At 41.9% G+C, this 288,358-nt stretch overlaps 4 protein-coding genes across 10 annotated transcripts; 1 reads left to right on the top strand and 3 right to left on the bottom strand.

The window, feature by feature from the left end:
* Positions 1–7,206: 7,206 nt before the first annotated feature.
* LOC110293676 (arylacetamide deacetylase-like 4) lies at positions 7,207–30,751 on the bottom strand. Its single transcript, XM_021161548.1, has 4 exons — positions 30,584–30,751; positions 11,720–11,936; positions 10,956–11,019; positions 7,207–7,981 (listed from the first exon to the last, which is right to left on the bottom strand). The coding sequence occupies exons 1-4, from the start codon at positions 30,749–30,751 to the stop codon at positions 7,207–7,209; spliced, it is 1,224 nt and encodes a 407-aa protein (XP_021017207.1).
* A 28,337-nt stretch (positions 30,752–59,088) lies between these two features.
* Positions 59,089–76,525, bottom strand: LOC110293674 (arylacetamide deacetylase-like 4). The gene is made up of 4 exons (XM_021161546.1): positions 76,358–76,525; positions 70,382–70,601; positions 61,080–61,143; positions 59,089–59,863 (listed from the first exon to the last, which is right to left on the bottom strand). Exons 1-4 carry the CDS (start codon positions 76,523–76,525, stop codon positions 59,089–59,091), a joined length of 1,227 nt encoding a protein of 408 aa, XP_021017205.1.
* Positions 76,526–117,949: 41,424 nt separating this feature from the next.
* Positions 117,950–242,453, bottom strand: LOC110293451 (arylacetamide deacetylase-like 4). Of its 5 annotated transcripts, none has more exons than XM_029475838.2 (6): positions 242,111–242,433; positions 237,632–237,728; positions 219,231–219,395; positions 124,434–124,650; positions 123,742–123,805; positions 117,950–122,202 (listed from the first exon to the last, which is right to left on the bottom strand). In XM_029475838.2, exons 3-6 carry the CDS (start codon positions 219,237–219,239, stop codon positions 121,425–121,427), a joined length of 1,068 nt encoding a protein of 355 aa, XP_029331698.1. In that variant the 5' UTR covers positions 219,240–219,395; positions 237,632–237,728; positions 242,111–242,433; the 3' UTR covers positions 117,950–121,424. The 5 variants fall into 5 exon arrangements, 3 of the variants coding, with proteins under 3 accessions (XP_029331698.1, XP_029331699.1, XP_085694822.1); XM_029475839.2 differs by having other exon boundaries at positions 237,632–237,725; XM_085838696.1 differs by lacking the exons at positions 219,231–219,395; positions 237,632–237,728; positions 242,111–242,433 and adding an exon at positions 136,331–136,951.
* Positions 242,454–242,609: 156 nt separating this feature from the next.
* On the top strand, positions 242,610–278,122 carry Dhrs3 (dehydrogenase/reductase 3). Of its 3 annotated transcripts, none has more exons than XM_021159311.3 (6): positions 242,610–243,396; positions 269,223–269,366; positions 269,964–270,083; positions 270,420–270,658; positions 274,467–274,592; positions 277,611–278,122. In XM_021159311.3, exons 2-6 carry the CDS (start codon positions 269,283–269,285, stop codon positions 277,693–277,695), a joined length of 654 nt encoding a protein of 217 aa, XP_021014970.1. In that variant the 5' UTR covers positions 242,610–243,396; positions 269,223–269,282; the 3' UTR covers positions 277,696–278,122. The 3 variants fall into 3 exon arrangements, with proteins under 3 accessions (XP_021014970.1, XP_021014968.1, XP_029331701.1); XM_021159309.3 differs by having other exon boundaries at positions 242,610–243,730; XM_029475841.2 differs by lacking the exon at positions 242,610–243,396 and having other exon boundaries at positions 269,809–270,083.
* The last annotated feature ends 10,236 nt before the right edge of the window (positions 278,123–288,358 follow it).

The following is a 288,358-nucleotide window of genomic DNA, read 5'->3' as shown; positions in this document are numbered from 1 at the left end:
TTTTATAGCGAACACAGGGACTGCGGGAGGGGTGGATATGTTATAGTAGAAGCTCTTCTTCTACCACTGTGTGAGAGTTTTAAGCTTTTCCCTTGATAGAAGCTACTATGGGACCCAGATGGCTTCATTGCAGAGCCAATCAGGGCAGGGATTATTAAATCTAACAATGGTCCCTAGAATTGGGGGTGATTTGGAGAAGGATTTTTAGTATCTCCTTGGGTATAACATTCTTTATAGGTAATGTCCTCTATCTTGATGTGGTCTCTTTCGGATTGGGTGGTTAATATTACCTCTAGGGCTTGTAAGATACCTATTCCCAGAAAACTGGTGGCTACTTGAGCTATCAGGGGTCATATGAGGCTGGTAGCTCCATCAGGGCCCTCCCACCTTTAGGCCTGCTTGGTGATAAATGAATGACAGGTACCCCTTATGCCCAGGAGCTGGGGCACAGGGATCAGTTGCCAGTTACATGTGGTCTCTCTTCTTAAAATTGTCTTGTCTTCTCCAATATCAATAAGGCACTTTAATGGCTTGTTATCTATTTTAATGGTTGCTTTTGGGTGGGAGCCTTATGAGATGCTGGACACCCATAAGGCTTCTATGGGAGCATCTATCCCTCTTACTTTCAGGGACTTACTCTCAGATGACTGCCCCCTCTTAAATTTAAAGACTCCAGTGGCTTATTGACTTTATCATATAGGAAGGTACTATATCTTTTCCAGTGGAAATCTTTGCTATATCAGGGGCAAATCATCTTTTAGGACATTAGGATCTGTTATGGGAAGGGAGTTCTGTAGGAAATCAGTTCTCCAATTTCCTGTCTCTCCACATTTGAAGCAGATTCCTTCTGTTTTTACTTCTGCCACAAATGCCTGAGCCATGAATGTAATCTGGTATGATATGGTTCCTGCATCTTGGAATGCCACAATCCACATATGGTTGTGCTCCTCTCAGAGACCCTGGCAGGCTAGTCTGCTTTCAGAAGTCATACCTTCCCATACAGTGGTTTTAAGGAGAAGATCTCTGACTGTTGGGTTGGGGATTTTTCCTTCAAGTCTCATTCTAGTTCTGAGAATAAAATCAGATAAGAGTTCTCATGGCATTTGATAGAAAGAGTTCAGAGAAAGAGGTGGGGTCTTCTGAAGCCAAGGGCAAGGTGAGCCTGCCCCCTGCCCCAAGCTTGGGTTGCACAGATGTGGACCTGTTCATAATACCCTGCTGGCTGAGTTGCTTGCTGGGGCCCAGTGGAAAAATCTTCCTGTCCAAAGAGCTCATCAAAACCCCATGGGGTGTTGCCTTGGTTCCAATTTTGCTTGACTTCTTGTCGACATTCGTCTCAAAATAGGGCCTCCCATTCCAAAAACATCAGGCCAGACAGGGAGGAGTGGCAAATATCTGCCCAATTTTGGGGTGTGTTTGGTCGTCAATATGGCTCTGTAGAAGAGATTTGCTCCAGGGTACATGGGTACCCTTTCTTCGCTGCCTATCTGAGTTATTTTAAGTTTGAGGCTTGGAATGGGTACTAGTTGAGTGGTTTAGTTTGATTGGGCTTAATATTAATGGGCAATGCTTCAATGTTTTGGGATTCTAGTTCCAAATAGGAGTCCTGAGCAGCATGGGAGGCAGGGTTTGTTTATGCAAGGGAGTTATAAAAATTACAGAGTTGTTACCTGGCAGAGTATTGGGGGTAGGAGACTGTAGACTTTGGTCGAGTTTAGTCTAAGCATTGTGTAGGTTTTTTGACTTTTGTGGCTTGAGGAAGGGGGGTGAGATATCTTTCTCTCATTGCATGAGGGAAGGTGGAGTAAGGGGAGAGACCAGTGGAAGCTCATTTGTTTTTCTATTGGAGCCCACTTTGGGGGAAGTTAGGAGTAGGAGGAGAAGATGGCTTCTTTAGTGTTTCCTTTGAGGGCTAAGGAGGCAGGGGTGGGTCAATGGGCTTTATTTCCTCTATTAACTCTGAGATCTTAAATATGGTGGTCTTTAGGACCTTGATCTTTGGTCTTATCTGACTGAGGTGCTCAGGGGCTATGTTGTTATCAACCTGTGCTATTTTAGATGGCCCTATGCCTTGCCAAATTACAGCTAAGATAGGCAAAATGTCATGGCCGGGAGGGTTCTTTCTTGGGTATCTCTGCTTCTGATGAGAAAAGCTACTCGGGTCTATGAGTCAGGAATATTATTATCTGGCCATGCATAGTGTTATTTGAAGAACTTTCTTCTAAAACAAGAATGCTTGAGTTTTGAATATTTTTATTCAGTGGGATTTTAGTAGGGCACACATCTCCCTGATCTGCGGGGATTTTTCATGCAATGACAAATTGCCCATGACAGAAAAGAGGAGAAAGGTCTTGACCAATGGAAATGTTCACTTGGTCTATTGGCTTTGGGGGATTCCACAGAGATCCAAAATGCTAAGCCTTCCCTCCTCCCAAATTGGGATCCAGCTCAAGGGGAGGACCCAAGTCTGACACTATTACTGATACAATGTTGTGCTTATAAATAGAATGACTCCCCTCCAAAACATCCCACAAGCAGCTGAAAGAGTCAGATGTAGATATTTACACCCAACTAATGAACAGAAGCTGGTGACCCCTGTGGTTGCATTAGAGAATAGCTGGAAGAAGCTGAGGAGGGGCTGGTGAGATGGCTCAGTGGGTAAGAGCACCCGACTGCTCTTCCAAAGGTCCAGAGTTCAAATCCCAGCAACCACATGGTGGCTCACAACCATCCGTAACGAGATCTGGCGCCCTCTTCTGGAGTGTCTGAAGACAGCTACAGTGTACTTACATATAATAAATAAATCTTAAAAAAAATTAAAAAAAAAAAGAAGCTGAGGAGGAGGAGGGTGACCCTATAGAAAGATCCTTAGTCTCAACTAACCTGGCCCCCCAAGATTTCTCTAACACTGAGCCATCAACCAGGCAGCATATACCAGCTCATATGAGGACCCCCAACACATATACAGCAGAAGACTGCCAAGTTTTGACTCAAGGAGAGAAGATGTATCTAACTTGAGGCTCCAGAGAGTGGGGAGGTCTGGGGTACGTGAGGGTACCCTCTTGGAGACAGGATTGGGGGTTGGGGGAGTAGATATGGGATGTGGAACAGTCAGAGGGCAGTCTAGGAAGTGACTAAAGACTGAACTGTAAAAAAAAGACTAAAGAATTTTTTAAAATGCAAGATAAAAAATACTTGACAATAATAATAATAATAACTGGCAGCCGCCTTGTGGCTTTTAAGTGGTTTCTGCTTCATTAATTTTATTGTTGTTGTTGTTTCGTTTAAAGGAGAAGTTAGATAGAAAGTCTTTGCCAATATTCATTGTGGGATGTGGGGATTTAGACAGGGGCAAGAAGGATCTTCAGCCAATACTAGACAGTAGCTCTGGCCAGAAAGCATCAGTTGCCCCTTCAGCCTGTCACAAAATCAACGTGATGGTGATGACTGACATCACAGAAGAAAAAAACAAATTGCTTGTTTTCAGAGTTGGGGAGGAGGGGAGGCTCACTTTCCTGTGGTATTGGTTGCAGTCCTTGCCCACATTGTTACCAGTTGCTGGTCTGTGTACTGGATGCTATCCTCAAAGGTCTCTGGCCCAGTGGGAGCACTCAAGCCAAGGGAAGAGGGCCTGAGCAGCTAGGTCACTGCTTAAGTGCCACTGCTGCCCCTCCAGTTCCTGCTGTTTCTCTAAGATGCTGCACTGTGCACAAGTCCTGGCCAGGTCTCAGCAAGCAAGCAGGGTGCAGAGGAGCTTTCCACAGTGAAAGCTTCACAAGAGCCTCTCTTCCTCAGCAAGTGTTACAGTTCTTATACCACAGATCTCTCGAGCAATGGAATAATTCTCACACCTTTTTTCCTTCTGGTTAGGATCTTATATACATTTTTGGGGTGGGTTGGGGTCTGACAGCAGGTGCTTTCTCTTGTCTTGGTCTGAAAAGTTAGGGATGCCTCATCTGCATGTGTAGGGGTTTTAGTGTGCTGCCCCTATGTGACTGATGGTCATGATCTTCTCCATGGGGTGCTGAGGTCATGTGGCAGGGTCCTGATTGGAAACAGGTGAGCTCATATCAGCCATTTTGGGTTCTGGGGTTTCCAAGCCAGCTCAACCTTACCAGTGATCTTAGCATGGTCCACTGCCCCACAGACCTGTACCACTCCCTGAGACTATTACTGATGCCATGCCATGCTTGCAGACAGGAGCCTAGTATAGCTGTTGTCTGAGAGTCTCTACCAGTGGCCAACTGAGACACATGCAGATACTCATAGCCAGATATTGGACAGAGGTCAGGAACTCCTATGGAAAACTTAGCGGAAGGATTGAAGGAACTGAAGGGGTTGACAACCCCATGAAAGACCAACAGTGTCAACTAACCTGGAACCCTGGGAGTTCCCAGAGACTGAACAACCAACCAAAGACCATATATCTGCTCGCCCAAGGCCCCCCAACACATATGGCACAGACAGCTGCCTTGTCTGGCATCAGTGGGAGAGGATGCCCCTGATTCTGTAGAGACTTGATGCCCCAGAGTGGATAGATATGGAGGGTGCACCCTCTCAGAGATGAATGGGAGAGAGGATTGGGAAAGAACTCTGTGAGGAGGGACCAGAAAAGGGGGGGGTGTCATAGGGAATGGAAATAAGTAAAATAATTAATCGAAAAATATGCAGCTGGAATAGAAGAAAAAAAAAAACAGTGGAATACTTCAGAACTCTACCCTAATCAATAGACAGTTCATCCAGGCAAACAAATAAACAGAGTCCTTTCTACATGTTGGACATTGATCCTCTATCAGATGTACATCCAGCAAAGATTCTTTCCACTCCATGGGCTTCCTCTTCACTCACTTGATATTCTCCACTGTTGTATGGAAGCTTTTTAGTTTTCTGGGGTCCAATTTGTTAATTGTTGTTCTTAATTTGTGAGCAAACAGTCCTATTCAGAAGTTTGTTTCTTGCACCTACACTTTGTATGGCACTATGCATACTGTCCTGCCTACTTTTTCTTCTAGACACTAGAGCTTTTGGGGATTTACACAGAGAGCAGTGATTTGTTTGGAATTAATATTTTGCAGGGTGGCAATGTGGATCTAATTTCACTCATCTACGTGTGAACATCTAGTTTTCAATCACCATTTGCTGAAGATGCTTTTTTGTCATTTGTTGTATATTTTTGGCATATTTGACAAAAACATGTGGCTGTAGTTATATGTGTTAATGCTTGGGTTGTTCATTTTGTTCTATTATCTGTTTTATTTAATAAAAAAATTGTGTGTCACTGGCATAAAAAGAGACAGTAGATTAAGGAAACAGAAAACTCAGACACAAAGCCATGTGCTTGCAGTCCCTTAATTTTTTGACAAAACTATTAACCAGAGAAAAGGCAAGCCTCTTCAACAGTCGATACCAAATGCTAGATATCCATGTTGGGAAGAATATAATGAAGCCCCTATCTCTCTGGTTGCACAAAAACCAGCTCCCAGAACATCAAAGATCTTAATATAGGACAGAGTGAGAGAAAATCTGCCAGTTGTAAACTTGATAAAGGATAAATGTCAAAGAAATAAAATGAACTAAAATAATCTAAACAAGAGAATAAAAATAATTGAAAAGGGGCTGTTGAGCTGAAAACAGAATTCTTCAAAGGGGAAATGCAACAGGATAATTAAACCATGCTGAGTTTTTACCTTACTTTTGCAGAAATGACTATCATCCAAAATACTTTTTAAAATAACAAATACCCAAGAGGGTGTGAAGGAGGAACAATCCTCACTGAGGATAGAAATAGAAACTGATGCGGCCACAAAGGAAATCAGTGTGAAGGGTTCTCTGTAAGCTTAAAAGAGATATTCACAATGACCCAGAAATACCACTCCTAGACATCTACTCTAAAGATTCTGTATATGACTACTGAGATATCTACACATCCAACTGCTCTATTCATAATAGCACAGAAATGGAATCATGCAATATGCCCATCAATAGATGAATGGACAATGAAAGTGTGGTACACATATACAGTGGATTTGGTTTTCTTCCCTTCTTTTATTATTTTATTTATTTACAGTCTGTCTGAGGGAGAAACACCTGTCATAGCATACATATGGAGGCCAGAAGACATTTGGAGGAATTGAATTTTTGCTCCCATTATTTGGGTCCAAGGAATCAAACTCAGGTTATTATGCTGGGTGACAAGTGGCTTTTTTCTCTAAGCCATGTCACCAGCCTTACATGATGGAATTTCACTCAGACATCAAGAAAAATAGAATGATAAAAATTTTAAATGGATAGAAGTAGAAATATATTAAGTGAGTTAAACCAGGCTTCAAAAGAACCGTGTGTTCTCTTTTCTATGTGGTTCTTAGAATGTATAGATTCTAAGTGAGGGAGGGTAGTATCATAGGGAGTGGTACTGTTAGGAGATGTGTCCTTGCTGCAATAGGTGTGGCTTTGTTGAAGTGTGTTATTAAGATATAGGATTTGAGGTCGGTCTTAAAAGGTCAAGCCAGTTCATTTTCTGTTGCCTGCTGATCCTGATGTAAAACTCTCAGCTTCTCCACCAGCACTAAGAAGTCAGACATCTCTATCTGACTGCATGCTGTCATGATTACTGCCATGATCATAGTGGACTAAACCTCTGGAATTGTAAGCCAGTGCTAATTAAACGTTTCCTTTATATAAGCTGCCATAGTTGTGGTTCACATCAATAAAACTCTAAGATATCAATTATGAGAAATCTGAACTTTTTCATTATGCTATGTTAGAATTCCTGTTTAAATTTACATCCAGGTTATCTTCTGATGTTATTGAAAATGTGGTATTTTGTTTCTACACAATTTTCACATATAACCATGTAGACTGAATTTAATGTTTATTTTGATCTTAGCATCTTTCATTTTTGATTAGTGGCCTTTGTATAAATTTAAATATCATAATAAAAGAACTACACAAAATTCTCAGACATATTCCCTCACCTTTATGTTTCTGCAACCTAAATGGCAGTAGCAGATGATATTGTAAGATATAACATTAGAAGTGCATATGCTGAGTTTCTTTTACTTAAAGGCATTAGTACTTTGCTTCCACTTCATCCTGCTCTCTTAGACTATGCACAATGTAAAGATCTTTCCCCACAGCAAAATAAAGCCCAGGCAACTCCACTGCAAGGGGCATTTTTATTTCATTACGCAAAGACCAAAGTGACAATCATATGCTCTTTATGTAACTGACAACAGTGTTTACTACTTTTATGGAGCAGGGGAAAGATAGAAACTTTCTATCAAACAGAAGTAAGCATCCATGAAAGCCGTCCATCACATGGTGCCAGGTCACAGGAACTCCCTGGTCTTCCAAGCGCTTCTTGTAAAGCAAGGTATCATCACGAACTGTGTCATACTCACAGCTCACTAGGAATGCCTCAGGAAGCTGAGCAATGGGCTTATCATCTGCGATGATAGGTGAAATTTCTGGATTAAAAATGTGTTTTGTTTCTAGATAGGCAGCCTCATTAAAATGTGCAAGAAACTCAGGTTGTGTGTCTTGGCTCCAGAGCCTTCTCGGAATATTGTCAGAGCTGAGCCATTTTCTGTATTTCTTCCACTTGTCCAGAGGTATAACAGCACCTGTAAGCATGGAATCTCTCCAAGAGAGATCAATGGCCAAGTAGTTACACACGAATTTAATCAACAAGTCTTTGGAAAGAAGTGGGATATTTTTATTCTGTTGTAGAGATGGTAAAAGGAAATTAATGACTTGCAAAATTGGATAAATCAAGACTTGAGCCCGGATCTGGGGGAGACTAGGGGTACTGACCAAGGTCTGGGAGATGGAGGCTACAGCCCAACCTCCAAAACTATCTCCACAGAGCACCACCCGAGATGGGTCCACTCCATAAGTTTCCAGGGCCTTCAGAAACAGGACGGTGGCACTCAGGCAATCATTAAGAGCTGAAGGGTGATGATGCTTAGGAAGCTTGCGGTACCTAAGAAAGAAAGAGCAAACACAGCATGCCTGTTTACAAAATGAAAACTGGGGGTTATTTCAATCATCATCCTATCCTCTCAAAGATAACTGATTCTGATTCAGTCCTCAGAGTGATGTTAACAAGTAAAACAAGGCAGCCCCCACTTTTGCCCCATGGACTTGAACATACCAAGAGTCAGGGAAGCCTGGATTCTACATTGAAACTCACACTGTTTCTTATTGATGAGCTTAGCACACATGGGATAAGGCAAGTTCAAAGTCCTTGTCTTTAGAAACCAATCAGCCATTAAAACCAAGTTATTTGGAACTACAGCTGCTTCTACTAACACAAAATTGACAGATACTTCTTCCAATGTATTGGGCACACGTTGATCACTGTTAAACCACAGCTAAACCCCTCAATTTGATATTGATGTTAACATTAAAATCTTTTCATAAGTATTCCTTCTAGTGTTTATTTTCCTGTAATTAAGTTAAAAAATGGGGTAATCGGGGAAATTGTCCTTCCTAACAGACATATGGGGGGACTTTTTTGGACTGGTACAAAAGGGACAATATAGCCATTCTCATGAATATAAATGTTTATTTGCATGAAGGTCTACTAAGACTTGCACATACTTTTATTAAAACTAAATATGACAATTGAAATGAGAAATATGATGTGTGCTTATGTATTTAAGCACTTTTTCTTAGTTAAAGATGCTTTTTGGGAAGGTTGTGGGACTTTGAAGAGATAGAGCCTTGCTAGAGGAGGTATGTCAATGGGGGCAGGCTTTAAGAATCTATAACCTTACCCTGATTCTTGTTTCTGATCTCTCAGATTTTCATGTGTAGTTGAGTTGATGTGTTCTCCCAGCTTCTGGCTGGCTACCATGCCTCCTCCCCTTCCACTATGGACTCTGACCCTAAGGAATTATAAACCAAAATAAACCCTATCTTTATGAGGAGTTGTTGCTGTGAAAATCACATCTACATGTTTTTGTTTTGTTTTGTTTTTTGTTGTTGTTGTTGTTTTGTTTTTGATGGGGAATAAAAGTTTGGATTTTAAAAGTCATTGTATGAATGAATGACTGGCCTAATTTGGGGCCTAAGCCTTAAGAGAGATCCCATGCCTGACACTACTTGGAGGGCCTGGAACTAGAGGCTGGATATTGCAGAGAAGTAGGATAAAACCACATATGAACAACACTCCCAAATGTCAATGAAATGATTCCTAAAAATATTCTGCGATACTCATAAATCACTGCCCAGGCCAATCATCTTCAGTGAGGCTTCGTCCAGCACTCAATGGGAACACATACAGAGATCTACAGAGAAACATTAGATGTAGCTTAGGGAACACTGTTGAAGAAGGGGGTGATGATTGTGGGAGGCAGAGGGGTTAAGAACACCTGGAAAAGAGAACACAGCTCACAGAATCAGCTAGGCAGGGCCCATAGGGTCTCACAGAGAGTGAAATGGCAATCATGCGGGCTGCATGGGTCTTTACTGGGCCCTCTGTATATATGCTGTGGTTGTTAAGCTTGGTATTCTGTGGGGAATGGATGTCTCTGACTCTTGTTGTTGTTGTTGTTGTTGTTGTTGTTGTTGTTGTTGTTTGAGACAAGGTTTCTCTATGTAGACTTGGCTGTCCTGGAACCTACTCTGTCGGCCAAGCTGGCCTCTAACTCAGAAATTTGCCTGCCTCTGCCTCCCAAGTGCTGGGATTCAAGGGCTGTGCCACCACGCCCAGCTGTCTCTGACTTTTTGCCTACTCACAAGACCCTTTTCCTCCTACTGAGTTGCCTGGATAAGAGGGTTTATCTTTAGTCTTACTGCATCTTGTTATGCCATATCACTAGGAGTCTTGCTCATTTCTGAAGGGAATGAGAAGAGTGGATCTTGTGGAGAAGGGAAGTGGGAAGGGGAAATTGGAAAATGGGAGGGAGGTGAGGTGACAGTCAGAATTTATTGTATGAAAGAAGAATGAAGAAATAAGAAAAAAATCATTGTGTATTATAAACAGAGATGACAGACTGGTTCAGTAGAAGGTGGAAAGGCAGTAGTGCTGAAGGTAACACAAAGTACAGAGAGCAGACTTTAGAGAATTCAGAGGAGAATAAAGATTGTAACCTGGATATAGGCTATTCATGTAATAGTTTAACAAAGAATCTAGCTATTTTCTACTCATGTTCTGAGAATTTACATGAGCTTAAATTTTAAAGTAAGAAATTAATTTCATAGAAGGAGAAAATTTTAATACAATATAACATTGACTCTGTAGCATGACTATTATTACTGGTTACTCTCATGATTTTCATTGAAAACAAGCAAGTGGGACATGAAAAAATACAAAATGTACAGCTTGGAAAGAAAGGAAGAACTGAAAAAGTTAATGTGCTACAAATGGTGCTGTAATTGTTTATTAACATGGTACCATTAAGGAGTAGTCTCTTCCTCTATTCTCAAAGAATGAGAAAGGTACTAGCAGGAGATGGCCGTACACAGCTAAGCTTCCAACTTGCTAAAGAGAGCCTGAGGGATTCTCTCCTCTACAAAGCAACGGCATATTTAAAAAAAAAAAAAAAACACTTCTAGTGTGATTTTTAAGAGGATGAATGTCAGCCAGGTCCAGTGAACAGTCTTTTGGTTTTAATTAATTTAACTTCACAAACAAATATAAACCTATATTAAGTTTTTTTACCAAGGTTTTACACTAGCTTCCTCAAATCATCTCATTTTCTTAAGGCTCATTTATTGTATCACAAAGTGATTCTCTAGATTCGCACAGTACATTCTGATCTCAAAACCATACTGCCCCAGCTCACAAATGTACCCAAAGCAATGGGCATTTTGCCAGGCTTCTTTTGGTTTGAACTTAGTGTGTTCACATATATGGGACTATATACAAGAGAATCACCATCTCTGGGTTCCTTTTGGTGATCTCTAGTCAAAAAAATAATCAACTGGCCCAGGGCTCTCAGGCCACTCACCCCACTGAAAGCAACACTGACTCTGTCTCCCGGACCAGGAAACTGCACAGGTTATGGTAAATGTCTGTAAGAGTAGGCCAATTGTTAAATAGATGTACCGAGAACACAGAACTCCCCACCACAGTCCTGTGGACAGCATCTACTATAGTGAACATGGGTAATATCCCCTCTCTAAAGTTCAGAGTTCAAGTGCTTCAGTATATCAAGGTCAGGGAAAGGTAACAGTTTTCAAATGGGCAAGAGCATTAAGGTGCACAGGAGAGGCTAAAATGTAGTTGTGATGGGTTTCAAAGTGTGTTTTTAAGGATCCTTCTCTTGAGAGGATGAGACTAAATGCAAATATTAAAAAATAGAACCAATCTACCAGTTTGGGGAACAAAGGTGGAGTGGGGGGGGGAGAATGAATGGGTTTCCACTACAGCGATCCAGCTGAACTAAGGGAAGCATGTGAGTATGTGGCCATTGTGAAAAGACAGGAATAACCAGTGTGTGAGTGGGAAAAAAAGGGAGTCATACTCGGTGCCAGGATAGGCCCACTCAGACATTGGTGTCACAGCCTGGAGATAGGAATGTAGGAAATATTTCCATGGAGGCTACAACCACTCTGGCTGAAGTGAGCCCTAATATTTCCATCTATTTTCTTTAACAAAAGCACCTACTTCTACTTGTTTGATTTCACCACAAGGGGTCCTCATGTAAATGTATGCAACATTCCATCTGTCAGGGGAACTTTCCTCTCATCATCCCATGTGGAAGCTACTCACCCAGGCTACCAAAAGCTGCAGCCCCTCCATAGTAGAAGATGATACCCCTCCGGAGTTTGGAGGACACTGCCTTGGGCTGGAACAGTCTCACAGGGATTGTCCCCAAATGCATGTTTGTCACCACTAAGGTAGGGTCCTTCCTTATGGGCAATAAATCATGCATAAATACAATGAAGCTGGGCAGAGAGCAGATTCTCAGTTTCTGCAATATATTACCCTGTTGGATGGAAAGGAAAGAAAATAAGAGTGTGCAGGTAGGGATTATAAGACAAGATGGTAGATGCTGCAGTCACTTAGCATTGCTCAGGTGCATTTACCATTGCACACATGCCTCCTGCATGTGCACTGATCTCATGGGCATACAACTAGCTTTGCACTATTTTATATAAGGAAGGCAGTTCATACTTTTCTTCTCAAAAGGCCCCCAATGAATGAATGTTGCTGTGACTTGAGTGTTTCTTTCCCTTTAAACTTGTGTTGAAATGTCATTGCCATTGTGAGTGTTAAGAGATGGATCATTTGAGTGATGGTGACATCCTATTCTCATGTATGGTTTAAATTTACAATGGAGAGAGTGAAATCATTAATTCTAGCATAGGCTCCCAGGGAGTCAGTTCACCTGGAATGTTTTGCCCTTTGAACATAGGTATACTTGTCTTTTCACTGAGGCATGACTCAAAGAAGGCTCATTGCTGATACATTGTTCTTGAGGTTTCCAAATGAATCCAATGAGACAAAATAACTTCTATTGTCTGCAAATCACCTTCTCTGTGGTACTCTTAGAGCAGCAGAAAAGAAAAAAAAACTAACTGAAGGACATGCCAGCTTAAGGTTGAGTAGCAAGAAGTCATTAAGTGAGATGAAGCTGAGTGTCCCAGGCAATAGCCATAACCTTGGTGTCCCAGTGAGCTGTCAACTGACACATTCTCGAGTTGCCTGAAAACAGAGCTTCAGTTGATAGCTTACCAAGATCATATTGTCCTGAAGAGATAACTGGGGGGATGGGAGGGTTGTATCATGATTGTTAATTGATGTAAGATGGTTCAAACTAGTATAGGCACCACCATTCCCTGGTAGGTGGTCCGAGATTATATTGGGAAGCTTGATAAGCATGAGACTTTGATTGAGCCAGCAAGAAGTGTTCCTCCATGATTCCTGCTTCAATTACCTGCTTCAATTCTTCCCCTGAATTCAGTGATCAACTGTGACCTGGAGCTGTAGCCTAAAGTGAATCCTTTCCTCTCCTACATTGTTTTTAACCAGAGTGTCTCATTACAGCAACAGAAAGTAAACCAGAACATTGTGTTTTGCTCTCTGAAAGACAGTAGGTAGCCTGAGATGGCAAAGACAGTTTTCCATCACTGTCAACACTCATCATAACTCACAGTTTTTGGTTATGGAGGATGCTTACCCTGTGTAAGCATCTTTGATCAGGGATATGTTATGGGATCCAAAAAAGGGACAAGAGGCTTGTACACATTTCACAAATAAGGTTTTTTTTTCTGTTTTTACTTATTTATTTGGGGGTGCAATGCAAATGTGATTATGTCCCAGCACATGTAAGGCTATCAGAGGATAGTTTAGGTTTGGGGATTTTCTTCTACTACATGGGTCCCAGGGATTGAAATTCATTCATTGGGTGTTTTTTAGTTTTGTTTGTTTGTTTGTTTGTTGTTTGTTTTTTTTTTTTTACAAAAACCTTTTACTCAATGAGCCAATTCACTCACACCCGAATGTGATTTTTTTTCACAATCTAACTAAAAATATTTTATTTATTTATTTTTATTAGGTAATTTCCTCAATTACATTTCCAATGCTATCCAAAAAGACCCCAATACACTCCCCGCCCCCAGTACCCCACCCACCCACCCCCACTCCTTGGCCCTGGCATTCCCCTGTACTGGGACATATAAAGTTGGCAAGTCCAATGGGCCTCTCTTTCCAGTGATGGCCTACTAGGCCATGAGCTCTGGGGTACTGGTTAGTTCATAATAATGATCCACCTATGGGGTTGCAGTTCCCTTTAGCTCCTTGGGTATTTTCTCTAGCTCCTCCATTGGGGGCCCTGTGATCCATCCAATAGCTGACTGTGAGCATCCACTTCTGTGTTTGCTAGGCCCCGGCATTGTCTCACAAGAGACAGCTATATCTGGGTCCTTTCATCAAAATCTTGCTAGTGTATGCAATGGTGTCAGCGTTTGGAAGCTGATTATGGGATGGATCCCTGGATATGGCAGTCTTTAGATGGTCCATCCTTTCTTCACAGCTCCAAACTTTATCTCTGTAACTCTTTCCGTGGATGTTTTGTTCCCAATTCCAAGAAGGGGCACAGTGTCCACACTTTGGTCTTCGTTCTTCTTGAGTTTCATGCGTTTAACAAATTGTATCTTATATCTTGGGTATCCTAAGTTTTTGGGCTAATATCCACTTATCAGTGAGTACATATTGTGTGAGTTCCTTTGTGAATATGTTACCTCACTCAGAATGATGCCCTCCAGATCCATCCATTTGCCTCGGAATTTCATAAATTCATTCCTTTTAATAGCTGAGTAGTACTCCATTGTGTAAATGTACCACATTTTCTGTATCCATTCCTCTGTTGAGGGGCATCTGGGTTCTTTCCAGCTTCTGGCTATTATAAATAAGGCTGGTATGAATATAGTGGAGCATGTGTCCTTCGTACTGGTTGGAGCATCTTCTGGATATATGCCCAGGAGAGGTATTGCTGGATCCTCTGGTAGTATTATGTCCAATTTTCTGAGGAACCGCCAAACTGATTTCCAGAGTGGTTGTACCAGCTTGCAATCCCACCAACAATGAAGGAGTGTTCCTCTTTCTCCACATCCTCGCCAGCATCTGCTGTCACCTGAATTTTTGATCTTAGCTATTCTGACTGGTGTGAGGTGGAATCTCAGGGTTGTTTTGATTTGCATTTCCCTGATGATTAAGGATGTTGAACTTTTTTTCAGGTGCTTCTCTGCCATTCGGTATTCCTCAGGTGAGAACTCTTTGTTCATTTCTGAGCCCCATTTTTAATGGGGTTATTTGATTTTCTGGAGTCCACCTTCTTGAGTTCCTTATAAATATTGGATATTAGTCCCCTGTCTGATTTAGGATAGGTAAAGATCCTTTCTCAATGTGTTGGTGGTCTTTTTGTCTTATTGACGGTGTCTTTCGCCTTGCAGAAGCTTTGCAACTTTATGAGGTCCCATTTATTGATTCTCGATCTTACAGCACAAGCCTTTGCTGTTCTATTCAGGAATTTTTCCCCGTACCCGTATCTTCGAGGCTTTTCCCTACTTTCTCCTCTATAAGTTTCAGTGTCTCTGGTTTTATGTGGAGTTCCTTAATCCACTTAGATTTGACCTTGGTACAAGGAGATAGGAATGGATCAATTCAAATTCTTCTACATGATAACCACCAGTTGTGCCTGCACCATTTGTTGAAAATGCTGTCTTTTTTTCCACTGGATGGTTTTTGCTCCCTTGTCAAAGATCAAGTGACCATAGGTATGTGGGTTGATCTCAGGGTCTTCAATTCTGTTCCATTGGTCTACTTGTCTGTCGTTATACCAGTCCCATGCAGTTTTTATCACAATTGCTCTGTAGTACAGCTTTAGGTCAGGCATGGTGATTCCTCCAGAGGTTCTTTTATCCTTGAGAAGAGTTTTTGCTATCCTAGGTTTTTTGTTGTTCCAGATGAATTTGCAGATTGCCCTTTCCAATTCGTTGAAGAATTGAGTTGGAATTTTCATGGGGATTGCATTGAATCTGTAGGTTGCTTTTGGCAAGATAGCCATTTTTACAATGTTGATCCTGCCAATCCATGAGCATGGGAGGTTTTTCCATCTTCTGAGATCTTCTTTAATTTCTTTCTTCAGGGACTTGAAGTTCTTGTCATACAGATCTTTCACTTCCTTAGTTAGAGTCACGCCAAGGTATTTTATATTGTTTGTGACTATTGAGAAGGGTGTTGTTTCCCTAATTTCCTTCTCTGCTTGTTTATCCTCTGTGTACAGAAAGGCCATTGACTTGCTTGAGTTAATTTTATATCCAGCTACTTCACTGAAGCTGTTTATCAGGCTTAGGAGTTCTCTGGTGGAATTTTTAGGGTCACTTATGTATACTATCATATCATCTGCAAAAAGCGATATTTTGACTTCTTCTTTTCCGATTTGTATCCCCTTGATCTCCTTTTGTTGTCTAATTGCTCTGGCTAGGACTTCAAGTACAATGTTGAATAGGTAGGGAGAGAGTGGGCAGCCTTATCTAGTCCCTGATTTTAGTGGGATTGCTTCCAGCTTCTCACCATTTACATTGATGTTGGCTACTGGTTTGCTGTATATTGCTTTTATCATGGTTAGGTATGGGCCTTGGATTCCTGATCTTTCCAAGACTTTTATCATGAATGGGTGTTGGATTTTGTCAAATGCTTTTTCAGCATCTAACGAGATGATCATGTGGTTTTTGTCTCTGAGTTTGTTTATATACTGGATTACATTGATGGATTTCCGTATATTGAACCATCCTTGCATCCCTGGGATGAATCCTACTTGGTCAGGATGGATGATTGTTTTGATGTGTTCTTGAATTCTGTTAGCGAGAAATTTATTGAGGATTTTTGCATCAATATTAATAAGGGAAATTAGTCTGAAGTTCTCTATTTTTGTTGGGTCTTTATGTGGTTTAGGTATCAGAGTAATTGTGGCTTCATAGAATGAGTTGGGTAGAGTACCTTCTGATTCTATTTTGTGGAATAGTTTGTGAAGAACTGGGATTAGTTCCTCTTTGAAGGTTTGATAGAACTCTGCACTAAACCCATCTGGTCCTGGGCTTTTCTTGGTTGGGAGACTATTAATGACTGCTTCTATTTCTTTAGGGGATATGGGACTGTTCAGATCATTAACCTGATCTTGATTTAATTTTGGTACCTGGTATCTGTCTAGAAACTTGTCTATTTCATCCAGGTTTCCAGTTTTGTTGAGTATAGCCTTTTGTAGAATGATCTGATGGTGTTTTGGATTTCTTCAGGGTCTGTTGTTATGTCTCCCTTTTCATTTCTGATTTTGTTAATTAGAGTACTTTCCCTATGCCCTCTAGTGAGTCTGGCTAAGGGTTTATCTATCTTGTTGATTTTCTCAAAGAACCAGCTCCTCAATTGGTTGATTCTTTGAATTGTTCTTCTTGTTTCCACTTGGTTGATTTCACCCCTGAGTTTGATTATTTCTTGCCGTCTACTCCTCTTGGGTGAATTTGCTTCCTTTCGTTCTAGAGCTTTTAGGTGTGTTGTCAAGCTGCTAATGTATGCTCTCTCTAGTTTCTTTTTGGAGGCACTCAGAGCTATGAGTTTTCCTCTTAGAAATGCTTTCATTGCGTCCCATAAGTTTGGGAATGTTGTGGCTTCATTTTCATTGAACTCTTAAAAAGTCCTTAATTTCTTTCTTTATTCCTTCCTTGACCAAGGTATCATTGAGAAGAGTGTTGTTTAGTTTCCACGTGTGTGTTGGCTTTCTATTATTTATTTTGTTATTGAAGATCAGTCTTAGTCCATGGTGATCTGATAGGGTGCATGGGACAATTTCAATATTTTTGTATATATTGAGGCTTGTTTTGTGACCAATTATGTGGTCAATTTTGGAGAAGGTACTGTGAGGTGCTGAGAAGAAGGTATATCCTTTCGTTTTAGGATAAAATGTTCTGTAGATATCTGTCAGATCCATTTGTTTCATAACCTCTGTTAGTTTCACTGTGTCCCTGTTTAGTTTTTGTTTCCATGATCTGTCCATTGGTGAAAGTGGTGTGTTGAAGTCTCCCACTATTATTGTGTGAGGTGCAATGTGTGCTTTGAGCTTTACTAAAGTATCTTTAATGAATGAGGCTGCCCTTGTATTTGGAGCATAGATATTCAGAATTGATAGTTCCTCTTGGAGGATTTTACCTTTGATGAGAATGAAGTGCCCTTCCTTGTCTTTTTTGATGACTTTGGGTTGGAAGTCAATCTTATCAGATATTATAATGGCTACTCCAGCTTGTTTCTTCCTACCATTTGCTTGGAAAATTGTTTTCCAGCCTTTCATTCTGAGGTAGTGTCTACCTTTTTCTCTGAGATGAGTTTCCTGTAAGCAGCAAAATGTTGGGTCCTGTTTCTGTAGCCAGCCTGTTAGTCTACGTCTTTTTATTGGGGAGTTGAGTCCATTGATATTAAGAGATATTAGGGAGAAGTAATTGTTGCTTCCTTTTATTTTTGTTGTTAGAGTTGGTGTTCTGTTTTTGTGGCTGTCTTCTTTTAGGTTTGTTAAGGGATTACCTTCTTGCTTTTTCTAGGACGTGGTTTCTGTCCTTGTATTGGTTTTTTTCTGTTATTATCCTTTGAAGTGCTGGATTCGTGGAAAGATAATGTGTGAATTTGGTTTTATCGTGGAATACTTTGGTTTCTCCATCTATGGTAATTGAGAGTTTGGCTGGGTATAGTAGCCTGGGCTGGAAATTGTGTTCTCTTAGTTTCTGTATAACATCTATCCAGGCCCTTCTGGCTTTCATAGTCTCTGGTGAAAAATCCGGTGTAATTCTGATAGGCTTGCCTTTATATGTTACTTTACCTTTTTCCCTTACTGCTTTTAGTATTCTATCTTTATTTAGTGCATTTGTTGTTCTGATTGTTATGTGTCGGAAGGAATTTCTTTTCTGGTCCAGTCTATTTGGAGTTCTGTAAGCTTCTTGTATGTTCATGGGCATCTCTTTCTTTAGGTTTGGGAAGTTTTCTTCTATATATTTGTTGAATATATTTGCTGGTCCTTCTCATCTACTCCTATTATCCGTAGGTTTGGTCTTCTCATTTTGTCCTGGATTTCCTGAATATTTTGAGTTAGGATCTTTTTGGATTTTGTATTTTCTTTGATTGTCGTGCCGATGTTCTCTATGGAGTCTTCTGCACCTGAGATTCTCTCTTCCATCTCTTGTATTCTGTTGCTGATGCTCGTATCTATGGTTCCAGATTTCTTTCCTAGTGTTTCTGTCTCCAGTGTTGCCTCGATTTGGGTTTTCTTCATTGTTTCTAATTCCCTTTTTACGTCTTGGATGGTTTTATTCAATTCCATCACCTGTTTGGTCTGGTTTTCCTGCCATTCTTTAGTGGATTTTTGTGCTTCCTCTTTAATGTCTTCTACCTCTTTAGCAGTGTTCTCCTGCAATTCTTTAAGGGATTTTTGTGCTTCCTCTTTAATGTCTTCTACCTGTTTAGCAGTGTTCTCCTGCAATTCTTTAAGAGATTTTTGTGCTTCCTCTTTAATGTCTTCTACCTGTTTACCAGTGTTCTTTTGTATTTCTTTAAGTGTGTTATTAAAGTCCTTCTTGATGTCCTCTACCATCATCGTGAGATATGCTTTTAGAACCGGGTCTAGCTTTTCCGGTGTGTTGGGGTGCCCTGGACTGGGCGAAGTGGGAGTGCTGGGTTCTGATGATGGTGAGTGGTCTTGGTTTCTGTTAGTAAGATTCTTACGTTTACCTTTCGCCATCTGGTAATCTCTGGGATTAGTTGTTATTGTTGTCACTGTTTAAAGATTGGAGCAGACTCTGTGTTCCACTCACCAGAAGTCTCAAAATCCTGTGGTGGGTGTCGTGGGTAGCTGGTGGGTGTCAGCAGACCCTGCGCTCTAGCTACCTCGGTGCTGTTCAGACCAGAAGAGGCTTGTGGCCCTACTCAGGCCGGATTTCTGCCTCCCCAACCAAAGCAGTCTCAGGTCCCGTGTGATTGGACTGGAGCAGAAGCTGTGTTCCACTCACCAGAAGTCTCAAGATCCTGTGGCGGGTGTTGTGGGTAGCTGATGGTTGTCAGCCAACCTTGCGCTCCAGCTACCCAGGTGCTGGTCTGACCAGAAGAGGCTTGTGGCCCTACTCAGGCCGGATTTCTGCCTCCCCAACCAAAGCAGTCTCAGGTCCCGTGTGATTGGACTGGAGCAGAAGCTGTGAACCACTCACCAGAAGTCTCAAAATCCTGTGGCGGGTGTCGTGGGTAGCTGGCGGGTGTCAGCCGACCCTGCGCTCCAGCTACCCAGGTGCTGGTCAGACCCGAAGAGGCTTGTGGCCCTACTCAGGCTGGTTTTCTGCTTCCCTAACTAATGCAGTCTCAGGTCCCGCGCGCAATTGGATTGGAGCAGAAGCTGTGTTCCACTCACCAGAATTCTTAAGATCCTGTGGCGGGTGTTGTGGGTTGCTGGCGAGTGTCAGCTGACCCTGCGCCCTAGCTACCCCGGTGCTAGTCTGACCGGAAGAGGCTTGTGGCCCTACTCAGGCCAGATCCCGAATGTGATTTTAAGATAATATGTTCACTGTGGTTAATTTTTGCTAATATACACTGTATCCATATTTCAGGAAGCATTATAGGATATCATATTGTATGTGCTCAATATATCACAGTCACTGGACTGTGTCCTCCATGGACTTCCCACTTTCATTATTTCGTTGTCATGAGAAAAACAGCATGGTAGGCTAACAGCAACAAAAGTTATAGCAGCTGGTACTTACCAGGTATCTACAATGTGCCAGTAGTTCAACTATTAACTTGCTTGACCCTTCTAAGTCAAACACAAGCATTTTCTCTGTGGGAGACTAGGAAACTGAGGCATAACAATGTCAAAGTGTCTTGTTCAGAGTTGTTCAATAAGATGTAACTGATGAACTGGAAATTGTCTGGGGTTGAAATCACACAGGCATGATTTCAAGGCTCAGACTCAATATAAGGTAACTGGAAAACACTGAGCAATATCACCAAGTTCCAACCCCTCTTGTTTGCAAATGAGAAGCTGATGTTCATGAAAATGAGAGAAGGAGCAGTTCTGATCAGTGCCAGCACACGGGTCATCTTGGGTGCAGAGTCAGCGGACAACCCCAAAGTCCATAGAGGACTCGCCACAAAAAAAAAAAAAAAAAAAAAAGAAAGAAAGAAAGGAAAAGAAAAAAATAAAGGACTCGCCACACAATCTTAGGACCTCTGGTGAGTGGAACACAACTTCTGTTCCATTCCAAACACGCAGGACCTGAGACAGCAGTAGGGAAGCAGAAAACCCAGCCTGACCAGGGTCACAAGTCCCTTCTGGTCAGTGCCACAACCTGGTCAACTTAGGCACAGAGTCTGTGGACACCCCCAAGGGCCCTAGAGCACAGGTTCTGAGGCAGACCTGTTTCAGGCTCCAGACATCCGGGCACCTTCGCTGCCAGAGTAAAGGTGTCTGCCCCACTCAGGAGGGCTTTGCCAAGCATCTGGGGGAGGCATTTGGTTCTTGGACCCCTCTGAGCTTAGTCTGCACAGGTGAGAGTGTGGACTACAGAAGATAACAGTTTCTGGGACAGGCCAAAGCGACACAGCTTCTGAGACAGGCCCTGTTTCGGGCCTTCATCTTCTGCAAGGAGGCAGGTCCAAATGCCAGATATCTGTGCACCTTCCCTGTAAGAGGAGAGCTTGCCCACAGACAGTGCTTTGACCACTGAGTCTCAGGAGAGAGCTAGTCTCCCAGGTCTGCTGATAGAGGCTAACAGAATCTCAAGAGGAACAAGCTCTAACCAGAGACAACAATAACAACTAACTCCAGAGATTACCAGATGGCGAAAGGCAACCATAAGAATCTTACTAACAGAAACGAAGACCACTCACCATCATCAGAACGCAGCTCTCCCACCTCACCCAGTCCTGAGCACCCCAACACACCTGAAAAGCTAGACCTGGATTTAAAAGCATATCTCATGATGATGGCAGAGGACATCAAGAAGGACTTTAATAACTCACTTAAAGAAATAGAGGAGAACACTGCTAAAGAGTTACAAGTCCCTGTAGAAAAACACAAAAACACAACAAAACAGGTAGAAATCCTTAAAGAAAAACAGGAAAGCACATCCAAACAGGTGAAGGAAATGAACAAAATCATACTAGACCTAAAAATGGAAGTAGACACAATAAAGAAAACCCAAAGTGAGGCAACACTGGAGATATGAACCCTAGGAAAGAAATCTGGAACCATAGGTGCGAGCATCAGCAACAGAATACAAGAGATGGAAGAGAGAATCTCAGGTGCAGAAGACTCCATAGAGAACATCGGCACAACAATCAAAGAAAATGAAAAATGCAAAAAGATCCTAACTCAAAACATCCAGAAAATCCAGGCCACAATTAGAAGACCAAACCTACGGATAATAGGAGTAGATGAGAATGAAGATTTTCAACTTAAACAGCCAGCAAATATCTTCAACAAAATTATAGAAGATAACTTCCCAAACATACAGAAAGAGATGCCCCATGAACATACAAGAAGCCTACAGAACTCCAAATAGACTGGACCAGAACAGAAATTCCTCCCGACACATAATAATCAGAACAACAAAGGAACTAAATAAAGATAGAATGTTTAAAGCAGTAAGGGGAAAAAGTCAAGTAACATATAAAGGCAGGTCTATCAGAATTACACCAGACTTTTCAACAGAGATTATGAAAGCCAGAAGATCCTGGACAGATATTATACAGACACTGAGAGAACACAAATGCCAACCCAGGCTACTATACCCAGCCAAAATTAGAATTATCATAGATGGAGAAACCAAAGTATTCCATGACAAAACCAAATTCACACAATATCTTTCCACGAATCCAGCCCTTCAAAGGATAATAACAGAAAAACACCAATACAATGATAGAAACCACTCCCTAGAAAAAGCAAGAAAGTAATCCTTCAACAAACCTAAAAGAAGACAGCCACAAGAATAGAATCCCAACTCTAACAACAAAAATAATAGAAAGCAACAATTTCTTTTCCTTAATATCTCTTAATATTAATAGACTCAATTCCCCAAGAAAAAGATATAGACTAACAAACTGGCTACACAAACAGGACCTATGACTTCCAAAAGCTCATGTTGAAGCCCCAATTGCTGGGTCAATAATTCTAGCAGCCATTCTTCTAAAACTAGGCAGCTATGGAATGATCCGTAATATTTTGCTGCTTACAGGAAACACATCTAGGGAAAAAGACAGACATTACCTAAGAATGCAAGGCTGGAAAACAATTTTCCAATCAAATGGTCTGAAGAAACAAGCTGTAGTAGCCATTCTAATATTGAATAAAATGACTACCAACCCAAAGTTATAAAATAAAAATAGTTATCAAAAAAGACACTTCATACTCATCAAAGGTAAAATCTTCCAAGAGGAGCTCTCAATTCTGAATATCTATGCTCAAAATACAAGGGCAGACACATCCATTAAAGAAACTTTATTAAAGCTGAAAGCACAGATTCCACCTCACACAATAATAGTGGGAGACTTCAACACACCACTTTCATCAATGGACAGATCGTGGAAACAGAAACTAAACAGGGACACAATGAAACTAACAGAAGTTATGAAACAAATGGATTTAACAGATATCTACAGAACATGTTATCCTAAAAGAAAAGGATATACCTTCTTCTCAGCACCTCATGGAACCTTCGCCAAAACTGACCATATCACAAAACAGGCCTCAACAGATATAAAAATATTGAAATTATCCCATGCATCCTATCAGATTAGCATGGACTAAGGCTGATCTTCAACAACAAAATAAATAATACAAAGCCAACATTCACGTGGAAACTGAACAACACTATTCTCAATGATACCATTGTCAAGGAAGGATTGAAGAAAAAAAATTAAAGACTTTTTAGAGTTTAATGTAAATGAAGCCACAACATACCCAAACTTATGGGACACAATGAAAGCATTTCTAAGGTGAAATCTCATACCTCTGAGTGCCTCCAATAAGAAACTAGAGAAAGCACACAGTAGTAGCTTGAAAACACAACTAAAAGCTCTAGAACAAAAGGAAGCAAGTTCACCCAAGAGGAGTAGACAGCAGGAAATAATCAAACTCAGGGTCGAAATCAACTAAGTGGAAGCAAGAAGAAATATTCAAAGAATCAACCAAATGAGGAGCTGGTTCTTTGAGAAAATCAACAAGATAGATAAACCCTTACCCAGACTCACTAAAGGGCACAGGGAAAGCATCCTAATTAACAAAATCAGAAATGAAAAGGGAGATATAACAACAGGTCCTGAAGAAATCCAAAACACCATCAGATCCTTCTACAAAAGAATATACTCAACAAAACTGGAAAACCTGGATGAAATGGACAAATTTCTAGACAGATACCAGGTACCAAAGTTAAAACAGGATCAGGTTAATGATCTAAACAGTCCTATATCCCCTAAAGAAATAGAAGTAGTCAGTAATATTCTCCCAACCAAAAAAAGCCCAGGACCAGATGGGTTTAGTGCAGAGTTCTATCAGACCTTCTAAGAAGATCTATTTCCAGTTTTTCACAAACTATGCCACAAAATAGAAGCAGTAGGTACTCTACCCAATTCATTCTATGAAGCCCCAATTACTCTGATACCTAAACCACAGAAAAACCCAACCAAGATAGAGAACTTCAGACAAATTTACCTTATGAATATCGATGTAAAAATACTCATAAAATTCTCACTACCGGAATCCAAGAACACATTAAAACAATCATCCATCCTGACCAAGTAGGTTTCATTCCAGGGATGCAGGGATGGTTTAATATATGGAAATCCATCAACTTAATCCACTATATAAACAAACTCAAGACAAAAACCACATGATCATCTCATTAGATGCTGAGAAAGCATTTGAAAAAAATCCACATCCGTTCATGATAAAAGTCTTTGAAAGATCAGGAATTTGAGACCCATACCTAAACATGATAAAAGCAATCTACAGCAAACCAGTAGCCAACATCAAAGTAAATGGTGAGAAGCTGGAAGCAATCCCTCTAAAATCAGGGACTAGACGAGGCTGCCCACTTTCTCCCTACCTATTCAACGTAGTACTTGAAATCCTAGCCAGAGCAATTCGACCACAAAAGGAGATCAAGAAGTTACAAATTGGAAAGGAAGAAGTCAAAATTTCACTTTTTGCATATAATATGATAGTATATATATAAGTGATCCTAAAAATTCCACCAGAGAACTCCTAAACCTGATAAACAGCTTCAGTGAAGTAGCTGAATATAAAATTAACTCAAACAAATCAATGGCCTTTCTCTACACAAAGGATTAACAGACTGAGAAAGAAATTAGGGAAACAACACTCTTCACAATAGTCACAAATAATATAAAATACATTGGCATGACTCTAACTAATGTAGTGAAACATCTGTATGATAAAAACTTCAAGTATCTGAAAAAAGAAATTAAAGAAGATCTCAGAAGATGGAAAGATCTCCCATGCTCATATATTGGCAGGATCTATATAGTGAAAATGGCTATCTTGCCAAAAGCAATCTACAGATTCAATGCAATCCCCATCAAAATTCCAACTCAATTCTTCAACAAATTAAAAAGGGCAATCAGCAAATTCATCTGGAATAACAAAAAGCTACGATAGCAAAAACTCTTCTCAATGATAAAAGAACCTCTGAGGGAATCACCATGCCTGTCCTAAAATTGTAATACAAAGCAATTGTGATAAAAACTGCACGGTATTCGTATAGGGACGGACAATTAGAGTAATGGAATAGAATCGAAGATCCAGAAATGAACCCACACACCTATGGTCACTTGATCCTTGACAAGGGAGCTAAAACGATCCAGTGGAAAAAAGACAGCATTTTCAACAAATGGTGCAGGCACAACTGGTGGTTATCATGTAGAAGAATTTGAATTGATCCATTCCTATCTCCTTGTATTAAGGTCAAATCTAAGTGTATCAAGGAACTCCACATAAAACCAGAGACAGTGAAACTTATAGAGGAGAAAGTGCAGAAAATCCTAGAAGATATGGGCACAGGGGAAAAATTCCTGAATAGAACAGCAAAGGCCTGTGCTGTAAGATCGAGAATCAACAAATGGGACCTCATAAAATTGCAAAGCTTCTGTGAGGCAAAAATTACTGTCAATAAGACAAAAAGTCCACCAACAGATTGGGAAAGGATCTTTACCTATCCTAAATCAGATAGGGGACTAATATCCAATATATATAAAGAACTCAAGAAGGTGGGCTCCAGAAAATCAAAAAACCCCATTAAAAATGGGGCTCAGAGCTAAACAAAGAATTCTCACCTGAGGCATACTGAATGGCTGAGAAGCACCTGAAAAAAATATTCAGCATCCTTATTCATCAGGGAATTGCAAATCAAAGCAACCATGAAATTCCACCTCACACCAGTCAGAATGGCTAAGATCAAAAATTCAGGTGACAGCAATTGCTGGTGAGGATGTGGAAAAAGGAACACTCCTCCATTTTTTGTGGGATTGCAAGCTTGTACAACCACTCTGGAAATCAGTATGGTGTTTCCTCAGATAATTTGATGTAGTACTACCAGAGGATCCTGCAACACCTCTCCTGCGCATATATCCAGAAGATGTTCCAACTGGTAAGAAGGACATATGCTCCACCATGTTCATAGCAGCCTTATTTATAATAGCCAGAAGCTGGATAAAACCCAGATGTCCCACAACAGAAGAATGGATACAGAAAATGTGGTACATTTACACAATGGAGTACTACTCAGCTTTTACAAATATTGAATTTATGGAATTCCTAGGCAAATGGATGGACCTGGAGGGCATGATTCTGAGTGAGGTAACCCAATCACAAAAGAACTCACATGACATGTACTCACTGATAAGTGGATATTAGCCCAGAAACTTAGAATACCCAAGATACAAGATACAATCTGCAAAACACATGAATCTCAAGAAGAATGAAGACCAAAATGTGGACACTTTGCCCCTTCTTAGAATTGGGAACAAAACACCAAGGGAAGGAGTTACAGAGACAAATTTTAGAGCTGAGATGAAAGGATGGACCATCTAGAGACTGCCATACCCGGGGATCCATCCCATAATCACCCTCCAAACGCTGACACCATTGCATACACCAGCAAGATTTGGCTTAGAATAGCTGTCTCTTGTGAGACTATGCCAGGGCCTAGCAAACACAAAAGTGGATGCTCACAGTCAGCTATGGGATGGATCACAGGGTCCCCAATGGAGGAGCTAGAGAAAATACCCAAAGAGCTAAAGGGATCTGCAACCCTATTGGTGGAACAACAATATGAACTAACCAGTACCCCTTAGAGCTTGTGTCTCTAGCTGCATATGTATCAGAAGATGGCCTAGTCGGCCATCATTGGAAAGAGAGGTCCATTGGTCTTGCAAACTTTATATGCCTCAGTACAGGGGAATGCCAGGTCCAAGAAGTGGGAGAGAGTGGGTAGTGGAGTTGCGGGAATGGTTTGGGGGACTTTTGGGATAGCATTGAAATTGTAAATGAAGAAAATACCTAATTAAAAATTATAATAAAATAAATAATTTGGAAAATAAAAATAAAGAAAATGACAAAATGAGGAGTTGGGCAATTCAGAAGACCTTGCAGAAATCGTACTGATAAGTCTGAGAGGACCAGCATTAGATCTTCTTCGATTGAGCTTGTTTGAGTTCAGAGTCCAATGGGATACCCCAACATATTTCACTCATGGACAGACTTCCCAAAAAAACTCGATTTTTTTTCCTACTGAAATTGGAAAGCAATGAGTCATCCTACAAGGCAGAGATTACCTAGTGCCCATCCAGAACCCTATGATGTGTGATTTCATCAGAACCATCAGCAGCTCACCTCTGAATGCCTTGATATCAATGTGCTTCTTCTTGGTCCAGGCAGATTCAAAATCAGCATATTTTCCCATACCCTCTGGCTTAGCTTACCGTCTGTCTTTTCCTGAGAGACTGTTTTATGCAACCCAAGCAGATAGCTTCAACTGTCAGAAATACCCAACTTTGGGAATGATATTCTTGAAAAAGCAACCATGCTTCTCTTCCTTGTATGGATACCTGCATCCTCCTCTAATGTCTCCACTATACTACCAGACTTTCATAACCTAAAACTACATTACAAGTATATGAGCATCTGCACGTATTCCTTCCAGAAAAGCAAAACACTCTTGTGAGAATGATCATATCCCAGTGCACACTTAGTCTCCACTCCAGAATAATAAACCCTTTTTTAAGGAATTTTAAATAATAGAGCACCACATTTCAACTCCCTATGCCTTGCATCCTGCAGAGCTATGGCATATGTTGTAAATGTATATTGCTTTGTATGTACATCTTCTATGGCTTGGTACTAGGGCATAAATGAAGTTCAGGTCCAATAATAACTACAATAGATATTATTTCCATTCCATTATTACATTATAAATATATATCTCAGGATTGCTTGTGGTTTAAAACTCAGATACTGAAACACTATTAGAAAATGGTCTTTTAAAAAATTGTATGGTCTTTAAAATTAATTGTGATTCTTTAATCTCCTCTCTCTCTCTGTCTCTCTGTCTCTCTGTCTCTCTGTCTCTGTCTCTGTCTCTCTCTCTCTCTCTCTCTCTCTCTCTCTCCCTCTCCTTTTCCCTCTCCCTCTCCCTCCCCCCTCTATCTCTGCATGTGTTTGTGTGTGTGTAGTTATTCATGTGTATTGTGTATATATTAGTGATTGGTTGAAGTCTACTGTGTCACAGATGCTAGGCTAGGTCTCCAACTCTTAGCTGCATCTTCCATTCCTTTACATCTTGTATAAGTAATGAAGTCATTTGTAGCAAACTTAAAATCAGTGTCCACTTCAGCTGCTGTTTTCTCTAGGGACTTGGTAAGATACTAGTAGTGGCATTATAATAGGGCCCCAGACCGTAGCACAACTGACTCCATGGTGGAAGTGCCATTCAGGATTTAAAACTCAGTAAGTAGACAGCACCACCAGCCCAAGTAAAGCAAAGACTTAACCCAGCAAAGTCCACACAGTTCTTGGAAAGTCACAAAATGGACTAACTGACAGAAACCATCTAGGAAAGGGTATAGCAAGCAAGTTTCCTAGAGATGGACTGCCATTCTAGATGGATGTGATGGGTGCACTCTGTGATGCAAAGTACTCAGAAACTTCATCCCAGGATCGCTTCTCACTGCTGATATGCTTTTTCTGCCATTACTGCATAGCCTAATGATTTCTGAGCATCAACCTATCCTACTGGACAAATTTCCTGCAGATCAACATGAAGATGAACTTTCACAAATTAATGTTGTAGAGATGAATTAATTACCTTATAGTAGTTCTGATTTGATTCAAATAATTTTAGGAAGAAAGTTTAAAGAGATGGTTGTTTTGCCACAAAGATGTAATAATGTTAAACTCAAGAAAAGAATGTATCCCCTCCTCATAGGATAGTAAGTAAATGCTGCATAATAAGAAATACAATGAGCATACATGAATTGAACTAAAAAGAGGAATAGGCTTGGGACAAATTTGTGATCAATGAAAAAAATTCATTTTAGGTTAGGTCCAATGATGAAGCCACAGGTCTGCACTATGACAAAGAAAGGCTACGTGGAACTGTTGCTTTGAACTTATAATAATCCTATAGAATGAAACACTGCTTTGAACTTATTATCAACATCCTTTTGCAACTTCTCTGTCATGTAACATTTTATCTATGAAGTAATTTTATGAAGAACATGTGTCAAAAAAAGCAGAAGGTGGCATATCAAGCAAAGAGAGAAACTCTGGAAAAGAGTCAGGTGCAGGAACTTGGGCCACCTGGACTTGGAGAGAAGTTGGATTATGAAACTGATGAATGGTAACCAGCCATATGGCAGACATAGAGTAGAATAAGTGGGATAATTGAGTTATAAGCTAGTTGGGGAAAAATCTAGCTTAATGCTTAAGCATTTATTATTTAAATAATAACCCTCTGAGTTGCTATACAGGAACTGGAGTATGGTAGAAAAACCTATCGTCAGAAGAGGCTCTCACAGCCAGTTATAACAGAGCAGAAATCCTCATTTCAGTGAAGAAAGCTTCACTGAGTGCTTCTCAGCTAATTTCTTCCCACCTTCTGCCTCTCAACAATCTCCTAAGGTACTGTCAACTTTTTGGCCACTAACAAGTATACTCTGAGTATTGGGACATCAGGACTTTTTCAAATTGCCTGCCTCTATAGTCTTTTTATACTTGCTGTACCTGTTGGCACATGCTGATCAATGCCCCCAGTCTTGATCTCCAAATGTGGTGCATAATTCAGCTGTCTAAGGCAGTCAGGCTAGCTTGGTGACTCCATAACATGCATGATTTGCTCTGCAAACAATGCCTGCTCTGTGCTTAGGAGATAGTAGAGAAAGTTAATCTCTGATTTCAGGATCTCTCACACTAAGAAAGCTAGTGTGAGAAAGCACTTGGAAGCAGGGAAATGGGAAGAAGGGAGAAAGAAGTTGTGACTGAAGGTGTTGGCAAAGCTCTTGGATGATGTACTTTTGTGGGCAGCTACTCCATCTGAAGTTTATTTGCAATTTTCAGGGAAAAAAAAGTGTGGCAATGCAGTGGAGAGTAAAAGCAGATGGCTCAAGGCAGGACTGCACTGTATCATGAGACCTTATTTCAAAGAGAAAACAAAAGAAAAAATGAGGAGGAAAGGAAAGGGGGATGAATGCGAAGAAGAAATGGAGAAAGGAGAAAGAAAGAAAGAAAGAAAGAAAGAAAGAAAGAAAGAAAGAAAGAAAGGAAGGAAGGAAGGAAGGAAGGAAGGAAGGAAGGAAGGAAGGAAGGAAGGAAGGAAGGAAGGAAGAAAGAAAGAAAGAAAGAAAGAAAGAAAGAAAGAAAGAAAGAAAGAAAGAAAGAAAGAAAGAAAGAAAGAAGAAACATAGTAGATTCCTCAGACTTCATTTGTGGGAATCTAGAGAAAGAGGAGAAGGAAATGAAAAGAGAAGAAAAGTAAGATACTAACAACACCCCAATTCATGGTGCTCCCCTGCACCCAGCAAGAGCAAACTCACCAGGGCCATTATGAAGAGAATCAGACAATGCATACACCTGAACTTGACTGGATGCTGTAAAGAGAAAGGAATTTCTGCTGTGATAAAATGCTTTACCACAGCCCATATAAAGACTCCCAGTAAGAATGTAGGCAGCCCAACTAGCAGTAGCAGACACAAAACTGCCATGGTCCTGAGGTCCCTAGGAGTTGCTGTCCTGAAGAACTAATTTTAAAATGTTTGAGTAGATTATCTAACCCAGTTTTATACACTACTTCTTCTGGTTCTTTGCCTCACACGTGCTTCTCGTCTGAACTGTACCCTAGATACTTGCATAAGCCAGTCAAGAAGAACCAAATGTACCTGTTTCTTGAGAAACAAAAAGGTAAGAAATTGTGTCTGAACCATTAAGGTGGACTTGAGACCACTGTAAGACTCATACATGCTAGCAACTGAGAATTCAAGAGAGGGGTTTGACATGGATTACACCGGCCATTGTCCATTGTCCTGGCTCAACTTGTCAACTGTACCACATAAGAAGAATGCTCTTCTACACCAGAGTCTTTCTAAGGTGAGTAAAGGATATCACACCCACAACAGCTTGGTTCAATATTTTCACACTATTCAATGCCCCAATCCAGGATGCAGAGGTTTTCGGAGAGTTTTCTGGCTAAAAATAATCAACTAAGGACTGATGAGATGGTTTGACAGTGAAAGGCACTTGAGGTGAAGTCAGATGGCATGAGTTCAATTCTCAAGATTCAGATAGAGAAAAGAGAGACTCAGGTCCTGAAACTTGTCCACTGACTTTTTTATACATGCACCGTGGCCTGCAAGCACATGCACATGTAAATAAAAGTACTTTAAATAAAAGATGGTACTATACCTCAACAGATAAAGTGATTGCTATACAAGCCTGTAAACCTGAGACCAATCTCTGGATAACCCATAGAAACATCTAAATACAGTGGCATATATGTGTAATACCAGCACTTCTCTCATCATAAAATTAGATACAGAGACAGGGTCATCCAGAAGCTCATAGGCAATCTCTCCTGGAGTATTCAGCATGGCAGAAATGAGAGAGACCTTCTCTCAACAAGATGTCAAGACCCAATTCCTGAAAGATGTCTTCTGTTGTCCACAAACACAGTGGAAGATACATTTGCCCACACTCACAGATACATCATAAACCCACAACACAATAATTGATTTAAAAAATAGAACCAGTCTATTTGATCCCTCAAAAAACAAAAACAAAAACAAAAAGAACCAACCATGGAAAAGAGACAAATATCTTAGGGTGAAATGATGAAAAACTTATCCCAAACCAATGGAACAAGAAAACAAGAAGGCTTTGCTAATACTAATCTACTATGGTAAAATAGACTAGAACCAAAGTCATAATAAGCAATAAAGATCACTTATTGCTTGCTAAGAGAACAACTCACAAATAGGATACTATAATTCTAAACATGTAAACACTACAAGTACCCCAACTTCATTCATAAAACAAATATTACTAGATATAAAGTTACATATTACCCACAATACATTGACAGTAGGTAATTACAATTTTCCAAGAGAAATGTCATCTCTCCTCTCAAAAACATTGGGCTTGTAGTTTTACTGCTTGTGTGTGGTTTTTAAGTTGCTTTTTTTTATTAGATATTTTCTTCACTTACATTTCAAATGCTATCCCAAAAGTCCCCTATACCCTCCCCCCCGCCCTGCTGCCCTATCTACCCACTCCCACTTCTTGGCCCTGGTGTTCCCCTGTACTGGGGCATATAAAGTTTGCTAGACCAAGGGGCCTCTCTTCCCAGTGATGGCCAACTAGGCCATCTTCTGCTACATATGCAGCTAGAGACATGAGTTCTTGGGGTACTGATTAGTTCATATTGTTGTTCCACCTATAGGGTTGCAGACCCCCTTCAGCTCCTTGGGTACTTTCTCTAGCTCCTCCATTGAGGGCCCAGTGTTCCATTCTATAGATGACTGTGAGCATCCACTTCTGTATTTGCCAGGCACTGGCAAAGCCTCAGAGGGTTTTAAGTTTTGTTATCAGAATAATGCTAACATCATAAAAGAGTTTAGTATTGGTAGTGTTTAGAATGAGAATTTCCCTTGCACCCATCTATAGGCTTGGGTATGTTCCCAGGTGGTGGAACTGATTGAAGAGGTGTGGATAGTATAGCCTGTTGAAGGAAGTATGTCACTGGAGGGAGGCTTTGAGAATTTAAAGATTTATGCTATTTCCACTTTGCTCTCTCTCCTTCCTGATTACAGGTAAAGAAATGAGCTCTCAACATCCTGTTCTTGCTACTATGCTGCCTGTGGCCTGTGGCCTGTGGCCACTCCTTCCCACAATGCTTCCTTATACCTCTCTTAAACTCTAAGTCCAAATTGAGTCTTTATTTATTAAGTTCCCTTGGTCATAGTGTTTTATCACAGCAATAAAAAAGTCACTCACACAGTTGTATGTCCTCTTTTCTTAGTTTATAAACTAATTTGGAAAGCATTGATGTTAGTTCTTCTTTGAAGGTCTTGTACACTTGAACAGTGACTTTGTCTGGGTCAGAACTGGTTCTATTTTTTATTTCTGAATCAATCTCAGCACTTATCATAGATTTGTTTATTTATCTTTTGGTTTAATTTGATAAATAATGTGCATATAAATTCATCTGCTTATTTCAACCTTTCCAATTTAGTTGGACATAATTTTTAAGGCCTACACTGATTTCCTGAATATTTTATATAATGGCTCTCTTTGGTCATAAGCATTATTGATTTGGATCTTCTCTTTCCCTTGATTAGTTTGGCTGAGGATTGCCCATTCTTGTTTGTCTTTACAAATATTCTATATTTTGTTTTATTGGTTCTTTGCATTTTATTGCTTCTATTTCACTAACTTCTGCCTTGATCTTAATATTTTTCTTTCTATCTATTGAATTTGGGTTTGGTCTACTGTGATTTTTCTAAAGCCCTAAGGTAGAACAAAAAGTTACCTATTTTGAATTACTCTGATTTTTTTTAATGAAAAACAAATTTATTTCTGAAACACCATTAATCTAGACATGATTACCTTCTCATTTTTATTGTGTTTTCCTTTTAGTCTCTCTTATTTCCTCATTACATGAATCTTCATTTCCAATTCTTATTTATTTAACTTATAATTTTTTAAAAAATTATGGCTTCTTACTTCAGCATTATAATTTCAGTCTCTTCTAATTTATGAATAGCTGTATTCATTTTTAAATTTCTATTACATAATTTAATTATTTGTGTGTCACATTTTTATTTAGTTATTTCTGCATCACTTTACTTTGAAATATACTTTGACTGTATTTCAAATTACTCATTTCTTTTTTTATTCTATTTGTAGTTTTTGTTTTTATTTTTTATTAAACTAATACAATTTCTTTTAAAATATACTACTCAGTATTGACTTTTTTTTAAGTCATCAAAATAATTTATAATAGTTAAAGGCATCTGAAGTGTATGTGATATGTTCTGAAGCTAAAAGTAATATGCTCTCAAGCAGTTTTTAAAATCTATTTGGAACATTAAACAAAATAGACATAGTAAAGAAATCTCTTATGAGGTCATCTATGAAAGGAAATTGTGACAAGTTGCTGATTAGATAGAAACCATTATATCTGCAAGGGAGATACTCAGTGTAAATGTGGCTTCATACAATTAATTGGGTAGTGATCCTTCTGTTTCTATTTTGTAGAATAGTTTGAAGAGTATTGGTATTAGGTCTTCTTTGAAAGTCTGATAGAATTCTGCACTAAATTCATCTGGTTCTGGGCTTTTTATGAATGGGAGACTTTTAATGACTGCTTCTATTTCTTTAGGGGTTATAAGATTGTTTAGATGTTTTATCTGATCCTCATTTAACTTTGGTATTTGGTATCTGTCTACAAAATCATCCATTTTATCTAGATCATTCAGTTTTGTTGAATATAGGCTTTTGTAGTAGGATCTGGTGATTTTTTTGAATTTTCACAGGTTCTGTTTTTATATCTCCCTTTTCATTTCTGATTTTGTTAATTTAGATACCATCTCTGTGCCCTCCGGTTAGTCTGGCTAAATGTTCACCTATCTTGTTGATTTTTCTCAAAGAACCAGCTCCTGCTTTCGTTGGCTCTTTGTATAGTTCTTTTTGATTCTACTTAGTTTATTTCAACCCTGAGTTTTATTATTTCCTGAAGCCTACCCCTCTTAAGTGTGTTTGATTCTTTTTGTTCCAGAGCTTTCAGGTGTCTGTTCTTTACACTTTCTTTTTGGAGGCACTCAGAGCTAAGTTTTCCTCTTACCCCTGCTTTCATTATGTCCCATAAGTTTGTGTATATTGTACCTTCATTTTCATTAAATTCTAAAAAGTCTTTAATTTCTTTAATTCTTGCTTAACCAAGTTATCATTGGGTAGGGCATTGTTAAGCTTTCATGTATATGTGGGTTTTCCTTTGTTTTTGTTGCTCTTGAAGTCAAGACTTAGTCAAGTGATCTGATAGGATGTATGGAATTATTTCAATCTTCTTGTATGTGGAAGTCTGTTTTGTGACCTACTAGGTGGTCAGTTTTCAAGAAAATACCACAAGGAGCTGAGAAGACAGTATATTCTTTTGTTTTAGGATGAAATGTTCATTTGGTTCCTAACTTCTGTTAGTTTCACTGTGTCTCTGTTTAGTTTCTGTTTCCATGATTAGTCCATTGATGAGAGAGGGGTGTTGAAGTCTCCCACTATTATTGTGTGAGGGGCAATGTGTGTTATGATTATGGGTGTCCTTGCATTGGGAGCATTTATGTTCCGAATTGAGAGTTCATCTTGATAGATTATTTTACTTTGACATGTATGAAGTATTCCTACTTATCTTTTTTTAATAACTTTTGGTTGAAAGTCAATTTTATTCGATGCTAGAATGGCTGCTCAAGCTTGTTTCTTAGAACCATTTTCTTGGAAAATTGTTTTGTAGCCTTTTACTCTGAGGTATTATCTGTCTTCATCACTGAGGTGCATTTCCTGTATGGAGCAAAATGCTGGGTTCTGTTTACTTATCCAGTCTGTTATTCTATGTCTTTTTATTGGGTAATTGAGTCCATTGATGTTAAGAGATATTAAGGAAAAGTGATTGCTGCTTCCTGTTATTTTTGTTGTTAGAGGTGGAATTATTTTTGTGTGGGGCTATATTCCTTTGGGTTTGTTTAAAGAAGATTACTTTCTTGCCTATTTTAGGGTTTACTTTCCCTCCTTCTGTTGGAGTTTTCCCATGTATTATCATTTCTAGGGCTAGATTTCTGGAGAGATATTGTGTGAATTTGGTTTTGTCATGAAATATCTTGGTTTCTCCATCTATGGTAATTGAGAGTTTTCCTGGGTATAGTCATCTGGGCGGGCATTTGTGTTCTCTTAGGGTCTGTATGACATCTGTCCAGGATCTTCTGGCTTTCATAGTCTATGGTGAAATTCTGGTGTAATTCTGATAGGTCTGCTTTTATAGGTTACTTGACCTTTTTCCCTTACTGCTTTTAATATTCTCTTTGTTTTGTGCACTTAGTGTTTTTTCTGTTATGGGACAAAAGAAATTTCTTTCCTGGTCCAATCTATTTGGAGTACAGTAGGCGCCTTATATGTTCATGGGCATTTCTTTTTTTAGGTAAGGAAAGTTCTCTTCTATACTTTTGTTGAAGATATTTACTGCCCCTTTAAGTTGGTAATCTTCATTCACTTCTATACCTATTTTCCTTAGGTTTGGTCTTCCCTTTGTGTCCTGTATTTCCTGGACGTTTTGGGTTGGGAGCTTTTTGCATTTTGCATTTTTTTGACTCTTCTGTCATTGTTTTCTTTTTTTTTTCTTTTTTTTTTTTAATGATTTTTCGGAGATTCTTTATACTTCTATATGTATTTGGAATTGAATAAAGTTGCATTTTGAGTTACTTTATATGTTTCAGTATTGCCATGATTAACATTCATGATTTTACCAAGGTTGACAGAACTATTTACATTTTGAATCTAATTTCTTTTTTTTTTAATTTTTAATATTTTTATTACATATTTTCCTCAATTACATTTCCAATGTTATCCCAAAAGTCCCCCATAGCGCCCCCCACTTCCCTACCCATTCCCATTCTTTTGGCCCTGGAATTCCCCTATATTGGGGCATATAAAGTTTGCAAGTCCAATGGGCCTCTCTTTCCATTGATGGCCGACTAGACCATCTTTCGATACATATGCAGCTAGAGACAAGAGCTCCGGGGTTCTGGTTAGTACATCATGTTGTTCCAACAATAGGGTTGCAGATCCCTTTAGCTCCTTGGGTACTTTCTCTAGCTTCTCCATTGGGAGCCCTGTGATACATCCAATAGCTGACTGTGAACATCCACTCCTGTGTTTGCTAGGCCCTGGCATCGTCTCACAAGAGACAGCTATATTTGGATCCTTTCAGCAAAATCTTGCTAGTGTATGCAATTGTGTCAGCGTTTAGAAGCTGCTTATGGGATGGATCCCTGGATACGGCAGTCTCTAAATGGTCCATCCTTTCATCACAGCTACAAACTTTGTCTCTGTAACTCCTTCCCTGGGTGTTTTGTTCCCAATTCTAAGAAAGGGCACAGTGGCCACACTTTGGTCTTCATTCTTCTTGAGTTTCATGCGTTTAGCAAATTGTATCTCATATATTGGGTATCCTAAGTTTTGGGCTAATATCCACTTATCAGTGAATACATATTGTGTGAGTTCTTTTGTGATTGTGTTACTTCACTCAAGATGATGCCCTCCAGGTCCATCCATTGGCTAGGAATTTCATAAATTCATTCTTTTTAATAGCTGAGTAGTACTCCATTGTGTAAATGTACCATAATTTCTGTATCCATTCCTCTGTTGAGGGACATCTGGGTTCTTTCCAGCTTCTGGCTATTATAAATAGGGCTGCTATGAACATAGTGGAGCATGTGTCCTTTTTACCGGTTGGGACATCTTCTGGATATATGCCCAGGAGAGGTATTGCTGGATCCTCCGGTAGTACTATGTCCAATTTTCTGAGGAACCGCCAGACTGATTTCCAGAGTGGTTGTACAAGCTTGCAATCCCACCAACAATGGAGAAGTGTTCCTCTTTCTCCACATCCTCGCCAGCATCTGCTGTCACCTGAAATCTTGATCTTAGCCATTCTGACTGGTGTGAGGTGGAATCTCAGGGTTGTTTTGATTTGCATTTCCCTGATGATTAAGGATGTTGAACATTTTTTCAGGTGCTTCTCTGCCATTCGGTATTCCTCAGGTGAGAATTCTTTGTTCAGTTCTGAGCCCCATTTTTTAATGGGGTTATTTGACTTTCTGGAGTCAACCTTCTTGAGTTCTTTATATATATTGGATATTAGTCCCTTATCTGATTTAGGATAGGTGAAGATCCTTTCCCAATCTCTTGGTGGTTTTTTTGTCTTATTGATGGTGTCTTTAGCCTTGCAGAAGCTTTGCAGTTTCATGAGGTCCCACTTGTCAATTCTCGATCTTACAGCACAAGCCATTACTGTTCTATTCAGGAATTTTTCCCCTGTGCCCATATCTTCAAGGCTTTTCTCCACTTTCTCCTCTATAAGTTTCAGTGTCTCTGATTTTATGTGTAATTCCTTGATCCACTTAGACTTGACCTTAGTACAAGGAGATAGGAATGGATCGATTCACATTCTTCTACATGTTAACAACCAGTTGTGCCAGCACCATTTGTTGAAAATGCTGTCTTTCTTCCACTGGATATTTTTAGCTCCCTTGTCGAAGATCAAGTGACCATAGGTGTGTGGGTTCATTTCTGGGTCTTCAATTCTATTCCATTGGTCTATTTGTCTGTCACTATACCAGTACCATGCAGTTTTTATCACAATTGCTCTGTAGTAAAGCTTTAGGTCCGGCATGGTGATTCCACCAGAGGTTCTTTTATCCTTGAGAAGAGTTTTGGCTATCCTAGGTTTTTTGTTATTCCAGATGAATTTGCAGATTGCACTTTCTAATTCGTTGAAGAATTGATTTGGAATTTTGATGGGGATTGCATTGAATCTGTAGATTGCTTTTGGCAAGATAGCCATTTTTACAATGTTGATCCTGCCAATCCATGAGCATGGGAGATCTTTCCATCTTCTGAGATCTTCTATAATTTCTTTCTTCAGAGACTTGAAGTTTTTATTATACAGATCTTTCACTTCCTTAGTTAGAGACACGCCAAGATATTTTATATTATTTGTGACTATTGAGAAGGGTGTTGTTTCCCTAATTTCTTTCTCCGCCTGTTTATTCTTTGTGTAGAGAAAGGCCATTGATTTGTTTGAGTTAATTTTATATCCAGCTACTTCACCGAAGCTGTTTATCAGGCTTAGGAGTTCTCTGGTAGAATTTTTAGGGTCACTTATATATACTATCATATCATCTGCAAAAAGTGATATTTTGAGTTCATCTTTTCCAATTTGTATCCCTTTGATCTCCTTTTGTTGTCGAATTCCTCTGGCTAGGACTTCAAGTACAATGTTGAATAGGTATGGAGAAAGTGGACAGCCTTGTCTAGTCCCTGATTTTAGAGGGATTGCTTCAAGCTTCTCACCATTTACTTTGATGTTGGCTACTGGTTTGCTGTAGATTGCTTTTATATTGTTTAGGTATGGGCCTTGAATTTCTGATCTTTCCAAGACTTTTATCATGAATGGGTGTTGGATCTTGTCAAATGCTTTTTCCGCATCTAACGAGATGACCATGTGGTTTTTGTCTTTGAGTTTGTTTGTATACTGGATTACGTTGATGGATTTCCGTATATTGAACCATCCCTGCATCCCTGGGATGAAACCTACTTGGTCAGGATGGATGATTGTTTTGATGTGTTCTTGGATTCGGTTAGCAAGAACTTTATTGAGGATTTTTGCATCAATATTCATAAGGGATATTGGTCTGAAGTTTTCAATCTTTGTTGGGTCTTTCTGTGGTTTAGGTATCAGAGTAATTGTGGCTTCATAGAATGAGTTGGGTAGAGTAACTTCTGTTTCTATTTTGTGGAATAGTTTGTGAAGAACTGGGATTAGATCTTCTTTGAAGGTCTGATAGAACTCTGCACTAAACCCATCTGGTCCTGGGCTTTTTTTAGTTGGGAGACTATTAATGACTGCTTCTATTTCTTTGGGGGATATAGGGCTGTTTAGATCATTAACCTGATCTTGATTCAACTTTGGTACCTGGTATCTGTCTAGGAACTTCTCCATTTCATCCAGGTTCTCCAGTTTTGTTGAGTATAGCCTTTGGTAGAAGGATCTGATGGTGTTTTGGATGTCTTCAGGATCTGTTGTTATGTCTCCTTTTTCATTTCTGATTTTGTTAATTAGGATGCTTTCCCTGTGCCCTCTAGTGAGTCTGGCTAAGGGTTTATCTATCTTGTTTATTTTCTCAAAGAACCAGCTCCTTGATTGGTTGATTCTTTGAATAGTTCTTCTTGTTTCCACTTGGTTGATTTCGCCCCTGAGTTTGATTATTTACTGCCGTCTACTCCTCTTGGGTGAATTTGCGTCCTTTTGTTCTAGTGCTTTTAGGTATTTTGTCAAGCTGCTAATGTGTGCTCTCTCTAGTTTCCTTTTGGAGGCACTCAGAGCTATGAGTTTTCCTCTTAGAAATGCTTTCATTGCGTCCCATAAGTTTGGGTATGTTGTGGCTTCATTTTCATTGAACTCTAAAAAGTCCTTAATTTCTTTCTTTATTACTTCCTTGACCAAGGTATCATTGAGAAGAGTGTTGTTCAGTTTCCACGTGAAGGTTGGCTTTCTATTATTTATTTTGTTATTGAAGATCAGCCTTAGTCCATGGTGATCTGATAGGATGCATGGGAAAATTTCAATATTTTTGTATCTGTTGAGGCCTGTTTTGTGACCAATTATGTGGTCAATTTTGGAGAAAGTACCATGAGATGCTGAGAAGAAGGTATATCCTTTTGTTTCAGGTTAGAATGTTCTGTAGATATCTGCCAGATCCATTTGATTCATAACTTCTGTTAGTTTCACTGTGTCCCTGTTTAGTTTCTGTTTCCACGATCTGTCCATTGGTGAAAGTGGTGTGTTGAAGTCTCCCACTATTATTGTACGAGGTACAATGTGTGCTTTGAGATTTATTAAAGTTTCTTTAATGAATGTGGCTGCCTTTGTATTTGGAGCATAGATATTCAGGATTGATAGTTCCTCTTGGAGGATTTTATCTTTGATGAGTATGAAGTGTCCCTCCCTGTCTTTTTTAATGACTTTGGTTTGGAAGTCAATCTTATCAGATATTAGAATGGCTACTCCAGCTTGTTTCTTCATACCATTTGCTTGGAAAATTGTTTTCCAGCCTTTCATTCTGAGGTAGTGTCTATCTTTTTCTCTGAGATGAGTTTCCTGTAAGCAGCAAAATGTTGGGTCTTGTTTGTGTAGCCAGTTTGTTAGTCTATGTCTTTTTATCGGGGAGTTGAGTCCATTGATATTAAGAGATATTAAGGAAAAGTAATTGTTGTTTCCTGTTATTTTTGTTGTTAAAGTTGGCATTCTGTTCTTGTGGCTGTCTTCTTTTAGGTTTGTTGAGGGATTACCTTCTTGTTGTTTCTAGGGCGTGGTTCCTGTCCTTGTATTGGTTTTTTTCTGTTATTATCCTTTGAAGGGCTGGATTCGTAGAGAGATAATGTGTGAATTTGGTTTTGTCGTGGAATACTTTGGTTTCTCCATCTATGTTAATTGAGAGTTTGGCTGGGTATAGTAGCCTGGGCTGGAATTTGTGTTCTTTTAGTGTCTGTATAACATCCGTCCAGGATCTTCTGGCTTTCATAGTCTCTGGTGAAAAATCTGGTGTAATTCTGATAGGCTTGCCTTTATATGTTACTTGGCCTTTTTCTCTTACTGCTTTTAGTATTCTATCTTTATTTAGAGCATTTGTTGTTCTGATTATTATGTGTCGGGAGGTATTTCTTTTCTGGTCCAGTCTATTTGGAGTTCTGTAGGCTTCTTGTATGTTCATGGGCATCTCTTTCTTTAGATTTGGGAAGTTTTCTTCTATAATTTTGTTGAAGATGTTTGCTGGTCCTTTGAGTTGAAAATCTTCATTCTCATCCACTCCTATTATCCGTAGGTTTGGTCTTCTCATTGTGTCCTGTATTTCTTGGATGTTTTGAGTTAGGATCTTTTTGCATTTTACATTTTCCTTGATTGTTGTGCCGATGTTCTCTATGGAATCTTCTGCACCTGAGATTCTCTCTTCCATCTCTTGTATTCTGTTGCTGATGCTGGTATCTATGGTTCCAGATTTCTTTCCTAGGGTTTCTATCTCCAGTGTTGCCTCATTTTGGGTTTTCTTTATTGTATCTACTTCCCTTTTTAGGTCTAGTATGGTTTTGTTCATTTCCCTCATCTGTTTGGATGTGTTTTCCTGTTTTTCATTAAGGACTTCTACCTGTTTGATTATGTTATCCTGTTTTTCTTTAAGGATTTGTAGCTCTTTAGCAGTGTTCTCCTGCAATTCTTTAAGGGATTTTTGTGCTTCCTCTTTAAAGTCTTCTACCTGTTTAGCAGTGTTCTCCTGTATTACTTTAAGTGTGTTATTAAAGTCCTTCTTGAAGTCCTCTACCATCATCAGGAGATATGCTTTTAGATCCGTGTCTAGCTTTTCCGGTGTGTTGGGGTGCCCTGGACTGGGCGAAGTGGGAGTGCTGGGTTCTGATGATGGTGAGTGGTCTTGGTTTCTGTTAGTAAGATTCTTACGTTTACCTTTCGCCATCTGGTAATCTCTGGGGTTAGTTGTTGTCGTTGTCACTGTTTAAAGATTGGAGCAGAAGCTTTGTTCCACTCACCAGCAGCATCAAAATCCTGTGTCGGGGGTCGTGGGTAGCTGGCGGGTGTCAGCCGACCCTGCGCTCTAGCTACCCCGGTGCTGTTCCGGCTGGATGAGGCCTGTGGCCCTACTCAGGCCGGTTTCTGCTTCCCTAACTAATGCAGTCTCAGGTCCCGTGTGCAAATGGATTGGAGCAGAAGCTGTGTTCCACTCACCAGAAGTCTTAAGATCCTGTGGTGGGTGTTGTGGGTAGCTGGCGCGTCTGTCATTGTTTTCTATGGTATCTCCTGCACCTGAGATTCTCTCTCCTTTCTCTTATATTCCGTTGGTAATGATTGCATCTACAAGTCCTGATCTCTTTCCTAGGTTTTCTTTCGCCAGGGTTGTCTCCCTTTGTGATTTTTTTTTTTTTTTTTTTTTTTTTTTTTGGTTTTTCGAGACAGGGTTTTTCTCTGTATAGCCCTAGCTGTCCTGGAACTCACTCTGTAGACCAGGCTGGCCTCGAACTCAGAAATCCGCCTGCCTCTGCCTCCCGAGTGCTGGGATTAAAGGCATGCGCCACCACGCCCGGCCTTTGTGATTTCTTTAGTTTCTATTTCCATATTTAAATCCATATTTAGGTTTTGTTAAATTCTTTTACCTGTTTGGTTGTGTTTTCCTGTAATTCTTTAAGGGAATTTTGTGTTTCCTCTTTTAGGGCTTCTGGATGTTTACCTGTATTCTCCTGCATTTCTTTAAGGAAGTTATTTATGCCCTTCTTGCAGTCCTCTATAATCATCATGAGATGTGACTTTAAATCAGTCTTGTTTTTCTGGTGTTTTGGGGGTTTCCAGACTTGCTGTCACGGGAGAACTGGGTTCTGATGATTCCAAGTAGCTTTGGTTTCTGTTGCTTATGTTTTTGCTCTTGCCTCACCCCATTTAGTACCTGTGGTGACCCAACAAAGAAAGAGAACTTCAGTCCAATTTCCCTATGAATATGGTTGCAAAAGTACTCAATAAAATTCTTACAAATCAAATTCAAGAACACATGAAAACACTCATTCACCATGATCAAATAGGCTTTATCCCAGGGATGCAGGGATGATTGAATAGACAGAAATGCATCAACATAATCCACTACACAAACAAATTCAAAGACAAAAGCCACATGATCATTTCATTAGATGCTGAAAAAGCATTCAACAAAATTTATCATCCTTTCATGTTAAAAGTCTTGGAAAGATCAGGAATTCAAGGCCCAGCCCTAAACATAGTAATAGCAATACACAGCAAACCAGTAGCCAACATCAAACTAAATGGAGAGAAACTTGAAACAATTCCACTAAAATCAGGAGCTAGACACGGCTGCCCACTCTCTCCCTATCTATTCAATATTGTACTTGAAATTCTAGCTAGAGCAATTGGACAACAAAAGGAGGTCAAAGAAATACAGATTGGAAAGGAAGAAGTCAAACTATCACTATTTGCAGAAGATATGATAGTATATTTTAGGGACCCCTAAAATTCCATCAGAGAACTCCTAAAGCTGATAAAACCTTGAGCAAAATGGCTATATATAAAACTAACTCAAAAAAATCTGTAGTCTTCCTTTATACAAATGATAAACAGGCTGACAAAAAAATTAGGGAAATGACACCCTTCACATTAGTCACAAATAATATACAATTCCTTGGTGTGACTCTAACCAAATCTTAATAACTTTTCCAAATGAAAGATCTGTATAACAAGAACAGAAAATGGAAAGAATTTCCATGCTCACAGATTGGCAGGGTTAATATAGTAAAAACAGCCATCTTGCTGAAAGCAATCTACAGATTCAATGCAATCCCCATCAATAGTCCAACTCAATTCTTCATAGAGTTAGAAAGAGCAATTCTCAAATTCATTTGGAATAACAACAACAACAACAAAACCCAGAATAATAAAAACTATTCCCAACACTAAAAGAACATCTGTAGGAGTCACCATTCCCTTACCTCAAGCTGTATTACAAAGCAATGGTGATAAAAAAAACTGCATGGTATTGGTACAGTGACAGGCAGGTTGATCAATGGAAAAGAATTGAAGACCATATCCAGATGTTAGGCATGTTGCCCCACCCCTCAGTTGCGGGATGGAACCACCCAACCATCTCCAAAATGTTAACCCAGAATTGCTCCTGTCTAAAGGAATACAGGGACAAAGAGTGGAACAGAGACTGAAGGAAAGGCCATTCAGAGACTGCCCTATCTGGGGATCCATTCCACATGCAGACACCAAACCCAGATACTATTGCTGATGCCAAGAAGTGCTTGCTGACAGGAGCCTGATAAAGCTGTCTCCTGAGAGACTTTGCCAGATCCTGACCAATACAGATGTGGTTGCTTGCAGTCATCTATTGGACTGAGCAAAGGGACCCCAATTGAGGAGTTAGGGGAAGAACTGAAGGAGCTGAAGTGGCCTTATCTGGCATCAAGGGGAGGGGAGGCCCTTTGTTCTGTGAGGCCATCCCTTTGTTGATGCCTCAGTGTAGAGGAATTCTAGGGCCATGAGGCAGGGGTGGGTGGGTAGGGGAGTACCCGCATAGAAGCAGGGTAAGGGGGGATGGTATAGGGGATTCACAGATGGGAAACTGAGCAAGAGAACAACATTTGAAATGTAAACAAATAAAATATCCAATGAAAAATAGCCATAAGAGGCACATGGAGGGAGGGATCTGAGTGGAAAGGGGCTTGGACAGGGTTAAATGGAAATTTAGTTTCTTTGGAAAGTTGGTTATGTAGATGATGTTTTGCTGGGGCACACAGGTGAAAGAATGTTTTGCTAAAGCAGACATATGAAAGAATATTTCTCCTGAACCTGACCCAGGTAAAAGGATGTTTTGCTGGAGCAGACACAGGAAAGCATGTTTGTCTGAAGCAGACACAGTTGAAAGGATGTTTTGATATAGTAAACATGAAAGGACTTGTGAAGGAGTATAAATATGAACCCACAGATAGTGGAAGATGAGCACTGAGCATTGGTCTTCATTAACAACACACATGTATTGGTTTGTCTTATATAGCTTTGTTGAACTAACTTATGGTAACAGCACTATTGAAATAAACTTGCCCAAGAACTGCTTGTTAGGTTTCTGTGGCATTTTGCTGCTTCTGTGGCGTTAACTCTGGTTTGCAAGCCTGTCAGTTTCTTCAAGATTTTACTACAGCTGTAGGTTCATGGGTGGTCTGCAGCTGTTGAGTTATACTTGGTGTTTGTTATGTGAGGGAACTGCTGAGGAAGAATATTGAGCTCTACCCCCAAAGAACTATTTCTGAACAAGTCCACTTCCCCCATAGCTTAATAACTTTTCCAATACCTCTGCTGGGTGATCAGCTAGAGGAGAGATTGAACCCTTATTAAGAATAGGTTACAATGGGACTTGCAGGTCACCCCCAGGTCTCAATGGGAGTGACATTAGCCTAAATGCCCAACAGTGAGGAGGTGGAACCTAAAGAGACCACCTCCAGTGCCTCCAGAGGAGAGATGGAGTCACCAACTCACCTTAAAATTTTTGACCCACAATTACTCTTGTCTAAAAGAAACACAGGGACAAAAATGGAGCAGAAACTAGAGGAAACTCTGTCCAGTGACTGGCCTAACTTGTGATTCATCATATCAGTGGGCACCAAACCCTAACACTATTACTGATGCTGTGTTGTGCTTGCCAAGAGGAGACTAGCTTCTGCTGTCTTTAAGGTGGTATACCCATGTCTATGGTTATAAGGACAAGGAACTCGCTAAGGTCAAGGATTCCTTCTGTAACAATCCAATCCCTGCCCCAAAATTGATCACTTCCATGATAATTCACCAAATGTCTTAGTCCACTCACCCCAGTTGACAATGATACCCAATTTGACTCCTAGGCCAGGACATTAAACAGGCTAATAGAATGATCCAAAAGAGAAAAAAAAAAGCCACATCCATTATAAAAATGAGAAGAGCACAGACACGGGTTGATATCAGCTATCTGAGGTACAGAGAAATGCAGAGGTTGATGAGTAGTGAATGCTTGAGGAAACACAGGTGAACCATTGAGCACTCATAACTCAATGGTTATTCTTTATTTTTATTATGTATTTTCCTCAATTACATTTTCAATGCTATCCCAAAAGTCCCCCATAACCCCCCCCCACTTCCCTACCCACCCATTCCCATTCCCCTGGCCCTGGCATTCCCCTGTACTGGGGCATATAAAGTTTGCAAGTCCAATGGGCCTCTCTTTCCAGTGATGGCCGACTAGACCATCTTTCAATACATATGCAGCTAGAGACAAGAGCTCCAGGTACTGGTTAGTTCATCATGTTGTTCCCCCTATAGGGTTGCAGATCCCTTTAACTCCTTGGGTACTATCTCTAGCTTCTCCATTGGGAGCCCTGTGATCCATCCAATAGCTGACTGTGAGCATCCACTTCTGTGTTTGCTAGGCCCCGGCATAGTCTCACAAGAGTCAGCTATATCTGGGTCCTTTCAGCAAAATCTTGCTAGTGTATGCAATGGTGTCAGCGTTTGGAAGCTGATTATGGGATGGATCCCTGGATATGGCAGAGAAATACCTCCCAACACATAATAATCAATGGTTATTCTAAAGCAATAAGATAAAGGAAGAAAATAATAGGGATACAAGTGGGAAAGGAAGAAGCCATCCTTCTTCTTTGTAGGTGATAAGATTCTCTGTTTAAGAAACTCAAAACACTCCTCCAGGAAAACTTTTGAAACTTGTGAACACTCTAGCTAAGCACATAGAATACAACACTACAGACAAAATTCTGTTGTCTTCCTCTTTCCTTTTTCATTTCTTTTCTTTTAAAATGTTTTGAGATTATACTTTAATTACATTTCTTCTTTTCCTCCCCCTAAACTCTCCTATATATCCCCATTCTTCTTTAAATTCATGGACTCTTTTTTACTAATTGTTATTGCATGAATACACACACATATGCACATTCTATAGAGATTACATATAAAATATAGAGTTGACAACAGATTTCTTCATGTCAAGATGTGTCCTTTAGGCTCAAATTAGGTGTGGCTAAGCAATTTTCCATAAAAATGCAGTGTCAATAACCTTATATTCTCTTTGTCATGACTCATCTGTGCATTCTACAACAATGGGCAACTTGCCATGCTTCCCAATATAATCTGTTCAGTCTTTATAATGCCTCCTTGATGTCTCTCTTCTGGACTGACAGTTTGGAACCAAACAACCAATTGGTGTGTGCTCTTTCCTAGGCAATGTCACCTTTCCCGGTCCTTGCTTTCCTCAATTGCCTGTAGTTATTTATATAGAGTTGAGGGTTCATGAACCTTTCTCTGTCCAATTTGGCATGTCCATTAGTGTCATTCCTATTGGCTCATGTTTGGGCAATCATATTCACGACACTATGGAAGTATCTTCTGATATTAGTTGGATTCACAATCTAACATTAGATTTCCTGATCCTCTGGTTCTTATACTCATTCCACTTTCTCTTCTACAATGGTTCCTGAGACTTAGGTGCAGGAGTGTTTGTTTTGTTTTGTTCTATTTTTGTTTTTTGTTTTACTTATAACTGCTCTGTTTGCATATACACCTCTTTGCCAGAAGAGAGCATTTGATACCTTTATAAATGGCTGTGAGTCTTCATATGGTTACTGGGAATTGAACTTCAGACCTCTGGAAGAGGAGCCAGTGCTCTTCACCACTGAGCCACCTCACCAGCTTTCAGGAGTGTTTTGTAGATGAATTTGAACTGGGGCTTTCCTATTTTCAATAACAAACATGCTTCAGAAGATATAAGGGAAGCAATCTCATTTAAGAACTCCTCATAGGCTTCTTCATTAAGGGATGGTAGCTTCATGTATCTGTGAGTATAAGGATACGCATAAGAATGTAATAATCATTTTAGTCTAGCAAAGTGGCAGTAGTATAATCTTTTCTAAGGTCTGTGACCTCATTAGCCCCCAAAACCTGGCTAGATTTCCAGTACCTAGCCAGTACATGTTTTCCCTCCTTTGAATGTGCCTTAAATTCAATTAGACAGCTGTTGTTTGTCACTGACCTGAGAGTGCCACCTACTGCACCTTATGATATATTGCCACACTGGTAATTGCTATGGGTTCACAAGTGTTGCAACCTGGTAGGACTGCTTAATTACATCTCTGCTATGGGAGCTTGCATATTATTTTCTGGTCATTTCAAGCTCAAGTCTTCTGAATCCTGTATTCTAAGTATGTGGTGTCCTCAGGAATATTAACGCACCTTCGATCCTGAGAAGCAATCAAGGTCTACATTGATAATCCATATTGTTCTAAGTCACTTGGACTACCCGATCCAACCATTTGAAAGAACATTTCTGCCTCAGGGGCCAAAAGAATGAATGAAAATATGCAATCTCGGGAGGTGGGAGGTGAGGTGACCTTTTCAAATGTACCAGAGACCTGGGAGGAGATAATTTCAGAATCCAAAGGGAGGAACAAATATCTAACAGTGAGGAGAGGGAATTTGTAGAGTCCACCTCCAATATAAACACAGGACATCAATTGGAGGAATGGGGATGCTTCCCCACAGTCAATACTCCAATTCTGAACTGTTCCTGTCTAACAGAACTGCAGGGACAAAAATGAAGAAGAGAACGAGGGAAAGACAGTATAGTGACTGGCCCAAACTGGGATCCATTTCAAGGGGAGGCTCCAAGGCCTGACACTATTACTGATGCTATGGTGTGCTTACAGACAGGAGCCTTGAGTGTCTGCCTTCTGAGAGGCCCAACAAGCAGCCAAGGCAGATGTGAATACTTAACACCCAACCACTGGACTGAAGCAAGTGCCTTCAGTGCTTGAGTTAGGGAAAGGTTGGAAAAAGTTGTGGAGGGTGATCCTATAGGAAGACCAGCAGTCTCAACTAGCCTAGACTCCTGAGATCTCTCAGACACTGAGCCAACAACCAGGAAGCACGCACTAGCTAGTACGGGGCCCCTGACACATATACAGCAGAGGACTACCTCTTGGAGACAGGAGAGGAAGAATGGGATGAGGAATTGTCATAGGGAAAACATGGAGAGGGATAACTTCTGGATTGTAAAAAAAAAAAAACTATTAAAGATAATACTAAAAAGAACAAAGAAAGACAGAAAGACAAAAAGAAAGACAGAAAAAATCAAGGACATTTCTTAAAAGAAGCTCTTTATTTTTTACATGTTCAAACTGTGTTTAGTATCCCTGCAAAGGATGTACATAGTTTGAAGCTGTGAACACAGTTCTTTATTTGTTGTACATTAACTCAGGTACTCCAAATAACACATTATGTGCATGCCCATGAGTAACTCTGTCCTAATGTTTAAAATTGTGTTATGTTTATGCTTTTTGTTTGAAGTTAGATATTTGTTTCCTCCTTTGACAACATGTGGGGAATTTTTTTCATAAGAAATCAAGGATATTGAAAATAAAGAACATTTCTTGTGACTGGTACTGACATCTATGTAAATGTATGGCCTGTAAGTGGCTTAAGTTTCATAGATAGATAGAAAGGATAGATAGATAGATAGATAGATAGATAGATAGATAGATAGATAGATAGATAGATAGATAGATTTGAACATAGGTGTGTGTGTGTGTGTGTGTGTGTGTGTGTGTGTGTGTGTGTGACTAAGGGGGAGTAGAAACTCAGAAATTTAACAGGAGATCAGGAGATAAAATATTTTCCAGAGAAGATAACCATATAATTCAATTCAATTTAAAAAATTTAATTTCAATAACAGGCATCTATACTACAGATATAGGTATCATAGGTAGATATAGATGATATAGATATAAATATTAATATAGTTACAAAGTGTATGTCATCATATACAGTTTGTACCATATATACTATATAGTGTATGATTTTAGGTGAATGTAAAATAATATGATTTTCCTTGAGGTTTTATCAAACAACATTGGTGTCATTTGTCCCTCTTCCTTCCTTCCTTCTTTTGAATTGGTCTCCCTCCATCCTCCCTAGGTGGCGTCCCTTCCCTATTATTCTTTTTCAACTTCATATCACCAGAATCCTGCTATTTCCTTCCCACCCCAACCACCATGGTCCCTTTATTCTTTCTTGGTTTCTGTGGTTATTCCCTGTTGTTTACTCACATTTAACAATTTGGAGCTAGGAACTGGGTATGAAAAAAAATCATGGATTTTGTCTTTCTGGATCTGAGGCATCTCAGTCAATGTAATCTATTCTAGGCCTATCCATTTACCTGAAAATTACATGCACAAATCAACAGATCATAGGAAACACAGCATCAATGAATAATCTGCATCACAGCTTCTGCATCCATGGCTCAGAAAATTTATCTGGATAACTGTGGTGGTTTAAATATGTAGGGTTCCAATAGATTCATGAGTTTGAATGTTTGACCATAGAGAATGGCATTATTATGATGTGTAGCCTTATTGGAGCAGGTGTGATCTTGTTAGAGGAAGTGTATCACTGTGAGGTCAGGGCTTTGTGGTTATATATGCTGAAAGTATGCCAGAGTGACACAGTCCCCATCTGCTACATGTGGATCAAGATGCAGAACTCTTATCTTCTTCAGGAGCATGTTTGCCTTGGTGTTGCTATGCTTCCCTTCATAACGATAAAGGATTAAACCTCTGAATCTGTAAGCCAGCCCCAATTATGTATTTAACTTTATAAGAGTTTCTTTGGTCATTGTGTCTCTTCACAGTAATAGAACCCTAAGACAATGACTTTGGAACGTAGACTTGAGAAAACCATTGAGTGCTCAGAGCTTAATCCCAAGAGTATGTGAAGAAGAGGAATCTATTCACTAATATGAAGAGTATAAACTGGTGCAGGTTTTATGGAAATCAAAGAAAAAGTTTAGTAATAAGCTGAAAACAGAACTTCCAAATTATCCAGCTTTATCATTGCTGGGCATCTACCCAAAAGTCTCCACATTCCTCTACAGAGATACCTGCACTTTCAAGGTAATAGCTACTCTATTCATAGTAGCACAGAAATGGTGTCAGGGTGGATATACTTCAGTAGATGCATGGATAGTAAAAGTGTGGTACACATACATAATACAATTTTATTGTCATAAAGATAAATGAAATAACATAACTTTCAGGAAAATAAATAGTCCTGGGCAGTGATATATTGAGAGTGGTAACTCATATTCCAATATAAAACTAAAATACTACATGTTCTCTCTCATATGTGATTCCCATCTTCTGATGAAAGTGTAAGGCCAGAAATTAAATAGGAGCTAAGGAGAGAGAAAAATATTTTCAGCAGAAGATAATTGTATAATTAATCTCAATAACTGGCATCTATTCTGTATCTAAAATCCAAAAAATCAGGAAATCTTAAATTCCTCAATAAGAATTTAATTCTATTAAACCCTATTAGGGTTCTTGTCTACACTTATAACAATATGAATTTATTCTTTTGATGTTACTAAAAATGCGGTACTCTGTTTCTCCACAATTTTATGCATTCCACTATTTCTATTGAGTTTTGTTTCTATTTTGAACTTGCTGTCTTTCTTCCTTAATTAAATCTCGTTGTGTAAATTTAAACACTCTAATAGAAAAAGTATATCAGAATTACAGGTGTTTTTCTCATTTTGATGTTTATTTTACTTAATAGTAGTATATAATACTGTTAGATGTACTATGGAACATTTGCCATTGGAGGGCAACAATATAATTTATAGCCTTCAATGTAGAACCAGTGGTTATGTTCTTCTTCCTCGTTCTCCCTTCTCAGACCACATACTGTTTAAGTATCTCCTTCTACAATGAAAAGAAATTCATCATAACCCTTCTGGTCCACTCCAGCACCAGGGTTCCTTACCCACAGAGTCTCCAGAGACCCGCAAGGACTCACACAGGATCCCCCCAACGGGATCTTTTTTTTCTTTTTTTATTACATCTTTTCCTCAATTACATTTCCAATGCTTTCCAAAAAGTCCCCCATACCCTCCCCCCTACTTCCCTATCCACCCATGCCCATTTTTTTTTGACCTGGCGTTCCCCTGTACTGGGGCATATAAAGTTTGCATGTCCAATGGGCCTATCTTTCCAGTGATGGCCGATTAGGCCATCTTTTGATACATATGCAGCTAGAGTCAAGAGCTCCGGGGTACTGGTTAGTTCATAATGTTGTTCCACCCATAGGGTTGCAGATCCCTTCAGCTCCTTGGGTACTTTCTTCAGCTCCTCCATTGGGGGCCCTGTGATCCATTCACTAGCTGATTGTGAGCATCCACTTCTGTGTTTGCCAGGCCCCGGCATAGTCTCACATGAGACAGCTATATCTGGGTCCTTTCAGCAAAATCTTGCTAGAGAATGCAATGGTGTCAGCGTTTGGATGCTGATCATGGGAAGGATCTCTGGATATGGCAGTCTCTAGATGGTTCATCCTTTCGTCACCTCTGGTGAGTGGAACACAGCATCTGCTCCAATCCAATCCCACAGGACCTGAGACTGCATTAACTACGGAAGCAGATAACCCGGCCTGATCAGGGGCACAAGTCCCTTCCGGTCCCCTCCAGCACCGGGGTTCCTTGCCTTCGGAGTCTCCGGACACCCGCAAGGACCTTCACAAGTTCCCCACAGGATCTTAAGACTTCTGGTGAGTGGAACACAACTTCTGCCAGGAGGCAGGTTCAAAAACCAGATATCTGGGCAACTTCCCTGCAAGAGGAGAGCTTGCCTGCAGAGAGTACTCTGACCACTGAAACTAAGGAGAGAGCTAGTCTCCCAGGTCTGCTTATAGAGGCGAACATAATCACCTAAGGAACAAGCTCTAACCAGAGACAACTATAAAAACAAGCTCCAGAGATTACCAGATGGTGAACAGCAAACGTAAGAATCCTACTAACAGAAATCAAGACCACTCACCATCATCGGAATGCAGCACTCCCAGCCCACCTAGTCCTGGACACCCCAACACACCCAAAAAGCTAGACCAGCACTCGGGAGGCAGAGGCAGGCGGATTTCTGAGTTCGAGGCCAGCCTGGTCCACAGAGTGAGTTCCAGGACAGCCAAGGCTACACAGAGAAACCCTGCCTCGAAAAAACCAAAAAAAATAAAAAAATAAAAAAATAAAAGCATATCTCATGATGATTGTAGAGGACATCAAGAAGGAGTTTAATAACTCACTTAAAGAAATCAGGAGAACACAGATAAACAGGTAGAAGACCTTAAAGAGGAAACACAAAAATCCCTTAAAGAATTGCAGGAAAACATGACGAAACATGTGATGGAATTGAATAAAACCATCCAAGACATAAAAAGGGAAGTAGACACAATAAAGAAAACCCAAAGTGAGGCAACGCTGGAGATAGAAACCATAGGAAAGAAATCTGGAACCTTAGATGCAAGCATCAGCAACAGAATACAAGAGATGGAAGAGAGAATATCAGGTGCAGAAGATTCCATAGAGAACATCGGCACAACAATCAAAGAAAATACAAAATTCAAAAAGATCCTAACTCAAAACATCCAGGAAATTCAGGACAAAATGAGAAGACAAAACCTATGGATAATAGGAGTTGATGAGAATGAAGATTTTCAATGTAAAGGGCCAGCAAATATCTTCAACAAAATTATATAAGAAAACTTCCCAAACCTAAAGAATGACATGCCCATGAAAGTACAACAAGTCTACAGAACTCCAAATAGACTGGACCAGAAAAGATATTCCTCCCAACACATAATAATCAGAACAACAAATGCACTAAATAAAGACAGAATATTAAAAGCAGTAAGGGAGAAAGGTCAAGTAACATATAAAGGAAGGTCTATCAGAATTACACCAGACTTTTCACCAGAGACTATGAAAGCCAGAAGAGACTGAACAGATGTTATACGGACACTAAGAGAAAACATATGCCAGCCCAGGCTACTATACCCGGTCAAACTCTCAATTACCATAGATGGAGAAACCAAAATATTCCATGAAAAAACCAAACTCACACATTATCTTTCCACGAATCCAGCCCTTCAAAGGATAATAACAGAAAAAAACCAATACAATGACAGAAATCACGCCCTAGAAAAAGCAAGAAAGTAATCCCTCAACAAACTAGAAAGAAGACAGCCAGAAGTACAGAATGACAACTCTAACAACAAAAATAAAAGGAAGCAACAATTACTTTTTCTTAATATCTCTAAATATCAATGGACTCAATTCCCCAATAAAAAGACATAGACTAACAGACTGGCTACACAAACAGGACCCAACATTCTACTGCTTACAGGAAACCCATCTCAGGGAAAAAAGATAGACACTACCTCAGAGTGAAAGGCTGTAAAACAATTTTCCAAGCAAATGGTCTGAAGAAACAAGCTGGAGTAGCCATTATAATATCTAATAAAATCGACTTCCAACCCAAAGTTATCAAAAAAGACAAGGAGGGACACTTCATACTCATCAAAGGTAACATCCTCCAAGAGGAATTCTCAATTTTGAATATCTATGCTCCAAATGCAAGGGCAGTCACATTCATTAAAGAAATTTTAGTAAAACTCAAAGCACACATTGTACCTCACACAATAATAGTGGGAGACTTCAACATACCACTTTCATCAATGGATAGATCATCGAAACAGAAACTAAACAGGGACACAGTGAAACTAACAGAAATTATGAAACAAATGGACTTAACAGATATCTACAGAACATTTTAACATAAAACAAAAGGATATACCTTCTTCTCAGAACCTCACGGGACCTTCTCCAAAATTGACCATATACTTGGTCACAAAACAGGCCTCAATAGATACAAAAATATTGAAATTGTCTCATGCATCCTATCAGACCACCATGGACTATGGCTGATCTTCAATAACAACATAAATAATGGAAAGCCAACATTCACCTGGAAACTGAACAACACTCTTCTCAATGATACCTTGGTCAAGGAAGGAATAAAGAAAGAAATTAAAGACTTTTTAGAGTTTAATGAAAATGAAGACACAACATACCCAAACCTATGGGGCACAATGAAAGCATTTCTAAGAGGGAAACTCATGGCTCTGAGTGCCTCCAAAAAGAAACTAGAGAGAGCACACACTAGCAGCTTGACAATACATCTAAAAGCTCTAGAAAAAAAGGAAGAAAATTCACCCAATAAGAGTAGACATCAGGAAATATTCAAACTCAGGGGCGAAATCAACCAAGTGGAAACAAGAAGAACTATTCAAAGAATTAACAAAACTAGGAGTTGGTGCCTGTAGAAAATCAACAAGATAGATAAACCCTTAGCTAGACTCACTAGAGGGCAGAGGGACAGCATCCTAATTAACAAAATCAGAAATGAAAAGGGAGACATAACAACAGGTCCTGAAAAAATCCAAAACTCCATCAGATCCTTCTACAAAAGGCTATACTCAACAAAACTGGAAAACCTGGATAAAATGGACAAATTTCTAGACATATACCAGGTACCAAAGTTAAATCAGGATCAAGTTAACGATCTAAACAGTCCCATATCCACTAAAGAAATAGAAGCAGTCATTAATAGTCTCCCAGCCAAAAAAAGCCCAGGACCAGATGGGTTTAGTGCAGAGTTCTATCAGACCTTCAAAGAAGATCTAATTCCAGTTCTTCACAAACTATTCCACAAAATAGAAGTAGAAGGTACTCTACCCAATTCATTCTATGAAGCCACAATTACTCTGATACCTAAACCATAAAAAGATCCAACAAAGATAGAGAACTTCAGACCAGTTTCACTTATAAATATCGATGCAAAAATCCTCAATAAAATTCTTACTAACCGAATCCAAGAACACATTAAAGCAATCATCCATCCTGACCAAGTAGGTTTTATTCCAGAGATACAGGAATGGTTTAATATATGGAAATCCATCAACAAAATCCATTATATAAACAAATTCAAAGACAAAAACCACATGATCATCTCGTAAGATGCTGAAAAAGCATTCGACAAGATCCAACACCCACCCATTCATGATAAAAATCTTGGAAAGATCAGGAATTCAAGGCCCATACCTAAACATGATAAAATCAATCTACAGCAAACCAGTAGCCAACATCAAAGTAAATGGTGACAAGCTGGAAGCAATCCCACTACAATCAGGGACTAGACAAGGCTGCCCACTTTCTCCCTCCCTATTCAACATTGTACTTGAAGTCCTAGCCAGAGCAATTCAACAACAAAAGGAGATCAAGGGGATACAAATTGGAAAAGATGAAGTCAAAATATCACTTTTTGCAGATGATATGATAGTATATATAAGTGACCCTAAAAATTCCACCAGAGAACTCCTAAACCTGATAAACAGCTTCAGTGAAGTAGCTGGATATAAAATTAACTCAAACAAGTCAATGGCATTTCTCTACACAAAGAATAAACAGGCTGAGAAAGAAATTAGGGAAACAACACCCTTCTCAATAGTCACAAATAATATAAAATATCTTGGGAAATATCTTCAAAGACTTCATGTCTTTGAAGAAAGAAATTAAAGAAGATCTCAGAAAATGGAAAGATCTCTCATGCTCATGGATTGGCAGGACCATCATTGTAAAAATGGCTATCTTGCCAAAAGCAATCTACAGTTTCAATGCAATCCCCATCAAAATTCCAACTCAATTCTTCAACGAATTAGAAAGAGCAATCTGAAAATTCATCTGGAATAACAAAAACCTAGGATAGCAAAAACTCTTCTCAAGGATAAAAGAACCTCTGGGGGAATCACCATGCCTGACCTAAAGCTTTACTACAGAGCAATTGTGATAAAAAAAAAAAAAACTGAATGGTACTGGTATAGTGACAGACAAGGAGACCAATGGAATAGAATTGAAGACCCAGAAATGAACCCACACACCTATGGTCACTTGATCTTCGACAAGGGAGCTAAAATCATCCAGTGGAAAAAAGACAGCATTTTCAAAAAATGGTGCTGGCACAACTGGTGGTTATCATGTAGAAGAATGCAAATTGATCCATTCCTATCTCCTTGTACTAAGGTCAAATCTAAGTGGATCAAGGAACTCCACATAAAACCAGAGACACTGAAACTTATAGAGGAGAAAGTGGGGAAAAGCCTCGAAGATATGGGCACAGGGGAAAATATCCTGAATAGAACAGCAATGGCTTGTGCTTTAAGATCGAGAATTGAGAAATGGGACCTCATGAAACTACAAAGCTTCTGCAAGGCAAAAGACACTGTCAATAAGACATAAAGTCCACCAACATATTGGGAAAGGATCTTTCCCTATCCTAAATCAGATAGGGGACTAATATCCAATAAATATAAAGAACTCAAGAGAGTGGACTCCAGAAAATCAAATAACCCCATTAAAAAATGGGGCTCAGAGCTAAACAAAGAATTCTGATCTGAGGAATACCGCATGGCTGAGAAACACATGAAAAAATGTTCAGCATCATTAATCATCTGAGAAATGCAAATCAAAACAACCCTGAGATTCCAACTCACACCAGTCAGAATGGCTAAGATGAAAAATTCAGGTGACAGCAGATGCTGGCATGGATGTGGAGAAAGATGAACACTCCTCCATTGTTGGTGGGATTGCAAGCTTGTACAACCACTCTGGAAATCAATCTGGCAGTTCCTCAGAAAATTGGACATAGTACTACCAGAGGATCCTGCATTACCCCTCCTGGGTATATGTCCAGAAGATGTTCCAACTATTAAGAAGGACACATGCTCCACGATGTTCATAGCAGCCTTATTTATAATAGCCAGAAGCTGGGAAGAACCCATATACCCCTCAACAGAGGAATGGATACCTAAAATAAGGTACATTTACACAATGGAGTACTACTCAGCTATTAAAAAGAATGAATTTATAGAATTCCTAGGCAAATGGTTGGACCTGGAGGGCATCATCCTGTGTGAGGTAACCCAATCACAAAAGAACTCAAATGATATGTACTCGCTGATAAGTGGATATTAGCCCAGAAACTTAGTATACCAGAGATATAAGATACAATTTGCAAAACACATGAAACTGAAGAAGAACAAATGCCAAAGTGTGGACACTTTGCCCCTTCTTAGAACTGGAAACAATAACCCATGGAAGGAGTTACAGAGACAAAGTTTGGAGTTGAGACAAAAGGATAGGCCATCTAGAGACTGCCATATCCAGGGATCCATCCCATAATTAGCCTCCAAATGATGACACCATTGCATACACTAGGAAGATTTTGCTGAAAGGACCCTGATATAGCTGTCTCTTGTGAGACTAGACTGGGGCCTAGCAAACACATAAGTGGATGCTCACAGTCAGCTCATGGATGGATCACAGGGCCCCCAATGGATGAGCTAGAGAAAGTATTCAAGGAGCTAAAGAGATCTGCAACCCTGTAGGTGCAACAACATTATGAACTAACCGGTACCCAGGAACTCTTGACTCTAGCGGCATATGTATCAAAAGATGGCCTAGTCTGCCATCACTGGAAAGAGAGGCCCATTGGACATGCAAACTTTATAACCCCCAGTACAGGGCAATGCCAGGGCCAAAAAGTGGGAATGGGTGGGTAGGGGGCTGTGGGGAGGACATGGGGGACTTTTGGGATAGCATTGGAAATGTAATTGAGGAAAATACGTAATAAAAAAATACTAAAAAAAAAAAAAAAAAAAAAAGAAATTCATCATAAAAGAGCCAAATACAAGCCATTCTTTCTTTATTTCATTCAAGCATCACAGTCACCATCATACACCCTTAATGTAACTGATGACAGCATTTAAAACATCCATGGAGCAGGGGAAAGAGAAAGGCTGCTTATCAAACAAACTGATGCATCCATGAAAGCCATCCTCCGCATGGTACCAGGACACAGGAACCCCCTGGTCTTCCAAGCGCTTCTTGTAGAGCAAGGCATCATCCCGGAGAACATCATGCTCACAGCTCACCAGAAATGTGTCTGGAAGTTGAGCAATGACCTTGTCATCTGCTAGGAGAGGTGAGATGTTTACATCGAAAACATGCTTCGTTTCTAGATAGGCAGTCTCACTGAAAGGTTCCAGAAACTCTGGATGGAAGTTTTTGCTCTTAAGCCTTTTGGGAATATTATCAGAGCTGAGCCACTTGCTGTACTTTTTCCAGGTGTCCAGGGGCACACAAGATCCTGTCACTATGGCATTTTTCCAAGACAGGTCAATGCTTAGGTATCTACACATAAATGTAATCGTTAAGTCTCTGGTGAGCAATGGGACATTTTGTTTCTGCTGGTATGATGGTAACTGGAAATTAATGCCCTGCAAACCTGGGGTAATCAGCACTTGAGCTCTAATCTGGGGAAGCATGGCTTGACTAACCAAAGCCTGAGTGACAGTGGCCACAGTCCAACCTCCAATACTTTCTCCAGAGATCACCACCCGGGAGGGATCTACCCCATAGGTTTGAAGGTTCTTCAGGAAGTGGATGGAAGCATTCAGGCAATCCAGGTAAACAGCAGGATGATGATGGTCAGGAAGCTTGCGGTACCTAGGGAGAAAAGAGGGAATAGGGCATAATTATATACAGACAGGTCACTGGAGTCCATTGCAAACAGCATTATCTATTATCACATAAGAGAAAAAATGTTGTGCCAAATGACCCTAATAAAAAATGTCTATCCTCGTTTCTCTTACATGGACTTGAGGTAACCTATCTAGACTAAAGATGGTTAGAGATTTCTATTCCATTCTACACCATGATTCATGGAACAGGGAAATTCAAAGCTGTTGCCTTAGGAAGCACACAATCCAGTAAAGATCCAGTCAAGGCTATTGGAACCTTGCTGGCCACATCTCTCTCCAGACTAAGTTCTCCCTGATGTATTGAGCATGTGTGGAGCACTGATAAAAAAATCACTGCTAACCACTCTTTGTGTATTTTCTTGTCTACTTTCATGAGGAAGCTCTTTTAGATGAGCTGTATGCAGCAAGGTAGAAAATACTGGCAATGGTGACATCAAACCAGTGGCAACAGAACAATAGCAGAGGAATAAGAAGATTCTTGCAAGCAGTGGAGTTAGAGCCATGAGAACCAAAGATGGCCGATGGGCAAAGGAGCAGCCAGAAGCTTTATAACAATAGTGGCAGACTTGCAGAAACTGCCAGAAGCACTGTCAGACAGTAGTGGAGATGAGAACAGGACAGCAGAGAAAAACTGAATGCCTTCCAGAGCAACACCACAGAAACCTCCATCTTCAACTTGACCTTCGGCCAGCTTTGCCCACCCCACAACATTACACAGCCTTAATACCACTCCTCCACTCAGAGCAAGGCCAGGCTATGGTGTGTATCTATCATCTCTGTTCTTCCTTAAGTGTTTCATAGGTTTATCTGTATTTCTAGAATGTAGTCATTCCATTTTAATTAACTTCACAAATAAATTTCACCCTTTGTATAAAGTTTTGGCTAAGGCTTACACATGACTTTATACTATCTAGCTTCCTTCATGATATTGTGTGTTCTTCAGGTTTATTTACTCTATGGCTAAGTAACTCTACATAGGCACACAGTGCTCTCTAAATTCATATTCTCTCTACTACACTATTTCATGTACTACACAGCAATGAAGATATATGCAGGCTTTTGCTGTTTTGCAGGGTGTGAGTAAAAGAGAAACTTTATCTGCTCTCTAGTCAAAAAAAAAAATGTCCCCCGGCAAACATTCATTTCTGTTAATAAGTCACCAACTACATCAAGCTACTCACCCCACCAACAGGACCACTGAGTTTGTCTCATGGGCAAGGACATTGCCCAGACCATGGTAAAAGTCTGTAAGGGAAGGCACACTGTTAATAATTGTGACAAGAACCAAGCACATTCCACCACAAAGACATGGACAGAAGCCACCTTGCTGCACCTTATCTTTGACCTTTAGAGAAGTTCAGTGCCTACAAGATATTAAGGACAGGAAGAAACACAGGGAACAATATTAGGAATGACATTCAGAGGTGTAGGAAAGGCTAGTGACAAGCTCTTAAGTGTGTTTGTAAGGCTCTTTCTGGTGGGAAGATGACACTAAAACAGAAACTGAGACATGAAGTCACTGTATTTTGGGTTTAACAAAAAAGGAGATAAAGTGAGTGTGTTTTCCCCACCATGAGCCACACAAGCTGAGGAAAGTCCATGAATCTGAGAGTGTTATCAAAAGACAGAGATGTCTGCTACTATAACTAGTGAGGGAAGGAAGGAATCACACCTAGTGCCAAGACAGCCCTAAGGACATACAGGCAAATACAAATGAACAGGTGAGGGTAATAAATAAAACCATGCAAGACCTGAAAGAGGAAATAGAAGCAGTAAAGAAAGCATAAACTGAGGATAATCTGGATATGGAAAACCTAGGGATGAAAAGAGATATGTAGTAACTGACAATGAGAAAATTCAAAGAATCATTAGTTATTACTTCAAAAACCTGAACTCCACAAAATTGGAAAATGTTAATTTTCTAGACAGAAAACACTTATTTTAGTGAAGAATTCTGCCAGCCTTTCAAAGAAGAGCTAACTACAAGACTGCTCAAACTATTCTACAAAATAGAAACACAAGGTATTCTGTCAAACTCATTCTATGAGGCTACAGTAACCCTAATACCTAAACTAAAAGCTTAATAAAGAAAGAGAACTTTAGACTAATTTCTTTTATGAATACTGATTCAAAAATACTCAATGAAATGCTCACAAACTGAATCCAGGAACACATCAAAGACATCATCCATCAAGATCAAGTAGGCTTTATCTGAGGGATGGTTCAATATATGAAAATCCATCAATGTAATACAAACAAACTCAAAGAGAGAGTCACATGATTAACTCATGAGAAGCAGAGAATGCCTTTGATAAAACCCAACACCACTTCATGATAACAGTATTAGAGAAACCAGGGACACAGGGAATATACCCAAACATAACCACAGCAATATACAGCAAGCAAATAGCCAACATCAACCTAAATGGAGAAAAATTTAAAGCATTTCCACTAAAATCAGGGCTACCCACTCTCTCCCTATCTATTCAATATAGTACTTGAAGTTCTAGCTAGAGAAATAAGACAACTAAAAGAGATCAAGGGGATAGAAATTGGAAAGGAAGATGTCAAAGTGTCACTACTTGTGGATGATATGATAGTATACATAAGCAGCCCCAAATATTCTACAAGAAAACTCCTATAGCTGATAAATACTTCAGCAAAGTGGCTGGATACAAAATTAACTCAAAATATTAGTAGCCATCCTTTATACAAATGATAAACAGGCAAATAAATTAGGGAAACAATGCCCTTGACAATAGCCATGAATAGAATTAAATATCTTGATGTAACTCTAACCACACAAGTAAAAAACCTGTATGACAAGAACTTCAAGTCCCTGAAGAAAGATATTGAGGAAGACATCAGAAGATGGAAAAATCTCCCATGCACATGGATCAGTAGGATTAACTTAATGAAAATGGCCATCTAGCCAAAAGCAATCTAAGGATTGTAATCGCCATCAAAATTCCAATGTAGTTTTTATAGACCTTGAAAGAACAATTCTCAACTTTATATGGAAAACCAACAAACCCAGAATAACCAAACCAATCCTAAAAAATACAAGAACTTAAGGAGGAATCATCCCTGACCTCAAGCTATACTACAGAGCAATAGTGAGGAAAACTACATCATAGTTAACAAGTTGATCAATGGAATTGAATCAAAGACCCAGAGATAAATCCACATACCTATGGATACTTGATTTTGATAAAGAAGCCAAAACCATACAATAGAAAAGGAAATACTGCTGAATAGTAGCATCTTCAACAATTAGTGCTGGTCTAACTGGATATCCACATGTAGAAAAATGAAAATAGATTGATACTTATTATCCTGCACAAAATTTGTCCAATGGACTAAAGACCTCAACTAAAACTGGGCACACTAAATCTCATAGATTAGAAAGTAGGAAATATCCTTGAATGCATTGGTACTAGAGACACTTTCCTGGACAGAACACCAATGGTTAGGGTTCTAAGATCAACAATTGATAAATTGGACCTCAAGAAACTGCAAAACTTTTGTAAGGCAAAGGACACTCTCAATAGGAGAAAATTGGCAGCCCACAGATTGGGAAAGTATTTTCACTTTCACTAACCCTACATCAGACAGAGGGCTAATATTCAAATTTTACAAAGAAATCAAGAAGTTAGTCACCAACAACCCAAATGATCCAATTAAAAATGGGGTATATAACTAAACAGAGAATTCTCAACAGAGGAATCTCAAATGGCAGAGACACACTTCAAGAAATGTTCAAAGTCCTTAGTGATCAGGGAAATGCAAATCAAAACAACTGTGAGGTTCTTTTACCCAGCAGTATGGCTAATATCAAAAACTCAAAAGATACCACCTACTGGTAAATATATGGAGCAAAGGAAACACTTCTTTTTCAATTAGATATTTTCTTTATTTATATTTTAAATGTTATCCCCTTTCCTCATCTCCACTCCAAAAACTCCCTATCCCACCCCACCCCTCTCCTTGCTCACCAACCAACCCACTGTCTTGTCATTCCCATATACTGGAACATAGAACCTTCATAGGATATCTGACAAAGCCATCCTCTGCAAGATGTGTGGCTGGAGCCACGGGTCCCTCTATGTGTACTCTTTTGTTGGTAGTTTAGTCCCTGGGATCTCTGGGAGTACTGGTTGGTTCATATTGTTGTTCCTCCTATGGAGCTGCAAACTCCTTCAGCTCCTTGGGTCCTTACTCTAGCTCCTCCACTGGGTACCCTATGCTCAGTCCAATGGTTGGCTGACAGCACCCACCTCTGTATTTGTCAGGCACTGGCAGAGGTGAGGGGAGTGCATACTTGTACATCCACTTTGGAAAACAACTTGGTGTTTTCTCAGAAAATTGGGAATAGTTTTACCTCAAGACCTAGCTGTACCACCCCTGGGCATATACTCAAATGATGCCACAACATCTCACAAAGATACTTGCTTGTCTATGTTCATAGCAACTGTATTTGTAATAGCCAGAGACTGGAAATATCCTATATGTCCCTCAACTGAATGATAGATAAAGAAAATATGGTACATCTGCACAATGGAATACTATTCAGTTATTAAAAACCAAGACATGAATTTTGAAGACAAATGGATGGAACTTGAGAATATCATGCTGAGTGAAACAACACAATTCCAAAGGATGTGTATGGTATGTACTCACTTATATTAGCCATAAAATACAGGTACAATGTTATATTCCACAGACTCCAAAACTCTGAACAATAAGGAGGAAGTTTAAATCTCACTTAGAAGGTGGAATAAAATAGTCATAAGAGGCAGAGGGAGAGAATGAGCTGGAAGAGAGGGGGATGGATAGGGGAATGAAGATTCAGGATTAGATGTGAGGAAAGACAGGAGAGAAGGCTAGATGGCATGAAAATGAAAGGAAATCAGCAACTGATGGGGATGAGGAAGTATGGGGCATCTCCAGGATGAGACAGTGACCTGGGATAATGGATGTGCCTAAGAATCATTGGGATTGACTTTAGCCATAACTCACTACACTGGGGATATGAAACCTGAAGAGGCCTTCTTCTGTAGACAGAGAGGAACACTGGTGGAGTGATAGAGACACCAACCCACCCACAAAACTTTCAACCAAAAATGTATCCTGTCTACAAGTAACATAGGCACAAGGGGAAGAACAGACTGAGAACCACTCACTGGCCCAACTTAAGACCCATTCCATGGGCAAGAACCAGTCACTAACACTACTAATGATACTCTGTTATGCTTGTAGAGGGGAGCATGTTGTCCTCTGAGAGGCTCCATCCAGAAGCTGACTCAGACAGATACACACACCCACAGCCAAACAGTGGATGTCTTTTCCCCACTTTCTCTTCTATTAGATTCAGTGTATCTGATTTTATGTGGAGGCCCTTGATCCACTTGGACTTGAGCTTTGTACAAGGAGATAAGAATGGATCAATTTGCATATGTGTACATGCTGACCTCCAGTTGACCAGCACAATTTGTTGAAAATACTGTCTTTTTTCCACTGGATGGTTTTAGCTTCATTGTCAAAGATCAAGTGATCATAGGTGTGTAGGTTCATTTCTGGGTCTTCAATTCTATTCCATTGATCTACCTACCTGTCACTGTACCAATACCAGTTTTTAATAACTATTGCTCTGTAGTACAGCTTGAGGTCAGGGATGATGATTCCACCAGAAGTTCTTTTTATTGTTGAGAATAGCTTTCAATATCCTGGGTTTTTTCTTATTACAAATGAGTTTGAGAATGGCTCTTTCTAACTCTTTGAAGAATAGAGTTTGGATTTTGATAAGGATTGTATTGAATCTGTAGAGTACTTTCGGCAATATGACCACTTTTACTATATTAAACCTGTCAATCAATGAGCATGGGAGATCTTTCCATCTTCTGAGATCTTCTTCAATTTCTTTCTTCAGAGACTTGAAGTTCTTGTTGTACAGATGTTTCACTTGTTTGGTTAGAGTCACACCAACACATTTTATATTGTTTGTAACTATTGTGAAGGGTATCATTTCCTAATTTCTTTCTCAGCATTATTATCCTTTGAGTATTAGAAGGCTACTGATTTGTTTAAGATAATTTTATATCCAGCCACTTTGCGGAAGTTGATTATCAGTTGTAGGAGTTCTCTGGTGGAATTTTGAGGGATCTCTTAAATATGCTATCTGCACATAGTGATAGTTTTGGCTTCTTCCTTTCCAATTTCTGTCCCTTTGGCCTCCTTTTGTTGTCCAATTGCTCTAGCTAGAACTTCAAGTACTATATTGAATAGATAGGGAGAGAGTAGGCAGCTGTGTCTAGTCCCTAATTATAGTGGAATTGTTCAAGTTTCTCTCCATTTAGTTTGATGTTGGTTGCTAGTTTGCTCTATATTGCTTTTACTATATTTAGGTATGGGCCTTGAATTTCTGATCTTCCAAGACTTTAAACATGAAGGAATGATGAATTGTGTCAAAAGCTTTTTCAGCATCTAATGAAATGATCACGTGGTTTTTTTCTTTGAGTTTGTTTATGTAGTGGATTACGTTGATGGATTTCCATATATATTGAATCATCTTTACATCCCTGGGATGAAGCATACTTGATCATGATGCATGACTATTTTGATGTGTTCTTGGATATGATTGGCAAGAATTTTATTGAGTATTTTTGCATTGTTATTCATAAGGGAAAGTGGTCTGAAGTTCTCTTTCTTAGTTGGGTCTTTGTGTGGTTTTGGTATCAGTGTAACTGTGGCATAATAGAAAAAATTGGATAGTGTGCCTTCTGTTTCTATTTTGTGGAATAGTTTGTAGCATATTGGTATTAGGTCTTCTTTGAAGGTCTGATAGAATTCTGCACTAAACTGGTCCTGGGTGGGATTTTTTGGAGTGGGGTTGGGAAACTTTGAATGATTGCTTCTATTTCTTTGGGGGTTGTGGGACCTTTTAGATGCTTTATCTGATCATGACTTAACTTTGGTATATGGTATCCATCTAGAAAATTCTCCATTTCATCCAGATTTTTCAATTTTGATGAATATAGGCTTTTGTAGGAAAAAACTTTTTGAATTTCCTCAGTTTCTGTTGTGATATCTCCCTTTTCATTTCTGAATTTTTTATTTTAGATACTGTCTCCATGCCCTCTGGCTAGTCTGGCTGAGGGCTTATCTATCTTGTTGATTTTCTCAAAGATCCAGCTCCTGGTTTTGTTGATTCTTTGTATAGTTCTTTTTGTTTCTACTTGGTTGATTTCAGCCCTGAGTTTGATTATTTCCTACCATCTCCTCCTCTTAAGTGTATTTGCTTCTAGAGCTTTTAGCTTTACAGCTTTGCTGTTAAGCTGGTAGTGTATGCTCTCTCCAGTTTGTTTTTGGAAGCCCTCAAAGCTATGTGCTTTCCTCTTAGCCCTGCCTTCATTGTGTCCCATAAGTTTTGGTATGTTGTGCCTTCATTTTCATTAAATTCTAAAAAGTCTTTAATTTTTCGTTATTTCTTCTTTGACCAAGTTATCACAGAGTAGGGCATTGCTCAGCTTCCATGCGTATGTTGGCTTTCTGTTGTTCTTGTTGTTATTGAAGACCAGCCTTAGTCCATGATGATCTGATAGAATGCCTGGAATAATTTCAATATTTTTGTATCTGTTGAGGCCTGTTTTGTGACTAATTAGATGGTCAACATTGGAGAAGGTACCATGAGGTGCTGAGAAGAAGGTATATTCTTTTGTTTTAGAATAAAATGTTTCTACACATCTGTTAAATCCTTTTGGTTCATTACTTCTGTTAATTTCAATGTGTCTCTGTTTCATTTCGCTTTCTGTTATCTGTCCATTGTTGACAGTGGAGTGTTGAAGTCTCCCACTATTATTGTGTGAAGTACAATGTGTGCTTTGGGCTTTAGTAAAGTTTCTTTTATGAATGTGGGAGCCCTTGTATTTGGAGTATAGATGTTCAGAATTAAGAGTTCTTCTTGGTAGATTTTTCCTTTGATGAGTATGATGTGCCCTTTCCTATCTTTTTTTCACAACTTTTGGTTGAAAGTCAATTTTATCCATATTAGAATGCCTACTCCACCTTATGTCCTGGAACCATTTGCTTGGAAAATTGTTTTACAGCCCTTTACTCTGAGCTAGTATCTGTCTTTGTCACTGAGGTACATTTCCTATATGCAGCAAAATGCTGGGTCCTGTTTATGTATCCAGTCTATTAGTCTATGTCTTTTTATTGGGGAATTGAGTTCATTGATGTTAAGAGATATTAAGGAATAATAATTGTTGCTTCCTGTTATTTTTGTTTTTAAAGTTTGAATTATATCTCTGTGGCTATCTTCTTTTGGGTTTTCTTAAAGAAAATTACTTTCTTGCTTTTTCTAGGGAGTAGTTTCCCTCCTTGTGTTGTAGTTTTTTCATCTATTATCATTTGTAGGGCTGGATTTGTGGAGAGATATTGGGTAAATTTGGTTTTGTCATGGAATATCTTGGTTTCCCCATCTATGGTAATTGAGAGGTCTGCTGGGTATAGTTATCTGGGCTGGCATTTGTGTTCTCTTGGGGTCTGTACGACATCTGCCCAGGATCTTCTAGCTGTCATAGTCTCTTGTGAGAAGTCTGGTGTAATTCTGATAGGTCTGCCTTTATATGTTACTTGATCTTTTTCCCTTACTGCTTTTAATATTCTCTTTGTTTTGTGTATTTGGTGTTTTGTCTGTTATGTGACAGGAGTAATTTCTTTTCTGGTCCAATCTATTTGGGATTCTGTAGGCTTCTTGTGTGTTCATGGGCATCTATTTCTTTAGGTTGGGAAAGTTTTCTTCTATAATTTTGTTGAAGATATTTGCTGGCCCTTTAAATTGAGAATCTTCACTCTATCCTATACCTATTACACTTTGGTTAGGTCTTCTCTTTGTGTCCTGTATTTCCTGGAGGTTTGGGGTTGGGAGCTTTTTGCATTTTACATTTTCTTTTACTATTGTGTCAATGTTTGCTACAGTATCATCTGTACCTGAGATTCTCTCTTCTATCTCTTGTATTCTGTTGGTGATGCTTGCATCTATGACTTCTGATCTCTTTCCCAGGTTTTCTATCTCCAGGATTGTCTCTGTGGTATCTTTATAGTCCCTATTTTCATTTTTAGATTCTGAATGGTTTTGCTCAATTTCTTCACCTGTTTGCTTGTGTTTTCCTGTAATTCTTTAAGGGATTTTTATGTTTCCTCTTTAAGGGCTTGTAGCTGTTTACCTGTGTTCTCCTGTATTTCTTTAAGGGAATTATTTATGTCCTTCTTACAGTCCTCAATCATCATCATGAGATGTGATTTTAAATCAGAGTCTTGTTTTTCTGGTGTTTTGGGTTTTCCAGGATTTGCTGTTGTGGGAGAACTTGGTTCTGATGATGCCAAGTAGCCTTGGTTTCTGTTGCTTATGTTCTTGCCCTTGTGTCTCACAATCTGGTTATCTCTGGTGTTAGCTGGTTTTGCTGTCTCTGACTGTGACTTGTTCCTCCTGCAAGCCTGTGTGTCAGTACTCCTGGAAGACCTGTTCTCTCTGGGAGAAATTTCGGTATGGAGAGCTATGGCACAATGTCATCTCTGGGGCACAGATGCAAACCAGAAGGATCCTATCTCTGGCTTCTCCTCAGTTCCTGTGTCCCTTGGAGCAGAGTTTTTGGTCTTATTTTTGCTTACAGGTGTTTCCACACCCCTGTGATACCAGCACTCTCCTGTCAGTATTTGGGTATCCATATTCTATTTTTTATTCTAACTTTATTATATCTTTCTAGCAACTGAGACCATCTCTAAAAACATTCTTCCTAAAATTATTTGAATCAAATAATGAATTCTGTAGAATTCTTCTCTATTTGTCTCTATAACACTACAAGATAGTACATCTTCGCTATTCTATAGAAATCTGCTCAAACATGTGGGCTAATACCTAGTGACTATTTTAGATAGATAGATAGATAGATAGATAGATAGATAGATAGATAGATAGATAGATAGATAGATTAGTAGATAGATAGATAGATAGATAGATAGATAGATAGATAGATAGGCCTAGATATATGATTAGATATATAGGTATCTAGATATAGAGATAGAGATATTACAGGAAAAGCATATTAATAGCAGAAAAATTTCCTAAAATGGATTTCTCCTGAGCTTTGCCTATGAAAGCATATCCATCATAGATTTTAATCTAAGGCAGACCCATCTCATTAAGATTACCTGCTAGTTTTTAGCTTCTATTTGTTGGCTTCTGACACTGTGAGGAGAAAGTGAAGAGGGGAGGTGTGTGGGAGGGGTGACTGGGAAGAGGGCAGTGAGAGGGATGTAAAGTGAAAAAGTAAAAAATAAATTTAAAAAAAAAAAGGAAAAAGAAAAAGAATGTCCAACTACTACTGAATTAACTCCATCCTGACAAGTCCTCATGAGAATATGTGCAAGTTCTTACCTTTGCTGAGGACCATCCTCCCCACCACACATGGAAGCTCCTTACCCAGACTTCCACATACTGCACCTCCTCCATGGTAGAATATGATGCCTCGCCGGGGTTTGGAAGACACCTCTTTGGGCCTGAACAGCCTCACAGGGACTGTCCCAAAACGTGTGTCAGTCACTATCACATTTGGAACTTTCTTTTTTATTATTATTAGGTCTTGAAAAAACTGTAAAATTGCAGGCATGGAACAAATTCTCAGTTTCTCTAGTATGGTCCCCTGTAGAAAGTGGGAAAAAAAAGACATGAATTTGAGGGCTATGAGAGTGTGAGGTGGTTGTGTTGATGCTGAAGACACTTAGCATCACTCAGGTGTGTTCACCATTTCTTACCTGCTTCATACATGTGCAAAAGAGTCATAAGGACATCAATGATTGTGGATTCTTTTCAGATAGGAGAGAGTGTTCAATTTTTTTTCTCTAAAAGTCCCAATTGAATAATACATTGCTGTGATTGAAGTGCTGGCCTCCATCAAATCTCATATTCAAATTCTATTGCTAGTGCCAGTGTTAAGAGGTGGGCAATATTAGTGGAAATGGTGTATCTTCATGTGTTAAGTTCTTATGGGGTGACCCTGATAAATATCTTCATAATAGGCTCCTGAGGAGTGAACTTAGCTGGATTTTCTGACTTATGAACATAGGCCTGCTTGCTTTTTGTACTAATATAGAATATATATATATATATATATATATATATTATATATATATATAGCACATATAACATTGCTGGTATCATTGATCAAGGCCTTCCCAAACTCCAATAATGGGTACAACCATTGCTCCTTGGCTCAAGCTAAATCAACCAGTTTGAGGTGGCCCCATCAAGTCCACAGAGGTGAGAAAATGGACAGAGACAACATGGAGGTGACTCAAAATGAGAGAACCAGATAACTAAGACAAGTGATGAAACATTTTCATACTATTATACCTTATCCTGCAATTTTTTTAGCTTTTCAATGTTTTCTTAGCTCCTGTATCTCAAGGTCAATTTCCAATTATCTGGGACCATTAACAGTACACCCTGAGAATCATACCCTAAAGAAACCTTCATAGTCATACTATTTGTCATGGGATGGTGACCAAGGACCAGCTTTTATTGTCCTACTCATCCTCCTGAAAAAACAAAACAAAAAACAAAAAAAAGCAAACAAAAAGCAAAACTGAAAACAAAAAACACTACTTCATGACATAGATGCCAGATTGATAATCTCTTAGTGTTCTACAAATTTAGAAAAGCATCTAAATGGCATGTAGGTGTACTTAAAGACATGAGGATGGAGAGTGACAGCAGACACTATAGTAAAATTCTTGGAATTTGCTATGGTCCAGTAAGAGATGTATGTCTGACAAAGGAATTGAGAAAATTCTACAACACCCAGTGTCTACAAATGTAAAAGAGAGGCAGCTATTCTTGGACTCCTGGGATACTGGCAGGTTTTCACACCCCACCTTGCCATGTTTACCACCTACTGTACAACTAACTTGATAAAGAGAGGAACAATATGGAACTGGGACAGACAGGCACAAAATACTTTAAATAATGCTGAGATCATTTTTTTTTAAATCTTAGATAATCATAGGACAGGCTAAACAGCTGGGTACACCTTTATCCCAGGGTGGAGAATAGATGTGGATGAGCAACTACATGTACACTTCAGAGAGCCTATGGATTTCAAGGAGTAATAAAAATATTCCCAGGTAGACACTACCAAAGGATTCTTGCAAGCACTTCCACCTAAGCCTATATGTATCAAAGCCTCCTTGAAGCATCTCCCACAATTCATTTTTAAGTGTGGGCACCCACAGAGCATCGACAGTGACAAGAGTGGTCACTTTACAAACTACTGTGCCAAACTGGGGAGAACACAAGCAGGTTCATTGACACAACCCCTACCAAACAGTCTGACTGGGCCTGTATGAATTCTTTTTCACTATTTATTTTTATGTATATGAGTACTCTATGTGCATGTACACATGTATGCCAAAAGCAGGCATCAGATCCCATTACAGATGGTTGTGAATCACCATGTGGTTGCTGGAAATTGAATTCAGGGCCTCTGGAAGAGCAGCCAATGTTCTTAACTGCTGAGTCATCTCTCCAGCCCATGAATTTTTAATAGATTATTAAAACAACAGTTCAAGAGCTTAAGTACAAGAGGCAACCTGCAGAGGTGAAAAGGGCATTGCCAGAACTTACAAGTTAGCTAAATTAAAATCCCCAGTTTCTAGGGTTGGGTTGTCCTACAAATTGTTGGCCAGGGAGATACATGAGGCCTATAAAACATAAAAGCTCTGACCACTGCTGTTGGATACATGCCAGGCCTAGATAGTAAGACTCATGCTAAAAAGACCACATGGTCTGATTGTAGTATATAGAGAAATAAAGCTGGGCTGGAGGTGGAAGTTCTCTCCTTACTGGCTATCTTTCATAGTGCCAGAAGGTGTTATGTGTGTTGCTGGGGGAGAAATGCATTCAAAAGCCCGGTTCATATGTAGAGTACCAAATATTTCCCCACCGTGTGGTGTGGGAATAGTAAGACCTTCCTGCTGCCATGCCACACCTAGAGGGCTGCTAGCTGTCACACTGTGTAGCATGAGCAGAGTAAGTCACCCAGAGACCCACCAACCACCACATGGCCCACATGAAGCTGTAGTCACCGCAATGTGTAAGTATGTGGTGAACAAATGAGAGAGAAATAGAAGCAGAACAATGTGAGCATTATGAAGAGAAACAGAACTGGATATATGAGAGTAGAGAGGAATAACCTGTTGTGAATAGCTATCCCTGCCACCAAAAGCCACTGTGAAGTTCCAGCCCATGCTGCTGCTGATGGCTATCTCTGAGACCATGACCATGCAGTGTCAGAGGTCAGTGTGGATGTCCATGGCTCCACCCCTATATTACCTCTGTAGACTATGGGAACATCCATAGTTTGGGAAGCCACCTGGGACCACATAGAAATCCAAGGGCTGTGCAGAACTGGCCATACCCCTCACTGGCTGCAGCACTCTGGAGAATGGCCCCATGGAAGACTAGTCCCTGCACCTCACCCAGGCAATACAGTAGAGCTGGCCTTGGTGGCTGGATCACAGGTGAGCTAGCTCTAGGACATGAGTGTGGAAGAGCTGACCCTGCCACTAGTCTGCCATGAGGTGGTACTGATGCAAAGATGATAACTCCCCTCCTCCCCACCATTCACTACCTGTGGCAGTCAGCAGAGCTGGACCCAGGCTCATGAGAGCAGGAGAGTGTGACCTATGCCTCACCTGTGCAACATAGGAGAGCTGGCCCTGGTGGCGGGGGCACAGGTGAGCTGACTCAGAGGGATAGTGCCAGTAAGAGCTGGCCCCATCACTCATCTCCCATGAGGGGGAGTGGACTTGGGGGTGATGTTCTCCCCTGACTCACCCCTCACACCCTCTCATAGTCAGGAGAGCTCCCCTAAGTTCATCAAAGTGGAAGAGCTATCACTACCCCTTCACTGGTACTCAGGAAAGGAGGCCCTGTACATCACCTGGACAACATAGTGGAGCTGGCCCTGGTGGTGAAGGCAGAGCTTTGGGCCAGATGGACCTCCATGACACAGAGCAACAGCAGGATAACCGGGAGGTAACCCAGTGAGAATCCAGTATTTATGTGATAGAAGACAAAGATGCCAAACCAGACCAACAACTCATTACGATGAACATTGGCAAGTGAAGCTATGTGGACAGATGTGTATAGTGTGGGGCAAACTGTGACACACTACATTTCTGTGATGAAAAACAAAAGGGAGGAGGGGATCAAGGAAATTATTCTTAATGATACTATGATACACTCATAGATCAGAGCCTAGCATAATTGTCACCAGAAAGGCCTCATCCAGCAACTGATGTGAACAGACAAGAGACCCATAGCCAAAGAGTAGGCAGAGTTCAGGGAATCCTGAGGAATAGAGAAAGGAAGAATTATAGGAGCCAGAAGAATCAAGGAAACCACAAAAAACCCACAGAATTAACTAATCAGGCCTCGTAGAGCTATTAGAGAGTGATTTAACAACAAGGGAGCTTGTATAAGTCTGTATATTTGTTTCAGGTGTGTACTTTGGTGGTTTTGTGGAAGTCCTAAAAAATGCTAACTAGGACTGTCTCTGATTCTTTTGTCTGCTTTTGGGACCCTTTTCCTCCTACTCGATTGTCTTGTCCAGCCTTACTATGAAGGGATGTGCCTACACTTACTGCAATGTAATATGTGCAATTTCTATGATATCTCTTGGAGGCCTGCCTTTATCTACAGGGTACATCTCCTGGGAACACATGTAGCAAAACAGCATCAGCAGGTGCTTAGGGACTATTTCTATATTGAAGCAGTAAGGTTGGAAAGTTCCACATATTTCTGTACGTTGAGAGACCCAAGATCCTCATTTGTATTGCCAGAAGTTCAAATTAGCCTGTAATCCTTACTTGTTCCTCTAACGTGACCCATTGTTCATGGTTTAAAAAAAAATCCTCACAGGAGAGGAATATAAGTTTTTACCACTTATCAAAACCTATGGAGTCTTATCAAGTGTCATCTTAGGCTTTCACCAACCTGGTGATTCAGATGCCATTGCTTCATATCTGATGAGAACTTTGAGGCAAAAAGAAGTTAACCAATGGCTATTGTGTCAGTGAGAACACAGCAGCATGCTACCCAGAAAACCTGGCTAAACACTTGTCACAATTTCCCCTGCAGTTAGCTGTCTTCTGAGGTAATCACTGTGAACTTTCTAGCTACTACTAGAATTCCACTTAGAATTGGAACATCAGAACTCAATCCTATAGCCCACTTCTCATATAAGCCAAACTTGTTTCTTGTCCTAAACCCAGATGGGGATGACCCCAATTCAGATGGCTATCCCAGAGCACAATTGTCCAGTGCAACTACACTAGAGGGCTAGATAAATCTATTACATGGATATCATCAAAGACAGCTTGATCTGCATTTGAAACAAAGCTGAGTAAATTCATCTCTATCCTCACAGTCTCATGTGGATGAAAGGAAGTCATCTGGAGACAAAGACATGGAAAAATGGAGAAAGAGGAGGCTGTGGCTGAAGGTGCTTTTATATCTATCAGGCCTTAATGTGCAGTAACTGGGTCTGAAATTATTTTCTTAGTCTGCAGAAAAGAGCTTCATAGACAATAGTAGTGATGCTTCTTATAGTTTCTGTCCTCAGGAGATGGAGTAGGGATGGCAAGTATAGGGCTAAGGCTAGGCTAGACTACATTGTGAGCTGCCACCTCAAGGAAAAAGAAAAATAGCAGAGTTGGGCATGGTGGCACACACCTTTAATCCCAGCACTTTGTAGGCAGAGGCAGGCAGATTTCTGAGTTCTAGGCCAGCCTGGTCTACAGAGTGAGTTCCAGGATAGCCAGGGCTATACAGAGAAGTCCTGTCTCAAAAACAAAACAAAACAAAACAAAAACAATTAGCAAAATAGCAAGTTGAAGGGAGGAGAAAGAAAAAAGAAGGAAGTAAAGAAGAAGGTGAAATGTGTAGTAAATAAAAGGGGGAAGAGTCTTGGAATTCCCTTTCCCCACTGAGCCACACACAAGCTGCTCTGAGGCTCCCGGACACATATATAGCAAAGGACTTTCTTGTCTAACTTCAGTGGAGCAAGATGCCCTTAATCCTCAAAAGACTTGAGGTCCCAGGGAGATGGGAAGCCAGGTGGTGGAGAGCATCCATTTGGAGACAAGGGAGAGGAGAAATGGGATGAGGAACTGTGAGACGGGGTACTGGAAAGGGGCAGCAGCTAGATTTTAAATATAAATAAATAAATAAAGGAGGAGGAGGAATAAGGACGGGGAAGATGATGAGGGGTAGGATATGAAAGACTTCCCCAACCCAGTTTTAGGAGAATCTTGAGAATGAAGAGAGAGACATGAGAGGGAAAAAGTAAGGTACAAAGAACACCCACCAATTCATGGTACGGCCCAAGGGAAGACTCACCAAAGTTATGAAATACTGGAAAATCAAATGCAAAATCCATAACTTGACTGGATGCTTCAGGGTAGGTGGAATTTCAATAGTGAGAAGGTGCTGGATGAAAACCCATACAAAGACTCCCAGGAAGAATGTGAGCAGCCCTCCTATCAGCACTAGCCAAAAATCAGCCATGATCCAGATGCTCCAGAGGCCCTAGGAACTGCTGTCATGAAGACCTTATCTCAGAACTTGTGGAAAGAGCACGGGATCTAGTTTTACCAACAGCTGCCGTCACACACTCAGAATACATCTGACACAGTCACCTGACCAGTTTCTCAGCAATCCACCTAAGTCAGCCAATGAAGAGGCAGAAAGTTTTGCTCCAGAGAGACAAAAAGACTGAAAAATTTTCTCCTAACTTTCCAAGGAAAATCTGAGAATAGGACTTCCGCAGAACACTAGGATCACAGATTCGCAGCATCCCGAAAACTGTGGCTCCAGGATGAGGTCTGATGTGGCTTATGCAATCCTAATATCCTGACCCTTCAATTGTATGTATCTCGTTAAAAAAAAAAAGAGTCTGGCTAGAGTAAGCAAAGAATTTCCCAACCCAACTCCTTGGTTCACTGTGTTCCTACTGTTTAGGGTTTCAAAGCAGGACGCAGATATTTTCAGAGAATCTTCTGATTAAAAGCATCAAGTAGTAACCAGGAAGATGTTCAGCAGGTGAAATAAAGTACTTGCCACCAAATCTCACAACTTGAGTTGATGTGGAAGACACACATGCTGGAAACAGAGAACTGAATTCCATGTTTTTCTCTGACCAGCACACATGTGTACTGGTAAACAAATAATCACTCCTGTGCTCTTTCCCCAGCCTTGAGTTGGCTAAACAAGTCTCTGACCGCTGGAGCCAGACTCCTGGCCTCGCCTGGCCTCGCCTGGCCTCGCCTGGCCTCGCCTGGCCTCGCCTGGCCTCGCTGCCTTGGCATCTTCCTGCCTGAGCCTTGAAGAGATGACTGCCTACTGAGCTTATTTTGCAACTCAATCCAGCTGATACAAACAACAGGACCCAGCCAACACAAAGGGATGAGGCTTTGGGTTTTGCCTATATAAACACAGATCTGGAAATTAAAATTTGACCCATGATCAGAAATCTTTGTTTTGGCTTGTTATTTCTCTCACGTGCCCACCCTATTCCATCCCCAGTTCTCCTTCCAGGTGTACCCAGTTCTCCACAGCCACTGGACGGCTACAGGTGGTGCCCGAATGAGGGGCTTGGACACCAGAAGACCAACTGAGGGACGCTGTCTTCAGTGGGTTCCACAGAAAACAGAAGTTATGTATCCTGCACTGTGGTAAGCAACATACAGTGTTAATATTAACACTATAAATTTCATCTTTAGAAGGCTGTTGATTGCAAGGGTGCAAAAAGGATACAGGCTAGACTGACTCAGCGTCGACCCAACATTGATATCAGCTAGGCGTGACAGAGCATTGGAATGGGGAATTTTATATAGGCAATTGTCTGCAGTCTCCAAGAGCTACTTCAGGTGAGAGGAGTAGGATATAAAATAAAATAAAATAAAATAGTAAAAAAAAAAAAGAAAATAACAACAACCAACCAAGAGAGAGAGAGAGAGAGATGTTAGATTTATAAATGACATGAGAGAGAGAAAAAGAGAAGGAAAATGGATTTTAGAGCTCCTAGGGACGGAAGAAAATGGGGAGATGTCCTACTTCCTCTCTGGGCCCTACAGGAAACATCCTCAGCTCTGATTACATTAAGTTCTCTACCCTCTCTGTATTGTCTGTGTTTAGTGCACCAATCTGTTTGTGTGTTAATTCATGTCTGTTTTTGTTTCGTTGTCTGGATGCCTGGTGTTATATGTTTCATGTTGAAAAGAAAAAAAATGGTTAAAACTTTATCTGCTGGCTATCTATCTCTTGATTCAGTCTCAGTTTGCACAGTGGAGGCTATTTTAAGTAGCCATTCTAATATCTAATAAAATCGATTTCCAACCCAAAGTTATCAAAAAAGACAAGGAGGGACACTTCATACTCATCAAAGGTAAAATCCTCCAAGAGGAACTCTCAATTTTGAATATCTATGATCCAAATGCAAGGGGAGCCACATTCATTAAAGAAACTTTAGTAAATCTCAAAGCACACATTACACCTCACACAATAATAGTGGGAGATTTCAACACACCACTTTCATCAATGGACAGATCGTGGAAAGAGAAACTAAACAGGGACACAGTGAAACTAACAGAAGTTATGAAACAAATGGATTTAACACATACCTACAGAACATTTGATCCTAAAACAAAAGGATATACCTTCTTCTCAGCACTTCATGGTACCTTCTCCAAAATTGACCATATAATTGGTCACAAAACAGGCCTCAACAGATACAAAAATATTGAAATTGTCCCATGCATCTTATCAGATCACCATAGACTAAGGCTGATCTTCAATAACAACATAAATAATAGAAAGCCAACATTCACGTGGAAACTGAACAACACTCTTCTCAATGATACCCTGGTCAAGGAAGGAATAAAGAAAGAAATTAAAGACTTTTTAGAGTTTAATGAAAATGAAGCCACAACATGCCCAAACTTATGGGACACAATGAAAGCATTTCTAAGGGGAAAACTCATAGCTCTGAGTGCCTCCCAAAAGAAACTAGAGAGAGCACACATAAGCAGCTTGATAACACACCTAAAAGCTCTAGAACAAAAGAAAGCAAATTCACCCAAAAGGAGTAGACAGCTGGAAATAATCAAACTGAGGGGCGAAATCAACCAAGTGGAAACAAGAAGAACGATGATTCAAAGAATCAACCAAAGGAAGAACAGGTTCTTTGAGAAAATCAACATGATAGATAAACCCTTAGCCAGACTCACTAGAGGGCACAGGGACAGCATCCTAATTAACAAAATCAGAAATGAAAAGGGATACATAACAACAGATCCTGAAGAAATCCAAAACACCATTAGATCCTTCTACAAAAGGCTATACTCAACAAAACTGGAAAACCTGGATGAAATGGACAAATTTCTAGACAGATACCAGGTACCAAAGTTAAATCAAGATCAGGTTAATGATCTAAACAGTCCTATATCCCCTAAAGAAATAGAAGCAGTCATTAATAGTCTCCCAACCAAAAAAAAAGCTCAGGACCAGATGGGTTTAGTGCAGAGTTCTATCAGACCTTCTAAGAAGATCTAAATCCAGTTCTTCACAAACAATTCCACAAAATAGAAGCAGAAGGTACTCTACCCAATTCATTCTGTGAAGCCACAATTACTCTGATACCTAAACCACAGAAAGACCCAACAAAGATAGAGAACTTCAGACCAATTTCCCTTATTAATATCGATGCAAAAATACTCAATGAAATTCTCACAAACCAAATCCAAGAACATATCAAAACAATCATCCATCCTGACCAAGTAGGTTTCATTGCAGGGATGCAGGGATGGTTTCATAGACACAAATCCAACAACTTAATCTAGTATATAAACAAACTCAAAGACAAAAACCACATGATCATCTCATTAGATGAACAGAAAGCATTTCACAAAATCCAACACCCATTCATGATAAAAGTCTTGGAAAGATCAGGAATTCAAGGCCCATACTTAAACATGATAAAAGCAATCTACAGCAAACCAGTAGCCAACATCAAAGTAAATGGTGAGAAGCTAGAAGCATTCCCACTAAAATCAGGGACTAGAAAAGGCTGCCCACTCACTCCCTACCTATTCAGCATTGTACTTGAAGTCATAGCCAGAGCAATTCGACAACAAAAGGAGATCAAGGGAATCCAAATTGGAAAGGAAGAAGTCAAAATGTCACTTTTTGCAGATGATATGATAGTATATATAAGTGACCCTAAAAATTCCACCAGAGAACTCCTAAACCTGATAAACACCTTCAGTGAAGTAGCTGGATATAAAATTAACTCAAACAAGTCAATGAACTTTCTCTACACAAAGGATAAATAGGCCCAGAAAGAAATTAGGGAAACAACACCCTTCTCAATAGTCACAAATAATATAAAATACCTTGGCATGACTCTAACTAAGAAAGTGAAAGATCTGTATAATAAAAACTTCAAGTCTCTGAAGAAAGAAATTAAAGAAGATCTCAAAAGATGGAAATATCTTGCCAAAAGCAATCTACAGATTCAATGCAATCCCCATCAAAATTCCAACTCAATTCTTCAACGAATTGGAAAGGGTAATCTCCAAATTCATCTGGAATAACAAAAAACCTAGGATAGCAAAAACTCTTCTCAAGGATAAAAGAACCTCTGGTGGAATCACCATGCCGGACCTAAAGCTCTACTACAGAGCAATTGTGATTAAAAACTGCATGGTACTGGTATATCGACAGACAAGTAGACCAATGGAATAGGATCGAAGACCCAGAAATGAACCCACACACCTATGGTCACTTGATCTTTGACAAGGGAGCTAAAAGCATCCAGTGGAAAAAAGACAGCATTTCAACAAATGGTGCTGGCACAACTGGTGGTTATCATGTAGAAGAATGCAAATTGATCCATTCCTATCTCCTTGTACTAAGGTCAAATCTAAGTGGATTAAGGAACTCCACATAAAGCCAGAGACACTGAAACTTATAGAGGAGAAAGTGGGGAAAAGCCTCGAAGATATGGGAACAGGGGAAAAATTCCTGAATAGAACAGCAATGGCCTGTGCTTAAGATCAAGACTCAACAAATGTACCTCATAATATTGTAAAGCTTCTGTAAGGCAAATACACTGTCGATAAGACAAAAAGGCCACCAACAGATTGGGAAAGGATCTTTACCTATCCTAAATCAGATAGGGGACTAATATCCAATATATATAAAGAACTCTAGAAGGTGGACTCCAGAAAATCAAATAACCCCATTAAAAATGGGGCTCAAAACTAAACAAAGAATTCTCACCTGCAAAACTAAACAAAGAATTCTCACCTGAGGAATACTGAATGGCTGAGAAGCACCCGAAAAAATGTTCAGCATCCTTAATCATCAGGATAATGCAAATCAAAACAACCCTGAGATTCTACCTCACACCAATCAGAATGGCTAAGATAAAAATTCAGGTGACAGCAGATGCTTGCAAGGATGTGGAAAAAGAGGAACACTCCTCCATTGTTGATGGGATTGCAAGCTTGTATAACCACTCTGGAAATCAGTCTGGTGGTTCCTCAGAAAATTGGACATAGTACTACCAGAGGATCCTGCAATACCTCTCCTGGGCATATATCCAGAAGATGTTCCAACTGGTAAGAAGGACACATGCTCCACTATGTTCATAGCAGCCTTATTTATAATAGCCAGAAGCTGGAAAGAACCCAGATGCCCCTCAACAGAAGAATGGATCATAAAATGTGGTACATTTACACAATGGAGTACTACTCAGCTATTAAAAAGAATGAATTTATGAAATTCCTAGCCAAATGGATGGACCTGGAGGCCATCATCCTGAGTGAGGTAACCCAATCACAAAAGAACTCACATGATATGTACTCACTGATATGTGGATATTAGCCCAGAAACTTAGAATACCCAAGATATAAGAAACAATTTGTGAAACTCAAGAAGAACGAAGACCAATGTGTGGACACTTTGCCCCTTCTTGGAATTGGGAGCAAAACACCCATGGAAGGAGTTACAGAGACAAAGTTTGGAGCTGAGACGAAATGATGAACCATCTAGAGACTGCCATATCCAGGGATCCATCCCATAATCAGCTTCCAAATGCTGACACCATTGCATACACTAGCAAGATTTTGCTGAAAGGGCCCAGATAGAGCTGTCTCTTGTGAGACTATGCCAGGGCCTAGCAAACACAGAAGTGGATGCTCACAGTCAGCTATTGGATGGAACACAGGGCCCCCAATGGAGGAGCTAGAGAAAGTACCCAAGGAGCTAAAGGGAACTGCAACCCTATAGGTGGAAGAACAATATGAACTAACCAGTACCCCCCGGAGCTCGTGTCTCTAGCTGCATATCAATCGGAAAATGGCCTAGTCAGCCATCAGTGGAAAGAGAGGCCCATTGGACATGCAAACTTTATATGCCTCAGTATAGGGGAACACCAAGGCCAAGAAGTGTGAGTGGGTGGGTAGGGGAGTGGAGTGGGAGGGTATTGGGGACTTTTGGGATAGCACTGGAAATGTAAATGAAGAAAATACCTAATAAAAAATAGGATTATTTAAAAAAATAAAAGAAAAAGAAAAAAGAAAAAGAAAAGCTGCTTTTAATGGGAGCCAACAGCTTCTCAAGTTCTAAGGCAAATAGGCTAATAGTTGTTTTTTCCTAGAAAAATAGCTGCAATTGTGCTTATTGGGTTCAGCAAATGACAAAGTGCTTTTTCTCTTGAATTTATAGCTAGGAAAAAAAAACTGATTGGTCTAAATTTATAAGATATGTGTAGTCGTTTCATTTGTTTCTGACAGGTCTTAAACGTATAAATATGTTCTACATGTCTTAGTCATAGAGTACTGGCTTATAAATTATTGGGTATGATTTAAAAAGTGTAACATTGGTAACAGAAAGTTAGCTTAAAACTGGTATCTAAGTGTTGGAGTCATTTTAAACAAAAAACATGTGACACGAACAAGCCCTGGAAATAAGGCCTCAAAAGATACTTCTAAATTGGGATAATGTTTTATGCAATTCTTATCCTGAAAACTAGACTTATAAGGGATAAGATTTAAAACAATGTCTCTTTAATGAGGTATTAAACATTGCACTGTCATGCATTCATATATATGAATTGGCAGCCAAACTTCATAACATGAAAGTAATGGTTTTGGTATTGATTTTAAAGAGAATGGATTGTTTAAAATTGGGTTTTGCTTTCCAACCTTAAGGATATGCTCTAATATTGCAAAAGAAATTTTAAAATTATGGTAAAATTGCCAGTGTTCCAATGGCTGCAGTTAGCAGTTTGATCACAAGTTCAGAATTCTTTTTTTTTTCCTAGATATTTTTTTCATTTAAATTTCAAATGCTAGACCTAAAGTCCTTGATACCCTCCTCCACCCACCCCCCTGACCTGCTGCCCAATCCACCTGCTCTTGCTTCCTGGCCCTGGCATTCCCCTGTACTGGGGTATATGATCTTCTCAAGTCCAAGGGCCTCTCCTCCCATTGATGGCTGACTAGGCCATCCTCCTCTACATATGCAATGAGAGACACAACTCTGGGTGGGGGGTGGGTACTGGTTAGTTCATATTGTTGTTCTACCTATAGGGATGCAGACCCCTTCAGCTCCTTGGGTACTTTCTCTAGTTCCTTCTTTAGGGGCCCTGTGTTCCATCCAATAGATGATTGTGAGCATCCATTTCTGTATTTTCCAGGCACTGGTATAACCTCACAAGAGATAGCTACATCAGGGTCCTGTCAGCAAAATCTCACTGGCATATGCAATAGTGGCTGGGTTTGGTGGTTGTATATGGGATGGATCCCCAGGTGAGGCAGTCTCTGGATGTTCCTGCCTTCTGTCTCACCTCCAAACTTTGTCTCTGTAACTCCTTCCATGGGTATTTTGTTCCCCATTCTAAGAAGGAGCAAAGTATCCACACTTTGGTATTCCTTCTTCTTGAGTTTCATGTGTTTTGCAAATTGTATCTTGGGTATTATAAGTTTCTGGGCTAATATCCACTTATCAGTGAGTGCATATCAAGTGAGTTCTTTTGTGATTGGGTTACCTCACTCAGGATGATATCCTACAGATACATCCATTTGCCTAAGAATTTAATAAATGCATTGTTTTTAATTGCTTAGTAGTACTCCATTGTATAAATTTACAACATTTTCAGTATCAAATCCTCTGTTGAGGGACATCTGGGTTCTTTCCAGCTCCTGGCTATTATAAATAAGGGAGATATGAACTTAGTGGAGTATGTGCCCTTATTACCAGTTGGAACATCTTCTGGGTATATGCCCAGGAGTGGTATTGCTGGATCTTCCAGTAGTACTATGTCCAATTTTCTGAGGAACCACCAGACTGAATCCCAGAGTATTTCTATGAGCTTGCAATCCCACCAGCAAAGCAAGAGTGTTCCTTTTTCTACACATCCTTGCCAGCATCTACTGTCACCTGAATTTTTTGATCTTAGCCATTCTGACTGGTGTGAGGTGGAATCTCAGGGTTGTTTTGATTTGCATTTCCCTGATGATTAAGGATGTTGAACATTTTTTTCAGGTGCTTCTCAGCCATTCAGTATTCCTCAGGTGAGAATTCTTTGTTTAGTTTTGCAGGTGAGAATTCTTTGTTTAGTTTTGAGCCCCATTTTTAATGGGGTTATTTGATTTTCTGGAGTCCACCTTCTAGAGTTCTTAATATATATTGGATATTAGTCCCCTATCTGATTTAGGATAGGTAAAGATCCTACCATTGCATACACTAGCAAGATTTTGCTGAAAGGGCCCAGATAGAGCTGTCTCTTGTGAGACTATGCCAGGGCCTAGCAAACACAGAAGTGGATGCTCACAGTCAGCTATTGGATGGAACACAGGGCCCCCAATGGAGGAGCTAGAGAAAGTACCCAAGGAGCTAAAGGGATCTTCAACCCTATAGGTGGAAGAACAATATAAACTAACCAGTACCCTCCTGGAGCTCGTGTCTCTAGCTGCATATGAATCAGAAGATGGCCTAGTTGGCCATCAGTGGAAAGAGAGGCCCATTGGTCATACAAACTTTATATGCCTCAGTACAGGGGAATGACAGGACCAAGAAGTGGGAGTGGGTGGGTGGGGGAGTAGGTGGGGGAGCGTGTGGGAGACTTTTGCGATAGCACTGGAAATGTAAATGAAATAAATACCCAATTAAAAAAAAAAAAAGAGCACCGACTGCTCTTCCAAACGTCCTGAATTCAAATCCCAGCAACCACATAGTGGCTCACAACCATCGGTAACAAAAATCTGATGCCCTCTTCTGGAGTGTCTGAAGACAGCTACAGTGTAAAGACGTATAATAAATAAATAAATCTTTTGAAAAAAGATATATTAAAGGTCAATAAGGCTATGGAACTTGTAGAGGCATTACAATCTTGCCTGCCTATTCCATATAGAATTATTATGGATTTGGAGGGTTGGTTTTTTCCTTTGCATCCTGATAATTATAAAGGGTTTGCTTCTAGTGAGTCTGTAATAATTGGAAAATTTTGACTCTAGGAATGACTTGTAGCCTTACATTACATTAAAAAAATATTGTCTCTGCTTCAATACAAGAAGTTTGAATCCATCAGTGAATATTATTCATTATATGGATATTTTATTAGCTAATCCTTCTGAACGGGAATTTTACTACAAACCTTTACTCTTATACAATGAGCTTTAAATTTTGGGGGAGTAGCGGTTGCTCCAGAAAAGATTCAGAGGCAATATCTTTTTCAATATTTGGGGCCTCTATTATATTCTAGAAAAATTGTGGCATAGAAAATTCAAGAAAGAAAAGTTGGTTTTCTTACTTCAAACTATTTTCAAAAGCTTCCAGGAGGTGTTAATTTGCTAAGACCTCACCTTAAGTTCACTGCAGTAGGACTTTAACCTTTGATCATCTCTAGGGGGATGCAAATTAACTGGTGAGGAATGAATAGTTTTGCAGAGAGTAGAGGAAGCTACTGTAATCAATTGCTGGCTGTTTATGTTATGTGCCCACAGCAATTCTTTGGCAAAGGGAGCATTATTGTAGATTCATTTTTCTTTGTCTCCAAGTAAAGTTTTAACATCCTATTATGAAGCTGTTGTGCTTTTAATAAAGAATTGTAGGATAGCATCATGAAAGTATTTTGGAAAGAATATCTTAAGAACATGATGAAACATTTATTCCTCATTTCAAACAGCAATTGAATTGGTTATTACAGAGTACTTATATTTGACCTATTGCATGGCAAACTTTTTAGGCAAAATTGATAATCATTATACAAAAGACAATTTGTTAAAATTTGCTTCTATCATGCTTTTGTAGTTCCTGTAAATTTATTGGATCACATTTTTATTCTCTTGAGTTTCTCTCTACTTCATCACAAATAATTGAACTACATGCTGTAGCCACTGTTTTTAAAATGTTGAAAATCAAGCTTTAATTTGTATACTGATAGCTTATATATATATGGCTTACAATTGCTTGAAATTGTTCCTTTTTAGATACTGCTAATTCTCTAATTTTGCAATTATTTATGCAAATACAACTCAAACTAAGAAAAGGTATTGTTCCTTTAAAGGACTGTCTCTGGACATTTAACAGCTCATCCTGGATTGCCTAGACAGACCCCTTAAGGCAACACTACAGTAGATTTGTATCCCAGACATATTATAGGCCTTACACAGGAACAATTGGCCATACAATATCATTCTTTACATCATCAAAATAGTAATAGCTTGAGACAATAATTTGGTATTTTTAGAGAGTGTGCACATCAAATTGTAAAAACTTGTTCTCAATGTCCTCAATTTCTACCTGTACCACATAATGGTGTTAATTCTCAAGGACTTATACTTAATCATCTGTTGCAAATGAATATTCATATTTCTGATTTTAGAAAAGTAAAATATGCACATGTGACTACTGATACCTTTTCAGGCTTTCTAGTTGCAACTCCTTTAACAGAAGAGGCAACTAAAAATGTAGTCGTTGCCTGCATTATTTTTCTGTGCTTGGTGTTCCAAATCAGATTAAAACAGATAATGTAACTGGCTATAACAGTTAAGCATTTGAGATGTTTTGTCAAAAATTTAATGTTACCCATATTGTTGGGATTCCTTATAATTCTCAAGGACAAGATATTGTGGAACTTTAAAATAATACCTTCTTAAAAAACAAAAAGAGAGGAATTATATCCCCATTCACATTATTTAAATTATGCTTTTTATTTTTAAAAATTTAAAATTTGGATGCCAAGGAACTCTTTGCTGAGTGTCTATAGTATCTTACAACTAGGCATACTCATACCTAGCTGAAATGGAAGAATCCACTTATTGTCATATGGCATGATCCTGATCAGATATTTAATATGGGGGTGAGGTTCTGTCTATGTTTTTTCACAAAAAGAAGATGGAGCCCAATGGCTGCCTGAAAAACTGGTCTGTCAAGTGAACACAGTTCCTGAGATTTCTAGTATGTATAATTCCAACTATGAAGATGGCTCACAATCTATATCAGCCAGCTGAGTTAACTTGGAACATAGTCTCCACTCTTACCAGAGAAGTAACAGTTTCCTGTTAATTCTGAAAACCACTTCCCATACACCTGGTGGCTAGATTTTGTGTCTGATCATTGCTAATTTGCAGCTGATTTGAATACTTGGGACATCCCCACAGACAATCTTAATCCTGTTGTTTTTAACTTTTGACTTTGTGTATTAAGCAGATTGGTTGCCTTTACTCAGGATTGCCTTCAGCAAAGCTCAGTTATTCACCATATCAGTTATTCATTGTTATGAAGAAATGCATTGAGTGCATATTCAAATGCCCTTTGAGGCTTTAGGCTGAATGTTAAGAAAGTGTGTTAATGAATGCCAGTGGTCAGAGATGGGCAACTGAGGTTCTTGAGCTCCTATCAACCTAAGACAGAGGCAACACCAAAAAGGCATGTTCGTTCATTACAAACACTAAAAGTCCATAGTTGTTCAGATAAACACAAACAAGCTGTGCATGTCCTCAAAGACATGTAGAAAGGAGTATAAACCCAGACCTAAGACAGGCAAGGTCGACAGCCACCATATTTCCAAGACAGGATCATGGAGCATAAGTAAATTTTGTGCTTCCCATCCAGTTTATCTTTTAAAAATAAAAAGTCCCCAAGTCTTGAGTTGGCTAAACAATTCTCCAACAGCTGGAGTCAGGTGCCTGACCTCACCTTACCTCACTGAAATGGCATCTTTCTTCCTGAGCCTTGAGGAGCTAACCACGAACTGAGCTTACTTTGCAACTCAATCCAGCTGAAAGAAGCAACATAACCCAGCTAACACAAAGGGATAGGTCTTTGGGTTTTGCCTATATAAACACAGAGCTGAAAATTAAAATTTGAGCCATGATCAGAAAGCTTTGTCTTGGGTTGTTATTTCTCTCGTCTGACCATCCTATTCCATCTCTAGCTCTCCTTCCATGTGTACCCAGTTCTCCATGGCTGCTGGATGGCTACATACTCCCTCACCCACATCTCTGCCCAAAATTCCTATATAGGCATACACATAAATAAGTGTACTTTTAAGTAAAACAATGGCAAACAGCAGCTGGCAGGAAGGTTCATCAGGCAAAAGCCCTTCGCCACACTAACCTGATGGTGGAGTCCTCAGGGTCCACATTAGAAAGCCAGATGTAGCTATATGCATATCTAATTTCAATTTTCCTACCATGAAATTGGGATAGGTATATGAGAATTACCCAGAGGATCATGAGCTGCTAACTGTAAGTGCTCAGAAGTGGAAAAAAAAAACAAACAAGAGATTGCCTGCCTCAAGACAGAAGGCAATAAGCAATGGTGGTAATTTGCCTTCTGATTGTTACAAGCATATTGTGCTACATGCATGTACACACTCATATACATGCATGGTAAACATATATGATAATTAATATTTAAAAGAAAAAACAGGCTCTCTAATTGCTGCCTTTGACAAATATACTTCACAATCAAAAATAGACAAATAACTTCAATGAGAGATGTGAAAAAGTAATTCAGAGTAAACAGAACTAGAAAAGAAAAATGCAGTGCCATTCCTGACAAAGTAGACTTTAAAAAAGCTATTTATAAGAGAAAAAGAGGATCTCTTCTTCATGATTAAGCAAGCAATCATTAATAATGCATTATAATTCTAATGTATGCACTCACCCTGAGTGCCCCTAATTTCATAAAACCTATACCAGTATATATCAAGCCTCATGTACCACAATACATTAATAATAGGTTATTACAATATTCCACACTGAGAAATAGATAAGTCATCTATAGCAAAAATAAATGCAGAAATATCAGAGTTAAGTGACAGCTAATAACTACGGAATATTGCACTCAAGCACTGCAGATGCATCATCTTTTCTGCAGCCCACATAGCTTTCTCTTAAGTACATTCAGAATACACTATTATTGGACAGAAAGCAAGTCTCAAGAATGAGAGGAAAATTAAGTAACTTCTTATAGTCTATCTAACCACAACTTAAAAAAAAAATCTAGAAATCAACAGCAAGGCCAACCACAGAAAGCATACAAATTCATAGAGACTAAACAATACACCACAGAATGGTGAAGAGATTGTTGATGAAATTGAGAAAAAAATTTTTTTTAATTTCCTAGAATTTAATGAAAATGAAAGTACAACATACTATTAGGATCCATGTCACTCTGGAGTTAAGGCTAAAAATGGGAAGTGAAACTTCATAAAATTAAAACAATTCTTTTTTATTAAAAAATATTTTATTTATTTACATTTCCCCTTTCCCGATCCCCCCCCCCAAGAAACCTCCTATCCATCTCCCCTCCTCCTGCTTCTATGAGGATGTATCCCCACCCACCAACCCATTTCTGCCTCCCTGCCCTCACATTCCCCTACACTGGGGCATCGAGCCTTCATGGGACCAAGGGTCTCTTCTCCCATTGATGCCTGATAAGGCCATTCTCTGCGACATATATGGCTGGAGCCATGGGTCCATCCATGTGTACTCCTTGGTTGGTGGTTTAGACCCTGGGATCTCTGGTAGGTTGAAAGTTACCAAATGCAGACACTATTGTGGATGCCGAGAAGTGCATGCTCACAGGAGCCTGATATAGCTGTCTCCTGAGAGTCTCTGCCAGAGCCAGATATATACAGAGGTGGATGCTTGAGGCCAACGATTGAACTGATCAAGAGTCCCCAGTGGAGGAGTTAAAGAAAGGACTGAAGGAGCTGAAGGGGTTTGCAACTCCATAGGAAGAACAACAATATCAAATTAAAACAATTTATGCAGCAAAGGAAATTTTTACTTGATTGAAGAAACAACTTACAGAATAGGAAAGAATCTTAATCAGCTATCCATTTGACTAATAATTCACATCCATCATACAAAGAACCAAAAACAAACAAACAAACAAAACTTGAAACCAATTTTTTAAATCTGGTAAGAAGAATGGAGAATTCTCAAATGAAAAGCACAAATAGACAGGGTAGTTTTTTAATACTAAAAATCTTTATCCACCATAAAATGCCATTTCATTTTTAAATGTATTTATGTTTATGAGTCTGCATGTATGTTTGTGCAGCAAACACATGCCTGATTGTGAAAAGGGCACTGTATCCTCTAGAAATGGAGTTAGTAACAATTGTGAGCCTTCATGCAGGTTCTATGACTGTGGGTCCTCTGAAAGAGCGTCCAATGCTTGTAATCACTGAGCCAATTCTCCAGTCACATGAAATGCAATTCTATATCATCTCAGTTAAAATGGATGTCATCAAGAAAACAACAAATGCTGGTGAAGAAGTAGAAACATGGGATTCTTAGCTTCTGTTGGTGTGAGAGTGTGCTGGCTGTTCTTGAGTCTACTTGACCCACAAATGTGTTATCTGAGGAGAGGAAACCTCAGTAAAGATGATGCCACCATAATATCCAGCTGTAAATTCTCTTCTTAATTAGTGATTGATGAGGGAGGGCCCAGTTCTTTGTAGGTGGACTATCCCTGGAGTGGTTCTGGGTTCTGTAAGAAAGTAGGCTGAAAAGGCCAGGGAAACAATCTAGAAAGTAGCATCCCTCCATGACCTCTGCATGAGATCCTGCTTCCAGGCTCCTGCCACATTTGAATTACTATCCAGGCTTCTCTCAATAATAGACTACAATGTGGAAGTATAAGTCTAATAAACTCTCCTTCCCAACTTGCTTTTTTATCATGGTGTTTCATCACAGCAATAGAAACCCTAAGACAGGGAGTAAAGTGGTGCAGATTTCTCCAAAAACTGAAAAAAAAGAACTATTTCATTCAACCAAAGGATTTTACATTCTACCACAGAGGTATGTGAACTCCCACATTCATTGCTGCTCCATTCTCAATTTCTAAGGAATGGTATCAGCTTAGATGGTCATCAATTGATGAATGTATGATGGTGACAAAATACATACATAAGCACAACACAATTTTGTTCAGACCAGCAACGTGACCAATACCAAGGGCAGGGTAGCATACAGAAGCCACCTCTTGAAGCTCTTGCAAGACCTTCTGCTAGACATCCTGCCCAACTCCTTGAGCATCCTGACTCTGAGATACAACAAGACATCTGAGATGAAGAATAGTTCATTTTCTTGATCAAACTACCTTAAAAGACTTCTATGTTCTTTACTGATGACAGAGGCCATGTTGGTGTCAGTGGTCCATGCAGCTACTGAAGACCATGCCAATGTCCATGATACCTGCTTCTACTGCAGGCCATGTGTGGTGCTACAGCCAGAGGTCATGAATGTCCATCATTTGAGCTCTGGTTAGAAACCATTTGGAAGCTCATTATCAATGTTCCACTGGATGTTATGGGCAAGGGACCTTTTTTTTGCAGTTATATTGGTGACTACAGACTTATAAGTTAGAATAAGAGACATTCACCCACCAAAGAGAGAGAGATGGGGGGTGATGGACAGTTGAGACAGGAAGCTATTGAAGAGAATATTTAAAATCATGAAAAAGATTTTCAAGTGTAGTTCATCACAGTTGATGACTTCTGACATGGTGGGGTTACGAAAGGACTGTTTTATTTAATGGGCTGGCCACTTTGAGTTTGACAATGTTCCAATGAGCATATGAGTAACACAAATTGGACTTGTAGATTTTTTTTTCTTTTGTTGGAGGATGGACCTGGGAGGAATGGGAAGCTATTGTGATTTAGGTACACTGTATGGCATCCCCAAAAAGTTCATTAGAAAATATTATGTTGTGAAAAAAAGAGAAATAAAACATTTTAAAGATGAAACTGTGTGATTTGCAGTTAAGTGCATGGGACTGGAAAATACTGTAAGTGAAGTAATACAACCTCAGAAATACAAATACTTTTTCTCTCCCATATGTAAGTCATGGCTCATTAAAAAGGGGTTCATAAGAGAGAAAATTCTGGGCCTTAAAGACAAACGCAGGACAACACATGTGACAGGAAAAGCAGTGGGAGAAATAAAAAAGGTTTAAGTGGAAAAGTTTGCGAGGTGGAAGAGAGAAGCAGTAGGGAAAGTCAACCAAAACTAAAGATATATCAAAAATCATTGTGATGTGATATTGTTGATAAGCCAATTTAAATTATTTTTATAAAAAATATTTGAATGGAGATATGCTTCATGGGAGAGTAGACCTGCTTCAAGGTAGCATGGTGGGTGCTAGGGCAAATTGGTACACATGGTAGGCTTCCAGTTCTCTGAGGAAAAGGGGAGGTGTTAATGATACAAGGGGTTTGTGATAATAGGACTGCTAGGAGGTGGGCTGCAATTGGATGTAATGTGAATATATAAATTAATTCATGGAAAAATTAAATAAAACAGAAGTCTGTTATAGACCACTAAAGATGGGTGGGATTGAATAGTGGTTGTGTGCATCCCCTCTTCTTTATTGGTTTATCTATGAAAAAAAAAAAAAAACCTAAAACACAAGAGACTATAGTCTTCTCCCAAGACTATCTAGAAGGAATTCAGTCATCAAAAACCATCCTGGACTCTGAATTGCAAGGAAAATCGTGTGTGTGTGTGTGTGTGTGTGTGTGTGTGTGTGTGTGTGTGTGTGTTTATTTACATCCCAAATGCTGCCCCCTCCCAGTCCTTCTTCACAGAGTCCCTCACCCACCTCTCCCCTTCTCTTCTGAGAGGGTGAATCCCCCCTTAGGTATCCCCATACCCTGGAACATCAAGTGTCTGCAAGTTTAGATGCATCTTCTCCCACTGAGGCAAGACAAGGCAGCCCTATTGGGGACCATATTCCACAGTCAGCCTACAGATTTAGGGACAGGCCCATCTCCATTTGTTGGGGAACCCACATGGAGACTGACTTGCATGTCTGCTACATATGTGCCAGGTACCTAAATCCAACCTGTGCATGCTCTTTGGTTTGTGGCTCAGTCTCTGAGAGCTCCCAGGGGTCCAGGTTACTTGACTCTGTTGGTCTTCCTATGGAGTTCGTATCCCTTTCTAGGTTCTCAACCTTTTCCTCTACTCTTCCAGAAGAGTCCCTGAGCTCCATCCAATGTTTGGCTGTGAACCTCTACATTTGTTTCAGTCAGCTGCTGTGTGTAGCCTCTTAGAGCAAAGTTATGCTAGGCTCCTGTCTGCAAGCTTAACACAGTATCACTAATTGTGTCAGGCATTGGTGTTTGCCCATGGAATAGGTCTCAAGTTGGTCCAGTTATTGGTTGGCCATTCACTCAGCCTCTGCTCCATCTTTCTCCATGCCCCACTGTAGACATCTGGATATGGACAAGCTTTGACAAGTGAACTAGAAAAATCTCCTCTGAAATCCAAAGGGTTACAGCTGCACCCTCCCAGAAGACAAGCTGCCAGTTTACTAGAGCACTGTCCCAAGGTCATATTCTCTGATTGTTTTGTCCCAAGGTCATATTCTCTGATTGTTTTCGCTCATCCATGTATATTACAATTGTACCAACCTTTATAAGTCCTATATCCTTAAGAATTTTTTGAGTTTGTGAATGAATATGGGTATGTAGGTGGAAGTGTATGTGTGTAACATGTGTATGGAGATCAGAAGACAGTGTCAACCACCCTGGATATGAGGTTACAGAGGGTTGTGACCTGCTAACTCTTTGTGTTGGAAAGCAAACTCGAGTCCTCTGTAAAAGCACATGTTCTAATCCCCATATTCTTAGAGTTATTCTAAAAATCTGAGGTAGATTCTAGTTAAGCATGGATGCAGAAAGCACTCCTAAATTCATTCATAGACTGTTTTGAAGACTGAAGAACATTCAGGATGCATGATCTGAATGGCAGAATTAAAGAGGTAAAATTGGGTCTTTGCTTGCCTTTGGTTCGGATCTGCATTCTCAGCTTCCTTATCTTTAGAAAGGTGGAAAAAACTTTCAGACACTCAGTAATGAACCCCAGCATCGTTACCCTCCACAATGAGCTGAAGTCACACTGGAACAGTGAGACAAAATTAGTCTTTTCTCTTTTATCCTGCTTTGTCAAGCATTCTGTCAAAGTAACATAAAAGGAAATAATAGGGAAAATTGGTAGCAAAGATGGAGAGCCATTGTTGTGAATGAACCTGAAAAGGGGCTGTTAGAACTTTGAAACTGGTGTGTTGAATAATTTGAGTGAGTTTATATGGTACAGGCCACAAAAATGCACAATGCTGCAATAAAAAATAGTTAAAGATAACTTAGTAGATAATGTAATACTGATGGAAGTTGAAATATGAATATTGTATACTTACTTTCTGTTACTGTGATGAAATGCCACGGCCAAAAACAACACAAAGATTGAAGTGTTTCTTTGGGTAAATGGTTCCACGGGGAAGACTCCACAATCATGGGAGAGGCATGATAACAGCTAGCTAGAACAGGAAGCTGAGAAGTCACATCTTCAACTGCAAGCACAATGCACAGAAAATGAACTAGAAGCAAGGTAGAGCTATGAATTCTCAAAGTGATGTACTTCCTTCCTGCAAGGCTGCAACACTTCTTTATAAACTCCTTGTGGTGGTTTGAATATGCTTGACCCAGGAAGTGGCACTATTTGGAGGTTTGGCCTTGTTGGAGTAGGTGTGGCCTTGTTAGAGAAAGTGTATCTCTGAGGGCATGAGCTTAAAGACCTTCATCCTACCTGCCTGGAAGCCAGTCTAATCTTGTCTGCTTTTGGATGAAAATATAGAACTCCTAGCTTCTCCAGCCCCACATCTGCCTGGATGCTGCCAGGTTCCCACCTTGATGATAATGGACTGGACCTCTGAACCTTTGAGCCAACCCCAATTAAATGTCGTCCTTTATAAGAGTTGCCTTGGTCATGGTGTCTCCTCACAGCAGTAAAAGCCAAACTAAGAGTCTCCCTAAACAGCACCACTAACTACAGAAAAATGATTTAAATACGCAACCTTGTAGGTGATATTTCCCATTCACACCACCCCAAATACTAACAGAAATGTGGATAGTAAATAATGTGACCATGTGGGTTCAGGTGAGAACAGAATACTATTGGGAACTGGACTAGAGGCCACTGACATTAGAAACTTGCAAATAATGTGCATACATTCTGACAAAGTCCTAAAAATCTGAGTGAGACGGAATTTAAAAGCAATGTCTTGCTTACTTTCATGAACTATATGGAGTGAACGAAGCCCTGAGTGAACTACCTTGGCCATGTCAAGGACCAAAGCCTCACACAATGAGACTGGCAAAGCTTTTCCTCCATGGTGAGCCATTGGAATGGCAAAGCCTGCCTCTGGTCCAAGTGCAAATTTTGATATTGTGTGTAGAAAATGTCTACCACAGTGTTCCCCCTTGGATGTTTATAATGTTTAGAGTACTCCTCTGCAGAAATTGTTCCTATCGACTTTAGATAAACCTGACTCCTTATACAAGTGCATGCAATAATTCCACCTCACTGTTTTACTGTATATAATAAATATACTGAGCTTCCAGTATGTTGCAGCTTCTCCCACAGAGGACCTAGACTACCCAACTAATGAATTCCTGTCTCAGTGACTACCTTTTATATATTCCCTCATGACCTCAGACAGGTCAAATCATAGAGCTGGGCAAAGCAAAAAAGCAGAGGCTATGGCAAGGCAGCATAGAATTAAGGTTGCTATTCAAAATAATCATTGATCACTGCTCTTAGCCAAGTTTACAATGATGATTGAAAGCTCAATACTAAAAAGACTCCAAAAACATATGAGATAAGGACATTTATTACTAAAGGGGTTAATACCATGAAAGAGAATATACAATTCCACTATGTAACTATAGAAAAGATGTGCTGACAGCAAAAATACTCCTACTTGTGGAAAGCCGTGCAGCGAGCAATCACTGTGGAGAGCCGTGCGCATGCCGCGAGCAATCACCATTATAAGATGGCGCTGGCCTCCGCTGTGACAAACTAGTAAACAAGCCTTGTGCGCAAGTGCGAGAGTGAACTCACTCCTAGTCACTGCCCATTCTCGGGGTGTAATAGTGGTGTGATGTGCGAGCAACGAATCTAGAGCTGTCACGCCACATCAGGTGCTGAAACGTCATGGCTGAGCACTATATAAGGGACTCCATTTTCTGGGGTCGGGATCTTCCTGAGAAGTAAGCAATAAAGCTTTGCCGCAGAAGATTCCGGTTGTCCTGAGTGTGTTCTTGCCGGCGGGGACAAAAGCTCGGGATACCTACTAAAGGATCTGGGACCCGAAAGCATTTTAGAAAGTCTATGCTTTACAAAGAGATGAATAAATAGGTGATGAGTTCAAAACAATTAGAGAAGTACTATTCTTGGCTCAACTGCCCAGCCACTTCCAACCTGCTGCAGGTATGGTTCTGTGAGGCCCAATTACTTCAGCTGGCAGCATAATTCAGAATCATTCACATGGTGTTGTTTATAAGAAGCAGGAAGAATGTAGAATTTATATGACAATAGAGGATTACACCAAGTGTCTGTAGATAAACCTCTGAACATACAATATGTGTGCACAGAGTCCTTAAATGGACCTTCAAAGTAAAATCTAAGTTGTATTGAACAGGCCAGAACAGTTTCAATAACAAAAACTTTATACATCTTGCAAAGAGAGATGCAGGCTAAGAGTGGTCTTCTCAAGAGACAAGTCAAATGTACTATTCACATCAATACTGTGGGAGCAGGGCTGTCTAAGCCAAGTGGGGTTCACATAAGGTCGTCATTTGCTCCAGACAGCAGACCAGGAAATGTAGGATTTGTTGTTTACCCATGTGAGTTTCAGCTTTACTTCCGTTCAATATATCCTAACAGTCTGCGTTCTAATTTTTTTTGAATGAGAGTGATCACTATGTTCCATTCTTATTGGAAATATGTAACTCTTTTTTATTTTATACGGTGTGTGTCTCAGAGATTGCTTTGAATCTCAGTAGAAACTGAATTTAGGGAGTTTTGAATACTTTGGGGACTGAACAGAAACATGGCACCACTTTCCATCCAAACTACTGACATATCACTTATGAAAAATCATGTCTTCTTATGCTCATGTGACCCCAATCCAAATGTGTGTCAAATCTAGACCTCATTCCATGGATCCCCAAAATTAAAAGGTGTTTTGTTTGCTATGGGCCAGATGCCACCTTACCTTCAACTTCCAGCTTAAACTTCAGTTGGCTTTCCACATGAGATTTTCCAAATCAGCTTGTTCTTTCTCATGTCATACATTAGTCTACCATTATATCAATGTTAGTGGTATAGGAGCTGATACAACAGAGATACATTTTCATAGACAAATATTGGAAATCATCACTTTTATGGTCTAGCTAACAGTGAAATGAGGACCTTTGTAACACTGGGAATGGCAAATAGATTCATCACCTTTCTCAACAAGGGACACATTTATTATATACCAAATGGCCTCAAGTGCTCCCAATATAGCTGGGGCTATGAAAATTCACTTCATGCTAGGCAGAGACCTGAGAAAGGAATTGTAATAAATGTGATTTCAGAGGAAAGTCATGGCACTCAGAGTTCACTCATCCCTCTAACTCACCACACATAGCCCCTTGCCTTGTCTCCTTTTTTTAATGTCCACTAAAATTTTGAAGAATTCAAGTTAAGAGTAGATACTTTGGGAGAATTTCATTGAAAATAATTTCTATGAATGGATAGAAGTGATGTGAGTGGAGCTGTGAACAACCTTCTAGGAATGTTGCCATAGTTGAGCCATTTCCTGTACTTCTACTTGTCCAGAGGTATAACTGCACCTGTCAACATGGCATGTCTCCAAGAGAGGTGAATGGCCAGGTATTTACAAATACACATAAAAAACCAGTAAGGTATGAAATTGGTGAAAATCACAACTCAGTAAATCAGGACTTGATCCTGGACCAAAAGTAAACTCAGGATATTATCTTGGGGTCCACCAAGTTGGCATCTCTCTCTGAGGCTGTAGTGCAAAGTGCTTGGTTCTTGTCACAACTACTCAACAGTGGGTCTTTCTTCCATACAATTACTATGGCCTCGGTTGTTTCATACCCCATGAGACAGACATACTGGTTAAGACATCCGTGTCTGTGGCCACAACCCCACCTCCAATACTCTCTCCACCCAAGGAGGGATCTACCCAAACATTTCCAGGTTCTTCAGGAAGTAGATGGAAGCATTAAGGAACTCTTTGACAAGGACAGGATGATGGAAGACAAGAATGTATAGTACCTGAAAAGGAAAGAGCAAACACAACATGTGTCTTTGCAAAGAAGTCACTGAAGGTTATTTCAATTAGCATCCTCTATATTAAAAAAAGGGCTGAATCAAATATTGAGGAAAGTACAAAATAATTTTGGCCACTTGCCACTAAAACAACTCTAGCTCTTCAAGTTGTAGCTACAGCCAAAAGTGTTTCAAATAAATTGTCCTTGCAATATGAGGCCAGAAAAAGGAAATTGTCCTGGTGACCTACCTAGGAGAGAGACTCTAGCCTGGTTTAGAAGGAACACTATAATGCTTGCCATAAACACAGTTCTATATGAAGGTCTGCTGACACGGTAGCGCACTCACTTTATGGTTAGATTAACAAACTATTGTGTTCACTTTGAGAGATGGCTGAGAGGCATCTTCCTCTGTTGATTGTCCTCTAGGTTTGCAATATTAGACCTAATAAACAGCCCCTCGGTATAGGTTGTGTTGTGCCTGCATTTGTAGACAAGACTGAACAGGTTACCAGGAAAAAAAATGATTGGTGCCAGTGAAAGCAGAGGTTGCAAAAGCACAGTAGAGAGGAGCCTTGACAGTGATAGAGCCAGAAAGGCTACTAACAGTCAGACAATGGTTACGACTGGGCCATGGAAGAATCAAGAAGCCTTGATAACAGTGGTAGCAGAGTCACAGGGTCTACTCAGTAGCCATGACCGCAACAAAAGTAGTAAGGGGTAGTTCTGACAACAATCGATTTTGAAAGCAGGCAGATAGTAAGGGAGACAAAAGTATCACTGGCTACATCAAAAGGAATAATAGCAGGAGAAATGGCAACTGCAGCTTTAAAAGACCAAAGGTGTTGGACAGTCCATCTCAGGAACTATGTATAAGCTATTGTCAAGGCCTGGGTATTTCTAAACACCTACACCTACACAAGAGGTGTACATATGAAAACACCCAAAGATCAGGGCCCATTTCTGTGATCTAAAGTTACCCAGTCCATTCAAAAAAATACATTACCATACTAAGTCACAAGTTGTCTCAGGCCACTCACTCCTCCAACAGCACCAGTGAGTCTGTCTCATGGAGTATGAAACAACTGAGGCCATAGTAATTGTATGGAAGAAAGACCCACTGTTGAGTAGTTGTGACAAGAACCAAGCACTTTGCACCACAGCCTCAGAGAGAGATGCCAACTTGGTGGACCCCAAGATAACATCTTCTCTCTGCAACTCAGAGAAGATCAGTGGCTATAGCACATGAAGGGCAGGAAGAAAGATAGGTGACAATATTAGGAGGGCCATCCAGATGTACGGAAGAAGGTGTCATGTAGTAGTGACAAGCTCTGAAATATACCTGTACGGATTCTTCTGTTGGGAAGAGAGCACTAAAGCAAAAGATGACAAGCAATGCCAGCATAGTAATTTGGGTTCAGCAACAGAGTCGGTAAAATGAATGGACTTTTCTCCACTTTTTGCCAGCTAAATGGAGGAAAGTGTGTGAATCTGAAAGTATTGTAAAAAAGACAGAAATAGGGGCTGGCGAGATTGCTCAGTGGTTAAGAGCGCCGACTGCTCTTCCAAAGGTCCTGAGTTCAAATCCCAGCAACCACATGGTGGCTCACAACCATCCATAACGAAATCTGATGCCCTCTTCTGGAGTGTCTGAAGACAGCCTACAGTGTACCTACATATAATAAATAATTTTTTTAAAAAAAATTTTTAAAGACAGAAATAGCCAGTGATATAGCTAGGAAGAAAAGAATGTGACCAAATTCAGTGCCAAGACAACCCTCTGCTGGTTTAGATGCCCCAACATAGGGAAAAAAAACTACTATAGAAACTATGGCCCACTGAATCAAACCCTAGTTTCTTTAAGAATCTCCAACTTTTACTGATTTATCTCCCTCTAGATAAGTCATCATAGGAACAAGTACAAGGTCCTACCTTTTCTGAGGACCTTCTTCCTCACCACACATGAAGCTCCTTATCCAGGCTGCCAGCCACTTCACCTTCTTCACAGTAGAAGATGATGCTCTGTCTATATTTGGAAGATACTTCTTTGGGCTTGAACAGCCTCACAGGAACTGTCCTGAAGGGCATGTCAGTCACAAACACATTAGGATCCTTTTTTATCAGGATTAGACCTAGGAAAAACTAAAAACCTGGGCATGGCACAAATTCTCAGTTTCTCTAGTATGTTGCCCTGTCATAGGCAAAGGAAAAAAGTGAGGCATAGGAGAGTGTGATGTGGGTGTGCAGATGCTGAAACCACTTAGCTTACTTGAATGTGTTCCTCCGTTTCTCACCTCTTCATACATGTGCAAAAAGGTCATGAGGACATAAATATCTGTGAATTCTTTTCAGATAGGAAATAGTATGCAAACTTTTCTTCCCTAAATGTCCTGAATGAATGATGGTGCCCCTATGAATGAAGTGCTGATCTCCATCAAAACTCTTTTCAAATTCCATTGCTACTGTCAATGTTAGCAGATGGGAAATGTTAGCATAAATGGTGTGGTATCTTCATGTATTAATTAAGTTCTGATGGGGTGGCTGGGCTAAGAGTCTTCATAATATGCCCCTGAGGGGTGAGGGTAGCTGGATTTTCTGTCTTATGAGCACAGGCACACTTGCTTTTGTACTAACATGTGACATAAGATGGTCTGTTTTTGCTATCATTGATCAATGACTTCACAAAATGCAAGAATGGTTACAGCCATTCTTCCTTGGCCCAGTCTAAAACAACCAGCTTGAGGTGGTCGAATCAAGCCTTCAAAGGAAGTGGACAGAGACCCCATGGTAATGCCTCACAGTGAAAGCCAGATAATTAAGATAAGTGATAAAACATTTTTTCATACTATTAGACCTTGCTTCTTGTATACTGTTTTAAATTTAATTTTATTTGTAATTCAGTTTTCTACACTACATTCCATTCCCTGCCCTGCCCCTCCCCATCCACTCTCTGACTGCTCCACATCTCACACCTCCTCCCCACCCCACCCCATCTCCATGTGGATGCTCCCACCCACCTGACCTCTAAACTCCCTGGGGCCTCCAGTCTCTTGAGGGTTAGGTGCTTCATCTCTGAATGAACATAGACCTGGAAGTCCTCTAGGGGCCTCATATCAGCTGGTATATGCTGTCTGTATGGTGGCCCAGTGTTTGAAAGATCTCGAGGATCCAGATTAATTAAGACTGCTGGTCCTTCTACAGAATCGCCCTTCTCTTCACCTTCTTTTCAGCCTTCCCTAATTCAACAACAGGGGTCAACTGCTTCTGTCCATTGCTTGGGTGCAAATATCTGCATCTGACTCTTTCAGGTGCTTTTTGGATTTTTCAGAGGGTAGTCATGATAGAGCCCTTTTTGTGAGCATTCAATAGTCTCAGTAATAGTGTCAGGCCTTGGGACCTCCCCTTGAGCTGGATCCCACTTTGGGTATGTTGCTGGCCATTTCCATCCCTGTAATTCTTTCAGACAGAAACAATTATGGATCAGGGGGTGACTGTGGGATGGCAACCCCAACCCTCACTTGATGTCCTGTCTTCCTGCTGTAGGTGGGCTCTATAAGTTCCCTCTCCCTACTGTCAGGCATGTTATCAAAGGTCCCTCCCTGTGATAAAATGACTCCTCCTGGGAGTCTCTCATGTCCCAGGTCTCTAGTGCATTCTGGAGGGTCCCCTCAACCTCCTATTTCTTGAGGTTGCCTGTTTACATTCTTTCTGCTGGCTCTCAGGGCTTCAGTCCTTTTTCCTCACCCAATACCAGGTCAGGTTCCCCTTTAACCCTACTGGCCACCCCCAATCCTGTTCACATTCCCTCCCTAGTTCCTCTCTCCTTCCTCACTTATGACTGCTTTCTTCTCTCTCCCAAATGGGACTGAGGATGTGGTTCATTTACACAATAGAATACTTCTCCGCTATTAAGAACAGGGATATCCTGACTTTTGCAGGCAAATGAATGGAACTGGAAAATATCACCCTGAGTGAGGTAACTCAGACCCAAAAGGACATGCATGGTATGTACTCACTAATAAGTGGATATTGGTCAAAAAAGAAAAAACCTATACAGAATACACAAGATACAGTCCACAGAATTCAAAAGGCTCATGTATATTATTTAGTATTTTAGTGTTCGCTTTGCTCCTGGATCTCAAGGCCAAATTCCATTCACCCATCACCATCAACAGTGGACCTTGAGAATTAGCCTTAACACTCCCGTTATTTTGTCATCAAATGGTGGTGACACAGGACCATGCCCTTTTACTATACCCATCCTCTGTTCAAACAATCCATTGTATAGATGACAGACAGATAATCCTTTAGTGATCTACAAATTTACAAAATTATCTAAATGGAAAATAGGTGCACCTAAGGACATGATGATGGAGGATGAGAGATCAATCCACACAGGGTACAAAGACCAGGCATAGTTGTAAAATTCTTGGGACTATTATGGTCCAGTAAGGCAAGTATGATGCCTGACAAAGTAATTGAGAAAATTCTATAATACCCAATATCTACAAATGTAATAGATTCACGTATCCTTGGACTCCTAGGATGTTGGCAGGTTTTCACACCCACCTTGCCCAATTTGCCCACCCACTATACAACTAACTTGGTAAAGAGAGGTACCATATGGATCTACAACAGACACGCACAAGAGACTTTTAACAAGGTTAAAATCATCTTTTTCTGAGGGCTGATATCATCATAGGAACAAGTGGCTGTGGACTTTTACCACAATAATGATAAGAGATATTGGTGGAGCATATACATAGGTGACTATAAAGTACACTGTAAAGAACCTATGCATTTTGGGGAAGGATGCAAATATGCCTGTGTGTTTTCATGCTTCTTGAAAACATTTCCATGTCAAGAAAATAAATATGAAAGTCATCATCAAGCATGTCACACAACTCTATTGTAAGTGTGGGCACAGGTGAGAATTGATGGTGATGAAAGGAGTCATTTCACAAACTGATGTGTCAATCTAGGTTGAATACAAGCCTGTTCTATGACACTTCCACCTACCATACTGTTTAACTGGGATGGGAAATTTTTTAAAAAATATTATTAGAGCAATAGTTAAAGAGCTTAAGAACAAGAAGCAACCTGCAGGGGTCAAAAGGGCACTCCCAAAGGCTGTAGGTTCATTAATTAAAAACACCAGGTGCCAGAGATAGATTGCCTCCCTGCAATTTGTTAGCCTGAGCAGCACATGGGGGCCCATAAAACATCAAGGCTTTTGCTGCTGCCATTGGATACATGCCAGTCCTAGATAATAAGACTGTTGCTACAGACACCATGTAGTCTGGTTGCAGTACGTGGAAAAATAAAGCTGGGGTAGAGGTAGAAGTTCCCTCCTTGCTGCATGGATATCTTTCGTAGTGCCAGAAGATGTTCTGAGTGCTGCTGGAAAGAACTTTCAGCAAAATCCATTATCATGTACAGTCCCTGCATGCTACAGTACCAAATACCAACCAAGGTATGCATGGTTGTGAAGTTGTGGCATGAGTATTGTTGAAAACTCAAGAACTTGCAAGCCCCATTCCACAAGATTTTGTTTGGTACTATAAACCATTTGCTGGGGAGAAAATAGTTCCAGAGGGGACATCATGATTCTATTTGCTAAGATAAATATGATGTGCTTATCTAGCTGGCTTCTGAACATTTGTGTGTGAAGCCATTAATCACTGTTTTCCTGTCAACTATAGTATCTTCTTTTGCAGTGAATACTGTACCACAGATGTCCAACAACACACTTGAAAACTAGGGACAGCTCAATAATTAGCCTTGATGACCATGATCAAGGAAAAATGAGAAATAAATGCAATGCTGTAGAGCATTTTCTTCTATATGGAAACATTCCCTACAAGAGGGAGCAAAAGACTCATGAGAATCAAGATGAAAATCAAAACATTTCTCAAAACTGTGAGACTTGAAGGATTTGTACAGACAATAACCAACTGATGGAGGAGGAGATTCTGAGCAGAGGTATGGAATTGATGTTCTCTGGCCTTTCAAGCTGCAGAAATCTCCAAATTACTTGAACATACAAGCTCAGAGTACATATTGTTGAGATAGACATCTTTCTCCTCTTTATAGTTGTGGATGCTTCTTCCTTGGATGCTATCACTGTACTACATGGACTTGATTAGAAAACAAGTTATTGTTTTTGCAAGTGTAGAATTATTAGATATCTCCCTTCCACCAAGCCAGAGGTCTCTGATGATAATAGCCCCAGGCATGTCATTCAACTCTTGTACTATATCTGTAGAATAAACAATAAATGATTGTTAAAATTGTTTTGAGAAATGTAATATCGTGTATGAAACTTTCAAAGAATAAATAAATGTTCTTTGTTGTTGTTGCTCCTGTTGGCTTCTCGTTTGGTGACCATAGAATTTTTACAGGCTATTCTTTTTTTCATTAATTTATTTACTTTACATCACTATTGCAGCTTCCACTCCCTCCTCTCATCTCCCAGGCCCCTCCCTTTCTCCTCAGTAAAGGAGAAGCCTTCCATGGATATCAACCCACCTTATCATATCAAGTTGCAGTTGGAGTAGGTGTGTATTCTCCTAATGAAGCTAGATAGGGCAGCCCAGTAAGAGTAATGGACTCCAAAGGCAGGCAACACAGTCAGAGACAGCGCCTGCTCCAGTTATTAGGGGATCCACATAAAGAAAAATCAATCTGCACATAAGTTACATATATGTAGGAGGTCTAAGTCCATAGTATGCTGCACTTTGGTTGGTGATTCAAATGCTGTGAGCTGCTGTGGGTGTTCTTGACCTCTCTGGATCCTTCAACCTTTCCTTCACCTCTTTCACAATCTTCCTCAAATTCTGCCTATTATTTGGCTGTGGATCTCTGCATGTTTTCCATCAGCTACCAGGTGAAGTCTCTCAAAGTGTAGTTATGCTAGGGTCCTGTATGCAAGAACAGTAGGTTATGATCAATAGTGTCAGGGGTTGGGTCTCTCTAATGGGATGGGTCCCAAGTTGGGCCAGTCATTGTTTAGCCATTCCCTCAATTTCTGCTCCATCTTTATCCCTGCACATCTTGTAGGCAAGACAAATTTGAGGTTGAAAGTTTTGTGGTTGGTTGGTGTCCACATCTCTACAGCAGAAGTCTGTGCTTGGTTAGAAGGTGACAATTACAGATTGCATTTCTCCTGTTGCCAAGTCTTAGACCTAGGGCTCCACTCATATGTTTCTGGAATGTTCCCTTGTTTTAGGATTCTGGTTCATCCCAGAGCTGCCCCCTCACCTATTTCAGTTCTCTCCCAGTCCTCTCTCTCCCAGTCCTCTCGCCCTAAGTTCTCCTGACACTCAATCCTTCGCCCCTTCCTTGCCCCTCTTTCAGCCAGTTCACATGCTCCATCCATCCATGATGTCAATTTTATTTCCCCTTCTGAATGATATTGAAGCATCTGCCCTTGGGTCTTCCCTGTTACTTCTTTGGGTCTGTGGACTGAAGCCTGGTTATCCTGGACTTTATGTCTAATAGCCACTTAAAAGTGAGTAAATACTAGGTATGCCTTCTGGGTCTGAGTTACCTGATTTGGGTTTAAATTATCTAGTTCCATTCATTTGCCTGCAAATTTCATGATGTCCTTGTTTTTAAAAGCTGAGGGAGGCAGAGGCAGGTGGATTTCTGAGTTCGAGGCCAGCCTGGTCTACAAAGTGAGTTCCAGGACAGCCGGGGCTACACAGAGAAACCCTGTCTCGAAAAACCAAAAAAAAAAAAAAAAAAAAAAGCTGAGTCATATTCTATTGTGTATATATGAACCACATTTTCTTTATCCACTCTTTTGTTGAGGGGCATAACTAGGTTGTTTCCAGTTTCTCACTATTATGAATAAAGCTTCTATGAACATAAATGAGAAATTGTCCATGTGGTATGGTGGAGCATTTGGGGGGGGGTATATTCCCAGGAGTGGATTAGCTATGTCTTCCAGTAGAACTATTTTTTTTTTTGAGAAAACAACAGATTGCTTTCCAGAGTAGTCAATCAAGTTCATGCTCCCACCAGCGATGCAGGAGTGTTCCTCATGTCCCACATCCTCACCAGCATGTGCTGTCCCCTTTACTCTTTATCTTAGCCATTCTGATATGAGTAAGGTGGAGTCTCAGATTAGTTTTGCTTTGCATTTCACTCATAACCAAGTACTTTGAACATTTCTGTAAGCATTTCTTGGCCATTCAAAATTCATCTGTAGAGAATTCTCTGTTCAGCTCTATGCCCCATTATTTAATTGGATATTAGGTCTCTGTCAGATGGCTAGTTGGAAAGGATATTTTCCCCAGCAGTAGGCTGCCATTTTGTCCAGTTCACAATGTCCTTTGCCTTACAGAAAAGCTTTTTAGTTTCATGAAGTCCCATTCAGTAAATGTTGATCTTGGAGCCTGAGCCATTGGTGTTCTGTTCAGGAATATGTCTCCTGTAACAATGAGTTCAAGGCTATTTTCCACTTTCTCTTCTATTAGATTTGGTGTATACAGTTTTATATTGAGGTCCACTTGGACTTGAGTTTCATGCAATTTGATAAATATTAATCTATTTGCATTCTTCTACATGCAGATATCCAGTTAGACCAGCATCACTGGTTGAAGATGCTTTCCTTTTTGCATTTTTATGATTTTGGCTTCTTTGTCAAAAATCAATTGTCCATAGGTGAATAAGTTTACTTTTGTTTTCAGTTCAATTCCATTGATGAAGATGTTTGCTTCTATACCAATACCATACAGTCTTTATTACTATTGTTCTGTAGTACAACTTGAAATCATGGATGGTGACACCTCCAGAAGTTCTTTTATTGTACATGATTATTTTCACTATCCTGAGTTTTTTGTTTTTCTATATGAAGTTGACAATTATTTATTCAAGGTCTAAAAAATTGTGTTGGGACCTTCAAAGAAGACCCAATTCCAACTCTCCTCCAACTATTCCATGAAATAGAAACAGAAGGTACTCTACCCAATTCATTCTATGAAGCCACAATTACTCTGATACCTAAACCACACAAAGATCCAACAAAGAAAGAGAACTTCAAACCAATTTCCCTTATGAATATCGATACAAAATACTCAATAAAATCCTCGCAAACCAAATCCAAGAACACATCAAAATGATCATCCATCATGACCAAGTAGGCTTCATTCCAGAGATGCAGGGATGGTTTAATATATGGAAATCCATTAACATAATCCGCTATATAAAAAAAACTCCAAGACAAAAATCACATGATCATCTTGTTAGATGTCAAGAAAGCATTTGACAACATCCAACACCCCTTCATGATAAAAGTCATGGAAAGATCAGGAATTCAAAGCCCATACATAAACATAATAAAAGCAATAAACAGCAAACCAGTAGCCAACATCAAACTAAATGGAGAGAAGCTGGAAGCAATCTCACTAAAATCAGGGACTAGACAAGGCTGCCCACAATCTCCCTACCAATATAGTACTCGAAGTCCTAGCCAGAGCAATTCGACAACAATAGGAGATCAAGGGGATACAAATTAGAAAGGAAGAAGTAAATATATCACTATTGGCAAATGATATGTTAGTATATGTGAGTGACCCTAAAAATTCCACCGGAGAACTCCTAAACCTGATAATCAGCTTCAGTGCAGTAGCTGGATATAAAATTAACTCAAACAAATCAGTGGCCTTTCTCTACACAAAAAATAAACAGGATAAGAAAGAAATTAGGGAAACAACACCTTTCACAATAGTCACAAATAATATAAAATACTTTGGTGTGACTCTAACTAAGGAAGTGAAAAATCTGTATGACAAGAACTTCAAGTCTCTGAAGAAAGAAATTGAAGATCTCAGAAGATGGAAAGATCTCCCATGCTCATGGATTGGCAGGATTAATATAGTAAAAATGACTATCCTGCTGAAAGCAATCTACAGATTCAATGCAATCCCCATCAAAATTCCAACTCAAATCTTCACTGAGTTAGAAAGGGCAATTTGCAAATTCATCTGGAATAACAAAAAAACCTAAGACAGCAAAAAACTCTACTCAACAATAAAATCCTCTGTGGGAATCACCATGCCTGACCTCAGGCTGTACTACAGAGCAATTGTGATTAAAAAAAAAAAAAACTGCATGGTACTGGTACAATGACAGACAGGTAGATCAATGGAATAGAATTGAAGACCCAGAAACGAACCCAGACACCTATGGTCACCTGATCTTTGACAAGGGAGCTAAAACCATCCAGTGGAAAAAAGACAGCATTTTCAACAAATGGTGCTGGCACAACTGGCAGGTAACATGTAGAAGAATGTGAATTGATCCATCCTTATCTCCTTGTACAGAGTTTAAGTCTAAGTGGATCAAAGAACTCCACATAAAACCAGAGACACTGAAATTTATAGAGGAGAAAGTGGAGAAAACCCTCGAAGATATGGGCACAGGGGGAAAATTCCTAAACAGAACAGCAATGGCCTGTGCTGTACAATCAAGAATCGATAAATGGGACCTCATAAAATTGCAAAGCTTTTGTAGCACAAAAGATACTGTCAATAAGACAAAAAGGCCACCAGCAGATTGGGAAAGAATTTTTACCAATCCTAAATCTGATAGGGGACTAATATCCAATATATATCCTTATAAAAAAAATGGGGTACAAAGCTAAACAAAAAATTCTCACCTGAGGAATACCAAAGGGCTGAGAAGCACTTGAAAAAAATGTTCAACATCCTTAATCATCAGGAAAATGCAAATCAAAACAACCCTGAGATTCCACCTCACACCAGTCATAATGACTAGGATCAAAAATTCATGGGAGAGCAGATGCTGGTGAGGATGTGGAGAAAGAGGAACACTCCTCCATTGCTGGTGGGATTGCAAGCTTGTAGAACCACTTTGGAAATCAGTCTGGCGCTTCCTCAGAAAACTGGACATAGTACTACCGGTAGATCCAGCAATACCTCTCCTAGGCATATACCCAGAAGATGTTCCAACTGGTAATAAGGACACATGCTCCACTATGTTCATAGCAGCCCTATTTATAATAGCCAGAAGAACCCAGATGTCCCTCAAAAGAGGAATGGATACAGAAAATGTGGTATATTTACACAATGGCGTACTACTCAGCTACTAAAAACAATGAATTTATGAAATTCTTGGGCAAATGGATGTATCTGGAGGATATCATCCTGAGTGAGGTAACCCAATCACAAAAGAAGTCACTTGATATGCACTCGCTTATAAGTGGATATTTGCCCAGAAACCTAGAATGCCCAAGATACAACTTCCAAAACAGAAGAAAATCAAGAAGGAAGACCAACTCGTGGATACTTCATTCCTCCGTAGAATAGGGAATAAAATAACCATGTAAGGAGTTGCAGAGACAAAGTTTGGAGCTAAGACGAAAGGATAGACCATCCAGAGACTGCCCCATCCGGGGTCCATCCCATAGTCAGCCACCAAACACAGGCACTATTGCATATGCCAGCAAGATTTTCTGAAGGGACCCTGATATAGCTGTCTCCTGTGAGGCTTTGCCAGTGCCTGGCAAATACAAAAGTGGATGCACAGTCATCTATTGGATGGAACACAGGGCCCCTAAAGAAGGAGCTGGAGAAAGTACCCAAGAAGCTAAAGGGGTCTGCAACCCTATAGGTGGAACAACAATATAAACTAATCAGTACCTCCAGAACTCGTGTCTCTAGCTCCATATGTAGCAGAAGATGTCCTAGTTGGCCATCTTTGGGAAGAGAGGCCCCTTGGTCTAGCAAACTTTATATGCCCCAGTACAGGGGAACATCAGGGCCAAGAAGTGGGAGTGAGTGGATAGGGGAGCAGGGCAGTGGGGAGGGTATAGGGGAACTTTTGGGATAGCATTTGAAATGTAAGTGAAGAAAATATCTAACAAAAAATAAAAAAAAATGTGTTGGAAATTTTATGGGGATTGTTTTTGGTAAGATGGCCATTTCACTATGTAAAACCACTGATCCATGAGCATGGGAGATCTTTCCATATTCTGATATCTTCTTTGATTTCTTTGTTCAGAGACTTGAAGCTCTGGTTGTACAGGTCTTTGACTTGCTTGGTTAGAGTTATATCAAGATGTTTTATAATATTCATAGTTGTTGTGAAGGTGATGTTTTCCTGATTTCTTTTTCAGCCCAATTAGTGTTTGCATAAGGAATGTGTAAATGATCTTTTCAAGTTAATTTTGCATCCAGCTACTTTGCTGAAGGTTTTTTTTTAAACAGCTATAGGTATTCTTTGGAAGAGTTTTATGGTTCATTTCTGTATACTATCATATCACATTGGAATACAGATACTTTGACTTCTTTCTTACCAATTTGTTCCCACTTGATCTCCTTATTGCATTATTATTTTACCTAGAACTGCAAGTACTATATGAAAGATAGAGGGAGAGAGCAAACAGCCTTGCCTTGTCCCAGATTTTAGTTGAATTGCTTTAAGTTTCTCTACATATAATTTGATGTTCGGTATTGGCTTCCTGTATACTACCTTTATTGTCTTTCTGTATGCGCCTTGTATTACTGATCTCTTCAAGACTTTTAACATGAAGGGGTGTTGGATTTTGTCAAAGGCTTTTTCACTGTCAAGATGATCATGTGGATTTTTCATTCAATTTGTTTACATGGTGGATTACATTGATGGATTTTTGTATATTGAACCACCCCTGCATCCTTGGGATGAAATCTACTTGATCATGTTGAATGATGATTTGTGGTGTATTCTTCGATGTCATTTGTTAGTAATTTTTCATCTTTTTTTCTATTTATTTATTTATTTTTACTTAGTCACTTTACATCCTACTCATGAATTCCTCCAGGATACCCACTCACACACACAGCCTTCCCCCATCCCTCCTACCCTTCTCCTATGAGCAGTTGGGGAACCCACGAGCACATCAAGTTTCTCTGAGGCTAGGCATATCCTCTCTCACTGAGGCCAGACAAAGCAGCCCAGCTAAAAGAATATATCCCACATTCAGCTTTTTGGGATAGCCTACACTCCAGCTGTTCAGGACCCACCTGAAGACCATCCAAAAAAGACACTTGCTCAACTATGTTCATAGCAGCTTTATTTGTAATAGCCAGAAACTGGAGAGAAAAAAAAAAACCTAGATGTCCCTCAACTGAAGACTGGATAAAGAAAATGTAGCATATCTATACAATGGAATACTACTCAGCTATTTAAAACAAAAGTATCATGAATGTTGCAGGCAAATAAATGAATCTTAAGGGAATATTATCCTGACTAAAGTAATCTAGTTCCAAAAGGACATGTATGGTGTATACTCACTTATAAGTGGATATTAGCCTTAATATACAGGATACCCATGCTACACTCCACAGATAAGCTAAACGAGAAGGAAGTCACAAGCAACAATGCTTGAATATCACTTAGAAGGGGTAATAAATGGAGGAAGAGAACTAGGTGGGAGAGAAGATGAAGAGGGGAGCAGGAGAAGGTTCAGGATCAGTTGTAGGGAGAGACAGAAGGGATGATTTTGGCAATGAGAATGAAAGAAAATCTACAACTGATGGGGGTGGGGAGGTAGGGGGAAACTCCAGGATAAGACAGAGATCTGAGAAAAGTGGGGCCCTCAAGAATCAAGGGGGGTTCCTCAGCTGTGACTCACAACATTGAGGATATGGAACCTGAAAAGGCCACCTTTTATCACCAGGCAGAACACCAATGGAGTGATAGGAACACCAACCCACCCACAAAACTTTCAACTCAAAATTTGTCCTGTCTAAACGAAATGTAGGAACAGGAGATGGAGTAGAGACTGAGGGAATGGCCAACCAATAACTGGCCCAACTTGAGACCTATGAAATGGGCAAGCACTAACCCCTGACACTATTAATGATACTACTTTGTTATACTTGGAGACAGGAGTCTAGCATGGTTGTCCTCTGAGAGGCTCCACTCAGCAGCTGACTCAGGCAGATGCAGACACCCACAGCCAAACACTGGATGGAGCTTAGGGACTCTTATGGCCTCTAAGGGGATAGGACCACTATAGGAATAACAACATAGCCAACTAACCTGAACCCCTGGCTCTCAGACACTGAGCTATCAATCAAATAATTTTTGTGAACGGCCTCCCTTTGTGAACATGCTTGTCAGACTAGAACTTTTCTGATATTATAGAAAAACAAAGATCAGACAGCCTTTGCTTAAGCAAGGGCCTGTACAGCATTTTAAAAATCAAAGAAAAGAGGATGGCGACCTTATGCCAAATAGTTTTAAAAAAAATGTGGAAAGAAAGGAAAAATTAAACAAGGGTCAGAAATTTGAACATTTGTAGAAAGCCAAGTTTGATACAACAGGTAATAGGAAATAACTTTTAATCTATGAATTCTGTGCCCAACTGAAACAGATCAAATTCAAGTAGAATCAGTCTGTTGGGGTTTCTTTGCATAGCCTTGGCTTTCCTGGAACTCACTCTGTGGATCGGGCTGGCCTCAACTTCAGAGATCCATCTGCATCTGCTTCCCTGGAATTAAATGTGTGTGCCACTAAACAAGGAAAAAAAAAGGAATCATCCTGTTGGCACTTCTGTAACCACAAGGGCTTTATAACACCAATCTAAAAGAAGAAGATACTGAGTTAAAAGAAAATTGATTTTATCATAATGTCAATTTTTCAGCTCTTTTAAAATTGCTGTTTGCTTGTTTTGTGCCTCTTTCAATATTCTTTTTTATTAATTAATTTATTTTTTACTCTCTATAGCTTACTCCCCACCCACCCACCCTCTGACTGTTCCACATCACATACCTCTTCACCACCCACTTAAGTGCATCATCTCTGAATGAATACAGACTCGGAAATCCTCTTCTGTATGTAGGTTGGGGGCCTCATATCAGCTAGTATATGCTGCCTGTTTGATGGTCCAATGTTTGAGAGATCACAGGGGTCCAGATTAATTGAGACTGCTGGTCCTAGTGTAGGATGACCCTTCTCCTCAGCTTCTTTCAGCTTTCCTTAATTCAACAACGGGGGTCAACTGCTTCTGTCCATTGGTTGGGTGCAAATATCTACATCTGATTCTTTCAGTTGCTTGTTGGGTCTTTCAAGGACAGTCATGAGAAGTCCCTTTTTGTGAGCATTCAATAACCTCCGTAATAGTGTCAGGCCTTGGGACCTCCCCTTGAGCTAGATCCCACTTTGGGCCTGTCACTGGCCATTTCCATCCCTGTAATTCTTTCAGACAGGAACAATTATGATTCAAAGTTGTGACAGTAGGATGGCAACCCCATCCCTCATTTGATGTCCTGTCTTCCTGTTGGAGGTGGTCTCTATAACGTCCTTCTCCCTACTGTCTGGCAATAAGTGGATATTAACCAAAAAAAAAAAAAAGTACAGAATACCCAAGATACAGTCCACAGAACTCAAAAAGCTAAACAAGCTGAAGTGCCCAGTGAGGATGCCTCAGACCCAGTTGAGAGACAGAAGAAAGCAATCACAAGAGGGAAGGGAGGGAGGGGCCTGAGAGGGAAAGTGGATGGGAGGAAGTGAGGGTAGAACCTGATCTGGTATTTGGTGAGGGAAAATGACTGAAGCCCTGAAGGTCAGCAGAAAGAGAGCATTAATTGAGACTGCTGATCCTAGTGTAGGATCACCCTTCTCCTCAGCTTCTTTCAGCTTTCCCTAATTCAACAACAGGGGTCAACTGCTTCTGTCCATTGATTGGGTACAAATATCTGCATCTGATTCTTTCAGCTGCTGGAAACAGGCAACCTCAGGAGATAGAAGGTTGGGTGAACCCTCCAGAATGTACCAGAGACCTGGGAGGTGAAAGATGCTCAGGACTCAAAGAGAGGGACCTTACATGAAATGCTCTTTCAATAGTCTTATGTAATCAAGGAAGACATAAAGAAAGTGTATTTTGAAAAACCGTGTAATCAATAAATAAAGTTTCTGAGAAAATGGCTTTATATATAAATAAAGCCTATAAGAGACACGGGTTGTTAGAATAAATCAAGCCATATATAAATGTGCTTCCTTTCTGTACTTCTCACATGGAACAAAGCTGAATGGTGTCCTGTGTCTGAGTCTTCTTTAGCTTCTCTTGAATATACTGGTTCCAACCCTTGCCCTCAGCCCGGGATGGTTCCTTGCACTCTTTTTGTTTTTTGTTTGTATGGTTGGTTGGTGGTTGGTTGGTTGGTTTGGTTTTGGGGTTTGAGAGGGGTTTTTTTTTGTTTGTTTTGTTTTGTTTTTTTTTTTTGGTTTTGGTTTTGGTTTTGGTAGTTTTGGTTTGTTTGTTTGTTTGTTTTTTGGTTTTTTTTTTTTTTTTTTTTGGTTTTTTAGACAGAGTTTCTCTGTATAGCCCTGGTTGTCCTGAAACTCACTCTGTAGACCTGGATGGCCTCGAATTCAGTAATCTGCCTGCCTCTGCCTCCCAAGTGCTGAGATTAAAGGCATGTGCCACCACTGTCCGGCCCCTTGCACTCTTTTACCTGTTTCTGGGAACATTTTCCTCCGAGTGGATTGCCTCATCCAGCCTAACTATGAAGGGATGTACCTAGTCTTGTTGTAACTTGATATGCCATGTTTAGATGGTATCCCTAGAAATCCTCTCTTTTTCTGAAGGGAAACATAGGAGGAGTAGATCTGGTGGAGGGGGAGGGTAGGGAAGGCATGTGGAGGAGAGGAAGGAGGGTAAACTGTGGTTGGTATGGGACAGGCTGCCTCTCTCAGGATGTTGGCCCTCCTAAAGTCCATGAAAGAATATAGATAATTCCACTGCAGGTAAGTTCATGCCCAATGGCTGGCTACGCCTAATAGTGATAGAACAAAGAAAAGAGACAGGTGGCGGTATAAGAAGGTACTACAAAAAGAAAGACATTCCATGTTCATGAATTAGTTGGCTGACCAACTTTGCAGTACTTCCCCAGTCAACCCAGTCAAGAGCAAACTCTACAGACATAGTCCCTTCACTGCATATATCTCTTAAAAAAAAAAAACAGAAAACTGCTATAAGCCACCAAGGATAAATGGGACTAGATAGTTTTTCTGTCAGGCTCTCATTTCTGTTGCTTTTATCTATACAAAAGAACTAACTATACACAAGACATCACATTCTCCATATGAGTCTTTAGAAGAAAACCAGCCATTTAACTCCATCCTCAAATCCTGAACACAAGGGAAATCATGTGTTGTTTTAAGCCAATGCATTTTTTTTAGTTTTACTAAGGAAAAAGTGGGAATTCATTTCTCCATTAACAAAATTATACAGTAGTGTTTCTCACTTTTAGGGGAATATCAGGGGTGTGCATACCCAGAGTGCAGTGGATAAGCCTCACCCTAGGTAGGGCACCTTACTCATGGTCATGATGTCTTCCCTCCTAGGTAATTTGTAAGCCAGTATATTTGTAAAAATGAATTCCAGCAGCCAGAGAAATCTAACAAAACTCAACAGAAGCTGAGCTGCTCTACTGAAAGAAGTACAGTGATGCTGTTAGCACAAGAGACACAGGCCACAAGGTGGCATCATTCTACAGAGAACGAGAAAGCCACGGAGAGTGTGGGAAAGATGAATATATGACAGGGACACTGAAGCCTGTCTTCAGAGCAATAGATACATGTTTTAGCTATGAATTTTCTTGCCACATCTTGGGTTCTCCTGAAAACACTAGAAACACATACATTCAAGTGTGATTCAGTATCAGGTCCCTTTATGAAGGGCCCAGTACCAGTTGGGCATTTTTACTTCTCAGGGCTGAAAAGAAGATATGGGTAAAAGAACAGATGTTTCTCTTGGATAGGACCCATGTTCAGTTGTTAGTACCTATGTCAACTGGCTCACAATGCCTATAAACCCGCCTCTAAGGGATCCTAAAGCTCTACAGGCACCTGCACTCACAGGCACAGATCCCTACTTAGACACTCATTCACACACTTAATTACAAATAAGACAAATCTTTTCCTGAACAATGCCTGTATAATGACAGCACCAAGAAGCTAGCTAACGGAGGAAGATACTTTAGGGGGACTCATCCCCTAGACAAAGAACTACAGACAAGTAAGGACTAGTTAAGAGAGAGAGAGAGAGAGAGAGAGAGAGAGAGAGAGAGAGAGAGAGAGAGAGAGAGAATTAGTCTAGTTTAGGAACAAGGCCCTAATTATTTGTACTCTACCAGTGGTCAGTCCTGAAATCATGTATATACAAGCAACACTAAACTAACTCAGCAGGTATAGATACATGAAATGTAACAAGGATGCCCATAGAAAATGAGGCCAATAATTCAAGTCATATTAGGAGGAGGGACATGAAAGGAGCTGGATGAGAGGGGTTGGAGAGAAGAAAATGAAGGAAGACTAGAAATGGTGTGATTATATTTTAAAATGTCAAGGTCTACCCCTAGTGATGTAATTCATTCCTGTGTGACTGCAACACCTCCTTGTAAACTCCCTAGATAGCCCCACTAACTGCCAAACAACTATTCACATACACAAGGCTATGGGTGATATACTACCCCAAATATCAACAGGAGTGTGACCATGGGGCTTCAAGTGAGAACAGGGTACTATTGGAAACTGGACCAGAGGCCATTTACATTAGAATCTTGCAAAAAAAGTCTACATTCTGACAAGATCCTAAGGAAAAAAATCTGAGGCAGAATTTGAAAGCAATGACTTGGTTACTTTGGTAGATTATATGGAGTGAGTGAAGCTTTGAGTGAATGGGCTTGGCCATGTCAAGGACCAATGCCCCAATCCATGAAAGTGGCAAAGCTTTTCCTCCTTGGTGAGTCTCACTGGGATGGCAAAGCATTCCTCTAGTCCAAATGTAAATGTTGATAATATGTGCAGAAAATACCTACCATAGCTTTCCTCTTTGGATACACATGCCTAAAGTCTGACTGTTCCACTGCAGAGATTGCTTCTATCTACATTAGCTAAACTTGAATCCTTGTCTGGTTACATGCAATAGCCTATCCCTCTGATCAACTGTATATAATAAACATGCTAGCTTCTGGCGTGCTATAGAGTCTCCATCAGAAAGCTTAGACCACTCACCTGCAGCTTTTTGGGTCTGTGTGTCTGTTCATTTCTTCACCAATCCAATCTTGTGAAAGTCATCAAGCGATGCCCATGCAAAGCCTACGCTAATGTAGAGCAGCAGAGTGTTCAGTTGTTAACATAGATATTGCTCATAGCTTTTAGCCAGGTTTGCAGGGAAGACTGAAAGTAAAGTGACTTGAAAAATGTACATTTTGACAAAGAAAAGGTTTTTTATTACAAACAACCCAGATATTGACAAAGAATCTTTCATTATTAAGGAGATGAATACCATGAAAGAGAATCTATATGTTCTACCCTGGAACAATAAAAAAAATATGTGCTAACAGCAAGAATCCTCCCAATAAAGGATCCAGGATCTGAAAGCGTGTTAAGCCTATCATTTACAATAGATGAGCAAATGTGTGAATGGCTTGAAACTATTAGAGAAGTACTATTCTTTGCTCAACTTCCCAGCCACATCCAAGCTGCTTCAGTTGTGATTTTAGGAGGCACAACTACTTCTTGAGCTGAAAGTAGAAATCAGCATCATTCACATGGTGCTGTTTATAAGATTCAGGAAGAATGCAGTATTTATATGTCATTGGAAGCTTACATGAGTGTCTGTAGAAAAACCTCAGAGGTCAGACAGCATGTGGCAGAGTGACAGCATCTACACAGTCTTTCAATGGACATTAGAGTAAAGACTAAGTTGTAATGAAAAGCCCAGAGTATTGGCAATGACAGAAACTTTAAACATCTGCTGAAAAGAGGTGAGAGCTAAGACTGGCCATCTCAAGAGACAGTTTACAAATGTGCTACAAATGTCAGTATTATGGAAGCAGGGCTGTTCAAGCCAATTGAGGCTCACATTCAGGCATAATGTGCTCCAACAACAGACCAGGAACCTTAAGAGTTGGTACTGAAACCTTAAGAGTTTCAGCTTTACTTTGGTCCACTATACCCTAACTATCTGTATTACAAAATATTAGAATGTGATTGATCACTACACACCATCATCTATTGGAAAGATAAAACATTTTTCTTTATTTTTATAGTGACTCATGATTAAGAGATTGCCTTGAATCTCAGTAAAAGTCTGAAATCAGAGACTTTTGAATACTTTGAGGATTTAAAATTTTTGAGGACTCTCAAAGTTACATTAATAAATATTTTTGCATTGTGTGACCAAAAGTGCTATGGTTTAAATGCAGAATATCCAACACAGACTCCTGATTTGAATGCTTCTTGCCCAGCCTTTGGCCCAGTTTTGTGGATGTAGAGTCTTTAGGAAATGCAAGCTAGTGAGTAGAAGTAGGTCACTAGAAAGGACACAAAGATTTGGAGAGGCTCATATAGAAAGTCCTTTAATATGACTGACATTTGTAGCATATTAAACAGTTTTACTATGGAAGGGGAGGGTAGGTGGCATCTCATCAATAACAAACAAAAATCTGATATAGGTATAGCACCATAAAAACCCTAATCCTCCCTTGCATCCAGAGAGCATGGTTAGAGATTCTTCTCAGGCAAAGAGAAGAAGGGATGATATCCCAAAGACTCCATAGCATCCCTGTAGTTCCATAAGCCAAGAACTCAAATATGTCAAATACCCTGAGCTATGCAGTTTATGGCATATTGAACATGATCTGTGTTAGCTACACCATTTATATTGCTTCTGTTTCACAGAAGAGAAAAATGGCACCACCATTCATCCAAAGGACTGACATGTCACTTACATATCTGCTTGTCTTCTTATGGTCTCATCCAGTTGGCTGTGGCAAATCTGGCCACCATCCTAGGATCCAAAACACTAACAGTAACCCTGTCTTAGTCAGGGTTTCTATTTCTGCACAACCAACATGACCAAGAAGCAAGTTGGGGAGGAAAAGATTTATTCAGCTTACACTTGCACATTGCTGTTCATCACCAAAGGAAGTCAGGACTGGAACTCAAGCAGGTCAGGAAGCAGGAGCTGATGCAGAGGCCATGGAGGGATGTTATGTACTGGCTTGCTTCCCCTGGCTGGCTCAGCTTGCTTTCTTATAGAACCCAAGACTACCAGCCCAGGAATGGCACTAGCCCCAATGGACCCTCCCACCCTTGATCACTAATTGAGAAAATGGCTTACAAGTGGGTCTCATTTCCCCCAAGGGAGGCTCCTTTCTCTGTGATAACTCCAGCTTGTGTCAAGTTGACACACAAAACCAGCCACTGCAAACTCATTATTTTATCCTCCTAGGTGAGAGACCTAGTTGTTGGAGACTGGTGCTAATGTTTGAATCTGCATGTCCAGATGCTGAGAGTCTTTGTCCCCAATTGGGTTTTGGTCTATCAAGAAAGATACCAGCAGCCAATGGCTAGGCATGAGGCGGGACACTTAAGAGCTGCACAGGGGCTGGTGAGATGGCTCAGTGGGTAAGAGCACCCGACTGCTCTTCCGAAGGTCCAGAGTTCAAATCCCAGCAACCACATGGTGGCTCACAACCATCTGTAACCGAGATCTGGTGCCCTCTTCTGGAGTGTCTGAAGATAGCTACAGTGAACTTACATATAATAAATAAATAAATCTTTAAAAAAAAAATAAAAGAGCTGCACAGGTAGGAGGTAGAGGGAATCACAGGAACTCAATAAGAAGGGGATGCAGTAGCGGCAGGAGATAAAATCATTCAACAATATGAGACTTCCCATAAGTGGCCACTGGCCACTTCACCAATTGGACCTAGGGTAGCAGGGGAAGGTTTAGGAGTGCCAAGCATTTGAGGTAGCCAAGGCATTTTAAAATTAACTGGCATGCGTGAGTGTGTGTGTGCATGCATGCGCAAAAGTTTCTTCCAAAGATTCAAAGATTTCCTGGGTGGGTTCCGGGAAGCATGACCCACCTAGGAGGTCAAAGTGGTACAGCCAAAAACTCCTGCAACACCTGATCGCAGAGAACATAAAGTTACATAGAAGAATGCTGGCAACTCATCACTTTTATGGTCTGGACAACAGTGGGGTGAAGATCTTTGTAATGCTGGGAATGACCTGTGAAATCATCCCCTCACACACCTAGAAACACATTTTCTTATTTCAGGTGACTTTCTGAGTTCCCAACATACATGTGTTTATGAGAATCCATCTCAGGGTAGACAGGGATCTGAGAAAGAAATTCTAATAAATGCAATTCCAGTGGAAAGTCACAGCATTCAGAACTCACCCATCCCTGTAGCTCCCCACATATTGCTTCTTGAAAACTCACACTGAAATCATGACAGAAGTCAGCCTACAAATAGCAACTTTGGAGAGTTTGATTGAAAATCATTCTTCAGGATGTATGGAAGCAATGTAAGTGGAGCTGCGACCAGTGACCTTGCCCTTAGAAGCAAAAATATGACTGTTTCTTCAGCAGGGTGAGGTCCAAAGAGTGTTTTGTCATTGTGAGTGACAGTATGACTGAACTGCATCTATTCTGTACAGGCCTGGGTAAATCTTCAGAAATATCAAGAGCATTTTATAATTCCAATATAACTTTTACATATTAAAAGTAGTATAGAGAATGGCTGGATGGAACACACTGTATTTGTGGTATAAGAGAGAACACAAATTTGACTTACTGAGCAGAGTTCTCTGCGTCCACATCTAATTCCAACGTGAGTCATGGATGTCTTCAGTATATCCTCTTGCTAAAATACATACCTGAGCAAAGGACTGAGTACATGCATAGGTATTCCTTGACCCACTCCACTAAAACCCAAAATTTTACTAGCACATGTATTTTATGTAATGGGCAACAGCATTTGTAACTTTCATGGAGCAGGGGAAAGAGAAAGGCTGTTTATCAAACAAATTGATGCATGCATGAAAGCCGTCCTCCGCATGGTACCAGCTCACAGGAATCCCCTGGTCTTCCAAGCGCTTCTTGTAGAGCAAGGCATCATCTCGGAGAACATCATGTTCACAGCTCACCAGGAATGTCTTAGGAAGCTGAGCAATGATCTTGTCATCTGCTAGGAGAGGTGAAATTTCTGCATTCCACACATGTTTGGTTTCTAGATAAGCAGCCTCATTGAAAGGTCCAAAAACCTCAGGTTGTGTGCCTTGTCTCCAGAACCTTCCGGGGATGTTATCAGAGCTGAGCCATTTCCTGTACTTCTTCCACTTGTCCAGAGGTATAACTGCACCTGTAGACATGGCATCTGTCCAAGAGAGGTCAATGGCCAGGTATTTACAAATACACATAAGCAACATGTCGCTGGTAAGAAATGGCACATTTTTGTTTTGCTGATATGATGGTAACTGAAAATTGATTACGTGCAGAATTGGGTAAATCAAGACTTGAGTCTGGATTCGAGGTAGATTTGGCATGCTTGTTAAGACCTGGGTGACCGTGGCCACAGCCCAACCTCCGAGACTGTCTCCACAGAGTACCACCCTGGAGGGATCTACCCCAAAAATTTCCAGGTTCTTCAGGAAGTAGATAGTAGCATTCAGGCAATCCTTGAAAAGGACAGGGTGATGGTAGTCAGGAAGCTTGCGGTATCTAAGGAGGAAAGAGCAACCACAACATGCCTCTTTACAACTGGATCACAGGAGGCAATTTCAATCATTATCCTCTACTCTTAAAGGGCCCCAAACCTGATTCAATCCTCAGAGTGATCCTATCAAGTAAACAAGACAACCTTCACTTTTCCTACATGAATGTGAGGAACCTTGAGAATCAGGGAAGACAGGATTCTCCATTCTCACCTACAATGTTTTCCAAAAATTGAACAACCAGTACAGAATCCATCAAGTTCAAAGATGTCTTAGAAAACTGAACAACCCACAAGGACCCAGAAAAGGCTACTGGAACTCTTCTGATCCCAACTCTCCACACACTCACTTCTCTCTGATCTGCTGGGCACAGAGCGAGAATTCTTAAAACCATCACTAAACACACCTTACATTAATTCTAGTCTTATTAATAAAGCTTTTCCCCCTAATGTCTACTTTCCTGTGATTAAACAAAAGTGTTGGGAGAAGAGGTGATTAGACTTTATAATTGGGAGCTCTTAAACTCCTCTGTGGGGCTGATTTAAGAAAATGGTTGTTAGTCTAGAAGCCACCTAGGTTCATATCAACACTGGTCATCTCAAGCAGTATAGAAACATTGAGGAAGCCACATAATAATTGAGGCCACTTGCCACTAAAATACCTCTAGCACTTGAAGTTGCGGTCCTACCCAAAAGTGTTTCCAACAGTTTGAAATAAGCTGCCCTTGCAATATGAGGCTAGAGGGGAAAAAAATGTCCTGATGACCTACTTAACAGAGGGACTCCAGCTTGGTCCAGAAAGGACAGTATAATTCCTCTCATAAGCACATGTCTGCTGACACTGGAAGACACCCTCCTTCTGATAAGAGAAACAAGCTATTGTATTCATTTGGGGAGCCAGGTGGAGGCATATTCCTATGTTGGCTGCCCTCTAGGTTTGTAATATTAGCCCCAATAAACAGCCTCTCACTATTGGTTGTCTCCTTCCTGCCTTTGCAGAAAAGACTAAACATGTTAACAGAAGGAAGTGTCCGAGGTAGTGTCAGCAGAGGCTGCAGAAGCACAGTAAGCTGAGCCATGAGAGTGGTTGAACTACAAGGACCACTGACAGGCAAAGATGATGACTGGGCCATGGAAGAACCAGAAGCCTTGAGACCAACTGTAACAGAACCAAGGTGACTTCCAGTGTCCATGACAGGAACAGATGGAAATTCTCAAAGATAGCAGTAAGGGGTAACATAAAAGCAGTGCTGACAGCAGCAGTAGACTACAACAGCAGAGAGACAGTAAAGGGGATAAAGACAGCAGTAGCCACAACAGGAGAAACAAAAGCAGGAAATAGAAACTGTAGCTTTAAAGGGCCAAGAATGTTAGACAGTCCATGTCAGGAACTGTAAATAAGGATTTCTGAACCCCTAGACCTACAGAGAAGTTGTACATACATCCCACTATCACCAAAGTTGGGACAACTTTCTGTTGTCTAAAGTCACTGAGCCCATTCCAAAAAATACTCTGGCATATATGTCACTATGTTTCAGGTCACTCACCCCACCAACAGCACCAATGAGTCTGTCTCATGGGCCAGGAAGCTGCCCAGGCCATGGTAAGTATCTGCAAGAGAAGACCCACTGTTAAGCAGTTGTGACAAGAACCAAATTCATTCAACCACTATTCCAGGGACAGAAGCTACTTATGTGGACCCAGATATGACATCTTATTTCTGACATTCATAGAGGAGACATGGGTGGCCAGATTAGAAAAGAAATGCAGATGTGTGGGAGAAGGTGCAATGTAGTAATGACAAGCTCTGAAGCATATTTGTAAGGACCCTTCTGGTATGAAGACAAGCAAAGCCAGCATATTACATTTGGGGCTCAGAGCTGAAGGTGATAAAAATCAATGGATTTCCCCTCACCTTTTGCAAGCCTAACTAAGGAAAGTACATAAATTTTATATAGAGACAAAAAAGACAGAAATGCCCAGGGCTATGAGAGGGAAGGAAAAGAAGAAATGAGTCAAGTGCATGACAGCCCCACTCTAGACTTAGACATCATAGATGACATTACTATATAAGCTAAGAACCACTGACTGAGCTGAGCCCCACCCAAGATCTGGGCTCCAACTCTCTGCAGGAAACTCCAGTGTCTACTGTATTAACTTCTTCCTGACAAGTCCTCATGAGGATATGTGCAGGTCCTACCTTTGCCACTTCCTTCTTACCACACACGAAGCTCCTTACCTAGGCTTCCAAATATTGCACCTCCTCCATGGTAGAATATAATACACCTCCTGTATTTGGAAGACACTTCTTTGGGCTTGAACAGCCTCACAGGAACCGTCCCAAAATGCATGTCAGTCACCACCACATTAGGGTCCTTCCTTATCAGGATTAGATCTTGGAAAAATTGTAAAAACCTGGGTATGGAACAAATTCTCAGTTTCTCTAGTATGTTTCCCTGTAGGAAGCAAAGAAAAAAAATGAGGCATAGGAGAGTATGGTGTGGGTGTGTAGATGCTGAAACTACTTAACTTACTCAGGTGTGTTCACCATTTGTCATCTGCTTCATGCATGTGCAAAGAGATCATGAGGACATAAATGACTGTGAATTCTTTTCAGAGAGGAGAGAGTGTTCAAATTTTTCTTCCCTAAAGGTCCTGATTGAGCATTGATGTTGCTGTGGTTGAATTGCTGGTCTCCATAAAAACTTGTATTCAAGTTCCATTGCCAGTGTCAGTGTTAAGAAACAGGCAAGTCTAGTGGTGGTGATATGGTATGCTCATGTGGCAATTAAGTCCTTTATGGGGTGAATGGGATAAGGAACTTCATTATAGGCTCCTGAGGAGTAAGATCAGTGGTATTTTCTGTCTTGTGATTTTTTTTTACTATGTTAGTGTCCCCTATAGCACCAGCATTCGAATATTTTTAAACAATTCCGGTATTCTTGGACTCCTAGTATACTGGCAGGTTCTGAAATGCCACATTGTCCAAGATACCTGCCTGTTTTACAACTACCTTGGTAAAGAGAGGGGCCATATACTACTAAGACAGACAGGCACAAGAGACTTTTAATAAGGCTAATAACATTGTTTTCTGAAGGTTTTGACAATAAGAGGACAGGCTAAACAACTGTGGCACTTTTAGCCCAGTGGAGAAGTAAATGAGGAATGTACATAGGGAACTGGTAAGTACAATGTATAAATCCTGTACATTTGGGTGAGACATGCATACATGCCTACAAGGACACCAGTGCAGGCTTTTTGAAAACATTTGCATGTTTAAAAAAAAACAAAGCCACCAGCAAGCATCTCATATAAATAAGTGGTAAGTAGGAACACATATAGAGAATTGATGGTGACAAGAGTAGTTATTTGACAAAATGATGTGGAAATATGTGGTGAGTGAAGGTTCATTGCTTTCCACCTACTATACAATCCAACTGGGCCTGGATACATATTTTAATAGACTATTAAGACAATAAATTTGTTAAATTAAAAACCCCCGGTTTCAGAGATGGGTTGCCTCCCTACAAATTGTTAGCAAAGGAAGTATATGGGATCTCTAAAAATATAAAGGCGCTTGCCACTGCTGTCAGATTCATGCCAGGCCTAGACAAGAAGACTATAGCTAAAGACCCCATGTGCTCTGGGTGCAATACATCGAGAAATAAAACTGGGAAAATCTGGAAGTTATCTCCTTACTGGCTATCCTCCATAAAGTCAGAAGGTGCTATATGTGGGATTGAAGGGAGAGCTATCACCAAAACCCTACTCATGGTCCCTGCATTCTACAGTACTAAATGCCAGGCAAAGTGTGCCTGTTTGTGAAATAGTGGCATGAATATCATGGGACAATCAAGATCATGTAAGACCTGCTACACAGGAGTTTGTCTGGTATTGTATACCACTGGCTGTGGAAACCAAAGTTCCAAGAGGGGATGGCCCTGATTCTGATTGATTAGATAGATACGGTGTGCTTATCAAACTTCCCTCTGAATAGTTTCTCTGTCAACTTCAGAACTTGTCAGGAGCCATTAGAGGACAAGCTAATAACTAGCAGGTGATTTTCCTGAGATAACTTTGCCTTGGATTTAAAATCTACAGTGGAGCTCTGATAGTCAAGGCCCAGAAGAAAATCATTTTAGGAAATATTCCTGCTATTAATATGCTTTGACTGTATTAGGTATTATCCCATCCTTTTGAGCAGCTCTCAGCATAACAACAAAGATGCACTGTCTTTTAGTGGTGCTATATAGACAAATAGATGACTTCTTAATAATGATGATCCTCTTAAGACTTCTGGTGAGTGGAACACAGCTTCTGCTCCAATCCAATTGCGCGTGGGACCTGAGACTGCATTAGTTAGGGAAGCAGAAAACCGGCCTGAGTAGGACCACAGGCCTCTTCCGGCTGGACCAGCACCGGGGTACCGCCAGCTACCCATGACCCCCGCCACAGGATTTTGAGACTGCTGGTGAGTGGAACACAGCTTCTGCTCCAATCTTTAAACAGTGACAACGACAACAACTAACCCCAGAGATTACCAGATGGCGAAAGGTAAACGTAATAATCTTACTAACAGAAACCAAGACCACTCACCATCATCAGAACCCAGCACTCCCACTTTGCCCAGTCCAGGGCACTCCAACACACCGGAAAAGCTAGACATGGATCTAAAAGCATACCTCCTGATGATGGTAGAGGACTTCAAGAAGGACTTTAATAACACACTTAAAGAAATACAAAGGACCACTGGTAAACAGGTAGAAGACAGTAAAGAGGAAGCACAAAAATCCCTTAAAGAATTGCAGGAGAACACTGCTAAAGAGTTACAAATCCTTAAAGAAAAACAGGATAACATAATCAAACAGGTAGAAGTCCTTACAGAAAAACAGGAAAACACATCCAAACAGATGATGGAAATGAACAAAACCATACTAGACCTAAAAAGGGAAGTAGACACAATAAAGAAAACCCAAAATGAGGCAACACTGGAGATAGAAACCCTAGGAAAGAAATCTGGAACCATAGATACCAGCATCAGCAACAGAATACAAGAGATGGAAGAGAGAATCTCAGGTGCAGAAGATTCCATAGAGAACATCGGCACAACAATCAAGGAAAATGTAAAATGCAAAAAGATCCTAACTCAAAACATCCAAGAAATACAGGACACAATGAGAAGACCAAACCTATGGATAATAGGAGTGGATGAGAATGAAGATTTTCAACTCAAAGGACCAGCAAACATCTTCAACAAAATTATAGAAGAAAACTTTCCAAATCTAAAGAAAGAGATGCCCATGAACATACAAGAAGCCTACAGAACTCCAAATAGACTGGACCAGAAAAGAAATACCTACCGACACATAATAATCAGAACAACAAATGCTCTAAATAAAGATAGAATACTAAAAGCAGTAAGAGAAAAAGGCCAAGTAACATATAAAGGCAAGCCTATCAGAATTACACCAGATTTTTCACCAGAGACTATGAAAGCCAGAAGATCCTGTACGGATGTTATACAGACACTAAAAGAACACAAATTCCAGCCCAGGCTACTATACCCAGCCAAACTCTCAATTAACATAGATGGAGAAACCAAAGTATTCCACGACAAAACCAAATTCACACATTATCTCTCCACGAATCCAGCCCTTCAAAGGATAATAACAGAAAAAAACCAATACAAGGACAGGAACCACGCCCTAGAAACAACAAGAAGGTAATCCCTCAACAAACCTAAAAGAAGACAGCCACAAGAACAGAATGCCAACTTTAACAACAAAAATAACAGGAAACAACAATTACTTTTCCTTAATATCTCTTAATATCAATGGACTCAACTCCCCGATAAAAAGACATAGACTAACAAACTGGCTACACAAACAAGACCCAACATTTTGCTGCTTACAGGAAACTCATCTCGGAGAAAAAGATAGACACTACCTCAGAATGAAAGGCTGGAAAACAATTTTCCAAGCAAATGGTATGAAGAAACAAGCTGGAGTAGCCATTCTAATATCTGATAAGATTGACTTCCAACCCAAAGTCATTAAAAAAGACAGGGAGGGACACTTCATACTCATCAAAGGTAAAATCCTCCAAGAGGAACTATCAATCCTGAATATCTATGCTCCAAATACAAAGGCAGCCACATTCATTAAAGAAACTTTAGTAAATCTTAAAGCACACATTGTACCTCATACAATAATAGTGGGAGACTTCAACACACCACTTTCACCAATGGACAGATCATGGAAACAGAAACTAAACAGGGACACAGAGAAACTAAGAGAAATTATGAATCAAATGGATCTGGCAGATATCTACAGAACATTCTATCCTAAAACAAAAGGATACACCTTCTTCTCAGCACCTCATGGTACCTTCTCCAAAATTGACCACATAATTGGTCACAAAACAGGCCTCAACAGATACAAAAATATTGAAATTGTCCCATGCATCCTATCAGATCACCATGGACTAAGGCTGATCTTCAATAACAAAATAAATAATAGAAAGCCAACCTTCACGTGGAAACTGAACAACACTCTTCTCAATGATACCTTGGTCAAGGAAGGAATAAAGAAAGAAATTAAGGACTTTTTAGAGTTCAATGAAAATGAAGCCACAACATACCCAAACTTATGGGACGCAATGAAAGCATTTCTAAGAGGAAAACTCATAGCTCTGAGTGCCTCCAAAAGGAAACTAGAGAGAGCACACATTAGCAGCTTGACAACATACCTAAAAGCACTAGAACAAAAGGAAGCAAATTCACCCAAGAGGAGTAGACTGCAGGAAATAATCAAACTCAGGGGCGAAATCAACCAAGTGGAAACAAGAAGAACTATTCAAAGAATCAACCAATCAAGGAGCTGGTTCTTTGAGAAAATCAACAAGATAGATAAACCCTTAGCCAGACTCACTAGAGGGCACAGGGAAAGCATCCTAATTAACAAAATCAGAAATGAAAAAGGAGACATAACAACAGATCCTGAAGACATCCAAAACACCATCAGATCCTTCTACCAAAGGCTATACTCAACAAAACTGGAGAACCTGGATGAAATGGAGAAGTTCCTAGACAGATACCAGGTACCAAAGTTGAATCAAGATCAGGTTAATGATCTAAACAGCCCTATATCCCCCAAAGAAATAGAAGCAGTCATTAATAGTCTCCCAACTAAAAAAAGCCCAGGACCAGATGGGTTTAGTGCAGAGTTCTATCAGACCTTCAAAGAAGATCTAATCCCAGTTCTTCACAAACTATTCCACAAAATAGAAACAGAAGGTACTCTACCCAACTCATTCTATGAAGCCACAATTACTCTGATACCTAAACCACAAAAAGACCCAACAAAGATAGAAAACTTCAGACCAATATCCCTTATGAATATTGATGCAAAAATCCTCAGTAAAGTTCTTGCTAACCGAATCCAAGAACACATCAAAACAATCATCCATCCTGACCCAGTAGGTTTCATCCCAGGGATGCAGGAATGGTTCAATATACGGAAATCCATCAACGTAATCCAGTATATAAACAAACTCAAAGACAAAAACCATATGGTCATCTCGTTAGATGCGGAAAAAGCATTTGACAAGATCCAACACCCATTCATGATAAAAGTCTTGGAAAGATCAGGAATTCAAGGCCCATACCTAAACATGATAAAAGCAATCTACAGCAAACCAGTAGCCAACATCAAAGTAAATGGTGAGAAGCTTGAAGCAATCCCTCTAAAATCAGGGACTAGACAAGGCTGTCCACTTTCTCCATACCTATTCAACATTGTACTTGAAGTCCTAGCCAGAGCAATTCGACAACAAAAGGAGATCAAAGGGATACAAATTGGAAAAGATGAAGTCAAAATATCACTTTTTGCAGATGATATGATAGTATATATAAGTGACCCTAAAAATTCCACCAGAGAACTCCTAAGCCTGATAAACAGCTTCGGTGAAGTAGCTGGATATAAAATTAACTCAAACAAATCAATGGCCTTTCTCTACACAAAGAATAAACAGGCTGAGAAAGAAATTAGGGAAACAACACCCTTCTCAATAGTCACAAATAATATAAAATATCTTGGCGTGACTCTAACTAAGGAAGTGAAAGATCTGTATAATAAAAACTTCAAGTCTCTAAAGAAAGAAATTATAGAAGATCTCAGAAGATGGAAAGATCTCCCATGCTCATGGATTGGCAGGATCAACATTGTAAAAATGGCTATCTTGCCAAAAGCAATCTACAGATTCAATGCAATCCCCATCAAAATTCCAAATCAATTCTTCAACGAATTAGAAAGTGCAATCTGCAAATTCATCTGGAATAACAAAAAACCTAGGATAGCAAAAACTCTTCTCAAGGATAAAAGAACCTCTGGTGGAATCACCATGCTGGACCTAAAGCTTTACTACAGAGCAATTGTGATAAAAACTGCATGGTACTGGTATAATGACAGACAAATAGACCAATGGAATAGAATTGAAGACCCAGAAATGAACCCACACACCTACGGTCACTTGATCTCCGACAAGGGAGCTAAAAACATCCAGTGGAAGAAAGACAGCATTTTCAACAAATGGTGCTGGCACAACTGGTTGTTAACCTGTAGAAGAATGCGAATCGATCCATTCCTATCTCCTTGTACTAAGATCAAGTCTAAGTGGATCAAGGAACTTCACATAAAACCAGAGACACTGAAACTTATAGAGGAGAAAGTGGGGAAAAGCCTTGAAGATATGGGCACAGGGGAAAAATTCCTGAATAGAACAGTAATGGCTTGTGCTGTAAGATCGAGAATTTACAAGTGGGACCTCATGAAACTGCAAAGCTTCTGCAAGGCTAAAGACACCATCAATAAGACAAAAAAAAAAAAAAAACCACCAACAGATTGGGAAAGGATCTTCACCTATCCTAAATCAGATAAGGGACTAATATCCAATATATATAAAGAACTCAAGAAGGTGGACTCCAGAAAGTCAAATAACCCCATTAAAAAATGGGGCTCAGAACTGAACAAAGAATTCTCACCTGAGGAATACCGAATGGCTGAGAAGCACCTGAAAAAATGTTCAACATCCTTAATCATCAGGGAAATGCAAATCAAAACAACCCTGAGATTCCACCTCACACCAGTCAGAATGGCTAAGATCAAAAATTCAGGTGACAGCAGATGCCTGCGAGGATGTGGAGAAAGAGGAACACTCCTCCATTGTTGGTGGGATTGCAAGCTTGTACAACCACTCTGGAAATCAGTCTGGCGGTTCCTCAGAAAATTGGACATAGTACTACCGGAGCATCCAGCAATATCTCTCCTGGGCATATATCCAGAAGATGTCCCAACCGGTAAAAAGGACACATGCTCCACTATGTTCATAGCAGCCCTATTTATAATAGCCAGAAGCTGGAAAGAACCCAGATGTCCCTCAACAGAGGAATGGATACAGAAATTATGGTACATTTACACAATGGAGTACTACTCAGCTATTAAAAAGAATGAATTTATGAAATTCCTAGCCAAATGGATGGACCTGGAGGGCATCATCTTGAGTGAAGTAACACAATCACAAAAGAACTCACACAATATGTATTCACTGATAAGTGGATATTAGCCCAAAACTTAGGATACCCAAGATATAAGATACAATTTGCTAAACGCATGAAACTCAAGAAGAATGAAGACCAAAGTGTGGACACTGTGCCCCTTCTTAGAATTGGGAACAAAACACCCAGGGAAGGAGTTACAGAGACAAAGTTCGTAGCTGTGATGAAAGGATGGACCATTTAGAGACTGCCTTATCCAGGGATCCATCCCATAATCAGCTTCTAAATGCTGACACCATTGCATACACTAGCAAGATTTTGCTGAAAGGACCCAAATATAGCTGTCTCTTGTGAGACGATGCCGGGGCCTAGCAAACACAGGAGTGGATGTTCACAGTCAGCTATTGGATGTATCACAGGGCTCCCAATGGAGAAGCTAGAGAAAGTACCCAAGGAGCTAAAGGGATCTGCAACCCTATTGTTGGAACAACATGATGTACTAACCAGAACCCCGGAGCTCTTGTCTCTAGCTGCATATGTATCGAAAGATGGCCTAGTCGGCCATCAATGGAAAGAGAGGCCCATTGGACTTGCAAACTTTATATGCCCCAATATAGGGGAATGCCAGGGCCAAAAGAATGGGAATGGGTGGGTAGGGAAGTGGGGGGCGCTATGGGGGACTTTTGGGATAGCATTGGAAATGTAATTGAGGAAAATATTTAATAAAAATATTAAAAATTAAAAAATAAAAAAATAAAAAAAAATAATGATGATCCTATAAGAATTCCTAAAATTATGTCAGTATTTATTAAACTCTTTTATAGTGGAACTACTATTACATTCTCTCTGATAATCAAAACTGCAATGAGAACTCTGCCAGTCTCCAAGTGTCACCAGTTAATTGCTTTTGAGATAGTAAGGAGGCATTCTACTATGCAAAGCACATTCCAACAGGTTGTAAAATCATTAACCAAAAGTCATAAAATGGGAACTACAACTTATTATAGGTGCTAGGGGAAAAGATAAAATATTGACTGGGTTTATCTATACAGAACTTCACTAATAACTTAATTATGTTTTTTTTAACTCTCCATTAACCTGTGGAGCTGTGACAGGTGATGAATGTTTAGCCAGATAATTACTCCTAATGGATATTCATGGAATGATTCTCTGTTGTAAACTTCTATTTCAATTTATGATTTGAATTTATGTGTACACTTGAGATGAAGTTCTTACCGTGTGATTGATCACATGCTCTGAAAGTATGTATAAGTGAAGAGATAGAATTGAGATGAGGAGAAATTTTTAGATAGAACACATTTTAGATAGATCTGAACAGAACTGTTTCAGAACAGAACTGAGAATAACTTTTTAGTCAGAACACAGGAAAACTTTTTAGACAGAACCAATCTCAAAAAGAACTTAAAAGTAAAGGCATGGCATTGGAAAAAAAGGACTAAGAGTAAGAGCATTATTGTGACATCAAAGCAGGAGGAGAGAGCAAGATTAGAAGGAGACTGTAGAGTGGAATAACTTAGAAACTATAAAGTAACACCAAAAAATAAAAGAGCAATATGCAGAATACAGTGGGAAAGAGGAAAAAACAAGAAGCTGCAGAGAAAGCACAAGGATCAGGCAGCCTTCTCCTTACCATGGGTCAGAAAGGATATTTTCTTAATAATAAGGCAGGCTTAGTCTTACAAACATGGGTTTAATTCATTTAGCAATAAAAAGGTAGAAGCTTTTTCTTTCACTATGTGATAAAGATTGAAGCTCAATTTTCATCTAGAATGAGTGAGTTCTTTTGGCATTGGTGCTTGGTCTTTTACTCCAAATGCACATGTGGGGGGAGGAGGGCGGGTGCGCACTCACACTCAGGCGCATGTGTGTAATCATGAGAATGTATGCAAGCTGGACACAACTTGTTTGAATAGAAATGTAAATATGCATGCATGAATCTGTATATGAATTTATGTGTTTGTAAATATTTGCTTTTTCCTTCTGCAAATGTGATTATCTTCTCCTAACAAGTGAGAGGCATCTGGACAAAAAGTAAGGCTCTAGCAATTAATCCTTTACTTAATACCCTGCTGTTTTATGATGAAGTGCTAAATGCCAGAGACTGCAGTGTTGGCCTCAAAGGGATTCAGGCAGGTCAGCTACAGTAGCAAAGGGACTTAGACATAGATAAGTAAATATTTTATCATTGTATACCAACTGTAAATATCTCATAAGACCAAGTCTTACCCCCATATCTCATAACACCAAGTCTTACCCCCACCAATGTTCTCTCTCTTCTGCTGCCTCAAGGAAAACTGAACAAGAAAAAAGATCTGCCAGGGCTGGCCCCCAGCAAGAACTTCCTTTTGCAATGGATGTTTGCAGCAGACCAACAAACTCCAATGACACTCCTGAGAATAAGATGCAGTTGATATAGGACAGTGGCTCAATAATTAGTCTTGAAGGACATCAATTATTGCCCACTGTGAGGCTCAGGGAATTTTGATGAAGAACTCAAGGAGGATGTAAGAAAAAAAAAGAGAGCGAGAGAAAGATGGAATGTTGTAAAGCTGTCTCTTCTGTATGGCAACGTGCCATGCAAGAGGGAGCAAGAAACTCATGAGACTTAATAAGTAAAAGAATAAAACAAAACATTGTATTTCTGAAATCTGTGAGATTTGAAGGATTTCCAGAGGCAATAGCCAACTGTTGCAGGAGGAGGCTCTAAGCTCAAGTACAGAATTGAGGTCCTAGGCCTAACAAGATGCAGAAGGCTCCAAAAAACTTGAATGTTCAAGCTTTGAGGACACATTCTTGAGAAAAAGAACTTCCTCCTCACAGTGATGGATGCTTCTTCCTTGGAAGCCACACCTTACTACACAGACTCGTTTAGAGAGTATTTAAGATGCTATTGCAAATGTAGAATTACTCAGATGTCTCCCTTCCACTGAGCAAGAGGTCTCTTGTGAGAGTAACCACATGCATGCCATTAAACTCTTGTACTCCACTTATAGAATAAATAATATATGATTATTTAAGAATTTTGAACAAAACAAGGTTGTATATGAAACTTTCAAAGAATAAATAAGTATCCCATGGTTATTGCTGTTGATGTCATAAAGTCATAGCTGCTCATCTTGGGAAAATAGAATATTTACAGGCTATTCTTCTCTTCTGCAATTCTCCTTTCTCTGTTTTGGGGCATGTGATTATTAACCACATGGATATCCTTGTGTTCACCACCCTCATATGCAGGGTTCCTGGTGCCTCTGGGTTACAAAGTTCAGGCAGGGTCTCCCATACAGAAAACACTCTGCAAAGCAAACCCTAAACTCAAGTCAACATCAAGTGGGACCACATGTTGCAAGCTTAGCTTAAGGACTATTGTTTAAATGAAACTATAAGATTGGAAAGATCCATGTGTTTTTGTACTTTGGGAGGCCCAAGGCCCTCATATGTATTGCCGGGAGCTTAAATTGACCAGCGACCCTAAACCTTGCTTCTTTCTCTAATGTTGGTCCATTGTTCACAGTGGAAATTTTTCACAGGATAGGAATATGTTTCTACAACTTATTAAAACCTTAAAAAGTCTTATCAACTGTCATCTAATGCTTTCACCAACCTAGTGATTCATATATCATTACTTCACTTCAGATAAGAATCCTGAGGCACAAAGAAATTAACAAAGAGGCTCATGAGCCAGTGAGGACACAGCAGCAATGCTGACCAAATAGACTGCTGGAACAATCATCACCTTGACACCTTCCCCTCAGGTCCTCTGAGGTAATCACTGAAAATTTCTGGTTGTTACCTAATTTCTACTCTGATTTGGGACATCAGGTCTCATCCCAATTACTTGCTCTATATATGAAGTCAAACTATGTTTCCCACATCTGCTGTACCTATGAACATATGCTGATGCCTTCCCCAATTTTCATCCCAGAAAGCAGTCTCAGGGCACCACTGTCCAGTACAACACAGCTAAAGAACTGGGTTAATCCATAACATGTATTTCATCAAACATAGCCTTATCTGTGCTCAGGACAAAACAGAGTAAATTAATTTCTGTACTCAAGGTGTCACATGGATGGAAGGAAATCATCTGGAAAAGTAAAAATGGGGATTGAGGAGGCCATGGATGAAGGTGCTTTTAGATCTATCAGGCTTTAATGTACAGCAACTTGAGCTGAAGCTATTTTCTTGGTCTTCAGAAAAGAGTGTTATAGACAAGTCTAGTAATGTACTTTGAAATTTCAACCCACGGGAGATGGAATAGGAGGTGTCAAGTATAAGACCCAGGCCAGGCTAGACTACATTGTGAGATACTATCTTGGTGGGAAAAAAACAGAAAGTGGGATATAGAAGAAAAAGAAAACGTTGGGGAGGAAATATAGAAGAGAGAAGAAAATGCATAGAAAATAAAAAATGAGAAGGGAAATAGATGTGGAAGGTGAGAAGTAGGATATAAAAGACTTCTCCAACTCAGTCTTATGAAAATCTAGAAAAAGAAGACAGGGAAGTGACAGTCGAATTATAAAGTACAAAGAACCCCAATCCATCATGGGACTCAAGGAAAGACTCACCAGAGTTATCAGGTACAGGAGCATGCAATGCAAAAACCTTAATTTGGCTGGATGCTTCAGGGTAGAAGGAATTTCAACAGTGAGAAAGTGTTGTATGATGACCCATACAAAGACCCCCAGGAAGAATGTGGATACCCCTGCTAGAAGCGCCAGCCACAGAACAGACATGATCCAGGTGCTCCAGAGCCCCAAGGAGTTGCTGTCCTGGGGAACTTACTTCAGAAGTTATAAGCAGAGTACCTGATCCAGTTTTACTGCTGCTTCCACCCTCTGACACAATCCTCTGACCTGCCTCTCAGAACATCACACTCGCCAGCCAATTAGAGACAGATAAACCAGGTCCAGAAAAAAAAAATCCCTTAAACCTCTAAGAATAATCTGAGAGTAAAACTTCCATAGAACACTAAAATTACACTCTCACAGCATCAGCAAAGACTCAAATTGTAAGCTCATACAAGTAAGATGGAAAAAATGTTTGAAAACAGTGAAATAGTAAACGCATTGGCATCATGTTTAATTAAGACCAGAATATAAAATTTTGCCAGGGAACAAATTCAGAATATATTAGCAAGAATGATAGATCATCCATTAAAAACTTGAAAGTTTACCCCAACACTAAAAAATAACTATTCTAAGAAATCCATAAGCAGGCAGTGGTTCATGCCTTTAATTCAACACTTGGGGTGCACATGCCTTTAATCCCAACACTTGGGAGACAGAGGCAGGCACACAAGAATCACAGTGATTTAAATTTAAAAGACACTTTCAAAAGTCAGTCTGAAATTCAAAGTGATGTACTTTGTGATCTAAAAACAAATACACTTTAAAAAAAAAAAACTCAAGCAACAGCTCGCACTAGTGAGAATGTGGAGAAAGACAAACACTCCTATATTGCTGATGGAATTGAAAACTTATACAACTACTCTCAAACTCAATCTGGTTGTTTCCCAGAAAATTGGAAATAGTTCTACCTGAAAACCCATGTATATACTCAAAATATGCACCACCATACCATAAGGACACATGTTCTATTATGTTCATAGCAGCTTTATTCATAATAGCCAGAAACTAGAAACAACTCAGATATCCCTCAACCAAAGAATGGATATAGAAAGTGTGGTTCATTTACACAATGGAATACTAGTCAGCTATTAAAAACAAGAACATCATGAATTTTGCAGGCAAATGGATGAAACTAGAAAATATCCTGAGTGAGTTAACCCAGTCCCAAAAGGACATGTATGATATGTACTCACTTATAAGTAAATATTAGCCATAAAGAACAGAATACTCATGATACAAACCCAAAGAAACAGACCCAAAGAAACTAAACAAGAAGGAAGGCACAATTGAGGATGCTTGAATCTCACTTAGAAGGGGAAACAGAAAAGTCATAGGAGGCAGAAGGAGGGAGGACACTGGATGGAAGAGAAAAGTGGAAGGGGAAAGGGAGAGCAGAATCAGGTATGGGGAGAAACATGAGAGAGACCCAGAGGGCCAGGAGAATGAATGGAAATCTGAAGCTGCTGGAGGTGGGAGGTGGAGGGAATCTCTAGGAAGTCTCACAGAGACCTGGGATGGGGGAGGCTTCTAGGAGTCAATGCATATAACCTTAGTCAAGATGTTTAACAATGGGGACATTAAACCTGAAGAGGCCACCTCCTATTAGCAGGCAGGACCCCCAGTGAAGGAACAATGACCCACTCTCAAAACTTTAGACTCAAATTTTGTCCCGTCTAAAAGAAATGCAGGAACAAAAATCAAGCAGAGACTGAAGGAATGGCCAACCAATAACTAGCCTTCATCCAATGGGCAAGCACCAGTCGCTGACATTATTAATGATATGTGGCAGAAGTCATGTAGGAGAGGCTAAAAACTAGCAGGTGAGACTCCTGAGATAGTTTTGCCATGGTCTGTGAACTACAATGAATAAATCTTTTTTAGGGAAGGCCAAAAGGACTAGATTTTAAGAAAGATTTATGCTATTAATATGATACACACACACACAAATAAGATGGTTTACAAAATTAACTCAAAGAAATCAGAAGCCCTCCTTTACACAAATGGTAAACTGACCAAGAAGGAAATACCCTTTACAATAGCCAAGAGTAATATAAATTATCTTGATGTGACTCTAACCAAGCAAGTAAAAGATAAGTTATGACAAAAACTTCAAGTACCTGGAGGAAGAAATTTTGGAAGATATCAAAAGATAGAAAGATCTCCCATGTTGAAAAATAGGCAGTTAACATGGTAAAAATAGCCATCTTACCAAAAGCAATCTACAGATTTAATGCAATTCCCATAAAAATTCCTACACAATTTTATAGACCTTGAAAGAGCAATTCTCAACTTCATATGGAAAATCCAAAAAAAAAAAAAAAAAAAGAAAGAAAGAAAAGAAAAGAAATAAAAACAGGATAGCCAAAACTACACTATGGAGCAATTGTGATTAAAACTACATGGTACCAAGGAGCTAAAGGGGTCTGCAGTCCTATAGGAGGAACAACAATATGAACTAACCAGTATCCCCTCCCCACCCCAGCGCTGTGTCTCTGACTGCATATGTAGCAGAGGATGGCCTAGTCAGCCATCGATGGGAGGAGAGGCCCTTGGTATTGCGAAGATCATATGCCCCAGTACAGGGGACTGCCAGAGCCAGGAAGCATGAGTGGGTGGATTGGGGAGCAGGGTAGGCAGGGGTGGGTATAGGGTGTTTTGGGGATAGCATTTGAAATGTAAGTGAAGAAAGTGTCTAATAAAAATGCCTTAAAAAGAAAAAAAACTACATGGCTTGTTATAGAAACAGACACACTGAACAGTAGAATCTAATAGAAGACCAAGAAATAAACCCACACACCTATGGTCACTTGATTTTTGATAAAGAATCTAAACCACACATTGGAAAAAAAGAAAGCATCTTTAACAAACAGTGCTGGCTTAACTGACGTCTACATTTAGAAGGATGAAGAGAGATCCATTTTTATCACCTTGCACAAAACTCAAGTCCAAGTGAATCAAGAACTTCAACATAAAACCAGATATAGTGCTAGGAGTTTCTGTGGACTCTCAGTTCACCCACCTGGCATGGATCAATACCCCACAGGAGGGAAGCTTGGGCCCCCTGAATATCCTTCTGCTTGCTGACGTGACTAAAAGCTTGTCCCAGATTTACGGCATGTTGAAAACTGATGAGGGCATCGTTACAGGGTTTCTTTATCATCGATGCCAAGGGTGTCCTTTGCCAGATCACAGTCAATGACCTACCTGTAGGATACTCTATAGATAAGGCTCTCTGCCTAGTCCAGGCCTTTCAGTATATAGACGAGCATGGGGAAGTCTGTCCTGCTGGCTGGAAGCCTGGCAGTGACACCATCAAGCCCAGTGTGGATGACAGAAAGGAATACTTCTCCAAACACAACTGACATGGGTAAACATTGGTGATCCTGAATCTTGGATCTCACCTGTTCCCCTACCTGGATGTCCTGTGCTGACCCAGAAAACTGCTACGTCTTCCTCCACACTCTGAAGGCGGTGGAGATTAGGCCGAGGCTTTCTCATTACCCACCTGAAATCTGGTGAATAGTGACCCTGCCCTGAGAAGACTCAGCTGCTTTGGAGGAAGCAGTAGGGATTATCATAGAAGCTTTCTATGTCCCTCTTTCTCAACTGTGAGTCTGCAAAAGTAGCTTCCTTGCACTTTATTTACAATAAGCAGGAGCATGGACGATGAACTTGCATATGCTTTCTAGTGACAGCAAGAACCATAGACATTCACATGGTGTGCAGTGTCAGCATGTGCCAGGGACTACAGCATGATCTTCAGTTGCAGTACAGACTGCAGATACCAACACAGCCCCCAGCTGGAACGGGACCACAGACACCAACATGGCTGCAGACAGTGGCACAAACCACAGATATCTATGTGGCCTTCAGTGATAACCAGGACCATATACACCAACATGGCCACTGGCTGCAGCAGGACCACAGGCATCAGCATGGTTTCTGGCAACAGTACAGCTCATCAACAACAACATGGTTTCAGGTGGTGGCACAGAGCACAGACATCCAGATGGCCACAGGGGATAACAAGAACCATGGTTATGAACACAGGCCTGGCTATCATAGGACTATGGGACGACACAGCATGGACCATGGGCATCAATATGACCTCAGGTGACTGCATAGACCACTCACATCAACATGTCCCCAGCAGCATCACAGATAGTGACTAATTTTTAAAAGATGAACAGGTCTTCATTTGCTGTCTTCAAGACACATACCTCACCATCAAAACAGACAAGTATCTTCAATGAGAAAGACAGAAAAGTGTTGGGGCCCGGAAACCCCTGGAAACTTGACCCTGGGCTCTTTTGCTTCTTCCACTATCTTGCTTCTGTTCTATAATTGACTCAGGACATTTTACAATGAGGGCATTCCTTTCCTTTTACAATGAGGGCACTCCTTTCCGGACCTTTCTACATTGGGGACATTCCTTTACAATGGGGACATTCCTTTGACCTTAATATGTTACCTAGCACCACCAGTTTGGCCTGTGTACCTGAGAAAATTCTGTATGCAGATTTCAGCTTTGAAAAGCCCCCCCCCATTTCCCTTGAATAAAAAGGCTTGAACAGAATTTTTGTCTTGCCTCCTTCCTTTGCATTTTTCTGATCCCAAAATTTGTTGTTGTAGCTCCCTTCCTTCAAGAACCCTGTTGTTTAAGTCCTGCAGGTCAGGGCAGAAAAGTAATTCAGGATAAGTGGAACAAGGAAACAAAAATGTTGTGCCTATACTAACAAAATAGACTTTTAATCAAAAGCACCCATCTGTGATTAAAAAAAAAAAGTCACTTCTCTGATTAATGGAACAATCCATCATTAGAAAATTACAATTATACTGACATATACCTCCAATCCAGATGCCCCTAATTTCATAGAGTCAATACCAGTATATATAAAGCCTCAGATTAAACCCAATACAGTAATAATGTATGATATCAATATTCAGCTCTAACCAATAGACAGGTCAACTAAACCAAAAAGAAGTGCAGACACACGAGAGTTAGATGACATCATAGATCATATGAATGCAACTGACATCTACAAAACATTCTACACAAACACTATAGAATGAAGGATCTCTACAGCTCGCAGAACTTTCTATGAAGTATAATACAAAGCAACTCTCAACAAAGACAAGAAAATAAAGTAACTTCATATATTCTAGCTGACCAGAGTTGAATAAAGTTAGAAATCCACAAGTACAACAAAAATCACTCAAATTCACAGAGACTAAACAACACACTACAGAATATTGAGGAGGATGTGGGAGAAAATTAAAAACTTCCTAAAATTGAATCAAAATGAAAATATAACATATCCAAACAATTTCAATCACTCTGCAAATGAGTCAACAATTGGCAAATGTAACTTTATTAAGTTTTTAAATATATTCTATATGATTAAAAATGGTTAATTTATTGAAGAGACAAACTACAGAATGGGAGAAAATTGTGGAAAATATTTGACTGATAATTTAAATCCCTAATATTTTGTTAGTAGAGTACTTTCTCCAAGGTTGCCCAGTACAAATTGAGTGGACATTATTAACGTAATTTGTAGATTACTGGTCTCTTCTGTAACTTAAAAGAATTCATGCAAGCTTCAGGTTTTTTTAAGTTTCTTAACTAAACTTCTGTCCCTAGTTCATATCTGTCATGACAGATTTCCACTTGGTTGACAGACACCATCCAGAAATCAGCTGTGGAAGAAAAATTGCTCATAGCCAATCTACACTACACCAGCCCCAGATAGTCCTACAAAAATGGAGACCCATGAACTTGCTAAAAAGATGATGTAAGCCAGACCAGTAGATGTGATTTCTCCCTGACTTTCAACTTGGTCAGCAAACCAGATGCTTCTGATAAATGACCTATTGCCCTAATCCCCTCCTAGCTTTTGACTAAGATTACAGACTGCCTGGGCCCTGACAGCAATGCCCTAACTTTGGCTAAGAAGCAGATACAGAAGATAGATACGCCATCCCTATTTGCAACAAAAACCTGGAGTGCTATATCTAAAGGAAACTCCCTGGAAAAGAAGTCAAAATGGCTGGATATAATAATGCCTGTTGGCATACCAAGACACATAATTGCCTTCATGATCCTTCATTATCAAAAAAGTACTTGTTAAAACCAAATCAACCAAGATCTATCAACAGGTAGCTTTATTAGCTGAATTAGTTATATAATGTGATAAAGCATAAGACCTACTCTATGCAGAACATAAATGTTATCATAAAGGTTTAAGTCAAATTTATTTTTCCTATACTAACCAATCAGGAATAATTAGAAAGACTCTAGCCATGAAAAGAAACAATCTTAAAACCAAGTATTTAGATCAGTATGAAGGGAGAAATTGGCTCCAAACACTGTTCAACTGACCCCCTGGTTAGTCAACAACCTGTGTTTCAGCTACTTCAGTTCCCCTATCCTCCTAAAATATCTCATGATTCAGCCATCCATATTGCAGTTCATTATAAATTTTGTTTCAAATAAGGTGTAAAATGCTAATTTCTGAACAGAACACCTGTGTTGTAAGATAGAGAATTGACAAATGGCACCTCATAAAAGTGCAAAGCTTCTGTAAGGCAAAAGACACTGTCAATAAGACAAAAAGGCCACAAACATATTGAGAAAGGATCTTTACCAATCCTAAATCAGATAGGGGACTAATATCCAATATATATAAGGAGCTCAAGAAGATGGACTCCAGAACATCAAATAACCATATTAAAAAATGGTGTACAGAGCTAAACAAATAATTCTCAACTGTGGAATACCGAATGGCTGAGAAGCACCTGAAAAAATGTTCAACATCCTTAATAATCAGGGAAATGCAAATCAAAACAACCCTGAGATTCCACCTCACACCAGTCAGAATGACTAAGGTAAAAAATTCAGGTGACAGCAGATGATGGTGAGGATTGGAGAAAGAGGGACACTTCTCCATTGTTGGTGGGATTGCAAGCTTGTACAACCACTCTGGAAGTCAATCTGGCAGTTCCTCAGAAAATTGGACATAGTACTACTGGAGGATCCAGCAATACCTCTGCTTGGCATATACCCGGAAGATGCTCCAACTTGTAGTAAGGACACATTCTCCAATATGTTCATAGCAGCCTTTTTTTTATAACAGCCAGAAGCTGGAAAGAACCCAGATGTCCCTCAACAGAGGAATGGATACAGAAAATGTGTTACATTTACACAATGAAGTAGTACTCAACAATTAAAAACAATGAACATTGTTCATTTTAGGGTCACTTATATATACTATTATATCATCTGCAAATAGTGATATTTTCACTTCTTCCTTTCCAACTTGTATCTCCTCTATTTCCTTTTGTTGTCTAATTGCTCTAGGTAGGATTTCAAGTACTATATTGAAAAGGTAGGGAGAAACTGGGCAGCCTTGTCTAGGCCCTTATTTTAGTGGGAATGCTTCGTTTGGTTTGATGTTGGCTACTGGTTTGCTGTATATTGCTTTTATTATATTAAGTATGGGCCTTAAATTCCTGATCTTTCCAAGACTTTTATCATGAATGGGTGTTGGATTTTGTCAAATGCTTTCTCAGCATCTAACAAGATGATCATGTGGTTTTTGTCTTTGAGTTTGTTTATATAGTGGATTACGTTGATGGATTTCCGTATATTAAATCATCCTTGCATCCCTCGAATGAAGCCTACTTTATCTTGATGGATGATCGTTTTGATGTGTTGTTGGATTTGGTTTGTGAGAATTTTATTGAGTATTTTTGCATCAATATTCATAAGGGAAATTGATCTGAAATTCTCTTTCTTTGTTGGGTCTTTATGTGGTTTAGGGATCAGAGTAATTGTGGCTTCATAGACTGAATTGGGTAGAGTACCTTCTGTTTCTATTTTTTGGAATAGTTTGAGGAGAATTGGAATTAGGTCTTCTTCAAAGAAGAAAGAAGTTTCTGATAGAAGTCCGCACTGAACCCATCTATCTGGTCCTGGGCTTTTTTTGTTGGGAGACTATTAATGACTACTTCTATTTCTTTAGGGGCTATGGGACTGTTTATATCATTAATCTGATCCTGATTTAATTTTAGTACTTGGTATCTCTCTAGGAATTTGTCCATTTCATCCAGGTTTTCAAGTTTTGTTGAGTATAGCCTTTTGTAGTAGGATCTGATGATGCTTTGGATTTTCTCAGGTTCTGTTGTTATGTCTCCCTTTTCATTTCTGATTTTGTTAATAAGGATACTGTCCCTGTGCCCTGTATTGAGTCTGGCTAAAGGTTTATGTATCTTGTTGATTTTCTCAAAGAACCAGTCCTGGTTTGGTTGATTCTTTGAATAGTTCTTTTTGTTTCCACTTGGTTGATTTCAGCCCTGCATTTGATTATTTCCTGCAATCTACTCCTATTTGTTGAATTTGCTTCCTTTTGTTCTAGAGCTTTTAGGTGTGCTGTCAAGCTGCTAGTGTATGCTCTCTCTAGATTTTTTTAAAGACACTCAGAGCTATGAGTTTTCCTCTTAGGACTACTTTCATTGTGTCCCATAAGTTTGGGGATGTTGTGGTTTCATTTTCACTAAACTCTAAAAAGACTTTAATTTCTTTCTTTATTCCTTCCTTGATCAAGGTATCATTGAGTAGAGTGTTGTTCAGCTTCCACATGAATGTTGGCTTTGTATTATTTATGTTGTTATTGAAGATCAGTCTTAGTCTGTGGTGAACTGATAAGATGCATGGGAAATTTATCTATTGAGGCCTGTTTTGTGACAATTATATGGTCAATTTTGGAGAAGGTACCATGAGGTGCTGAGAAGAAGGTATATCCTTTTGTTTTAGGATAAAATGTTCTGTAGATATCTGTTAAATCCATTTGTTTCATAACTTCTGTTAGTGTCCATGTGTCTCTGTTTAGTTTCTGTTTCCAGAATCTGTCCATTGATGAGAGTGGGGTGTTGAAGTCTCCCACTATTATTGTGTGAGGTGCAATGTGTGCTTTGAGCTTTACTATAGTTTCTTTAATGAATGTAAATGCCCTTGCATTTGGAGCATAGATATTCAGAATTGAGCGTTCATCTTGGAAAAGTTTACCTTTGATGAGTATGAAGTGCCTCTCCTTGTCTTTTTTGATAACTTTAGGTTGGAAGTCAATTTTATTCAATATTAGAATGGCTACTACATCTTGTTTCTTCAGACCATTTGCTCTGGAAATTGTTTTCCAGCCTTTCACTCTGAGGTAGTGTCTGTCTTTTTCCCTGAGGTGGGTTTCCTGTAAGCGGCAAAAAAGTTGGGTCCTGTTTGTATAGCCAGTCTGTTAGTCTATGTCTTTTTATTGGGGAATTGAATCCATTGATATTAAGAGATATTAAGGATAAGTAATTGTTGCTTCCTGTTATTTTTGTTGTTGGAATTGGGATTCTGTTCTTGTGGCTGTCTTGTTTTAGGTTTGTTGAAGGATTAGTTTCTTGTTTTTTCTAGGGTGTAATTTCTGTCATCGTATTGGTGTTTTCCCTTTATTATCCTTTGAAGGGCTGGATTCGGGAAAAGATGTTGTGTTACTTTGGTTTTGTCATGGAATACTTTGGTTTCTCCATCTATTGTAATTGAGAGTTTTGCTGGGCTGGCATTCTTAGGTTCTGTATGTTCTCTTAGTGTCTGTATAACATCTGTCCAGGTTCTTCTGGCTTTCATATTCTCTGGTGAGAAGTCTGGTGTAATTCTAATAGGTCTGCCTTTATATGTTACCTGACCCTTTTCCCTTACTGCTTTTAATATTCTATCTTTATTTAGTGCATTTGTTGTTCTGTTTGTTATGTGTCAGGAGGATTCCTTTTCTGGTCCAGTCTATTTGGAGTTCTATAGGCTTCTTGTATGTTCATGGGCATCTCTTTCTTTAGGTTAGGAAAGTTGTCTTCTATAATTTTGTTGAAGATATTTACTGGTTGGTCCTTTAAGTTGAAAATCTTCATCTATACCTATTATTCTTAGGTTTGGTCTTCTCATTGTGTCCTGGGTTTCCTGGATGTTTTGAGTTAGGATCTTTTTGCATTTTGCATTTTCTTTGATTGTTGTGTCTATGTTCTCTATGGAATCTTCTTCACCTGAGATTCTCTCTTCCATTTCTTGTATTCTGATGCTGATTGTTCCTGATTTCTTTCCTAGGATTTCTATCTCCATAGTTGTCTCACTTTGTGATTTCTTTATTGTCTCTACTTCCATTTTTAGATCCTGGATAGTTCTTTTAAATTCTTTCACCTGTTTGGTAGTGTTTTCCTGTAACTCTCTAAGGGATTTTTGTGTTTCCTCTTTAAGGGCTTCTAGCTGTTTACCTGTGTATTCCTGTATTTCCTTCTTAAAGTCCTCCATCATCATCATCATGAGAAGTGATTTTAGATCCATGTCTTGCTTTTCTGGTAGGATGGTGTATCCAGGACTTGCTATGGTGGGAGAATTTGGTTCTGGTGATGCCAAGTAACCTTGGTTTCTGTTGCTTCTGTTCTTATGCTTGCCTCCTGCCATCTGATTATCTCAAGTGCTTGCTGCCCTCAATTTATCTGATTGGAGCCTATCCTTCCTATAATCCCAGTTGATTCATGACTCCTCAGAGTTCAGCTTTCTCTGTGATCCTTTGATTGCAGGCTCCTGTGAACCTGCATTCTGGATGTGTCAAAGTTCTTGGCAGTCAAGCTTCCTCCGAGACCCTGAAATCCTGGTATGACCAAGCTCCTATTATCCTAGGATCCTGTTATCCTAAGATCCTGGGCGTGTTACAGTGTTTGGAAGTTGTGTCTCCTCTGAGGACTGTGGAGCTGTCTGGTCTGTTCGAAACCAAGGTAAACCAGTACTGATCAGAAGGAACCCAAGCCTCTGGTCAGGCAGGGCTCCCTTGTCCTTGCTCCTGCTGTCACAGGCCTGTCACAATTGGTTTGGAACAGATGTTGTGTTCCACTGACCCTAAGATCTTGTGGAGAGTCCTCTGGGGACCTTGGGGGGGTGTCTGCTGATTCACACCCAAAGTGACCTGGAGCTGGTGCCTACTTTAATGGACTTGTGCCCCTGGTCAGGCATGTTTTCTGATCCCCTGCTGCTGGCTCAGGTCCCACACGATTGGATTGGAACCAATTGTTGTGTTCCACCCTCCAGGGACCCAAAGATCTCATGGAGAGTCCTCTGGGGACCATGGGGGTGTTTCAAGTTTCTATTTTCTATAAAACTTAAAGTTTCTGTTTCTTGTAGACTGGCCCAAAGAGACTGAAACTAAAGACCAGTTGTAAACCAACTAACTGTTCCTTAAAAATGTTCTGTGCCCATTGTTCAAGGAGGGGCCTTTCTAACCTCTTTGTTTTGATTCTGTAACCACACTTGCTTTAAAACATTGCCCACCCTGTATTAAAAATTGACCTTAGGTTGATATCCTGAATCCTGGCTTAAGGAAAGACAGCCACCAGCCAGCTCTTTGGTGTGTGCACAATATACCTTGCTTTGATTTGGCTATTATTTGAGTGAGTGGTTTCTTTCCTCATGTCTGTGGGATTGACATAACAAAGTGAAACATAGGAGGTTCAGGTACATAAGCCTAGTATGTTTCAACTGTATCTGGTACATTCACCAGAGATAACATAACAAAGAACAATTCTGCAATCACCCTTCCCCTTAGTCTTATCAACTCTTTTCCCTTAGTTAATATTTTCTTCATACTAGTCACTATTGATAGAAGGACTTTTTTTTTCATTGAATATATTGTTTTCTCCACCTATGCTGATTGAAACTTTTGCAGAGTATAGTAATCTGAGCTGGCATCTGTGGTCTCTTAGAGATTGTAAGACATCTGCCCAGGCCCTTCTGACTTTGAAAGTCTCTGTTAAGAAGTCTGGTGTAATTCTAATAGGTCAGCCTTTATATGTTACTTGGTCTTTTCCCCTTGCAGCTTTTAATGTTCTTTCTTTGTTTTGTACATTTAGTGTTTTGATTGATATGTGGCAGGAAGATGTTCTTTTTTGGTCTAATCATTTGGTGTTCTATAAGCTTCTTGTACATTCATAGGCACCTCTTACTTTAGGTTAGGGGAATTTTCTTCTATAATTTTGTTGAAAATGTTTTCTGGGCCTTTAAGCTGGGAATCTTCTTCTTTTAGTCCTATTATTCTTACATTTGATCTTTTCATAGTGTCCCAAACTTCCTAAATGTCTTGCATCAAAAACTTTTAGATTTAATATTTTCTTTGACCGACATATCAATTTCTTCTATTGTATCTTGTATGCTTGAGATTCTCTCTTCCATCTCTTGAATTCTGTTGGCGATACTTGCATCTGAAGTTTCTGTTGTCTTACCCAGATTTTCCATATCCAAGATATCCTTAGCTTGAGTTTTCTTCATTGCTTCTATTTCCATTTTCAGGTCAGGTCTTGACCAGTTTTATTCATTCCTTTACCTACTAGGTCATATTTCCTTATTTCCTTAAGGGATTTGTTCATTTCCTCTCTAAAAGCCTCTATTATTCTTCATAAGATTGGATTTAAGGTCATTTTCTTGTGCTTCAGCTGTGTTAGAGTAGCCAGAACTTGCTGTTGTAGGATATCTGGGCTGTGGTGGTGCCAAGTTGCCCTGAGTATTGTTTATTGGGTTCTTACTCTGTCCTTTAACTATCTGGTTGTCCCTGGTGCTGGCTGACCTCCAAGAATACAGGCAGAGTTGTGGACTTGAAATTGGAACCCATGGGACCAGGTGCAGTTTACCACTGTTGGGTGTGTCTTAAGGGTACTTAGCAGGCAAGTGCTTGTGTGTGGGTGGGGAGGAGATTCTTACTGGTTGTCTTTAGTGCTCACTGGCCTCCAGAATACAGGCAGAGGGGTACAGAGAACAGGGTACAGCCTACCATTGTTGGGTGTATTTTAGGGAAACTTGGCAGGCATGGGATTGAGGACTTACCTGGTTTTCCCTGATGCTGCCAGGCCTCAGGGAATGCACTGAAAGAGATATTTAAAGGAGAATGGAGTTCAGGGATCAGGGCACAGTTTGTCACTACTGGTGTGCCCTAAAGGAACCCAGCAGTCAGGGGATTGGAGTAAAGTGTTTTCACCTGGTTGTCCCTGGTGCACCTCAGAGAATGTAGGCTGAGCTGTGGGCCAGAAAATGGATAACAGGGGACAAGTTACCAGTTTAATGTGTTTCAGTATGTCCCAAGGGGACCTAGCAGGCAAAAGCTTGGAGGGGGCTTCTACCTGACTGTTCTTGGTGTTTCTGAGGATGCATGTAGAGTCATGAGCCAGAATATAAATTTAAAGATTATGGATAACATCATAAGGCTATGTAAATCATGCATAATCCCATTTGTTGTATAGGAACAACTAGGTGAATAAATATTAGTGCACCAGGATAAAAACTAATAGGAACCAGGCCACCTTTTCCATCTTTTTTGGCATCTACAAGTATTACTTGTACATAAGGTATTGACTGAAGCCTGATAATTTTGGGAAATAAAATACCATGTTTAGATGCAAAATCAATTCATTTACTGGAAGGAAGGTGATTTTTCAACCTGAAAATGATAGACAGCAAAATTCACAGAGCTTTCCACAAAAATTACACCTTGTTTTTTTTTTCTTTTGCCATAAGAAACAAAATTTTATTGGCTGCTGTCTAAATAAATGTTTTGTGTCAGATCTGTCCATAATTACCAATTCAGCAACAATAAATCATTATAGAGTCATGACCTTTCTTTGACTGATAGAGATATATTCACTCTATATTGGAACTTCGTTCCCATTCTTATGGGAATTTGGGGAGAAGGGATAACTAACCCTGCAGAAACAGCATAGAGATTTAAGATATGTTGAAACTGAAAGTTCCTAAACACATTTTCTACCATCTGTTATGCTATACATGCAGGCTAAGTCCACTCTCTAAGAGATTAAGGATCAGCATTTCCGTTGTGACTTTTTTTTAATTTTTAATATTTTTATTAAATATTTTCCTCAATTACATTTCCAATGCTATCCCAAAAGTCCCCCATAGTGCCCCGCATTTCCCTACCCACCCATTCCCATTCTTTTGGCCCTGGCATTCCCCTATATTGGGGCATATAAAGTTTGCAAGTCCGATGGGCCTCTCTTTCCATTGATGGCCGACTAGGCCATCTTTCGATGCATATGCAGCTAGAGACAAGAGCTCCGGGGTTCTGGTTAGTACATCATGTTGTTCCAACAATAGGGTTGCAGATCCCTTTAGCTCTTTGGGTACTTTCTCTAGCTTCTCCATTGGGAGCCTTGTGATACATCCAATAGCTGACTGTGAACATCCACTCCTGTGTTTGCTAGGCCCCGGCATCGTCTCACAAGAGACAGCTATATTTGGGTCCTTTCAGCAAAATCTTGCTAGTGTATGCAATGGTGTCAGCGTTTAGAAGCTGCTTATGGGATGGATCCCTGGATACGGCAGTCTCTAAATGGTCCATCCTTTCATCACAGCTACGAACTTTGTCTCTGTAACTCCTTCCCTGGGTGTTTTGTTCCCAATTCTAAGAAGGGGCACAGTGTCCACACTTTGGTCTTCATTCTTCTTGAGTTTCATGCGTTTAGCAAATTGTATCTTATATCTTGGGTATCCTAAGTTTTGGGCTAATATCCACTTATCAGTGAATACATATTGTGTGAGTTCTTTTGTGATTATGTTACTTCACTCAAGATGATGCCCTCCAGGTCCATCCATTTGGCTAGGAATTTCATAAATTCATTCTTTTTAATAGCTGAGTAGTACTCCATTGTGTAAATGTACCATAATTTCTGTATCCATTCCTCTGTTGAGGGACATCTGGGTTCTTTCCAGCTTCTGGCTATTATAAATAGGGCTGCTATGAACATAGTGGAGCATGTGTCCTTTTTACCGGTTGGGACATCTTCTGGATATATGCCCAGGAGAGGTATTGCTGGATGCTCCGGTAGTACTATGTCCAATTTTCTGAGGAACCGCCAGACTGATTTCCAGAGTGGTTGTACAAGCTTGCAATCCCACCAACAATGGAGGAGTGTTCCTCTTTCTCCACATCCTCGCCAGCATCTGCTGTCACCTGAATTTTTGATCTTAGCCATTCTGACTGGTGTGAGGTGGAATCTCAGGGTTGTTTTGATTTGCATTTCCCTGATGATTAAGGATGTTGAACATTTTTTCAGGTGAGTCTCAGCCATTCGGTATTCCTCAGGTGAGAATTCTTTGTTCAGTTCTGAGCCCCATTTTTTAATGGGGTTATTTGACTTTCTGGAGTCAACCTTCTTGAGTTCTTTATATATATTGGATATTAGTCCCTTATCTGATTTAGGATAGGTGAAGATCCTTTCCCAATCTGTTGGTGGTTTTTTTTTTTTTGTCTTATTGATGGTGTCTTTAGCCTTGCAGAAGCTTTGCAGTTTCATGAGGTCCCACTTGTCAATTCTCAATCTTACAGCACAAGCAATTACTGTTCTATTCAGGAATTTTTCCCCTGTGCCCATATCTTCAAGGCTTTTCCCCACTTTCTCCTCTATAAGTTTCAGTGTCTCTGGTTTTATGTGAAGTTCCTTGATCCACTTGGACTTGATCTTAGTACAAGGAGATAGGAATGGATCGATTCGCATTCTTCTACATGTTAACAACCAGTTGTGCCAGCACCATTTGTTGAAAATGCTGTTTTTCTTCCACTGGATGTTTTTAGCTCCCTTGTCGAAGATCAAGTGACCGTAGGTGTGTGGGTTCATTTCTGGGTCTTCAATTCTATTCCATTGGTCTATTTATCTGTCACTATACCAGTACCATGCAGTTTTTATCACAATTGCTCTGTAGTAAAGCTTTAGGTCCAGCATGGTGATTCCACCAGAGGTTCTTTTATCCTTGAAAAGAGTTTTTGCTATCCTAGGTTTTTTGTTATTCCAGATGAATTTGCAGATTGCACTTTCTAATTCGCTGAAGAATTGATTTGGAATTTTGATGGGGTTTGCATTGAATCTGTAGATTGCTTTTGGCAAGATAGCCATTTTTACAATGTTGATCCTGCCAATCCATGAGCATGGGAGATCTTTCCATCTTCTGAGATCTTCTATAATTTCTTTCTTCAGAGACTTGAAGTTTTTATTATACAGATCTTTCACTTCCTTAGTTAGAGTCACGCCAAGATATTTTATATTATTTGTGACTATTGAGAAGGGTGTTGTTTCCCTAATTTCTTTCTCAGCCTGTTTATTCTTTGTGTAGAGAAAGGCCATTGATTTGTTTGAGTTAATTTTATATCCAGCTACTTCGCCGAAGCTGTTTATAAGGCTTAGGAGTTCTCTGGTGGAATTTTTAGGGTCACTTATATATACTATCATATCATCTGCAAAGAGTGATATTTTGACTTCATCTTTTCCAATTTGTATCCCTTTGATCTCCTTTTGTTGTCGAATTGCTCTGGCTAGGACTTCAAGTACAATGTTGAATAGGTATGGAGAAAGTGGACAGCCTTGTCTAGTCCCTGATTTTAGAGGGATTGCTTCAAGCTTCTCACCATTTACTTTGATGTTGGCTACTGGTTTGCTGTAGATTGCTTTTATCATGTTTAGGTATGGGCCTTGAATTCCTGATCTTTCCAAGACTTTTATCATGAATGGGTGTTGGATCTTGTCAAATGCTTTTTCCGCATCTAAGGAGATGACCATGTGGTTTTTGTCTTTGAGTTTGTTTATATACTGGATTACGTTGATGGATTTCCGTATATTGAACCATCCCTGCATCCCTGGGATGAAACCTACTGGGTCAGGATGGATGATTGTTTTGATGTGTTCTTGGATTCGGTTAGCAAGAACTTTATTGAGGATTTTTGCATCAATATTCATAAGGGATATTGGTCTGAAGTTTTCTATCTTTGTTGGGTCTTTTTGTGGTTTAGGTATCAGAGTAATTGTGGCTTCATAGAATGAGCTGGGTAGAGTACCTTCTGTTTCTATTTTGTGGAATAGTTTGTGAAGAACTGGGATTAGATCTTCTTTGAAGGTCTGATAGAACTCTGCACTAAACCCATCTGGTCCTGGGCTTTTTTTAGTTGGGAGACTATTAATGACTGCTTCTATTTCTTTGGGGGATATAGGGCTGTTTAGATCATTAACCTGATCTTGATTCAACTTTGGTACCTGGTATCTGTCTAGGAACTTCTCCATTTCATCCAGGTTCTCCAGTTTTGTTGAGTATAGCCTTTGGTAGAAGGATCTGATGGTGTTTTGGATGTCTTCAGGATCTGTTGTTATGTCTCCTTTTTCATTTCTGATTTTGTTAATTAGGATGCTTTCCCTGTGCCCTCTAGTGAGTCTGGCTAAGGGTTTATCTATCTTGTTGATTTTCTCAAAGAACCAGCTCCTTGATTGGTTGATTCTTTGAATAGTTCTTCTTGTTTCCACTTGGTTGATTTCGCCCCTGAGTGTGATTATTTCCTGCCGTCCTCTCCTCTTCGGTGAATTTGCTTCCTTTTGTTCTAGTGCTTTTAGGTATGTTGTCAAGCTACTAATGTGTGCTCTCTCTAGTTTCCTTTTGGAGGCACTCAGAGCTATGAGTTTTCCTCTTAGAAATGCTTTCATTGCATCCCATAAGGTTGGGTATGTTGTGGCTTCATTTTCATTGAACTCTAAAAAGTCCTTAATTTCTTCCTTTATTCCTTCCTTGACCAAGGTATCATTGAGAAGAGTGTTGTTCAGTTTCCACGTGAAGGTTGGCTTTCTATTATTTATTTTGTTATTGAAGATCAGCCTTAGTCCATGGTGATCTGATAGGATGCATGGGACAATTTCAATATTTTTGTATCTGTTGAGGCCTGTTTTGTGACCAATTATGTGGTCAATTTTGGAGAAGGTACCATGAGGTGCTGAGAAGAAAGTATATCCTTTTGTTTTAGTATAGAATGTTCTGTAGATATCTGCCAGATGCATTTGATTCATAATTTCTCTTAGTTTCTCTGTGTCCCTGTTTAGTTTCTGTTTCCATGATCTGTCCATTGGTGAAAGTGGTGTGTTGAAGTCTCCCACTATTATTGTATGAGGTGCAATGTGTGCTTTGAGATTTACTAAAGTTTCTTTAATGAATGTGGCTGCCTTTGTATTTGAAGCATAGATATTCAGGATTGATAGTTCCTCTTGGAGGATTTTACCTTTGATGAGTATGAAGTGTCCCTCTCTGTTTTTTTTTAATGACTTTGGGTTGGAAGTCAATCTTATCAGATATTAGAATGGCTACTCCAGCTTGTTTCTTCATACCATTTGCTTGGAAAATTGTTTTCCAGCCTTTCATTCTGAGGTAGTGTCTATCTTTTTCTCTGAGATGAGTTTCCTGTAAGCAGCAAAATGTTGGGTCTTGTTTGTGTAGCCAGTTTGTTAGTCTATGTCTTTTTATCGGGGAGTTGAGTCCATTGATATTAAGAGATATTAAGGAAAAGTAATTGTTGTTTCCTGTTATTTTTGTTGTTAAAGTTGGCATTCTGTTCTTGTGGCTGTCTTCTTTTAGGTTTGTTGAGGGATTACCTTCTTGTTGTTTCTAGGGCGTGGTTCCTGTCCTTGTATTGGTTTTTTTCTGTTATTATCCTTTGAAGGGCTGGATTCGTGGAGAGATAATGTGTGAATTTGGTTTTGTCGTGGAATACTTTGGTTTCTCCATCTATGTTAATTGAGAGTTTGGCTGGGTATAGTAGCCTGGGCTGGAATTTGTGTTCTTTTAGTGTCTGTATAACATCTGTCCAGGATCTTCTGGCTTTCATAGTCTCTGGTGAAAAATCTGGTGTAATTCTGATAGGCTTGCCTTTATATGTTACTTGGCCTTTTTCTCTTACTGCTTTTAGTATTCTATCTTTATTCAGAGCATTTGTTGTTCTGATTATTATGTTTCGGGAGGTATTTCCTTTCTGGTCCAGTCTATTTGGAGTTCTGTAGGCTTCTTGTATGTTCATGGGCATCTCTTTCTTTAGATTTGGGAAGTTTTCTTCTATAATTTTTTTGAAGATGTTTGCTGGTCCTTTGAGTTGAAAATCTTCATTCTCATCCACTCCTATTATCCGTAGGTTTGGTCTTCTCATTGTGTCCTGTATTTCTTGGATTTTTTGAGTTAGGATCTTTTTGCATTTTACATTTTCCTTGATTGTTGTGCCGATGTTCTCTATGGAATCTTCTGCACCTGAGATTCTCTCTTCCATCTCTTGTATTCTGTTGCTGATGCTGGTATCTATGGTTCCAGATTTCTTTCCTAGGGTTTCTATCTCCAGTGTTGCCTCATTTTGGGTTTTCTTTATTGTGTCTACTTCCCTTTTTAAGTCTAGTATGGTTTTGTTCATTTCCATCATCTGTTTGGATGTGTTTTCCTGTTTTTCATTAAGGACTTCTACCTGTTTGATTATGTTATCCTGTTTTTCTTTAAGGATTTGTAGCTCTTTAGCAGTGTTCTCCTGCAATTCTTTAAGGGATTTTTGTGCTTCCTCTTTACTGTCTTCTACCTGTTTACCAGTGTTCCTTTGTATTTCTTTAAGTGTGTTATTAAAGTCCTTCTTGAAGTCCTCTACCATCATCAGGAGATATGCTTTTAGATCCGTGTCTAGCTTTTCCGGTGTGTTGGGGTGCCCTGGACTGGGCTAAGTGGGAGTGCTGGGTTCTGATGATGGTGAGTGGTCTTGGTTTCTGTTAGTAAGATTATTACGTTTACCTTTCGCCATCTGGTAATCTCTGGGGTTAGTTGTTGTCGTTGTCACTGTTTAAAGATTGGAGCAGAAGCTGTGTTCCACTTACCAGCAGTCTCAAAATCCTGTGGCGGGGGTCGTGGGTAGCTGGCAGTACCCCGGTGCTGGTCCAGCCGGAAGAGGCCTGTGGTCCTACTCAGGCCGGTTTTCTGCTTCCCTAACTAATGCAGTCTCAGGTCCCGCACACAATTGGATTGGAGCAGAAGCTGTGTTCCACTCACCAGAAGTCTTAAAATCCTGTGGCGGGTGTTGTGGGTAGCTGGCGAATCCCGTTGTGACATTTTTTAACATAGGTCAAATCCAAGTAAAATCTTCTAGCAGTTTCTAAAAAATCATTTAACATTTTTAAATTATCCTCTTTAATTACAATCCTTTGAAAAACAACTGATGAAGGCTATCAATATACCTAGATATAAGATTGGAGTAGTGTGTTGAAATTTTTCAAGAGTTATAACCAACCCATAATGGGTTAATCCAATTATCTTCTAAAACCAGATATTTGAGCATTCTATGATTTTTCAGCAAAAACAAGAACATCATCAATATAATGTATAATAAAAGCAAGAAAAACAGCTCTCTAGCTCTCTAGCAAAATCCACCTAATATGATAGCAACAAACTTTTTACCCAAAGTTGGACTATTTGCTATTCCTTGAGGCAAAACTTTCCAATATTTTTTCATAAGTTTTTCATAATATTTTTCATAAGTTCAAATAGGTTAAGAAAAGATATACTGATGGCAAATCTTTTACAATCTTTAGAGTATAAAGGTATAGTCTAGAAACAATCCTTTAAATCTAACATTATAATGGGCCATTTCTTAGGAATAGTAACAGGTGTTAGAAGGCCTGGTTATGAAGATCCCATTAATTCCATTGTGGCATTTACTTGACCCAGACCTGCAGAAGACACCATTTTCCTGACTTTTTTCTTTATCACAGAAATAGGAGACTTCCATGGACTGATAGATTCTCCTAAATGCCTCTTCTCTAGTTGTTTCAACACTGATACCAGGGCAGCTATTTTTTTCTTTGATAAAGAGCCACTGATCCACTAAGATACAATCCTCAGAAAGCCAGGTTATAGGAACAGCACAATACATTAAAACTGCCCCTAGGAGAAACACCCTAAACTTTGTTAGACTTAGGAATAGGGCATAAAGTTTCAGTAATTTCCTGCGATTCTTTCCCAGACCCTTTCCAGGTATCCATCTTCATGAAAGCTTCATCTGTTCAGCATGGGTATCAAGTACAAAGTGATACATGCCAAACTCTGAAGGACATCTCTTCCCCATAAATTAACTGCCAACCCTCATAACACATAAGTCTATAAAGGGCCTGATAGACCGTCATCAGTTTTTGAACTAAGAATCCTTGAGGTTTGTTGAGGTCCATGGGAAACTCCCAATCTTCAAAGCTCTGCTTGCTGCTTTGAAGGAGCGAATGACAGGGACATGACTGATCAGAAAGAACTAAAACATCTGTATCAGTATCTAACAACCCATAAGTCTCTTACCATCTATCTACACAGGTAAGAGACTTAGTCTTTAGTGATTGGTTTCATCCAATATGTATCTGAGGACCCAAATCCTTCTGTTCCTCATTTGTAAACAGATTTTACCTGATTAAACACTGACACTGGTACCAATAATAATTGAGCAATATATTGTCCCTTTTGGTAGTTTCAATGCTAGTGGGAACAGATGCTATAATTTTAATCTTTCGAGTATCATCCCTATCTATTACTCCTGGGAAAATCTGCAAGCCTTTTCAGATTACATGACTTCTGCCTATTATCAGTCCAGCCACCCCTCACGGCAAAGGCCCAAATATATCAGTAGGTATAGCCTGGACTCTCATTTCTGATGTTAGTACACTGAAGTTATGTCCAACACTGCCTGAAGTTTCTCTCTAAAATCTTCATACATGGGAGTTTGGGGCACTATAAAGAAAATGATAGACTGGCATACACCCCTGGGGAGAAGTCCTAGCTGTTGCCAGGTGTACCCCAAATTTTTGCAGGGGCTAGGGCTGTCCCCTAACCCAGTTTCCCTAGGACAAAGACTATCCCTCTTAGATTTACATTCATTTGCCTGGTGATTTTCTCATTTATATTCAGGACTTAAATTTGGGGACTTAGTCTCCATTGCTGAAGGAACATTTTGTCTTCCTTATAGACACTGCCTTTTAAAATGTCCAGACATGTCACATTTAAAATATTCATTGCCATCCTTTTCCTTGTTGTACAACTACAACTGCCAATAATTGAGGTCCCATTTATCCTTGGAAGGCTACTACCAGAGATAACCTTTGAATGTATGAAGGCCCAACATCAGCACAGCAACAAATGTAAATGTTAATATCTCTTGTCTTTAAAAAGGGATAGATGGCCATCTGGCATAGAGCACTGACACTCTCATATGTCAGTTGCTTAACAATAAGCATCTCCTGACTCCATAAACCATCAGACATCTGACTGTCTACAAACGGCAAGAAACATAATCTTGATGTGGCTCATCTTGCCTCTGTCTAATTTTATAAAGTTTCTGTCTCCCTTCCAGAATCTCGAAACGTATGCCATGCTTGTGGAGTCATGTAGGCTCCCCAAGCCTGAAGCAGGCTGATCCAGACTTTGACCTTGCTGCCACTAAGAAGGAGATTGCCTAGGGTGGAGCTTTCTGACCTAGATGGTTCTATTGTTCTGTCACCTGCCACTGCTCTCTCCAAGACACTGCTACCTGCTGAGAGGCCCCTTATATTCCAGAGGAACATCCTATCCTGCATGTTGCCTACAGGCTGGCTCCAGACACCAAGAATGGACTGGCAGGGGATGGGCCTTCCCCCTTATAAGCACACTCTCTTGGTAAACTGGCAGGCCTTGAACAGAATCGTGTCTTGGTCTCCATTAATCTCTCTCACCGTCTAAGTCTTTTTCAGCCCTAGCCTGCCTCCCAGGTGTACCAAGTTCAAGTAGATGGCGGGCTGGTATACAACATATAGGCGCCCAAACAGAGACAAAAAAAAAATTGTTCTTGGTGTCCTCAGATTCTACCTGTTTTCACATAATGGTGTTAATTCTTGAGGACTTATACTTAATCAATTGCTGCAAATCAATGCTCTTATTTCTGATTAATAAATAAATAAATAAATAATGCATATGTGACTATTAATAACTTTTCAAGCCTTCTAGTTACAACTGCTCTTCAAGAGAAACAACTGAAAGTGTAATTAGTCACTGCCCATGTTATATTAAAACTGACTATAACAGTCAAGTATTTGAGATGTTTTGTAAACAATTTGATAATTCTCAAATACAAGGTATTAAACTATAGATTCTTAAAAAAAAAAAAAAAAAAAAAAAAAAAGAAGGGGAGGAATTATACCCCCTTGCTCATTATTTAAATCATACTTTTATTTTTAAGAATTTTGAAGCCGGGCGCTGGTGGCACATGCCTTTAATCCCAGCACTTGGGAGGCTGAGGCAGGCTGATTGCTGAGTACGAGGCCAGCCTGGTCTACAAAGTGAGTTCTAGGTCAGCCAGGGCTACACAGAGAAACCCTGTCTTGAAAAACCAAAAGATAAAAAATAAAAAATAAAAAAAATAAAGAATTTTGATATTTGGATGTCAAAGAACTTAATAAATGCCTTATACTATTTTAAACCTAGACATAATCATGTCTGGGTGAGATGAAAAGGATCTTCTTATTGGCATATGGCTTGATCCTGAACAGCTACTGAAAAAGTAAAACGTAAAAACAAAATTCTAGGCCTTTAGGCCCAGGCTTGGGAATGTGGCCTTTGTGACTCAATGCTCCAAGGTATGCTAATAATAAAACAGATAACGACATTCCTCCACCCACCCACTTCCTGAGTTCAAAGAGTGTTCATTCAAAGAATATGCTATTGTTATGGGGCTCTTAGAAACTGTCTTGAGAAATAGCCTGAACAATTACCAAGTATTCCTTGTGACACTTGTGACTTTGCACTTCCTTGTGACTCTTAACTAGTATCTTTGGTATCTTCCAACAACACCCTCCCCACTTCCTTGAGTTGTAGTTTCTTCCTTTAAATACCCCCTTATCCAGCTACTCAGGATGCCACGGTCCGGTTACAAGATCGTGGGTTCGAGTCCCACCTCGTGCCTTGGTTTTAGGGTTGCAAGATCGTGGGTTCGAGTCCCACCTCGTGCCTTGGTTTTACATCTGGCAGAGCGAGGAACGAGTGTGCTTCTCTGGTTTTGGTCGTCTAGGTAGAAGTGGACGATGGTGTTTGTAGACAATGGGGTGATGGGGATTTCTGAAATGCGCGCGGTCTGTATTTGCAGCTGTCCTTTTGGGCTGTGAGGACCGAAGGACTGTGGTCGGCAGACGTGCTAGGAGGACCACAGGCTGTGGCCCTGGGGGACACCCTGGGAGGTAAGGAGAGCCAGGGATGCCTGGCCATCTCCGGATTGGTCAGAGGGACCGAGTTCTGTTGAAGTGGAAGCTTCCCCCTCCAAAATTGTCTAATTCTTTTGCCTGCTTGTGGAGGACAAGAAAGGGTCGAGTGTGTCTGGATCTGTTGGTTTCTGTTTTGTGTGTTTTTGTGTATGTGTTTAGAGCTATGTAAAAATCTAGAGAAGCAAAGGTAATTCTCATAGGTGCTTTGTACCCTGACTAGAGATAGTTTACACCTGAAACGTGAAAGAATGGGTTTTGAGAAAAGCAGTACTCTCCTACTATCTGGGGATAATTTGGTAAAAAAATAAAATAAAATAAACAGTATCAATTGGTCTTTGGAGCCCTGCACCTGTAGTTAGGAATCTAGTGAGGCTGGAGAAGCCCTGCTAAGAGCTGATTATAAACACTGCTCTTATAGGGACCAGCAGCTTCTCAAGTTCTATGGTAAGGGAACAGATGGCTGTTTTTTCTACAAAAATCTCTGTGCTTGTGATTATTGGATTCATCAGGTGACAAGCTGCTCCTCTCTTGAAGTTACAGCTAGAAAAATTAAGAATTTTGTTTGGTTTAAATGGGCAAATGTATACGGCCATTTCATTTTTGTTTCTAAATAGTTTCAAAAGTATAAATATGTTTTATATGTCTTGGTTATAGATTATGATTAAAAATTTGTAACATTGGTAACAAAAAGTTGGCTTAAAACTGGTAACTCTGGGTTAGAGTAATTTAGAACTACAACATACAGCATGAGACAACCCATGGGAACAGGTATCTAAAGATACGCCTGAATTGGATAATTTTCTATGTAATTCTTATCCTAGAAACCCAATTTATAAAAGATAAGATTTAGGGTAATGTCTTTTTGAGATATTGGCGGCTACACCTTCTTGTGTTTGTGTGCAGGAACAGGCAGCCAAACTTTGTAGCAAGTAATGTTTTTGGAGTTCATTTAAAAAAAATAGGTTGTTTACACTGTTAAAATTGGGTTTTGCTTCTCAAAATTGTGGTTGTACTCTCGTGTTACAAGAGAAATTGAAGGATTCTCCCGAATCGGAGCCACCAGCTAAACCCATCGGCTCCTCCAAAATCTATAAAGCCTCCTGAGTGGCCTAGTCCACAACCTTCCCCTTATCCACAGCCTCAACCCCCGCCAATGGGGGACCCAGAACCCCTCAGGGTGGTGGGAGGAGGACCGCTGCGGGGCAGAGGGCGGATTCTGGTGGACCCGCCCAAACTTTAAACCCTTCAGAATTCCTCTGCTGATCTTTATAACTGGAAAACTAACCACCCCCTTTCTCAGGATCCCCAACGCCTCACAGGGTTGGTGGAGTTCCTTATGTTCTCTCATCAGCCTACTTGGGATGATTGTCAACAGCTGTTGCAGATGCTCTTAACAGCGCTAACCAACGGGCAGTCTACACAGCTACAAAATGAGATGGACATGGGATTCCCTTTGACTCGCCCCAGTTGGGACTGCAACATGGCTGAAGGTAGGGAGAGCTTGAAAATCTTTTGCCAGGCTCCGGTCTCCAAGGTGCCTCAAAACGGGCCCACTAATTTGGCTAAGGTAAGCCATTAAGAGACCCTTACCAAATTGACAGTGGAGACTGGTGCTGATGATTGGATAGCTCTCCTACCCTTTGTGCTCTTCAGGGTTAGAAACACCCCTGGACAGTTTAGACTGACCCCCCCATAAATTACTCTACAGGGGCTCCCCTCCACTGGTAAAAAATAGCCTCTGTACATAGTGCTGACATGCTGCTTTCCCAGCCTTTGTTCTCTAGGCTCAAGATGCTCCAGTGAGTGAGACAGCGAGAGAAAAAGCTGCTCCAGAAGGCCTACTCAAGAGAAGAAGACCTGCTACATTAGATGTCTCCATGCAGAAAACCTTGAGACTCCGGTGGAAAGGCCCTTATCTTGTACTCTTGACCACCCTACTTTCTACCTTTATGGGACCCCTTTTGATTTTGCTTCTGCTTTTAATTATAGGTCCATGTGTGTTAAATAGGCAAGTCGCCTTTATTAGAACAAAATTTAGTGCAGTGATGCTTTTAGTTTTCAGACAACAGTACCATACTTGCCCTAAAGGATCAAGTATGTCAGGGAGAAGATAGTGTCTAGTTCTAAGATTAGAACTACTAACAAGTAGAAGTGGGGAATGAAAAAGTAAAATGTAAAAACAAAACTCTAGGCCTTTAGGTCCAGGCTTGGGAATGTGGCCTTTGTGACTCAATGCTCCAAGGTATGCTAATCATAAAACAGATAATGACATTCCTCCACCCACCCGCTTCCTGGGTTCAAAGAGTGTTCATTCAAAGAATGTGCTATTGTTATGGGGCTCTTAGAAACTGTCTTGAGAGATAACCTGAACAATTACCAGGTATTCCTTGTGACACTTGTGACTTTGCACTTCCTTGTGACTCTTAACTAGTATCTTCGGTATCTTCCAACAACACCCTCCCCACTTCCTTGAGTTGTAGTTTCTTCCTTTAAATACCCCCTTATCCAGCTACTCGGGGCACCATGGTCCTCTACCCCTGCGTGGTGTATGACCGTGGGCCTGAGAGCGTTCTTGAATAAAAATCCTCTTGCAGTTTGCAGCAAGACCATTTCTTGTGGGTGATTTTGGGATGTCGCCTCTCCTGAGTCAGAATGTGGGGGAGTTCTCATGTTGTGGGTCTTTCACTACCCCATTGGGGAAAGGGGAAAGCTTAGGTTCTCTCCACAGAATGCTGCAGAAGCATGACAACTGTCAGAAGGACAAGCTGACCTGTGAGTTCACTGAGTGCCCTGATGGTGGTGACAAGAAAGCTGAATTGGGTATATGTTTTGACCCACCTTTGCTTGCCTCTGTCCCATATTGGACAAGCCTAAGGTGCATTGCTTCAAGCTTTTTAATCTTATGGGACATAGAACGTTAAAGACCGTGGAATCTGACTTAGGAAGATTAGTCATAAGAAAGAGTTATAATAATTCTTCTCTTTCCTTCAATGTGACCAGTTATTCTAACTCAATCTTGGACTTGTCTAGTAATAATTCCAATATTAGAGATTCCTATTGAAGATAGCTAATAGTCTTAATTACCTAGCAAAGTTAATTTGGAGCACAGCCTCCACTTCCAGAGAATCTCTGGCCTTTCTGCTAATTCTCAAAGCCAGCTCCCCCACACCAGGAGGCCAGAGCCTGAGCTTGATCATTGCTAATTTGCAACTGAATAAAGTACCTGGGCTTCCACAAAGAAGCTTTTATCCTGTTGCTTTCCACTATCTTGGGTTTGTTTTTCAAGCAGGTCAGTCAACACCTGACAGTCTGATTTCAGCAAGCATGCTGCCTTGCCTCCAGCAAGCATGGGTGGCAGAAATTAATCAATATGAAGAAGCATGTTCAATATATATTGTGGCTTTGGTCTGATTTGGGAATAAGGTGTGCTATGAGGGCCAGTTAGTCAATGACAGGCAACAAGATTTCGGAGCCATATCAATCTAAGACAGAGGTATATGCCAAGAGGCCAAGAGCTTTCCGACCTAGATGGCTATATTGTTCTGTCACCTGTCACTGCTCTCTCCAAGACACTGCTACCTGCTGAGAGGCCCCTGATATATTCCTGAGGAACATCCTATCCTGCATGTTGCCTACAGGCTGGCTTCAGACACCAAGAATGGACTGGCAGGAGATGGGCCTTCCCCCTTGTAAGCACACTCTCTTAGTAAACTGGCAGGCCTTGAACAGAATCGTGTCTTGGTCTCCATTAATCTCACTCACCATCTAAGTCTTTTTCAGCCCTAGCCTGCCTCTCAGGTGTACCCGGTTCAAGTAGGCCGTGGGCTGGTATACAACAGAGCCAAAGAATTTCTTCATAAACCTTAGAAGTATAAATAATCTACTGTTGAGCATCACTATACATGCCTTCTCCTGCTACCACCTCAAAAGTTATAGTCATTATTTTGCTGATTTCTGTTAGGTTAGTCTTGATATCTTCTTGAATAATCAGTCTTCCACAGTAAAAATTCATTCCCAATAAGACAAATTTTTGCTAATGTTTTCCAATCAGAAGGACCAAAAACATCTTCAGAATAGAATCAAGGAAAAACAATGTAAAAGGATCAGTCAACCCATATTGATCACAAGCCTGCTTGAGATTTTTAAGAGTCCTAAATTATATGATTATATGATGGGTTATTATGGTGGACATTTCTCTTACAAGGAAAAGAAAATCCTTTTATGTCCCTCCCATCTCCCAGGCTCAATACAGAGATTTTTGCATAGGAGACTTGTATCATAGCTTAAAAGAAATTTATTCTATAATCAGGGAACAAGAAACCTCCTTGTTATTAGAAACTGTAGAGGTTAAGTGGAAAGAAGTGAAGCAGAAAAGTGGAGGAGTGAAATAAGCAAAAGAAGGAAGAAGACAATCAACTTCATCACACAGAGAGATACTAGATAATATATCTTTAGGTTCTTTTCTTTTTCTATTCCAAGTGCTAATCATTTTTCTTGGCCATGTATACTTTCAATGAGTTATAGCACTTTTGTCAATTACATTTTTATTTCTTTCCAAAGCCAAAAGGCACCACTGAGAATACTTTCTGACCCTCTTGGGTCTACTGTACCCTGAATAGCTTTCCCTAACCAAGAATGATTTCTAGGATCCAAAGATCCCTCTTCAGGAAAAGAAGACTAAAGTTTGCCAATAATCTCTGGAAATTTCATCAATTGATGACATTCCACTTTAACTTATTCTGCCTTCAAAAAGTTTACAGAACGTCGACAAACAAATGTTGTTCCTTTGACTCTATTTGCTTCACTTTTACCTCCAATTAATTGCTCCCCTACTATATTATACCCTGCATGCATCATCACCTCAACTTTTCTTAAATTCCAGTATTTTGGGTCCCTGTTTGCACTTCACCTTTAAGCACCAGAATTTACTTATCAAATTTGGATCTCCTGATATGGTCACTGGAAAGGAACCAGAGAAACCTGGAGAGTTCTCAGCAAGAATGAGACAAGTTTATTTCAAAAAGCCAGATTTTTGTACACTTATCAAAAAGTATAGAATCCCCATGATACAGCCCACAGACACAAAGAAGTTTAACAAAAAGGAAAATGCAAGCAAGGATGTTTTAATCTCACTTAGAAGGGGGAATAAAATAGTCATAGGAGGCAAAGACAGGAAGGAAATTGGATGGAAAGGGTAATGGGGAAGGGAAGGGGAAGCTCAGGATATGGTGTTTGGAGAGACAGGGGAGAGGGCCAAATATCCAAGAGAGTGAGTGGAACTCTTCAGCTGCTGGGGTTGGAGAGGGGTGTCCAGGAAGTCCCAGAGACCTGGAGTAGGGGAGGCTCCTAGGAGTCAATTTGGGTGGCCTTAGCCAAGATACCTAACTGTAGGGACACGGAACCTGAAGAGGTCACCTCCTATAGCCAGGCAGGACACCCAGTGGATGTATATGGACACAAACTCATCAACAAAACTTTCAACTCAATATTTGTCCTGTCTAAAAGAAATGCAGTCACAAAGATGAAGGAGAAACTGAAGAAACTGCCAACCAATAACCACCTGAACTCAAAATCCATCCCATGGGCAAGCACCTATCCCTGACACAATTAATGATACTGTTATGCTTGCAGACATGAGCCTACTATAACTGTCCTCTGAGAGGCTCTACCCAGCAACTGACAGAAACAAATGCATATACCCACAGCCAAACATTGCATGGAGGTCAGAGACTCTTATCAAAGCACTGGAGGAAGGATTGAAGACCCTGAAGTGGATAGAAACTCCACAAGAAGATCAATAGAGTCAACTAATCTGGACCCCTGGGATCTCTCAGAGACTGAGCCACCAACCAAAGATACACATAGAGGCTGGACAGAGGCCCAAGGCACATATGGATCAAATGAACAGCTCAATCTCCATGTGGGAGATACTCAAGGAGAGCCTCACCCTCTCAGAAGAGAAGAGGAAGGGTGAGAGGAAGTACTCTCTGAGGGGATGGGAGGAGGCAGCATTTGGGAATGAAAGAAAAAAAAAAGAAAGAATATAATGGCGACTTGCAAGCCAGAGTATTCTATATAAATGTCTAATGCTAAATGTTTAGCCAAGTTTTGCATGCTTTTCTGAATTCTATAGAACACACAGTCACATAGGCATCCCTTGTGCCTCACTGCCTATCCATTAGGTTCTCAAGAACAAAAACACCCAAACTGCCCCAAAAGCAAAATACACCAGTAAGCATTTAGACTAGAACAATTCCTTAATTCTCTGCAGAGCTGTTTATAGAATCCTGCAGAATGCAGTATTTATATGATAGTGAAGGCTTGTACCAAGTGTCTAGTAGAAAATATTTGGTTTTAGAAGCAGAATAATATAGTTTACATGTAGAACAGTCAACACAGATTCATGATTTGAGATCTCGTTGACAGGCGTTGGCTCTATTCTGAGGATGTAGTCTTTAAGAGATTCAGGCTTGTGGGAAGAACTACATCAATAGAAAAGACACAACCATTTGGAGAAGCTTACAAGGAAAGGCACTGAGTGTTAATGGGAAAGTTGGGGGTTGGGAGGCATTTGGTAAATAGCAAACAAAAACTGGTAGCAGTATAATACCAAAAAGATTTCATTCTGCCTTGCATCCAGAGAACATGGCTAAAGAACCTTCCCAGAAAAAATAAAGAAGGGATGACATCTCAATGACTTGATAGTATCCCTATGGTACTGTAATCTAAGAACTCAAATCACCTGAACAATGAAACTCATGACATATTGAACATGTTCTGTATTAACCTACTACATTTGCATTGCTTCTGTTACACAGAAGGGAAATAATGTCACCTCTTTCCATCCAAACCACTGACATATCACTCACAAATAATCATGCCTAGTTGTGTTCCCATGATCCCAATCCAATTGACTGTGACAAATCTAGCCTTCATCTTCAAGGATTCCGAGCACTAACAGGAACTCATCACATCATTCTCAGAGTTGAGAGAGCTGATCCAAGAGAAGGAGAGTTTCATTGAAAATCACTTCTCAGAATAGATAGAAGCAATATGAGTGGCGCTGTGACAAGTGACCTTGCCTTCAGGAGCAAAAATGTGACTGTTTTTTCACCAGGGATGAGGCCCAAGCAATGTCTTTTTATTATAAGTAAGGATTCACCAGTGACAGTGCTACTGTACTGCATTTATTCTGTATAGACATCAATAAATCTTCACAATTTTCAAGGGCACTTTTTATTACCATAGCATTTATTTTACCTAATAAACATAGTAGAGTGAGGCTGGATGCAGCACATTGTATTAGTGGTACAGGAGGGAACAGAGGTTGGAATTTCTTGAGCAGGAAACCAAGATTTCTTTGTTGCCACATTCTCATTCCCTCCTGGATTATAGATGGCTCCATCTTATCATCTCCCTAAAACACATACCTAAGCAAAGGTCCCAGCCAAAGCATAGGACCCACTCCTTGACCCACTCCACTGAAAGTCAACGCTTACTATCAAATGTCTTTTATGTAACTTATGAAAGCATTTGCAACTTACATGGAGCAGGGGAAAAAGAAACACTTCTTATCAAAGAAAAAAAGGCATCCATGAAAGCCATCTTCTACATGGTACCAGCTCACAGGGATCCCCTGGTCATCTAAGCACTTCTTAAAGAACAAGGCATCATCCCGGAGGATGTCATTCTCACAGCTCACCAGGAATGTCTCAGGAAGCTGAGCAATGATCTTCTCATCTGCTAGAAGAGGTGAAATTTCTAAACTCCAAACATGTTTGGTTTCTAAATAGGCAGCCTCATTGAAATCCAAGAACCTCCAGTTGTGTATCTTGCCTCCAGAACCTTCTGGAGATGTTGTCATAGTTGAGACATTTCCTTCTTCCATTTGTCCAAAGGTACAATTGCACCTGTCAACATGGCATCTGTCCAAGAGAGGTCAATGGTCAGATATTTAAAAATACATGTAAACATTAAGTCTTTGGTAAGTAATGGCACATTTTTGTGCTGCTGATAGGATGGTAACTTAAAATTGATTAAATTTACAACTGGATAAATCAAGGCTTGAGCCTGGATTCGAGGTAGACACAGGATTGCTGGTTAAGGCCTGGGTGACAGGGGACACAGCCACTCCTCCAATACTGTCTTCACAGAGAACCACCCCAAAGGTGCCCAGGTTCTTCAAGAAGTAGATAGTGGCATTCAAGCAATTGTTGACAAGGACAGGGTACTGGTAGTGAGGAAGCTTGAGGTACCTAAGAAGGAAAGAGCAAACACTGTCCCGACCCATGGGACAGTCAAACAGGGACTTGAGGGGCCACCTGGAAGAGAATGGGGGAACAAGAAACACAAAAAACATACAGCAAGTCTGATGATCAAGCTGACAAAATTTTTATTTTTCCCCCACACAGGTTATATACTCATAGGAGCAGGAATAGGGTAGATGGGGGGTCGCTTTGTCTCTGGGTAATGCACCTGTTCCCAGGAACAGGATATTAACTAGCTAAAGAGTTCAGCAGGAAGACCAGAACAGAATCAGTTATTAGGCACCTATCCACAAGATTTATAGCTATTTGTTCTCCTCTGACTTGAGGATCTATGTCTATTTGTACTCAGCTGGGCTAGTACTTTCCCACAGAGGCCAAGACTTTATGCCAGCAAGCACTTAAGGCAGTTAATGTTCAAACAAGGTCACTCCCAACATCTCCTCCATTTTCTTAGTATAGAAGGACCACGGTGATTTTAGTCTTTGTTAAGGCAAAGATAGAGGCCTGACCTCCAGTGACTAAAGGGGAACTTGTAATGGCTCCAGTCCTTCTGATGTTGTCCAGTGAGGCATGAGGGCCATACCTGTCCTGATGTCTTTTTCCTGGAGAGGGGATAGTTTGGACATCAAACCATGTGCAGTCAGGCTTGTCCCTCAGGGAACCCAGAAAAATATTTTTTAGTTTTTGCTTTATATTCCCTTGCAGTGCTTTGCCTCGCAGCCCAAGCAAGAACTTAGTTTGCCAGTCAGAGGGGGTTCTGAGTGTCCCCTCTCTACATGGTCCTGGGGCAGAAGTTCCCCTTAATTAGGTTGGGTGGAGATTAGTTTTAGGACCACCCTGGAGGGAATATCAACCTTGTTTCGAATCTCTTGGTGCTCCATAGCTAACTTATGAAAATGTACCTGGATAGGTTTTGCTGCCAAATCATCTATCTGACATTTCACAAAGTTGTTAAGTCTGTTAAAGGGCAGGGACCAAAAGAAATAAGGAAAAACAATCCAACTAATGGTCCCAAAATGGAAGGAAGTAGGGTTGACAATCACGGAGAGGTTGAAAACTAATTTTTATACCAACTCTCATCTCTCTCTCTCTCTCTCTCTCTCTCTCTCTCTCTCTCTCTCTCTGTGTGTGTGTGTGTGTGTGTGTGTGTGTGTGTGTGTCTTTTCTCTAGTCCTTCTCTCACTTTTCTCATGCCTTCTTTGACCATTCCTGTATTGTTTACATAAAAGCAGCATTCTTCCTTAAGAGCTGCACACATCCCTCCCTGCTGTAAAAATGAATAAATCAAGTCCTCTGTGATTTTGGAGGACAACTTCAGCTAAGGAGGAGGGGGAATCAGAGAGGTCGTCAATGCCTTGTTGGAGACGCTGCACGTCTTTATCAATGGTGACACTGAGTTCTTGATAGCTAGACTTGGAGAGAGCATATGAGGAGATGCCAGTCCCCACACCCATGGCACCAAAGCCTAGGAGGACTGAAATGGTGATGACAATTAGGAGTTCTCATAGCTGGTGGACCAGTGTAGGGAAGGAATCAGTGGACTGATCCCACAAATGAAAAAAAAAAAAAAAAAAAAAAAAAAACCTCTTCTGAATGATAATAAATCAATCAAGGAACCAATTGTGTAAGAATGCAAAAATCAGAATTTTTCACAGAAAAGGCACTGGCTGAAGGGAAGGGGGTGAAGCCATCAAGGCAAACCTACCAAGTATCATTTGGATGAAGTAAATACTGGCTACTAATATCTGGTTCTTTGCCAAAATATTGTGTGGACATTTTTCTTCCTTTAACAATTAGGGCAGCAGACACGGAATAATAGGTTCCAAGACCTTACTTGGATTTGAGGGGAGATATACCCATAACAAAGGACATCCCTTTTGGGGGGAAGTTCAGGGCTGCTGCCAAACCAGTGTGGGGCTCGAACCCACAACGCTGGGATTTAGAGTCTCATGCTCCACCGACTGAGCTAGCCAGGATGTTTATAATTAAAGCAAGTCTTTTGAGAGTTACTTAAGCTTGCCCTCTAAAGGGCAGTGCTAATTGCCATCACAAGCTGATGGCGTGGCTTGTTCCAATGCCTGTGCAAAAGTGGACATACTCTGCCAGTGACTTAGAATAGTGGTGTTTAGGAATATCTTGGCAAATAGGATTGGCATTTTCAAAAGCAGACTGTTTAATAAAGGGGTTTTTAGGCTCTTGGACTCCAAACAAGAGCTCATCTGTCTCTGTCAGGCTGCTAATGAAAGAATTTTAAGATTCATCATTGCCCTATAGCACCTTAGTGAGTGCAGCGGAGGAGCCAGACCCAGGGGGCAGTCCCTTCTAAGCAGCCAAGCATGCTAGGTGGACCCAAGCCAGGAAGCCAGAGGAAAAAAAGCACCCAAGCCAAGGTGTTACAAGGTGGCTCACTCAAAATCCCCCTCGTGGTCCACGACTCAGTGTCCAGTCACGGTTGGCCCCCAGTCTCGATCTCCCCTGCCGTCTCTGCCACCTGCTACCTCCATAACACAAAATCACCATCAGTGAGTTGCTGCGCCTGAGCGAGCCGCGAAAATTCCCCAGGTGTAAGCCATCTCTCTGCAGAGGACCCAAGGAACATCAAAGTGAAGGGAGCAGTGGGGCCTTAATTAGACACTGCCACTTTAAGTTTTTCCAGAATCTGAAACTCTAGCGGTTGATATGATAGCGCGGGGTGGGGCATCGTCAGCTGGGGGTGCCGCAGGAGCGTCCTCATGTCCTGTGAGTCAGGCTGAAGTTCACCATCTATTTTCTCCTTTTCCTCACTCGTTCTCTGGCTTTCCTCCAAGTCAGTTTTTGGGGATGGGGAATCTCTAAAGACTGTGGTTCCACTCCTTAGGGAGAGGGGGGAGGCGAGGACCTTCTTTTTCTGATCTTTTTTAGTTTTCACAGAGACCTGAGGCCACTGTTGCAGGGAGGCATTAGATCATGCAATTCGGTCTCTAATGACTAGAGAGCCCTAAGCAGTTTCACTTGTTCCTTTCGGGTCTCTACCATATGGCACAGGAACACTACATCAGCAGTGAGCGCTGGACATGGCAGGTGGATCAAAGACTGATCTAAAGTCCCATAGAGTGGTGGCAGAAAAAAAGATGGGAGTGCAGCAGCGCCTCTCAGTGGGGGAGGGGAAGCTTAGGGCGATTGTGGCTGTTTTGAGCGGATTGAGATAGTGCTCCCATTCATATGGAGCTGCCTCCCCCTCAAGAGTCACTTCATCAGCCTTCATCAGCGGGTGGCAGTTTGTTATCAAGATCAATAAGGGAAGGATAAAAGCCTAACATCTTAATTTCTTCCCTAGGTGAGGGCAAAGAAAGATTCTTAACAGGAGTTAGGGGGGAAGATCTATGAAGCTATCAGTCACAGAAGGCAGGGTGGATAAAGGTTCCTCTCTTAAGGGGGACAGAGGCAGTGTATGAGTTGCTAGGTTAGCACAAGGAGGATTGGAGAGGGATTCTTTAAGAGACGTTCTCCCTCTCGACACCAGACATTGGAGATCTGGCCATTCAGGGGTCATTCTAAGAATATCATTAATAAGAGACCAGTAGCTAAAGGCTGTAACAGGTATTTTTATAGGTTCAAATGCTTCATAATAATCTCTGAAACAATCACCAACTCTGTGCCACCTCTTTACATCAATTGTCCCCTCTTGGGGAAACCATGGACAAATCTCTCCCACAAAATCTAAAAATTTCTTCAAATCCTTTTTCTTTTTTTTTTCATATTAAGTATTTTTATTTTGTTTTTTAATTAGGTATTTATTTCATTTACATTTCCAATGCTATCCCAAAAGTCTCCCACCCGCTCCCCCACCCACCCACTCCCTCATCTTGACCCTGGCGTTCCCCTGTACTGAGGCAGATAAAGTTTGCATGACCAATGGGCCTCTCTTTCTAATGATGGCTGACTAGGCCATCTTCTGATACATATGGAGCTAGAGACACAAGCTCTGGGGGGTACTGGGTAGTTCATATTGTTGTTCCACCTATAGGGTTGCAGATCCCTTTAGCTCCTTGGGTACTTTCTCTAGCTCCTCCATTGGGGGCCCTGTGATCCATCCACTAGCTGACTGTGAGCATCCACTTCTGTGTTTGCTAGGCCCCAGCATAGCCTCACAAGAGACAGCTATATCTGTGTCCTTTCAGCAAGAAGGGGCAAAGTATCCACACTTTGGTCTTCGTTCTTCTTAAGTTTCATGTGTTTAGCAAATTGTATCTTATATCTTGGGTATTCTAAGTTTCTGGGTTAATATCCACTTATCAGTGAATACATATCATGTGAGTTCTTTTGTGATTGGGTTACCTCACTCAGGATGATGCCATCCAGGTCCATCCATTTGCCTAGGAATTTCATAAATTCATTCTTTTTAATAGCTGAGTAGTACTCCATTGTGTAAATGTACCACATTTTTTGTATCCATTTCTCTGTTGAGGGGCATCTGGGTTCTTTCCAGCTTCTGGCTATTATAAATAAGGCTGCTATGAACATAGTGGAGCATGTGTTCTTCTTACCAGTTGGAACATCTTCTGGATATATGCCCAGGAGAGGTATTGCGGGATCCTCCGATAGTACTATGTCCAATTTTCTGAGGAACTGCCAGACTGATTTCCAGAGTGGTTGTACAAGCTTGCAATCCCAACAACAATGGAGGCGTGTTCCTCTTTCTCCACATCCTCACCAGCATCTGCTGTCACCTGAATTTTTGATCTTAGTCATTCTGACTGGTGTGAGGTGGAATCTCAGGGTTGTTTTGATTTGCATTTCCCTGATGATTAAGAATGTTGAACATTTTTTCAGGTGCTTCTCAGCCATTCATTATTCCTCAGATGAGAATTCTTTGTTTAGCTCTGAGCCCCATTTTTAATGGGGTTATTTGATTTTCTGGAGTCCACCTCAAATCCTTTTTCTTAACCCTAGTTCCTCCCCTTTTGAGTGAGTCCTTGAGCCCTGTCGCAAAAAGCTTAGAAAATGTTTTGTCCCATGTCTTACCATATTTCTCCTAAGACCTGCACCGAATGATGTTCTCTCTCCCAGACTGTCTCACAGTGGGTTGGACCATGGCATCATGCCGAACTGAAGCTGCTCTCTGGAGCTTCCTGAGATGAGTGGGTATGTCTACCCTCCAATAATGAGCAACATTCTCTTCCTCAGAGATCCCCGGGGAGCCCCACATTCTGGGCACCAGATTGCACTGACCCACAGGACAGTTGAACAGGGACTTGAGGGGCACCTGGCAGAGAATGGGGGACAAGAAACACAAAGAATGGACAGCAACACAAGATGTCCTGTTCAAGCTGACAGATTTTTATTTTTCCCCCACAGGTTATATACTCATAGGAGCAGGAAGGGGGTAGAGGGGGGTTGCTTTGTCTCTGGGTAATGCACCTGTTCCCAGGAACAGGATATTGACTGGGTAAACCGTTTACCTATACACAAGATTTATAGCTATTTGGTCTCCTCTGCCTTCAGGGTCTACATCTATTTGTACTCAGCTGGACTAGTACTTTCCCACAGAGGTCAAGACTTTATGCCAGCAAGCAAAGCAGCTAATATTCTAATAAGGTCACTCCCAACAAAACACAACATGCCTCTTTGCAACTAGGTCACAGGAGACAAAGGAGAACAAACCTGATTCAATCCTCACAGTGATCCTAACAAGAGAAAATGACAACCCTCAATTTCCCTACATGAACTTGAGGAGCCTTGAGAATCAGGGAAGCCAGGATTCTCAATTCCCACCCACACTATGATTTCCATAAATGAGCACACCCTGCACAGAATCCAGAAAGTTCAAAAATACTGTCTTAGAAAACTGGACCACCAGCAAAGAACCAAAACTGGCCACTGGGACCCTGCTGGTTCCATGTTCCAGACTCACCTCTCCCTGATGTACTAGGAACATGGTGAACATTGTTAAAACTACCACTAAACACATGCTAAATTGATACTAGTCTTAGTAATAAGGCCTTTTTCCTAATGTTTATTTTACCAGTGCTGAAGTAAAAGTGTTAGAAGATAAGGCAACTGGACTCCTTAACTGGGAGCTCTTAGACTCCTCTGTGGGGCTCCTTTGAGAAAATGACTGTTAGTCAAATGGCCAGCTAAATTTATACCAGTACTGATCATTTTGAACAACATACAAACATTGAGAAAGATACACAATAATTGTGCCACTTGCCTCTAAAACCACTCTAGCACTTCAAGTCATAGCTCCAGCCAAAAGTGTCTCAATATGAGGCCAGAGAAACAGCAGAGGCCATTGAGGTTTGTATGTGATGTATTGTGATGCTAAATTCTGTATTCTAAAGTCAAGTTGCTGCACAGTGAGTGAATTCTTCTGTATGCCAGCTTTTGTTGTGCAAACTTTGTTCCTGAATTTAAAACTGTTCATTGAATAAAGATGTCTACCACCTGTAGCAAAAAAGAGATAGGAGGGGCTTCAGTTCCTGGGTTAAGGTCAGAGGCAAAGATCACCGAGAGAGAAGAGGAAGGAGAAAGGTACTATGAGGGAGGGACGTGGTGAGCATCTGGCCTTGAGGGCTGGCCTGTTGGAGTAGGAGTTGCCTAGGTAGAACATGGCAAATGATATCTCAGGGTTACTGATAGGCAAGTAGACAAACTAGCAAAGAGGGTTGAAAAGTTTTGTTTGTTTTATTTGGCAACTAAATGGTCTAAGGTGGGGTAGAAACTCCCAAATAATATTTACCACAACAGAGGAACTCTAGCCTGGCACAACATGGATGACAATATAATGCTTCTCATAAACACAATTCTGTATAAATGCCTACTGATGCTGGAGGTCAATATCTTTCTGATTAGATTAGCAAGCTATTGTGCTCATTTTATAAGTCAGCTGGGAGGCATCTTTCTATGTTAGCTGTCCCCTGGGATTGCAACATTAGACTCAATAAACAGCCTCTCACTAGAAGTTGTTTCCTGCCTGCCTTTGTAGAGCAATCTAAACAGATCACCAGAAAGAATTATTGGTAGCAGTGATAGAAGAGGTCGAAACCACAGTAGAGCTGAGACTTGACAGTGGTAGAGCCACAGGGCTACTGATGGTTAGACAATGGCGATGACTGGACCATGGAAGAAACCAGAAGCCTTGAGAACAGTGATAACAGACTCAAGAGGACTCTCACTGGAGAGTCCATGACAGTCCTGTCCATGACAGGAACATACGGAAATCATCAAAAATAGCAATAAGGGGTAACATAAAAGCAGTGCTGACAACAGCAGTAGATTTCAACAGCAGAGAGATATAAAGGGGATAGAGACAGCAGTGGCCACCATTGGAGAAACAAAAGCAACCGACTCATTAAAGGACTAAGATGTTAGACACTCCATGTGAACTGTGAATAAGCTATTGTCAACTTCTGGATAACTTTGACCTATATATACACAGGATGTGTACATACAAAAACATGCAGAGGTCAGAGCTAAAGTAACCCAGATCATGCCAAACAACACCCTGGCATATATAAGTCAACAATTACTCAAGTCAGTCACCCTACCATCACCACCACTGAGTCTGTCTTGTGGGCCAGGCAGCTGCACAGATTATGATAACTATCTGCAAGAAAATACACAGTCCAAAGCAGCCATGATCAGCATACCACATCCAACTGTAGCCCCTGGGACAGAAGCTGCCATGATTGGCATGGATATCTGACTCAATTCCTCTGAAGTGACGATTGCCAGCTCTGCTAGGACAAAGCCACACATTAACCCCCAGTCTCCTGAGTATAAGGCTTCAGTAGACTTTAAGGCTCATTTTCTACATCATTGCATTTTCCAATAAGGCCAACTGAGAACCTGAAAGATCTGTGAAACTAAAATGGACAAATTAAAGATATGACAACCCTGGAGTGTTAATAATTTGATATATTTATGTCAACTAGGAGATAAATGAAGGCTAGATGGGACATGCTAGTCAATGGAACAGTACATCTTACGTTGTAAGATAGAATCCTTTTAAAATTAGTGGGTACCACATGCTGCCTTGTTTTTTAGAACAGAACATGCTAAATATATTCCCAATTCAGCCTTGTCTATCCACAGCTGCCGGAACATACGAGGACTTGGAAACCCTTGCCTGTTGTCTGTTCAGGCTATTCAAACCCACTGACTCAGCATCACTGGGAAAAGGACTGAAACACCATACTTTTGACATTTTTCCATGCCTACTACTAAGGAGCATTTTATTTTGTCTGTTTTGGTTTTTTTTGTTTTGTTTTGTTTTGTTTTACTCCTGTTTGCTGTAGGTGGTGGTTTTATTTTGTTTTATCTTTGTCCAGGGGCACTGGCTCACTCAACACTGCCATACCTTCTGCCTCAGATTTCCAAAATGTTTTTGAGCCTAAGCAAGCAACAAGAAGCCCAATAGATCAGCATCTCAGTGTGCCTGCTCTACAGATCAGTCCAGTGGCTGCAGCACAATGAGGAAAAGATACATGGGTGGCCACATGGGAGATGTGGTCAAGGGCTCAGGGGAAGTGCAGCAATGACAAGGCCAAAGGTATATTTTTTAAGGATCCTTTTAGACGAGAACAAGGACAAAGCTGATCAGTAGTAATTGGAGCAAGGCTATCACGTTAGGGGTACAGAGACAAAGGTGGTAATAAGCAAGAACAGTAGGGTTTTCATCATAGTGATCCAGCCAAGCTGAAAGAAACACATGAATTTGAGATGACTGTAAGAAAAACAGACACAGCTGGTGCCTATGAATATAATGGAAATGATGGAGACATACCCAACAGCAGGACAGCCACAGGGGATGCTACTACCCCAACCTGGACTTTGCATACAAAACATTGTCATGGAGACTACAACACCAATGATTGGAGTGAGCCCAAACCCCTCCCTAATAGAAGTTCCAACTTCCAATTGTACCCATTCTAAGGACTGGTATCAGCTTAGGAACCACACCGCTCCCCAGACCAAATTCTTACCACAAAGGAGATTTATTTGCCCAGAGAGACAAAGAACAGGGAATTAGAAACAAAGGTAAGAGATAGAGGATAAGGAAGAAGGTAAAGGGAACAAAAAGAAGAGGAAAAGTTATTTGTCCTGGGGGTAGATAGGGCCCAAAGGACTGCCTTTGGATAGAGAGGAGACAGACATGGCCCATAGACAAATGGCAGCTAAAAAAGGTAAAAAGAGAAAACCTGTGTTAGGATGAAGTGTTTAATTTGGGCATGTTAATTAGGTAAGTCAAAGGAGGCTTTTGATTGCTGAGCTTCAATACTTTGATAGCTAGACATTGTTAGTCAGCCTTGGGAGAAGGCTAGCTTTAGGAATGTAACCTAATGGTTTGTTAGCAAGGCAGAAGGAATGGGAGAGAAGGGCGAGGCCTGCCAAAGCCAGTTTGCCATGTGTGGACTGTCTAGAGAACCTTCACCAACAAAGAGTTTCTCATTAAAATATATGCATGACTCCATCTGTCATGAGGACCTTCCTCTCCCATCCCACATGGAAGCTACTCACCCAGGCTAGCAAACATGGCACCCACTCCATGATAATAGATGATACCTCACTGGAGTTTAGAGGACATAACCTTGGGCTGTAACAGCCTCACAGGAATTGTCCCAAAATGCATGTTGGTTACCACCAAGGTAGGGTTCTTCATCATGGGCCCTGTATCATGAACAAACCGGACAAATCTGGGCATGAAGGAGATTCTTAGATTCTCTAGTATAATTCCCCTGTTGGGAACAAAAGAAGGAAAGTGAAGTGTAGGAGAGTACAGGGTAGACATATAGACACTACAGCCACTTAGTGTTGCTCAGGTGTATCACCATTTCTTATCTGTCTAATATATGTGCAATAGATCCATATGGACATAACTGGCTGTTGACTCTGTCCAGATATGGGGTGAGTTTTCAGACTTTGATCCCAGAGTTCCCTGTTGAATGATATTGTTGCTGTGATATGAGTATTTGTGCCCCTCAAATTCATGTTGAAATGTCATTGTCATTGTTGACAGATGGGCAGTTTTAGTAGTTATAGGGTGCTACTCTTGTGTGTTGATTAAGTCTATTACTGAGAAAACCAACTTTAATTTATCCAGTTACTATACAAGACTTACCAGAAGATGACAGACACCCCAAATGTTATAATGAAATTAAATGGGATACTATAGATATATTAGATTTGAGGACATTTAAGGAAACAGTCATTTTCTGAGGTATACATTCATCCTCTGTGAAGTAGGCATTAAATTCAAGAGCAACTCAGAATAGAATTACCCCTCTTCATATCAATGGAATCAACTCCCCAATAAAAAGACATAGACTAACAGACTGGCTACACAAACAGGACCCAATATTTTGCTGCTTACAGGAAACTCATCTCAGAGAAAAAGATAGACACTACCTCAGAATGAAAGGCTGGAAAACAATTTTCCAAGCAAATGGTAGGAGGAAACAAGCTGGAGTAGCCATCCTAATATCTAATAAAATCGACTTCCAACCCAAAGTCATCAAAAAAGACAAGGAAGGGCACTTCATACTCATCAAAGGTAAAATCCTCCAAGAGGAGCTATCTATTCTGAATATCTATGCTCCAAATACAAGTGCAGCCACATTCATTAAAGATACTTTAGTAAAGCTCAAAGCACACATTGCACCTCACACAATAATAGTGGGAGACTTCAACACACCACTTTCACCAATGGACAGATCATGGAAGCAGAAACTAAACAGAGACACAGTGAAACTAACAGAGGTTATGAAACAAATGGATCTGACAGATATCTACAGAACATTTTATCCTAAAACAAAAGGATATACCTTCTTCTCAGCACCTCACGGTACCTTCTCCAAAATTGACCACATAATTGGTCACAAAACAAGGATCAACATATACAAAAATATTGAAATTGTCCCATTCATCCTATCAGATCACCATGGACTAAGGCTGATCTTCAATAACAAAATAAATAATAGAAAGCCAACACCCACGTGGAAACTAAACAACACTCTTCTCAATGATACCTTGGTCAAGGAAGGAATAAAGAAAGAAATTAAGGACTTTTTGGAGTTTAATGAAAATGAAACCACAACATACCCAAACTTATGGGACACAATGAAAGCATTTCTAAGAGGAAAACTCATAGCTCTGAGTGCCTCCAAAAAGAAACTAGAGAGAGCACACATTAGCAGCTTGACAACCTAAAAGCTCTAGAACGAAAGGAAGCAAATTCACCCAAGAGGAGTAGACGGCAGGAAATAATCAAACTCAGGGGTGAAATCAAACAAGTGGAAACAAGAAGAACAATTCAAAGAATCAACCAATCGAGGAGCTGGTTCTTTGAGAAAATCAACAAGATAGATAAACCCTTAGCCAGACTCACTAGAGGGCTTAAGGAAAGTATTCTAATTAACAAAATCAGAAATGAAAAGGAAGACATAACAACAGATCCTGAAGACATCCAAAACACCATCAGATCCTTCTACATAGGCTATACTCAACAAAACTGGACAACCTGGATGAAATGGACAAGTTTCTAGACATATACCAGGTTCCAAAGTTAAATCAAGATCAGGTTAATGATCTAAACAGTCCCATATCCCCTAAAGAAATAGAAGCAGTCATTAATAGTCTCCCAACCAAAAAAAGCCCAGGACCAGATGGGTTTAGGGCAGAGTTCTATCAGACCTTCAAAGAAGATCTAATTCCAGTTCTTCACAAACTACTCCACAAAATAGAATCAGAAGGTACTCTACCCAACTCATTCTATGAAGCCACAATTACTCTGATAATTAAACCACAAAAAGACCCAACAAAGATAGAGAACTTCAGACCAATTTCCCTTATGATAATAGATGCAAAAATCCTCAATAAAGTTCTCGCTAACCGAATTCAAGAACACATCAAAACAATCATCCATCCTGACCAAGTAGGTTTCATCCCAGGGATGCAAGAATGATTCAATATACGGAAATCCATCAATGTAATCCAGTATATAAAAAAACTCAAAGAAAAAAACCACATGATCATCTCATTAGATGCTGAGAAAGCATTTAAAAAAAATCCAACACCCCTTCATGATAAAAGTCTTGGAAAGATCAAGAATTCAAGGCCCATACCTAAACATGATAAAAGCAATCTACAGCAAACCAGTAGCCAACATCAAAGTAAATGGTGAGAAGCTGGAAGAAATCCCACTAAAATCAGGGACTAGACAAAGCTGTCCACTCTCTCCCTACCTATTCAACATTGTACTTGAAGTCCTAGCCAGAGCAATTAGACAACAAAAGGAGATCAAGGGGGATACAAATTGGAAAAGAAGAAGTCAAAATATCACTCTTTGTAGATGATATGATAGTATACATAAGAGACCCTAAAAATTCCACCAGAGAACTCCTAAGCCTGATAAACAGCTTCAGTGAAGTAGCTGGATATAAAATTAACTCAAGCAAGTCAATGGCCTTTCTGTACACAAAGGATAAACAAGCAGAATAGGAAATTAGGGAAACAACACCCTTCTCAATAGTCACAAACAATATAAAATACCTTGGCGTGACTCTAACTAAGGAAGTGAAAGATCTGTATGACAAGAACTTCAAGTCCCTGAAGAAAGAAATTAAAGAAGATCTCAGAAGATGGAAAAACCTCCCATGCTCATGGATTGGCAGGATCAACATTGTAAAAATGGCTATCTTGCCAAAAGCAATCTACAGATTCAATGCAATCCCCATCAAAATTCCAACTCAATTCTTCAACGAATTGGAAAGGGCAATCTGCAAATTCATCTGGAACAACAAAAAACCTAGGATAGCAAAAACTCTTCTCAAGGATAAAAGAACCTCTGATGGAATCACCATGCCTGACCTAAGGCTGTACTACAGAGCAATTGTGATAAAAACTGCATGGTACTGGTATAACGACAGACAAGTAGACCAATGGAACAGAATTGAAGACCCTGAGATCAACCCACATACCTATGGTCACTTGATCTTTGACAAGGGAGCAAAAACCATCCAGTGGAAAAAAGACATCATTTTCAACAAATGGTGCTGGCACAACTGGGGTTTATCATGTAGAAGAATGCGAATTGATCCATTCCTATCTCCTTATACCAAGGTCAAATCTAAGTGGATTAAGGAACTCCACATAAAACCAGAGACACTGAAACTTATAGAGGAGAAAGTAGGGAAAAGCCTCGAAGATATGGGTACAGGGGAAAAATTCCTGAATAGAACAGCAAAGGCTTGTGCTGTAAGATCGAGAATCAATAAATGGGACCTCATAAAGTTGCAAAGCTCTGCAAGGCAAAAGACACTGTCAATAAGACAAAAAGACCACCACAGATTGGGAAAGGATCTTTACCTATCCTAAATCAGATAGGGGACTAATATCCAATATATATAAAGAACTCAAGAAAGTGGACTCTAGAAAATCAAATAACCCCATTAAAAATGGGGCTCATCACTGAACAAAAAATTCTCACCTCAGGAATACCAAATGGCAGAGAAGCACCTGAGAAAATGTTCAACATCCTTAATCATCAGGGAAATGCAAATCAAAACAACCCTGAGATTCCACCTCACACCAGTCAGAATGTCTAAGATCAAAAATTCAGGTGACATCAGATGCTGTCGAGGATGTGGAGAAATAGGAACACTCCTCCATTGTTGTTGGGATTGCAAGCTTGTACAACCACTCTGGAAATCAGTTTGGCAGTTCCTCAGAAAATTGGACATAATACTACCAGAGGATCCAGCAATACCTCTCCTGGGCATATATCCAGAAGATGTTCCAACCGGTAAGAAGGACACATGCTCCACTATGTTCATAGCAGCCTTACTTATAATAGCCAGAAGCTGGAAAGAACCCAGATGCCCCTCAACAGAGGAATGGATACAGAAAATGTGGTACATTTACACAATGGAGTACTACTCAGCTATTAAAAGGAATGAATTTATGAAATTCCTAGGCAATTGGATGGACCTGGAGGGCATCATCCTGAGTGAGGTAACACAATCACAAAGGAACTCACACATAATGTACTCACTGATAAGTGGATATTAGCCCAAAAACATAGGATACCCAAGATATAAGATACAATTTGTTAAACGCATGAAACTCAAGAAGAATGAAGACCAAAGTGTGGATACTGTGCCCCTTCTTCGACTTGGGAACAAAACACCCATGGAAAGAGTTACAGAGATAAAGTTTGGAGCTGTGACGAAAGGATGGACCATCTAAAGACTACCATATCCAGGGATCCATTCCATAATCAGCTTCCAAACGCTGACACCATTGCATACACTAGCAAGATTTTGCTGAAAGGACCCAGATATAGCTGTCTCTTGTCAGACAATGCCGGGGCCTAGCAAACACAGAAGTGGATGCTCACAGTCAGCTATCGGATGGATCACAGGGCCCCAATGGAGGAGCTAGAGAAAGTACCCAAGGAGCTAAAGGGAACTGCAACCCTATAGGTGGAACAACATTATGAGCTAACCAGTACCCCAGAGCTCTTGACTCTAGCTGCATATGTATCAAAAGATGGCCTAGTAGGTCATCAGTGGAAAGAGAGGCCCATAGGACTTGCAAACTTTATATTCCCCAGTACACGGGAATGCCAGGGCCAAAATGTGGGAGTGGGTGGGTAGGGGAGTGGGGGGGGAGTGTATTGGGGACTTTTTGGATAGCATTGGAAATGTAAATGAGGAAAATACCTAATAAAAAAATTAATTCAAAAAAAAAAGTTACGGGACTGTTTATATAGTTTGCCTGATCTTGATTTAACTTTGGCTTATGGTATCTGTCCCAAAATCATCTATTTTGTCTACATTTTCCAGTTTTGTTGAGTATAAGCTTTTGTAGTAAGACATGATTTTTTTTTAATTTCCTCAGTTTCTGTTGTTATGCCTCCCTTTTTATTTCTGATTTTATTAATTTGGATACTGTCTCTGTGGCCTCTACTTAATTTGACTAACTAGACTAAGGGAATATCTATATAGTTGATTTTCTCAAAGAACCAGCTTTTGATATTTTGATTCCTTGTATTGTTCTTGTTTCTAATCAGTTGGTTTCAGCCTTGAGTTTAGCTATTTCCTGCAGTCTACTCTTGGGTGTGTTTGCTTTTTTTTCTGTTCTAGAGTTTTCAGGTATGCTGTTAAGTTGCTAGCATAGGATCTCTCCAATTTCTTTTTTTTTTAATTAGGTAATTTCCTCAATTATATTTCCAATCTATCCAAAAAGTCCCCAATACACTCCCCTCCCCCCAGTCCCCCACCCACCCACCCCCACCCCTTGGCCCTGGCATTCCCCTGTACTGGGGCATATAAAGTTGGCAAGTCCAATGGGCCTCTCTTTCCAGTGATGGCCTACTAGGCCATCTTTTGATACAAATGCAGCTAGAAACAAGAGCTCTGGGGTACTGGTTAGTTCATAATAATGATCCACCTATGGGGTTGCAGTTCCCTTTAGCTCCTTGGGTACTTTCTCTAGCTCCTCCATTGGGGGCCCTGTGATCCATCCGATAGCTGACTGTGAGCATCCACTTCTGTGTTTGCTAGGCCCCGGCATCGTCTCACAAGAGACAGCTATATCTGGGTCCTTTCAGCAAAATCTTGCTAGTGTACGCAATGGTGTCAGCGTTTGGAAGCTGATTATGGGGTGGATCCCTATTTATGGCAGTCTTTAGATGGTCCATCCTTTCTTCACAGCTCCAAACTTTATCTCTGTAACTCTTTCCATTGGTGTTTTGTTCCCAATTCCAAGAAGGGGCACAGTGTCCACACTTTGGTCTTCATTCTTCTTGAGTTTCATGCGCTTAACAAATTGTATCTTATATCTTGGGTATCCTAAGTTTTTGGGCTAATATCCACTTATCAGTAAGTACATATTGTGTGAGTTCCTTTGTGAATATGTTACCTCACTCAGAATAATGCCCTCCATATCCATCCATTTGCCTAGGAATTTCATAAATTCATTCTTTTTAATAGCTGAGTAGTACTCCATTGTGTAAATGTACCACATTTTCTGTATCCATTCCTCTGTTGAGGGGCATCTAGGTTCTTTCCAGCTTCTGGCTATTATAAGTAAGGCTGCTATGAACATAGTGGAGCATGTGTCCTTCTTACCGGTTGGAACATCTTCTGAATATATGCCCAGGAGAGGTATTGCTGGATCCTCTGGTAGTATTATGTCCAATTTTCTGAGGAACCGCAAAACTGGTTTCCAGAGTGGTTGTACCAGCTTGCAATCCCACCAACAATGAAGGAGTGTTCCTCTTTCTCCAAATCCTCGCCAGCATCTGCTGTCACCTGAATTTTTCATCTTAGCCATTCTGACTGGTGTGAGGTGGAATCACAGGGTTGTTTTGATTTGCATTTCCCTGATGATTAAGGATGTTGAACATTTTTTCAGGTGCTTCTCTGCCATTCGGTATTCCTCAGGTGAGAATTCTTTGTTCAGTTCTGAGCCCCATTTTTTAACGGGGTTATTTGATTTTCTGGAGTCCAACTTCTTGAGTTCCTTATATATATTGGATATTAGTCCCCTATCAGATTTAGGATAGGTAAAGATCCTTTCCCAATCTGTTGGTGGTCTTTTTGTCTTATTGACGGTGTCTTTTGCCTTGCAGAAGCTTTGCAACTTTATGAGGTCCCATTTATCGATTCTCCATTTACAGCGGAAGCCTTTGCTGTTCTATTCAGGAATTTTTCCCCTGTACCAATATCTTCGAGGCTTTTCCCTACTTTCTCCTCTATAAGTTTCAGTGTCTCTGGTTTTATGTGGAGTTCCTTAATCCACTTAGATTTGACTTTGGTACAAGAAGATAGGAATGGATCAATTCGCATTCTTCTACATGATAAACCCCAGTTGTGCCAGCACCATTTGTTGAAAATGATGTCTTTTTTCCACTGGATGGTTTTTGCTCCCTTGTCAAAGATCAAGTGACCATAGGTATGTGGGTTGATCTCAGGGTCTTCAATTCTGTTCCATTGGTCTACTTGTCTGTCGTTATACCAGTACCATGCAGTTTTTATCACAATTGCTCTGTAGTACAGCCTTAGGTCAGGCATGGTGATTCCGTCAGAGGTTCTTTTATCCTTGAGAAGAGTTTTTGCTATCCTAGGTTTTTTGTTGTTCCAGATGAATTTGCAGATTGCCCTTTCCAATTCGTTGAAGAATTGAGTTGGAATTTTGATGGGGATTGCATTGAATCTGTAGATTGCTTTTGGCAAGATAGCCATTTTTACAATGTTGATCCTGCCAATCCATGAGCATGGGAGGTTTTTCCATCTTCTGAGATCTTCTTTAATTTCTTTCTTCAGGGACTTGAAGTTCTTGTCATACAGATCTTTCACTTCCTTAGTTAGAGTCACGCCAAGGTATTTTATATTGTTTGTGACTATTGAGAAGGGTGTTGTTTCCCTAATTTCCTATTCTGCTTGTTTATCCTTTGTGTACAGAAAGGCCATTGATTTGCTTGAGTTAATTTTATATCCAGCTACTTCACCGAAGCTGTTTATCAGGCTTAGGAGTTCTCTGGTGGAATTTTTAGGGTCTCTTATGTATACTATCATATCATCTGCAAAAAGCGATATTTTGACTTCTTCTTTTCCGATTTGTATCCCCTTGATCTCCTTTTGTTGTCTAATTGCTCTGGCTAGGACTTCAAGTACAATGTTGAATAGGTAGAGAGTGGACAGCCTTGTCTAGTCCCTGATTTTAGTGGGATTTCTTCCAGCTTCTCACCATTTACTTTGATGTTGGTTACTGGTTTGCTGTATATTGCTTTTATCATGTTTAGGTATGGGCCTTGAATTCCTGATCTTTCCAAGACTTTTATCATGAATGGGTGTTGGATTTTTTCAAATGCTTTTTCAGCATCTAACGAGATGATCATGTGGTTTTTTTCTTTGAGTTTCTTTATATAATGGATTACATTGATGGATTTTCGTATATTGAACCATCCTTGCATCCCTGGGATGAATCCTACTTGGTCAGGATGGATGATTGTTTTGATGTGTTCTTGAATTCTGTTAGCGAGAAATTTATTGAGGATTTTTGCATCAATATTCATAAGGGAAATTGGTCTGAAGTTCTCTATTTTTGTTGGGTCTTTATGTGGTTTAGGTATCAGAGTAATTGTGGCTTCATAGAATGAGTTGGGTAGAGTACCTTCTGATTCTATTTTGTGGAATAGTTTGTGAAGAACTGGGATTACTTCTTCTTTGAAGGTTTGATAGAACTCTGCACTAAACCCATCTGGTCCTGGGCTTTTCTTGGTTGGGAGACTATTAATGACTGCTTCTATTTCTTTAGGGGATATGGGACTGTTTAGATCATTAACCTGATCTTGATTTAACTTTGGTACCTGGTATCTGTCTAGAAACTTGTCCATTTCATCCAGGATCTCCAGTTTTGTTGAGTATAGCCTTTTGTAGAATGATCTGATGGTGTTTTGGATTTCTTCAGGGTCTGTTGTTATGTCTCCCTTTTCATTTCTGATTTTGTTAATTAGAGTACTTTCCCTATGCCCTCTAGTGAGTCTGGCTAAGGGTTTATCTATCTTGTTGATTTTCTCAAAGAACCAGCTCCTCGATTGGTTGATTCTTTGAATTGTTCTTCTTGTTTCCACTTGGTTGATTTCACCCCTGAGTTTGATTATTTCTTGCCGTCTACTCCTCTTGGGTGAATTTGCTTCCTTTCGTTCTAGAGCTTTTAGGTGTGTTGTCAAGCTGCTAATGTGTGCTCTCTCTAGTTTCTTTTGGGAGGCACTCAGAGCTATGAGTTTTCCTCTTAGAAATGCTTTCAGTGTGTCCCATAAATTTGGGTATGTTGTGGCTTCATTTTCATTAAACTCCAGAAAGTCCTTAATTTCTTTCTTTATTCCTTCCTTGACCAAGGTATCATTGAGAAGAGTGTTGTTTAGTTTCCACGTGTGTGTTGGCTTTCTATTATTTATTTTGTTATTGAAGATCAGTTTTAGTCCATGGTGATCTGAAAGGGTGCATGGGACAATTTCAATATTTTTGTATATATTGAGGCTTGTTTTGTGACCAATTATGTGGACAATTTTGGAGAAGGTACCGTGAGGTGCTGAGAAGAAGGTATATCCTTTCGTTTTAGGATAAAATGTTCTGTAGATATCTGTCAGATCCATTTGTTTCATAACCTCTGTTAGTTTCACTGTGTCCCTGTTTAGTTTCTGCTTCCATGATCTGTCCATTCGTGAAAGTGGTGTGTTGAAGTCTCCCACTATTATTGTGTGAGGTGCAATGTGTGCTTTGAGCTTTACTAAAGTATCTTTAATGAATGAGGCTGCCCTTGTATTTGGCGCAGAGATATTCAGAATTGATAGTTCCTCTTGGAGGATTTTACCTTTGATGAGAATGAAGTGCCCTTCCTTGTCTTTTTTGATGACTTTGGGTTGGAAGTCAATCTTATCAGATATTATAATGGCTACTCCAGCTTGTTTCTTCCTACCATTTGCTTGGAAAATTGTTTTCCAGCCTTTCATTCTGAGGTAGTGTCTATCTTTTTCTCTGAGATCAGTTTCCTGTAAGCAGCAAAATGTTGGGTCCTGTTTGTGTAGCCAGTCTGTTAGTCTATGTCTTTTTATTGGGGAGTTGAGTCCATTGATATTAAGAGATATTAGGGAGAAGTAATTGTTGCTTACTTTTATTTTTGTTGTTAGAGTTGGTGTTCTGTTTTTGTGGCTGTCTTCTTTTAGGTTTGTTGAGGTATTACCTTCTTGCTTTTTCTATGACGTGGTTTCCGTCTTTGTATTGGTTTTTTTCTGTTATTATCCTTTGAAGTGCTGGATTCGTGGAAAGATAATGTGTGAATTTGGTTTTATCGTGGAATACTTTGGTTTCTCCATCTATGGTAATTGAGAGTTTGGCTGGGTATAGTAGCCTGGGCTGGAAATTGTGTTCTCTTAGTTTCTGTATAACATCTGTCCAGGCCCTTCTGGCTTTCATAGTCTCTGGTGAAAAATCCGGTGTAATTCTGATAGGCTTGCCTTTATATGTTACTTGACCTTTTTCCCTTACTGCTTTTAGTATTCTATCTTTATTTAGTGCATTTGTTGTTCTGATTGTTATGTGTCGGAAGGAATTTCTTTTCTGGTCCAGTCTATTTGGAGTTCTGTAAGCTTCTTGTATGTTCATGGGCATCTCTTTCTTTAGGTTTGGGAAGTTTTCTTCTATAATTTTGTTGAATATATTTGCTGGTCCTTTGAGTTGAAAATCTTCATTCTCATCTACTCCTATTATCTGTAGGTTTGGTCTTCTCATTTTGTCCTGGATTTCCTGGATATTTTGAGTTAGGATCTTTTTGGATTTTGTATTTTCTTTGATTGTCATGCCGATGTTCTCTATGGAGTCTTCTGCACCTGAGATTCTCTCTTCCATCTCTTGTATTCTGTTGCTGATGCTCATATCTATGGTTCCAGATTTCTTTCCTAGTGTTTCCATCTCCAGTGTTGCCTCAATTTGGGTTTTCTTCATTGTTTCTACTTCCCTTTTTAGGTCTTGGATGGTTTTATTCAATTCCATCACCTGTTTGGTCTGGTTCTCCTGCAATTCTTTAAGGGATTTTTGTGCTTCCTCTTTAATGTCTTCTACCTGTTTAGCAGTGTTCTCCTGCAATTCTTTAAGGGATTTTTGTACTTCCTCTTTAATGTCTTCTACCTGTTTAGCAGTGTTCTCCTGCAATTCTTTAAGGGATTTTTGTCCTTCCTCTTTAATGTCTTCTACTTGTTTACCAGTGTTCTTTTGTATTTCTTTAAGTGTGTTATTAAAGTCCTTCTTGATGTCCTCTACCATCATCGTGAGATATGCTTTTAGAACCGGGTCTAGCTTTTCCGGTGTGTTGGGGTGCCCTGGACTGGGCGAAGTGGGAGTGCTGGGTTCTGATGATGGTGAGTGGTCTTGGTTTCTGTTAGTAAGATTCTTACGTTTACCTTTCGCCATCTGGTAATCTCTGGGATTAGTTGTTATTGTTGTCACTGTTTAAAGATTGGAGCAGACTCTGTGTTCCACTCACCAGAAGTCTCAAAATCCTGTGTCGGGTGTCGTGGGTAGCTGTTGGGTGTCAGCAGACCATGTGCTCTAGCTACCCCGGTAATGTTCAGACCCGAAGAGGCTTGTGACCCTACTCAGGCCGGATTTCTGCCTCCCCAACCAAAGCAGTCTCAGGTCCCTCGAGATTGGACTGGAGCAGAAGCTGTGTTCCACTCACCAGAAGTCTCAAAATCCTGTGGCGGGTGTCAGCAGACCCTGCGCTCTAGCTACCCAGGTGCTGGTCAGACCCGAAGAGACTCCAATTTCTTTATGAAAACACTTAATGCTGTAAATTTTCCTCTTTGCACTGCTTTCATTGTGCCCCATGAATCTGGGTATGCTGTGTCTTCATTTTCATTGAATTCTGGAAAGTATTTCTTTTTTTATTTTATCTTTTCTTTCTTTATTTCTTCCATGACCAAGTTATCATTGAATAGAAAGTTGTTCAGTTTCCATGAATATGTGGGCTTTCAGTCGTTTTTGTTGTTTTTTTTTCTTTTTTTTAATTATATATTTTCTTTACTTACATTTCAAATGGTATCCCTTTCCTAGTTTCCCCCCTGAAAATCCCCAGTCCCTTTTCCCCTCCCCCGGCTCATCAACCCACCCACTCCTGCTTCCTTGCCCTGGCATTCCCTTATACTGGGGCATAGAACCTTCACAGGACCTAGGACCTCTCCTCCCATTGATGACCAACTAGGCCATCCTCTGTTACATATGCAGCTAGAGCCATGAGTTCCACCATGTGTTTTTTGGTTTTTTTTTGTTTGTTTGTTTGTTTGTTTTGTTTTGTTTTGTTTTGTTTTTTGATTGGTGGTTTAGTCCCAGGGAGCTCTGGAGCGTACTGGTTAGTTCATATTGTTGTTTCTCCTATGGGGCTACAAACCTCTTCAAGTCCTTAGGTACTTTCTCTAGCTCCTTCATTGGGGACCCTGTGCTTCATCCAATGGATGGCTGAGAGAATCCACTTCTGTATTTGTCAGGCACTGGAAGAGCCTCTCAGGAGACATCTACATCAGGCTCCTGATATATTATTAGTATTAGTATTAGTATTAGTATTAGTATTAGTATTAGTATTAGTATTAGTATTAGTATTGTCCAGCCTTAGTCCATAATGATCTGGTAGAATGTATGAGATTATTTCAATCTTCTTGTATCTGCTGTATCTGTTGAGGCTTGTTTTGTGTCAAATTATATGATCAATTTTGGAAAAGGTACCAAGAGGTGTGGAGAATAAGGTATATTCTTTTATTTGGGGGTGAAATGTTCTGTAGATGTAGGCCAAATCCATTTAGTTCCTAACTTCTGTTAGTTTTAATGTGTCCCTATTTAGTTTCTGTTTTAATTACCTCTCCATTGGTAGGAGTCAGGTGTTGAACTCTCCCACTATTATTGTGTGATGTTTAGTGTATATTTTGAGCTTTAGTAAAGTTTTTTTTTTATATAATTGTGGGTGCCCTTGCATTTATGAAATAGATGTTCAGAATTGAGACTTCATCTTGGTGGATTTTTCTTTTGATGTATATGAAGTGTCCTTCCTGTTCTCTTTTCATTATTTTTTTATTGAAACCAATTTTATTGGATATTAGAATGGCTACTCCAGCTTGTTTCTTGGAACAATTTGCTTGAAAAATTGTTTTCCAGCCCTTTTACTCTAACATAGTGTCTGTCTTTTTCACTGAGGTATGTTTCTTGGATGCAGCAAAATGCTGGATCCTGTTTACATATCTAGTCTGTTAGTCTGTGTCTTTTTATTGGGAAATTGAGTCCATTGATGTTGCGAGATATTAAAGACTACTAAAAATATTAAAGATTGATAGTTGCTGTTATTTCTGTTGTTGGAGGTAGTATTAAAGTGTGTGTGATTCTCTTCTTTTTCGTTTATTGTGAGATGATTGATTTCTTGTGTTTTCTTGGTTGTAGTTACCGTCCTTGTGTTGGAGTTTTGCTTCTAGTATCCTCTGTAGGGCTGAATTAGTACAAAGTATTTCTCTTTTGAAAGATATTTTTAAAATTTGTTTTTGTCATAGGATATCTTGGTTTCTCCATCTATGGTGATTGATAGTTTTGCTGAGTATAGTAGCCTAGGCTGGCATTTGTGTTCTTTTAGAGTCTAGATGATATCTGTACAGGATTTTGTGGCTTTTAGAGTCTCTGTCAAGAAGTCTGGTGTAATTCTGATAGGTCTGCCTTTACATGTTACTTGGCCTTTTTCCCTTACTGCTTTTAATACTCTTTCTTTATTCTGTGCATCTAGTATTTTGATTACTATGTGATGGGAAGATTTTCTTTTGGGTTCAATCTATTTGATGTTCTGTGGGATTCTTTTGCATTTATAGCCATCTCTTTATTTAGGTTAGGGAAGTTTTCTTCTATGATTTTGTAAATGATGTTTTCTGGTCCTATGAACTGGGATTCTCTTCAATTCCTATTATTCTTAGGTTTGGTCTTTTCATTGTGTGCTAAATTTCCTGGAAATTTTGGGTTAGAAGCTTTTTGCACTTTATATTTTCTTTGACCATTGTGTCAATATCTTCTATGGTATCTTCTATGCCTGAGATTCTCTCTTCTAGCTCTTGCATTCTGTTGTTGATGCTTGCATCTGTAGCTCCTAATCTCTTCCCTAGGTTTTCTATCTCCATGGTTGCCTCCCTTTGTGTTTTCTTTATTATTTCTATTTCCATTTTTAGGTCTTGGTCTGTTTTGTTCAATTTTTCACCTGCATAATTGTATTTTCTTGTATTTCTTTAAGGGATTTATTTGTTTCCTTTTTAAGGGTTTGTACTTCTCTGCTTGTGTTTTTCTGTATTTCTTTAAGGGAGTTATTTATACCCTCCCTAAAGGGAGGAGAACTTGGTTCTGGTGGTGCCAAGTTACATTGGTTTCTGTTGCTTATGTTCACCATCTGGTTATCTCTGGTGTTAACTGGCCTGAGTGTGTCTGACTGGAGCTGGCCTTCTTGGCAGCAGGTAGAGCTCTGTGGCCTGAGTTAGAATAGGCCTCCTGGGAGGCAGGCAGTCTTGTCTCTGGTTAGGAGGTCCTTCAGTGTCCCTGGTTAGAGCAGGCCTCCAGTGTCCCTGGTTAGAGCAGGCCTCCAGTGTCCCTGGTTAGGGCAGACCTCCTGTGTCCCTAGTTAGGGTAAATCTTCTGGGAGACAGGCAGGATTTGGGGTCAGGAGCAGGATCTGACCCATTTGCAGATAGATTGTTTCAGGCCAGAAGGACTATGGGGTTCAGGTGGAGCAGGATAGATCCCACATATGCTGGTCTCTGTGGGGGTCCCAGCTGGTGTGGCTATTGGAGCAGGTGTCTCACCTGTGTCTCTGTTTACAGCATACCTCCTGGGAGACAGGCAGGATGTAGGGTGTGGGAGGGGGTGCAGGCATGCCAATCTGCCCCAGATGAAGGTGCAATAGTATGATTTCTTTAACAACTTAATAATGTCACCTGATGTTTTTCTGGATGCTGTCTTATGAAAAGGCATGTGATGTTTTGCTGTCATTAATGTTTTGCTGAAAACAGATATGGGAGAGGGGACTTGATGTTTAGAAAGGATATAAATAGAACCCCACAAATAGTGAGAGAACACTGTTGTGTTGTTATGCCATGCAACACTTTGCTGGTCTTTGCTAGTCTTTGATGGTCTTTGATGATCTTCTCTGGTCTTCACATTGTAGAGAGAAATTCACAAAGAACTTCTTGTGGTATCTCAGCTGATGAGCTCATGTGCAGGTGCAGGAAGTTCTGTCCAGTGGTTGGCTCTGACTAAAGCTAGTTTGGCTGGCTAGACAGAACAGTTCTAACTGACCTTTATTTTGATTGGTCCTAAGTGGAGCTTATGATTGTTCAATTTCTTAAGATTAACAAACCTCAGGACATACGAAACATAACAGGGTGTGTGGTCAGCATGACCCAGCTCTGAGTCAAGTCGTTTTTCTGTCTCACCTGTGTCTCTGTTTACAGCATACCTCCTGGGAGACAGGCAGGATGTAGGGTGTGGGAGGGGGTGCAGGCATGCCAATCTGCCCCAGATGAAGGTGCATATGTAATATGGCAGGCATATTACAGCAGCAATCTGAAATAGCTGACAGGCATGGAACAAAATGGGATAGCTATGCTGGGGTCAGATGCAGGCCTCAATAATGAGCACCCATGGGCTGTATGAGTGACTAGTATATGACATAGGAAAGTGAAGAGGAGTGTAGAATTTCTTTGATAAAGCTTAAAATCAGAGTGCAATAGATATGCATTGTTAGAACACAGGCCTGCCCCTTTAAGACAGCGGTCACTATTTAAAGACCAGATGCCACAGCTTAAAGGGATCAGGCCACACTTCCCTTTAGATCTTTATGGGATATTGAGTTTGTGCTTCCTGCAAGAAGTACAAGGACAAAGATGGAACAAAGACTGAGGAAACGGCTAACCAATGACTGACCCAACTTGAGACCCATCCCATGGACAAAAACCAATTCATGACACTATTAATGATACTTTGTTATGCTTGCTGACAGGAGCCTAGCATAACTGTTCTCTGAGAGGCTCCACCCAGCGGCTGACTGAAACAGATACAGAGACCCACAGCCTAACATTAGTCAGACCTTGGAGAGTCTTGTATGAGAGTTTGGGAAAGGAATGAGGGGCCTGAGAGGATAGGAACTCCACTGGAAGAATAACAGAATCAACTAACCTGAACCCTTGGGGGTGCCCAGAGACTGAACCATCAGCCAAAAAGCATACACAGGCTAGACCTAGGCCTCCCACACATATGTAGCAGATGTGCAGCTTGGTCTTCGTGGCTTTCCCAAAACCTGGAGTGGGGACTATCCCTGATTCTGTTGCCTACCTGTGAATCCTGTTCCCCCTAATAGGGCTGCCTTGTCTGGCCTCAATGGGAGAGGATATGCCTAGTTCTGCAGTGACTTGATGTGCCAAGGTGGGTTGGTACCCAGGGGCCTCCCCTATTATCAGAGGAGAAAGAGGAGGAGGAGCTCTGTGAGGGGAGACTGGTAGGAGATGGGGGATGTAATTAGGATGGAAAGTGAATAAATTAATGAATGAATGAAAAAAAAGAAGAAGCAGTGTGTGCTCTGACTGACAGATCTCAATGTATAGTTCCTGGCTTCACCATGCTTTTTGTCACACACACACACCATGCTGAAATAAATAATATGGTGCAAAACTTCCTACCAGTCACTGAAAAATAATGTTTTCGTTGTTGTGGGTGGGTGGGGGGGGGTGCTTTAGAGACTTTCTCTGGAGAAGCACCTCTGGTGTTCCTTTCCCATCATTTCTCTCAAGGTTTCTCTCTCTTTCTCCACCCTTGTCTCTCACCATCTCTCATTCTCAGTGATATTTTGTTTTGTTTTTGAGACAGGATCTCAGAGATCTGCCTGTCTCTTCCTCCTGAGTGTTGGGATTAAAGGTGTGTACCACCACGACTGGCTCACATTCTCATTCTCAATGAAGCTCTTCTCTAGGGCTTACATAGATTTTACACCCCAGTAAGGCTCTCATCATAATATCATATTTAACATCTCTCCCTCTCCCTCCCCCTTCCCCTCCCTCTGTGTGTGTATGTGAGAGAGAGAGAGAGTATGTCTCATATGCCTCTCTCTGTCTCTCTGTCCATCTGTCTCTCTTTCTCTGTCTCTCTGTCTCTCTTTTTCTTTCTCTCTCACAGACACAAACACACACACACAAACACACAATCTTAAGTTTGCTTTCTGCTGCTGTGATAATCACTGATCAAAACCAAATTAGGAAAGGAAAAGGTCTATTTCATCTTACAACTCCCAGGCCACAATTCAACATTAAGGGAAGTCAGAGAAGGAATTCAAGAATATAACCTGGAGGAAGAAACTGAGGTAGACAGGAATGCTACTTATTGGCTTTTTCTTCTGGCTCATGCTCAGCTACCTTTCTTATACCTCCTGGACCCCTTTCTCAGGGGTAGCAGTACCCGTGGTGGACTGGGCCTTCCCACATATATCATAACTGAAAAAAAAAAGTGTTCCACAAGCTTGCCTAAAAGACAACATGATGAAATCACTTTCTTTTTTTTTCTTTATTTTTTATTAATCATTTTATTCATTTATATTTCAAATGATAGCTTCCTTCCCAGTTACCCCTCCTCAAACTGCCATCTCATCCTCCCCTCCCCCTCTCCCCTTCCCCCTCCCCTTTGCCTCTATTATGGTGCTCCTCCACCCACTCACCCACTCCCACCTCACTGCCCTAGCATCCCTATACGCTGGGGCATCAAGCCTCCACAGGACCAAGGGCCTATGCTCTCAATGATATCAGGTAAGGCCATCCTTTGCTACATATGTATCTGGAGCCATGGCTCCCTCCATGTAAACTCTTTGGTTGGTAATTCAGTCTCTGGGAGCTCAGGGTAATCCAGTTAGTTGATATTATTCTTCCTATGGGTTTCAATCCCCTTAAGCTCCTTCACTCCTTCCCCTAGCTCTTCCATTGGGGTTCCCTGGCTCAGTCTGATATTTGGCTGTGAATATCTGCATCTATATCTGCATCTAAGGTGCTGGTAAAATCTTTCAGGCAACAGCTATATCAGGCTCCTGTCAGCAAGCACTTCTTGGCATTTGTAATAGTGTCAGGGTTTGGTGTCCGCAGATGGGCTAGATCCCTAGCTGGGGCAGTTTCTAGATGACCTTTCCTTCGGTCTCTTCCTCTTTTTGTCCCTGTCATTCCTTTGGATAGGAACATTTCTGGGTTAAAATTTTTGAGATGTGTGAGTGGCCCAATCCCTCAACTGGGGGCCATGCATATCTACTGGAGGTGGTCTCTATGAGTTGTAGCTCCCCTTTGTTGGGTATTTTAGTTAAGTTTTAAGATCAGAGAACAACCTGTAAGAGTTGGGTCTCTCCACCATGTGGGTCCCAGATATCAAACTTGGGTTGTCAAATGTGGCAACAAACACCTCAACCCATTAAGCTATCTCACCAGCACTGTCCATGAGTCATAGACATTCCCATTAAGGATTAAAAAAAATTTTAATTTAAAAAATTAAAAACAAAACAACAACAACAAAAACCCCACCTTCCTCTATGATTTCTGCTTCCATCCTGGACTCCAGCAAGACATAACTGGTTTTGAAAAGTATGATCATCCTACTGCTGGAAACAGAACTGAGAATACAATACTAGCAACTTGATGTAGCCTACCGGAGGAGCCAAGGTCAAATGGGGCTGCCCTGTGGACATACATGAAGAAAGAATACATCTATCACAATATAGGAAACCACGATTACAAATTACCTAATTTTCTAATTACTAGTAAGTTTGGTTTCTTAAACTTACTTTTCTTCCCTTTTTTTTCACCTTCTATATATGAGCTGACCCTATTTAAAAGAATCATTCATATTACTATTGCCTCACAAAGGCAGACAGGAATTATATGACTCATGAAAAGTTATGGTTAATATTGCTATGATGAAATACCATGACCAAAAGCAACTTGAGAAGAAAAGGGTTTATTTCACTCATGGTTCCATGTAACAATGATTCATCAAAAGCAGTTAGGGCAAGAATTCAATTAGAGACACAAGTCCCTTCCGGTGGGCGCCAGCACCAGGTCACCTTGGGCGCGAAGTCCATGGACACAGCCAAGGTCCCAGAGGACTCTCCATGGAACCTTAGGACCTCTGGCGAGTGGAACACAACTTCTGTACCAATCCAATCGCAGGGGACCTGAGACAGCATTAATTAGGGAAGTAGAAAACCTGGCCTGACCAGGGTCACAAGTCCCTTCTGGTCGGTGCCAGTACCAGGTCACCTTGGGAGCTGAGTCATCAGATACCCCCAAGGTCCGTAGAGGAGTGTGCCAGCGATCTGAGGACCTCTGGTGAGTGGAACAAAACTTCTGCCAGGAGGCAGGTTCAAACACCAAATATCTGGGCACCTTCCCTGCAAGAGGAGAGCTTGCCTGCAGAGAGTGCTCTGACAACTTAAACTCAGTAGAGAGCTAAGTTCACAGGTCTGCTGATAGAGGCTAACATAATCACCGGAGGAACAATTTCTAGCCAGAGACAACTATAACAACTAACTCTAGAGATTACCAGATGGAGAAAGGCAAATGTAAGAATCTTACTAACAGAAACCAAGACCACTCACCATCATCAGAACATAGCACTCCCACCTCACCCAGTCCTGGGCACCTTAAAACACCGGAAAAGCTAGACCTGGATTTAAAAGCATATCTCATGATGATGGTACAGGACATCAAGAAGGACTTTAATAACTCACTTAAAGAAATACAGGGGAACACTGCTAAAGAGTTAAAAGTCCTTAAAAAAAACATGAAAAACAACCAAACAGGTAAAGGTCCTTAAAGAAAAAGAGGAAAATACATCCAAACATGTGATGGAAATGAACAAAACTGGTTATACTAGACCTAAAAAGGGAAGTAGACACAATAAAGAAAACCCAAAGTGAGGCAATGCTGGAGATAGAAACCCTAGGAAAGAAATCTGGAACCATAGATGCAAGCATCAGCAACAGAATACAAGAGATGGAAGAGAGAATCTCAGGTGCAGAAGATTCCATAGAGAACATCAGCACAACAATCAAAGAAAATGCAAAATGCAAAAAGATCCTAACTCAAAACATCCAGGAAATCCAGGACACAATGAGAAGACCAAACCTACAGATAATAGGAGTAGATGAGAATGAAGATTTTCAACTTAAGGGGCCTGCAAACATCTTCAACAAAATAATAGAAGGAAACTTCCCAAACCTAAAGAAAGAGATGCCCATGAACATACAAGAAGCCTAAAGAACTCCAAATAGACTGGACCAGAAAAGAAATTTCTCCCGACACATAATAATCAGAACAACAAATGCACTAAATAATGATAGAATATTAAAAGCAGTAAGGGAAAAGGGTCAGGTAACATATAAAGGCAGGCCTATCGGAATTACACCAGACTTTTCACCAGAGACTATGAAAGCCAGAAGAGCCTGGACAGATGTTATACAGACACTAAGAGAACACAAATGCCAGCCCAGGCTACTATACCTGGCCAAACTCTCAATTACCATAGATGGAGAAACCAAAGTATTCCACGACAAAACCAAATTCACACACTATCTTTCCACAAATCCAACCCTTCAAAGGATAATAACAGAAAAAAAAAAATACAAGGATGGAAACCACGCCCTAGAAAAAGCAAGAAAGTAATCCTTCAACAAACCAAAAAGAAGACAGCCACAAGAACAGAATGCCAACTCTAACAACAAAAATAATAGGAAGCAACAATTACTCTTCCTTAATATCTCTTCATATCAATGGACTCAATTCCCCAATAAAAAGACATAGACTAACAGACTGGCTACACAAACAGGACCCAACATTTTGTTGCTTACAAGAAACACATCTCAGGGGAAAAGACAGATACTACCTCAGAATGAAAAGCTGGAAAAGAATTTTCCAAACAAACCGTCTGAAGAAAAAAGCTGGAGTAGCAATTCTAATATCTAATAAAAATGACTTCCAACCCAAAGTTATCAAAAAAGACAAGGAGGGACACTTCGTACTCATCAAAGGTAAAATCCTACAGGAGGAACTCTCAATTCTGAATATCTATGCTCCAATAGCAAGGGCAGCCACATTCATTAAAGAAACTTTAGTGTCTGTATAACATCCGTCCAGGATCTTCTGGCTTTCATAGTCTCTGGTGAAAAATCTGGTGTAATTCTGATAGGCTTGCCTTTATATGTTACTTGGCCTTTTTCTCTTACTGCTTTTAGTATTCTATCTTTATTCAGAGCATTTGTTGTTCGGATTATTATGTGTCGGGAGGTATTTCTTTTCTGGTCCAGTCTATTTGGAGTTCTGTAGGCTTCTTGTATGTTCATAGGCATCTCTTTCTTTAGATTTGGGAAGTTTTCTTCTATAATTTTGTTGAAGATGTTTGCTGGTCCTTTGAGTTGAAAATCTTCATTCTCATCCACTCCTATTATCCGTAGGTTTGGTCTTCTCATTGTGTCCTGTATTTCTTGGATGTTTTGAGTTAGGATCTTTTTGCATTTTACATTTTCCTTGATTGTTGTGCCGATGTTCTCTATACATGATAAAAGCAATCTACAGCAAACCAGTAGCCAACATCAAAGTAAATGGTGAGAAGCTTGAAGCAATCCCTCTAAAATCAGGGACTAGACAAGGCTGTCCACTTTCTCCATACCTATTCAACATTGTACTTGAAATCCTAGCCAGAGCAATTCGACAACAAAAGGAGATCAAAGGGATACAAGTTGGAAAAGATGAAGTCAAAATATCACTTTTTGCAGATGATATGATAGTATATATAAGTGACCCTAAAAATTACACCAGAGAACTCCTAAACCAGTTTCGGTGAAGTAGCTGGATATAAAATTAACTCAAAAAAGTGAATGGCCTTTCTCTACACAAAGAATAAACAGGCTGAGAAAGAAATTAGGGAAACAACACCCTTCTCAATAGTCACAAATAATATAAAATATCTTGGCGTGACTCTAACTAAGGAAGTGAAAGATCTGTATAATAAAAACTTCAAGTCTCTGAAGAAAGAAATCATAGAAGATCTCAGAAGATGGAAAGATCTCCCATGCTCATGGATTGGCAGGATCAACATTGTAAAAATGGCTATCTTGCCAAAAGCAATCTACAAATTCAATGCAATCCCCATCAAAATTCCAAATCAATTCTTCAACGAATTAGAAAGTGCAATCTGCAAATTCATCTGGAATAACAAAAAACCTAGGATAGCAAAAACTCTTCTCAAGGATAAAAGAACCTCTGGTGGAATCACCATGCCGGACCTAAAGCTCTACTACAGAGCAATTGTGATAAAAACTGCATGGTACTGGTATAGTGACAGACAAATAGACCAATGGAATAGAATTGAAGACCCAGAAATGAACCCACACACCTACGGTCACTTGATCTTCGACAAGGGAGCTAAAAACATCCAGTGGAAGAAAGACAGCATTTTCAACAAATGGTGCTGGCACAACTGGTTGTTAACATGTAGAAGAATGCGAATTGATCCATTCCTATCTCCTTGTACTAAGGTCAAGTCTAAGTGGATCAAGGAACTTCACATAAAACCAGAGACACTGAAACTTATAGAGGAGAAATTGGGGAAAAGCCTTGAAGATATGGGCACAGGGGAAAAGTTCCTGAATAGAACAGTAATGGCTTGTGCTGTAAGATCGAGAATTGACAAGTGGGACCTCATGAAACTACAAGGCTTCTGCAAGGCTAAAGACACCATCAATAAGACAAAAAAACCACCAACAGATTGGGAAAGGATCTTCACCTATCCTAAATCAGACAAGGGACTAATATCCAATATATATAAAGAACTCAAGAAGGTGGACTCCAGAAAGTCAAATAACCCCATTGAAAAATGGGGCTCAGAACTGAACAAAGAATTCTCACCTGAGGAATACCGAATGGCAGAGAAACACCTGAAAAAATGTTCAACATCCTTAATCATCAGGGAAATGCAAATCAAAACAACCCTGAGATTCCACCTCACACCAGTCAGAATGGCTAAGATCAAAAATTCAGGTGACAGCAGATGCTGGCGAGGATGTGGAGAAAGAGGAACACTCCTCCATTGTTGGTGGGATTGCAAGCTTGTACAACCACTCTGGAAATCAGTCTGGCGGTTCCTCAGAAAATTGGACATAGTACTACCGGAGGATCCAGCAATACCTCTCCTGGGCATATATCCAGAAGATGTCCCAACCGGTAAAAAGGACAAATGCTCCACTATGTTCATAGCAGCCCTATTTATAATAGCCAGAAGCTGGAAAGAACCCAGATGTCCCTCAACAGAGGAATGGATACAGAAATTATGGTACATTTACACAATGCAGTACTACTCAGCTATTAAAAAGAATGAATTTATGAAATTCCTAGCCAAATGGATGGACCTGGAGGGCATCATCTTGAGTGAAATAACACAATCACAAAAGAACTCACACAATATGTATTCACTGATAAGTGGATATTAGACCAAAACTTAGGATACCCAAGATATAAGATACAATTTGCTAAACGCATGAAACTCAAGAAGAATGAAGACCAAAGTGTGGACACTGTGCACCTTCTTAGAATTGGGAACAAAACACCCAGGGAAGGAGTTACAGAGACAAAGATCGTAGCTGTGATGAAAGGATGGACCATTTAGAGACTGCCTTATCCAGGGATCCATCCCATAAGCAGCTTCTAAATGCTGACACCATTGCATACACTAGCAAGATTTTGCTGAAAGGACCCAAATATAGCTGTCTCTTGTGAGACGATGCCGGGGCCTAGCAAACGCAGGAGTGGATGTTCACAGTCAGCTATTGGATGTATCACAGGGCTCCCAATGGAGAAGCTAGAGAAAGTAACCAAGGAGCTAAAGGGATCTACAACCCTATTGTTGGAACAACATGATGTACTAACCAGAACCCCTGAGCTCTTGTCTCTAGCTGCATATGTATCGAAAGATGGCCTAGTCGGCCATCAATGGAAAGAGAGGCCCATTGGACTTGCAAACTTTATATGCCCCAATATAGGGGAATGCCAGGGCCAAAAGAATGGGAATGGGTGGGTAGGGAAGTGGGGGGTGCGCTATGGGGGACTTTTGGGATAGCATTGGAAATGTAATTGTGGAAAATATGTAATAAAAATATTAAAAATCAAAAAAAAAAAGAAACTTTAGTAAAGCTCAAAGCACACATTGCACCTCACACAATAATAGTGGGAGACTTCAACACCCCACTCTCATCAAAGAACAGATTCTGGAAACAGAAACTAAACAGAGACACATGGACACTAACAGAAGTTATGAAACAAATGGATTTAACAGATATCTACAGAACATTTTATCCTAAAACAAAAGGATATACCTTCTTCTCAGCACCACATGGTACCTTCTCCAAAATTGACCATATAATTGGTCACAAAACAGGCCTCAACAGATACAAAAATATTGAAATTATCCCATGTATCCTATCAGATCACCACGGACTAAGGCTGATCTTCCATAACAACATAAATAATAGAAAGCCAACATTCACGTGGAAACTGAACAACACTCTTCTAAATGATACCTTGGTCAAGGAAGGAATAAAGAAAAAATGAAGCCACAAAATACCCAAACTTATGGGATACAATGAAAGCATTTCTAAGAGGAAAACTCATAACTCTGAGTGCCTCCAAAAAGAAACTAGAGATAGCACACCCTAGCAGCTTGACAACACACCTAAAAGCTCTAGAACAAAAGGAAGCAAATTCACCCAAGAGGAGTAGGCAGCAGGAAATAATCAAACTCAGGGGTGAAATCAACCAAGTGGAAACAAGAAGAACTATTCAAAGAATCAACCAAACGAGGAGTTGGTTCTTGTAGAAAATCAACAAGATAGATAAACCCTTAGCCGGACTCACTAGAGGGCATGGGGAAAGCATCCTAATTAACAAAATCAGAAATGAAAAGGAAGACATAACAACAGATCCTGAAGAATTCCAAAACACCATCAGATCCTTCTACAAAAGTCTATACTCAACAAAACTGGAAAACTTGGATGAAATGGACAAATTTCTAGACAGATACCAGGTAAAAAAAAGTTAAATCAGGATCAAGTTAATGATATACAGTCCCATATCCCATAAAGAAATAGAAGCAGTCATTAATAGTCTCCCAACCAAAAAAAGCCCGGGACCAGATGGGTTTAGTGCAGAGTTCTATCAGACCTTCAAAGAAGATCTAATTCCAGTTCTGCACAAACTATTCCACAAAATAGAAGCAGAAGGTACTCTACCCAATTCATTCTATGAAGCCACAATTACTCTGATACCTAAACCACAAAATGATCCAACAAAGATAGAGAACTTCAGACCAATTTCCCTTATGAATATCGATGCAAAAATCCTCAATAAAATTCTTGCTAACCGAATCCAAGAACACATTTAAAAAATCATCCATCCTGAGCAAGGAGGTTTTATTCCAGGGATGCAGGGATGGTTTAATATACGGAAATCCATCAACATAATCCATTATGTAAACAAACTCAAAGACAAAAATCACATGATCATCTCGTTAGACACAGAGAAAGCATTTGACAAAATCCAACACCCATTCATGATAAAAGTCTTAGAATGATCAGGAATTTAATGCCGATACCTAAACTTGATAAAAGTAATCTAGTAGCAAACCAGTAATCTAGTAGCAAAGCCAACATCAAAGTAAATTGTGAGAAGCTGGATGCAATCCCACTAAAATCAGGGACTAGACAAGGCTGCCCAGTTTCTCCCTACCTAGCCAGAGCAATTTGACAACAAAAGGAGATCAAGGGGATAAAAATTGGAAAGGAAGAAGTCAAAATATCACTTTTTGCAGATGATATGATAGTATACATAAGTGACCCTAAAAATTCCACCAGAGACCTCCTAAGCCTGATAAACAGCTTCAATGAAGTAGCTGGATATAAAATTAACTCAAACAAGTCAATGGCCTTTCTCTACACAAAGAATAAACAGTCTGAGAAAGAAATTAGGGAAACAACACCTTTCTCAATAGTCACAAATAATATACAATACCTTGGAGTGACTCTAACTAAGGAAGTAAAAGATCTGTATGACAAGAACTTCAAGTCTCTGAAGAAAGAAATCAAAGAAGATCTCAGAAGATGGAAAGATCTCCCATTCTCATGGATTGGCATGATCAATATAGCAAAAATGCCTGTCTTGCCAAAAGCAATCTACAGATTCAACACAATCCTTATCAAAATTCCAACTCAATTCTTCAACGAATTAGAAAGAGCAATCTGCAAATTCATCTGGAATAACAAAAAACCTAGGATAGCAAAAACTCTTCTCAAGGATAAAAGAACCTCTGGGGGAATCACCATGCCTGACCTAAAGCTTTACTACAGAGCAATTGTGATTAAAAAAAAAAAAAAAACTGAATGGTACTGGTATAGCGACAGACAAGTAGACCAATGGAAGAGAATTGAAGACCCAGAAATGAACCCACACACCTATGGTCACTTGATCTTTGACAAGGGAGCAAAAACCATCCAGTGGAAAAAAGACAGCATTTTCAACAAATGGTGCTGGCACAACTGGTGGTTATCATGTAGAAGAATGCGAATTGATCCATTCCTATCTCCTTGTACTAGGTCAAAACTAAGTGGATTAAGGAACTCCACATAAAACCAGAGACATTGAAACTTATAGAGGAAAAAGTGGGGAAACGCCTCAAAGAGATGGGCACAGGGGAAAAATTCTGAATAGAACAGCAATGGCTTGTGCTGTAAGATCGAGAATTGACAAATGGGACCTCATAAAATTGCAAAGCTTCTGTAAGGCAAAAGACACCATCGATAAGAAAAAAAGGCCACCAACAATTTGGGAAAGGATCTTTACCTCTCCTAATCAGATAGGGGACTAATATCCAATATATATAAAGAACTCAAGAAGGTGGACTCCAGAAAATCAAATAACCCCATTAAAATATGGGGCTCAGAACTAAACAAAGAATTTTCACCTGAGGAATACCAAATGGCTAAGAAGCACCTGAAAAAGGTTCAGCATCCTTAATCATGAGGGAAATGCAAAACAAAACAACCCTGAGATTCCACCTCACACCAGTCAGAATGGCTAAGATCAAAAATTCAGGTGACAGCAGATGCTGGCGAGGATGTGGAGAAAGAGGAACACTCCTCCATTGTTGGTGGGATTACAAGCTTTTACAATCAATCTGGAAATCATTCTGGTGGTTCCTCAGAAAATTGGACATAGTACTACCGGAGGATCCAGCAATACCTCTCCTGGGCATATATCCAGAAGATGTCCCAACCGGTAAAAAGGACACATGCTCCACTATGTTCATAGCAGCCCTATTTATAATAGCCAGAAGCTGGAAAGAACCCAGATGCCCCTCAACAGAGGAATGGATACAGAAAATGTGGTACATTTACACAATGGAGTACTACTCAGCTATTAAAAAGAATGTATTTATGAAATTTCTAGGCAAATGGATGGACCCGGAGGGCATCATCCTGAGTGAGGTAACCCAATCACAAAAGAACTCACATGATATGTATTCACTGATAAGTGGATATTAGCCCTGAAACTTAGAATACCCTAGATATAAGATACAATTTGCAAAACACATGAAACTCAAGAAGAATGAAGACCAAAGTGTGGACACTTTGCCCCTTCTTAGAATTGGGAACAAAACACCCATAGAAGGAGTTACAGCGACAAAATTTGGAGCTGAGACAAAACGATGGACCATCTAGAGACTGCCACATCCGGGGATCCATCCCATAATCAGCTTCCAAACGCTGACACCATTGCATACACTAGCAAGATTTTGCTGAAAGGACCCAAATATAGCTGTCTATGCCGCGGCCTAGCAAACACAGAAGTGGATGCTCACAGTCAGCTATTGGATGGAACACAGGGCCCCCAATGGAGGAGCTAGAGAAAGTATCCAAGGAGCTAAAGGGATCTGCAACCCTATAGGTGGAACAACAATATGAACTAACCAGTACCACCACCCCCCCTGAGCTCGTGTCTCTAGCTGCATATGTATCAGAAGATGGCCTAGTCTGCCATCAGTGGAAAGAGAGGCCCATTGGTCATGCAAACTTTATATGCCTCAGTATAGGGGAATGCCAGGGCCAAGAAGTGGGAGTGGGTTTGTGGGGGGGTGGAGGTATGGGGGACTTTTGGGATGGCATTGGAAATGTAAATGAGGAAAATACCTTATAAAAAAATTTTTAAAAAGGATTCAATCAGAGCAGGAACCTGGAGGTTCTTCCCTGAAGAAGCTGATGCCGAAACCATGGTAGGATGCTGCTTCTAGCTTCTGCCCATGGCTTGTTCAGCCTGCTTTCTTATAAAACCCAGGACCACCAGTCTAGGAATAGCAACACCCACAGTGGTTTGTGCCATCCTTCATAAATCACTAATTAATAAAAGGCATACAGGCTTGCAAACAGCCTGATGTTATGAAGGCATTTTGTCAATTGAGTCTCTCCCCTCTCTGATCACTATAGCTTGTGTCAAGTTGACATCAAACTAGCTAGCACATCAAGTACACAGAAATTGTCATCAGTGGAACTAGACTGTAAATATAGAATCCTCCAGTGATGTTCACATAGACTAATATTCACATATGCTCTGAAGTAGAACCACTGTAGCTCAAAACACCAGGTCAAACATCATATAGATGGTGCCCTACCACATCTAATTTGCATGAAGGATGTATAGTTAACCAAATCACCACACAAATAAAGGAGAGAATTTGATGCAATGCATAAGATGACACCAAATACATAAAATTAAGAGAAATACTACTATGCTTTATGATAAAAACAAAGGCCTACTATGGTGGCAGATATATTACACAAAAAAATTAACTTTATATGCTCCAGTACAGGGGAACACCAGGGCCAAGAAGTGGGAGTGGGTGGGTAGGGGAATGGGGAGGGGGTGGGTATGGGGGACTTATGGGATAGCATTTGAAATGTAAATGAAGAAAATACCTAATAAAATTTGGGGGGGGGAAGGAAAAAAATAAAACAGCCTAAGTCAACTCCTGAATTTTAATTATTTTTATTTACTTTTTATTTCATCATTCAGAGTAGCAGTACTTCTCCTGGCATTTCATATGTACTTGGTGTTTAGATAAACCTCTTCCTCACCTCTCTTCTCTTCCATCTCTCAATCCCCATCCACGATTAAACCCTTCCACCAATAGGAGTCTCCCTTTCATAGCATGTATATCACATGTATACAGTTGCCTTCCAATTCCCTCTCCCTTAAGCCTCTTTTTACCCTCTCATGGTCCCCTTTCTAGTTTTCTGGCATCCATCCATATTCCCTGTCTCATAAACACACATATATAAAAGTTAAAGGCTAGATCCACACATGAGACATAGCATGCAGTGTTTGTCTTTCTGTGCCTAGGTGACCTCGCTCAATATATTTTCCAGTTCTGTGTATTTTTCCTGAAACTTTCAAATTAATATTTTTAATGGGATCTTACCAGTATATGGGACATGAGCTACTATGCTCATGTAAAACTCCATTCAACATTGCCTAAACTTACAGAACACAGAGTCAGCATCCTAGTCAGCTTCAGCTTCCAGGCTTTCACTGTGAGCTGGGCATAACCAGGACACTGTCAAATACACTGGAGATGCTGGAATACCACACACCACATGAGAACAGCCAGTCTGAAATCTCTGTGGACTAAAGGGCTCTCATTACCTTCTCTAAAACATTATAAACTCATAACTTCATATAATGCTGTTGACTTAATATGATTATATGAAGTGCTGTGACAGTTTTCTATGGAGGGGCATAATATATAAACCTGCACCAATCCATACCCACATTAAATTTTAAAAGGATGATTTTGTCACAGCAAAATTAGTGTCTATTGGTTCAGTATTTAAAACACATTATATACTTCCATGTAATTTTCCTGAGCCACCACCAAATAACCCTCCAAATTTTGCAACATATATAATGGCAAATTTAGGAGTGTTCCCCTTTCTCCACATCTTCACTAAACATACAGAAAGAAAAAAAATTCAGGAAATTATGGAGGACTAGTTCAATTTCAGATTTAGCCTAAATACTTTTCAGCAATCAACCAATTAGCAGCACAGCCATAACCTCATTATCCACACTGATCCAACAAATCTTTGTGCTGTTATAGAAACAGAATGATTGACAAAAACACCAAGAACACTAAAAATATAATTGGAACCATAAGGTGAATGTTGCAGAAATGAACTTGTAAACTCTCGGCCATTACATAACCCAGAACAGATGTCTAGCCCCTGTGACAGAACACAACTACTACTGGGAAGGGGTATGGCAAGATATCACAAGTGGCATGTAAGTTTAATCAGCAATCAATAACAGCTTACATACACTGTGAATTCCACAGTTTGATCAACAGGCAATAAAAGCATAAGTCGGACCACCAAGGCCGCCTAGAATCTAAAGAGATGTTCATTGCACAAAATCTAGCCTTCAAGAGGAACTAGTGATAGTTTATTCTGCCATATCAATCCCATAAGCATGCAATGATTATAATTCCTGAAAGTGATTTGGAGGAGAGCCTTTATACACATCTGGATATTATATCAGCATCAGTTTACCATATACTTAAAGACATTACCCCAACCATAGACTGTTACCCAGCAACTTACTGTTGATAAAATTCTCTCCCTGGAGTAGGACATCTACCCCCTCTTCATAAGTTCCTAAGGACAAACCAAAGCCCCATTCCACCATATCACACCCTGGAGATCCAATGAGTTTATTGGGTTTCTTTATTAATCATGAATGATGTGTTACTGACAGGTATGTGTGTGACTCCAAAGCAATCATACTGGAAAGTCTTCATCTAGAATGAATGATGGCTTCCCCACAGCTGTATAGATTGAAGCCCCTCTCCATAGTCTTTTCACTTATGTATTCTAACCCCTTCCATATACCCAAGATCTCAGGAAATTACAACAAATTTTCATGCACATGGTTAGGAGAAGTTGCTGGTACCTCAGGTAATGGTCCCATGGCCCTTCCCACCCTCTCCTTTTATGAGGCAACATCAATAGTCAACATTCAACTAGCAAATGCAAAATATTCATTTGCACCCACCAAGCATGCAGATGCTACACAGAGTGAATATTCACCTGCATTGGTGAATGACATTGAAAGAATACACACAAAATGAATATGGAGAAAATCCTGAAACACATACACATTATATGCAGATTCGTAGTCTAACCAGAACCCTCTGACATGGACTAGAACTGGCTAGTGTAACTTGGTAGACACAATTTGATCACACCCAAAGAAACCATTGTTCTTATCTCTAGAAATTATGTTTAGATTTTATTTGAATCATGAGCTTCTGCATTGCATATGAGCAAGAAAAAAAAGTAGTGTATGAGAGGACAAAAATTCTTCTTCTTGCAAAGCCAGCGAACTCTTCCTCTCATAATCAGAGGATGGAGTGTTGAGCTCAGGCTGTGCCCTGCCTCCTTGACTCCACTTCATGTAAAACAGTAATTTTTCAGGATGCACCTTACACAGAAAGACCACATTTAGCAAGCAGCTTTTGACTCTGGATTGAACATGAACAAAGACAGAAAAAGTCTGAACATGAACAACACCACCTTTCTGGCACCACCTATATAAGGACATGCTGAGAAATATCTTATTCCTAAAGGTGACAGGGGTGTCACTTTGTGTCAAAGTAAACGGGGACTATAGAAGAGTGTGGAATTACTCACATATCCAGAAAACCAGGGTCAAGAATACAAAAAAACACACTACATAAAATAATGCCTGCAACACTCTGACATAGACCTCCTAAAGAGTAGATCATTAAAAATGTGGTAGTGATGGCATCAGCCCCACTGACCTGTCACCTGGCTACCTAGTGCATGCATCAAGAGACTGGCAGAGAACTTCCAATTGCATAAGGGTTTCATCTCAGTCTCTACCGTTGACATTACCTACTTGAATTGCCATCCAACTAGATCTACTATCTTTCCATCTGCCCACTGGTTTATCCTTGCTTCACCCGACAACCTCTATAGTCTCCTATTCACTTCTGCAACTCAACTATACCCTGACACTAGGCTCAAACTTGTGAACCAGCAAGTTGACTCTTACAGTAGTATCGTATTTCAAGAGAGTTTTCTGTGTTCCTATCAATTCCTGATTCTGCCTCAGTTAGACTTTTTTAAATTTCTTGAACTCTACAGTGGTTTCTTTAGCCTTCTGTGGGCATTCTGTAATCTCCATATAGATGTATTCACTGCACAATGTGTGAGCTGAGAGCTAATATTAACAATTAAGTCTAATAAAAGAATTTTTGTTTGCTTTGGCTGGCTTTCAATGAAGTCAGAACTTCTTGACAGATGAAACTATCATGCCTTGTAAATGTACCATTATTCAATAAACTGTGATGTAAAAAGACATAAATATGTTTGCTTGTGATTTTTCTTTCTCATGACTGGTAGACCAAACCCAGATCACTGCCAGGATATAATGTAAATGGCCTCTATCCCAGTTCCCAGGAGAGCCATGTTCACCTCTCATGAACTAGCTTTCACATTAGTCAATATTTCTTTTAGCATTCTCACCTCCAAACTCCTACTAGAATGGTCTGCTTAAGTTTCATTCACATGAATCTAGAGCTTTCTCATCCACAGTTCCAAACTCTTCCACATTCCTCTTACAAAACAGCCTCAAAAGCCTATGAACCACATAGGCAGATTCATCGAAGCATCAGCTCAACTTCTTGGTACCAACTCTCTATATTTGCTACTTTTCTCATTGCTAAGACAACAGTAACATAAAAGAGAAAATCCGTACTTTGGTTTAAGGGATATGTTGTAAAATCATGGCTAGGGAGATGTGGAAGCAGGAGCATGAGGTAGCTAGCCTTGCAGGCACGGTCAAGAAGCAGAGAGATAGAGGTGAAAGTGCTAAATTTTCAAAACCACAATTTATGGGATGGTGCTGCCCACACTGAGGTGAGTCTTGCCCCCTCAGTTAAATCTTCTTGGGACTATCCTCACAGAAATACCCAGAGGTGTGTTTCCATGGAGGTTCTAAATTCTCTCGAGTAAAAAATTCAGGATTAACCATCACCCTACAAATGGTCATCACCTGCTGAATGGACAAACACCGGGTGTGGTGTATTCATGCAAGGAAGTATTTTTTATTAGGTATTTATTCCATTTACATTTCCAATGCTATCCCAAAAGTTCCCCACACGCTCCCCCACTCACACGCTCCCCCACCCGCTCCCCCACTCACACGCTCCCCCACCCACTCCCCCACCCACACGCTCCCCCACCCACTCCCCCACCCACACGCTCCCCCACCCACTCCCCCACCCACACGCTCCCCCACCCACTCCCCCACCCACACGCTCCCCCACCCACTCCCCCACCCACACGCTCCCCCACCCACTCCCCCACCCACACGCTCCCCCACCCACACGCTCCCCCACCCACTCCTCCACCCACACGCTCCCCCACCCACTCCCCCACCCACACGCTCCCCCACCCACTCCCCCACCCACACACTCCCCCACCCACTCCCCCACCCACACGCTCCCCCACCCACTCCCCCACCCACACGCTCCCCCACCCACTCCCCCACCCACACGCTCCCCACCCACTCCCCCACCCACACGCTCCCCCACCCACTCCCCCACCCACACGCTCCCCCACCCACTCCCCCCACCCACACGCTCCCCCACCCACTCCCCCACCCACACACTCCCCCACCCACTCCCACTTCTTGGCCCTGGCGTTCCCCTGTACTGAGGCATATCAAGTTTGCACGACCAATGGACCTCTCTTTCCACTGATGGCAGACTAGGCCATCTTCTGATACATATGCAGCTAAAGACACAAGCTCTGGGGGGGGGGGGGGGTATTGGTTAGTTCATATTGTTGTTCTACCTATAGGGTTGCAGATCCCTTTAGCTCCTTGGGTACTTTCTCTAGCTCCTCCATTGGGGGTCCTGTGATCCATCCAATAGCTGACTGTGAGCATCCACTTCTGTGTTTGCTAGGCCCCAGCATAGTCTCTAGTCTCACAAGAGACAGCTATATCTGGGTCCTTTCAGCAAAATCTTGCTAGTGTATGCAATGGTCATACAAGGAAGTATTATCCACTCGTGAGAAGAACATGCTACATCATAGATGAACCTTAATAACATGATGCTAACTTAAAACGTTCAGTCAAAAGAGACCATGTGCTAAATTATTCCATTCATCTGAAATATTCAGAATAAGAAAATTCATAGGCAGAAAATAGATGAATGATTTCATATCATTGGAAGAATATTTCAAATTTTCATTCTCTTGCTACAATTGGAAACTAAAGTCACAAATCATCTTTGTTTCTCCTAAATAATTATTTGTTTTAGTTCAAGAACTAGAAAGCTCAGTAGGTAGAATGGCCAGCATGTACAGAACCCTGAGTTTAATTCTCAACATCACATAAACTAGGCTTAGTGGCACACAGCTGTAATCCCAGTTCTTTGGAAGTACATCGCAGTTACATAGAGAGTTCAAGGCCAGCCTGGAATACATGAAAAGTTGCCTGAAAAAAAATTCAAGAGCTGGAGAGATGGCTCTAAGAATAAAAGCACTTACTGTTCTTGCAGATTCAATTTCTAGCACCCACATGGTAGTTCACAACTATCTGTAATTTCAGTTCCAGGGGATTCTATACCCTCTTCTGAACTCCTGGAGCATCAGGAATGCACATGATGCAAATATGATCATACAATTAAAATACTCATATAAATAATGTGAAAAAATAAATCTAAAAAGAAGGGGTGCACACCCATAATCCAGATTCAGAAGGAGAAGGCATGTGGATCTCTATGAGTTTGAGGACAGCCTGGTCTACAAAGTGTGTTCCAGAACAGCTGAGACTAGTGAGATCTTGTCTTTTAAACACACACATACACACACGTACACTTAAAATTTTTTTCAAGCACTTGTATTCTCACCACACACTTTGTCTGAGTAGAAGCACACAATATATGTTTTTTGTGAAACCTGTCATGTGAAATAATGCCTTCAAGATTTATTTGTTATTTCAGATATATTAGGCATTCCTTTCTTTTGATAAATAGAATTGCAAACCATGAGAATACAAGGTTGCCATTAGATATTTCAGATATTTCTTTTGGGGCCTGGGAATCATTGCATGAACCACTCAATTTCAGTCAAACAGGGATGGTTTATTGAACACCACACCCTAAGACTGCTCGATTGGGGCTGCAGACCAGAACTGGGAACTGGCTGTCAACTTGAGCCAGGAATCAACAGATCCTTTAAGCCCTGAAATCCACAAACTTATGTGCCAAGTTATTCCACCAACTGGGATTTAGGGATAGGGGATTTCCTTAGGAAAATGTCTTAGTCGTATACTTATCCTGCTCCTATTGGTTGAGGTATTCAACTGTGGCAATGAAATTGCCTTGCCTAGCATTCATGTCTTTAACTTGTCAACCATGACATCAGTTATTCATGTACATATCTGTTACTGCCAAGCAGGGTGTCACTTCCCGGGGAGGCCTTGGTAACTTCAACTTTACTCCACCCCCTCACTCAAAATGGAAGTTTTATTCCAAATAGCTTCTTGTATCAGTGCAGGTTATCTCTCTTAGGTTGGAGTCCATTCCAGGAGCAGCTTATAAAAGCAAAAACCATAAAAACATATACATAGGTGCAGGAAGTGCTGCCTGGTGGTTGATTCAGGTCCAAGTTTAATGTGCCTAACTACAAAGCAGTTCTAACCGACTTCTATTGTGACTGGTTTCCAAAGCACTAAAGCACACAGCATAACCGAGTATACAATCAACTTGGGCATGAAAAAAGTTTTCTAGTAACAGCACATATGAACGTTTTCTTATGATGTTAGTAACAGCACTAAATGGCAGGCTAGACAGGTAACACTACCTAGGCCTTAACAATTTTTAACTGTTTTATATTACTTTTTCACAAGCAATTTTATAGGCATATTTTTATATATCGTGCAGAAACTCCTAGTGTGCTAGTTATCTTTAATTGTCAGCTTGACACAACCTAGAACCACCTGGGAAAAAAAGTGTTGCTGCTTGCATTGTGTTGTCCTGTGGGTATGTCTATGGGGGGGGGGGTTGTCTTATTGACACTGATGCAAGAATATACAGCCCACTCTGGGCAGTACCATTCCCTATGCAGGAGATCATGAACTGTATGAAAGTGGAGAAATTGGACTGAGGGCAAGCAAGCAAACAAGCATGCATTCATTCGTTTCTTTCTGCTCATGACAATGGATATACTATGAAGAGTTGTTTGGAGGTTCTGCCTTAACGTCCCTAAAACTGTAAGATAAAGTAGTCTCTTTCTCCCTTGAGCTGTGTTTTTTAGTCCCCATTTATCACTGCAGCAGAAATGAAACTAGACACCTATCAAAGGAATTAGTGGGTCACAAGTTCCTATCCTTGTTGGGAAGGGAAGCAGGTACAGTAAGGCTTGCTTTTTGGGTGCTGATGACATTCTACTTCTTCAAATGTGAGTTGGCTACACAGATATGCTCCCTTCCCAGCACTCCGTTAAGCTGTCCACCTATGAGTCATGCCTACCTCTGAATGATTATTAAATCAGTAAACACTGGAGCAACTGACAGAAATACAGGGTCAATCAACATAAGCTATTTGTTATGAAGAATTCATATTATACCACGATCGTCACACATGTATTGTCAGGCATCATAAGTAGACTAAATGGTATATAACTCATTTATTCAAATTGACTGAGGGGAGGGCAAGTCTGTCATTCCAGCACTAGAGGCTAATACAAGAGGCTCTCAACTTTGAAGCCAACCTCTTGTATCTTCGTAGCACACTCCTTTAATCTCAGCACTCAGCAGGCAGAAAAGGCCCATCTGTTATTGCTTCATCTCTTACATTCTTGTGACAAATTGAATAGTGGCCAGCTGACCCAGCTGCTGGTGGTAAATTGAGCACAGTGAAGCAGATGGGAAGGCACGTGGATGAAGGATTCCGTACTCAAATCTGTGTGTAGGGAAGGGCGTCATGGTAATGAGGGGGTTGGGATGGGCACAAGGCAAGAAATCTTTGAGTATTCAACACACAAGATACTTGTCCACTTTGAAAGGAACTTTCTCAAATCTGTTGTTCATGTGTGTGCACAGGCATGTAGAGGTCCATGTTCACACAAGGGCGGGATCCAGGAATAAATGTGTATAGGGTGTGTGTTGAAGTCAGAGGACGGCCTCAGGTGTTCATCCTCAGGTGCCTTCCCCTTTTGGCTTGAGACTGAGCCTTTTATTGGTTTGGAGCTTGGCAGTGAGAGCTTCTGGGAATCCAGCTGTCTCTGCTTCCCACCTGTGACAGGTGGATCTGGGATCTCAAAAAAGTGACCACACAATCCAAACGTTTTACTTCTGCAGAAGGGTGTCAAGTCAAACAATTACGTACACCCAGTGAGGTTTTGGGGAGTCAAAGAGGCATTGTTATCCCTAATATATGGTCATATTATACCATGATCGTCACACTGAATTAACAGGACTCAATCTCATATTCACACACTAAAGTAGTGCTAAGAAGATATAAAACTTAAGCATATAGTGTGATTTTAAGAACTGCTGACCCTGCAGAAATTTGAATTTCTTCCAAGTGGCTCCTTTGCCATTTTAATAGTTTTACATCATGATGATGACGATGATGATGAAAACGATGACAACAACAGTAACAAAATGTTTACATTTTCCACACATCACTGGAATAACAGGCTTTTAGGACCATGGTGCTGAGCTGGCTTTTTATGTAGGTGCTGAGGACCTGAACTTACTCAGGGCTTCTTCCACTCCCTGCAGGCAAGAAATTGAGCAGCATCCCCTGATCTAGCCTGTGTGTGTGTGTGTGTGTGTGTGTGTGTGTGTGTGTGTGTGTGTGTGTGCCTGTGTGCATGCATGTATATGTGTATGTATGTGTGTATGTATGTGTATGTATGTATATTATTTTCATTAATGTGTGTACATATGTGTCTTTGTGTAGTAATGTGCACTTGAGTGCATGTCCTAGAAAGCCAGAGCTAAATACTCTGGAGCTGGAATTACATACAATTGTGAACTGCCTAACATGGGTGCTGGGAACAGATTATGGGTCCTCTGAAAGAGCACATGCTTTCTTAACCGTCAAACCATCACTCAACAGAGCCCCTTGTTTTGTTTAACAATTTTTACTTTATATCTTTGTGTGTGTGTGTGTGTGTGTGTGTGTGTGTGTGAAAGAGTGTGAAAGAGAAAGAGAGAGAGAGAAAGAGAAAGAATGAGAGAGAGGTTTGTGTATATGCAAATGTACATGTGAGTACAGGTTTCATGAAGGCTAGAAGAGAACATAAGAGAACATTCCCTGGAGCTGGAGATGGAGTCACAAGTATTGTGAGCTGCCCAACCTGGGATCTAGGAATTGAACTGAGGTCTTCTGGAACCACTGAGGCGTCTCTCCCACCCTTGTTTATTCTTTCAACAAATATTTGAGTGTCTATGTCAAGAATTGTCCTAGGCCATGAGAATATGTGAGTAAGTGTCTTAATCTGCTGTCCCTTGCTGGGACATAACACCTAAGACTGGATAACTTACAGAATGGGGTTTATCTTGTCACATGTTTCAAAAGTTTAGAAGCCCAAATTCAGGTGGCCACATGAAACAAAGGTCTTGTGCCATTTAAAATCATGTTGGAAATAAGAAAAAGAAGTAGACATGAGCAGAAGAAACAGGAGAAGAGGGGCATTAGTTTATATATACCTACTGTCAGGGTAATCACTGCAGTCCCGCAAGAGCAGGATTCACTCACACGAGAAACCCATTAGTCCATCCATGACAGCTCTGCCCCCTCCCATGTCATCAGCTTCCAACACTCCTGCAGTGGGAAACCAGGACCCAACACAAGCTTGGGTTGAGACAAGTCATGTTCCAATACAACAGGTTGTTTGCTCCAAAAGTACAATTCCAAAGCCAATTACATGGAACAGACATTTTTATGTCTATGCTTTGCCGGGGTCTATTCTATGCCATACATTGTCACTTACCCTTAACTCACTGCCTCACACAACTTCACACAAAGGTATGAGAAGGACATAGTGATTATTCTCATTCTTCTGATGAAAAAAAAAAAACAGTCAAGAAGAGGTTTAAGTAACTCCGTCAATGTTTGCACACCTGAAAAGGGATTTGAGTCCAGGCAAGCTAACCCACGTTCACAAAATGCCATTACTATGGGGTACCCTGTGATGAAGTTCTAGTTTATTCTTTGCAGACCTCTGTTTTGTCATCCAGGTATGTAGTTTAGGCTGTCCTTAGAAAACCACGTAAGCTGGCCCCATCTTTCTTTTAGCACCCATGAAACCAAACAACACTCACAAACTCTGCAGGCTGCTTACCTCACTTTTGTGGCATACAGGGACTAACCCTATCACCGTAGGCACTTATAGACCCATTCCTGAAAACCGTGAACAGCAGCATCCAAAGAATCCGCTTGGACCCATGAACATGCTCATCATTGTCCAACATACATCACCCAAGCCATGGTGGCATTCCAAAATTGTCAGTCTGGGTCTGAAAAGATGGCTCAGCAGTTAAGAGCACTTACTTACTGCTCATGCAAAGCACCTGAGTCTGATTCCCAGTACTAATATTGGGTAGCTGACAACTGCCTGTAACTCCACTTCCAGGAGATCCAGAACCCTCTCCTGGCCTCCACAAGCACTGAACTCATATCACACACACAAACACACACACCACACACACACACACACACATATAATTTAAAATAAAATCTTTCATTAAAAGTTTTTTTCAGGATGGACCATCTAGAGACTGCCGTATCCAGGGATCCATCCCATAATCAGCTTCTAAACGCTGACACCATTGCATACACTAGCAAGATTTTGCTGAAAGGACCCAAAGATAGCTGTCTCTTGTGAGACTATGCAGGGGCCTAGCAAACACAGGAGTGGATGCTCACAGTCAGCTATTGGATGGATCACAGGGCTCCCAATGGAGAAGCTAGAGAAAGTACCCAAGGAGCTAAAGGGATCTGCAACCCTATAGTTGGAACAACATGATGAACTAACCAGTACCCCGGAGCTCTTGTCTCTAGCTGCATATGTATCGAAAGATGGCCTAGTCGGCCATCACTGGAAAGAGAGGCCCATTGGACTTGCAAACTTTATATGCCCCAATATAGGGGAATGCCAGGGCCAAAAGAATGGGAATGGGAGGGTAGGGAAGTGGGGGGCGGTATGGGGGACTTTTGGGATAGCATTGGAAATGTAATTGAGGAAAATATGTAATAAAAAAAAACAGTGAAAAAAAAAAGTTTTTTTCACTTAAGTATGAATGTCCATCACCGGGGTGGGGGCAAACACCAAGTAAAAGAGGGGAAAAAAATGGAAGTGTTTCTAAACACATACCAAATACAGAGCCTGCTGCTTATGGTTCTACATTGTCTTAATCTGGTAGGTTGAAAAAATAATAATGATGATGATAATGATGGTGGTGGTGATTGCAACTATTGTCATACCAATCCAAAGATAAAATTCTTCTGTGCACTCACTACTATACACACCTCACAACTGTAAGAAAAACAAAGCAGTCTAGTGATTTGCCAATCCATCTTTGGAGTCCTGAAACAAAGTTAAAAATTAAATAGAGGATAACTATGCAAAACTAAGCAGCCCTGATCAAGGTGTGATCCTGCCCATTGCTGAACCATCATCATGTCAATTTGTCTCTCCAGCAAGGTGGTCTAACAACTTACCAGAACCATGCGAAGTCTCTTCCTGAGAGACAAGCTCTCTTTGGCTGGCACCAGGCTTCAGCCTTTTCTTTCTCCCTGCATTGAGATTCCCGGGAAAATTCAAATTTCTTGGGGCCACTTTTTTGTTTTTCATAGTTGGATGGAGGGGCACAGGTGTCCTCTTTCCTGCAGGAACAGAAAAGGCAGAGCCATTTACCTTCTGAGTTCCCAAATCTTAATGAGCTTTATCCTTTATCCTTCCTTCCAACACAGGGCACTAGGGGACAGAAAGACTGAGAGTTTTAACACCTACTTCCATCTCTCCCAAAACCTCCAGTCCAGTGGCTTCACCAAGACTATGTTCAGCTGAGCGTAGACTTCACACTTGGAGAGGCTGTGAGAGCAGTCACGGGAGGCAGGCAGAGCAGCACCATACTAACATTTCCAGTAGACACTGAACGAAGCATGCCCAGGCTGTTGGGCATCTGTAGGTTGGGAGGAGGTGGTTTGGTTTTGTTTCATTTGTTTTGTTTTTTTGTTGGCAGGGTCTAGCTGACCTAGAACTCTCCATGTGGAGCTGACTAGTCTCAACTTTGCTGTCTCCAGAGTGCAGTGATTAAAGGTGTACATTGCTTTTTGTTTGTTTGTTTGTTTCAATTTTTCATTTCATTATTATTATTAGATATTTTCTTCATTTACATTTCAAATGCTATCCCGAAAGTCCCCTATACCCTTCCCCTGACCTGCACCCCAACCCACTCCCACTTCCTGGCCCTGGCATTCCCCTGTACTGGGGCATATGATTTTTGCAACACCAAGGGCCGCTCCTCCCATTGATGGCTGACTAGGCCATCCTCTGCTACATATGCAACTAGAGACACAGTTCTGGGTGGTACTGGTTAGATCATATTGTTGATCCTCCTAAAGGGTTGCCAACCCCTTTAGCTCCTTGGGTACTTTCTCTAGCTCCTTCTTCAGGGACCCTGTGTTCCATCCAATAGCTGACTGTGAGCATCCACTTCTGTATTTGCCAGGCACTGGCATAGCCTCACAAGAGACAGCTATATCAGGGTCCTGTCAGCAAAATTTTGCTGGCATATGCAATAGTGTATAGGTTTGGTGGTTGTATATGGGATGGATCCCCAGGTGGGGCATTCTCTGGATGGCCCTTTCTTCCATCTCAGTTCTGAACTTTGTCTCTGTAACTCCTTCCGTAGGTATTTTGTTCCCCATTCTGAGAAGGAACGAAGTATCCACAATTGGGTCTTCCTTCTTCTTGAGTTTCATGTGTTTTGCAAATTGTATCTTGGGTAGTCTATGTTTCTGGGTTAATATCTACTTATCAGTGAGTGCATATCATGTATGTTCTTTTGTGATTTGGTTACCTCACTCAGGATGATATCCTACAAATACATCCATTTGGCCAAGAATTTCATAAATTCATTGTTTTTAATTGCTGAGTAGTACTCCATTGTGTAAATGTACCACATTTTCTGTATCCATTCCTCTGTTGAGGGACATCTGGATTCTTTCCAGCTTCTGGGTATTATTAATAAGGCTGCTATGAACATAGTGGAGCATGTGCCCTTATTACCAGTTGAAACATCTTCTGGATATATGCCCAGGAGAAGTATCACTGGATCTTCTGGTAGTACTATGTCCAATTTTCTGAGGAACCGCCAGACTGATTTCCAAAGTGGTTGTACCAGCTCGCAATCCCACGAGCAATGTAGGAGTGTTCCTCTTTCTCCACATCCTTGCCAGCATCTGCTGTCAAAAGGTGTGCATTGCTACACCTGGCAACAACTGGGATTCTTGTGGCCAGAACTCTGGGTGCTCACAGGTTTATTATAGCTGAAGGGTTTATTATTGCTGAAGACTCTTCCTGTGTACCAAACATGTTAGTAAAACTGGCAGTGGAGGTGAGCATATGGAAATGAAAACAAAACTGAATCACTTTTCTAAAATTACTAGCAGTGATATCCCACACCGCAATCTATGATGTGTGTTACTTTTGCACAGTTACCATAGCAATGTTATAAACATTTAAAGGTCCACCTTTAAGAAGCACCGGTCCTGGATGAATTTGGGTAAGGACTACAGTGCCCTCTAGAGGTAGGTACTAGTAACATCTCTATTTTACTGATGCTAACACCAAAATCCAAAACCCACGTTATTATTAAAACCACTTGTTGGATTTCCTGGATGTTTTGAGTTAGGATCTTTTTGCATTTTCCATTTTCTTTGATTGTTGTGCCAATGTTCTCTATGGAATCTTCTGCACCTGAGATTCTCTCTTCCATCTCTTGCATTCTGTTGCTGATGCTCGCATCTATGGTTCCAGATTTCTTTCCTAGGGTTTCTATCTCCAGCGTTGCCTCACTTTGAGTTTTCTTTATTGTGTCTACTTCCCTTTTTAGGTCTTGGATGGTTTTATTCAGTTCCATCACCTGTTTGGTTGTGTTTTCCTGCAATTCTTTAAGGGATTTTTGTGTTTCCTCTTTAATGTCTTCTACTTGTTTAGCAAGTGTTCTCCTGTATTTCTTTAAGTGAGTTATTTAAGTCCTTCTTGATGTCCTCTACTATCATCATGAGATATGCTTTTAAATCCAGGTCTAGCTTTTCAGGTGTGTTGGGGTACCCTGGACTGGGCGAAGTGGGAGTGCTGGGTTCTGATGATGGTGAGTGGTCCTGGTTTCTGTTAGTAAGATTCTTACGTTTACCTTTCGACATCTGGTAATCTCTGGAGTTAGTTGTTATAGTTGTCTCTTTTTAGAGATTGTTTCTCTGGTGATTTTGTTACCCTCTATGAGCAGACCTGGGAGACTAGCTCTCTCCTCTGAGTTTCAGTGGTCAGAGCAGTCTCTGCAGGCAAGGTCTCCTCTTTCAGGGAAGGTGCACAGTTATCTGGTGTTTGGACCTCCTCCTGGCTGAAGATGAAGGCCCAAAATAGGATCTTTCCCAGAAGCTGTGTTGCTTTGGCCTGTCACAGAAGCCGTTGTTTCAGTAGTCCACACTCTCACCTGTGTAGACTACTTTCCGCGGAGTCCCAGAACCAAGGTGGCTCCCGAGGAACCTGAGGCAGAAGCCTCTTAGGCCGGGCGGAAACCTGTGCTCTGACCAGGAAGGTGGCCAGTTGTCTGGTGCCGAAAATGGCGCCGCCTCAGAGGCTCTGTGGCTCTCGCCTGTCCCAGAGACTGCTGGCCTCTGTATTCCACACTCTCACTTGTGCAGACTGCCCTCCGCGGAGTCCCGGAACCAAGCTGGCTCCCAGGGAACCTGAGGCAGAAGCCTCTCAGGCTGGGCGGACCCCTGGTGGGATTGCAAGCTTGTACAACCACTCTGGAAATCAGTCTGGCGGTTCCTCAGAAAATTGGACATAGTACTACCGGAGGATCCAGCAATACCTCTCCTGGGCATATATCCAGAAGATGTCCCAGCCGGTAAGAAGGACACATGCTCCACTATGTTCATAGCAGCCTTATTTAGAATAGCCAGAAGCTGGAAAGAACCCAGATGCCCCTCAACAGAGGAATGGATACAGAAAATATGGTACATTTACACAATGGAGTACTACTCAGCTATTAAAAAAATGAATTTATGAAATTCATAGGCAAATGGATGGACCCGGAGGGCATCATCCTGAGTGAGGTAACCCAATCACAAAGGAACTCGCACAATATGTACTCACTGATAAGTGGATATTAGCCCAGAAACTTAGGATACCCAAGATATAAGATACAATTTGCTAAACGCATGAAATTCAAGAAGAACGAAGACCAAAGTGTGGATACTTTGCCCCTTCTTAGAAATGGGAACAAAACACCCATGGAAGGAGTTATAGAGACAAAATTTGGAGCTGTGACGAAAGGATGGACCATCTAGTGATTGCCATATGCAGGGATCCATCCCATAATCAGTTTCCAAACGCTGACACCAGTGCATACACTAGCAAGATTTTGCTGAAAGAACCCAGATATAGCTGTCTCTTGTGAGACTATGCCGGGGCCTAGCAAACACAGAAGTGGATGATCACAGTCAGCTATTGGATGGATCACACGGCCCCCAATGGAGGAGCTAGAGAAATTACCCAAGGAGCTAAAGGGAACTACAACCCTATAGGTGGAACAACAATATGAACTAACCAGTACCCCGGAGCTCTTGTCTCTAGCTGCATGTGTATCAAAAGATGGCCTAGTCGGCCATCACTGCAAAGAGAGGCCCATTGGACTTGCAAACTTTATATGCCCCAGTACAGGGGAACCCCAAGGCCAAAAAGGGGGAGTGGGTGGGTAGGGGATTGGGGGGGTGGGTATGGGGGACTTTTGGGATAGCATTGAAAATGTAAGTGAGGAAAATACCTAATAAAAAAATAAATTAAAAAAATAATAAATAAAAAAAGAAAAGAAATGTAAATAAAGAAAATATCTAATAAAAAAAGTCATGATTTGGAAAAAAAAAAAAAAAAAACCACTTGTTGGTGTTTTCAGAACCTGAAACAGGGGCTTAACCCAGAAGACACAGAGTTGCTTTGTCTCTCCAACTGTACAGATGAACGGAAAGACAGACAGAAGCTCATCTTTTGGATATGGTTTGCCTCCCACACCAGGGCTTCATGTACCTTTATTCTCTTACTGCATCACGAATCAACTAAGAGCCATGCCTCTGGGTGGATGAATCTATGGGAGGTGAGGGGGTTCCTGAGTTTTCAGGAAGGATTAAATGAAAGAGGGATAGTGTCTTAGAGTTTTACTGCTGTCAACAGACACCATGATCAAGGCAACTCTTATGAGGACAATATTTAATTGGGGCTGGCTTACAGGTTCAGAGGTTCACTACATTATCATCAAGGCAGAAGCATGGCAGTGTCAAAGCAGGCATTGTACAGGAGGAGCTGAGAGTTCTACATCTTGTTCTGAAGGCAGATATGAGAGGACTGGCTAACAGGGAGCTAGGATAAGATTCTTAAAACCCACACCCACAGTGACACACTTCCTCTAACAAGGCCATGCCTACTCTAATAAGGCCACATCTCCAAATAGTGCCACTCCCTGGGCCAAGCATATTCAAACTACCACAGACAGCCTCCCCCAGAGTGAATAGCCCTTTCTAAGAAGTGGGGCTTCTCTTGCCTGCTCACCTTCACTCCTGGCTGCTGAGTGCATAGGCTTTGTTGCTGCCAACCTTGCTGCCATTATTACTGACATAAGAACCCAGCTTCTTAAAGGGATCTGCAACCCTATAGGTGGAACAACAATATGAACTACCCATTACTCCCCGGAGCTCATGTCTCTAGCTGCATATGTATCAAAAAGATGGCCTAGTCCGCCACCAGTGGAAAGAGAGGCCCATTAGTCATGCAAACTTTATTTGCCTCAGTACAAGGGAACACCAGGGCCAAGAAGTGGGAGTGGGTGGGTGGGGGAGTGGGTGGGGGAGCGGGTGGGGGACTTTTGGGATAGCATTGGAAATGTAAATGAAATAAATACCTAATAAAAAATAAAATAAAAAATAAAATTATACATCTGATAGGAATGATAAATTGAAAGAAAGAAAGAAAGAAAGAAAGAAAGAAAGAAAGAAAGAAAGAAAGAAAGAAAGAAAGAAAGAAAGAAAGAAAGAAAGAAAGAAAGAAAGAACCCAGCTTCTACAGCTTTCCAGCATGGACTGAAGAGCAGAAGCTCCCACAAATCCTCCAGGCCTTTGATGCCAGACTGAGACTACTGAAGTATCCAGGCTAAGCACTGAGCAGCTACAGGGTTCTCAGCCTGTAGACAACTATTGTTGGACTACCCAGCCTGTACTGTGTGAAACAAGCTAATGAATCCCATTTGAAATATATATTCATTCTATTAGTTCTGTTCCTCTAGAGAACCCTAATATAAATGATGTCTGGGCATACCTGAACTTTGGCATGAGGCTTTTCTTTAACCAAAAACTGGGGATCCAAAATACATCACTATAACCCAGGACTTTGCATATTTTAGGTAATGGTATGTACAACTCTACCACTGAGTTGTACTTTCAGCCCCACAGTGGGTTTTTAAACACATGCTGTGAAGCAGGCAAGCATGGGGAGTACTTTAGCAGCCTGGGACTCTAGTGGGAAGGATTGTTCTCTCCTCTTCTCTCCTCTCCTCTCCTCTCCTCTCCTCTCCTCTCCTCTCCTCTCCTCTCCTCTCCTCTCCTCTCCTCTCCTCTCCTCTCCTCTCCTTTCCTCCTCCTCTTCCTACTCTTCTTTTTCTTCTTCTTCCTCCCCGCCTTTCTCTCCCTTCATAATGGACTTGGCAGCCTAGCTCCTTCACCTACCCATTCGATGTTCATATCCCTCTCCAAACAATGTGCCTAGCAAACTGAGAACCCCTGAACCTCCTATGTATGTCAGGCATACTTGAATCTCTTAACGGTACTATCGATTTCTCCACTCTTAGAAACAGTCTCATTTAGACAGTTTCTAGTTGAGAATATTCCCAACGTGTCCTATATGAAGAATAAAAGGGGCAGCCAGCATGAACCAATGCCAGGCACATGTACGAAAAGGCAAACTGAGTCCTTCAAGTGAACTTTCAGAGAGAATCCCCTATTTATTTAATCTTAGGCCTATGCATACTTGGGCATACATATAATTAAAATCAGATGCATTATGGGAAAGGATGAGTTCTGTAGGAAGATATGGCATAATCAATCAAAATACAGAACCCCTCAAGCCACTCCCCACCGTAGCCAGCCCCTCCTTCCTTTAGACCCTATAAGAAAGACATCCTAGGCCATAGACTAAGACTCTTGAATATTCTCACGCTTGTGACCAGCTGTCAATCATGATGATATATTCTCTCTAATCCATACTAACCCTTCATTTCTAATAAATTTCTATCCCTTTGCAAATTTATGTAGCCCTCATTTTCAGTTCTTTAAGTGATAGGCAAAGAACCTGGAAACATTCACTCAGACACACACACACACACACCTTGCAGGAACAGTTGTACCAGAGAGTCCATTCTCAATCAACAGTCAGCTCTCAGCCTCAATCACCAAGTAATTACACCCCAGCCATGCAGTAAATCTCCATCTTGCAATATCTTGGGAGAGGCAGGAGAGAGGAGGAGGAAGACAGCATTTCCCAATAACTTGTTGTGCTTGGCCCAAAGTATCTGGGGAAGATATGATGAGGCTCATGCCCTATAAGAATGCCCTGGTATCACCAGGCTATGGTGATGCATCTGCCTGAACCCCCTGCCCCATTCCAACACATTCTGTGGACCAGGCCAGGCCCTGTATGCTGCAGTGTAAATCCTCCCAACTACCCCAGCCTTGGGAGCAGATCCCTTGGGGTCACTATCAAGAGCCAAGAATTCTGAGAATTCAGGGTGGAGGGAGCCCTCAAGAAAACAAATGAGTGATTTGATCCTTGCACCAACACATTTCTATTTCCAGCCTGGGACTAGGCTCATCCCCTGGGAGAGAAGACCAGGCAGGAGGGAGCAGAGGCCAAGATACACTTGTAGTTTATTGTAGCACTGAACTGTGTTGACTAGGGGAAAAGAAAGAGCTTAAGGCTTTCCTGGGTGTGAGCTTCACTTAGTCAGAAGGAGGGGGGATGCTATGAGGCAGCAGTTTTGCCTCAAATGGAAACTTAATGGGGTTTCAGACTCATAGGAATGTCCTCCAAAATGAATATGGCCTTTATTTTACAACCACACAACATTTTCTAGCACTGAGTTAAACCCTGGTAAATGCATAATGAGCATTGTGACTGTTTTATAGGCCAAGAAAACAGGGCACAGAGAAGTGTCTGATATGAATGATAGGAGCTAGGGGTGTGGCTCATGATAGAATGCTTGCTAGCATGCTCAAAAGCCCAAGGTTTGTTTCATAGCACTTCATAAACTTGGACATGGTGGTGTATACCTCTAATGTCAGCATTTAGAAGTGGAAGAGGAGGAGTTGGAGGTCATCCGTGGCTATCTAGGGAGTTTGAGGCCAGCCTGGACTGGATGGATCCGGTCTCAAAAGAAAAAAGAGAAAGGAACAGGAGAAGGTGTAGTTCAGTGTCTGACTTTCTATGTTGATACTGTGATATATAATACTAGCCAATTTAGGGGAGGAGGAAATGTTTATTAATAAATATATTTTATTTTACATGTACATGTGACATGTTTGTGCCTGAGTGTGTCTATATGCCATGTGCATACAGGAGTCTCTGGAAGCCAGAAGAGGGCAACAGATCCCCTGGAACTGGAGTTACAGATGGTTGTGAGCCATGATGTGGATCCTGAGGCCTGAACCCAGATTCTCTGCAAGAGAACCAGTACTCTTAACCACTGAGCCATCTCTCCAACTCCAAACTTTGGGGTGGCCATCTCCTTTCTATTACCGTGTCCTCATGGTTTTCTGTCTTTGCCTCTGGATGATGTGTACTTGCCACCATGGCCAGCTAATTCCATCCCAATCTCTGTCACTAACATCATGACATCTAACTAATTGTTTTAATAATTTATTTTTATTTTATGCACATTGGTGTCTTGACTACATATGAATCTGTGTGAGGGTGTCCTATCCCCTAGAACAGGTTTTACAGACAGTTGTGAATTGCCATATAGGTGCTGGGAATTGAACTCAGGTCCTCTGGAAGAGCAGTCAGTGTCATTAACCACTGAGCCATCTTGCCAGCTCAAGCACATTATCATCTTTTATTGTTTGTTCATTTGTTTGTGTTTTTCAAGACAAGATTTCTCTGTGTAACAACCCTGGCTGTCCTGAAACTTGCTCTGTAAACCAGGCTGCCATCAAACTCACAGAAATCTGCCTCCTTGAGCGTCCCTTAAAGTGGATGCTAGGGAATAGAACATCTAGAAATGGATCCTCTAAAAGAGCAGCAAACACTTAAAGGCTGGGCCATCTCTCCAGCCTAAGATTTACTTTTTTCTTTTTGTTCGTTTGTTTGTTTGATTGTTTGGTTGGTTTCTTGGTTGGTTGGCTTTCATTTTTTTTAAGACAGGGCCTCACTATTTAGATCTGGCTGTCCTGGAACACATTGTGTAGATCAGGCTGGCCTCGAACTCAGAGATCTGCCTGCTTCTATCATCCAAGTGCTGGGATGAAAGGCATGGCCAGCTCTACTTTTATTATTTTTAATTATTTTATACATCAACGTGTGGGTATGCGCACATGAGTGTGGGATAGTAGACAGTGCCAGGAAACTCTGTAAGGTTGAGCAGGCCCAGAGTCCTCGGCACCAGGTACCCACCTGAAATGGTAGGCAGCTCTCTGATCCCTGCCAGATTCCAGGCCCAGAACACATGCCACAATTCCCACATAAGGAAACACGGCCTGTGGTCACATAGCCCATAAAAGAGTTCTCCATGCTAAATTCCTCAGCTTGGGCTGTTTTCCCACCCCCTGAGCAGTGTCTCCGTGTTTCCCTATAATCTATCGGTGCAGGGTAAACAAAGTCAAGAGCTCCCTGAGTTTCGCCTCCCCAGAGGCACTTCTACACCCCAGCGATTTGGCAGAACATGGACACATTGCACACATGCATAAGTGCAACTGTTCATGGAGGCCTTACACATATATCAAATACACAGGAGCTGGAGGACACATGGCTGTAAAGCTGTGAGCTACCAAGGTATAGTGGGTACATGGATAATCCTAGCACTGAGGACATAGGAGGACTCTAGGGGCCAGCCAGCCTAGCTGAAATGGTATACTCAAAGTCCACTGAAGAGACCCTATCTCAAAATTTAACGTGGAGAAGTGGTAAAGAAAGCTATCCTGAAGCCAACCTCTGGCCTCCACATGTGCTTTTGAGGGCAAGCACACCTGAACATAAATGTCCCAAACACACACACACACACACACAGGAAAACAGAAATAGTATCTCTATACCATCAAACTTAACAGGAAAGCCATTTAAAGATCAAGATATGTCTTAGCCCCTTGTGACCAGAGTTTTATCTTATCAGAATGTAGGCCCATCCAAGATACCTCTAGAGGGGGCTGGAGAGATGGCTCAGTGATAAAGAGCACTGGCTGCTCTTCCAGAGGACCTGAATTCAATTCCCAGCACCCACGTGGCAGATCACACCTGTCTGTAACTCTGGTACCAGGGCATTTGATACCCTCACACACACATACATGCAGGCAAAACACCAATGAACATAAAATTAAAAAAAAAAATTATATATTTCTAAAACAGAGGAAAAACCAACCTAGACATCTCTTTGGAGCCATCCTACAATCCAAGTCATCAAAGAAAGAGAGAGAGAGTAACATCTCTTAGGAAGAGATCTTTGAGCTCTCACCTAAGAGCCACCCAAATATTAGATATGGCTTCTGCTGAAATATGTTGCCAAAGTTTTCCAGAAGAAGCCAAGTCTATGCACTTGGTATGCTAAAAGCCCATGTTTTAAAACTTCTGTGTCTGTCTGTCTGTCTGTCTGTGTCTGTGTGTGTCTGATTCTGTGTCTGTGTGTATGTGTGTGTGTGTGTGTCTGTGTGTCTGTGTGTATGTGTCTGTGTGTGTGTGTCTGTGTGTGTGTCTGTCTGTCTGTGTGTGTCTGTGTGTTAACTGTCCATGTAAATATGTGTATTATATGTGTCCATGTAAATGTGTGTATAATGTATGCATGCAGGTACATGCACGTGTGTGGAGGCCAGAGGCAGTTAGTTACTGAGTGTCTTCATCAGCCATCCTCCATCTTAGTTTTTGAGGCAGCATCTCTCAGTAACCTGGAGCTCACCAATTCATCTAAGCCCAGCTTCCCAGTGGATCCCAGGGATCTGCCTGTTTCCATCACCCCACCTATCAGATTGCAGGCACATACCACTTCATCCAGCCTTTACATAGTCCTAGGGATCCAAACACAGATCCCCATGGCAACTGCTTTACTCAGTAAGCCCTCTGTCTCTAGCCCCTAAAGGTCTTCTGTTAATAAACTCCAATTCTGCTTCATTCTGGCTCATGTTGAACTTGTTTTCTGCAGTGAAATGCATGATTTCTTCCCCAGCCTTTTAACTCCCTAATCAATTGAGAAAAAAAATAGATCTGTTCCTGCACCTCTTGGTGACAAGGACACAGCTCCACACTGCCACCCTCAGCACCCTGGGGAGTTGCTTGTGGTTTGGCGGGGAGGTGGGGTGTCAAGTCAGTGCAAACTGGGATTTGTGCCTTTAACACTGAAAAGAATGTCAAAACTGTCAAATATGGAATAGAGTTGGAGATATTATTGAAGATACTTTAATACAAGCTTAAGAGTGGGAGTTAAAATAAAGAGGGTGCTTAGAACAAAGTTCAGCACACCCAAGTGGGGCTATGTGCTTTCCAAGAGAGAGTATGGGAAAGTAAGACACATCCAAGTGTGAATGCAGGTTCGTGGGGAGGGAATGAGCAATGAGTTGTTCTAGCATCTGCGCTGTCTTGGTAATTCTGGAGTTACATCCCTAGAGATAACTAAAGAACAATTTTTCCCTCTTCTCTTTCTCATGTAATAATGCTGGGTAGACAGATTGATGATTTCATAATTCCTGATAATTTTATAGAACTCCTAAATTTATACAAGTAATTTCAAGTCCTCTATAAAATAAAAGCTGCAAATAGAGCTCTGTAAACCTTAGTGTGTCACAGGCTAATTGCACTGAAAAAGAAAGCAGGCTTGGAACAAATTTATGATCAAGGAAAACATTCCTTCTAGGCTAGGAAAGAGGTCACTATCTGGTAACTAAAGGTCATAAACTGGGAATGGACAATTTGTTTTATGTGCAAGGACAGAAAATAAAATATTGACTAGTTAATCTATACAAAACTTCAGAATAATAAGACACAAGGCAGGTGATTTGTCTTTTGAAAAAGCCATGCTAACTTGTGACATAAAAATTATTGCTTTAAACTTATAATGAACTCATGGGACTAGTAACAGATAATGAATGTTTAGTCAGATACTAGTCTTAATGGAAAGACATATAAACAATTCTGCTGTTATTCCTTAAGTCTTATCGATTTATGACATGAATTACTGTCTTAAACTTACTATGAACTTATTGGAATGTAAAAGTATTTAGAAAATCATGTAATCAATTATTCTGCTGTAATGATTATACTGGATAGTTGTATGAGAGAATTTTTTAGAGTCAGTATATATGCTGACAAAAGAAAATTAAGGTGTTGGAACTTTTTTTTTTCTGCTTCATCCAGAGTGAGTGGGTGTTTATTCTGCATGCGTGAATTTCCGCTTTTTTTTCTTCCTTCATTCTTTCTTTCTCTTCTTTTCTTTTCTCTCTGATTCATAAAGAGTTAATAAGCTCCAAGTCTCTCATATGGCCAGTGAGGGGCCCTAGAGACAGGGAAAAAAGATCCCAGCAACTGAAACTTCTTTATTTACCCCCCTGCTGCTAACAGCATGAGTTAATTGCCAGAAACCAGTGGCATTTAGCCACAGAATAGTAAGAAACCAGCAGCTTTTAGTCACAAAATACAAAGAGTTCCAAGGCCAGAGAACATCAGTCTTTGGCCTTCATCTGACACTGTTTCCCACCTCAGCACCAAAGAACCTCTAAAGGCCAGGGCAGGCCCCCAGCAATGGAGTCCTGTTCCACTACAATAAGAGGCCCCAGCCATTATCATACATACAGACACCTCGGTGAGGTGTGTCTTATATTCCTCAAATTTTTCCCTCTCCTTTTCTATCCTGCCCAGCATTCATGAAGCCTGAGTTTTATTGCTAGCACAGCACAAACTAAAAACAGAGGAGCAAACCTGTTATCCCAGTACTTGGGAGGTGTAGGCAGGAAGATTGAGAGTCCCAAACCATCATCCCCTACAGAGTGGATTGAAGGCCATCTTGTGCTACCAGAGGAGGAGGAGGAGGAAGAGGAGGAGGACGAAACAAAAAAGCAAAGAAAAAAGATGACGGCTAGATCAACAGCTAAAGTACTTCCTGTTCTTCCGGAAGACCAGAAATCAATTCCCAGCACCCACATCAGAGATCTCCAAAGAACTCCTGTAACTTCAGCGCCAAAGAATCTGGCTCCTTCTTCTGGCCTCCGTGGGTATCTGCTTGTACCCACTCATACACACAGATACATAAATAAAAACTAAAAAGTTTGTAAAGATGAAAGGTACTTTAAATTCCTGCTTCTGCTTTTACAACTTATCTGAAACCTTAAACACGGAGCAAGGAGAACTAAGTGGCTGGTGACTGTCTAGGGGGAAATACGGCAGAGACAGGGAGAGAAATGAAAAGGTAAACGCCTATCAAGTGCCAAGTGATGCCCATGTTCCTAACAACAACCCTACAAGATAACCAAAAATCATCTTAAACCTGAGGAAACCAAGACATGTTATGTTTAGCTAAATAATAATAAAAAAATTTAACCTTAAAAAGATATTATGGGCAGTGGTGGTGCACTCCTTTAATCCCAGCACTTAGGAGGCAGAGGCAGTCATATCTCTGTGAGTTCAAAGCCAGCCTGGTCTACAGACTGAGTTCCAGGACAGCCAGGAGTACACAGCTGCAAGCTGCATGTCTAGGGTAGGAAACAAGGCTGGACCTGGATCTTAATTAATGGACACCTTCCGTTAACTTCTTTTGTAGGGAGAAGAACAATGTTCTCTCTACCTTTTATCCCTTTAGGCAGGGGGAATATCTGTGCATGCAGATACCTATCTACATACAAATATGCTCATCACATAAACAAAAGACCAGTCTGCATTTCACTTCCCTCCTTTTTCTGAAGTCATCTGAGGCAGCACCCACTTCTAGAAAGAAGCCTGAGTTTTATTGCTAGCACAGCACAAACTGAGAACAGAGGAGCAAACCTGTGGGGCAGCTGCTAGCTATTCACACTCTGTCTATCCCAGGTGGGGCAGCTGCTAGCTATTCACACTCTGTCTATCCCAAGTGGGGCAGCTGCTAGCTATTCACACTCTGTCTATCCCACTTAGCTACTTTCCAACCAAATCAGCCTCAGAACATCCTTAGAGTGAAAGGAGTGAGGGTAGACAGGTCCATACTGTCAAAACCTGTTATTTTTCTCTCTGTCTCAAAGGCAGGCCTCAGCTCCTTCCAGCCCCACAGACATCAGCGTTCACCTCGGAAGAAGCAGAGACCCAGCTGTATCTGAGCAGTGTTTTTATAAACTCATGAAAAGAGGCTTTATTGGAAAGGACTTAGGCAGGAGGCAGGCACAGGGCCTGCGACACGTCTGGTGGTTTCCTGTGGGCTCCTGGCAAGCAGTGATCATTAGCAGATTCTGTTCTGGGCTCAGGACTGGCTCCAAGTGACGGGGTTTTATGGGACTTACGCACAGAACTTTCTTGCAAAGCACAGCATTATAGGATGGATTACATGGTTCTGAGGAGCAAAGGGCCTGGCTCCTTCTCTGACTTGTTTTCTGAAGTTTGTAGAGGCTTCATGGTTAGGCCTCTGTAACCTCACACCAGGACTTCTGGTCCTTTTTAAAAGCCTACCTTTTTGAAAAATAAAAAGTAAATCACTAGAAAAAAAAATCCATCACTAAGTGGATGGTTTCCCACAGCTCAGTGTACAACACTGGTGATATGTACAGAAGATGGTATTTAAAGAGAGAGACTGCATGCAGTGGTCTGAGTGTAGCTCAGTTGACAGAGTGCTTGCCTAGTCAGCATCAAACCCAGCAGCACATAAACTGGGTGTAGTGACACACACACACATAATTCCAGCACTCCGGAGGTGGAGGCAGGAGGGGTGGAAATTCAAGGTCATGTTCAGCTGCACAGTAAGCTGGACACACACACACACACACACACACACACACGAGAAGGGGGCAGGGGAGAAAGGGGAGAGAAAGGAAGGAAATCATAAACTGCTGTTATCAAGAGAGAGGCAGAGGCTGGTGAGATGCCTCAGGAGTTAAGAACACTTGTTCTTGCAGAGGACTCATGTTCAGTTCCTAGTATTCACATGGTGGCTCACAACCATCTGTAGCTCCAGTTGCAGGGGATCTGATGCCCACTTCCGACCTCCAAGAGTACCAGGTGCACATACATACATTCAGGCAAAACATTCATACACATAAAAAATAAATAAGTTTATAAACTAAAAAGAAAAAAAAAACAGGCAGTATTAACAGGCTGTTAAGTCCTGCTCTCTTTTTTTTCCTCTGTCTACAGGTGTGTACATGCACGTGTGGTTATGTGCATGCATGTATGGTTATGTGGATGCATGTATGGTCATGTGCATTCATGTGTGGTCATGTGGATGCATGTGTGGTCGTGTGCATTCATGTGTGTGATCATGTACATACATCTCTGGTCACATGCATGCACCTCTAGTCATGTGGATGCATGTGTGTTCTCATAGAAAGACAGAATTAGAGGGGTGTGCTTTGAATCAAACCTCAACTAAAACCTCCTTATCTGTTCCTCCTTGTCTCCATGACCTTAGCTGAGTTCTTCAACCTCCTTCCCACTGATGCAAGACAGGTTACAGACCCTACCTCGAGGGAACTATTCCACCAAGTGAAATTAAATCAGAATATGAAGTGTTTCATATACTGCCTCAAACACAATAAATCCCAACTAAGTAGCAACTAAACAAACAAGAAATTTTCCTTTGCAAAGGTGGGATCCCACAGTGATTGAATTTTGTACCTTGTTAACTTAAGGGCTTCATCACTATAGATGTGTGGAAATGGGGTTCTGCCATGGATTGATGAGTGTCCCCCACAGGTTGATGTGTTAGTGGTTTAAACCCCACGGAGATGCTACTGAGAGGGGATGAGCCTTCCAAAAGTGGAAGCTAGAGGGAGGCTCCTAGCCCACTTAGGGGCATACTCTTAAACTGTGGTACCTAGATCTCTCCTGTCTGCCTTGGCTCATACAGGTAGCTTTTTGGTTAATTATGTTCTCCTGACATAATGTTCTACCCTCTCCAGAGGCTCTAAGGTAACCACTCCAAAGCCTCGAGGAGAAACAAAGCTCTTCTCATAAGAAGCTAATTGCTTCAGCTATTTGAGGATAGCCATAGAAAGCCAGCGAAAACCACTTCTATTCCTAAGGAAGTACATTTCAAATATAAATGTTTATGCTGGGCAGTGGTGGCACACGCCTTTAATCCCAGCACTTGGGAGGCAGAGGCAGGTGGATTTCTGAGTTCGAGGCCAGCCTGGTCTACAGAGTGAGTTCCAGGACAGCCAGGGCTACACAGAGAAACCCTATCTCGAAAACAACAACAACAACAAAAATCAAATATAAACGTTTTCAAATACCCAGGTGTCTAGAAAACAAGAGGAAATCATATATCCCAGGCTGGCCTCAAATGTGTTATATAGCCAAGGGTGTCCTTGAACTTCTGATCCTCCTATCTCTACATCCCCAGCACCACTGTGCCTGGTTTGTATAGCGCTAGGTATCACTAGGCAAGCACTCTACCAACTGAGTCATATCCCAGCATCCACTTATGTTTATAATGATGTCAATTGTCAATGTTATACCTGTGCTTTTGATCACTTCCTTCATGACAATACAGCCTCACAAGTCCAACAAGCATTGATACAGGCTGCAGGGTCTCAGCCTCCAGAAAACCTGCTCTTTACACCCATGTTCCCATCCACACCATTCAAACTTACATGAAGTGGAGAAGAGACTCCTCCCCCCCCCCCCACCTCTGCGCCTTGTCTGCTAAATGGGGACAAACCAATCTCTCTCTCTCTCTCTCTCTCTCTCTCACACACACACACACACACACACACACACACACACATACATCTCAGCAGTAGACTGTGTTGGCAACTATTCAAAGCAATGGAGCCTGTAGTTGGAAAATTCTCAGGAAATGGTAAAGTTAGTTACCAAGTTGGAGACAGATTTTTTTTAACTTATTTTCATAAAATTTTACTGACTCATTTACTTTTAGAAAGGTTTCACTTGTAGCTCAGGTTGGTCTTGAACTTATTATCCTCGTACTGCCGACCTCTGGAGTACAGGAATACAGGTAGGGATGAAAACCAGAGGCTCACATGTTAGACAAGCGCTTTATTACTGAGCTACACCTATCCCTAGCCTGAGACCTAAAGCTTCAAATTACAAATACACGCACTTCTAGCCAGCAAGGTGGCTCAGAGCATAAAGGGGCTTGCTGACAAGCCTGATGATCTAAATTCAATCCTCTGAATCTCCAAGGTAAAAGAGAGGGTCTACTCACAAGTTGTACTCTGACCTTCATGCACATGCCATGTGCATGCATGCACATATACAACATACAAATAAAATTTAAAACAATGAATACACACACACATTCATTCATTCATTCATTCATATTTGTCTGCTCTTTGTGTTGGGTATTATTTTGGTTTGGGTTGGGCTTTGGGGTGTGTGTGTATATGTGTGTGTGTGTGTGTGTGTGTGTAATTAGAACGATCTATGCAGAAACAGAAGTGGCCAAACAGAGTCTCTTCAATGACAGAGTTGCAATGAATGGAGTCACAGCTGGCAGCAGCACCTCTAATCTCTGTACCCACTGGCAGGCAGCAGGCCAGACACAGCTAAGGAAACAAATGGCCAAGTGCCAAGGTGGGTGGGTGAAGCCAGGAGCTTCTGTGTGCCCCACAGAAGACAGGAACAAAGCTATGCCTGTGGCCCGAGAACACTCTTAGTGTTCATAGGAAGTCTCCAGATAGGTCAATTATTAGGAAGCAACAAGCTTAGACCCAGCATCCAAAGCAGATCCTGGAGATTGAACCTTACTTTGCTACTTAAAAACCTGGGGCCATGGGGAAACTATTGCGGGCCTTTGTGTCCTTTTCCATTAGGAGTAAATGAGACATGAACTTTGAGAAATTAGAATGGCATTTGGGGTACAAGAAATGCTTTTAAAATGTTTGTGCTAATTGGAATTTTTTTAAAAAAGAGTTCTTTTATCCTTTAAAATTTTTTATTTCTTATATTTATTTTCATGTGTGCCTGAGTGCACACACATGGAAGCCAGAGGAGAACTTGCAGGAGTTGGTTCTCCTTTTAGACAAGGTTTCACTTTGTAGCTCAGGCTGGTCTTGAACTTAAGATCCTTCTGCCAACCTCTGGAGTACAGGAATACAGGTAGGGATGGAAACCAGAGCCTTGCATGTTAGACAAGCGCTTTATTACTGAGCTACACCTATCCCTGACCAAGGAGGACAGAAAATGACATAGGATCCCCTCTAACTGGTGTTACAAGCAACTGTGAGCTGACTTCGATACAACAACCCTCCCACCACCTCCTCGTTTCTGCCACATCTCTGGCTATGCTCACCTGACCCTGGCATCCAGAACCCTGTCTGCCCCTGTATCAGTTCACCAAGACTTGGCAGAAGCCTGTCCCCACTGCCAGCCTGAGACCTGAGCAACACAACACAAGTCTCAGCCTGAGCACAGGATGGGGTGAGAGTGTGGTTGCATGAAAAATACTCACCTTTGTGCTCTGGCCACTGGAGATTAGGAGTACTGAGTGGGATCAAAGGAGCCAGTCTACCTGCTTCTCATGTCTCCAGTCCTAGCAACCAGACCTGCTAAAGAGAAAAGGGCACTGTCAACAGATGTTCCATATTAGAAGAGGAGGTGTTTTATAGGGAGTGTTGAAATAGTCTGGGGGCTTTGCAGACTTTTTTCCTCTGTCTTGAAAGAGCCACACATGCCCTCCCCACAGGGGTCTCCACCCATCTAAAGTCTGTCTCTCCCTCTGTTTCCTTTGGTCTGGCAAGCTGCCTATGCTGATTGCCTTGTACAGTTCCTGTGCCCCAGACATCCACCAATTGGGAAGACCCTCTAGACCACAGTCCTTTAGGTAAATTCTCAAACGTTTCAGTCTAGAACTTACTTTTGAGCTGCGGTAGACCGCAAACTCATGATCCTCCTACCTCTGTCCCCTGAGTTGCCAGTGTATACTACCACACCCAGCTCAACATAAACTTGGGTTCTCCACCAGAACAGTTATTGTTCCCAGATCCTGTTCTGTCTGTCTGTCTGTCTGTCGATATCTATGTTTGTCTTTCAGCCTACCTGTGTGTATGTAAGTATATGTAAGTGTATGTTAGTGTGTCTGTGTATGTAAATGTCTTTGTGTATACTGGACATTTTCAAACTCTGTTCCAAAGCTGAAGGGCTGGGCTAAGCTGGGGGCTCAGTGATAGAGTCCTTTTCCTGGCTTACATTCTCAACATTGCAAAAAACAAAGGAGCTGAAGATCGGTGAAGGGGTGGAGTAGATCAGCAGTGGGCACCAGTATTGGCTTCCGGGATTCAATTGCCCAGACGTCAGTCTCTTGTCAGTCTCTTTGGAGGGAAGGGATCACTGCAGGTCACTGAGCTTGGGCTTCAGCTGTCTCCCAGTAGCATGGAGCCATCACTGAACTGAGCAAGGCTTAAGGCCTGCCTTTCTATATCTTAGAGGATAACTGGAAGTCTAGTTGCAATGGTGGCAAGGAGAGAACTTTGTAAAAGAAAAACTCTCAGCCTTCATTGCTTGGTGCTGGGTGGAAAACAGAACGGGCTCAGTGGTCAGCAAGCCACTAGCTGCCGCAGCGCCACAATGAGCTAACTCATTAGGTAGTCTACTGTGTCTGAGTGTGCAAGATCACACATGCATGTGAATGGGAGTATGTGTGGCAGTGTATACACACACAGTGGCCTGAAAAGGACTTGGAATTTCTCCTGTCCCTCTCTGCCTCACTCCCTTGCGATGGGGTTTATCACTGAGCCTGGAGCTTGCTGTTTTCCAGCTAGGTTGACTGGTTAGCTGCCAAGCAAGGATCCATCCACCAACTGGCCCTGCCCACTTCCACCCCTGGCACTGGGGTTACAGAAGCACATGGCCACATCTATCTTTTTACATTGATCCTGGGAACCGGAACTCAGGTTCCCATGCTTGCACAGTGTCACAATCAGGGTTTCTTTTGCTGTGATGAAATCTCATAACCTAAAGCAACTTGGGGGAGAAAGGGGTTTATTTCTCTTACACTTCTACATCACAGACTCTCATGGAAGGAAGTTAGGGCAGGACCCTAGAGGCAGGAGCTGATGAAGGAGCCAGAGAGTCATGCTGCTTATTGGCTTGCTCTCTATGACTTGCTCAGCCTGTTTTCTTAAAGAATCCAAGACCCCCAGTCCAGGGATGGCACCACCCACAATGAGCTGTACCTTCCCACATCACTCACTAATTAAGAAAATGCCCTACAGGTTTGTAGGTTTGCCTACAGCCTTATATTACAGAGATGATTTCTCTATTAAATTCTCCTTCTCTCAGATGACTCCAGCTCCTGTCAAGTTGACATTAAAAACCTAAGCCGGCGCACACCGCAATGCTCTTACCCACCAAAACATCTCCCAAGTCCCTAGACAGCCTACTTCTAATTGTAAGGCCAGCAAACCTCTTTTCACTGTCTTTAATCGCAAACCAGGAAAGTTGGAAGGCAACTCCGCCACAGGGTTCCAACTGGCCCTATAGGAGAGTTGTTTCTTGCACCTCCCTAGCTGTGCCCAGCCCCAGCAAGACTGAGTCATGGAAAAGTTACTTCTGCTCATTTCTCCCACCAAGCCCACAAAGGCTCCTTTCACGTTGTCAGGAGGGGGATGAAAAAAAAAAAGTGTGGGGCCCTCCGCCCAAGGCTAGGATGAAATTTTTCAAGCTCCTCTCTAGAGTTAGACTCAGTATCTCCTGCATCAAGAAAGCAGAATGGACCAGTACCAAGAGAGAACGGGGACACATATCCCACACTACGACTTTCTTATTGAAACCAGCCTACTTAGTTGTGCAACCTTAGCCCGATGCTCCCCCACCCCTATTTCCTGGGAACTGAGGTGTAGGGAGGGAAATGGATAGAGACGGTTACAGCTCATCTCTGGAAAGCTGATGCTGGAGGAAGCCTAAAGCTCACAGATACCAGGACCACAAAATCCACATGCTGACAGTAGACCAAGTAGAAACAGGGCCATTTCCTATCTCTGGCCAGACCTTGCATCTGACAGTTGCTTTTGGAATTGCCTAGCTGGTTTTTGTTTGGTGGTTTGTTTTGTTAGTTTGTTGGGGGCGGGGGGGGCAATTCTTTTATTTTGAGTTGTTGTTGTTGCTGTTGCTGTTGTTGTTGCTCCCCTCTGACTCCAGCTCAGACTCAACAGGGAGAAGCCTGTGTGGCCTTGAATGAATTGCTTACTTATCTGTTGGGCCCAGTTTCCTTTATTGCGTTGAGAGGGCACATAACACCCACCTCCCCAGGCCATTCGGGAAATTGTAGTGTGTATAAGGCATGTGTGAAGATCCATTGGGGTTCACAGTGTCTTTACACCCCTGTCCCAGACACACACCTGTGGGACATGGACAAGGGTCCTCCTGGTCACTCAGCTGGTCTAGCATCTGATCTGAACAGGATGAACACATACGTGTCTTTCTGTGAATGGCTGGATCTCCATGTGTTAGTAACCTTTGCTATGAAACAGGTAGAGAAGAGGCTGTGATCTTTACAAGTCCTTAGCCTTACATGGAGAGAAAGGCCTAAGCAAAAAGAATAGCTCATTAGCCCTACCAGTGTTGAAAACGCTAGTAGCTTAGAGGTGCAGTGTCCCATGTTAGCCACTAGGCGTCTCCAAGGATAATAGATGAGGGCAGAAGCTATGCAGCCTTTTGGGGGTCTCCCCTACTTGGTGTCTTGTACATAGGCCTTAGCAACCGCTGGGGGCCAAGAGTCCGACCCTCCCTGGCTGCCATTTCTTTCCTGTTGTTTTATAGACCTGGAAGATGGACGAAATGGCCACCATGGTGGGGTGGGATCTAAGGAAGGCAACGGCCAGCCCTTTGGACAGTCCTTTAAAAAGAAGAATGGAGCCTGCAGGGACTCTTCACTGCAGTTCTTGGCCAAGCCTGTCCTCCACCTCTCTCCTGCCTTCTTGCCAGAGTGGGGTGGGATGGGAAGAGAAATTAGGTCTGGACTGAATCCCTCCCTCCTGTACTTCCTGGCTGGGTAACCTGGGAAATAGGATGACAAAGTCCCCAAAGCGAGGTCAGCTGGAGGGTGGAATGTCAGACCAGATCGCAGGAGCTCCTCGCAGGAGAGCAACTTCCTTGCCCCTTCATCGAAACCTAAGAGTTCTCATGACAACTTCTCCCCAGAACTACAGTAGTTGGCAAAAGAGGAAGTGATCTCCACCCCCTCCCCAAATCAGCACTTCTCAAAGGGATTTGTTCACACCCAGGCGGGGAATATTAAAAGCACAGTTAGTTCCTTGTGCACCCAGGGCCTGCTGGATCAGTCTTTGGGGTTGAGGCCCAGGACTCCCAGCCTGAACAAGTCCAGGGCTGGAAAGGGCTGCCCCAGATTACAGGGCAGGCTCCCTGGCTGTCTCTCCCTCTCCCGCCCAGGGATGTGCAGAGGGGGCGGGTGGCAAGTCTCATCAGCACTTTTAACTGGGCCTGCTTCTCATGACTCACCTCCTAGACTTCCCGCAACAGGCAAGTCTAAATAGCTGGGTCCCGCCCTCCCAACAGGGAGACGTTCTTACAAGGGGTGGGCAAGAGGGTACAAGGTGGGTGCCCAAAAGGTCAGCTGGGTAAGGGTACCCAGAGAGGGGGCACTGGATGAACTGAACAGTGGCATAGGTTTGAAGACGTGTTGTTTACAGGCTTCTGTTATTAAGGAAATTGCTGTCAGTCGAGGTAATTCTAGCCCAGATAAGCAATAAATATGCTCCCAGCTAATCTTATGGGGATTTTATTGGCACCTGGGGTTAGAGGTCCTTTACCCTGCTCCCCTTTCTCCCAAAGCAAAATCCTGCCTCCCAGGGGTCCCCGTACCTCAATGTGAGAGACTTTACGTTAATACACGTTAATACAACTTCGGATGTACACTCTTTGAAGGAAAATGGGAATCAGGCAATGATGAAACATAACCTCCTGGTCCTACCTGGAGGCAGAAGAATGACCAAGTGACCTGAAATGAACCATTGGCGACCCAATAGCATCAAGGCATGCGCGAGTTTCCCCTCCGTTTGCCCGGCCGCTCAGGGGTGGTCACCTGGCCCAGGCTGGGAGCCAAGTCTGATCCAGCAAACTGGCTTGCCAGAGTTGGTTGCAGCGTGTTCGAGTTCCGACTACGAGCCCTCGGGGACTAGGGCAGCAAGTCCCAGCTTGCAGAAAGGAGAAGCGAGTCCCAGGAGAGTGCGAGACACAGCGAGACCGGGTGCGCGCCCAGGCGCGTGCCCCGCCACGGCGCAGGGGGAGGGGAAGTCGCCGCAGCCACTCAGAGGCACGATAGTGAAGCCTCCCAACAACTTTAACTGTCAATCAGACTTAATGGGGTATTAAAAAAAAAAAGGAGGGGGCGCCCTTTCGGTCCACGCCGCAGCTGCCCCGCGGACGAAGTAATAGGGCGGTGCAGACTAGGGCGTCCTATCCACGAGTGCTCCACAGTCGGGGCCCGACCAAGTTGGAAAGAACAAAAAAGAAGGCAATAAATACTAAAGGGGAGGGGGGAAGAGAGAGAGGGAGCCACACCGAGCGGCAACTCCCAGCCCGGGCTGCAAGAGAGGGAGGAGGGAACCGGAGAGAGCGGGCGCGCGCGAGGGCGAGCTGTGCACGGGAAGAAACTGACACCCGGACCCCCCACTTCTCCTGCACGGTGCTGGCAATCAGATCGCGTTTAAGCAATTTCCTGAGCCCAAGAATAGCAATGAGTCGGGAGACTTTCGCGGACTGAAATTGGGAGCTGCAATCACTCCCCAGGTTTTGTGTGTGGTGTTTTTGTGTGTGGTTTTTTTCCCCCTTTCTTTTTCTGGAGAAAGTTGGAGGGGGGCGCTACAATTGGGAAACAGCTTTTTTGTTTGTTTGTTTTGTTAATCTTGCACTTTGAAACCGCGGACTGTAGCAGTGTGCGCGCTTGCGGTTGGTGCTTTTTTTTTTTTTTTTTTTAAACGTCCCTGGCCTTGCCTAAACTCTTCTGACGGTCTGTAAACATTACCTGTGAATTTCCCAGCCGAAACGGCTGTTGGGGCAAGAAACTTCTTGTTAAAACTTCCCACCCGTGTACTCTCCACCGCCCCTCTTACCGTCCCAATCTTCTGAGACGCTTTTTACCTCTCCGCCAGAGCAGAGTTTATCTTTTTTTTCTTTTTCTTTTTTTTTTCTTTTTCCTCCCATTTTTCCTCGCCCTGTCCTTTACATCTGAAAGGAGATCAGTTCAAGAGTGACCAGGTGGGACGCCTCCTTTTCCTTATTTAGTTTATTATTGTTTGGGGAAATTTTCTTTCTATCTTTTTTTAATTCCTGTCCGGGGAGTTTTGTCCACCGCCTCCTACCACCTCCCCCTGTACCCGGCTCCGCCGCGCGGAGGATGGTGTGGAAATGGCTGGGCGCGCTGGTAGTGTTCCCTCTGCAAATGATCTATTTGGTAACCAAAGCAGCCGTGGGACTGGTGTTGCCCCCCAAGCTTCGGGACTTGTCGCGGGAGTCAGTCCTCATCACCGGCGGTGGGAGAGGCATCGGACGCCACCTCGCTCGGGAGTTCGCAGAGCGTGGCGCCAGAAAGGTACACGGCGTGGGGGCGGGGTGGCACTGCGACACCTGGAGTGGGCGCTGAGAGTAAAGGGACTCTGGCGCGCAGGGAGGGGGAGGCAGTCGTGGGGGGTGTTCCCACCTGCTGCGGGTGCGGAAACCAGCGCCAACGATCTGAAAGTCTTAGGCCACCCACTCCTTGCATCACCTGGGACTGAGAAGCAAGTCGGTTTCATCCTTCGTAGATTTCCCGGGCACGGGTCTGTGTTTTGGCAGGCCCTGAGTTGCTTGGCTCCCCTGGGATTGGTATCTCGCTGGCTATTTACCCCTACCAACTACCATACCTAGAATACCCACCCATTCTGCCGCATGACTCTTTCTTTAAGGTGTAATGCCCCCCCCCCCCTCTCTCTCTTTGCCCGCACCCTGCCAAGCTCAGGGTGTGCGCGCGCCCCTAGGTAGAGCTGGAAGCCAACCCCCCTGCTAGCTCGCGCTTGGTATTTTGCTTGGCAACTCGCTGCCTAGTCCCAACCAAACTGAGAGGTTGCAGCTAGTCAGGGACGTGAGAGAGGGTGCTCGGTTCAGATTTGTAAAGGAGAGAGTTGACGTGGATGGTCTAGTCCTGCTGAAAAACTGGGAGGCCCAGGTGTTTAAAATTCTGAAAGAGGGGTGAGGGGTTAGCCAGCCGCTGATAAAGAGAGCCCTTGTCCTCACCTTCAACCTTGATTCCCACCCCCACCTCACCCCACCCCTGCCCTCTTCAACGGAGGGGATCCTTCTCTGCTGGATTGGAAGGTGGCACTGTGCCCCTCTGACCACTGCCTCTTATTATGTGGGTGACATCAGCTCCCCATGCTCCAGGTTTTGGAGACGTGGTGTTGCAGAGTATTGGAGGGAGAGCCAGCTGTCACCCAACTTGCAACTGCAAACCCGGCTGACTCACTCAGTGGCAAGAGCAATGGAGAGGGATTTGAGGCGGGCAGGCCGGTCTGTCTCCAGCCGGCCCACGAAGACGAAGAACTAGGGAATTAGTTTGAAATTTAAACTGTTGCTAAGGAGGGGGGTGGGAGGACCAGGCTAGCCAGCTGATCTGACATGGAGCCGCATACCTTGGGGATTAGAGTAAATATGCTCTGTGGAAAGCCAAACCTTCATGTAATTCCAGGTTGCTTTTGTTTTGTTAAATACTGCCCTGAGATTTACAATTCCTTCGGTGGCTGAGACTGAACTTTGGAGTCTGAACTATCATCCAAAACTGATTGCCCATTAACTCTTCCCTGGCCAAGCTGTTCTCGCACAGCTGGGGCCTGGGGTCTTCCAGCTGTCCAGGGCTCCTGAATCTCCTTGGGTGGTTTGGACAGCTGTTTAACCTTGCCTTTGGAAGGGGAGTTCAGAAGTGTTTTTAACCCTTGGAGTTGCTGAATTAAAAGGAAAATAAGGGTTATTCTCATCGGTTTCTCTTCTTGGGGTGTGGGGGATCTCCATGGAATTCTTCCAAAGCTCTTTGTGGAGGGGGACCAAGAGGGCAGAGAAGGGGACCCTGGCTGAGGGGATACTTGTGACAGTTGCTTATGCTTGACACAATGTGTGTCTCAGTTGCCTGAATCTTCCAGCTGGCTCTGATCCTGACACTCTTCCACTGTTCTTGTGGCAGACTGCAGTAGCTTATGAGAAAGGCTTTGTCAATCTGGAAAAACTTGACCGACTGTAAACAATCCTAAATTGAAGGCAGAAGTAGGCTTGTGGGGGGGGGGGGGAATGTGAGTGCAGAGTGGATCCAACAGGTTCATACCCTGGAAGGCACAACCCCACCTACCTTGGAAAGGACAAGCTTTTCCAGGAAACAAGCCCAGGCTGATGAGAAATGGGCCTTTAATTGGTGGCAGGGTCGCCCAAAAGAAAAGCCAGGGGAGCCTGGGAAACTCCTGGTGCCATTTACTTGGCTGGCAGAATAACACACACACACACACACACACACACACACACACACACACACACACACCGGAGCTCCCTGGAATCATAACTTTCTGCAGTTACTGGAGCCACTGCATTCAGTAAGCCTTTCTCCAGCTCTTTCTGTGGGAAGGTCGACTCTATCCTCTTAGCTGAGTGCAACTGGGGCCAGTGTATGGACAGCCCCCCAGACCCAGAAGTGGTTAGGACCCTGTGGACTTGGCAACAAAGGGCTGAGTGCTGTGGGGGTTGGAAGTTTGCAGTTAAGTTGGTCTGGGACAGGTGTGAACTGGATACTGGGGGTGGCCCAGGAGTGTGGGAGGAAACCAGGAGAGGTCAGTGGTGTCCCAGGTGCAAATAGGTAGTCACCAGCACCAGCCTCAGTAAAAGCAGCAGCTGCCACTGAGAGAAACCCCTGCCTGGATTCTGGTGAGGTTGAATCTAGGAGAGATTCCCTAAATGGGGAAAGAAAGGAGGCTCAGAGCCTTGTGCAAACAGCTGGCATGTCCAGGAGGGGGCGGGACAACCCAGTTTCCCATAATGACCTTGAGTTAAGTAGGATTTGCAATATTTGTCGACCATGGGGAGCCTCACACTGCAAAGCTGACCCAAATAAAGGGTTTCTTTAAAGAAAAGAAAAGAAAAGAAAAGAAAAGAAAAGAAAAGAAAAGAAAAGAAAAGAAAAGGAAAGGAAAGGAAAAAAGATTTATTTAATTTACGTGTGTGTGTGTGTGTGTGTGTGTGTGTGTGTGCGTATGCTGGTAGAAGGCAGGGAGGAGGTGTGATCCCCTCGAATAGTTATAGCCTGATGTGGATGCTCAGAACTGACCTCTGGTCCTCTGAAAGAACAGCATATGCTCTTAACCACTGAGCTATTCCTCCAGCCCTTAACAGTGACTTAAAGGAACACTGATGTCTGGAATTCAAAAGTTCCTTATCACAAAACAGTTTTCCCTACCCACACAAGACATCAAGATGAGCCGAGACAGAAACAGTAAAACCCTAGGAACTCTGGGGGAAGGTTCTTGTTGGATCATCTCCTGAGTAAAACGTTTTTTAAAAATTTACTGTGCCCCCCCCCCCATAATTGCTCCTCACAAAACAGTCAAAACTCAGGCCCATCCTCACAGGGTTTTAACCAGAGCTCTTGATTGAAGCAGAAGGCCGATTTATGAGGGAATTGTTTGGAAGAATTTGGGTAACCCACTTTTTGGTCCAGCTAGAGGCAAGCATCCATACCATGACTGAATTCCTATAGAAGTGAGAGCACTTGGTCAAGTGAGTATCCCCACTGAGAGCCCAAGGTCCTGTTTAAGGGAGACAGTATAAGAAGCAGCCTGAGTTGCATCTGCCTCCGTATTAGCACATTTATAGCGAATGTGAGCATGAGGCAGCTAGCCAGGGCCTGGCCTTCAGGCCATCAGGTCAATTTGTAAGTTTTGTTCTAGTCCCTTCCTTTCTGTGCTCTTCTTCCTACTCCCGGTGCCTAAGGTGGCTCATGCTCACCGTTGCCTTGACTAGAGACCCAGTTCACAACTTGCCTATGGCTTCTGGCAGGGAATGACACAGCTCTGGGCTGGTAGCAGAGGTAGAAGGCAGGTAGAGATATACCAAAGATTTCCTAAAGACTCAACACCACACCTAGATATTACAGCAAAGGCAAAGATTAGTATGTGGCAGCTTTCAGTGACCTTTGTCATAACTTAACCACACACCAAGTAGCTTTGTGACAGGTGACGTGTAGAGAAGCATAAGAAACTGGACCTTGTCAGTGACTGTCTCAGCCTCTCCTGCTAGTCATCAGATCTCTCTGAGTGAAGGAAGAAAGGTTTTTTTTCAGGGTACAGTAGGGAAAGTATAACTAGGTAGGCACCTGCTCACAATCTTTACCCTCAGGTTTAATCTTAATATACTATAAGTTTCTAGAAATGCATGCTGACATCTACTTGGGCTTCTGGCTCCTGTCGATACTTGGAACTGTCAGGCTGACAGTGATCATCTGTATTAGTGGTGACGTGAATGACAGAGGTCACATGCATGATTATGGTCATAAGCATGACTGTCATTGTACACAACAGTCGTCCCACCCAAGGCTATAACACGATAGAAGAGAGTGGAATTACATGTGGCTGTGGCAACATCTGTAGTATGGTAACATACGTGCCTTTTGCATCATTGTTTTGGGTGGACTTGATGGCACTTGGAGGCAGGTGTGATATGTAGATTGTGTCCAAGATGAAGTTGAGACAAAGGCCCTTTACTAGAAGCCATCGTTGAACCCCTGAATCATAAAGCTCAGTTTCACAACCAGAGTTTCTCTTTCAGAGCCAGATAATCTCAGCTCCACCCAACTGCCTCCCTCTGGGTCACAGAGAGGTCAGACAGGAGCTGTTAAGTCCTGGGGCCTCATATACAGAGGGCTCTGGAGACGGAGTCTGGCAAGTAGGGCAGGAGTCAACAGGATACAGGCAGGATGTGGATAAGCCCACTTTTTCAAAGAACCAAGTTGAGGTGTATGTAAATACAATAGGTGGGATGCATGCCAAAGGGTCAGACTAATTTTAAGCCAGGCTTGGCAACCCAGGCTTATAACTCCAGCACTTGAGAGGAGAAGCATGTAGATCAGGAGCTCCAGGCCAGCCTCGGCTACATGCAGTTTTGTTTTGTTTTGTTTTGTTGGGTTGTTTTTTTTTTTTTTTTAAGACTTACTATTTATTGTATGCGTATGTGTGTGCATGCCCGAGGACACCATCTATGTGCAGGCGGCCTTGAAGGTCAGAAGAGAACTTCAGATCCCATGAAGCTGAAGCTACAAGTGTTTGTGAACTTCCCTGTGTGGGTGCTGGCAACCGAACCCCAGTCCTCTGCAAGAGCAGCAAGTGTTCTTAACTGCTGAGTCATCTCTCCAGCCCCCATAGCAGGGGGCTGAGCAGGTTTGAAGCCATCTTGAGCTACATGAAGCTATCAGCCATTCCCTAAAAAGGGAGCGATCAGCTGGAGTAGTGAATGAGAGATGCATGGCCCACTGTTAACGAATTGTTACTGGGACCTGGCTGCCCTAGAAAGTGAGGGTTGTCCACCTTTATTCTCAATACACCAATTAAATTAAACAGACAATTATTACCAAGCAAGCCCATCTTTGTGATACTGTTATGGGGTTAACTTCTTAAGTAAAAGACCAGGGATATACATAAGTAAGTTCTGTTCACCAAAAAGGGAACCATGCAAGTGTCTCTCTTCAGATCATAAGATGAGCTTCCTCCTGCCAAACCTGAGACCACCAAGCTAGAGCCTCACACTAAGAGATGATCTATGACCTCTGAACCTGCAGGGTCAGAAAGGTCGCTATTCAGGGAGGGAAATTTTAGGAGACTTCTGGAAGGAGGTGACTGCCATGGGGAAGTGCAGTAAAGCCCCACCTCTTCCTGGATGGTGACCCTATGGAAGCTAGATCGTGGATTCTCCCCTTAGTTACCTTTCCACTTTCAATGTATTAACATCCAGGATCACTTGTAGCTGAAGGTGGAGGTGGGGTGGGGCAGGAAGGTGTCCCATTCTACTTCACCCACTAGGAAATATCAGTGGCTCTGTAACTTTTATCATAGAGCTGACTACGGCTGTGTTGGTAGGCTCTAGTTGCCATGGCAACTAGGCCAAGGTATTTTCCGCTCCAAGTTAGACAAGTAACTGTTGAAGGTATAAAAATTTGAGCAAAAACTCATAGAAACCTCCAGGTGCTTAAATGAATGCCCATCCTTGGGGGCAGTGAAAGGCAGGATGTGGAACCCATGATCATGGTGAGCCCAGAGTCATGTGTTACCATGGCAGCTCACTATACTGTGGCTGCTGTTTGACAAGCCTGTACATCAAAATCCTTTAGGAAAGAAGAGGCCTGCACAGGCTCTAGCTTTTCTTGCTGACCAGGTGTCTTAGGTTCTAGCATGGTGACTGGTACTTGGTGGCACTTCATGAATCACTGTTGTCCAAGTAGACACAGGACCCACATTTCCTTGCTACTGAAAACTCATGTTTACTGAGTACCCATTACATGCCAAGGACTCTTCTAGTCACTTCACACATGGCAGAGCCACTATCTCCTGATAGTATATTAGACACTTTTTTCTCCTCACTACTGTAGCAAAATACCTGACATAAGCAGCCTGCATGGGGGAAGGGTTTACCATGGCTCACTGATTTAAGGCTCCAGTCCACCATGGCAGGAAGGCATGATGGCAGGAGTGTGAGCAGCTGATCACACTTCCACCATGAGGAGAATTCTGATGCTCAACTCTGTTCAATGTGTGTCTTTCTAGCCCGGTTAGCATACCCAGCTATCTGTCTACTGGGTGACTATAGATCCTATCAAACTGACAGCTATTGTCAACTGTCACACCTTCCAATGAGACTACCATTGTTGCCCTCTCCTGACAACCAAGACTATAAGAAAAGACAACCTAAAGTCAGCCACATATGGGCCAGGATGGCTCCACTGGTCAAGCATGAGGCCTGAGTTTATATCCCCAGTACTTATGTAAAGAGCTAAATGCAGCAACTCACACTCATAATCCTGGCGCTGGAAAGGCAGACCTGCAAACCCTGAGGCTTGCTCACCAGGCCAACCTGGCCTACTTGGTGAGCTCCAGACCAGAAGAAGAAGAAGAAGAAGAAGAAGAAGAAGAAGAAGAAGAAGAAGAAGAAGAAGAAGAAGAAGAAGAAGAAGAAGAAGAAGAAGAAGAATGATGCAAGGGAAATTGATTGAAGAAGACAGCCAGTGTAAGCCTCTGGCCTCAAGTACATAGACACAAAATCATAGCTCCTAAAAGACCCCAGAGTATCTGCCCCCAATATTACCTCTGCTGCCTCTCATTGCATGGAAGACAGTGCTCACAACCTCCCCTCCCCAGAAGTTATGTCTCTAACAGCCAGGCAGGTGGTCTACTCTGGCCAGACAACAGCAGTACCAGCTCCTTTGGTAGAGTCTGGGGTGTCCTGACTGTTCTAACGATTCTGGGAATGGGTGCTTGAGATCTCGCTCCCATGCTCATAGAATGATATTGAGCTTAGCCTGCCCATCTGGCTGCTTCGCTCACCACCCTAACTTTGTAAGGCAGACTTCTCTGCCATGAGGCTGCTCACACTGCCCCCTTGGTCATCCTCAGTAGAAATTGCCAGAGGAGCCTGGCCTGCTTGTGTTCTGTCCTCCCAGGCTAACCCTACTGGGTTTATCTACTGACTTTATCAGGTCATTTGCCAACATCCATGTGCTAAAGGGTGGAAGGAACTTCTCACTGTTGAGAGGAAACCTCTCCATTCTTCAGAGTTAGTAGTTAAAAGGGACAAAGTAAACAGTCACCAGAGTGGCCTCATGGCTGTCTATGGACCTCCTGTGCAAACTTTGCAAAGGTTGTAAAGTCACCGTGACAGGCTAGTAGAGGAAGGTATTTGCTAGGTCAATGTCTGGGGCCATTTTTGTGGGTGTGGGACCTGCTTTTCTTCTTGCAATCTCAGGCCCCTTGATTAGGCATAGCCAGCTCCCCTCCCACCTCACCACTGTGCTCCCAGTCCCCCCACCCTCCACCCCATTCTCTTGCAGCTCCTGCTATCTAGCACACAGAACCCTACAGCCTGTCACCAGTCACAGCCACACTGAAGGTCACCATGTGGGTAGGGCCAGTATGACTACAGAGGGCAATTTTACCTTCATGTGGGCAAATGGTGCTGCCAGACACACCCATGTGGGGCCCCATCTACCCTAGGCCCCACCTCCCACACCCTCAGCTAGCAAAGACCTAGCAATCTTTCCCACCTATCAGTGTTCCCTGTGAACACTCAATGGGGTGGGATCAGCTTATGGTTGGCAAAGCATAGGTTCTGCGTGGGCTGGAGACTATGTTCTCCTGGGGGTTTGCACCTCCTTGACTCTGGCACAACCATTGTGCATGTGTGCTTCTCAAGGAACAAGTGTAATGAAGCAATTCAGATTTTGAGCTCAGGAGTCAAGAACAGCAAGGTTCACAGGTTGACTCTTCTGTTTGCTCACCGAGTTGCCCCTGGCAAATTGCTAAACCTCTCTGACATTCACTTTCCTTCTCTGCCAAATGGAATTAAGTAAGATAATTTGTGCAAAGTTCAGAGCACAGAGTGAGTGATCAGTAAGCATTGGCCACAATGGTGAGGCTACAGGCCATAGACTGTAAGGCAAAAACAATTTGTGTCCTTTGAACTAATGCTGATAGGTTACCATGGGTTGCTATGCTGTTGGTCCTGGTTGGGGGGAGGGGTATGGACCATGCTTTTTTGGGGGGTAGGGGGTGTGATATGGACCATGCTTTCTATTTGAGTTTCCATGGTCATGCTTCTGGTGCTCACAAACTCAGGGCTTTCAGAATAGTGCACACTGTCTCAGAAAGGATTCCAGAGGTCAGAAGCCCTGCTTAGGATTCAACTGGACTAACTATAAGGTCTCAAGACTGTGTTCCTTCTGGAAGCTGCTTCCTTCCCCTTCCAAGCCCCCCTCAACTCTCCCCCCACCACAGTTCTTGGTTATGACCCTTGCTCAGGCTCTTCTCCATTCCAGAGTCCTTAAATGTATCTGTCTTCCACCCCTACCTGAAACCACATCAGACTCTTCTGTCTCCCTCATCCATTCAGCAGGAGCCAGAACACAGAATCCCACACATCATACATGCTGAGCAGGCACACTGCCACCTCTGTAGCCCTAGCCCTTCCGTTGCCTGCTTCTTACAACCTCCTTTTAAACTATGTGTATCTGAAGCAAGGGATAGGTGCATTTGAAGGCAGTACACAGGGAGGCAAAAATAGGGCATCAGATCCCCTGGAGCTGGAATTACAGGTGGTTGTGAGCCACCATGTGGGTGCTACAAAATGAACTTAGGTCTTTTGCAAGAGTAGTTTGAGCTCTTGACCATGATACTGTCTCTCCACCCCTCCTTGCTTGCATTTAAGGCACCCTGTGACTGTGTGTGCTAGCTTGAATAATCCAAGACACACACACACACACCCAAAATAACAAAGGGATCAGCTCATTCAGTTCCCTGGGCCTTTCACCCCCTTTCCCATGTAAAGTAGCATGTACATAGTTTGGGGGATCCAAGATGACACCTTTGAGGCTGGTTTCCTGTAAGTTACCCCCCTCTTTTTGTGTAGGCCTTGGTGTTCTTATCTATGAAATGGGTATGCTTAGCCCAGACACCCAGAGATTTTGGGAGAGCTGCCTAATGCTCAGGCTCTCAATCAGGTGCCTTGTCTCACTCAGCGTGCCTGTTACAGAAGCCACACACAGAGTGTTTGGGGCTGGAAGATTTCACAGTCCCAGCAGGCAGTAGAATAGTGGCTATAGACTCACTCATGGGGGTGGGGGTGGGGGTTCTCCCTTGGAGAGCAAAACACAAATGGGTGTTAACTGTCCTGCTGAGACACGGGAGAGGACATTCTGGTCTCCCTGAAGATTCTCCACTCCCTGAAGATTCTCCACAAGCCTAGACTGTGGAAGGGAAGGGCATCTGGAATTCTAAACAGGGACCTTATGGGAATTGCCCAAGTATATAGCAAAGGGCCAGACCTCTGCTGCCTACGTGACACCTTAGTGTGAGAGCAAAAGCCTAGCAGGATGGGAATTCTGATAGACAGGTAGTTGCAGGGAGGTTGCCACCATCTTTGACTCTGCTATTAAGAAGATACTTCCCTCGTCCTGAGCATGTCCTGCCAGGGTCCAAGTAAGATGTAAGGATGGCATAGATGTTGCCCCTGGCGAAAGGAAGCATAACTAGTACAGAACAGATGGGAGATGATGGACTGACCAGAGTAGAGTGGCCAAGAGATGTGAAGAATAGGCCAGGGCTGAACCCCTGAGCTGGTAGCTACAGACGGAATTTGGACTTGATTGGGAGAGCACTTGGGGAGCCCTAGAAGATTTTCCATGGAAATGCATGACAACAGGTTAGAGGAAGGTGAGAGGAGTCTGACCTTTAATAAACACTCTCTGAGAGTGGAGGGATGGGGTGCCTCCAGTGGCTACTTGTATAGGGATGGTCCCCAGGAAAGCCCTGCCCTTCCTGATGCCCCACAGCTGCACTCCCACTATCCTGCTCCCTGCAGGATGTGCTGATCCAGGCACTTCCTGTTGTGTTGCTCCACTTCCTCTTGCATTCTCCAGCCCTCCATATCAGCCCACCAGCAGTCAACTGGGAGATCAGCTACACAGCATGTGACCTGTGTCCTCTCAGAAAGTAAATTTGCCTTTAGCAAACAACCTTCAGGAGCCCTCTGAGTTCCTTAAGGCTTGCCTTTGGAGGTGTGGCAATAAAGTACTTTACAAGCTAAGTCTCCCTGGGAACCATCTTCCCTGGTGTGTTGCTGGGCATGTTGTGTGTTGTGCGTTGTGTGACCTCGGAAGTACACCACACAGAGGAGTGGAGGAGGAAGGGAATAGAGGAAGTTCATCTTTCTAAACTGTAGCTGAATTCTCACTTCTGGAGGTGCCAACGGCCAGGGCCAGGGCTACCCAATGAGTTCCTGGCTGTACTCTTGATAGTCATGCTTCTCAGGCCTCAGTGCCCATATCTAAAACAGGTCAGAACAAGCAAGATACCCAACAGATAAAGACTGGTGACCTGAGTTCAATCCTCAGAACTCATGTAAAGTTGGAAGGAATCAACAAATTCTACAAAGATGTCCTCTGGCCTCCACACATATACCACAGCATACATGCCCCAAAACACATACACCATGCATATATACATACAATAATTTCTTTGAGAAAATAAGATGGAAGGCTCAGTGGTTAAAAATGCTTATTGCTCTTGCAGAGGACCCAGGTTCAGTTCGTAGCACCCATATGATGTCTCACAATTGTCTGTAGTGCCAGTTCCAGGAGATCAGATGCCATCTTCTAGGCTCTTCTGGCACAGGACATGCACATGGTATATATTATGCACGTGCATCTATATGCAAGCAAATATTTCATACACATAAAAGAAAAATAAATAAATCTTTAAAAGTATTTTATGTGTATATGTGCTCGTATTCTTTGAGCCCTCTCCCTAGTACATCTTAGGTTTTGAATGGCAGATATATGTTGCCTGCCACCCGGGACAGGCAGAAGAACGCTCATGGCTTCCCAGTAGTGTTGAGTGTTGCTGATGTGAGTGCTGTTGTAACCAGACGATTGCACTTGGTCCTCCACTTGTTTTCCCTCTTTAAGGTCTCTGTGATTACGTTTTTTTATGGTTGCTTGAGCAGCGAGAGACCTTGTCATTCCTGTGGCTGGTCCTAATGGTAATCAGTAGCATTATCATTGCTGACAAAAATGGCAACATGGTGTCATTCATCACTCACATGCTCACCAGATACCCAATTACCCAGAATGCCTGAATTCTTTACCAGGGTGGAGGAAGGGGGGGAAAGGAGAAACACACCCTAACTATTGTCATTTCACATAATGACCAGGCATTACAAAGATAATAAAGCTGGACGGTGTAAGGGGAGGACTGTAAAGACCGAATCAGTCAAAAGAGAAGACTGTGCTAAGCCACATTTCAGGGGTGATTGTTATCAGGGGTGGAGGGACTGAGGGATGGCTTGGTGGATGAAGTGCTTGCTGTGCAAGCATTGAAGACCTTGCATTTTGACACCCATGTAAAAGCTATCGATGCACATCTACAACCCAACTACTGGGAAGCGGAGACAAGTAGAGCCCGGGATCCTGATGGCCTGGCAGCCTAGTCAGAACTGTAACACCCGTGTTTAGTGAAAAGACTTTATGTCAGAAAATAAGGTAGAGAGCCATAGAAAACATCGCAATGTCAACCTCTGCTCCCCATCCTAACGCACACACACAGGGATGTGGAGTCACTTCAAGGCTCTCTGCCCTCGACAAAGCAGGTTAAGTGTGAGTTCCAGGACCCACTAAGGAAATCAGTATAAAGGCTCCTGAGGCCCAGAGAACCACTTATATCTAAGGGGCTGAGGCCCCAGCTTCCCCTTGTAAATGATTGAGGGCCACTGGGGACAGCAAATTCCCTGGGCTTTCTGTGGCTCTGGGTTGTCCTCAGGCAGAGCCAGCATCTCTGGCTGCTCATCAGCCTTCGTGCTCCAAAAGCATTTTCTTGCACTTTTAACCTTCCCCAGTCCAAGGAAGCCAGCTGGAAATGACGGAGCCCAGAGACCCCAAGTGACTCATCCAGCCACAAAGCAAGTCCACTCCTGAGTATATTCCTGGGAACCCTGACGAGGCTGCTTCCTACCCAAAGGGTAGCATGGCCAAGATGTTGGAGCCAGGAAGACCTTTGGACTAGACAGTCTGGCTGGGAACAGCAGCTGTCATCCAATGTGACATATTGTTATACCTGGAGAATATTACTCTCTTCTCTATGAACTTTCCATAAAGTCCAGAGCCACTGCAGACACTGGGAGCCACAGTAGACACTTCCCAACCCACTGGACGAAGACCAGAGCTGACCTAAGGCCCTGCCTCTGAGCTTGGCGGTCCCTTGAGGGAGGTGCAGGTTCAGGATCCCCTCCAGTCCCTACTACAAGGGAGGCTGACTGCAGATAGTAGAATCTGCCAGTCTCAGAGATGCTCCAGAAGAGGCAAGCCCTCCAGCTGGACGGGTGCCTGTGGCTGGGGGTGGTGGGGTGGCGCACAGTTCACCCAGCGGCCAGCAGACTGGCTGCGTGTTGCAATGTCTGGTGGCTTTTGCAGTATCCTGTCAGCATGTGCAGCTGGACTGCCCTCACTGAGGAGCAAGGGAGCAGACGTATGGCTAGATCAAGCCTGCATGTCTCCAACAGACTGCATGGCCTGGGGCTGCTACTGTGTACTCCATTCGCAGCTCTGAGTCTGGCCACCAGTCAGCAGCACCCATGACATCAGGATATTTGTTTACTGCCAGTCTGGTCGTGGAGGAAGAGCCTGAGGTCTGACTGGCCAGATTTTATCTTCAACCAATCCCTTGCTATCTGAGCCAGCACCCATTTCCTGTCTCCCTGCTCCTTCCCATCTGCCCCAGATACCCCACTCAGTCCACTACTCACCCCCACCCCTCCTCTATCTCCACTCAGAACCTAACCCCCAGTCCTCTTATTCCTCTACAACCTCCTACTTGCACCCAAGATCCTAACTCCAGCCCCATATACATCCTTTACTTTGTCCCTACTCGTAGTATTCAGGACCCAAACACCAGCCTCCTACTCCTCACTCCTGCGCCTATCTTCAGTCAGAACCCCCCACCTCAACTCTGCATGCACTTTGCATTCCAACCCCAGACCTCTACTAACCTACTGCACCCATCCTCTTTCCCTCAGCCTGGAACCCTAATCCCTCACCCCACCAACCAGTCCCTACCCACTGCAGTCCAGAGCCCCACCCTCCTGCATCTGCCCAACTTTCACCAACAATCCCCTACCCTACCCCACCTCCACTTGCAGAAAGACTTCCTGGAGCCTTCTGCCAGCCCTCTGAGTGCTGTGCCTGGCCACTGCCTCCATCATGTGAGCCTGCTGGCCAGCCTTGCTCCTTTTGCGTGGAGCACACAGTTCTAAGGCAGCGGTGTGGTAACTGTTAGGCGCCAGGGACAGGGGCCACTCTGTTATTGGAAACTGTGTTTACAACCTAGGTGGTAGCTGGCCTAGCACTGCCCTTCCCTCTGCTTCACCAATGGCATGCTGTCAGAAACTGAAGCAGCCTGAGATCTTACAAAGTCTCTCTCTTCTCAGATACCCAGACTCAGCAAAGTCCACTTTCCCTGGTGCAGGAGGAATGGAGCTCAGGATGGCAGCTTTCTTTTTGCAACTTCTCCTCAGCACTTTGTGAGCCTGGTCCCTCTTGTAACAGCCCACAGCCAACCCTGTAAGCCTCCTAGCAGTCTCCTCTCCCATCACCCCTCCCAGACACCTCTGAGCATACCACACCTCCTAACTAGTCCTATCCCACCTGGATCCTAAATTCCCCTTCCAAGACTCAAAACTGGCTCCAACATCCAAACCAGAAACTGTCCTATCTCTGCTCATAATACTACCACCACCAACACCCCCACTAACATACTCAAAGTAGAATTCAGTGCCCACTGGGGCTGGTATCCACTGTCTGGCTATGATACATTGACCTCCTTCTGGTTGCTATCACCATACCATCATCACCCAGACCTCCTTCCTGCTCGGAGACCTGTGCATCCATTGGCTACTCTATCTGCCTCTTTCTCCAAGACATCTGTATGGCTCCCTCCTTTACATCCCTCAGGTCTCTGCTGAAATGTTACCTTATTTCCAGCAGCCTGCCCCCTTTAGTACCACTTCCACCCGCCATCTTCCCCTGTGAAGCTCTCTGTTCCTCTTGGGATACTTGCAGCCACCCCTACTTGACATGGTCAGCCAGAGTTTTGTTTAGAGGGGAATGTATGTGCATGCATGTGTGATGGTGTGTATGTGTGTGTGTGTGTGTGTGTGTGTGTGTGTGTGTGCCAGTGTGTGCATATGAAAGCCCAAGGTTGAAGTTGAATGTCTTCCTCAGTCACTCTTCAGGTTTTGTGTTGAAGTAGGGTCTCTCACTGAACCTTGATCTTGTTATCTGGCCTAGTCTCCATGGACTCCTGTTATAGGTGGGCTACAGTGTGGCCTTAAGAATCCAAAATCTGGTATTCATTCTTACCAGGCAAGCACATTAAGACCCACTGAGCCATCTCACCAGCCTATACAGTCAATTGCATCTTGTGTTATCTTTCCCCAACCTCCCCCGCCCCCCTACACACACACACACCCATATGCAGACTGACCACAAGAATGGGATAAACTGAACCCCTACTCTATCCATGCTATAACTACCTGGGATCAAATCCCACTTGGCTGGGAAGTCATATTGTCATTGTGTAACATGCCAGGAGTGGGCAAATAATGTCTCCCTCTCTCTCTTCAGCTCCTACCCACAAGATCCCCTGGCCTTCTGCTCCACAAGGCCCAAGTGGAGGAACTGGGGCAGAGGTCACAGGGCTTCAGCCAGGAACTGCAGCCCGTGTGTCTCCACCCTTGTGGCTTGTCCTTTGCTGTATGTGGTGGTTACTGATATTTGTGGAAAGAAGCAAAGGCCCTTGTTCTTCTAGCTAGAGAGAGCAGCTGACTCAGAACCAGTGTAAGAATCAGTCCAGGGCTTGTTGGTAGGAGTAGGAAAACCCCAGTCAGGTCTCACTTGGTTTTTGATCAAGGGCAAACACTGCCCCTTGGCAAGTAGCAGTTTTAGGATCTCAAGAGAGAGCCACTGTAGAAAGACAGGAGCATCTGTATCAAAGACAAGACAAGGGATGGGGTTGGATCAGGTGTCAATTGTTAGGGCTGACTTCCTGAAGGCCTCTCGGGTATACATTGGAGCAGTGTTGGGGAGATAGGGTGCACTTCAAGGACAAGGCAGAGAAAAGCCACATTGAGGTGGAAGTTCCGGGCTGAATGATTACTCAAGTGGATACTAATACGTCCTGAGAGAGCTGGCAGAGAGCAAACATGGCTGTCGCTAAATTTTACTGAGTGAGTTTTGAAACCCAATAATGATGCCCAGCTTAGATTCTAGATGGCTGTTGTGTTGCATTTCACCTGAAGCAGCAGCAGGGTGGGAGAGGATCAGTTGGGGCCACAGCCCCCAGTCTGCTGGAGGGGAGAAGGAGGCTAGACCTAAAGTGGCTAGAATCAGACGGTGGATGACAAGAATTCTGATGGGCTGAGTGCAGAGTTAGAGAAAAGTACCTATATGGGACCACAAAGCATCTTTGGGGAGGACAGAGGAGGCATCTGCAAATGGCAGTGTGGAGGATGAGACCCAGTGGTCTGGTGATTGAGCCCACAGGCTCCCTGACCTCAATATCACAAGGTCTCTGTGCTCATCTATTGAATGGAGATAACAGGACTCACCTATGGTAGTTGCAAGAAGTAACCACACGCTAAGTAACTTGTAACGACAGGTCTTAGCCAGGTGTGGTAACACAAGCTAAGGCAGGTAGATTGCCAAGTTTAAGACCAGCCTGAGCTACAGACCTTGTCTCATGGAGAAATAAACAAAACAGGCAAAAAATACAGATTTGGTCTATTATAGTTCTGGGGCCCACTGCCTATAGATTTCTCTCTTCAAACCTTTTATTTCTAATGAGGATTTCACAGGTATCACTAAGCAACATGTCTGGGTATTACAGCATGGACCCTAATGCATGACTGTTTCTCTTTGGGGGCCTTAACTGTGTCATATCTATAAATAAGGCTACTGTCTTGAACATTGGCTGTCAGGACTTGCTCATAGCCCCACAAGGTCACATATCTTCCTGTTCTTCCTGTTGTGAGGATTTAATATAAGATCCCTAAAATAGGGACATGCTCAAAGCAAGAGCCCTAAAAGTGGTGTCCCTGGCTTCCCTCCCCCACCTGTTTTTCTTATACTGCCACCAATAGGAATGCATGACTTCTGCCCCTTTGGTCTAGCCTGTAGGACTTGGGCACCCTCACAGCCAGTGAGGATTGTCACTCTTGTCTACTTAGTAACCACCTGGCCAGCAGGAGCAAGAGTCACACAAATACAGGATCATGAGGCCTCTCCTTCCCTGGGAGACTATCCAGACAGGCACATGGGTGCTGTAATTCCCGGGCACATTGCTTAGTGATACCTGTGTAATGAATAGGCTCACAGGATCCCTTTGTTCATGCAGGCAGGCAGTGGCCAAGGGCACAGTTTTGAGAATCAGATAGCATATGGGTAAATTGTTTTCTTCGTCTGTGACTCAGTTTCCTCCTGTAACAATGTCTGTGGACTCTTTCCTAGAGTTACCAGAGCCTGCTGGGATATGTGTTAGGGCTCTTGATCATTATGGTGAATCACTGAAGGGCCCAAACTCCAGGAAGAAGTTACTACCTGGCTCCAAGTTGCAGTCGGAGACTTATGGATGAGCATCGCCACCTCTGTCCTGGGATTTGGCCATGGGATTCCTGAAATAAACCTGAGGCCATTAGTATTATAACATAAATACTAATATTATTGCTATGAACAGAAACAGATGCTCCTTCTCATAAAAGATGCTACCACCTAGGACTCAGGAGATGGCTTCGTCAGCAAAGTGCTTACTGTATTCCCGTGAGGATCTGAGTTCAGATCCCTGGCATCCATCTAGAAATCTGGGCCCAGCATCACAAGCCTGTCATCCCAGTCCTGGGGAAAGAGAGACAAGAGGATCTCTGGGGTTTGCTGACCAGGTAGTCTTGCTGAATCAGTGAGCTGCAGGTTCTGTGAGAGCCCTTTGTCTCAGGTGGAGGGCAGCTGAGTAAGACACCTGCTGTCACTCTCTGACCTCCAAACACACACACACACACACACACACACACACACACACACACACACACACACCTCCTGTAAAGCCAGAGCTGTCCATGCTGGCGCTGAAGGACCATCTGAGGCTCTGAATCTTGCCTCCTGGTCACAGAGCACTGAATGCAGTGGCCACTCCTCCCTATCTGACTCCTGTGAGCATGGAGCCTCTTGGAAAGACTCAGAGAAGGAGGCAGTTCAGCAGGCACATGATCATCACTTTGAATGGTTGACATTTGGAAAGAAGGGGGCTTCTTGTCTGTGCCCACAGTGACAGGAAAGTGCTGGCAATGGATAAGGACTGGGGCAACCACCTCGGGCTTGTCACAAGATAAGGGGCCTTCTGTCGGAGCCAGTTAAGAGCTAGAGCTTCAAGTCTGATACTATTTGAACCAGTTTTTGTAGAGTCGATAGTTCTAGAAGCTTAATTAAAGTGACACTACTGTGGATAGCTGGGAAGGCAAAGAGAGGGTCCTAAAACATGTCTTCCAAGTCTCCTCCCTCTCAACAGCCCCAGAGGCTCCTCCCTAGAATTCCCAGGAACTTCCAGAGTCCATCCTGAAAACCTAGCCTCCTAGAAAAATTTGCCCAGCAAGGTCCTGCTAGTTGACCTTGCAGATGGGGCAACTTGGGCTCAGGTATTTGCTTGCCTGGCCCGTGGCTGTGGCTGAAGGATGTCTTTCAAGTCAGGGAAAAGATGAGACAGAGACCACTACAGTTCTGGACCCAGACAAGTCTGTGTCTGAGGGAAGCAAGACAGGGTGCTATGGGCCACCATCATCCTTAACACCTCCAGTTTTGTGGGCCTGGCAAATCCTTTACAAAAAGAGGGCTCTGTGGCTGTTGTGTTGTTGACAATAACCCCAACTGGTTCATAATGAGCCCACCCCCCACCCCTACCCCCAATGTTCCCACTGTCCTTTCAAGGCACTCTAAACTCCAACTCATAAAGGAGGTTACCCGGGGTCTCCAAGTTCACAATGACAGATCAGAGGGACTTAAGCCAGAGTGACTACAGAGCCACTTTCCACTTTATTCAAGAGATGAGAAATATCTTTAGGATTTTTCTCACTTTAGAAATGCCTTGGGATTTATATATGCTTGGGATGTAGCTTGGTTGGTTGAGCCTAGCATGCATGAAGCCCTGAGTTTGATTCCGCAGCACTGCATAAAACCCAGAATGCTGATACATGTCTGTAATCCTAGTACAAGGATGGGAGAGGTGGGAGAGTAGGAAAGTCGACCTTGACTACATGGGACCCAATATAGAAAGAAAGAAAAGAAAGAAAGAAAGAAAGAAAGAAAGAAAGAAAGAAAGAAAGAAAGAAAGAAAGAGAGAAAGAGAGAAAGAGAGAAAGAGAGAGAGGGAGGGAGGGAGGAAGGAAGGAAGAAAGAAAGAGAAAGAAAGAAAGAAAGAGAGAGAGAGAGAGAGAGAGAGAGAGAGAAAGAAAGAAAGAAAGAAAGAAAGAAAGAAAGAAAGAAAGAAAGAAAGAAAGAAAGAAAGAAAGAAAGAAGGAAAGAAAGAAAAGGAAAAGAAAGTAGATGGGAATGTAAAAGCTGTTTTTGAGACAGGCAACCCATAAGCTTATGACCCTTCTGCCTCAGTCTCCCATTGCTCACATTACAGACATGTGCTACTGTGTCTGACATCTTTAAATTTGAAAGTGTGCTTTGTTCCCAAGTCTGATACTTGAGAGGCTAATGTAGGGGAGTCACACATTCAAGGCCTGCCTGGGCTACAGAGCCAACTCAAGGCCAGTGTGGTCAACATTAAACCTTGTCTCAAAATGTTTTTTAAAAGAGGAGGGATTGGAGGATTATAGCTGCTCACTAGTAGAATATTTACCTAGCATGGGCTGGGTCCAGAGTTCAATCCCTGGTACCACCAAGATAGATAGATAGATAGATAGATAGATAGATAGATAGATAGATAGATAGATAGATAGATAGACAGACAGTCAGACAGACAGACAGACAGACAGACAGACAGACAGACAGACAGACAGACAGATAGATAGATAGATAGATAGATAGATAGATAGAGTATGCCATGCCCATGTCTCAGACACCACAGGAAGTCCCTCCAGGATTATACCCATCCCTTTCTATTCAAGACCACCCTAGCTTTGACTACAATGGACTGAAATTTCCAAGATCACTCTCACCCAGCCATAAGCATGGCTCTTAATTAGCATCATCTTATCACCTACCTATTATGCTGGATGTGGAGGCAAGAAGCCACACCCCTCTCAAAGCTCTCTTACCCAGTCTGCTGCCCTGCCTACCATGCTTGGTGTCTCTGCTTGGCATTTTCCTTCTGTCTACAAGGCCAACATCATCAGTTTGACCCTAAGCCCCAGGGTTCATGGACCATGAGTTCCCTGACCTGCCCAAGGACTTGGACCTGAGATTATCTGTTCATGTCACTGGTGCCACCCCACCCTCCACACTCCTGCCATACACACACACACAGCCAATCTCTAGGGTATCTCCCTGGATACGGAAGGCAAAGGTGAGTAGGAAGGAATACCAGAGTCCTAGAATCAGCAGACTTGTCTAGAAGGGCCAGCACCATGTGACTGGGTGAACTGACCCTGGCCAGTGCTGGATTTGCAAGATGAATAAGAGTTCCTGAAGTATGTGAGCCAAGGCAAAGAGCTTCCAAATGGTCGGCACACTCATCTGTCTGCCAGTGGAAACACAAAACAAGGGCTAGTCTTAGCAGGGAGGAGCAGAGTTTCTGAGTCATACAGCTGTACAGATAGGAGAGGCGTGACCCTGGGCAAGTCACTTTATCTGTCTGAGACCTATTGTGTGGGGAGTAACATGCTCACCCACACTGTGTGAGGATGAAAGAGGGCATTCCATGTGGGTGGAATGGACAATGGCTGGAAAGACTTTGAAACCAGGGACAGTCAGACGTGGCTCTGCAGGATGAATAGGAGTTTACAATATTTTAGAGAAAAATAATGTAGAGAGACAACAAATAGCTACTTTATCATGGGTATAGAGCCCTAAAGAGGTATTGGTGAGGGGCTGGAGAGATGGCTTAGCGATTAGGAGCACTGGCTGTTCTTCCAGGGGACCTGGGTTCAATTCCCAGCACCCACATACCAGGTCACAACTGTCTGTGATTCCAGTTCCAGCGGATCTGACACCCACACAGGCATATATGCAGGCATAATACCAATGTTCATAAAATAAAAAATACATAAATTATTTAAAAGGGGAGGTATTGAGAAGCACTTGAGCTAAACAGGGGTGAATGATGCAGAGTTACAGTGGGGAAGGTTTGTATTATGCATTTTTCTTTTGCCTCTGTTCTTATTGGTACCTGTGTTGCTTTGAGACAGAATCCTACTGTATAGCCCAGGTTGGCCTTGAACTGGCCATCCTCCCGCCTCAGTCCCCTTACACTTCAATTATAGGTGTGTACTATTACACCTGGGCTGTTGTTGCTACTGTTGTTGATTTTTACTTGGGGTTTGGGGTGGGTGCCACAGCACATGTGAGGAAGACAGAGGATAACTCAGAGTAGTCAGCTGTCGTCCCGTCCCGTCCCCCCCCCCCCCCCGCCACATGAGTCCCAGAGATCAAACTCGGGTCATCAAACTTGGTGACAAGCACCTTAACTGCCAAGCCATCTCACCAGCCCCTGGTTTTGAAGATCAGAGTCACCTAGTTCGTTAGAGATGCTTCCCATAAACAGACATAAAGAAGCTAGTGGCAGACCGGCCTGATTCTTCCCCCTGGCATCCATCTGAGGCTGCTTGCTTCCTTGACCTGATGGGGTGTCGGGTGGGCTTTTCTGCATGATTCCGTGTTGATCCCCTTTCTTTGCTCTCTGAGTCCCTGGACTTCTTCCCTAGCCCTAACACACTTAAATGACTACAGTCCCTTGAGTGACTAGAAGATTGGTACTGCGGCCTGTCTGTTCTTCCTCCCCAGGACCATCCCAGCAGAGCGAGCCTGCAGAACACCCAGCAGGCACTAGCTCTATGCTGATTCCCTTCAGGGCCTTAGGAGGAAACATACAAGGCTTTACTTTGTCTTCAGTACTACTGGGGATTGAGTTTATGACAGTGAATAGCAGTTGTAACTGACTACCTGTGCTTGGAGCCACACAACAGTGATGTTCAAATACCAGCTCTGTCAGTTTGTGTGTGTGGCCTCAGACAAGGTGCTTAGGCTTCTCTGAGCTGCAGTTTCCTTCTCTATGAATAGTCAGTTTGGCTAGCTCCTGAATCTCCACAGGTCCCTTTGTTTATTCTTTCTCCTCTTCCCCCACCCCCACCACCTCTTCCCAGGTTGCGATTGATCCTTGATCACTCAACCTTCCTTACTGGAACAAGTTCCTGAGGTGGGAACTGTGTCCCTTTTGTTCTCTTAGGTCCCAGCTCTGGGCTCAGCAGCCACCTATGTCAGGTTCTCTGGCCCTGACAGCTTGGTGGATAAGGCTGTGGTAGAGACATCAAGCTGGATGAGACACAGGGAGGGATTCCTGTTCAGGAACAGACAGCAGCAACGGACAGATCTAGAGTTGGAGTTGGGTCTGTCCTGCTTATCCTGTCTAGCCATGCCTCAGGGCTGCACCTGAGGAGGAGAGATTCTGGGTTCAGATCCTGCCTGTGCCATACACCAGATGTGTCTTTGGACACCTGAATTAATAATTGAGCCCCAATTTCCAAGTGTGGAAAGTAGGTAATGTAAGTCTCTAACGGAGATGATGCGAAGGGCTTCAGCTGCTGAGACTGGCAGATGGCAGGAAAGGCAAAGTAGGGCAGGCACTGTTGGCAGTTCATATCAAGGGACCCTTTCCTTCCTCATCCTGCTCACCAGCCCTGAGAGGAGAAGGGAACAGAAGCCCACTGTTTAACCTTGCAGAAGAAGACTGGAGGCCAAGAAGTGTGAAGACTCCAATCCTGATTTTATAAGCTTAGTCTAACCTGACCATGCCAGCTGGTCAGACAGGAAATTTAAGCAGAAGCTTAAGCAGTTTCCAGGCTACCCCTTCCCCAGTGTCCTATCAAACCTCATTTCTCCCCTCCACCCTCATCTTCACCCGGACCTGGGCAGGATTTGCCAACAGTTGTGGTCATCCAGGCAACCATGACAGAGCTACTAGGGCATACTTGCATGCATTGTACCCATCAGGGACTCAGATTCTCTGAGGACTGGACAGAAGCTCCAAGAGGAGCCTGTCAGTTCAGCCAGGGAGTCCTGGCCTTCAAGACAGCTCCACATTTGAGCCACCATGACCACAGAGGTCCAGGCTGGCTCATGAGGACAGATGGGCACGGGCATAGACTCTGTAAGGTTATCTAAAGATCTGTGTGCATCCACCAGAGAGCCTGAGGGCACAAGCACACAGGACTGCGAGCCATCATAGATGCACATTTCTGCTCCCATGCACAGATGCATACACACAAAGCATGCTCACAGGCGTAGACACGAACCCACAGATACACACTCTCAGATACTCAGACAAACATACATTCACAGACATGCAAATGAATTCATAGACTTACAGACACGCAGGTGCACACTCAGTTAGGTTCACACTCAGAGACCCAAACACACAAACACCATACACAGAGATTTGCCCTGAGTGATGAAGCTGTTCCCAGAACTCATCTTTGCCCAGCACCATGGCTAGCTCCTAGTCTGTACTTGCTGAGTTGGGGGTGCTCTAGGAAACCCCAAGCCCCACTGACTCTTGGTCCACACATACTTACTTATGGAAGCTTCTGCGGCTGCAAATAGCTCAGCCACAGAGGGTCTTTCAGCTTCAAGAGGTAGTTTAATACCCACCTACAGTGTCCCAGTGTTGGCCCTGTCATTCATCCAACAGACAGCATGTTCCTTGGTAGGCACTGAGATACTAAAATGAACAGAACAGATTTGGGTCCTAGGGAAGGAGTCCTAGGGACTCCAGGTTCACAAAGACACTTAGCCATGGTACCAGAGAGAGAGGTAGTGCCACTCTGCCAGCACACAAGGGGTGACCTCAAGAGGACCACGGTCCTGATTGTGCCCATTGCCTGCTTTCAGAAGACAGTGTGCACAGAACTTTACCCCACATGCCTGACCACCACTATCTCCCTCTCCAGGGCCACCTTCCAGCCCAGTTGACAGGGCTGGTCTCGTTAGTTCCTGATTGCAAATATTCTGAGCAGACCATGGCAAGCTTTATACACTGACTGTCTCTGGACAGCCAAGAACCAGGAGGGACATACTCTTCTAGAGTCATGGAGCACCCAGGCTCCTTCTGATGGAGCCCTATGTGCATCTGTGGCTGAAGAGATGGCTCAGCAGTTAAGAGCACTTTCTGCTCTTGCAGAGGACTGGGTTCAGTTCCTAGTACCCATGTGGTGCTTTGTAAGCACCTTTAGCCAGTTATAGAGGATCTTGTGCTCTTCTGGCTTACACAGGCACTGGCTTGCATGTAGTCCACATGCATACATCAGGCGCACACACATACACATGAAATAAAAATAAATAAATCTTTTAAAAAAAGAAACACAGACCCTTGCTGGAGACTTGCCTCCCTTATGCTAATTTACCTGAACTGTGTTGTTTCCTACCTCTGTCTCTGTACCATAAAGCTGCATCTCGGGGCAGCTAGCTCCCCAGGCACCCAAACCTGGGCTGCTCTTTTGTAGGGGGAGATGTGCTGTTCACCTTCAAATTTAGGCTGAATACTAGCCAAGCTTCCATCCCAAGTCTTCTGTGGAACATCTGCCTAACCTCTTTAGGACCCACTCGTCAAGGTCACTAGGTAACTCCTTCGCTTGTTACCTGATGGGTGAGGGAGCCCTTGCTTCTCAGCAGGAGTCTCACTGTCTGTCTCCTGTCTGTCCCTGCATCTTTCCTTCCCAGTGAGACCACAGGGAGGCGGAAGTCCTCCAAGTTCTCGTGGAAGGAGAATGGGACCCCCATCCTTCCTAGCAGCTAGTGGGAATGATCCCAGCTCTAAACATAATTGGTGTGAAGGCTAGCTTAACTGGTTCCTGTACAGGAATATTGTACAGAAACCTTTTCTGTTACCTCTAAGAATCAAGTAAAAGGCTGGATCTGGCCTGGCAGGAGGTGTCCAGGAAAAATATGTCAGAAAGGCTTGAACTTAACACACCAGCAGACTGTTCATAAATGTGCTCAAAAACAGCTGGCTCACTTAAGAGGTGATATCCCTTTTAAAACCTTGTTAGGGCAGGAAAGATAGCTCAATGGGTAATGCTGTTTCTTCCAGAAAACCTGCGTTTTCTTCCTAGTACCCATATCAAGAAGTCTATAACTCCAGCCCCAGGGGAATCTGATGCCCTCTTCTGGCCTCTCTTGGATCCTGCACCCAAGCGCACACACCCATACACAGGCACATACACATAAAAGTAAAAACTTAAAAGAAAAGTTATTATTAGCCAGCAGGGTTGCTAATTTTATGTCAACTTGATACAAGCTAGAGTCATCTGAGAGAAAGGACTCAGCTGAGCGAATGCCTTCATATAATTGGGCTGTACATAAGCCTATAGAACATTTTCCTCATTAGTGATTGATTGGGAGGGACCCAGCCCATTGTGGTTTCTGCCACCCCTGGGCTGGTGGTCCTGGATTCTGTAAGAAAGCAAGCAGAGCAAGCCATAGAAGGGAGCCAGTAAGCAGCATCCATCTAAGGCCTCTGCCTCAGCTCCTGCCTCCAGGTTCCTGCCCTGAGTGAAGTCCTGTCCTGATTTCCCTTAGTGATAGACTGTTAGCTTCCTGGAAGTTTTAGCTGAATAAACCCTTCCCTCCCCAAATTGCTCTTGTTCATGGTGTTTCTTTACAGTGATAGAAACCCTAAGACATTCAAGCACAATAACGTAGTAGGTAAAAACAGTCCTGACAACCTAAGTTTGATCCTCAAACCCACAGCAGAAAGAGCAAATCAACTCTTAAAAGCTGACCTCTAAACCTCTACACGTGCACTGGCATGCACTGTGGTACACTTAACATACACAAACAATAACAATGACAATAAGAGTAATAATAATACTAATAATTTTTATTTAAAACTCACAGTTAATTTGATTTGGGCACTTCATTTTTGGATGGAATCAAGGAAGCCAGCATTTTAAAGACTATTAAAATTCTAAATTCCTGGCACCAATCATTGTATCTGTATCGACTATTTCAAAGCCGCCTATTTCAAGGCCACCTATTCTATGTTGGTTTTCTCTCCTTCCAGATTGTTCTCTGGGGGCGGACTGAAAAATGCCTCAAGGAGACGACAGAGGAGATTCGGCAGATGGGCACAGAGTGCCACTACTTCATCTGTGACGTGGGCAACCGGGAAGAGGTGTACCAGATGGCCAAAGCTGTCCGAGAGAAGGTCAGTAGCCTGGGAGAATCTGGCCCCAACACACATATGAATTCATATGGTCTGGGAGGGAGCATTGTCACGACAGACTGGTTTTGTGCAGTGAACCTTGGGGGACTCTCCATGAAGCTGGTCCAAGTTGCTTAGGCCGGGACTAAACTTGATAATACCGTAAGAGTAGCCCTCTGTGGTCCCTTGGATATTTAGACTCAGTTATTTGCTCTCTGAGACCAAGGGGAGGAAGTGTCCCATTGCATTCTGGGAAAACCTTTTCCCTAATCCAAGACATTTGGGCTGGGTAGATAAGTGAGCGCCAGTAGAGAAAAAGAATTTACCCTGTTACACATCCCATTCATGGTAACATTAACCGTTTTTATGTGACCATAACCTCATTTATTATAAATATGCTATGTTCTGGGTATAGTATGTACCATAAACTATTTCTAATCCTCAGACACAGCTGGTATGGCACCAGCGCCATTTATAAGCAAGACTGATGCTCAGAAAGGCCATGTGGCTGGTGGTTGCGGAGCCTGGTCTGTGCCTCTCCAGGTACAGCCCACAGGGACTGGCTGCCCTCACGGCTCCACAGCCCCCTCTTGCCCACAGGTGGGTGACATCACCATCCTGGTGAACAATGCCGCTGTGGTCCATGGAAAAAGCTTGATGGACAGTGATGATGATGCCCTCCTCAAGTCCCAGCATGTCAACACCCTGGGCCAATTCTGGGTAAGGGTTTTTCTGGCCCAGAGCCAGCCGTAGGCAATGCAGGGAGCCCGTGTGAGGTGGGGAGAAAGAAAGGCTCAGTGGGACTGAGGCTCATGCCTGCAGGGACATTCAACAGCAAAATGACTAGATAAAAGAAATGACTGACAGGGAGACGTAAGAACTTCTGACTGGCCAGCCTACTGTTCTGCCGTGGGAGGCTTCCGCCTCTCCATGACTGAAGGTTGTCACTAGAGTCGCTTTGCATCCATCCAGAATAGGGTGTTCTTCACAGTGCAGGGGTTCAAGGCTTGGCAGAAGCTGTATTGCTCCACACTGACCCCTGATATCTACCCTCAGACCACCAAGGCCTTTTTGCCACGTATGCTGGAACTCCAGAACGGCCATATTGTGTGCCTCAATTCCGTGCTTGCACTGTCAGCCATCCCTGGTGCCATCGACTACTGCACGTCAAAAGCGTCAGCCTTCGCCTTCATGGAGAGCCTGACCTTGGGGCTGTTGGACTGTCCTGGTGTCAGCGCCACCACCGTTCTGCCCTTTCACACCAGCACCGAGATGTTCCAGGGCATGAGAGTCAGGTCAGTGGGTAAGACCAGCCACCTCTCCTGAGTCCACCCAGCCAGCAGTCTTCCAAGAAAGAGCCCCAGAATCCCTTGGCCTTGGTCTCACACTCTCAGACCTCCTTTTCCACTCCCAAAGCAATGGGATACAACTGTACTGTATCAGTCGCTTTTCCAGCAACTGTAACAAAGTGCCTGATAAAGGCAATTTAAGGAAGGAAGGGTTTGTTGAGGTTACAGTCTGTCCTGGTAGAAAGTCATGGCAGGAAGTAGCAATGAGGCAGATGGTCACATTGCATCCACAGTTAAGAAGCAGAGGAAGCTGGATACTAGTGCTCAATGCACTTTCTCCATTTTGTTCAGTCCAAGACCCACTTCTCATGTTTAGGGTCCTGTTTCTTAGTACAGGAGCTTACACAGTACTGGATGTACGTAGTGAAATACTACCCAGCAACAAGAAAGGAGATGAATATTCTCATGTGACCTGCATAAGGAAGCTCATACCCACGATGCTGAGGGAAAGAAGCCATGCGATCACATTCTGCACGGTCCCATGTGCATGGCATTCTGGACCAGGCAAAACTACGGTGCCAGAGACAGGATTGGTGTTGTGGAGCTTGGGAAGGGACCCAAGGGAGCTGCTGTGTGGCAGTGCTTAAACAACCATTAATCAAGCTATGTGCTGAAAATGTGAGTCTTAACTACAGAGGCAGGGCAGGTGAGGTGGTTCAGTGCGTGAGAGAACTTGCTACCAAGCCTGCCAGTCTGACTTTGATCCCTGAGACCTACATGGTGGAAAGGCAAGAACTGACACCAGCAAGGTGCCCTCTGACTACCACGTGCATTCTGTGATACATGCCCACTCACACATATATGCAGGCATGCACACAATCACACCACACACACAGACACAGACACACACACACACCAATAACTTTTATTAATTAGTAAGTGTAAATTATAGCCCCACCTGAAGAAACCCCAAGACCCACTTGGGCTTAGGGTTCATGCTTGAGTGCTGGGTCCTAGGGTGGCATCATGCTACAGGTGTGATAGGCCTGCTGTATGATGCCAGGCCTCGGTGTCTGTAAAATTGGGTGATGAATGACATCCTAGACAGTAAATGGCACTGATATGGAACATCACATCGGTACTCGTCACACACCACACACCCAATTCGGAGGAAGATTTGCTGCCTTTCAGAGCTGTGCTTTACTCATATGTAAAACAGCAGGAGCAGTATTTACCTGATGGATTGCTGGTAAAAATGAGAGCTGGTTAAACCCTCGCAGAAGGACCTGATGGAAAGGCTTCAAACCCGTTAAGATTTCCCCCTTTCTCTCCATGGTGGCTGGGATGGCAACAAAGGACCCTGGGAAGTGGCCAGAAGAAGCCTGCTCAGCTAGCCCAATTCCAACTGTACCTCATACTGATGACGTTTCTCGGACACTCAGTTCCCTGTCTATTAAATGGGTTTACAGCTCATTTTCAAGGAAGGTTGCTGGGAAGGCCATATGCAACAATAGGAGTGGAAAGGGGAGCGTCTAGGGGTGTGGCTGGATGGTAGAATAAGTCAGTGACTATGAAAACAACGATGGACACCTGATACAGCCACTCTTGCTGGATGGATGCCCACCTGTTATAGGTCCTATCCCAATCACCATCCTCAGGAGACTGCTGAGATGGCTACAGGACAAATCCAAGGCTCTTCCCCCCCCTTTTTCCTTTCAGAAAAGAGGAGTTAGTTAAAGCATAGGTCTTCCAGACAAACCCTCCACTCTCTCTTGCATAGCTACAGGTAGCTATTATCCACCTAATGCTCACAAAGCAGTCAGAGCCACTCAATTCCACAAGGCTCTTCTAACTTGTGAAGTAGGGGGTCCTATGGGCAATTACTGTAAAAAAAAAATATATATATATATATATATATATGTGTGTGTGTGTGTGTGTGTGTGTGTGTGTGTGTGTGTGTGTCAGAGAAACATCATCAGTATGAGGTACAGCTGGAATTGGGCTAGCTGAGCAGGCTTCTTCTGTCCGCTTCCCAGGGTCCTTTGTTGCCATCCCAGCCACCGTGGAGAGAAAGGGGGAAATCTTAACAGGTTTGAAGCCTTTCCATCAGGTCCTTCTGCAAGGGTTTAACCAGAAAGGGTTCCCCCAAAGCCCAGACAGCTGGGCCTTGCTGTCCTGTCTCTCCTCTCTCAAGAGTCAGTACTGGACACAGGTGGAGGCTGGAGACTGCAGATATGCCAGAGTGTCACTGGAGTTGCAGTGAACTACATCAGCATGCACCTCTCTGGAAAACCTTCTAGGCTACAGGTTCATGGGGCTCTGGGAATCACTATCTTGGCCTGCAAAGAAAATCTAGTCATCAAGGTGTAGGAACTGAGTTTGATCTCCAGAACTCACTTTTATAAAAAATCCAGGCAAGATAGCATACACTTGTTGTCCCAGCACTGTGGAAGCAGAGATAGGCAAATCCCTAGGGCTGACTGATCAGTCAGGCTAGCCAAGTTTCAAACTTCAGGCCATCAAGTGACCCAGGCCATAAAACAGTGTGTATGACTCCTGAAGAACAATACTGAAAGATGACGTCTGCCCTCCATACACATTCATATTATGTACCTCCACACACATAAACACCCATATGCGTGCACACAGACACACAGACACACACACACACACACACACACACACACACACCAAAGCTACACTTGTCACTCACGCAGCTGAGAAGGTACAGAGAGGGCTGCCCCTTGCTCAGGAATGGCATCAGAGCTGATGACACACAGCCCTTAATCTTAATGGTACCAGAGTGGATCACAAGCCCTTTGAGAGACAGAGGTCAGCATGTACCTTCAGACTGAGGAAGGCAGGAAGATCCAAGAACAGAAACATTGGAACAGTGGCTAGCAGTTCACCCCTTTGCCCTCTGTCTCACTGTGCCTGCTTCCTTACCCATAAAATTGCAGGAAATATTTGTGCATAGGCCTGATACCCAGGGAACTATCGTTGCATGGGGTCTGGGGTCAGATGCTTCTGAACAAACATGGGAAACTCCTGTTGCTTGAGTATTTGATTGCTTGTTCATCCGGAAGTCCCACGGAAAGCCACTTTATCAGTGATTGACTGGTTAGTGAACTAGCAAGCTAAGGACCTCCTTAGCAGAAAGGCGGCCCAGCAGAAGAGTGGGGCAAAGTGACAAGTATTTATTGAATTTCTACTGTGTACCAGGTACTATTAGAAGCTGATAATGCAATAGGGATGGAGACTCACTGGGCCTCTGCCCTCTGAGAACTTATAATCTGATAGGGAGACAGACCATTGACAAGGGAGAACTTGATGTTTAAGATCATGCTAGATGTCACTGACATGGGTTAAGGAGAATAGAAAGATGGTAAGAGCAGAGGTCACTCAGCCAAGTGGGAGGCTGAGGTCTCTCAGCAGAAGAACTAGGAGGAGTGAGCAGGCCACAGGGATGGCTGGTGAGGAAAGAGGTTCAGGAAGAAAGGCTGAAGACTGGCCTATGCTGTGGAATGTAGAGGGTATCCAGTGTGCCAGGAAGGCTAGAGGGCATTGGAGAATGAGCCCAGCAGGGTAGACTCTAATTCCATGACTCTGTCAGAGATACTCCCTGCTAATGGGCATTCCTTACTGCAAGATCAAGGGAACATGGGACTCTAACAGGCATGGACTGGGAGAGAATCCTACAGCCTCAAGTTCCTCACACAGAAGAACCAAGGCCCTCAGAAGCTTAGCCACTCACCAAGATACCCAGCAGAAGGATCAACTTCCCCAGGAGAAACCAGTATTTTCCTGCCTTCAGGTTTCCCAACCTCTTCCCGCCACTGAAGCCAGAGACAGTAGCCCGGAGGACGGTAGATGCTGTTCAACAAAACCAGGCCCTTCTCTTGCTCCCGTGGACCATGAATATCCTCATTATCTTGAAAAGGTATGGGACTGGGGAGAGGTAACTCTTTGTCAGGTTCAGACCCAACTTTTTTCTTAACTTCCCTGGGCTCCGGTTAGGAAAAAGACAACAGGCAGGAGAAGGTAAATGTGAGATTGATTAGTCATGTCTGCTGGGGGGCAGGAGGTTGAGGAGTGGCACCTCTATCTGTACTGACCAGGAGGGCAGACTTGTTGATCTAAGGATCTCTGTGAATGGTTTGTTTGCCTAGTTCATCTCTCTCTCTCTCTCTCTCTCTCTCTCTCTCTCTCTCTCTCTCTCTCTCTCTCTCTCTCCTCCCTCCCTCCCTCCCTTCCCTTCCTTCCTTCCTTCCTTCCTTCCTTCCTTCCTTCCTTTCTTTCTTTCTTTCTTTCTTTCTTTCTTTCTTTCTTTCTTTCTTTCTTTCTTTCTTTCTTTCTTTCGTCTATGAGGCAGAGCCCGCTGCAGCTCTGGCTTATCTGGAATACAATACAAAGAAGCCTAGGTTAGCCTTGAACTTGAAATTCTCGTCTCTCTTGTCCTGGAATTATAAGCATGCACTACAATGCCTGGCTTAAAAATTACTGAGGGATCCAAACAGCTCTTGTTTATGTGAGTTTTATCTATCACTACTTAACTGCATTGGAAATTGAAACTGAGAGGGGACATTGAATTTACACATCAGTTTCTATTTACAATATTTTTCATTAAAAAAGAGCAGTAACCAGAACTCTTTTTTTTTTAATCCAAGTTTCAACATATGAGTTTTAATGTGGCCAACTCCTTCCAAATGAGGCAACAACTTCAAATAAAGAGTTAAAGGTACCATCAAAAACACTGGTCAGTCCTTGATGTAAACACCCAGATATAAATGGGAACACACTGATGATCATGTTAAACTGGCTTCAGTTTCCCATCCTCTTATGTCTTATTCCTTGGCAGCTAGTAACCAGAACTCTTAAATTATAACTGTTTTATTTGTTTGCTTGCCTTTATAGTCTTTTTTAAAGACAGGCTTTCACTAGAAATCCCAATCTAGCCTCAACTCATAAATATATTTTTATGACAAGCAATTATATTTTCTAAAATAACACAGACAAGCAGTTAAGAGAGACACTGGATTGTGTTTCTGCAGATCTTTCCATTGTCTGGTTTAATCTGAAACAACTAGATTCTTGCATCTGCTTCTTATTTCAGTGAATCAGATTAGTCCCCTAAGCAAAGCCTCTGGGAAACTCCACTGAGTGTGCAGAGAGAATAAAAAGACAAATGAAGAGCTGGGGGTGTGACTCTGTTGGTAGAGAACTTATCTAGCTTGCATGAAAGCTGAGAATCAGCTCTTAATGCTGCAGATGTCATGGCTTCTGCCTGTAATCCCAGCATGTGAGAGGGAAAGGCAGGAAAACAGAAGTGTGAGGTTTACCCTCAGCTGCCTGGGTGATATAAGACCCTGCCTTGAGGGGAGAGGGGAGAGGAAGGAAGGAAGGGAGGGAGGGAGGGAGGGAGGGAGGGAGGGAGGGAGGGAGGGAGGAAGGAAGGAAGGAAGGAAGGAAGGAAGGAAGGAAGGAAGGAAGGAAGGAAGGAAGGAAGGAAGGAAGGAAGGAAGGGAGAAAGACAAGTTATACTGCAATGGAAAGGGAGGAGAGAGAGAGAGAGAAAGAGAGAGAGAGAGAGAGAGAGAGAGAGAGAGAGAGAGAGAGAGAGAGAGAGAGATTATACTGCAGTACAAGAGATCTCAGGCACCCCCAAGAATTCCTGAACCACATTTTTTTAAAGAAATGCTGCTCTGAAGACTGTCAGGCATAGCCCCAGCTCCCTGGTAGCTCAGAGAACAGGAGTTTTCATGCCAGTGGCTCAAAATTTGGAGATGTGTCATAGATCTAGTGAGGTGGAGTTTACCAAGGTAGACCACCTGGGTCCCATGCTGAAGGGATAGCACATGTGGCTGCCTCATCACCGCCCTCAGTACAGGGAAGACTGTATCCTCGCAGCCATGTGTCTGCTCCCTGTTTGTCAGGAGGTACAGCCACTTTACTTCAGGCTCACCCTGTTGTTATCAGAAATGGACTCCCAGGAAAGCCAAGCCATTGGCTATGTGACATGGAGCATTGTCACTAAGGGAACAGTGACATCTGGCTCCTTGCCTTCCATTCTGACTCGCCTTTGTGCAGGTGGAGAGTTGAAAACGGGAGAGGGCCCTTGGAACATCCCAGCATACCCTGACTTTCAATCTAAGATTGCTCTCTTGACTGCCCGGGCAGGTACTAGGGTGGGTAGATGGCTTAGATGGTAACGTGCCTGGTGTGTAAGCATGAGGAACTGAATTTGATCCCCAACACCCATTTTTGACCTTAATATGTGCGCTGCAGCAGGTGAATGAACACTCGCACATATGCAGAGAGAAACAGATTGGTTTCTTTAAAAGAGGACTGAAGAGACAGCCAGTGGCTAAAAGTACTTGATGTTCTTGAGTACAGAACACCAGAATTCAGTTCCCAGCACCCATATCAGATAGCATACTACTTCCTGTTCACTCCAGTTTCAAGAGTGCACATATAGGCACATACGTGTCCATATACAAAAAAAAAAAAAAAAAAACAAGACTGAAAACAACAGAGGTGTGTGTATCTTGGGGTTCTGGAAGCTGAACATGATGTAGTGTCTGGCAAGGACATTCCTGCTGCCTCGTGGCATGATGGGCAGTTCCCCCATATAATCCAGAGCAAGTATGACCAGAGAGCTTCAGTAATAGAGCCAGTCTTCAGATTGTCCATTAATCCATGGCTGGGTGGATCCTCTCATGACCCAGTCACCTCTGTCTCACCACAAAGACAGTCATGTTTCAGCTTGCATCTTGGAAGAGATGGAGCACCTTGGATGCACACTGGATGCCGACAGTGCAACCCTGTCTGTTCCTATGCTTGGGCCTTTACCTGGTGAAAGTGCTCATTCTCGGGGTTCGGGTGTATTTTTGGAAGGGGAGCCAGTTGTCTATTACCATTTGTCATTGCCACCACTAACCATCTTTTCCTCTCCCCTTAGCATACTCCCACAAGCTGCACTGGAGGAGATTCACAGGTTCTCGGGGACTTACACCTGTATGAACACCTTTAAGGGGAGGACATAGAGGCAGGAGGAAGACACACCTGAGGAGCTATGGAGCCTGAGGGGGAGCCACAGCAGCCGGGCACACACCCCTGTGCCTGTGCATTAGCACATCTGCTGGGTGAGCAGGACTGTTCTTGTCCCCAGGGAAGACTTTGCAGCTCCCCAGGTCAACTCCAGGACCTTTGTGCAGGACTGATGGGTTTAACTCTGACCCCCATGGGGAGGCAAGAAGCCGGCAGCCACCCAACAACTTTGTACATTTCTCATTCTGTAGGGTTTGTCATGAAATTGCTTCTCCAGTCTAACCCGCCTGAGCAATGTGCATCTACTATTTCCAGGAGAGTCTGCTCCCAGACACTCTGCCTTTCCTTCCAAAACCCTCTCACTCCCAGCTCGTGCAAACTGGTTACACAGCAGAAACGCAAAATAAAGAGGTGGCTTTCGCAGCTTCCTTCGTTCACATGTTTGGGAGGGAGGCAGCTGGGAAGGAACCTGCCCCAACCACAATGACTCATCTTTTGAGAGAGAAGGGGTTTGCCTTGGGGTCTACAAAGAGCAGGAGAGGAACTGCAGCCCAGTCCAAGAAGAGAAACAGGAGGGAGGGAAGTATGGCCAGGCCCCTCCAGATACTTGGCTTCCCTGGTAGGATCCATGGAAGAGTTGACCACATCCTTCTTTGGTCCCACTGGGCCACCAATGCAAAAGTAAAGTCAGACTCCATTGAGTACCTGCTTCTGACCTGGGGAAACCCAGATGATACTAGCAAAAGACGCCATTCATCTGTGGAAGAAAGAATCATGAGTCACCAGAAACAATGTCAACGCATCACTTAGGGTCAGCGCTGTGGAGTGTTACAGCCCCTATAGCACATCTGGTTGTGGGAGATGGAAAACCCAGAGAATGAAAGGAGCTGGCATGGTCTCAGTCAAGCAAGTGTAGAGGTGCCCATGGTTCTCTGCTGTGATTCTCATACTGAGCAAATTGAATAAATGTCACTGTAGTCTGTGTGGAGCAGAGAGCAGTGTGACCTGCTAGGAATAGCATCCATGGATGCAGCTTTTGCAGGTGGGTGTCTGAGAGCAGGCTAGTTTTCCTCCATACAGGGAGGAGAAGGTCTTAGGCCTCTGACTTAGTGAGTGGCTTCCTTGAAAACTGCAGGAAGTTCACACAGACCTAAGCATCTCTGGCTGGACCCTTGTGCTTATAGCAAGAAGGATGAGATAACTTGAGTGAAAGCAGGCTGGTCTGCAAGAGAAATGCCAGGTATACGCTGTTTATGGAGCACTGATGGGGTACTGCCAGCCTAAGACATGGTGTTTACACTGTATCAGGTATCAGCTCTCCCTGCAGCCACTAAAGGAAAAAGCACCCCCCCCCCCAAAAAAAAGGAAAAAAAACAGCTCAGAGTGAGCACTGTCAACCCACTTGGTGGTGGTGGGTGTCAGCCAGATGCGATCCCCATAACACTGTAGCTTCCTATAGGGAAAGTGTCTGCCCTGCAACCTCAACTTATTCATGAAACCATCTTCCCTCTGAGAAGCCACTATCCAAGATGAGAGCTCCCAGGGGATAAATGTACTGGTCTACCCTCATGCCCTCTTCAGGTTCTCCCTGGAAATAATGCATGTCACTTCCACTCCCATTTCATTGGGCAAATCCAGTCACGTGATCATGCCTGACAAAGATCTTGGGAGGGTCATGTGGGCTGCCAAGCCATTGAAGAAGACTTCAGGAGGAAAAGTTAGAAATGAAGTCAACACAAGGATGTAGTAGCCCCGGAACCCATGCTGATACTGAGCAATCCCTACATAGGCAGAGACCTGGCTCATTTCCGAAACACCCTTCCAAAGGGAGTGTTTGGGAACTTATTTCACAGATGAGAAGATGGGTTCAGAGCAGGATGTGGGCTTGTCCACACAGCTCTGACCCCTGGTTTTCTGTGACATCAGACAATAGCAAGCAACAAGGAGTCAAGTCCCGGCCATCTGTCACCTGCATTTTGGTCCTTGAGAATAGGTGTGTCCAACATGTATGGGGGATGTTAGTACTGTCTCAGCTCCCTATGGTGTCTGGACATCTCCTACAGCAGGTGCCTCTGCCTGGCTCTTCTAGGAGAGAGGCAGGGATGAGTCCATCTTCGTGGACAGGGAGAAAGGGGGGGGGGGGTCCTGTATGCTAAGCCCCAGTTTTCCTGATCACCTCTGAGCAACTGAGGTATTTCTGTATCATGGTCTGTAGGCTGACGTTATGGAGATGCTTTGATAATTGGGGTGTCCATGAAGTTGCATTTAGCCTATAAACTGGAAACGTAGTGAGAACCTCAAGGGACTATGCTGGGATGCTAGAATAAGCAAGACTCAGAGAGCCTTTACCAGGACAAGCATGCATGATCACTGCCTTAGCTACAGGGACTAGATACCTTGGTTTCCCAGTATGCAATGGTTTCTCTTGGTGGTAGGGTGGGGCCTGGTTTCCCCCACAACACACCGCAATACACCAACACCCCACTTTTGGTTTTTTTTTTTCCTTTTCATTTTTTTTTTTTCTTTTGGATTGCTTCCAATAGAAACCAGAGAAAAGGCCTTGGGCAGATTCCCAGGAGGCCTCTCTGGTTCCTCCCTGGAATGGTTTGACTGCCTGGAGAGCTTCAAGAGTGAGAGTGGAGAGCTAATTCTGTCCCTTTGCTTGTCCAAGTGAAGGAGAGTGACAAGCGCCAACCCCCTGAGGGGCAAAACAGGCTGTGCCAACCCTGTAAAGAAGCCTTGGGTCCTGGGAAATGACCCAGTTGCCAGGCTGGAGGTTCCTCCCAAGCCCCAAAGAGAAGCAGATTGGGAGTGGGTGCCAAGCCCAGGGAGGCATCAGACCTCAGCCCTGTCTGGCTCAGGTCCAGGGGAGCAGGCTGTCTGGCTGGACCAGTGGTCAGGAATTCAGTCCTGTGGTCACCAGTAGTTCCCAGAGACCAAATTCTTTGAGAAACCGACTCTCCCAGGAATAAGCTAATGTCTAAAAGAACGAAACAGAAAGATCCAAGGTTGACTCCAGAGGTCACTATTAGGACCCTACCCCTCCTAGCTGAGAACTCCATCCCATAGAAGGCAGCTTTCACCTTTTCGGTGTTTCTATCTGATGGAAGACAAACAAACAAAAAGAACCCAGGCCACAAGGAACAGGAGCTGAGGTTCTCAAAGAACAGCTCTACTGGCTGGGAAAGGAGAGAGGAGGCTGTGGCCCAAGTACAACCCCTCCCCCAGGAACGTCTTTCTGACGCTCAGTGGTATGGGACTGAACTAAGCTGAGAGGACTTCTCTACGCACACTCCTGGCTTCAGGCAAAGCCAAAGGCGACAAATATCCGCTGACGCAGAAGGAAGGGCTGGAACTGCTCCCGGACAAGTCTCCTAAATTCCCAAACATTCCTTAGGGCTTGGAGTGCAGCTCAGTTTGTGGAGTGCTTGCCTAGCTCTGGGTTTGATCCCCAATACCACAAAAACCAAGCGTGGTATATGCTTTTATTTCTAGCACTTGAGAGATGGGGGCAGGAGAATCAGAAGTTCAAGGCTTTCCTCAGCTATATAAGGAGCTGGAAGCCAGTCCAGGAGTTAATTTGAGACCCTGTATCAAACCACAAACAAACAAACAAACAAAACTATTGATTAGGGGCCAGAGAGATGACACAGCAGACAAGGGCACTTACTGTCTGCCTAGACAACCTGAGTTATATCCCTGAGGTCCGCCAGTACCCTTGGATGATTCTCTGTCCTCCATATGTACCCTCCCCCTCCCCAGCACACACATGTGCACACACAATAGAAAAATTGGTGTTCAATAGTTTAAAACACACCTGGGTCCACATGTGTCTACATGGGAGGGCTGTTCAGAGTGGGATTAAGATAGCTCTTCCCATCTCCGGAGCCACTGTGTTTATGTGTTCAAAGCTCCCACTCTCCAGCTCTTGAGCCCACCCTGAAGCCAGAAAGCTCCACAGGAAGTGGGAGGCCCTGGGATCTGGGGGAAGAGGAAGCTGACTTACACCCACCTCCCTTTCCCATTGCTATAATAAAACACTGGCAAAGGCAACTTAAGGAAGAAAGAGTTTACTTTGGCTCCCAGTTCAAGGGAAAGTCCATCAAGGTAGGGAAGCGGGAGCCTGAAACAGCTAATCATGTTATGTCTACAATCGGAGCGATGGACGCATGCGTAGTAGGACTCAGCTCACCCTCGATTTCATACAGGCCAGGATCTCCAATCTAGGAGTTGTCCTGGCCACAATTAAGATTCTCTTCCCATATTGAACCATTTCCCACAGGTATGCTCAGGGACCTTCCTCCCAGGCCATTTTAGATTCTTCTGCCTTGATAGCAATTAATATTCACTCTTAAAAGAAGGAATCCATAATGTTGAGTTCAATCTGGACTCAGGAACTTCCTCTGTGATACCATCTCTCTTGTCCTTCTGTGTCTTAGGGCTGGGTGACTGACTATCCAGTGTGAACTGAGCTAAAGAAGGCACAGTGAAGTTAAAGGGGTGACATATTTGTGGTTCTCATGGCCCCAGAAACAAACAGATGGTCCCTCGGGACACCTGGCTCCATGCTGTGGCCTGGCCTGTGATGGTGACATATTTTAAGGCTGGCTCTGACTATGGTATATGATAAGACCCCATCATGTGAAGTGGCACAAGGGTGAGGAGAGGCCTCAAGGGAGGACTTTATAGGTGCTTCCTAGAAACCAGGGTTGCAGTTCTACTGTGCCTCGTGAGCACTATCTCCCCATCCTTGACTTTGAGAAGCTCTTTGACACAGCTCCCTATGTCTTGGGAAGAAAAGAAACAGGGATGATCCATTAGAAGGCATAGCTGGGACTAAGAGCTATTGTCCTGCTGGGATACTGCTCTCCAAATGGGAGATGCCCAGGGTGGAGAGAAATCTTGAGCAGCAAGGTCATCACAGAGGCACCATAACTGGCAGCAAATGCTATATTGGGTTCTCCAGAGAAACAGAACTGAAAGAAAAGAGAATGCACTATATATGTGTGTGTGTATACATGTATATATACATATACACCATATATATGTACATATACAGGATTTATTAGAATGACTTACAGGCTAAGGTCCAGCTAGTCTACCAATGGAAGGTCCAAGATCCAGTAACTGTCCATTCCATGAGTCTGAATACTTCAGCTGGTTTTCAGTATACAATAAAATCTTGAAAAAGCAGGTTCTAATGCCAATAAAGGAATGGACTTGCTAGCAAGGATGAGGGCAAGCAGGCAAAGAGAAAGAAAGCTTTTTTTTTAATGTCCTTTATATAGTCTGTCACTAAAAGGTATGGCACAGATTAAAGATGGATATTCCCTCCTCAAAAGATCTGGATTAAATTATTCCCACTTCAAATTAATTAAGAAAAAAAAAAAAAACCTTTACAGGTATACCCAACCACTTGGGTTTTAGTTAATACCAGATGTAGTCAAGTTGACATCCAAGAATAGCCATCACATCACACTGGCACTCGGTAGCTTGTCCTGACCCAGGTGTTTGTCTGGTCTGTGCACATCATGGAGCATTATTGAGATCAGAGTCAAATTCATGAAGCAGTGGGATCCAATGGTGTGTAATATATTTTTCAAAACTGGTTTCCGTGGACACCTTGACTCACATGCACAAATCCACATCCACACATACACGAATTTACATAAATTAAAAATACAACATTAAAAAAAGAAAGAAAGAAAGAAAGAAAGAAAGAAAGAAAGAAAGAAAGAAAGAAAGAAAGAAAGAAAGGCCGGTATGTAGTCAGAATCAAGATGAAAATCGCATGATCTTTTCAATAGATGCTGAAAAGGTGTGATAAAAATCAACATTCCTTCACAATCAAAGTCAAGAGAGACAAGGGATAGCCCGAGAATCATTCAGTGTGCCGTCTACATACAACAAACCTCTAGGTAACGATATACTAAATGGAGAAGAATTGAGAGCAGTCCCCGAAGATGAGCAAGACAAGGTGTCCTCTCTTTCCACTTCTATTCAATATAGGGCTTGAGTTGTCAGCCAAGTAAAAGGGCAAGAAAGAGAAACGAGTACAGACAGACAGACACAAATAGAAAAGGAAGGTGTCAAACAGTTCCACGTCCTTATGATAGTCAAATTGAGACAGGCTGACTCCATGACAGGATTGGCAGTCTAGGAGACTCGGCCTAAGAACTGGGCAAGGCCAGGCAAGTTAGTTAAAAAACAAAAAAACAAAAAAAACCAAAAAACCCAGGCTTCAGACATCTAGTCAGAAACTAGAAAGTGCCCAGCCACCTAGCCTGAAACAAGGACAGTGGGTCAACAAGTTTCCAGACCTTCCCAGTAACAGGTTCCAACCCCCATTCGCCAGTAATGGAATGTACCTAGAGACGGAGTAAGATAAAGGCCACCCAACCCGGACTTCCTCAATGACAATTTCCAGCCCTCATGCCCCTTACCGAATGGAATGCCCTTAGAGATGGAGTAAGATAGAGGTCACCTATCCCAGAATCCCCTAGCATGCTTTAGGTCTAGCCTGTGAGCTCATTTGGTTGCCTTTCCATTTTGGAGTTAAGGATCTCCTCATGCTGCTCTTCTGCCAGATAAAATGCTCCTTGCTTCCGCATACTATTTGAGTCTGGAGTATCATTCTTTGGCGAACAATGAACCCTTACAAAGTAATCTTCCATTATATGACCAGATCATAGTTTACCCATCCATCTCCAAAGTTGATGGATATTTGAGGACAATATCTGCTTTGTACTTGCACCCATAAGACCAGACACCCCATGAGGGCAGAGCATCTGGCACAACCTGGCTGTCTGCATAAGTAGACTCTTTAGCAATGGCTGCAAATAGGGAAGCCCCTTCTATGTGCAAGTGGAGCCCCTGAGCCAGAAAAGCCACAGTGTATTGCAAAATGTTCAAGATTCATCCCAGTATTCCTGACATCATGGACAGGGTCACTGGCAGGGCTGTCCTGAGCTCTATTGGAGACCTGACAGCACCACTGTCTTCACCTTTCACAGTTGTGACCATCAAAAAATAACCCTGGGACTCTATGAAATGTTTCCTACAGAGCTGAGTCACCCTGATGGGAATATTTGGTCTTTAGGCCATTTGTTTCTTTGCAACAACTCAGAGTTGTGGAAGTGTGGTGACTTAAATAGGAATGGACTCCCACAGGCTCATATATTTGAACACTTGGTCCCCAGTTAGTGGAACTGTTTGGGAAGGATTAGGAGGTATGGCCTTGCTAGAAGAAGTGTGATACCAAGAGTGTGGCCTTTGAGGTTTCAAAAGCCCACATCTGCTGGGTGTGGCTGAGCATGCTTTTAATCCCAGCACTCAGGAGGCAGAAGCAGGCAGAGCTCTGTAAATTCAAGGCCAGCCTGACCTACATAGTGAGTTCCAGAACAGCCAGGGTTATGCAGAGGGGCCCTGTCTCAAAAAAAAAAACAAAAAACAAAAAACAAAAAACAAAAAACAAAAAACAAAACAACAACAAAAAAAAACAAAACCAACAACAACAACCACAAAGGCAGTTAGCATTGTTTGTTGCTAGCTGTGGAAACTGAGGTCTAGGATGCTTTAGTGGCCTGTTCCCTAAAAGGTTAGCTGATCCAGGAGTAAGAGCATCTCTGTTCCAGGGCTAGGATCTCTAATCCTCTCAGGCATCCATGCCTCCCTCCTGGTGAGATAACCAGTATCTGCAGAATTTTCCAGCACAACTCCCCCACCCCCAAATCCTTATCATTCCTTTCATTTTTCAAGACTCACAAGACAAAGGAAATAAGCAGTTGAAGAAGACACATGCTGAGCTCAATCCCCTGCTGCAGCTGGATTGTAATTGGATCCTGGCTTGGAAGGTGACTTGGGCCTGGGCAAAACCCCAGACTGGGAGAGGCAGTAGGACTGGGCTCTGGGTTTTGTAAACTGTTCCACCAAGTGTGAGTGTGAGTTGGGACTGCAGGCTACCAAGGGACCCCAAGTGCCACTCTGGGGTCCAAGTGCCTTGGCTTCTTGCTGGGGGTGGACAGGTGAGAGTATAAACCAGTCCACCCTTCTTTACCATGTTAGACTTACTGCCCTGCTGTCTGCTCTGTGTGAGATGCCAAATGAAGAGAAGCTGGCTTGGCTGTCCATCCAGACCTGCTGAGAGCCAGGAAGGAGGCAGGGCAGGGATTGGTCTGGAGCTTGAAGCCATCCATACCTGGTGGAGTCTTAGTTCTGTGGGACCATGAGCTTCACCTTAACCTGAACTTAACCTTCCCAAGCCTCTTTCCTCATCTGAAGCTTAGAGCCACTGAGGGAAAACTCTAAAGAGAAATACAAATAATGAACTAACACACTGAGCACTACTAAACATCCATTAATAAATGTGTATCTCCTTTATTTTGCAATAACAGCAATGAGTCACTGTGAGCCTAGTGGGACAGACCCAGAGTATGCTTAGCAAGGAAACAGGTCTAAGCAATGGTACAGTTGGGATTTGAACCCCAGAGTCTCATTACAAAATCCTGCTTTTAATCCCTGGCCTTCTGTCTTTGTGAAGAAGCCATCTAGTACTTGCCATGACTTGCCAACATCTTTATCTGGCCCAACCTGGACACTTCTTGCCATATCTGCCATGCCATTGTCTTCCTTGCTAGAATCTGAAACAACTCTCAGCCCAACTTTGGAAGGACAAGCAGTTGGCTTCTGAGACTTTTGTGAATAAAGTGTGCTGGCCTCCCGCTATGGAGTGGGAAGTTGTGACATGTACCTCTGTGTGTGTGTGTGTCTCTCTCTCTCTGTCTCTCTCTGTGTCTCTCTGTCTCTGTCTGTGTCTCTTCTATCCTCCCCTCCCTTCCCCTCCCCTCTCTTCCTCTTCTCTTCTCTTCTCTTCTCTTCTCTTCTCTTCTCTTCTCTTCTCTTCTCTTCTCTTCTCTTCTCTTCTCTTCTCTTCTCTTCTCTTCTCTCCCTCATTTTTCTCTTTCCTTCTCTCCTTCCCACCTCAAGGTCTGGGGACAAAGCTAGTACCTTGATGGGACTAAGGAGATGGCTCAATAAGGGCATTGCTGTACAAGCATGAGGACCCAAGTACAAATCCCCATGAATGCTTAAGGGCCCTTAATTATGGCAACTGTGGGCAGGTGGGTTAGGGATAAAAGAAACAGGAGAATTCCTTGGGCTTGCTGGTTACCAAGCTAACTCAGTTCTCAGCAAGTCATCACAAGGAAATAAAGCATAAAGAAATAGAACAGGACATTCCAAGTCTTCCTCTGGGCTGGAGAGATGGCTCAGAGGTTAAGAGCACCGACTGCTCTTCCAAGGGTCCCGAGTTCAATTCCCAGCAATCACATAGTGGCTCACAACAATCCATAATGGGATCCAATGATCTCTTCTGGTGTGTCTGAAGACAGTGACAGTGTACTCACATACATAACATAATAAAACTTAAAAAAAAAGAGCAATTAGCCAAGTCTTCCTCTGCCTTTTATATGTGTATGTGAATGCATACATATACATACATACATACATACATACATACATACATACATACACATGCCAAATACTAGGTACAGATTATTCCATTCAGTAAATTGCCAGAGCCCTTTACAATGTACCCATCACCCTGCCCAATTCCTGCAAGGACAATTGGAAAAGCAAGAAGCTAGTTTCCCTGGCTTAATTCTCATTGGTTATAGCAAGCTTGTGTTGAGTCCCTTGTCCATATATAAACCAATCGTAGCAGTCAGAAGATGTTCCAATAGACAAAGCCTGAGTCTTGCAGGCTGTCCCTTCCAGCCAAGGAGCAAATCAGCACTGGAGCCCACAGACTAAGAGTTGGAGATGCCGAGAGAGATCTGTGCCAAGGAAAGGGTGACAGGATGCTAGGTAGCACAAAAAGTAGCTGTCACCAGGATGACCAGTGGTGGGCCCCCTGACTTGCCCCTGGGCCTTGGGAGTGACAGTTGGCTGAGGTCCTGACAAGCAGTCTAGAGTTCCCAGGACTTAGACTTACTGGCAGTTGGCTAGCAAGGTGAAAGGCAATTGGCAGGCTTCTAAAGATGGGCAGTTAGCTAGCATCCTGGTGGGCAGTTGGCAATGTGACACTTGGCAGTAGACCCAGCCTGTCTGTCAGCCCATCACCACTGCCCTGAGGATGAGAGGGAGAGAGAATTCCTCAGCTCCCCACTTCCATGTGGCCTCTAGTCTGCTGGTAGCAGTGGAAACAGCTTTCCCTACTACCCAAACAGATAGAAGCTGCACAGGCTCTAGAGCGTTGTGGGTTTGCTCTCGTTTGGTAGCAACTGCCCCTGAATAGCAGGGTAAGAGTCTGTTTGGGGCCTGTAGTGTCTTCTGAGAGCTATAGGTCATTATGGTCCCTAGGTGGTAGGGGCTAAAACATTCTGGGAAGGGCCCTGATTTGGTGTAGATGACTTGGGTTTGTTCATCATTTCTGAAATTTTGTTCTTAGGGGCAGAGGCTAACCTTGTTAGGATGCATCAGGTACAAATAGGGAAGGCATCTAAAAGTGTGCATGTGTATATGTGTGTGTGTGTGTGTGTGTGTGTGTGTGTGTGTGTGTGTGTGTGTATGAGAGAGAGAGACAGAGACAGAGAGACAGAGAGACAGAGAGACAGAGACAGGCAGGCAGACAGAGAAACAAAGAGGCAGAGATTCTGGGGC

This window comes from Mus caroli, unplaced genomic scaffold (genome assembly GCF_978045245.1).
Source record: "Mus caroli unplaced genomic scaffold, Mus_caroli_1 scaffold_6, whole genome shotgun sequence".
NCBI lineage: Eukaryota > Metazoa > Chordata > Mammalia > Rodentia > Muridae > Mus > Mus caroli.
This window is presented reverse-complemented; position numbering and strand designations above follow the sequence as displayed.

Bases quoted from the DNA above. Each gene is read 5' to 3' on its own strand.
- LOC110293676 (XM_021161548.1), bottom strand. From the start codon at position 30,751: ATGGCAGTTTTGTGTCTGCTACTGCTAGTTGGGCTGCCTACATTCTTA. The intron at 11,937-30,583 runs GTGAGTTTGCTC...TCCATCCAACAG, and splicing joins TTCTCTTCATAATGGCCCTG to GGTAATATATTGCAGAAACT. The intron at 11,020-11,719 runs GTGAGTAGCTTC...CTACTCTTACAG, and splicing joins TGCAGCTTTTGGTAGCCTGG to ACATTTACCATAACCTGTGC.
- LOC110293674 (XM_021161546.1), bottom strand. From the start codon at position 76,525: ATGGCTGATTTTTGGCTAGTGCTGATAGGAGGGCTGCTCACATTCTTC. The intron at 70,602-76,357 runs GTGAGTCTTCCC...CACTTTCTACAG, and splicing joins TCCAGTATTTCATAACTTTG to GGGACCATACTAGAGAAACT. The intron at 59,864-61,079 runs GTGAGTAGCTTG...TTTTCTCCCTAG, and splicing joins TCAGTGGTCCTGTTGGTGGG to GTACCGCAAGCTTCCTGACC.
- LOC110293451 (XM_085838696.1), bottom strand. From the start codon at position 136,498: ATGTCTGTTCTGTGGCTGGCGCTTCTAGCAGGGGTATCCACATTCTTC. The intron at 123,806-124,433 runs GTAAGGAGCTTC...CTTCTCTTGCAG, and splicing joins TGCAATATTTGGAAGCCTAG to ATACTTACCATGGCCTGGGC. The intron at 122,203-123,741 runs GTGAGTGACCTG...TTTCCTCCTTAG, and splicing joins TCATTGGTGCTGTTGGTGGG to ATACCGCAAGCTTCCTGACT.
- Dhrs3 (XM_021159309.3), top strand. From the start codon at position 243,536: ATGGTGTGGAAATGGCTGGGCGCGCTGGTAGTGTTCCCTCTGCAAATG. The intron at 243,731-269,222 runs GTACACGGCGTG...CTCTCCTTCCAG, and splicing joins CAGAGCGTGGCGCCAGAAAG to ATTGTTCTCTGGGGGCGGAC. The intron at 274,593-277,610 runs GTATGGGACTGG...CTCTCCCCTTAG, and splicing joins ATCCTCATTATCTTGAAAAG to CATACTCCCACAAGCTGCAC.